Source organism: Manis pentadactyla, chromosome 2 (genome assembly GCF_030020395.1).
Source record: "Manis pentadactyla isolate mManPen7 chromosome 2, mManPen7.hap1, whole genome shotgun sequence".
NCBI classification, from domain to species: domain Eukaryota; kingdom Metazoa; phylum Chordata; class Mammalia; order Pholidota; family Manidae; genus Manis; species Manis pentadactyla.
The window spans coordinates 187234768-187523125 of record NC_080020.1 but is presented as its reverse complement, the minus strand read 5'-3'; the positions used below and the strand labels follow the sequence as shown (position 1 = coordinate 187523125).

The 288358-nt window shown below is 35.1% G+C and overlaps 2 protein-coding genes and 1 pseudogene across 6 annotated transcripts; 1 reads left to right on the top strand and 2 right to left on the bottom strand.

The window, feature by feature from the left end:
- Positions 1 to 55758: 55758 nt before the first annotated feature.
- Positions 55759 to 181888, top strand: VRK2 (VRK serine/threonine kinase 2). Of its 2 annotated transcripts, none has more exons than XM_036926002.2 (13): positions 55759 to 55989; positions 57784 to 57924; positions 88998 to 89047; positions 89814 to 89883; positions 91612 to 91699; positions 93355 to 93460; positions 94677 to 94769; positions 141815 to 141947; positions 150110 to 150230; positions 152480 to 152550; positions 156710 to 156876; positions 161933 to 162094; positions 181422 to 181888. In XM_036926002.2, the coding sequence occupies exons 2-13, from the start codon at positions 57789 to 57791 to the stop codon at positions 181734 to 181736; spliced, it is 1512 nt and encodes a 503-aa protein (XP_036781897.2). In that variant the 5' UTR covers positions 55759 to 55989; positions 57784 to 57788; the 3' UTR covers positions 181737 to 181888. The 2 variants fall into 2 exon arrangements, with proteins under 2 accessions (XP_036781897.2, XP_036781898.2); XM_036926003.2 differs by having other exon boundaries at positions 55761 to 55989; positions 152480 to 152538.
- Positions 141954 to 266827, bottom strand: FANCL (FA complementation group L). 4 transcript variants are annotated; one of them, XM_057497185.1, is made up of 15 exons: positions 266124 to 266827; positions 245206 to 245264; positions 242714 to 242774; positions 240389 to 240445; positions 236009 to 236109; positions 216257 to 216353; positions 211361 to 211429; positions 210246 to 210290; positions 187460 to 187610; positions 185148 to 185231; positions 184622 to 184667; positions 184460 to 184541; positions 183539 to 183655; positions 182150 to 182221; positions 141954 to 145113 (listed from the first exon to the last, which is right to left on the bottom strand). In XM_057497185.1, the coding sequence occupies exons 1-15, from the start codon at positions 266271 to 266273 to the stop codon at positions 145054 to 145056; spliced, it is 1251 nt and encodes a 416-aa protein (XP_057353168.1). In that variant the 5' UTR covers positions 266274 to 266827; the 3' UTR covers positions 141954 to 145053. The 4 variants fall into 4 exon arrangements, with proteins under 4 accessions (XP_057353168.1, XP_036781900.2, XP_057353169.1 ...); XM_057497186.1 differs by lacking the exon at positions 141954 to 145113 and adding an exon at positions 181325 to 181825 and having other exon boundaries at positions 266124 to 266823; XM_036926005.2 differs by lacking the exon at positions 210246 to 210290 and having other exon boundaries at positions 266124 to 266825.
- On the bottom strand, positions 177002 to 181201 carry LOC130682589 (protein NipSnap homolog 2-like; annotated as a pseudogene).
- Positions 266828 to 288358: the final 21531 nt, after the last annotated feature.

Here is a 288358-nt window from a genome sequence, read left to right as displayed (position 1 = left end):
ACAAAAAATATACAAGAAAATCTAATCCAAATAAGAAGCAAAGTGTGGTATGACTTTAAGCAATCAATGGAAGGAAAGTAGACAATCTATTTTATTTGATGTCAGGAAATTTCTTTTTTGAATTGTTCAGACATTTTGACTTTGGATTCATAGAGAAGGAAATATTTGCACAGCTATAATGATATAAATACTTTTTACTGAATTTTAATATACATAGAAAAACTACATACATTTTTGTCTTTTGGTTAAATATGTAATAAATAAATATATATATATTTAGCCTATGATAGATAGATAGATAGATAGATAATTATTAATATTGGAGATGGAGTGCAGGAGGGATGTAAAGGGAATGGCTGAAGCCCTTAGAATGTTCTCAGTAATGGGGAGTCAAGAGATGCAATCAGAAGTTAATTGAGTAAGAAATGCAGGAAAACTTCAAGTATTTAAATAAAGTATTCAACATTACAAAATTAAAATTAGAAAGAGATTTTCACAGATTGGGAAAAGTAGGCAAGATTGGTATTGTGAATGAGGTAAATTTTCTTTGATAATGCTGAGTCAAGAAATAATACTTAAATGCAATTAATCAAGAAATTAGGATATACATTATATTATTTAGACAGCCTTAATATCAAAAATATTTGCTATTATGGCACAGACACATAATGGTCAGACTAGAAGTCTATGTATTCAGCATAGAGGTTGACTGAGACATACCAGCTACATATCGACTCTGTTTTTAGGAAAGAATGAGGGAAATAACAACTAGAAGAAATAAAGATAGGAGCAGGCCAAAAAGTGGGCAAGTTTGGGGTAGGGAACTTTTGTTTTTTATTAAAAGCCTTCCTTTGACATTTAAATTTTTCTATATATATGTATTACTTTGATGAGAAATACTATATAAAAATGATGTTTTCGTCCTATCAGTAATTAGGACCACTTAAAAATTGTGCTGTCATTCTCTTTAAAGTCTAGAAGCAATTGCTATTCACTTAAAAATAAATAATAAGGAAATAAAATAAAATATAATGGTAAACATTTCCTTGGTTTAATAGCAGATTTAAAAAAAATTCTAATGTATCCTCGTATATATTCTCAAGAATATATAAAGGAATTACTTCAAGTTTCAATTTAGGGGATGATTCATAGTTTTACTTCTTCCTCATGAGGACAGGGAAGCAATGGAAAGTATCTTAAAATATATAGCTCATCTCTAAGGCACATTTCTTTAAAAGTTATCAATGCTTTTGAACAGTAGGAGATTCTCCTTACCAAAATTAAAGATGATGTTGGGAATTTTATTTTACTTTAATGAATGGACCCCAGTGAACCATAACTTATATCTATACGGCACAATTAACTATCCTTTCTGTTCTTTAGATCACCACAGAGAACAGGAGGCCTACAATAACTAGAAGATGTATTTCGAGGACATTGCTTTACCTGAATTTATGAGTAGTACAATTAGTCACAGATATTGTTGGCTGCAAGAAATAAGTCCACGAAAAACAGTCTCTCAAATAACATTTATGTGTGCTGAGAATTATTTGGATGTTGGACTAATTCATTCTGAAGGTATATGAAGTCAGTAAAGGAAATTATGTAAGAAATAGTTATTAAATGTAATTACTTGCAATTTTCATGTTTCAAAACCTAGAAGTGTGTGTACATTTATAAATGTGAGAAACGTTCTTATTATTGTACAGTTGTTACACTGCAAAATATAGAGGCATGGGAGAAGGACAAGTCAGAGTCCCAGCACATTTGGGTTCATTTGGAGGAGGGCCTGACACAGAACAGTTTTGAAGTTACAGTCCATTTAACCAACACTTCCATCTTAAATTGACTTCCTCACTCTGGATTGTAACAATTTTTGTGTAGTATTTTGAATGTCCAGAGTCAAATTAGTATTTCAGGTGACATAATTTTCTTCTTTGGTATGCTTCAAACATTCAGTTTGTAGTTACTTCTTTACTTATGTTTATTATTTAATTTTTAAAGATCCTATAGTATATAAATAGATTATAATAGTTATACATAGTATGGTCAAACACATATCAACAAAATAGTGGAATTTCTATATGTATGCACAATGTATAATTGTTAGAAATGGAAAAGAAATTTTACTAAAGTGAGCAATATTGAATTATTGAAATAGAATAGCATTGTGATTATACACATATACCTACAACAGCCTTATCAACAGCCAAGACAGAAAGTTAATAATTCAAAGCTTTGATTATTTTTAGTGAAATCAGTGGACTTTTGAGCCCATGAAACTCACATATAATGAAATACATAAAGTATATAAATATATAAAAGTCTGAAAGAATATTACTAGAAGTCTGTATTTAAAGTTCTGGGCAATTGTTATATGTTAAAACCATGAGTTCCAGTGATTGTCTACAGGAAGATACCAAAATTAGTCTTTAGAGTTAATATAAATTAGGTAATGCAACAAGGTACATACTTCTATATGCTAAAATATTTCTTTTTGTCCTGCAGGATAAGGTATTCAAAGCAGAGTTCTTAAGGGTCTTAGGACCTATAAACTTGTATTAAAAACTATTTTAAACCACGTTATTTCTACCTAAGAAAGCAAATTTAATACACTAGCTTTTCCCCATTCATTCAATTATTTATTCATCATTCATCTTATAAATATTTATCAAGATCCCTGTTCTTACACTACTGTAGAGAAGGCCAGGACATAAAATATACGGCCATAATATTGCATGATAAGTGCTTGGGTTATTTACCAGGTTAGGCCACTCACAGGAAAAAATAACTTAATTATAAAAAGTCCTTCAATAATGTTACTTCTCAAGTAACTGGGTTTAAAATAAAAAGTTGCCTACATTAGGCTTCATTATACTATAAAAGAACTGGCAAGTGGAAAACTCTAGAATTATTATATTTGCATTAAGGAAAATTAGGCAAGATGCCTATCTTCTTAACTTTATATTCATTTAATGGACATCCATTCGTCATCCTTTCAGTTATAGAAATTCTTGAAAGGCTTTATAACAGGTTCATTTTAATAAGAGAGAGGACAATCATACAGAAAATGACTAAATTATTCTCAGTTTAGGATTCCACTGTTTATTTATTTATTTATTTATTTTTGCCTCAGGCTTCAGGGACATTAAGGCCATGTTATAAATCCTGGTCACTGCTTTTTCTAAAGAGCAAAAAATGAGAGTTTATTAGCATCTCAGTGGTTGCTTCAATAATGACAAAACAGTTGCTCATTACTGCTCATTAGTTTCATATTAGATTCATTTGCAATAGCAATACATCTTCTATTCATACTCGATTGCAAAACAACTGATATGATTTGACACCTGCTGTACAATAGAATTCATTAGATAGTAATAATACAAATAGAAATTCAGAAGCTAGATTTCTATTTGCCTCTGTGATGACTCTGTACAGGAAAAGGCCTCTGAAATCATCTAGGCTAGAATAAGATAACTATGCACAGCAGATGACCAAGATTTTCAAATATTGATTTCTCTATTTTTCTATTTACAACAATGTTCTATATTCCCAATGTAATACTTTAATGAGTGGCATAATTTTCAAAATAATAAAGCACTTCCCACTACACAAATGAAGTATTAATTTAAGGAACCGTACTGAATAAAAAAAGAAACCTAAGTTAATCCTTTAAACCACAGATAAACTAAATTATTTTCTTCATACATTTCATTTATTTTATGTACATTTATGACTTAGTCCCTGGGGAAGAATCAGGTTTCAAAGTGTATCTAATCATTACTTCTGATATTCAATGATGTTTGTTTATTTGAACTCCTTGTGGCTATTTTGCCACATGTCACAGGATATATTACAGAAGAGACTTTCAACTATTATTCTTTGTTTAGATTCATGTCACCTAAAGCATCTAAATACAACACACAAATTCAAAATGAAATGATGGCTCCAGATTATCAGAAAATTTTTAGAAGGGAAATCTAATGTGATTTTCTTTAGAGAAAAGAGTCAGTTGTTAACCTCCTGTCATACTTCCATGGAAAATAAAGAAAAACTATATTAGTCAATCCATAAAAATGTATGATCCCTGAGAGATCTCACCTTGTTCCATTCCACAACAATTTTTAGGGTATCCACAGTATTCCAGGGGTTATGAAGTAACAGTATTCATACTTTTCACAACCAGAATTTAGCAACATTTTAACATTTCCATCAGATAATAACTCCAAAGAATCACAATAATGGTTGAAATCCTACCAAATTGCACAGGCCTAAAGAGTGCGTTGGTGGTATAGTGGTGAGCATAGCTGCCTCCAAATTGCACAGGCCTAGAACATGGTGGAAACTTATTAAATATTTGTTGGTTGAATGAGTGAATGTGTTGTGAGAAATATAACAATGAACAATAATATCTGCCCCTTGGTTGCTTATCATTCTGGTAGAGAAGTAAGCCTGAAGAGATTATTTTTTAAATCAGTAATTTATATTGTATGAGAATGGGTAGTGGAGCCATGCATACTTTGAGAAAAGTGAAAGATCAACATAGGTCAAAATTACAGGGGAATTTTTTTGTTGTTGGATGGTTATATCTGCTTCCCGGCTCTGAAGGATGAGTTGAATCTGAATAAGGTGGAAGCTGGGAAGCAAACATGTTAGGCCAGGGTAAAAACTAGCCCAAGTGTAGAGGTAGGAATAAACATAAGAAATATTGATGGTGCCTACAGTAGATAAGTTACAATATATTTAATTTGTAAATAAGGTATATTCACATAAGTACTGCCTCTTTCCAGACATCAAAATAATACTGTTTCAATTGTTGGAGCATGTTTCATTTTTTTGTTCTGAAATGAATCTACTAGAATCACAAAACAGATGGTTTTCAAGCAGACCTATAGGAAGGAAACCAAGTCAAAGAGTCATAATGCTTTCTGCCCAGCAAGTAAACTCATGCCACAAAAATACAATAGCATTAAATATTAAGTAAATTGGCATATAGAAAATAAGTTAATAACCACAGTATTAGTATGTATGATACAGTTTAGGTCAATGAAAGCAAATTCTAATAAGTATATTCTCCAAGAATAATAATTCTTATAACACTGTTATAATTCTCTATAGAAATATATATATAACAAGTTTTAAGATAACCAAAGACTTGGGAAAATGCCACATCCTATAAGAAATAATTATTTTGCAAATAAATCACAGAAGGGCTTCCTGCCCTTCTTAGTAAAATAAAACAAAACAAAGCAAAAACACAAACAATAAAATACCCAGAAATTCAATTTTACGATGATAAAATGCAGACTGTATATAAACCCAAGTTATATAACCTGAATACCTAATGTTATTTTACTTTGAGTCTTTATAGTAACTTATTTGAAACCATATTTCAACATTTTTCTTTTTTTAAAACATCTGGACTTCACACCACTTGTCTAATTCTTTTTGTTATTTTAAATTCATTAGTATCTTTCAATAATTTCTGTTACTCTTTATAATGTCAGATAATGCCTTAATATAGAGTTTCCAGATACAGCACGTGAATATATAGGATGCCTAGTTGAATTTGAATTTCAGATAAACAAGTAATTTTTAACATAAGTATAATCTATATGTATATAAATAAATGTAACAATTTATAGCATAAGTATGTCCCAAATATTGCATGGGACATTCTTATGCTAAAGATCTTTTGTTGTTTATCTGATATTCAAATTTAACTGAATGTCCTATATTTTATCTGATGATGCCAGTCTAAAATATTGCATTTTAGAAAAGCAACTTTCTTTTCTTCCCATCGAATACCATGGTGTTTTGTGGCCTATGATATCAGCTGTAATTCTAATGCAGGCTAAATTAAGGCAACTGGGATTTTGACATTTTTTATTTGCACAAAATTATGCTACATAATAAAATGTTTAGTTTAACTGGTGGGATCGTATTACTGAGCCCTTTTTGTAGACTGAATTTTTAGGGCTATTTATCTTTGCCCTATTCAGACCAGATATACAACACTTCTAAGTGTAGACTGCCATTTTTCATACATCTGTAAAAGCATTCTCTCTTCATATTACTTCAAAGAAAAATAGCTTTTGATCCTCACTCAGAAATTCATGTTTAATAATAGTCAAATGAATATCTTTGATCCAGCTGAAAAACTGAGTAGAGTTTTTAATCAGATTTGTGAGGACATAGGGAAAAATACGGTATGTGTAGTCTGCTAAAACATGGTTGTTGGGAGAGCTGGGACCTGGAAACTATACTGAGCCACAAATAAGCAGTAAGTATGAATTTAGATAGACCATCCCCTGTAGAAACTGAAGTTCAGTTTTGAATAATCTTAATCTTTGATGGATTTAAGGTAATCCAGGATTCTTGTTCCAATAGCTTCCTACTAGAGACAAATATAATCATTTGTGGAAGATGGCAACACTGTCCTAGGTCTCAAATTATCTTAATATCTGTCACACAATCAATACAAAGCAGATATATGAAGAAAGAAGATAAAGTACCAAGAGAAACAATGAACAGTGAAACTTGACATATTAAGAATCAGCATAGTCAAACTTTTAAAATAGAAAAATAGTCATGATTAATATGCCCAAGGAAATAAAAAATAAGACCAAGAATATTGGGAGAAAAGTAATAACAGAGAATCAACTGTAAATTATAACACTAAAAAAAAGAACAGATATTAATATAATACAATGCATAGAAAGAAAAGCAGGTAAGACACAGCTAAAGAGAATTTTTGAACTTGAATCCAGGCCAGAAGAAAATGTCATGAATTAAGCAAAGAAAGACAAATGATGGAAATATTCTCTCTCTATAGGCCTCCAGATTGTTCTATTCTGACTTCATTTAAAAAAAAATTTGCCATTATCTCTGAGCCACCTATGTACTATAGAGTAGGGTGGGAAACTGTGTTGGGTGGGAAGGGTGAGTTTGTCCAGTTAACCCCACTCTTGGATCTTGCCCTTCCAAGTCAACGATGTCATCTTCCTCTGGAGAACTTTGTAGACTACCTGAACTCAGAGGAGATATGCATCCACACCCTGGGTCCTCCATTGATTTTTGCCAAAATTCACTGCATTTTGCATCTATCCATAATCACTTTTGGCTAGGTAGTTGGTATTTTTAATAGTTTCTATATAGAAAATATAGCAATTTATTTTCTTCATTCTCTTTATTGATTTTAGAACGTTTTAGAGAACAGAGTGGGGCAGAAAGCCTCATTCTACCATCCTTAAGCAGCAGTCATTCTAAATTGTTCAAATTTGTAGAAAATGCCAAGATAAACATAGGCGTATTCACAAATGTATGCACTTACATTATTATTTACCTAGAAGATGGACATCTGGGACAGGTTTTATAACATTGTCAAACTGTTTTTCAGGAAGGTTGGTACCATTTTGATGTCCACAATCAACACATGCATGTGACCACCTTCCTGTTTTTGCCAATGGTATTATCATTCTCTTTCATCTTTGCATGTTGGACAAATGAAAATGGCGTATCATCTTTAAAATTTTCAACTATTTTGATTCTCATTAAGGATCTGCTGGGAGGGCGATATACTTTACTCAGTCCACTGATTGAAATGCTAATCAGATCCAGAAAAACCCTGAAAGCAACACCAGGGAGGGAAGCAAAAGAAGTAGGATTAGGTAGAGAAGCAAAGTTGCACTACAGTTATAGCAAAGCCTTTAGGACTAGTTTAGTCCATGGAAGTTACCCACATTGAGACAAAGGGGCCAGTTGATTCATTCCCAGATAAACTGGTTATTTGATGTGGGCTGTCCCAAGGAGAGAGCATGCATGATCTTAGGTGAGACAGCTTTCTTTGTCTGAGAAATCCCTTGAGAGGACCTCATTTGTGAGCTATCATCAACCAAACTTCCCAGAAACTGGTGAATTGAGTCCTTCTGTCTTGACTGGAAGGTACAGACAGTGTACCACAGCATCCATTATACCCCATTCCTAGATGTTCTTTGTTGAAACTGATCTTCTGGAATTTTAGCCATGAAGTTTATATGCAATTTATCTCGTATGGCCTCTAGTTTCCAGGATGGATGGTGATTGGCCTAAACCTGCCAACAGAATCTCTAACAACTTCCTTTTTACCAAATTTAATTGAAGCATGAGCATATCAGTAAGTAGAATTATCTGGCCAAGGTAGTTGCTCTGAGGTGACCAAAGTCACCACAGATGGTTCAGCTAGAGCAAAGACGAAAACTGGCAATCCATCAATCTCTCTCTCACTCTTGCAGTGGAAACAAGCAAACATGCAACCCTCTGAGCCGCTGAGAGCCTTTTTTTTTTTTAAGTGGGAAATTAGGCATAGGAAGCAGGCACAAAGGTATAACAGGCTTTAGTTAGTAGGTGAGCTGGGGTCAGTTGGAGAAAACTTATGACTCAGAAAAAAAGCAGAGATATAGGAAACAATTAGGGTCTATGGCATCATTAGACTTCTGGATGACAGCAATCTGAAGACTCGCTGTGAAGACTATTTCTGCACTTATATGAACTAAAAAGTTCTATATTATTTAGGCCAGTTTGAACTTTTTTTGTCACTTGCAAAATAAAGGGTACAGAGATATCTGACATGCAAGCATCTATTCACATTTGTTGCTAATTTTCTATTCATGGGTAATCATTTCTTTCTGCATAAGTTTTTACTATATAAAAATGTACAGTTTCTTCTAAACTTTTGTAGAGTCAAATATTTGATTTTTATTTATAGGTATATTTATTATAGGTATATATAGGTATTTATTATAGGTATATTAAAATTTTACTAAGATTTAAAGGATACAGGCATGAAGCAGCACAGATATACCATTTCGTCCTCAAAAACACAAATCCGTTAGACAGATATTTCAAAATATCTCCTTCTCCTGAATTAGAGACGATTTAGAAAAATGTGGGTTAAGATAATAGACATTCTGAACACTGGATGTGGAAACATCTTTCTCAAAGGACCTATTTCAGTTTTGTGGTTCTCCAGTTTTATAGCTGGTTAAATAGATATAACATGTCTGTTATCATATCCCATTTTCTAGCAAGCCAAATTACGGTTGATTTCAATAAGCAATCTAGACAGACCATGTATAGCACTTTACAGATAGGCATTCTCCACTATAGTTCCCCCAATAAGTATCAACCTGTTTTATAAGAAGTTATGGCCAAATTGGTCAATGTTTTTGAGTAGGTAAGGAGTGAGTCACAACTGGCTTGCTTTACATCACACAAAAAAATGTCTATTAATTTAAGTTATACACACATACTATATCATAAGATGTATACAAAACAAAAATTTAGAAGGCACAAGGTAAACATGTAGTAATATATACATATATATTATATATAGTAATATATACATATATAATATATATATATTATTAAGGTATCATTGATATACACTCTTATGAAGGTTTCACATAAAAAACATTGTGGTTACTACATTCACCCATATTATCAAGTGCCCCCCATACCCCATTGCAGTCACTGTCCATCAGTGTAGTAAGATGCCACAGAGTCACTATTCTCTTCTCTGTGCTACACTGGCTTCCCTATAACCCCCCACACACCATGTGTACTAATCATAATACCCTTCAATCCCCTTCTCCCTCCCTCCCAACCCGCCCTCCCCAACCCCTTCCCTTTGGTAACTACTAGTCCCTTCTTGGAGTCTATGTGTCGGCTGCTGTTTTGTTCCTTCAGTTTTGCTTCGTTGTTATACTCCACAAATGAGCGAAATCATTTGGTACTTATCTTTCTCTGCCAGGCTTATTTCACTGAGCATAATACCTTCTAGTTCCATCCATTTTGTTGCGAATGGTAGGATTTGTTTTCTTCTTATGGCTGAATAGTATTCCATTGTGTATATGTACCACATCTTCTTTATCCATTCATCTACTGATGGACATTTAGGTGGCTTCCGTATCTTGGCTATTGTAAACAGTGCTGCGAAAAACATAGGGGTATATGTTTTTTTGAATCTGAGAACTTGTTCTCTTTGGGTAAATTTCTAGAAGTGGAATTCCTGGGTCAAATGATATTTATATTTTTAGATTTTTGAGGAACCTCCATACTGCTTTCCACAATGGTTGAACTAGCTTACATTCCCACCAGCAGTGTAGGAAGGTTCACCTTTCTCTGAATCCTCTCCAGCATTTGTTGTTCCTAGTCTTTTCTATGTCAGCCACCCTAACTGGTGTGAGGTGATATCTCATTGTGGTTTTAATTTGCATTTCCCTGCTAATTTGCAATGTGGAGCATCTTTTCATGTTCCTGTTGGCCACCTGCATTTCTTCTTTGGATAATTGTTTGTCCATATCCTCTGTCCATTTTTTAATATGGTTATTTGCTTTTTGGGTGTTGAGGAGTGTGAGCTCTTATAAATTTTCAATGTTAACCCCTTGTCAGATATATCATTTACAAATATATTCTCCCATATGGTAGGATGCCTTTTTACTCTGCTAATGGTGTCCTTTGCTGTACAGAAGCATTTTAATTTGATGTACTTCCATTTGTTCATTTTTGCTTTTGTTTCCCTTGCCCGAGAAGATGCGTTCAGGAAAAAGTTGCTTATGTTTATATTCAAGAGATTTTTGCCTATGTTTTCTTCTAAGAGTTTTATGGTTTCATGGCTTACATTCAGGTCTTTAATCCATTTGAGTTTACTTTGTGTAAAAGTTAGAAAATAATCCAGCTTCATTCTCTAATATGGAGCTGTCCAGTTTGCCAATACTGGTTGTTGAAGAGGCTCTCATTTCCCCATTGTATATCCATGGCTCCTTTATCATATATTAATTAATCATTAGGCTTGGTTTATATCTCAGATCTCTATTCTGTTCCACTGATCAATGGGTCTGTTCTTTCGCCACTACCAAATTGTCTTGATTACTGTGGCTTTGTAGTAGAGCTTGAAGTTGGAGAGTTTATTCTCCAGCTTCATTCTTCCTTCTCAGGATTGCTTTGTCTACTTGGGGTCTTTATGGTTCCATATGTATTTTGAAACTATTTGCTCTAGTTCATTTAAGAATGCCATTAGTATTTTGATAGGTATGGCATTGAATCTGTAGATTGCTTTAGGCAGGATCGCCATTTTGACAATACTAATTCTTCCGATCCATGAGCATGGGATGTCTTTTCCATTTATCAGTATCTTCTTTAATTTCTCTCATGAGTTTCTTGTAGTTTTCAGAGTATAGGTCTTTCACTACCTTCGTTAGGTTTATTCCTAGGTATTTTATTCTTTTTGATGCAATTGTGAATGGAATTGTTTTCCTGATTTCTCTTTCTGCTAGTTCATCATTAGCATATAGGAATGCAACAGATTTCTGCATATTATTTTTGTATCCTGCACTTTGTTGAATTCAGATATTAGATCTAGTAGTTTTGGAGTGGATTCTTTAGGGATTTTTATGTACAATATCATGTCATCTGCAAACAGAGACAGTTTGACTTCTTCCTTGTCAATCTGGATGCCTTTTATTTCTTTGTGTTGTCTGATTGCCATGGCAAGGACCTCCAGTACTATGCTGAATAGAAGTGGGGAGACTGGGCATTCTTGTCTTGTTCTTAACCTTAAAGGAAAAGCTTTCAGCTTCTCACTGTTAAGAGTGACGTTGGCTGCGGGTTTGTCACATACGGCCTTTATTTCGTTGAGGTACTTGGCCTTTATTGACATTTTCGTGAGAGTTTTTATCATAAATGGATGTTGAATTTGTTGAATGCTTTTTCAGCATCTATGGAGGTAATCATGTGGTTTTGTCTTTCTTTTTGTTGATGTGGTGAAAGATGTTGATAGATTTGCAAATATTGTACCATATTTGCATCCCTGGAATAAATCCCACTTGATCATGATGGATGATCTTTTTGATGTACTTTTGAATTCAGTTTGCTAATATTTTGTTGAGTATTTTTGCAACTATGTTCATCAGGGATATTGGTCTGTAGTATTCTTTATTTGTGGTGTCTTTGCCTGGTTTGGTATTAGAGTGATACTGGCCTCCAAGAATAAGTTTGGAAGTATTCCCATCTCTTCTAGTTTTTGGAAAACTTTAAGGAGGATGGGTATTAGGTCTTCACTACATGTTTGATAAAATTCAGCAGTGAAACCATCTGGTACAGGAATTTTGTTCTTAGGTAGTTTTTTGATTACCAATTTAATTTCATTGTGGGTAACTGGTCTGTTCAGATTTTGTTTCTTCCTGGGTCAGTCTTGGAAGGTTGTATTTTTCTAGAAATTGGCCCATTTCTTCTAGGTTATCCAGTTTGTTAGCATATAATTTTTCATAGTATTCTGTAATAATTATTTGTATCTCTGTGGGTCTGTAGTGATTTTCCTTTTCTCATTTCTGATTCTGTTTATGTGCATAGATTCTCTTTTTTTCTTGGTAAGTCTGGCTAGGGGTTTTTCTGGTTTGTTTATTTTCTCAAAGAACCCACTCCTGCCTTCATTGATTCTTTCCATTGTTTTTTTCTTCTGAATTTTATTTATTTCTGCTCTAATCTTTATTAGATCCATCCTTCTACTGTCTTTGGGCCTCATTTGTTCTTCTTTTTCTAGTTTCATTAATTGTGAGTTTAGACTGTTCATATGGGATTGTTATTTCCTGAGGTAAGCCTGTATTGCAATATACTTCCCTCTTAGAATGGCCTTCACTGCATCCCACAGATTTTGTCATGTTGAGGTATTGTTGTCATTTGTGTCCATAGATTGCTTGATCTCTGTTTTTATTTGGTTGTTGATCCATTGATTATTTAGGAAAATGTTCTTAAGTCTCCATGTATTTGTGGGCTTTTTTGTTTTCTTTGCGTAGTTTACTTATAGTTTTATAGGTTTGTGGTCTGAGAAGCTGGTTGGTACAATTTGAATCTTTCTGAATTTACTGAGGCTCTTTTTGTGGCCTAGTTTGTTATCTATTCTTGAAAATGTTCCATGTGCACTTGAGAAGAATGTGTATCCTGCTGCTTTTGGGTAGAGTGTTCTGTAGATGTCTGTTCCATCTGTTCTAATGTGTTGTTCAGTGCCTCTGTCTCCTAACTTATTTTCTGTCTAGTTGATCTGTCCTTTGGAGTGAGTGATGTGTTGGAATCTCCTAAAATGAACGCATTACATTCTATTTCCCCCTTTAATTCTGTTAGTATTTGTTTCCCATGTGTAGGTGCTCCTATGTTGGGTGCATAGATATTTATAACAGTTATATCCTCTTGTTGGATTGACCCCTTTATCATTATGTAATGCCCTCCTTTGTCTCTTGTGGCTTTCTTTGTTTTGAAGTCTGTTTTGCCTGATACAAGTACTGCAACTCCTGCTTTTTTCTCCTTATTAGTTGAATGAGATATCTTTTTCCATCCCTTCACTTTTAGTCCATGTATGTCTTTGGGTTTGAGGTGAGTCTCTTGTAGGCAACATAGAGACAGGTCCATTTTTTTCATCCATTCAGTGACTCTGTGTCTTTTGGTTGGTGCATTGAGACCATTTACATTTAGGGTGATTATCGATAGATGTGTGCCTATTGCCATTGCAGGCTTTAGATTCATGGTTACCAAAGGTTCAAGGGTTACTTCCTTACTATCTTACAGTCGAATTTAACTCAGTTACTATGCTATTACAAATACAACCTAAGGGTTCTTTTTTTCCCTCCTTCTTTTCCCTCCTCCATTCTTTATATATTAGGTATCATATTCTGTACTCTTTGACTATCCCTTGGCTGACTTTGAGGGTGGTTGATTTGATTTTTCATCTTGTTAGTAATTAATTGGTCTTCTTTACTGTGGTTTTATTTCCTCTGGTGATAGGTACTTGTCCTTAGGAACACTTCCATCTAAAGCAGTCCCTCCAAAATACACTGTAGAGACAGATTGTGGGAGTAAATTTTATTTTGCTTATCTGGAAATTGTTTAATCCCTCCTTCAAATTTAAATGATAATCTTGCTGGGTAGAGTATTCTTGATTCAGGGTCCTACTGCTTCATTGAATTAAATATATCATGCCACTCACTCCCTTCTAGCCTGTAAAATTTCTGTTGAGAAGTCTGATGATAGCCCAATAGGTTTTCCTTGGTAGGTCATCTTTTTTCTCTCTCTGGCTGCTTTTAATAGTCTGTCCTTATCCTTGATCTTTATTGTTTCAATTATTATACGTTTTGGTGTTGTCTTCCTTGGGTCCTTTGTTTTGGGAGACCTGTGCACCTCCATGGCCTGATAGACTATCTCCTTCCCCTGTTTTCAGCAATTACCTCCTCAAAGACACTTTTATCCCTTTTCCTCTCTCTTCTTCTTCTGGTACCCCTATAATGTGAATATTGTTCCATTAGATCAATTTAGATTGTTCCATTTCTCTCAATATTCTTTCATTCCTAAAGATCCTTTGTTCTCCCTGTGCCTCAACTTCTTTATATTCCAGTTCTCTAATTTCTATTTCATTTACTATCTCTTCTACTTCATCTAATCTGCTTTTAAATCCCTCCATTTTATGTTTCATTTCAGATACTGTATTCTTTATTTGTATCTCATTCCTGAACTCCTCCCTGAGTTCTTGAATATTTTTCTGTAGCTCCATGAGCATGTGTATGATTTTTATTTTGAAATCTCTTTCAGAAATATTGATGAGTTCAGTTTCACTTGGCTCTCTTCTGGTGTTTGTGGGATTTTGGTTTGAACTAGGTTCTTCTGACTTTTCATATTCGTATGTGGTGCCCTCTAGTGCCCACTCTCTGGAGCTGTTCAGTCCCTGGAGCACTGGCGGTGTTCACAGGCAAGTGGCACTGGTGCCTTTCAGGAGGAAAGAGGTCTTTTCTTCTTCCCGGCTGCAGGGCCTGTCTCCATTGACAGGTCCAGTGGGCTGAGTATACAGAGAGAAGCCTCTATGCTTTGCACTTGTAGCTTCTGTAGGCAGGACCACCCTCTGGCTGGCTGGCCTGGCACAATAGCAGGGACAGTTCATTTGTGAGCCAGTGCTGGCTGGGATGAAGGCACAGCAGGCTGTGTATCATTGTGGGGGGCTTGGGGCTGCATACCTAGCCAGGGGATGGAGCTCCTGAAGCTCCTGAAAATTTCCAACCTGCCGGGAAGAGTGTACCCAGACAATTTTTTCCACCTATCCTTTCTCCTGAGCAGCAAATTCTGTGCAATCCTTGCCTCTTTTAGCCTCTTACTGTTAGGAAGTCTCTCAGACTGCCTGCCTTTCTTTTGTCCCACAGCGGCCGAATGTGGATCCCTGTTTTCCACAAGTGGTTGGAATCTCAGTCTCTACAAGTATTCTGCCTGTCTTAGCTTTCCATCCCCACTAATCTTCAGAGCACTATGCAATGTAGGTTGGTGCCCTCAGAGAAGATCTCCAGAGCTGGGTGTTTAGCAGTTCTAGGGTTCCATCCACTCCCCACTCCATTTCTCTTCCTCTCTCCAGTCAGCTGGAATGGGGGAAGGGCTTGGGTCCCTCCAGATCATGGCTTTGGTAGTTTATCCTTTTATTTGAGGTCTGCTGGTTACCCCAGGTGTAGACAGTCTGTTGCAGCCTTCTTTCCTGTTGCTCTTTCAGAATTTGATGTATTTTCCAAATTTTCATATTATATGTGGTTTTGGGAGGAGGTTTCTGTCTCACCTCTCATGCCGCCATCTTTAATTCCCCTGTAGTAAGTAATTTTAAATGCTATGTATTTTACATATTAAAAGAAAAAGTCTTTATGCTCTCTCTAAAATGTTACTTATTAAATTTATAATAGCAAAAAATATTTTTTGTGTAGTAATATTGTTGAATATGCCTCACTGATTTGGAAAATTTTAATTTAATGGTTTCAGATATAATGTCTCTAAGATCTTAGTTTTGGATATTTGGTGTTAATGGCTAATATAACAGAAAATGCAGTAATAATATTGGATATGCGGATCCAAGTAGAGTAAGTGCTGAATTCTCTGTGCTTACTTATTTATGATATTCACTTTCAAACTCCATTAATTATGCAGTTTTTTAAAAAGCTTTGGCTACAAAATTTCGACCTTCCTTGTTATCAGTCAGTTCTTGCAAAATAATCAGGTTGTATATAAGTTTGCATTTTTAACAAGTCATCTCAAAATTCATGGCAACTCCTCATAAGGAAGAATTTTAATCATGTTAGAAAATTTTGTTTCCAAATTTTTAAAGTATGTAGACATGTGAGTTTTTATCAGTAACATATTTACATCTTTATCAGCTACATAAACACACACACACAACACACATTATGATGTTTCATATATTTATTTTCTGTATATTTTCTCCTTATCATGAGTGGCTTTTGAAAACTTACTTTCTCATTTGTTGATAAAAATAACTTTCAAGAAGGAACAGGTTAAGGGTTTATTTTTTCTAGAATATATATTAATTAGTAGTGCAAGCACAGGCATTTATCTTTATAGCAAATCTGGAATGCTTGTCTTTTAATAAAAGTAAAACCTATACCCATATTCAAGTTCAACAATTCTCTTAAATACTTTGTCATGAGATAACGAGTATAAAGGTTGTTCATTGTCACTTCTCATCTCATATACTGAAAAAAATATTCTACCATTTTGGAAAGAGCAATATGAGAATATTAAACTTGGGACATAATACATTTTGTAGGCACATACACACATCACTATATGCAAAAAAAGGAAAAAAAATTGAATGCCTAAGGGGACCATTGTCTATCCATCAGTCTGTGCTATGGAGCTTTCTCTACTCTTTTCTCTGTGTACTACTTGGATTGAATGTCTTCCACAACTACAAGATACATTAACAAAGGGGAAACACCAATGCAATCTTTTCACCAATAAAATTAGTAAAGGCTATTTCTTTCTTATTTGTAGTTTAAAAATAATATAATTAATAGATATACTATGTCTTCTTATACCTCAGTTGATCATTTTATTTTCACCCATGATGTTCACATCTTGAATTGTATGTCCCTTTTATTTAATTCCTAATTTGATTTTCTACATGTTATTTTGAGCATTATTGCTTTTTTTGTTATCCATTTCAGATTATTTCCTTTCATCTCCTTCATACAACCCATATTTCATTGAAATTACAGAGTACAACTTATTCTTACATAAGGAGTATCTGAGTACTAATTACTTACAAAATTTTGTTTCCTAGGGTAAGCAGTGTTTAAATATGCTTTGCTCATTGTCTTTAGGTCTGTTTTACTTATATTATGTGAGAGAATATCTTCATTGATTCCTCATGTGATTTTTTTCTGGATCACTTATCCTTTAACTGAGGAACAATTAATGTATCCACGAGCACTGGTTGTAAATTGACAATGTGAATGTGTATTTCAAATTTTTTCGTACTTAATGTCTACTGAGATGCTGCCAAAATTCTCCTCTCATGCCTTAAGCTGAGAACAAGAGATGTGTGCAGAGCATCCCCAAATTTGTGACTTCTAACAAACACTTATTTGATATGACTGAGGCAATTTTGTTTTATTTACCTCCACAGCCTGGTTCTTTTACCATGGCAAGGTATTCTAGTGTATTGTTTAAGACTATACTCTCTCAAATCATATTGCCTGGGCTCAAATTCCAGTGAAATGTGAACTTGGGTAAATCACTCACATTGTCTCTGCTTTAGTTAACATATCTCTAAAATGGAGATGATATCTACCTCACAGCATTTGTTATAATTCTGTGGCAAATGAATGTGAGCTCTTATTGAACTTATGTTTGGATCTGTTTTATACTAAAAATACTAGATGGAAATAAAAATCCTGATAGGGCACCAATTCCCTATGTTTTTCTTATTTCTACTCTTATTATAGCTAATTTAATATCTAAGCATCAGTGTGCCTACCTGTCCCTATTCACTTTTGGCTAATTTACACACTATGACTTTCAGATACTCAATGGATAAAGGCAAGTTAACTTATTGGTCAGTTTTGCTTGCCCCAGCAATAACTGCCACTCATTTTGCTTGGAACAAGGCCTCCATTTCTAAATAGGGAGGCTTACATTTCTAATGTAGGAGTAGGGAAAAATGATATGCAGGGACTCTCTCCCATCTCCTGCATACCTTTACATGTAGCAATTTCATAGACCCAGGCATGAGTGCCATAGTTTCTTGATATGATCCTTCTACATAGTTAATACTCCTCAGAGTTTGGCAACTCTACATATTCGTCCCATTCATGGTGCTCCTTACCTTCTAACATAATATGCTAATTGTATATTATCTGACCCCCACCCAGCTAGAATAATATGTCTATAAAGGCAGAGAATTTTCCCTGTATTTACTTAAAACTATACCTGACCCAGAATAGTCCTTCAAATAAATATTTTTAATACATTAATAAACTTACTTTTTAGTACAACTGTGATGCTATAAGAGTTCCTGCATTTTCAGAGGATTTTCAGTAGGCAACTCCATCAGGCAAATCTAGTTGGTCACCATAACTTGGAAGTCGAATGCATTGCCTTAAGAGCCAATCATTTGGACTTCCTCCAATGCATGTCAAGCTTTTGAAAATATACATTTAACAGCCTAGGGCATCTTTTTTTTTTTTAGTAATGTCAGAGAAGAATGTTGTAGTCATTGAATTTGCACTAAGAGCAGCAACTTTCCTCCAAATAATAGCTATCCTAGGGCAAGGGCAAAACTTCAGCAATGGTGGTTAAACTGGGATAAAAGACCTGATTGGTCATAGACCCTATTCTACATATATAATCCAATGACATTGGTTTTAGTCAGTAATATTAATGGCATTCCTTTTTGGGTTTCTTCCAATTCTTTTCAGTTCTAAAGTTCTGCCTCCATTTATGATGACTCAAACTGCCAGTCAAAAAGCTTCTATCCAAAGTTGCTAGGTGAGAAGATCCTTGAACTGGAAATTCTATTAACAGTTTTGTAAATAATGATTTCACATCATCCCTCTATTAAACAATATCAAACCATAGAAGAAATAAACACATTGTACCTAGTGTGCTTTTCCTCTTTTTTAAAAATTAAAGTATCATTGATATGCAATCTTATAATAGTTTCACACACACAAAACACTCACCCACATTATCATGTGCTTTTCCTCTTGAATTTTTTTCTTGCAAATAATAGCACTTAAATTGTTAAGACAGATGTATTCATGGTATTTACTCCTCTTGACATTTCATTTTGGGTCTTGTTAATATACAGGAAGATCAAAACCAGTTCAATAAAATGAAATTGTAATAGTTGACATGCAGGTGTTCTTACTGTTATACCACAGGTTCAAATTCACAGTGTCATTTGTTATTACATAAATGTTATTATATGAATTAAATATCACTTAATATATGAAGAACAATGGGTCTGTTATTTTTCCAACAACAATTCTCTGATTCTCTGGTACCAGCTGGATACCCTACAATTCAAACATATTCTGATAGTAACTTCCCAGAATTAGCATCAGACTCCATAGGTTTAAGGGCTCAATCATACAAAACTACCCTCACTTCAGACTCCAATAGTAATTCCTGGGTCCCCACTTTTGTTCATCTTCGATGAAAATTAGGATTTCCACAACCCATCCCCTCAATTTCATTACTAGAACAACTAGTAGAATTCAGGAAATGACTGTACAGTTGACCCTTGAACAACACAGGTATGAACTGTGCAGTTTCACTTACATGTGAATTCTTTTTTTCAGTAAGTATATTGGAAAAATTTTTGGAGATATGCAACAATTTGAAAAAATATTTTCTCTCTCTAGCTTATTTTATTTTAAGAATACAGTACAAAATACATATACAAAATATGTGTTAATTGACTATGTTATCAGTAAGGCTGTTTATGTTATCAGTGAGTCAACATTAGACTATTATAGAATATATGTTTTTGAACAGTCAAAAGTTACACGTGTAGGGATGGGAGTTATTGGCACTCCCTAACTCCTGAGCTGTTCAAGAGTCAACTGTATTTAGGATTACCAATTATAAAAGATACAAGTCAGGAACAGCCAAATGCATGACATGCATAGGGCAAGGTATTACAGAGAAGAGGCAGAATTTCTATGCCTTCTCCAGAAGTATAACCCTCCCAACAAGTCAATGCATTCACCAACCCAAACTCCCTCAATCTTGTTCACCAGTGTCTTAAGATTTCATTCTTTAGACATTCCTAAGGTCATTGGTGATTGAGCTTCATTTCCAGCCATGCTCCCCTCTCTATAGATTGAGGTTCCGCAACCCTCCAACCCTCCAACCCTTCAACATGTGTGACCAGTCTCTCCCTTGAAACTAAGGGGCCACCTTGAATCATTAGCATAAACTCGCAAAGGGGCTTATTCTACAAATAACAAAAGACACTCCCATCACTCAGAAAATTCCAAGGGTTTTGGGAGTGCTGTGCCAGGAAGCACAAAGGTCAAATATATTTTTTTATTACATAACAGTGGGTAAATCATATTTACTAGATAGACATTTTGTATAACTATATACCAAATATTTTAGCTACCACTAGGTATTTTTAATTAGAAAATTAAAATTTAAATCTTCTAGTATGTTTTAAAGTGGCAAAAACTTTAAACATTCTATGAAAATTCAAGTTATGTAATGTTTTATAATTCATAACTAGGAAGAAATAGGCTAATAGAGAAAAATAATCTTTTAAAAACAGTAAAATTTTAATTTTAGGTGCATTCTATTTTATATTTTTTAAATCATTTTAATTCCAATTTTAGATGAGTAAATTAAACCAAAAAACCCAGATGCAAAAAAAAAATCTATTGGTGTCTCTGCTCCAATGAAAATATTTTAATGGTAAAATATGAAAATAGACATAGTATAAAGAAATCTTCAAATATTATAAAGTTTGTTCATCACCACTAGATAACCTGCATAAGTATACTCACAGAGGCATTTATGTAACTTTAAGCTAAATTTACTTACATCTATTCTTTGCAGATTTACTAAGGTCATCAAACTGCATAATGAGAGAGCAGTGGATGAATATTCAGCTCTAGGTAATATATTTACATATTGTAGTTGTTACTACATTAAGTAATGCTGAAATAAATAAGTTAAAATGTTCTTTCAATGGTAACCTTGTAAAGAATTTAATTTTTTTATTTATCTAAAATCTTTTGAATATGAAATTCCCTGCCTATATTTTTAAAATAACTAGTAGTTACTAAAGAGTTTTGTAAAAAAGATACAGATACAGTTCCTTGAGCAGTACAAACCAATTACATTTTTTATACTATTATATTGGACTGCAATATTTTCTCAAATTACTTAAATTTTGCATATGTAATAGGTTACTCCTTTTATAACACTTTCAGAAGACAATAGAAATATCACCTAGACAGTAACAATATCACAACGTTTCCACTTTCTCATAGCAGGAATTTGATAGCAGCTATTCTTAGCAGAGATAATTCTTTGCTAATTGGTTAATTTTATCAGTTTGTACATTGATATGTGTACTAAAAACTGTGCACAATGTAGGAGCATACATGTGGTAATTTCCTCTACGTAAAAAGAGAAACCATCACAGTTGTACAATGTACATTGAACAACAGTATTGTAAATTATCAATACTACATGGTCAAGGATAATTCTGATTAACAGAATAACTTTTCTGCTATATTTGAATATCTAATGCAATTCCTATTGTAAGGTTTTCTTTGATTATTGGTTCTCTGTGTACTTTTTATTCCTTTTTATTTTCTAGAATAACTGTGGGTTTTTGAGAAGCATTGCCTTGCTCTAACACTTACAAATCTTTGATTTTGGGGCAAGTTGCTTAAATTTTCTGTGCCTCAGTTTCCTCATCTGTAAAATGGAGACTATAGTAGTATTCACCTTGTAGTGTTGTTGTGAGTATAAAATATGTTACGGCATATAAAGAATAAATCTCTTGCACGCAATAAGTGTTCAACAATCATTAATTATTATTGATAGTACTTTAATAATCATATTTCTGTAGAACTTCTAATTAACAGATTTTCCATTGTGTTTTAATTTTGGAGTAGAGTGTTGCATCTAAATGCAATCTTTTTCTTTAATACTTAAATTGCTTCATTTGTATAGATACCACATTTTCTATACTCTCATGGAGAATATGAACTAGAGAGTTTTGAAAATTTGCTCCTGTTTCTTGGAATGAATCTGTTTAATTTTCCCCAGAGAACATTGGTTTTATCTCCTCACAATCGTTTTCCTCCCAGAACTCCTAAATATTTCCATTTGCCTGGTGATTTTTCTGTTTAACTTTACAGAAAGAGACACTTTGTTCATTTGGGGGAGTAGATATGGGATCAGGCAGCATTTATATGGGTTTCATCTGTAACTTTTAACTCCAGTCAGAGTAAAGGAAAAGTTTTCATTTTCTGTAGCTTTCTTTTGTTAGATCTGGGAGTCCCAAGTGGCATAGTGAATGTGCAAAAGCTTCTGGGGAGGCTTCCATGACAGAAAATTATTTGATGATTTGATAAGATGTTTCTTTTCCACAGCTGTTGAATAACCAAAGTTGGCTGAGCACATACCTTCTCCACCTGACGTGACCAATCTCACTGGTGGCCTGTTGGGACATTGCCCATCTCTGCAGTTGTTCCATTGGTGCCCTCTATTATTTACCTCCATGGGACTCAATTCCAAGCTTCTCTTATGAGATTAGATTTTGAAGAGGAGGTGTTAGGCAATCCTGTTTCCTTATTTTATTTTCTTACTTTTTTATCATAAATGCCTAATCACAGACTGATTATTATAGCCCTCAATCTGATCCCATCTGCACTAGATTTTGTAGGGACAGTCTCTAAGGCGGGAACTCTTAATGGGCTTCTTTCCTATCATCAAACACTGTTACTGATTTTTATTTTTCATTTCTCCCACTATGTACATTTTTTTAAATTAATTTCTTGGAACTTAGGGAAAGAGCACTAGATATAAGTGCTCACATCACTATCCTGAAATCCTGAAATATAAATCTCTTTTCTTTTTTTAGGCAAGATCCTTACTTTCTCAAGGCACTGGCATTAGTGTATAATGAATCCAGATTTGAAGTACGTGATTAAATATGTAATACATCTCCCTAAAAGAGAAGTCAACTACCTAATTTTTTGTTAATTATAGCAAAGCCACTCTATTGGGTTTGTCATTGAATTTCTGTTCAACAGATAAATAAGCCAGATAACACGAATTTTTTAAGCTGCTACTTGATAGTTATATGAAAATATTCATAGCACATGTTCATTATAATAGAGATAAATATGTACAAGAAGATAACCTCACTTGAATATTAGAAAATGTATTCCTAAAAACAAGAGCTTTAAAACCATTACACTGTCTAGTTCTTCAAAGAAAAATTTTTTCATTCATTTTACCTTGTTATATTGTGAATAATGTGTATTTGTGTTTTTCTACTTTTAAAGTTCATGCTCCATTTGTAGCAAATCTAGTTTGTCTTATTTTCCTAAAACACATAGTTCAAAAGGTATTTTTCATTTATAAATATAATGTAATGTTGTAATATTGAGTTATGCTTTTTACAAATTATAACACTCCTGCAGAAATTCTGATATTCCCCCCAGGCTATCTAAGTATCTCTCTAATTCCTCTGATCTACATGGAAAAATTGTATTTACTTTATTTTATAATAGAGACATTGCTGAGCTAAGAACCGAACTCAGATTCTTCCTTTTAACTCTCCTCTATATGACTGAGGCATAGCAGACCACACGGGTTCTCACCACATGACAGGTTCTCTTCTATCTGCCTTGAAGGCTTCTGCAGCCCCAGGTCTTTAACACTACCTAGTCTACACACTCATTTTATCTAAATAACCTCTACTCATGCATGGGTTATATGCCCCCTCTCTAGAAAGTTTTCCTAAACAACCAAACTTGGCTTATATTCCTTGTATATGCTCATCATTATTATAGTATTTTTAACACAGTATTGAAATTCGTCTTTAAATTTCTTTCCTACCAGATAAATAAACTAAACCCATAGCAGGCAAGAACTATGTCTCCCTCAAGTTGGTATCCTTATAATACCAACCATAATATCAGCTCTCAAAAGTATTTGTGGAATTAATTGCTAAATAATGTGGCCATGTTCAACATTACAACAACAAAGAGAAAATTTTAACAGTGCTATCATAAAACTGGCAACACTAAGAATATCAGTAACTATTATTACTTTGTGTTTTAAGACTAGTTAATAAGTATCTCTGAGTTTGTTTCCGAAGAATTTAGCAGTAATATGTAAATGTCAACATTACGTAATGTTGACATTAGTTAAAATTTAGTCATGACTCATTTTCACACCATGTTTTCACAGCAAATGTGACATAGAGAAATGAGACAATTAACCAGGAAATTTAAATGTATGATAAGAATAGGAGACTTTGACCTAAATGACATTGAGTGTACAATTTAATGTAGCTTTGATTTTCAAATGGGACAGGAAAAGAAGAATCACTGCAGTTATTTCAGAATCATCCAGGCTTCCTGCTTCTTGTTCTACTGCAGTCTCACCCTTTGAACCACTGTTTGTCAATCTTTGCACATCAACATAACATGCGTGATATTGTTAATACAGCTGAATTTCTAAGGAAGACCAGGGCATCTAACTACTACTCACAAGAATACTAATTCCTTTACTGCTTAGAATGAAGAGCACATAAATATGCTTAAATACAAAGGATATCTCCAGAAAGGCAGATAAGAAATAGTGGTTGTTTCTGGGGAGTAAAGCTAGTAAGAGAAAGGGTAAAAGGAAGACTTATTTTCAGTGCATAACTTTTGGTACAACTGAACACTTTTTAATTTTCATGTAATTTAACTTTTTAAAAATAATAAAGTAAAATATTGGAAGTAATTCTGATAACTAGAGTTAAAAGCCACTGGTCTAGCCCAAACCATTTAGATATTAATGAAGCCACTATATAGCAGGAGTTACTATGATTTTCTGTGCCATGGATCTCTTTGACTGTTTAGGAGAGATTTGGACCCATTCCCCATACATTTTTGATGTTTCTTAAATGCTAAAATAAAATACATACAGATTAAAGATGGCAGCATGAGAGGTGAGACAGAGGCTTCCTACTAAAACTGCATATAATATGGAAATATAATTAATACAACATATCCTGACAGAGCAACAGGAAAGAGCACTGCGCTAGACTGCATTCACCTGGAGAAAACAATAGACCTCACAGAACAGGGTAACATACCAAAGCTGTGGCCCTGCAGGACCCAAGCTCTTCTCCTACCCCAGCTCACTGGGTGGGAGGAAGAAAAATGGAGTGGGGAGGGAGGGGAGGACTGGGGCTGCTGAACACCAAGCTCTGGAGATCTTCTCTGGGAGTACAAACCTACATTTCATGGTGCTTTCCTGGTACTTTCATGATTAGGGGGTTAGAAAGCTAAGACAGGCAGAATACCTGGAGAGACTGAGATTCCAGCTGCTTGTGGGAAGCAGGGATCCATATCTGGCTGCTCTGGGACAAAAGAAAAGCAGACAGTCTGAGAGACTTCCTAATAGTGAGAGGGCTATTAAAGGGGCAAGAATTGCACAGAGCTTACTGCTCAGGAGAAGGAAAAGGTAGACAAAATTGTCTGGGTGCACTCTGCCCAGAAGGTTGGGAACCTTCACGATCTTCAGGCGCTTCAGACCCCTGGCTGGCTACACAGCTCCTAGGCCCCCCTCCATGATATGCAGCCTACTGCACCTTTCTCCCGGCCTGCCCCACCTGGCTCACAAACCAGCAAACCCTACCCTGGCATTAAGCCAGCAAGAGGGAAGACCCGTCTACAGCACCTACAAACGCAAAGCATAGTGGCCTATACCTGTGTGCTTGGCCCACAGGTGCTGGCAGTGGAGACAGGCATAGCAGCCAGGAAGCAGGAAAGAGCTCTTTCCTCCCCCCAAGCACCAACATGGCTCCACTGCGACCCCTGACATTGCTCCAGGGGCTGAGCACCTCCAGAGAGTAGAGCACACTCTGGGCACTAGAGGGCCCCACATACAAATATGATATGTCAGAGGAACCTGGTTCAAAGCAAAATTATGAATACAATAATATCAAATGAAATAGACCTCATGAACCTTCCTGAAAGAGATTTCAAAATAAAAATCATTAACATGCTTATGGAGGTACAGAAAAATATTCAAGAACTCAAGAATGAATTCTGGTCAGAGATCCAATCATTACAGAACACAATATCAGAAATGAAACATAGAATGAAAGGTTTTAAAAGCAGATTAGACATGGTGGAGGAGAGGATAAATGAAATAGAATTAGAGACGAGGAATACAAAGAAGCTGAAGCACAGACAGATAAAAGAATGAAAGATTTTTGAGAGAACAGTGTGACCAATCCAAACAGACAATATTCGCATTATAGGGGTACAAGAAGGAGAAGAGAGAGAAAAGGGGATAGAAAGTCTCTTTGAAGAGGTAATTGATGAAAACTTCCCCAATCTGGGGAAGGAGATAGTCAGTCTCTCAGTCCATGGAAGTGCACAGATCTCCCAATACAAGGGCTCCAAGAAAGACACCACCAAGACATATAGCAATTAAAATGGCAAAGAACAAGAAAAATGACAGACCATTAAAGGCAGCCAGGGAGAGAAATAAGATCACATATAAAGGAAAGCCCATCAGACTTCTCAGCAGAAACCTTACAGGCCAGAAGATGGTGGCATGATGTATTTAATGCAATGAAGCAGACGAGCCTCGAAATAGGAGCACTTTATTTGGCAAGAGTATCACTTAAATTTGAAGGAAGGATTAAACAATTTCCAGATAAGCAAAAGCTGAGAGAATTTACCACCCACAAACCATCTCTACAGTGTATTTTGGAGGGACTGCTATACATGGAAGTGTTACTAAGGTTTAATAGCTGTCACCAGAGGTAATAAAACCACAGTAAAGAAAGTAGAACAGTTAATTACTATGCAAATGCAAAATTAATTCAACTATGCCCGAAAGTCAATCAAGGGATAGACAAAGAATACAGAATATGATACCTAATATATAAAGAATGGAGGAGGAAGAAAAAGGAGGAGAAAAAAACAACCATTAGATTATGTTTGTAATAGCATATTAAGTGAGTTAAGTTAGACTCTTAGATAGTAAGGAAGTTAACCTTGAATCTTTGGTAACCACAAATCTAAAGCCTGCAATGGCAATAAGCACAAACCTATCAATAATCACCCTAAATGTAAGTGGTCTGAGTGCACCAATCAGAAGAAGATATAGAGCCACTGAATGCATAAAAAAAATAAAACCCATCTATATGCTGCCTACAAGAGGCTCACTTTAAACCCAAAGACATACACAGACTAAAAGTGAAGGGATAGGAAAAGATATCTCATGCAACTAATAGGGAGAAAAAAAGCAGGAGTTGCAGTACTTGTATCAGGCAAAATAGACTTCAAAACAAAGCAAGTCACAAGAGACAAAGGAGGACATTAAATAATGATAAAGGCGTCAATCTAACAAGAAGATATACCTGTTATAAATATCCATGCACCCAACACAGGAGCCCCTACATATGTGAAAAAATACTAACAGAATTAAAAGGGGAAATAGACTGCAATGCATTCATTCTAGGGGACATCAACACTCCACTCACTCCAAAAGACAGATTAATGAGCAGAAACTAAGTAAGGAGACAGAAGCACTGAACACATTAGAGCAGAAGGACCTAACAGACATCTACAGAACTCTACACCCAAAAGCAGCAGAATACACATTCTTCTCAAGTGCACATGGAACATTTTCAAGAATAGATCATATACTAGGCCACAAAAAGAGCCTCAGTAAATTCATAAAGATTGAAATTGTACCAACCAGTTTCTCAGACCACAAAGGTATGAAACTAGAAGTAAATTATGCAAAGAAAACAGAAAAATCCCACAAACACATGGATTCACAACATGCTCTTAAATAAATAATGGATCAATGACCAAATAAAAAAAGAGGTCAAGCATTATATGGATACAAATGACAACAATAATTCAACACCACAAAATCTGTGGGATGCAGCAAAGGCCATGCTCAGAGGAAAGTATATTGCAATACAGGTCTACATCAGGAAAGAAGAACAATCCATTATGAACAATCTAAACTCACAATTAATGAAACTAGAAAAGGAAGAACAAATGAGGCCCCAAGTCAGTAGGAGGGACATAATAAAGATTAGAGCAGAAATAAATAAAATCAAGAAGAATAAAACAATAGAATTAATGAAAGCAAGAGCTGGTTCTTTGAGAAAATAAACAAAATAGATAACCCCATAGCTAGACTTATCAAGAAAAAAGAGAGTCTAAACACATAAACAGAATCAGAAATGACAAAGGAAAAATCACCATGGACATGACAGAAATACAAAGAATTATTACAGAATACTATGAAAATTTATATCCTAACAAACTGGATAACCTAGAAGAAATGGACAACTTTCTAGAAAAATACAACCCTCCAAGGCTGACCCAGAAAGAAACAGAAAATCTGAACAGACAAATTACCAGCAACAAAATTGAATTGGTAATCAAAAATCTACCTAAGAACAAAACGGCTGGACCAAATGGCTTCACTGCTGAATTTTATCAAACATTTAGTGAAGACCTAATAACCATCCTCCTTAAAGTTTTCCAAAAAGTAGAAGAGGGAATACTCCCAAACTTATTCTATGAGGCCAGCATCACTCTAATATCAAAACCAGGCAAAGACATCACAAAAAAGAAAATTACATATAAATATCCCTGATGAACATAGGTGCAAAAATACTCAACACAACATTAACAAACCGAATTAAAAAATACATCAAAATGATCATCCATCATGATCAAGTGGGATTTATTCCAGGGATGCGAGAATGGTACAACATTCAAAAATCCATCAGTATCATCTACCACAGCAACAGAAAGGACAAAAACCACATGATCATCTCCATAGATGCTGAAAAAGCATTTAACAAAATTCAACTTCCACTCATGATAAAAACTCTAAACAAAATGGATATAGCGGGCAAGTACCTTAACATCATAAAAGCCAATAATGAAAAACCCATAGCCAACACTATATATAACAGCGAGAAGCTGAAAGCTTTTCTTTTAAGATCGGCAACAAGACAAGGGTGCCCCCTCTCCCCACTTGTATTCAACATAATAGTGGAGGTCCTTGCCACAGCAATCAGACAACACAAGGAAATAAAAGGCATCCAGATTGGCAAGGAAGAAGTCAAACTGTTCCTGTTTGCAGATGACATGATATTGTACATAAAAAACCCTAAAAGATCCACTCCAAAACTACTAGATCTAACATCTGAATTCAGCAAAGTGCAGGATACAAAAATAATACACAGAAATCTGTTGCATTCCTATACACTAATGATGGACTAGCAGAAAGAGCAATCAGTAAAACATTCCATTTACAGTTGCATCAAAAAGAATAAAATACCTAGGAATAAATCTAACCAAGGAAGTGAAAGACCTATACTCTGGAAACTACAAGACACTCATGAGAGAAATTAAAGAAGATACGAATAAATGGAAACACATCCCATGCTCATGGATAGGAAGAATTAATACTGTCAAAATGGCCATTCTGTCTAAAGCAGTTTGTAGGTTTAATGCAATTCCTATCAATATACCATCAGCATTCTTCAATGAACTAGAGCAAATCATTCTAAAATTCATATGGAACCACAAAACACTCAAAATAGCCAAAGCAATTCTGAAAAGGAAGAATAAAGCTTAGGGGGATTATGCTCCCTAACTTCAAGCTCTACTGCAAAGTCACAGTAATCAAGACAATTTGGTACTGGCACAAGAATAGACCCATAGACCAATGGAACAGAATACAGAGCCCCGATAGAAAGCCAACCATATATGGTGAATTAATATATGATAAATGAGCCAGGGACATACAATGGGGAAATGACAGCCTCTTCAACAGCTGGTGTTGGCAAAACTGGACAGCTATATACAAAACAATGAAACTGGTTTATTGTTTAACCCCATATACAAAAGTAAACTCAAAATGGATCAAAGACTTGAATAAGTCACAAAACCATAAAACTCTTAGAAGACAACATAGGCAAAAATCTCCTGAATATAAACATGAGCAACTTTTTCCTGAATGCATCTCCTCGAGCAATGGGAACAAAAGCAAAAATGAACACATGGACTACATCAAAGTAAAAACTTCTGGACCACAAAAGACACCATCAACAGAACAAAAAGGCATCCTACAGTATGGGAGAATATATTTGTAAATGACATATCTGACAAGGGATTAACATCCAAAATACATGAAGAACTCACATGCCTCAACACCCAAAAAGCAAATAACCTTATTAAAAATTGGATGGAGGATATGAAGAGACAATTCTCCAAAGAAGAAATTCAGATGGACAACAGACACATGAAAAGATGCTCTACATCAATAATCATCAGGGAAATGAAATAGAAACCACAGTGAGATTCACCTCATACCAGTAAGGATGGCCAGCATTGAAAAGACTAAGAACAACAAATGCTGGCGAAGATGCAGAGAAAGGGGAACCCTCCTACACTGCTGGTGGGAATGTAAGCTAGTTCAACCATTGTGGAAAGCAATACTGATGCTCCTCAAAAAACTAAAAATAGAAATACCATTTGACCCAGGAATCCCACTCCTTGGAATTTACCCAAAGAATACAAGTTCTCAGATTCAAAAAGACATATGCACCCCTATGTTTATCACAGCACTATTTACAATAGCCAAGATATAGAAGCAACCTAAGTGCCCATCAGTAGATGAATGGATAAAGAAGAGGTGGTACATATACACAATGGAATACTATTCAGCCATAAGAAAGAAACAAATCCTACCATTTGCAACAAGAATGGAGCTGGAGGATATTATGCTCAGTGAAATAAGCCAGGTGGAAAAAGACAAGTGCCAAATGATTTCCCTCATTTGTAGTGTATAACAAAGAAGCAAAAGTGAAGAAACAGAACAGCAGCAGTCTCACAGACTCCAAGAAGGGATTAGTAGTTACCAAATGGGAGGAGTGTGGGAGGGCTGGTAAGGAGGGAGGCAGATAGGGATTGAGGGGTATCATGTTTAGTACACATGGTGTGAAGGGGCATGGGGAAACAGTGTAGCACAGAGAAGGCAAATAGTGAATCTATGGCATCTTACTACACTGATGGATAGTGACTGCATTGGGGTATGGGTGGGGACGTGATAATATGGGTAAATGTAGTAAACACATTGTTTTTTTATGTGAAACCTTCATAAGAGTGTACATCAATAATACCTTAATAAAAATTTAAATAAATAAAAAGTAAAATACATAGTATCATAAAGGAAATAAAATCTATTAAAATTGGTTATTGGAATAACTGTTTTAAAAACTAGACCCAACAGTGGTTCAGACTTTTGTAATAGTGTTGAACATAAGTGATATTTTGAGACATTTATAACAGCTCTGTTATGATATAAAAACATCTTCAATTTCTTTAATTTCTTTTGGTGAAAAAAATCATGATTAATTCTAACACTACATGGTTGGTTATGTTACCACAGGAAAGGCTAAATTCCAGTTAAAATTAGTGAAAATAAAGATGTGATATTTTTCCCCCTCGTCCAAGTTCACTAACTGTTCCTGAAAGTCTATCAAGGAATTCACTGAGTAACTATGGATTCCAAATTAAGAATCCTTTCTCAAAATAATCCCTTGGATATAAATCCTTTAATATTTAAAATAAAAAAATTTAAAACAGATCTTTGTCATAATAAGGGTTTCAGATAAATAGCTAATATGTTACTGTAGAATTTTTCTTAATAATAACTTATAAATTTGCTTGGGATATTAGTTTTCTCTAAGATACCACAACCAACAGATTAGTCAGAAATACTATGACAGTTTTGTTTGAATTTATATAAATGTATGAAATGAAAAATATCAATCACCAGGAAATCTTTTCCATGTAGGCATCTGCTAATATTGATACTAACCTCTTTTTTTTTTAAATTGAGCTTCCTTTTTTCTATCTAACCAAAAAGTCAGTGTGTTACAGTTTATAGCATTTTCTTTACTTTTCTTTAATGCTGAGGATTTGGCTAATAGGATTTCCCATACCTATGTCATACTGCACTATGACAGATGGCTACTGAAACCTGTATTCACTTGATTTTATGTAGCATCACATTTTTCATCCTGGGGTATGTGATTGAAAGAAATTACTAAAATTCTAATGCTCCTGAGTTTTAAACAATCATTGCTTCTTCCTTTTGGCTCAACCATAAAGCTGTTAATACATTGAACCCTCTTTAAGTTGCAAAATGTCCACTTGAAAACCTTAATCAGTCAGAAAGTTGGTAAATTATACCTTCATACTATCCATATTGAGTACCCATTACTCCTGGACATAGCACATTAACTGACTCATTAGCTATTTCAAACCATATGGACTTGGGTTTGGGTGGGTCATTTTGATAATATCCTGAGGTGAGTTTCCTAATTATTGCAATTATGTGATCTTAATCATGAGACCGTGCTCATAAAATAGTGTCAGTGCCTTTAGAATGAGTGTCAATGCACCCAGACAATGACTGAGATGAGCAACATGCTCTTTGGTTGTTATAAGTCCCTTGATATGCAAAAAGTAATTACTTGAAAAGTTCTGGGAAAAGGCCAGAAACAGTCTGAGAATTGAGTAAGCCCAGAATGTTACAGTGCTTGACAATCATGGATAGATTGCCAAGAGCTGAAAGTGAGAAAACTTGAATGCTTTAAGGTTACTGTTTAGACATTATGTTTTGAATGTAAATCTGGTATAGTACTTTAAGCAAGAAGGCAGATAATTTTTAAAAATGAATGAGAAAAGAATAAATATAAAAAAATCTTTGTGTCTGTGAGAAACTGTGATGATATCACAAAACAAATACAAGAGGTGAGAAGTTCACATACTGGAGGTGGGGAGAAGAGAAAGAAAAAAATTTTTAAATAACTGAAAATTGTTTTATTGTGGTAAAATACATAAAAGTTATTTTAACTATTTTAGTTTACAGTATTGTGGCATTAAATGCATTCACATTGTTCTGCAACTATCACCATCATCTCTATCTCCAGAACTTTGTCATCTTGCATAACTGAAACTCTGTACATACTACATAATAACACCCCTTTCTCTCTTCCTCCCAGCCTTGAGCAATCGCCATCCTACTTTGTCTCTATGAACTTAACTACTCTAGGTACCTCATATAAATGGAATCATACAATATTTGCCTTTTATAACTAGCTTATGTCAGTTAGCATACGTCTTCAAGGTTTATCTATATTATAGTATGTGTCAAAAGTTCCATCCTTTTTTAAGACTAAATAATATTCCTATTTATTTGTTTGTTTGTTTATTTATTTATTTATCCACTCATTTGTTGATGGACGCTTGGGCTGCTTCTTTCTTGTGGCTATTGTGAATAATGCTGATATGAACATGGGTACACAAATACATGTTCACACCCCTGCTTTCAATTCTGAAAGGTTATTTTTAAAGGGCAAAAGAGTAAATGAACATTTTCAAAGCCTACCCTCTGCACAAGTACCTAAAAGTTACCAACTACATAATTAAAAATGTTGGCAATTAAAATTAACAATTTGAAACTGAAACAGAGGAAACCCCCAAGGCTCACCACCTCCTTTCATTTTCCTGGCTTCTTTACATAACAGCCAAAGATAAATATTAGAAGTAAAAATCTTCTGTGCATATTTTATGATAATCATAGCAGCCAAAATTGGTCAGCTGGAGACAACACCTGAACACCATTACAAACTCAGTATAGAAGCTTTGGAAGGGAGTGGTCATGCACAAGTTGATATAAACAACCGAACTGTTGAAATATGGAGGTCTACTGGAAGAAGTCTCCAGTCCCAGAATTAAATACTAACATTGAACAGATAACTAGCCAGTAAGAAATATTTTTATCTTTCAGGAAAAGTCTAGAGATGGGAAAAAGAAGAGCAGCTTCTGAAATAAATATACATATAGGCTGGGATTGAAGGTGGTGTGAGTGGGTCTAAAGTTTGCCAAGCACCATTCACACTTATGAATAGCTTGACAGTTCCAGATATTTCCAATATAGAGGTTGAATTACAGGCTTAGAAAGCAGAATAAATCAGGAATTAATAGAAGTTTGTATGTAGGTTTTCTGTTATTCTTTTAGAAGAATTAAAACACTTGAGTGTAATCTCAATTGGTAGTGAGAGTCTAAATTTAGTGGATATACAATGTTCATCAATGAGCCCTTTGAGAAGACACTCCCATTGGCTTTAACACTTTATTTTTGGTGGGAAAGAGACTTATATTTTATTTTGGAATTGTTTGTCCTTCTAATAATTGGATCTGACCAACATTATTCCTAGCCAGCCTATCCATAGTTCACACTGAAGCAAATCTAAACTTCTGGTATGAGGGTCAACTACCCTAAACACTTTATTTCAGGTTTTGATGCAAGACCTGACTCCTAAAGTACTCAACTCTTAAGGTGTCACACAGTAGTCAAGTATTGATGCATTCTGAGAGTGCTGAATTTAGTTGGTTAATGTAACAGCAGTTTTATGAAAAGGCTCAATAAATTTTGGAACCAAGGATTATCTAAAGATTCAAATAAAAAGGAAAAAACCTTCACTGTAAACCAAATTTGTAAATGTGGGTGATGGATCTTGGATTACCTGCCTGGTGGTTAGCTTGTAGAATGAAGTTAGAAAGGCTAGGTGGTAACACTTCCATTTGGTCAAAGGACATCTCATATGGCCACTCTTTAGTTAAGCCATCCCTGCTATTAATCCCATGTTGCATTGAACATTGTATGCAGTGTAGTAGAGTGGTTAAAAGCATGGATTCGGCAGCTAGACTGCCTGGGTTCAAATTCTGTCACTGCTTCTTCCAAGTTGTGTGACCTCAGTCATGTAACTAAACTGCTTGGAACCTCAGCTTTATCCACCATAAAATAGGGACAATGATATACATATTTCATATTTTTCTTTTTTTAACTGTTAAATGAGTTAATACCTGTAAAACAATTCCAAGAGGGCCTGAGACATAGTAATAGCTCAATATGTGGCAAGCCCTTACTATTGCTATCACTGTGGCCTCCTTCTTTATTTGACTTCTTAACAAGAACACAGGGCCTAATTTTAGAAAAAGCCCAAATTGAAGAACCAAAGGAAGAAAATCACAGGCTAATTTTTAAAATTAGCATATTTGTATATTTCAGTCATTGCTAACTTAAATGCCTTTTATCTATTTTTTTTTTCATTGTCTGGGGTTATTCTGTGAATTCTGCTCATGCTTAAGTCATGGTTTATCTTACTGCCTAACTTAGATCTGATGGACAGCCAACAACTGTGGCATGAGCTTTTTTTCAGGGACAGAATGAATCCTCTAGCTGGATCAAAGATGCCCTTCTATTTTGAATGGCTTTATCCTGGTATTTTTCAAGGTTGGTTCGATTTAACAGAGAAAGGATGCCAGCTGGGTGGCTTTTATGGAATAGGTAAGCTTCTGCTAGAGACACTCAAAAACCTTTCCCCTAACCTTTGTGGATTACTGACTCCTGCATAAGCCTTTCCAAGCAGTGCCTCCTTTATCTAACTTTTGTTCCTAGATGCCTAGTCCTTTTTAATCTACTTTATAAGATGTACAAAGCATTAATCTATTTGTAATGGTCCCTGGGATTTCAGTATAGGTGACTATTCCTCATGCATTAAATAGTGTTCTATAAGACTATGTGTAAATGAAATAAAAGGTGACTCTACTGGGGGATTTTAATGCTTCAAATATTGCAGTCTTCTCACTTTCAATGTACTCTGTCTTACTTGTTCCATTACATCATGGAAATGAACAAAGTGAAACTGCCTAACATATTTTCCTTTCTGAGAGAATAATGAAAACTTTGAATTGCTGAGATTATTGGAATGTTTATTACTTAAGAGCAAGTGTTGTCAGTGAAACCAATAGTGTGTGTGAGGGAGAAAAGAGAGGTGGGGGGAGGTAAAGGGGCAGAGTTTAATATCTAATTCATGTAATTAATTTCTGTAACATGGAAACATCCTATATATTTAGCTAAGGAATGTTGATATGACTCTTGAAAACTCCAGATCCACAATATTCCTCCTATCAATGTGAAAGTCAGATTCCCAAATAATTTGGAGTTCATGAGTGAAGCTTGACAGTATAGGCATGTGCAGCATATTAGAAGACTGAGTATGATTCTACTTCATTTTTAGAATGCATTGACCTTAATGGAATTAAAGGTCATTTAATAATTTTTCTTATAGGCTGGTGGCAAAAGGGAACCTTTCTTTGTTGACTGCAAAATAAATATGAATCTACAAATTTTAATGGGTTTGGCTATATAGTTTTAAACTTTTAATTAAATAAAGTAATAATATCATTAATAATATACCATTTAATGCAAACTAAGAGTGCTCTTCCCTTTTTAAACTTTTTCCTTCCTAATTATCTAGCATCTCCATCCCATCATACACCAAAGTGGTCAAACTCCAAACATTGCCACCAATCCAGGATGCCCAGTGACTCAACAGAATGAGAGAAACCTCATTTGAAGACAGTGAGAATCCAGAGTATGATATAAAGACAAAAAGCCTCTCCCTCCCTCTGTAAATTAGACCTTAGAGTATCCAAATTACATCTGGGGAAAGACAAGAGGAATGGGTAAAGGTGAGAAGACTTCTATAGAGAGAGAACAACAGCTTTGATTGATATTATAACCATTAAAATGACTGAATATAAATCCAAAGAAGTCTTTTTAAAAAGAGACTGGGCTACCCCTATTTAACAAATTATGATTTTTGGAGGGTCGTATGTTAGTGGTATGATGATGGAAGTAGTGGAAAGGACTGGAAAGGGGTTGGTGGATTTGTTAGCCATCTGTGTAACTGAAACATCTTCAGAGCTAAAGAATATAGTAAGTTACATTATTAGTTATAGAATTATATAAATAAAAGTGATTTTTTATACATTTGAGTCAATGTATATAATACAAACCTCACTAGAGATAGAAATATTGGCTGAACTTTCTTCAAGTGTTTCAGACTGGAAATATAATACTGGCCCCATCAATGAGATTTATAGAAGGTGACAAAGACAGGATAATAGGAATGGTTACATTAATAAATAGAAAAGATGTCTTTCACCTGAACAAAAATTTGCCTGTATTTCCTTTCCATGAATATCTAACTTTTGCTCCTATATGCCTAGTCCTTTTTAAATCTACTTTATAAGATGAACAAAGCACTAATCAATTTGTAGTGGTCCCTGTGATTTCAATATAGGTGAATATTACTCATGCATTAAATAGTGCTCTATAAAACTATGTGTAAATGAAATGAAAGGTGACTCCCCCCACACACAAGCCACCTCAGTCACTGTACATCAGCATAGTAAGATGATACAGAGTCACTACTTGTCTTCTCTGTGCTACACTGTCTTCCATGTGACCCCCCCACACACACACACCATGTGTGACAATTATAATGCCCCTTAATCCACTTCTCCCTCCCCTCTCTCTGGCCCTCTCCAACCCCTCCCCTTTGGTAATTGCTAGACTCTTCTTGGAGTCTGTGAGTCTGCTGCTGTTTTGTTCCTTCAGTTTTGCTTTGTTGTTATACTCCACAAACAAGTGAAATCGTTTGATACTTGTCTTTATCTGCCTGGCTTATTTCACTGAGCATCATACCCGCTAGCTCCATCCACATTGTTGCAAATGGTAGGATTTGTTTTCTTTTTATGGCTGAATAATATTCCACTGTGGATATGCACCACCTCTTCTTTATCCATTCATCTACTGATGGACACATAAGTTGCTTCCATGTTTTGGCTATTGTAAATAGTGCTGTGATAAACATAAGGGTAAACTGTCTTTTTGAATCTGGAACCTTGTTTCCTTTGGGTAAATTCCTAGGAGTAGAATTCCTGGGTCAAATGGTATTTGTATTTTTAGTTTTTTGAGGAACCTCCATATTGCTTTCCACACTGGTTTAACTGATTTACATTCCCGTCAACAGCGTAGGAAGGTTCCCCTTTCTCCGCATCCTTGCCAGCATTTGTTGCTTCTGATTTGGATGTTGGCCATCCTAAACGGTGTGAGGTGATATCTCATTGTGGTTTTAATTTGCGTTTCCCTGATGATTAGCAATATGGAGTATCGTTTCATGTGCCTGTTGGCCATCTGAATTTCTTCTTTGGAGAAGGGTCTGTTCAGATCTTCTGCCCATTTTTAAATCAGGTTCTTTGTTTTTTGGGTGTGAGGCATGTGAATTATTAATATATTTTGGATGTTAACCCCTTGTCAGATATGTTGTTTATGAATATATTCTCCCATATAATAGAATGCCTTTTTGTTCTACTGATGATGTCCATTGCTGTACAAAAGCTTTCTAGTTTGATGTAGTCCTGTGTGTTCATTTTTACTTTTGTTTCCCTTGCCTGAGGAGATGCTTACAGGAACAAGTTGCTCATGTTTGTATTCAAGAGATTTTTGTCTATGTTGTCTTCTAAGAGTTTTATGGTTCATGACTTACATTCAGGTCTTTGATCCATTTCAGTTTCCTTTTGTGTTTGGAGTTAGACAATAAACCATTTTCATTCTGTTACAGGTAGCTGTCCAGTTTTGCCAATACCAGTTGTTGAAGAGGCTGTTTCTTCCCCTTTGTATATCCATAGCTCCTTTATCATCTATTAATTGACTATATAGGCTTGGGTTTATATCTGGACTCTCTATTCTGTTTCATTGATCTATGGGTCTGTTCTTGTGCCACTACCAAACTGTCTTGATTACTGTGGCTTTGGAATAGAGCTTGAGGTCAGGGAACATAATGCCCCCACCTTTATTCTTCCTTCTCAGGATTGCTTTAGCTATTCACGGTCCTCTGTGGCTCCATATGAATTTTAGAACTATTTGTTCTAGTTCATCGAAGAATGCTGTTGGTATTTTGATAAGGATTGCATTGAATCTGTACATTACTTTAGGCAGGATGGCCATTTTGACAATATTAATTCTTTCTCCATGAGCATGGGATGCATTTCCATTTATTGGTGTCTAATTTCTCTCATGAGTGTCTTGTACTTTTCAGGGTATAACTATTTCACCTCTTTGGTTAGGTTTATTCCTAGGTATTTTATTCATTTTGATGCAATTGTGAATGGAATTTTTTTCCTGATTTCTCTTTCTGCTAGTTCATTGTTACTACATAGGAATGCAACAGATTTCTGTGTGTTGATTTTATATCCTTCAACTTTGTTGAATTCAGATATTAGTTCTATTAATTTTGGGGTGGATTCCTTAGGCTTTTTTATGTACAATATCATGTCATCTGCAAACAGTGACACTTTAACTTCTTCCTTACTGATCTGCATTCAGCGGTAAAGCCATATGGTTCAGTTTTGTTCTTAGGTAGTTTTTTGATTACCAATTCAATTTGATTGCTGGTAATTAGTCTGTTCAGATTTTCTGTTTCTGCCTGGGTCAGCCTTGGAAGGTTTTATTTTTCTAGAAATCTGTCCATTTCTTATAGGTTATCCAGTTTGTTAGCATATAATTTTTCATAGTATTCTGTAATAATTTTTTGTATCTCTGTGGGTCCGTAGTGATTTTCCCTTTCTCATTTCTGATTCTGTTTATGCATGTAGATTCTCTTTTTTTCTTGGTAAGTCTGGCTAGGGGCTTTTCTATTTTGTTTATTTTCTCAAAGAACCCACACCTGCCTTCATTGATTCTTTCCATTGTTTTATTCTTCTTGATTTTATTTATTTATGCTTTGATCTTTAATATATCCCTCCTTCTACTGACTTTGGGCCTCATTTGTTCTTCTTTTTTTAGTTTCATTAATTGTGAGTTTACACTGATCAGATGGGATTGTTCTTCTTTCCTCAGGTAAGCCTGTATTGCAATATTCTTCCCTGTTGCATGGCCTTTGCTCTGTCCCACGTATTTTGCCATGTTGAGTTATTGTTTCCATTTGTCTCCATATATTGCTTGATCTCTGTTTTCATTTGGTTATTGATCCATTGATTATTTAGGAACATGTTGGTAAGCCTCCATGCATTTGTGGGCTTTTTTGTTTTCTTTGCATAATTTACTTATAGTTTTATAGTTTGTGGTCTGTGAAGCTGGTTGGTACAATTTGAACCTTTCTGAATTTACTGAGGCTCTTTTTGTGGCCTAGTATATGATATAGTATTGAAAATTCATATGTCCTTGAGAAGAATATGTATCCTGCTGCTTTTGGGTGGAGTGTTCTGTAGATGTTTGTTAGGCCCATCTGTTCTAATGTGTTGCTCAGTACCTCTGTCTCCTTATTTATTTTGTCTGGTTGACCTGTCCTTTGGAATGAGTGGTATTTTGAAGTCTCCTAAAATGAATGCATTGCATTCTATTTTCCCCTTTAAGTCTGTTAGTATTTGTTTCACATATGTAGATGCTCCTGTGTTGGGTGCATAGATACTTAGAATGGTTATATCCTCTTGTTGGACTGACCCCTTTATCATGATGTAATGTCCTTTGTCTGTTACTTTATTTGAAGTCTATTTTGTCTGATACAACTACTGCAACTCCTGCTTTTTTCTCCCTATTAGTTGCATAAGATATCTTTTTCCATCCCATCACTTTTAGTCTCTGTATGTATTTGGGTTTGAAATGAGTCTCTTGTAGGCAGCATATAGATGGGTATTGTTTTTTTAATCCATTCAGTGACTCTATGTCTTCTGATTGGTGCACTCAGACCATTTACATTTAGGGTGGTTATCAATAGTTTTGTGCTTATTGCAATTGCAGGCTTTAGATTTGTGGTTACCAAAGGTTCAAGAGTAGCTTCTTTACTATCTAACAGTCTAATTTAACTCACTTAGCATTCTATTTTAAACACAATCCAAAGGTTCTTTCTTTTTCTCTCCCTTCTTTCTTCCTCCTTATTTCTTTATATATTAGCTGTCATATTCTGTACTCTTTGTGTATCCCTTGACTGACTTTTGGGGTAGTTGACAAAATTTTGCATTTACTTAGTAATTTTTTGGTCTACTCCCTTTTCTGTGGTTTTATTTTCTCTGGTGACAGATAGTTAGCCTTAGGAACACTTCCATCTATAGCAGTCCCTCCCAAATACACTGTAGAGATGGCTTGTGGGAGGTAAATTCCCTCAACCTTTGCTTATCTGGAAGTTGTTTAATCCCTGCTTCAAATCCCAATGATAATCTTGCTGGGTGTTCTTGGTTGGAGGCCCTTCTTTTTCATTGCATTAAATACATCATGCCACTCCCTTCTGGCCTGTAAGGTTTCTGCTGAGAGGTCTGATGACAGCCTGATGGGCTTTCCTTTGTAGGTGATCTTTTTTCTCTCTCTGGCTGCTTTTAATACTCTGTCCTTATCCTTGATCTTTACCATTTTAATTACTATGTCTTGGTTTTGTCTTCCTTATGTCCCTTGTGTTGGGAGATCTGTGCACCTCCATGGCCTGAGAGATTATCTCCTTCCCCAGATTGGGGACATTTTCAGCAGTTACCTCCTCAAAGATACTTTCTATCTCCTTTTCTCTCTCTTCTTCTGGTACCCTTATAATGCAGTATTGTTCTGTTCGGATTGGTCACACAGTTGTCTCAATATTCTTTTATTTCTAGAGATCTTTTTCTCTCTGTGCCTTAGCTTCTTTGTATTCCTGTTCTCTAATTTCTATTTCATTACTGTCTCCTCTACGTTTTCTAATCTGCTTTTAAATCCCTCCATTGTATGTTTCATTTTGGATACTGTAATTTTCAAAGTTTCTCTTTCTTGAAGTCCTCCCTGAGGTCCTGAATATTTTTCTGTAGCTCCGTGAGCATGCTTATGATTTTCATTTTGAAATCTTCATCAGGAAGATTGGTGATTTCAGTTTCACTTTGGCCTCCTTCTGGTGTTTGTGGCATTTTGGTTTGTATCAGGTTCTTTTGATGTTTCATATTTGTAATGATTATTAAGGAATAATAACTTTGTGTAGATGACACCTAGTGCCCAGAAGTTCTACTATCTGGAGCTTCCCGGCACCTGGTACAATGGTGGGGGTCACAGGCAAGCAATTCCAGTGCCTGCTGGGAGGAAAGAGCTCTTTTCTGCTTCCCAGCCACAGTGCCTGCCTCCACTGCCAGGGCCAATGGGCTGAGAACACAGGCAGGAGCCTCTGCATACACCCCTGTAGCTGCTGTAGGCCGAGCTGCCCTCTGGCTGGCCTGGGGTAATGGTGGGGGTAGCAGGTTTGTGAACCGATGCCAGCTGGGTGGATGGAGCGGCAGGCTGCGTATTGTGGCAGGGCACCTCAGCACATGTTGCCAGCCAGGGAGATGGAATTCCTGAAGCTCCTGGAAGTTCCCAACCTGCTGGGCTGTGTGCCAGGATGATTTTGTCTGCCTATCCTTTCTCCTGAGCAGCAAGCTCTGTCCAATCCTTGTCCCTTTAGCAGCCGTCTCACTGTTGGGAAGTCTTTCAAAGTGCCCACCTTCCTTTTGTTCCAGAGCAGCCAATCTTGGGTACCTGTTCTTCACAAGCAGCTGGAATCTGTCTCTGAATATTCCTCCTGTCTGCTTTCCAACCTCACTAATCTCCAAAGCACCATGTAATATAGATTCATGCATCCTGAGCAGATCCCCAGGGCTGTGTGTTCAGCAGTCCTAGGCTTCTACCCCTTCCCTGCTCTGTTTTTCTTCCTCCCACCAGCGAGCTGGGGTGAGGGGAGGGCTTGGGTCTGATCAGATGGCAGCTTTGCTATTTTACCCATTTTATGAGGTCTTCTTTTCCCTAGATGTAGGCAGTCTGTCACTGTCTTCTATCTGGTAGCTTTTTCAGGATTAGTTGTATTTTCTGCATTTTTGTATTAGATGTGGTTTTGGAAGGAGGTTTCTGTCTCACTTCTCAAGCTGCCATATTTAATCCTCCACCAATATGATCAATATTTTTATAGAGAAGTCTTAAGAAGAGGAATTGGGTATGGCTAAATGACAGTTTTAGTAAAATGTGACCTTCACTACAATATTCATCTATATGGTGGAGGAGGGAAATACCATGCTAAGGCACACATATGAAGAACTTCTTACAGTACCTATTTGTTACTAAACAGAGCTAAACTATCTCATAATTTAGGTCTTTAATCTCTATAGAAAATGTCTGAATACTGCACCTGGTTTCACCAGCTGTTTGGAGGACTGTATGCAGGGGACGTTATTTTTATCTTTGACTTGCATTGGTTCTGATTTACTACTGTGTATTCTAGGGCTCCCAGAAAGAGGTGACACTTAAGAATGACAAGTAATAACCTTTCCTGGTCTTGTCCATATTTCCTACTTAGTATTGCTCTATAGCAAGGGTTAAGAATATTTAAAAAGGGAAGCAGTGTCTTTCAGTGTAGTCCAACAGACTTGTTTCTGTGTTTTTGAAACTCTTGACAGTTACATTACAACACTTGGTAATTTGATCTCTCCCGAAAAATACCTGTAGACCTTCTGGAAGATGAGAGATCTAATTGCACTGTAGTCATCCTTTAATTCCAAAAAAGCCAGCTGAGAAGTCTACTTAATAAATTTCCTTAAAAACATAAAGTGCTCTGTGGAAACTGATCAGCTATTTTCTATTTCTATTACAAACCAAAAACAGGGAAAAAATAAAAGATAAATGTTCAGTCATTAAGTGATCAACATAATTTTGCATCACCAATTTTCTTCCACATTCAATATCTTTATCTGACCTACTTCCACCATTTTTCTCTGTCTTCAACCAGTTTTCTAACAAGCACCATTGCACTTAAACTCTGAGAGGTCTCTGGTTTTCTTCTCTAATCTCACTTAGGCAGGACCATTTTGCTTTGCAGCAATTCAAGGAGAAACTGACTTTTCCATAAAGAACTTTTACTAACATTTAAGGGGAAAGTCAAGTGATTCTGTATTGACCAAATATAGACTTGACTCAAACTAAGTTTGGCTGGCATAGCTTGTAAGATCTTGCTCTATTTTCTTTGGCACCATCTTTACTCATAACCAGATTAAATTATTCAGATTGCAAGGCTGAGACAGACGTAGGCTGCCTCCCTTGTCATATTTTGAGGTTCTTAGGAATTTTTGATTTTGATCTTGTATCAGAATGGCCACTTTGGTTATGGACTCTTTTGAGCTCCTTGTCTAGTTATCTTTGACTGTTGACCATTACTTTTTTACAGTCATCTGACTTTTCCTTGAATATCTGGATGAAGATGGCATTTCTCTATCTGGCTCCTAATAATGCCTTCTGAAGTTCTAAAGGAAACATCCCACATAGCATTTATCATTGTTGTTTGCCTTTTCTGAATATTTCTTGATCTTTAGAAATATTGTCAGGTCTCCTAGTCCAATTATATGAGTGATCAAACCTTCAGATGATTCTAGCCCTCAGGCTATGTGTCACCCCTAGTCTATAAGTTATCCCAGCACCGGTAAGCCAACCTCTCTGTGCCCTTATAAAGCTCCTGATGCACAGAATATGTAAGCATAATAATCTAGCTGTTGTTTTATGATACTAAATTTGGAATGTTTGTCACATCACCTATATTCCATTTAAAGCCTTGAAACTAGATGGGATGAGAGACAGTTGGTGTTTGCACCCTGCACAGAGACTGAGCAGAGACTGATTAAGCAAAGGAGATTTAGATCAAATAGCCTGTGGGCTAGGAGCTCCAGGGATGTGTGGTGTCATGGAAGTCCAAGGAGGAGAACAGAGATTGCAAATGATGTCTTTTTTTCTTTTTTGTAATGAGATCATGAGTATAAATGCCATTTCTTCCCTTTATTCAGCAAGTGTCTTCAGTTAATTGACTTCAGTAGAAGTGGAGAAAAAAAATCACAAGTTGAGAGATCAAATAAAAAAAACTTTTAAATACATTTGGAAATGTTATTTAAAATATTTATTTAGACTCAGGTCATTAATGCTTGCCATCAGTATCTTCCAGCTATAATTTCCATAATTTATGTAAAATCTAGGTGATAGGCAGGCACTTCCCAGTCTTTTAAGATCTAGATGAAATGAACTCAGAGCCCATTTCTAAAATTTCTATGGATTTTCTCTGTAGAGGCATGTTGTGCTGTGTTCTCACTGTTACCTCTGGACTGCTGCTGCTTCGCGTGCCAGCTATGACTTGTCGTATCAGCTAAGATATAGAACATGAACTCTTCAGTTTACACACCCATACAAACTGAAAAAAATGGAAGGAAGGTAGAAAAGGAGTTGAAATCCTAACAACCCAAGCAACTTTGAGTGAAATGGTAGACATTATTATTCTTGAATGGTCCTTTGCCAATCCTATAACCAATGTCTGCACAATTACCTCTTCCCACCCAGCAACAAACTTTGTACCATCTCTCTGGTTGCTCTCTGCCACTTTCTGTCTTGCCTCCTCCTCTCTTACTTTTAGAAAATTCCAGGAACTCCACATTTTTTCTCAATTCTACAGAGAAATTTTCCCTTCAAGGTGTCCTGCAAGTGAAATTCCCTCCCTATAGGAGGTGGTGTGGTTATGAACAGACAGAAAAGAAACTCTGCCCTTACTTTTGACTCATTTTTAGTATTGTTCTCCTCCAGGATTTTTAAGTCACTTCACTCAGGAAGTCTTCTTGGAATATGTTCTTTTACATATTTGAAATTATCACAATTTTTGTCTTCATGAATAAAGATGACTTGGTATGTTTAGCTTAAAGTCAGTCATTTTATTTACAACTTTGCGGTTGACACACTTTTCCTTCTTTTATTTAGTGACATAGAGTAGAATATTTGAGACACTCATAATTTTGCAGGTAAGTAGGTATTTTGCCCTGATATTTTTTCTATGGATGTTTCCCTCATCTTTGAAATATTTATTACCTATCATTTCTTTTGAATTCTAAAAGAATTTTATAAGTTTATCTTTTACATATAGTTTGCTTTTTAAAAAATCTTACTAAGTTTGTTTTTTCAGCTGTAACAAATCAGGTTACTTTCATCTTTGGTTTATAATTTAAAATTATGTTATCTCTTTCTTTCTGTTGTAAGATATTTTTTTTTTGAATACTTCTTGGTAGTCAGAATAATAACTCTCACCCTCCACCCCTGCCCCCACCATTGCCCCAGAGATTTCCATGTTCTAATCCTGGCAATTATGACTATGTTAGCTTACAAGGCAAAAGGTACTTTGCACATGTGATTACATTAAGGTTCTTGAGGTGAGAGGTCATCCTGGATTATTTGGGTGAGCTCAGTGTAATCAAAAAGGTCCTTCTAAGAGGAATCAAGAGGGTCAGAGTCAGAGAGAAATATTGAAGATGCTATATTGCTGGATATGAAGATGGAGCCAGGGCCCACATGTCAAGGAATACAGGAAGCCTGCAGAAGCTAGAAAAGTCAAGGAAATGGGTTCTCCCCTAGAGTCTCTAGAAGGAACAGAGACATCTTGATTTTAGGATTTCCAGCCCTAGCTCTGCAAGAGAATAAATATGTATTGTTTACATCACATTTTTCTTTTGTGGTAATTTCAGTTTCATAGTAAAAACTCTCTAATTTTCTTATACATATAAATAAAAAAATTTTTAGAATTATTTTCTGGCTATTGCAGTAATATTATTTTTAAAAGAAGGTAGTTTGGATTTTTCAAAGGAATGTAATCAAAATTATAGTATCTTCCCTTAAGTATGATAATTTTTCTCATTTGGTCATCCACAGAGGGCTACCTATGCTTTTCTAGTCTTGTTTTATGACCAAATAGAAACTCTGAAGTCTTCCCAATTCTTAAGGTTTCTGAAACAACTCTTTCCTCTATTGTAGAAATAAAGTGACTCAAACTTGCATCTAATGTGAATACAGAAATAGAGTTGTTTCTCAAATAAATTCTGAGATTCCAAGTAAGTAGTTGCAAATTTTAATAACCATTTGCCATCTTTTACTATCAATCACTTAAGAGAATGATTCCCTGGTAGTTAGAATGATGTTAAATGTAGAAAGTATCATGTCATTCCCTTATTTAAATCCTTCAGCAAGTTTTCATTTCACTTAGGTAAAAGACAAAAATATTTAAACACAAACTTTAGCATTATGTGTCTTTTGCCTACCTCTCTGGGATCATGGGTGCTATCTCTCATTGTTGTCCTGTTGGCGACTTAAACACACCAAGTTCCTTCCCACCTTAGGCCTTGGCAACTATCCTTTCCTCCATGAAATGTTCTTCCTTCCCCCTTTCTGCTTCCTAACACCTCTTATTCCTTCAGGTTTTGTTTTAAGCGTCACTCCCTCAGAGGTTTCTAGTGATCTTGCCAGCCAATTGAAATTAGCTCCTCCTGTACAGCTTCTGATAGAATCCTTGAAGTTTTCTCAGTGGTTACTTCATACTTGTTCCCTTCAAAAGGATGTAAGTTTTAAGAAGGCGAAGAAGGCAAAAAAAATCTATCTCCAGAGCAAAGCTCAAGTAATATTTGAGGAAGTAAATGAATTTGAATTGCTGTTCATGGCTTTTCCATGGTGATTTCTGGCCTTTTCATTTTACCCTGTGTTCTAGTCCATTAATTTGTCTTAGCCTCAGAGCATGAATATGACTTTGTTTTTCATTTCCCAAGTCAGTGCTAAAAGAAGGCTGACACCAGGTTGCAGGGTCTTTTTTTTTTTTATTTTAACATCACCTATTCATTAAAAATATTTTGAGAAACCATAAACTAGGCACTATTCTAAATGTTTAGTGGCATGTCATGGGGAGCAAGCTGCTCCATAAGGCCTTGCAGTGCCAATTATGTGGTCCAAATGTTTTGGACCTGTATAGGTGAGGTTACGCTCCTGGTGATACAGTGCCTGAATTTCATTTTTACCCTAATACCTTCAAATACAGAAAGTGTTGGTATTAATTGGTCAGTGCTTTCTCTACTGCATTATGGATTCACTGCTTTTTTAAAAGAGGATGTTTGCCACTGGTACTCCATGCTGTCCTTTAATAAAATTCTATCTGTACTAACAGAAATGCCTCAAAATTTCTTGCATATGACCAGCATATCTCTTTACATTCTGGTGTTAATGTAGGATTTTTTTTTCCTCTTTCCCCTTTAAAAGTATACTGGGCATTGCAATTGGAATTTGGGAGAGGGAGATAAATGTCTGCACTTGTCATTACCTTGCCCAGAAGCTTCTAATAATTTATTCACCAAACTATGGTCTTCCTACTCTCTTTACTGTTGTCTTTATCAGTTTATTTTTGTTATGGGTAGGAACTGCATTTCAGGAAATTACTATGTACATTAAATCTCAGGAGTATCTGTACAGCATGAAATATCCTGTAATAGGTTGTCCAGAGAACTTCAGAGGAAGATTTCATGACTCCAGTAACATTTGTATTTCATAGTTGATTGAATAGTCTTGTGAAATGAATGAGCACTTTCATGAATACTTCACACTGTTGATTTATTCCAATATATTGGCATTTGAATGTTCACCACCTCTATCACATCAATTCAGCATTACTAACTTCATTTCTAGGGATGGGATTTTTGTAGTCTTTTCCATAACTTGGAAGAAGAGTGGAGAAAAAGCTTCATGAGGTATGAAAGAGTGCTAGAATTCTTCCTTTTTATAAGTGAACTCAAGTGGCATCAGAGGAAACCCAACCCATATATGTGAAAATATGAAACACTAAGGCGTGGATAACATTCAGATATAAAATGAGATTACTGTGTAAAAAACACTATCATCAAAATAGAGTTGTTCTTTTGAACTGTATCATTGGGGAATAATCTTGGAAAAAGGAACTTCCAGCACTAGTTATGGCTGTTATCCACTAGAATGACTGTAAGAGTGGCTTATTAGTATGATCTTAGAAACACTAATACTTCTCCTAAAGTCTGAAACAACTAAATGAAGTGTGGTCTTTTCAGAACTGAGACCAATACATCATTAATTTTTATTTAATTGCTTCCTAAAGTTTTTTTTTTTTATCCAATTGCTTCCTAAAGCACTTCCTAAAGTGCTTCACCTAATATAGTTCATAAGCAGAAAGCAGAATATAAGCAACATCATATTTAATTTTCCACCAAGAAAAGGGAGTATATTTAATATAATAATATTATTTTTGGCCCTATATATTGAAAAAGAGAATATATATCCCTTTAAACTATACTTACATTATATTGGGTACCTAATTATATTCCCTTTGGACTTTAAAGAAAAACACAAATGTGATGAGACAATGAGAAATTATAACAGTAATTTCATTTTATATAGAGATAATACACATGGACTTTTCTTGTCATAGTAAGTAAAACATTTCAGAGGTCTAAAATAGAATATTAACCTACTCTTACTTTTCCTATTTCCTACTGAGATAACCCAACACAATCAGTATCAAAATAGTGTCTATCTTCTTCATCCCTCTCTATGTTCATACAAATAAAATTAACTTGATAGAATATATGAAAATATCTAAGACAATATCAAAATTGAGCCAAATCTTTTATACTACTACTATAATCAAAATAATATGGTATTGGCTGAGGAATAGACCTTTCACACATATACCACTATATTCTGTGTGGCTATCACACATGAGCATTTAGTGTTAGCCTCCTGCTCAAGTTTCCAGTGATTCTTCATTGTCTGTAGTAGTGCTGCCCAACAGAACTTTCTATGATGATGGAAATATTCTGTAATTTGATCTGTCCAACAGGTAGCCACTAGCTATCTGTAGTTACTGGGGACGTGAAACATGACTCGTGAAACTAAGGTACTGGATTTTTAATTGTGCTTGATTTCAATTAATTGAAATGTAAATGGACACAAGTGATTTGTGGCTACTGCACTGGACAGCACAGCTCTATGTCAAACCCAAACTTCCTATCAAGCATGTTAAGATCCTCTATAATTTTATATCAGACAACATTAGCTCAAGGCCTATAGGGTCTAAGATAAAAACTGAAAGAGGGTGTGCTGCAAATGCATGAAAGTCTAAAAGCATGGTTAATATCACATGGGAAAATTGTTCACATATTTTCTGAATACATCGACTACATTCATCCTGAAAGCACAGCTTCTGAGTAAAAGTCATTCAGCCAGTTCCCCTTCCTCATTTTTCAGCTCATTTTTTAAAAATAGTTGATAGACAATTTTATGTTGGTTTCAAATAAACAACAGTTTAATAGTCACCCTTATTATTAAATCCTCACCCCCTCTAGTGCAGTTACTAGCAACATAGTAAGATGTTATAGAATCATTAACTGTATTCTCCATGCTGTACTACTGTCCCTGTGACCAACTTATATTGTGATTGAGAATTATTGTTCCCCTTTATCCCCTTCACCTTCCCCCCTAACCCAAACCCTCCCCCTTGGCAACTAGGCCCTTCTTGGTGTCTGTGAGTCTACTGCTATTTTGTTCCCTGTTTTATCAGCTTGTTTTTCTTATTGCAGCCATGTTGGTTGGGAAGAAAGAGGATGTAAAGTATGCATATAGTCTTATGATTGATTAATCTTTTATGACGCTTGTATGAGAAGAATGGACAGGGTAGGACTAATACCACTTTTGGCTAACCAAGATTAGGTTTTACCACACTCAGTTGGTGGAGAGGTAATTTGATACACATTTACTTCCATTTGCTTGGCAGCAGTGCTCTACTAATTAGTATCTCTGGAAACGATTTTATGGAGCCTGTTAACATACTGACAGATGACATTTTATTTATTTTTTGTATCTTTGTCTTTCATTTATACAATCAAGAATTATGTCTTTTGGACAACTAGTTCATACTTTGTAATGGTCTTCTAATATGTAAAGAATGAAAAGGACATAGATATTTAGTCTGCTTATAGATCTGATATTGTATATCTCGTTGTATATCTGAGATTCCATTTACCTAAATACTGTTACTTACAAAATTTCTGTCAGTAACTGCTCAGCTATGCAGAGATTGTGTTTTTATGAGTCAAATGGCCTCCTGATTTTTAGAAAACAAAAACTAGCTCTTCTTTGGCAGGCAAAACATTTCCAATGGTCTCCTTTTCTCACATTAAATAACAAAGATTGGATTTTTCTAAATGTTTTGTCTATGCAACATCTTTAACACTTTAATTGATCTGAAATGATCTTGGCCTTGTAAAGTATTCTCAATGAATGGCTAGGTTTTTCCTTTTTCTTTGAACCAATGAGAACATTTTACAGCACCTGGTTCTTTAAAAAGCAAAACTCATGCCATACCTACAATGTTGGCACAACGCCAAGAAAGCCTTTTTGTGTGTGTTTGTGGTGAATCATTTGTAGTCTGTAAGATCTATCAAAACAGCGTTGTTTGAAAACCTGGTTTTACCTATTTTTTTCCTTCTGATGAGTCATACTTTAATGCTTTCATGTCTAGATTCTCTTTTCTTGTTTCTCATCATGTTCATTCAGAGGGAGTTCTTTCACTAGTTCCAAAATGTGAATTTCTATATTCTGTCAGTTTTCATCTTGAAACATACACACAGCAATATGCTCTGAATCATAAAATTCTACATTAAATCCCAACATTTAAAAATACCCCACTTATTCTCAATACAGGTTTACCTGCACTTCTGTTCCCATTCTTATTTAGTACAAATTTATTAACATTTTAAATTCATTGGCACTTGAAACTTCATCTGTTAGGAAGATTTTGGCTACAAGAAACATGATGCTATGTGGTGGCTTAAACAATAAGGACACTTAACACCTCATGTATGAATATGAAAAGTATGGTGGCTTCAAGGTTAGCTGAATTTGAGTAGTTCAAAAATGGTCTTAAAAACTCAAGTCCTTCCCACCATTTCTTTCAAGTCAGTTTTATTGATACACAATTTACATATTAGAAAATCCATAAACTTTAAGTGTATAATTAGGTAAGTTATGACACAGGAGTAATCATGTAATCACTACCACAATCAAGATATTAAACATTTCCATCATTCCAAAAAGTTCCATTAGTTCTTTTGCAGTCAGTCCTATTCCAACATAGTCCCTCATAATTTAAATAAAATTATTATAGTATGTACTCATTGTGTCTTCTTTCCTTTGCGTAACACCATGCTTTTGAGATCCATCCAGATTGTTGCTTGTGTCAGTAGTTTGTTCTTTGTTGCTTGTGTCAGTAGTTTGTTTCTTTTTATTACCGAGTGATATTCCACTGTTTAGGAGATATACTGTATACCATGATATGTTTATCCATTAACTACTTGTTGGGAATTAGAGGTTTTTTTCCAGTTTTTGACTATTTATATGAAGCTGCTATAAACATTCACATACAAGTATTTGTGTAGATATATGTTTGCATTTCTCTTGGGTAAATGCCTAGAAGTTATAATATGAATGGTGGGTCATATGCTAATTATATGCTTACCATTGTAAGAAATTGAAGAACTGTTTTCCAAAGTGGCTGTACCAGTTTGGATCCCCATGAGCAATCTATGAGCCTCAGTTACTCCACATACTACCAAAATGTGGTGTCTTAACAGTGCTTTTGAAGAACATTTTTTATTTTGATAAAGTTAATTTATCAATTTCTTCTTTTTGGCTTTCAGCTTTTTTTGTACATTCTAATTCAACACAGTCAAAGGTCACAAAGATTTACTAAATCCAAGATCATAAAGATTTTCTCGTAGGTTTTCTTCCAAATGTTTTAATAGTATTACCTCTTATATTTAGATTTAGGATTATGTTATGATCAATTTCAAGTTAGTTTTTAATATGAGGTATGAGTTAAGGATTGAGGTTCTTTTCTTTCTTTCCTTCTTCTGTTCTCCCTCCCTTTTGTCTTTTTGTATATTTGGATATCTAAGTATGCTAACCTCGTTTGTTCAGTGTCCTGCCATTTCTGGTGAATTAGATTTATACTTTGTCCTATTCTCATGGTCACAAAATGACTGCAGAAATTCTATGTATTACATCTAGCATGATAACTAGAAAAGACCATCTCTTTATAGAAGTGTCCAGGAAACTCTTCTTCACCTCTTGTTACCTAAACGTCATACATGCTTACTATCTAAACCGATCACTGGAAATGGGAATAGGCCAACCATAATTCATTTACTCAAGAAACGAATATGCTTTAACAAGAAAATGGTATCTTTTCTATATGCTTCCTAGGGACCAGGAATACATCAGTGACTAAAACAACCAAAATGCCTGCTTTCGTGGAGCACACAATTTACTGAGGAAAACTATTTGTCTCTTTTCATAATAAATAAGTAACCTGTATAATATGTTGTTGTACAATAGTAAGTACTAGGAGGGAAAAAAGAAAAGTGGCTATGAAATACTGTGGGTAGGTTGACATTTTAGATAGGTTAGTAAGGAAAGGCCTCATTGAGTGGACTTTTGAGTTAAGACCTGAGAAAGTGATAGAGTATGCCATACAGATACGAGATTGAAGAGTGGTCCAGGCAGGAGGAAGTCCTGAGAATAATAAGAAGGCTGCCGTGGTTGGAGGGAATAATAGGAAATGGGGATACTCCTAGTAATAGAAAATGCAGAACATGTAGACGATTGTAGATAATTCCCAACCAAGGGGCCATTTTGCCAAAATTTACAAAATTTGGTAATGTCTGGAGATTTTGTCATGGGAAAGCCAGGGATGCTGCTGAATATCCTAAAAGGCACAGGGACCTCACCACTGGACCCTCCTTGCCCTCTCAACAAAGAATTATCTGGCCCAAACATCAATAGCACCAAGGTTGAAAAATGCTGTTTTAAGTCATAGTAAGGACTGGCTTATAGTTAATTAACTGGAATGACACTCTAGTGTTTTGAACAGAGGAAGATCTAATTTAAGCTTTAAAAAAAGAATTTAGGAGGGTACTACAATTAGCCATGATGTTTTGGACCAGGATGATGGCATAGGAGTGGTAAGAAGTGGATATATTTTGAAGGTTGAGTTAATAGGATTTACTAACTCTCATAGACTCAATGTGTCCTCTGAAAATTCTTATGTTGAAACCTAATCCCCAAAGAAATGGTATTAGGAGGTGGGGCTTTTGGGAGGTGACTAGGTCATAACCTCTTTAGCCCTCAGAACTGTGAAAAATAAATTTCTGTTGTTTGTAAGTCACCAAGTCTATGGTATTCTGTTATAGCAGCCTGAACAGAAACACTGACATACGAAAGATAAAGGTGTGAAAGAGAAGAGCCATATATGACCCCTCAAGAGTAATCAGTTGTGGCTGTTGCTACAGTTTCATCTTTCCAAAAAAGTAACCTGGTGAAGAGGGTAGAAATCTGAATGCCTTTGAATAGGAGAAAAAAATGCCCATATGGATGTTTGGATAGGCAATGGATAGCATGTTACATAGGTGTCTTATGGAAATAAGAATAGATATTGTTGGATTAGTGAATGGCTACCTTAAAGGGCACAATTATTCTACATATAGATAATGCTGAGTTTGTTAAAAAATGTTTTTATATCCTCAGCACCAGGTGCTTTTTAAAAATGTCTTCTCATGCCATCTTTCTCTTGGTGACAATTTGATAGATGTAGTAAAACCTAAAACCTTTATTCCTTCCGGTATTGACATCCCAAGCAATTATTTTCTACAAAGAATGTTGATATAGTTTAATAATTGCTTCTTGAACATTTGTTTTGTCTACTCTAAAATATTATGTATATAAGCTCATCATAAGTCTTTAATATATGTTAGAAAACTACTTAATATATTTGTTTCACTTAATTATCCTAATATCTTATAATTTATAAGCTGGTAAGGATCCTCTTCTAAACCACATTCTACTTACTCTTTTTCAGCTAGGACTTAACTTTTGGACTTCCATTATCCTCTACATTGTGCAATTTTGGAAAGAATCCTGCTAAGTCAGTTGCAGAGAAGCCCATTCTCTGTAACTGATCACACTCTATACCTGATACAGTTTTTTATCTTCCACCATCCCCCAGGGGAGTTCTGATCACCTGGCGGGCTAAGAATCCTTTTAGCTCAGCTTAGCCAGAATCGTCTCTTTACTGACCCTGATGATTTCACTTAGTACTTTTCTATCCACCGCTCGACGGCTATAAATTTCCCCTTTGTTGTACGCGAAAAGCAGCTCAGTTCTTTCGTCTATTACAACAGTTTTGAAAAAAGTCTTCCTTGCCATTTTTACTTCCTTATTCATTTCATAGTAACTTTCTCTTTAATAAACCGGGTTTATTTACTAAACAAATAACCTAAATAACTAGGGTTATCTCCACTTCATAGTCAAAGGAAATTGAAGTTTTATAAAATAATTACGTTTAATTAAGCTTATTCTGCCTGAGAACTTAAATGCTGGGTTACAGGCCTTCCTACTCACATTACGCTTCTTGCTCCAGAAGGCCTGGCGAGTATGAACAGTTGCCAGGTAGATGCTCAGTAAGGGCTTGCCCATTTATTTGGAAGCTCTAGTGCTGACATCTTGCTACAGGAGACCTAAAATTCCTCCTACCTCGCCGTGGTCGTTTCACACCAAATTGATCAGACGGTTCATCCTCCAGACTCTGGCGGGAGAGGGTGTGTGGCAATAATACAGCTCCCTCTTCCCATCGGTATCACTTGCGGGCAGACAGGCAGTGGGAACGACAGTGCGGGATGCCGCCTGCCTGAGGCTCCTCGGGCCGCATGGCCGGCGTTGCCGGTGTCGGCGCCGCCAGCGAGACGGGGCGGGCCTGCCAGGCAGCAGAGAACGTAGTTTAGCCGCTGCCGAGGGCCGGCTCGGCGCAGGGCCCGCCTTCCCGCAGGAGTAAAGGCCCTTGGCCCCGCCCGCCCCGAGAGGTCGGCGGGAGGTGTCGCGCGCGGCCTGGCGGCGGGCACATCGAAGGCCGGGGTCGGCCTTCTCCAGCTCCGTGCCCTGGGGTCCGGGAGGGACCCGGCAGCTCCGCGTCCCGCTTTCGGCCTGCCCGCCCGCGCCACAGGCCCCGGGAGCAGCGCGGTCGCAGTGAGACTCCGGGCCTCGCGGCCGCGCCTCAGACCCCGTCCGGGCGGGCTCCCTGCTAACGCGGTTGGTTCCTTACTTTTCCCGATTTGGAGCGAGAACCTGGCGTCCCCTTCAACTCTCGTTTGCCCAAAGCACGGGTTGGAGGCGTTGGAGGCACACGGGGCGAGGTTCTCTTTTCTCGGGTTTAGAGAGAGCTTGCGGCGGGAAGTCCTTTCCAGGAAGCTGCTGGCTTTGCGGTGGTGCTGGCGGGGCCGGCCCTGGAGTCCCGGGGCCGCCGACGGGGTCGCGCAGGGCAGCCTCCGCCCGCAGGGCGGGTCGTTGTGGCGGCCCCGAGCCACCCCCGGCGCGGGTTCAGGCCCCCAGAGCCCCGGTGTGTCCGCGGAAACTAGGGTGGAGAGGTTTTCCTCATAGCCCTGGGGAGGAGCCCCAGAGCAGAAGGGACGACCGCGTGAGGGACTGGCCTTGAGGGGAGGCCGTCGCCTCCTTTAGGGAACTGAACTCGCTCAGGGTGTACATTTTATTATCAATCACCTGTCAGGTCTCAAATTCTGAAGCTACAGACTTTAGCCTACGGTGTTTTTGTACTCTTTATACTTATTTATAACTTATCCCCTGCTGAAAAATTGTTCTTTGAAGACTTTAGGTTTTAGAACAGCAAATACGTATATTAGACACCAGTATATGTAAAGCACTGGTCAAGGGGAACCTCTCCTCCAAGAGCCCCCCAAACTTTTTCGACTTTAGGCATGGTCCACCATCTAAATTCCCGGCTTCTGTTGTATTCTTGTTAGGAGGAGGACAGGTGAATACTGTAAGAGATTTCTGCTGTGTTCCTTTGCTTTACCTGGGTCGTGCTAAGTAACCCAGGACATTGGATGGAAGTTCAGTGGAGGAGGGAAAACGTATTGAAAGGAACAAACGTTCTCATTTCGGAGATGGAAGATTATGCAAGGAATACTTTACATTAACTTTCATTTCAAAAGCATTCACCGGTTTTTTATATATTCTTTGGAAAAGTTACCTTCACATTTTAAATTAATTTCAGGCATAATTGTTTTTTTTCCCCCTCCTGAGAAATTTTCTCTTCCAACTCAGAATCTCTCATTGTGAAATTCACTAACCTGTGTACAAGTATAATCAATTGATTAACATTGTATGGTTATATTATGGAGTTTATTTTTGGTAGTACTGCCATTAATCTCTAAGGAAGGTTAATTTTTGCTTTGGTGAGGGTGGGGAAGGGACAAAGTATAGAGAAACAGGAAAAATCTGAAAGAGTAGCATGCCAGTCTTAAAACCCCAGTGGCCTAGTGCTCTGTTAAGTTATATATCCATGAAAATCCCAGGTTTATTTTAAAAATATTGAGTACCTCCTCTATGTCAGTTGTTGTGATTGGCCATGATATACATGGCCACCATCTCCATGTTTTCCCAGTCCACAGCTGTATTTTCTCCTGACTGAAGATCTCATCTTTGACACTTAGCATTCTCAATGGAAAGCATATTTGCATGCGTATGAAATTTATTTTGTCTTTGTGATTGGAAATGGTAAACTTCTTAAGGTATATTCTGCACTGTTAGTATTATAGACATCCACCCTTCCCCCACCCCCCATTAAATTAATTCTGGAAATGTTAGGTGAAGTTCAACAGGTTTTAAATATCAGTATCTCTTAGATTTCAGTGTTGTAATGTATGTGAATCTCCAGTTTGAATATGGTGTATAGGCTTTCCCAAATCCAAGTGATTTCAGAATCCTAATTTATATAGGAATTGGGAAAGACATTTTGAGAAATGTATTTAAACTGGAGTTTTGTTTTTTATTTTTAATCACTTATCTCACCCCTTCTGCCAACAGAAGTAATGCCACCAAGAAGAAATGAGAAATACAGACTTCCTGTTCCACTTCCAGAAGGGAAGGTTTTGTATGATATGGAAGGAAACCAATGGGTGCTGGGCAAGATAATTGGCTCTGGAGGATTTGGACTGATATACTTAGGTAAAGTATATGTTATCAGATAATTTTATATATGTGACTGTAACTATAATCACTTAAAAATATTTTGAAAGCTGAAACTTTGAAATAGAATTCATAAATATACTTTATTAAATAATATAAAGATAGTTACTGTTTATTAGAATGTGTAGGTTCAGGATATGACTGACCCTGTTCCTTGTTGTCCATGTTTTTCTCAATGACTCTTAGAAGTCTTTTCAGAGTATAGTGACACAATCGGCCAGACAAAATTTTAATGTTCCCTTTTGAGAGTGTGTTTTCCTTGAAACCTTGCTTTTTACAGCTCAGAAATCACAACTGAAACAAAAACACTTTCCATTTGTGAATCTTAATCATTAATATTTAAGTAATACAAGATTCTAGTCATTTCTTAACTAGGCTTCACTAGAGAACTGAGCCTTAATACCTTCGAGGCATTTATTGCATGGAATGAATTAAACATCACTCCTGTGCATTTGGAGTGTACTAGATATGTACCATCACTGAGATAATTGAGAAAATAGAAACTTTATTTTTTGTGTTTTTTGGGGCAGGTAAGGAACCTAGCTGAGTATACTTTTATACTACACTTAAACATTTAAAAATTATACTGAACTTAAAAGGATCATTCAGGGTTACCTTAATTGTGTGATTGTATTCTGAAAAGACCTCTAGGAGTCATTCCAAAATACATGAACAGCAACAAGTAGGGTCAGTTATGTCCTGAACCTACACATTCTACTAATTACCTTAGTTAAATGTATTGTCTCATTACATATGTTTGTGTTGAAGTTTAAAAGGTGGTAAAAGACCTTCATTGGGGGAATCTTGGGTTCTTCATTAAGCATTTCAAACTGCAGAGTGGTAAAGACTTTCCCTCCCCTCCTCGGTTCAAGAGTTGGGTCTATGAAATAAACAGAGCAAGCAGATTAACAGGAGAAAAGATATATACAAGAAAAGTCTGAATACAAACAAGAAAGGTATTGCTTTGGATCCCAAAGCTTATCAGTTATACGTTCAGTTTTTTAACATTCGAATTACTTGAGTAATTTCAAAGAAGTACAGCAAAGCATTGATTGTAATCATTTTATTCCTTTTCTCTTTTTAAAATATAAATACTATTTGTGTTAATATGTGTTTAAATTTAAGCACATGTCTAAAATTAAATATATGCCTATGCACATATACGTATATGTATATGTATGTGTGAATCACACTGCTTGTGTGATTCCTGTTGTGAGAAAGGAATTTATTTGCTCAGACATGTGATTTATTTGTCCCTATCCAAACACAGAAAAATCTTTACTTCTTTCAGTCTAAATAGGTGTCACATATTTTACCTACTTTTTCTCATTACCAAAGTAGTATTTGTTTTACAGTAATTTTCAATCTTCCATATGTTACGCAGTACCCGCTACTATCTGAATTTTAGAACATGGATCCAAGGAATATTAGCAAGTGTACACCATTGGAAAAAAGCTTTAAGGAAATGTTTAACTATTTTAGTAAAAGTCCCTATACTTCAGATATATAATAAAGGTGTATGTTCCAAATGTTGTCAGTTTCATCAAAAGTGGCACTCATAAATAATAGAATCAGCTCTTTTGTTGGATGCCATCAGCAATAACTTCATGAGACTTAGCTTTTACTGATTGTTTTAAATGCTAAGTAAATCCATATGAAATTATAACATGTTTTTGCATTTTACCATGGTTTTTATCACTTCCTGTAAATAAATGAAGCAGCAAGTAAACTCAAGCTTTCCTTAATACCGTTGTGTCCAACTATTTTCTTTTCAGATATTATTCTTTCCAGATACACTGTTTTGGCAGACACTTCATCAGCATTTGATGCCTAAGGCTGAGAAGAAACTAGCCACTATGTCTAGCTCACTGTGCATGTACAAGTGTCCTCTAGCTTTGAGATCAATAGCCAGGGCCTTTCAATAATCAGCAACTTACAGTAAAGGGGAAAGGGCAAAGAAGTTTGGTGTTTACTTATGACTTGGAGAAATAATGTGCCTGTAGCATTAATAGGAGTAGTTATAAGAGGGAAAAGAAAAGTCTGAATACAAGAACAAAGTCAAGGTTCTCTTTTTGTATATGAAAAGAGAAGGGGGATACAGGAAGAAAGGAAACTGGTTTAGGGGATGGGAAAAATTGCTGTTATTTTAGTAACAAATAAGTGAAAAAGTTTCTAAAATTCCAGGAAAGGAGAGAGAACTGAGAGTTTGAATTCTACATTAATGAAATGTGTAACATAGAACCAGGCAAATTAAGGGAGATTTGGATAAATAAGAGTGCAGGTTTAAATCTGAGTTGAATTCTGACCTCACATCACCTCGTCACTAGTCTTTGTTCTTTTCTATGTAATTGGGATATAGTAATTGTAGAAGTAAGTGAGATAATGTTTTTAAGGAACTTGGAACTTGTTAAGCACTTAAATGTAATTTATTTACTTATTTAGAATTTCCCATTCTGAATGATAGTTGAAAACTAGGTTCAGTATTTGGTGCCACAGTGGATTAGGATGCTGACAAAGTCATCTGTTGGAGAGACTTTCCATTCATTTATTCATCCATGGATTGTGATACACTTAGGTACTAATGTAGTAAAACTCAGAACATAGAGAATGTCAGTGGAAGACTATAACATTTTACTTATCAACCTAAATCTATTTTCCCCCTACAGTTTACAAGAGTGGCCATAATTAGAGTGAAAACTTACTTACACTGTATCTTATCTGCTTCAGATCTGAAAGATACTGGGTTTCAGAAATTAGAAATCCAGAAAAATAGAATTATAGGTAATAAGCTTCAGCCAGATTCCTTTGAAGTCTTATTATTTTAGTAATAACAGAAGTGATTTATCTGTGGAAGCATTAGTTTTTTGAGGTTGGGCATAGTGAAGACCATTTAGTATCTTTGGAATATCAAGCATAGGCAGATGTTCCACATTGTTTGCCTAAGAGACTGAGACAAGTTTGGGATACTTAATCCACACAAACCAATTTGCTTCATTCTTTCCCATAATTTACAATGTCACCCTTAATTCCAGCCTGTAATCTTATAGATATATACTCTTAGTCACAAGAAAAGCTGACAAGTTGACAACTATCATGATGCCATCTAACAATATGTGTATTCTTTACTGACAGTAAATCAATAGTATTATCTTTTATGAAGAACCATACATTATTATAATTTAAATTAACTCAGGGAAAGTCTTAAGATCAACTCATTTATCCATGGATGAATGTTTAGACTTAATCTAAGTGACTGTTATATGTATTTTTGGGTCATGCTCTCAGATTAGCTCAATTTTGCTCTTCAGAAACATGGAAGAAATCATTTTTTGCAGGGGTGGGGTGAAGGTAGAGAGACTAGGACTTCTAGAAGTTAACAAAGTTTAACTCATTTTATTGGTAAGGAAACAGACTTCTGCTTATGAAGAAACAGAAAAGATACATGTGTGGTTTTTAACTTATTTTACTTTTTGTGAGCTGTAATGGATTGATTTTTAGGGTATGAAGAATCATGTTCAAAAGAGCCTAATGATAATGCCCAAAAATGTAGAGTTATTGGTACACATATTACTTCATTGTACATTGCTGTATTAAATGTTATTTTGGTACTGTTTTACAGAAAAGTCTTTGAAATAAGTTATTAATCTTATCTAACATATTGCCACATTATGGTGTGACCACACTGTTAGTAGGAAATTTTGCAGATGATACAGTGGTGGAAAGAAGAAAGAAAGAAACATGAATAAGGATAACTTGTACTGAAAAGTATAGTATTTATGATAAATTAATCCACAGATGAAAGTGTAGAGAGATAATAGGTGATGGAAACTCAAAGGTGGGAGGGATCACTTAGAATTTTGTGAATTTAATACACACAAAATAAAAGTCTCTAGAAGATGTATTTTAATTTTGTGTGTGCTATCCATAGGCTATTAATTTTGAGTGTTTAAAGAGAGAGCAGTGTTCTTTTACCTATCAGTTAAGAAATCTAAGTATTTATAAAAGTTTGGGTTTTTGTATAAGGGAGAGTTCTTCTAAGGCTTAGCCTTTGCTTGTCTTTTTCATTTTTTAAAGTACCCAACCTTTTTAACAAATTTTATATTATCATTCTTCATTTTCAGCATTTTTGCTGTCAAACTCTTTTGCCTGAAAGGAAGATTTATAAACTGTTTAGTTCTTTAGTGATTTATATATCTGTAGAACTCATTTTACACTCTTCCACTGCATCTATTATTATCTTGTAACTGTTACAATGGTCAAGGATTTAAAATTTGAAATCTATTGCTATAGGGAAGTTTCTTTATGAAATGATCTCACCTCTATTGCTATACAATAAAAGAATTCTCAGCTTTTGAGAGCTTCTGGATTCCTTATGAAATATGGATAGACTTTTGCTTCTGAAGTGTTTTAGTTTTTTTCCTTTAGATATGGAAGAAGAGGAATAAATAATAGGTATGGTCCTTCTTTTAAGATACAGGAATACCTATGTTTATAAAATAAGGAGAAGAAAGTTTAGAAACTCTAAAGCTTTTAATGGGAGAATTCACTGGAAATTAGCTATGTGGCTGATGAAAATTTGTCTACCATCATGCATTTTATGCTGCTTAGGTACTTGGTGTGGCAGTTAGTCCTTCTGCAGAAAGTTTGTCCCTCAAAGCTCCATTATATGCACTGAGTACACTATACAGTATTCTCTGTGAAAGAGTATTTTAAGACAAAAGACAGAAAACTCAGCAACTAATTCAAGACAATTGAAGATTTCTACGGCTTCTTTTAAAAGGATGGCCTTCAATTAGTCAGGTAGCCATTTCTTTTCTTTAACATCTCCAATCAAGTAATACTTGAGGAAAATGATTCCATAGAAAGGCATCCATTGAAGGCCAGAAACATCTACAGATGCAATGTGATCCCAAGCGATGAAGCATGTGGCCCTTCATTGGCATTATATGATAACAGGAGGATCTTCTGGCAGAGGAGCTGACTTTTGCTGTGTTCTGCATGCTGCCCCTCCAAACCCATCTTTGATTGGCACCTATGCCCTATTGAAACTGGCATCACACCTTCTGAATGGGCACAGTGCCAGGTTAGCAGATGGGTATGGGCAAAAGCATGCCAGAAACCCAGTATGTGCATCAAGTTTAAGTATTAGGGGCCCAAACTCCCATCCAGGGATATAAAACTGCAGTCTGTTGAGAGCTTTTTTGTGCTTAAGGTTAAAGGACATGCCATTTCTACTCCAGCTTAGAGGTTGATTAATTTTGAACGTCAAACAGGAGCTCCTGTGGCTGCATCAAGCAAAATTCTATCTTTGGTGAATGAGAATTACTACTTCATGTAGGGAAGAGAAAGTATTGTAATGAAGTTTCCAATGAGAGTTACTCTCCTGCAAGTGCCTGCAACACTTAAGCAGCATGCATTCAGTGGAGATGAATATTTCCATTCTCCAGCAGAGCCAGGTGCAATCAAAGCCAGATCTTCAACCTGCTGCAGTAAAGAACCCTAAATTTAGAAAGGGCAGGCAAACTTTGGAAGAACTTCTTGGTGGTAGCTCTGACTATGAGGTGATGAGACTTCACAAAAGTGTACAAAGGAGATGAAGGAAGAACTTCCAAATAAAAAACCTTCAGAATACTTCAGCCTGAAACAGCAACATCTTTAACAAACCAAAGGAAAAAGTTTAGTCCTTTCTTCACAATGCAGAAATTCTTTTGAATTTTATATCAATAAAAACTTAGTTTACCAAAATGTTAGAATCAACTTAATGCATAAATAACAAAGCTTTCTATTCTAACATTTATTTCATTGCATGTCTATCATGTATATAAACCTTCCTTCTTGAATAATGGATTTTGCATAAAATTGAGTTCTAAATATCATATTCCTTATGATCGTCTCACACCAACTACAGAACTGGGCAAAAAAAGAGAAGACATCATTCTTTGTGATCACTTTAATCATAACCCCTAAATGCTCTTAAACTTACAGGAATGGCTATAAGACCAGCTGTGGCCAAGGGAAGCTTTTCCTAATCACCTTATAGCCATTGCTTTCTCTTTTCCACTGTGTAAACTTTATCTATGGAACAGATTCCATGAGACCGTTGTGAATACTTCAACGTATTCAAAACATATAACTGCCACAAATTAAACTACTAAAACTAAAGCTGGTGCATTGTAACTGCCAAGTAAAACTGGCACGTCCCTCTGTCAGACTGCGGGAGAGTATGCCATACAGCCCTCAGAAAACACAATTCATCCAGAAGCACTCTTGTCACTTGCTCTGATATTAAAACAGAGTAAGTGACATTAATTAAAGAAGTGACATGAGCCAACAAAGGCAATGAAATTCTAAGCTTTGGCTCATGTGCAGACCTCAATCCAACTTGCTCTGCTTAGGTATTGTGGCCATTTTTGAAAAGTAATGTGGCTATTTCCCTCCCTCCTCCTCTCATTTTCCCATTCTGAAACTTCAAGCAACTAAAATTTCATATCCAGGGTTGGACTAGTCAATTGGTATACTGGAAGTCATTGTAGGGTTTCTCAAAATAGTCATGTGATGGCATGTGATGCATTTATTGCACTTGGTAAGTACATGAGATGAACAGCTAGAGGTAGAGGGGAGCTGGTCTAACAAAAAGGCAAGCAATAGCTAAATAGAGCAGAGTACCTAGATTTGGTCAAATGAGCTAGAAGAGTCTGTTGCTAGGATGATGAAAAAAATGGTGGCTAATAGTCCTTATAAAAATTCTAACATGCTGAAGAGACAAGCAGGGGAGAATCCACATCTTCTCTTTGTTTCCATAGTACGCGCTCAGTGTTTTTTGTTTCATATGATTACTATTTTTATTCTGTTTTATTTGCCCCCTGCCCTAACACTAGCTAATAAACTCCTTGCAGGCATTCTCTGAGTGCTTAAACAAGATCTTGCATGTGATGATTTTTCAAAAATGATTGGTTAAATTAACTCTAGAACTAGTCTGTTATGGAAAAGTAATTTTCCCAACTATGTTATCTGAGATGAAATTTGTGCTCTATATGCTATAACATGTCATGTATATAAAGCACTGCACTTAGAATTCGAGACATTATTTTGTATATTTTGGAGGTTTGTGGGAGAGAAGTGTCTGTTCACTTTCTTTCATATATGTTTTTAAAATACAAGAACACATGTATTCTTAATTCATACATTATAGCATTTATTGGGAAAAGTTTTCTTTGCTAATGCACAGTGTAGGGAGTTAAAAAATGGGCATTCTATTAACCCTGAACAGTTTTGCGTCTACAGTAAAACAATTCTACTGAGTAGCACTTAATTGAAGTAGACCTAATAGCATGTATAAACTTTTCTGGAGGAAATGGATGGCGTTTATTGTTAAATGAATTGACTTGTAGGCATGTAACATGCATAAGAAATATACTTATCAAAGAATATAAACACAGCTTTAACAAAAGACAAGTTATTGGAATTTCTTTTAATTTATGTGAATGAAAGGCTTGAGAGTTTTGTGCATGGTGAGAAGCTTTTGTTATGGTGTCTGGGCATAAGTATTTTATATTTGAGATCAGAAATTTTCCATCTATGTAATTAGTCATGAGGTTTAATGTACATTTTTCATATTAGGCAGACAATGGTTTCAAAGAGACAGCAGTGCTGCAAAGGAGCAAGGAAAGAAGGCCAAAGTTGACACACACAGAGGCAAAACAGTGTAGAAAAAAATCAACACGTTTTGCAAAATCAATCATTGAAAAATGTGTCAGTGTTCAGGAGACTGTCTTTAATTTGCAATCCAAGTGAAAAAGAGTATTTAAATATGAGAAGCAGTATTATTGAGCCCAGCATGCCTGCTACCACTTGTTTGACTAGCTCAGAATAGAACACTAAGAGGCAGGGGCTCAAAGTTAAATGAACATTTATACATTCTAAAATCAAATGAAAGATTCAGAGTATATTCATGAATTAATTTTTTTTTCCAGAACCCTAAATTTAATCAGCTGGAATCACATTTAAAGTGTCATTCTATTTAACTTTTGGGAATGATGAATTTGCCTTTTAATAGAGATGCTGTATTTTATCATGAAGATGAAACAAACTGTCTTTTGTTAATTATTCCCCAGAGACACTGGCCATTTTTCTCTCCTGTGCTTGGTATGGAGTAAAAGGCAGCTTCCTGCAATTTATTTCAAGCAGGAGCAATCAGAAGCTACAATGTGTGGAAAAGAAGCTCATGGAGAGCATATAGCTTTCCTTGTGGGTGTTCTCAGTGCCACCTAATGAAATTATTAGAAATAATGTTACCAAAGCCTCACTGAAGAGGCCATGAACATAGAACATAGAACATAGAAAAGTAAAATAGAACCCAAGAGTGAATCTCCAGTAAAGAGCAGCAGATGAGTCACATGTCTATGGCATATGATAACTGCTAGGGATAGTGCTTGGAATCTTTTATGGGAAATCATCACCTACTAGTATTTAAATCATTCATGTAGTGTGTGCCAGGAGTCTTGTTGGATGCTTTGCATGCATTATTTAATTTAGTCCTCCCAACAACTTAGTAAGGTAGATACTGAAGCTTAAAGAGATTAATTTGCTTTCATGCCACAGTTTTGTCTCCATCTCCATTTGAACTCAGGTCTCTGCTCTTCTGATTGAAGTCCTTTGTCAAAGAACATTCTGAATTTATTGCTAGCCAGGAAAAACAGTGGCAGCTGACGTACTTATGACATGCTCATTCTAAAATAACCGTGAAATATCTAATTGATAGTATTGGCAGCTCATTTAAGAAATCTGTTAGTACTCTGCTGGTAATGGTGTCATTTTCATTCAGATTGACAACTTGAGGTATAGAGAGCATCAGTGATAGGTTTTTATATTATGTTCACAAAAAAACAAATGAGCATCTGACATTTATAGTAGTCTAATGTTCAGAACTGGAGAAGTATATTAAAATTGTACATCTAGATTAAACAACTATTTTATAGAAAAAAGAGTAGTTAACAAGAAATTATTACAAATGAAGTTATAACGAGGTATTCTAAACATACTCAGAAAATTGACAGATCAGTTCTAGGGAACCCAGGTATACAGGTGAAAGTGGTAGAGTAGAGGCAGGGGTCCTGCCAGCTGTGTTTCAACCTGAGCATTTCTGCTTCAATCTGTTCTGTTTATCAGACTTCCGAGAAACATAGTGTTATTAGAAAGTTTGAAGATAACTGGTTGTGCTCCAATAATTAATAAGCCACAAAGTTGAATGTGCAATTAATAAGAATTTATATTTGGAGATTTAAACAGCATTATAGAGAATAAGCTTTTCTTCCAGCTATATAAGAATCCATTTTAAAAATTGTGTAGTGATTAGTAAATATTAAAAAACACAGAATTTTTATAAATTACAGTTTTTGTGCCCATTGCTAAAATAAAGAACAAGATAATCTTTCTTATTCTGTTTCACTTTATCACCTGCATTCTATCTCTAGTTACGACATTCTCAAAATATTTTTATTTAAAATACCCTCCGTCCTTGAAGCTTGTTTTCCTTTTTGCATTCTCTGTCAGTTGTACATTGTGTATTTGTTTTCAACAATATTTCTGCCTGGCTTTTGTCATGAAGCATATTATACTTTCTATTGTCATTATATATTCTTTCTTTTTTGTTTATATATATATATATATATATATATTTTTTTTTTTTTTTGAGAGGGCATCTCTCATATTTATTGATCAAATGGCTGTTAACAACAATAAAATTCTGTATAGGGGACCCAATGCACAATCGTTAATCCACCCTGAGCCTAATTCTCATCAGTCTCCAATCTTCTGAAGCATAACGAACAAGTTCTTACATGGTGAACAAATTCTTACATAGTGAATAAGTTCTTACATGGTGAACAGTACAAGGGCAGTCATCACAGAAACTTTCAGTTTTGATCACGCATTATGAACTATAAACAATCAGGTCAAATATGAATATTTGTTTGATTTTTATACTTGATTTATATGTGAATCCCACATTTCTCCCTTATTATTATTATTTTTATTATTTTTTTAAATAAAATGCTGAAGTGGTAGGTAGATGCAAGATAAAGGTAGAAAACATAGTTTAGTGCTGTAAGAGAGCAAATGTAGATGATCAGGTGTGTGCCTATAGACTAAGTATTAATCCAAGCTAGACAAGGGCAAAAAAAGATCCACAGATGCAGAAGATTTCTCTCAAAACAGGGGGGGTGAGGTTCTAAGCCTCACCTCTGTTGATCCCCAATTTCTCACCTGATGGTCCCCCTGCGACTGTGCCTCTCTTAGGTTGTTCCTCCCTTGAGGAATCTTACCCGTCTCTGGCTAACCAGTCATCTTCCAGGGCCATACAGGGAAATGTAAAGTTGGTAAGTGAGAGAGAAGCAATATTGTTTGAAAAGGTTAGCTTTTTACTTCTTTGCAGACTTATGCCCTGTGGCTTCTATGCCCAGCATTTGTCTTGAGGGATCTTTACCACTTGGAAGAATTACGATACTTGGGAAATTCGATATGAGGCACAAATTCTACTTAAGGGTTGTAATTAGGAAGGAAGAAGAAAAGCTATAGAAGTAGCAGACGGAAGAAAACATGGGAAGATTGATTATTTCTTTGACATACCTTCTTATAGAGTAACTTAAACATGTATAGGTTTTAAACTACTAATTAAATTGCACACACACATTAACATAATAGGAATACAGTTACATAACCAAAGCAGACCTATAATTACCAGCCATCTCCAGTGAAACCAAGAAAACCAGTTAGGCACCCTAGGCATTTCTGAAAACTTATCTATGATATGGTGGATATTGTCCAACTGAACTTGAACAGTCTGAGAGAAATCAAACAAATTAAAACAACCCATTCCTGGGGACTGTTCACATCCCATATATTCTTTTAACAGTAGATAGTCTGTAGTCATAAGATTTTGGAGCACTACAACTTGCACTTCTCCTAATTCTTGGTTGAGTTCCAACAGTATAGATCCAGTCAAATTTGTTGTTTTACTGTATGCACAGGCCAGCTTAGATATCTCCTTCTTCATTCCAATGGCAAGTCCAGGAACCGGTGGGATGAATGCAGCTACAACTGCAGCATCACCTGGATCTTTGTTGAGGTGTTTTGATGATCATCTTCTGGTATGACTCTTCCAGAGAGTGCTGATGTTGGAAGTTCTTCTTCATATCGTATCTTAGTTCATTTTCTGGGGAGCCAAATTAGGCTTTGATCCTCTGTATAAACACAAACAGACCCTTTGCCCACACTTTGATATGCCCTTTATACCATTGTGTAGAACTCATTGGAGGTCACCACTCAGGAACTGCTTTTTTTTTTTTTAAGAGAAAGGAATATTATCAGAAAAATGTACCTTCATATCCGATCATCTGACACCCTTTAAGTGATCAAAATTAAGGATATTTAAAGCATGCATTAATTGTTGATTTACAGTTAGTTTTATCCTGTCAGGGAGTAATCCCCCTTTTCTTTCTTCCTTTTTTTTTTTTTTGTTATCATTAATCTACACTTACATGAAGAATATTATGTTTACTAGGCTCTCCCCTATACCAGGTCCCCCCTATAAACACCTTTACAGTCACTGTCCATCAGCATAGCAAAATGTTGTACAATCACTACTGTCTTCTCTGTGTTGTACAGCCCTCCCCTTTCTCCCACCCCCCCATGCATGCTAATCTTAATAACCCCCTACTTCTCCTCCCCCTTATCCCTCCCTACCCACCCATCCTCCCCAGTCCCTTTCCCTTTGATACCTGTTAGTCCATTCTTGGGTTCTGTGATTCTGCTGCTGTTTTGTTCCTTCAGTTTTTCCTTTGTTCTTATACTCCACAGATGAGTGAAATCATTTGGTATTTCCCTTTCTCCGCTTGGCTTATTTCACTGAGCATAATACCCTCCAGCTCTATCCATGTTGCTTCAAATGGTAGGATTTGCCCTCTTCTTATGGCTGAGTAGTATTCCATTGTGTATATGTACCACATCTTGTTTATCCATTCATCTACCGATGGACATTTAGGTTGCTTCCAATTCTTGGCTATTGTAAATAGTGCTGCAATAAACATAGGGGTGCATCTGTCTTTCTCAAACTTGATTGCTGCGTTCTTAGGGTAAATTCCTAGGAGTGGAAGTCTGTTTTGAGCATTTTGATGAACCTCCATACTGCTTTCCACAATGGTTGAACTAATTTACATTCCCACCAGCCGTGTAGGAGGGTTCCCCTTTCTCTACAGCCTCGCTAACATTTGTTGTTGTTTGTCTTTTGGATGGCAGCCATCCTTACTGGTGTGAGGTGATACCTCATTGTAGTTTTAATTTGCATTTCTCTGATAATTAGCGATGTGGAGCATCTTTTCATGTGTCTGTTGGCCATCTGTATTTCTTTTTTGGAGAACTGCTCAGTTCCTCTGCCCATTTTTTAATTGGATTATTTGTTTTTTGTTTGTTGAGGTGTCTGAGCTCTTTATATATTTTGGACGTCAAGCCTTTATCGGATCTGTCATTTACAAATATATTCTCCCATACTGTAGGGTTCCTTTTTGTTCTATTGATGGTGTCTTTTGCTGTATAGAAGCTTTTCAGCTTAATATAGTCCCACTTGTTCATTTTTGCTGTTGTTTTCCTTGCCCGGGGAGATATGTTCTAGAAGAGGTCACTCATGTTTATGTCTAACAAGTTTTTGCCTATGTTTCTTTACAAGAGTTTAATGGTTTCATGACTTACATTCAGGTCTTTGATCCATTTGGAATTTACTTTTGTATATGGGGTTAGACAATGGTCCAGTTTCATTCTCCTACATGTAGCTGTCCAGTTTTGCCAGCACCATCTGTTGAAGAGACTGTCATTTCGCCATTGTATGTCCATGGCTCCTTTATCAAATATTAATTGACCATATATGTTTGGGTTAATGTCTGGAGTCTCTAGTCTGTTCCACTGGCCTGTGGCTCTGTTCTTGTGCCAGTACCAAATTGTCTTGATTACTGTGGCTTTATAGTAGAGCTTGAAGTTGGGGAGTAAGATCCCCCTACTTTATTCTTCTTTCTCAGGATTGCTTTGGCTATTCGGGGTCTTTGGTGTTTCCATATGAATTTTTGAATTATTTGTTCCAGTTCATTGAAGAATGTTGCTGGTAATTTGATAGGGATTGCATCAAATCTGTATATTGCTTTGGGCAGGATAGCCATTTTGATGATATTAATTCTTCCTAGCCACGAGTATGGGATGAGTTTCCATTTGTTAGTGTCCCCTTTAATTTCTCTTAAGAGTGACTTGTAGTTTTCAGAGTATAGGTCATTCACTTCTTTGGTTAGATTTATTCCTAGGTATTTTATTCTTTTTGATGCAATTGTGAATGGAATCATTTTCCTGATTTCTCTTTCTTTTGGTTCATTGTTAGTGTATAGGAAAGCTACAGATTTCTGTGTTAATTTTGTATCCTGCAACTTTGCTGTATTCCAATATCAGTTCTAGTAGTTTTGGAGTGGAGTCTTTAGCATTTTTTATGTACAATATCAAGTGATCTGCAAATAGTGACAGTTTAACTTCTTCTTTACCAATCTGGATTCCTTGTATTTCTTTGTTTTGTCTGATTGCCGTGGCTAGGACCTCCAATACTATGTTAAAGAGCAGTGGGGAGAGTGGGCATCCCTGTCTAGTTCCCGATCTCAGAGGAAAAGCTTTCAGCTTCTCGCTGTTCAGTATAATGTTGGCGGTGGGTTTATGATATATGGCCTTTATTATGTTGAGGTACTTGCCCTCTATTCCCATTTTGCTGAGAGTTTTTCTCATGAATGGATGTTGAATTTTGTCAAATGCTTTTTCAGCATCTGTGGAGATGATGATGTGGTTTTTGTCTTTCTTTTTGTTGATGTGGTGGATGATGTTGATGGACTTTCGAATGTTGTGACATCCTTGCATCCCTGGGATGAATCCCACTTGGTCATGGTGTATGATCCTTTTGATATACTTTTGAATTCGGTTTGCTAATATTTTATTAAGTATTTTTGCATCTACATTCATCAGGGATATTGGTCCTTAATTTTCTTTTTTGGTGGGGTCTTTGCCTGGTTTTGGTATTAGGGTGATTTTGGCTTCATAGAATGAGTTTGGGAGTATTCCCTCCTCTTCTATTTTTGGAAACTTTAAGGAGAATGGGTATTATGTCTTCTCTGTGTGTCTGATAAAATTCCGAGGTAAATCCATCCGGCCCGGGGGTTTTGTTCTTGGGTAGTTTTTTTATTAGTGTTTCAATTTCTTTGCTCGTAATTGGTTTGTTTAACTTTTGTGTTTCTTCCTTGGTCAGTCTTGGTAGGTTGTATTTTTCTAGGAAGTTGTCCATTTCTTCTAGGTTTTCCAGCTTGTTGGCATATAGGTTTTTATAGTAATCTTTAATAATTCTTTGTATTTCTGTGGAGTCCGTCGTGATTTTTCCGTTCTCATTTCTGATTCTGTTGATTTGTGTTGATTCTCTTTTTCTCTTAATAAGTTTGGCTAGAGGCTTAACTATTTTGTTTATTTTCTCAAAGAACCAGCTCTTGGTTTCATTGATTTTTGCTATTGTTTTATTCTTCTGAATTTTATTTATTTCTTCTCTGATCTTTATTATGTCCCTCCTTCTGCTGACTTTAGGCCTCATTTGTTCTTCTTTTTCCAGTTTCTATAATTGTGATGTTAGACTGTTCATTTGGGATTGTTCTTCCTTCTTTAAGTGTGCCTGGTTCGCTATATAATTTCCTCTTAAGACTGCTTTCACTGCGTCCCACAGAAGTTGGGGCTTTGTGTTGTTGTTGTCATTTGTTTCCATATATTCCTTGGTCTCTATTTTAATATGTTCGTTGATCCATTGATTATATAGGAGCATGTTGTTAAGTCTCCATGTGTTTGTGAGCCTTTTTGTTTTCTTTGTAGAATTTATTTCTAGTTTTATACCTTTATGGTCTGAAAAATTGGTTGGTAGAATTTCAATATTTTGGAATTTACTGAGGCTCTTTTTGTGGGCTAGTATGTGGTCTATTCTGGAGAATGTTCCATGTGCACTTGAAAAGAATGTATATCCTGTTGCTTTTGGATGTAGAGTTCTATAGATGTCTATTAGATCCATCTGTTCTACTGTGTTGTTCAGTTCCTCCATGTCCTTACTTATTTTCTGCCATGTGGATCTATCCTTTGGGGTGAGTGGTGTGTTTAAGTCTCCTAAAATGAATGCATTGCAGTCTATTTCCCCCTTTAGTTCTGTCAGTATTTGTTTCACATATGCTGGTGCTCCTGTGTTGGGTGCATATATATTTAGAATGGTTATGTCCTCTTGTTGGACTGAGCTCTTTATCATTATGTAGTGTCCTTCTTTATCTCTTGTTACTTTCTTTTTTTGAAGTCTATTTTGTCTGATATGAGTACTGCAACCCCTGCTTCTTCTCCCTGTTGTTTGCCTGAAATATGTTTTTCCATCCGTTGACGTTTAGTCTGTGCATGTCTTTGGGTTTGAGGTGAGTTTTTTGTAAGCAGCATATAGATGGGTCTTGCTTTTTTATCCATTCTGTTACTCTGTGTCTTTTGATTGGTGCATACAGTCCATTTACATTTAGGGTGACTATTGAGAGATATGTACTTATTGCCATTGCAGGCATTAAATTCATGGTTACCAAAGGTTCAAGGTTAGCCTCTTTAGTATCTTACTGCCTAACTTAGCTCGCTTATTGAGCTGTTATATACACTCTCTGGAGATTCTTTTCTTCTCTCCCTGCTTATTCCTCCTCCTCCATTCTTCATATGTTGGGTGTTTTGTTGTGTGCTCTTTTTAGGAGTGCTCCCATCTAGAGCAGTCCCTGTAAGATGCCCTGTAGTGTTGGTTTGTGGGAAGCAAATTCCCTCGGCTTTTGCTTGTCTGGGAATTGTTTAATCCCACCATCATATTTAAATGATAGTCGTGCTGGATACAGTATCCTTGGTTCAAGGCCCTTCTGTTTCATTGCATTAAATATATCATGCCATTCTCTTCTGGCCTGTAGGGTTTCTGTCGAGAAGTCTGATGATAGCCTGATGGGTTTTCCTTTATAGGTGACCTTTTTCTCTCTAGCTGCCTTTAAAACTCTTTCTTTGTCCTTGATCTTTGCCATTTTAATTATTATGTGTCTTGGTGTTGTCCTCCTTGGGTCCTTTCTGTTGGGGGTTCTGTGTATTTCCGTGGTCTCTTCGATTATTTCCTCCCCCAGTTTGGGGAAGTTTTCAGCAATTATTTCTTCAAAGACACTTTCTATCCCTTTTCCTCTCTCTTCTTCTTCTGGTACTCCTATAATACGGTAGTGTTCCTTTTGGATTGGTCACACAGTTCTCTTAATATTGTTTCATTCCTGGAGATCCTTTTATCTCTCTCTATGTCAGCTTCTATGCGATCCTTTTCTCTGTTTTCTATTCCATCAGTGGCCTCTTGCATCTTATCCATTCTGCTTATAAATCCTTCCAGAGTTTGTTTCACTTGTGTAATCTCCTTCCTGGCATCTGTGATCTCCCTCCTGACTTCATCCCTTAGCTCTTGCATATTTCTCTGCATCTCCGTCAGCATGTTTATGATTTTTATTTTGAATTATTTTTCAGGAAGACTGGTTAGGTCTTTCTTCTTCTCTGGTGTTGTCTCTGTGATCTTGGTTTGCCTGTAATTTTGCCTTTTCATGGTGATAGCAATAGTTTGCAGAGCTGGGACGAGTGAAAGCTGGAAGAACTTCCCTTCTTGTTGGTTTGTGGCCTTCCTCTCCTGGGAGAACAGTGACCTCTAGTGGCTTGTGCTGGGCAGCTGCGCGCAGACAGGGCTTCTGCTTCCTGCCTGGCTGCTATGGAGTTTATCTCCGCTGTTGTTGTGGGCGTAGCCTGGCTCAGGCCACTGCTCCAAAATGGTGGAGCTGCGTTGGAGGGGGAGCGGCCAGGAGGCTATTTATCTCCGTAAGGGGCCTCCGTGCTACTTGCTGCCCAGGGTGTTAGAGTGCCCAGAGATCCCCAGATTCCCTGCCTCTGGACTAAGTGTCCCGCCCTGCCCCTTTAAGACTTCCAAAAAGCACTCGCCAAGAAACAACAACAACAACAACAAATTACATAAATAATTAAAAAAAAAAAAAAGCCCCTCACTTTTTTTTGTCCTCAGGCGCCGGCCTCAGGCACCTGCTCACCGGTCTTGCTGCCCTGTTTCCCTAGTATTGGGGTCCCTGTCCCTTTAAGACTTCCAAAAAGCACTCGCCAAAACAAAGAAAAAGAAAAGAAAAAAAAAATAGCCACTCTCTTTTCTTTGTTCTCTGGCACCGGCCTCCGGTACCCGCTCACCGGTCTTGCTGCCCTGTTTCCCTAGTATCCTGGGCTCCGTGCATGCACTGCATCTGCGCTCTGGTCCGGATGTCTGGGGCTGGGTGTTCCACAGTCCTGGGCTCCCTTCTCCCTCCAGGCTCCAACTCCTCTCCTCCCACCGGGAGCTGGGGGGAAGGGCGCTTGGGTCCTGCCAGGCTAGGGCTTGTATCTTACCCCCTTCGCGAGGCACTGGGTTCTCGCAGGTGTGGATGTGGTCTGGATGTTTTCCTGTGTCCTCTGGTCTCTATTCTAGGAAGAGTTGTCTTTGTTATATTTTCTTAGATATATGTGGTTTTGGGAGGAGATTTCCGCTGCTCTACTCACGCCGCCATCTTGGCTCCCCCTCTGTTAATATATTTTTAAACTAATGTAGAGAAAAATTGATTTTGTATGTGTGTACATTTCTGCAAATTTTAACACATCACCATAATTAGGATACAAAAAGATTCATTTCCCCTAAAATCTTCATCATGCTTTCCCTTTGGAGTTGCACACTTTCCTTACCCTTAGCCAGTGGCAACCACTGATCTGTGCTCTCCATCACTATACCATCACTATAGTTTTGTCTTTTGAAAAATGTAGAGAATTCCTAAAAATGGAATCATGCAGTATGTAAACTTTTAAAATTAGATTTTTCACTTAGCATAATAACAAATAACATATCAGTAGTTCATTTGTTTTTGTTTCTAAGTAGTATTGTATTGTATGGATGTAGCAGATTTTTTTTATTCTGCCCTTGAAGGACATTTGTGTGCTGTGACTCCTTCAGTTTTGTTTTTCTTCAAGATTATTTGTTCCAAAAGTGTTTGCCTTCATTTGCTGGAGTTTTTTTAAATGATAGCTGCTTTAAACTCTTTATCAGATAGTTCTGATATCTATATAATTTTGTCATTGGTGACCTGAATTAGTGTGGTATATTTGTTTCAATTATTATTAACTAAAGTCCATAGTTTACATTAGGGTTTACTTGTACAGTTTAATGGGTTTTGACAAATGTGTAATGTTATGTATCTACCTTTAAAATATCATAGAAAGTGTTTTTAGTACCCTGAATCTCCCCTGTTCTCCACCTATTTATTCCTCTACCACTTGTCCCTAAACCCATGGCAACACCACTGGTCTTCTTACTGTTTCTATAGTTTTACCTTTTCTAGAATGAGCATATAAATGGAATTATACATTATTATGTAGCCATTTCAAACTGAATTCTTTAAGCAACATACAATTATTTTCTCTATGCATTTTCCTGGTTTAATAGCACATTTCTTTTTATTATTGAATAACATTCCATTGTATGAATATACCCTGGACTGCTTATCCATTTACCTGTTGAAGGGCATCTGGATTGTTACCATTTCTTAGCAATTATGAATAAAGCTGATGTAAACATTCATGTGTAGGTTTTAGGGTGAACAGAGTTTTTTATTCTGTTGGGTAAATAGCTAGGAGTATGATTCCTGGATCATATAGTAAGACCATGGTTAGCTTTGTATGAAATTGCTAAACTGCTGTCCAAAGTGGCTGTACCATTTTGCATCCCACCAGCAAAGAACTAGGGTTTCTGTTGCTCTACATCCTTGTATGCATTTGGTATTGTCAGTGTTTTGGATTTCAGTCATTCTAATAAATGTGTAGTTGCATCTGATTGCTTTAATTTGCCATTCCCTGATGACATATGTTATTGAGCATCTTTTCATAGGCTTATCTGTATATATTCTTTGTGGAGGTGTCTACTCAGATCTTTTGCATACTTTTTAACTGGGTTGTTGATTTTCTTACTGTTGAGTTTTAAGAGTATTTTGTGTATTTAGGATGCAAGTTTTGTTTATCAGATATGTGTTTTCAACTATTTTCTCCTAGACTGTGGTTGTTTTTTCATTCTCTTAATAGTGTATTGCATAGCAGAAGTTTTCAATTTTAATGAAGTCCAACTAACCAATTTTTTGCTTCACAGATTATACTTTCAGTGTTGTATCTAGAAACACATCAACTTAGGTCACCTAGGTTTTACCCATGTTATAGAAGTTTTATAATTTTGTTTTTACATTTAGGTCTACGTATGATTTTGAGTTAATATTCATGTAAGGTCAGTGTCCACATTCATTTTTTGCATGAGGATGTTCAGTTCCAGTGCTGTTTGCTAAAAAGACTACCCTTACTCTGTTAACTTGCCTCTGCTACTTTGTAAAGGTGAATTGACTGTATTTGCTTGGTTCTGTTTCTGGACTCTTTATTTTGACCCATTGATCTATTTGTCTCCTTTTGAAACAACCATACTGTTTTAAATTATTTAGCTTATAGAAAGCATTGAAGTTGGGTGGTGTCAGTCTTCTTACTTTGTTTTCCTTTAGTATTGTGTTGACTATTCTGTATCTTTTGCCTTTCCATATAAATTTTAGAATCATTACGTCAATATGCATATAATAACTTGTTGGTATATTAAGAATTGCATTGACTGTAGATGAAGTGGGGAGGAACTGATGTCTTCAGAATACAAGTCTTCCTATCCATGAACACGTAACAGCTATCCACATGTTTAGATCTTTGATGTCTTTTATTAGACTTTTGTAGTTTTCCTCATATAGACATTGTACATATTTTGTTAGATTTATACTTGTGTTTCTTTTTTTGAAGTGTTTTTTCAGCATTATTGAAGTACAATTGACAAAATTGTAATATATTTAAAGTGTACAACATAATGACTTGATATGCATACTATTTTGAAAGGATTCCCACAGTTAATTAACAAATCCATCACCTCACATATTTTTATTTTAAGTCCACATAAGTTCAACTCTCTTAATAAGTTTCAATTATAAAATTATCAATATAATTTGTTACATATGTAGTACTATCAACTATAGTCACTGTGTTATGCATTTGTTCCTTAGACCTTATTCCTCTTATAATTGAAAGTTTGTATCCTTTTGCCGACCTATCCCAGCTCTTGGCAACCACCACTCAACTTTCTGTTTTTATGAATTCAACTTTTTTTTTTTCCTTAAAATTCCACATGATACTATGCAGTATTTGTTTTGTCCTATCTTATAACACTTAGCATAATATCCTCTAGTTTCATCCGTGTAGTCATATATGGCAGGATTTCCTTTTCTGATAAGGCTGAATAATATTTCTTTGTATGTATACACACTACATTTTTTTATCCATTCATCCACTGACAAACACTTAGGTTGTTCCCATGCCTTAGCTATTGTGATTAATGCTGTGATAAACATGGGAGGGCAGGTATCTTTTCAAGATAATGTTTTTGTTTCCTTTGGATATATACCCAGAAGTTGGATTGCTGGATCATATGGTAGTTCTCTTGAGAAACCTCCATACTGCTTTCCATAGGTCCTATACCAGTTTGCATTCCCACCAATAGTATACAAAGGTTTCCTTTTCTTCAATTCCTCACCAGCATTTGTTTCGCATGTTTTTTGTTTTTTTGTTTTATAATAGCCTTGCTAACAGGTATAAGGTGATATCTCATTGTGGTTTCAAATTATATTCCCCTGATTATTAGTGATGGTGAATGCTTTTTTAAATACCTATTGGCCATTGGTGTCTTCTTTGGAAAAAACTCTACTTAGGTCCTTTGCCCATTTTTAAAGTGACTTGTTTGTTTTTTTGTTTGGTGCTATTGAGTTGTATCAGTTCCTTGTATAGTTTTATATTAACCCCTTATTGGATATGTGGTTTGGAAATGTGTTCTCCCATTCTATGGGTTGCCTTTTCATTTTGTTGATGGGAGTCATTTGCCATGCAAAAGCTTTTAAAGTTGGTGTAGGTCCACTTGTTTATTTTTGCTTTTGTTGCCTTTGCTTTTGGTATTAAATCCAAAAATATCTCCAAAACCTATGTCAAGGAGTTTATCACCTGTGTTTTCTTCTAGGAGTTTAATGGTTTGGTGTCTTACATTCAAGTCTTTAAGCCATTTTTGAGTAAATTTTTGTGTTTAGTATAAGACAAATGGTCCAATCTTATTCTTTTGCATGTGGCTGTCCAGTGTTCCCAACAGCATTTATTGAAAACCTATCCTTTACCTGTGTATTTTCTTGGCAACTTTGTTGAAAATTCATTGACCATGTATGAATGGGTTTATTTCTGGGCTGTCTTTTGTACTATTGATCATTGATGTATGGGTCAGTTTATAGGCCAATACCATGCTCTTTTGATGACTGTAGCTTTGTAATATAGTTTAAAATTAAGTGGAGTGCTCCAGCTTTGTTCTTTTTACTCAATATGCTTTGATTATTCAGGGTCTTTTGTGGTTCCATACAAATTTTAGGATTGTTTTTCTATTTTTATGAAAATATTGAAATTTTGATGGGGATTGCATTACAATCTGTTGATTGCTTTTGGTGGTGTGGACATATTAACAATATTAATTCTTCTGATCCCTAAGCATGGATTATTTTTCCATTTGTGTCTTCTTTGATTTCTTTTATCAATGTTTTACAGTTTTCAGTGTATAGAAATTTCATGTCCTTGGTTGAATTTACTCCTAAGTAGTTTATTCTTTTTTGATGTTACTCTAAGTGGGATTGCTTTTAAATTTCTCTTTCTGGTAGCTTGTTATTGTAGGTTCTGTAATTGTTTTCTGTTTTTGTATGTTGATTTTGTATCAGGAACTTTACTATATTTGTTTATTCTAACAGTTTTTTGGTGAAGTCCTTAAGGTTTTCTCTATATAATATGTTATCCATGGACAATTTTACTTCTTCCTTTTCAGTTTGGCTGCTGCTGCTTTATTATTTTTTTTCTTGCCAGTTCTGGTTAAGACTTCATGTACATGTTGAATAAAAGCAGTGAGAGTGTGCATCTCATCTTGTTCCTGTTCTTAAAGGAAAGACTTTTAGTTTTTCATAGTTGGGAATGATGTTGGGTGTGGGTTTCTCTTAACTAGCCTTCATTATTGTTGAGGTATATTCTTTCTATACCTAATATTTTGAGAGTTTTTAATGATGAAACATTGTTTAATTTTATAATATGCTTTTTCTGTATCTATTGAAATGGCCTTCTGATTTTTATCCTTCATTTTGTTAATTTGGTGTATCACTTGATTTGCATATGTGAACCATTCTTGCATCCCAAGAATTAATCCTACTTGATGATGGTATATGACCCTTTAATGTACTGTTGAATTCAATTTTCTAATATTTTGTTGAGTATCTTTGCAGATGTATTCATCAGGGATATTGGCCTGTAATTTTCTTTTCTTGTAGTGTCCTTGTCTGTCTGGCTTGAACTTTCCAGTTGTCTTTCATGTCTCTATTTCATTTATTTCCACTTTGATACTTGTTATTTCCTTCTTTCTACTAACTGAGCTTTGTTCTTTTTCTGCTTCCTTGATGTATAAAGCTAAGTTATTTTGGATTTTCTTTTTTCTTAGTGTGAAAGTTTATATATTGTTATAAATTTCCCTCTTAAAACTGCTTTTGCTGCATCCTGTAAGTAATGATATACTGTGTTTCCATTTTCATTTGTCTCAAGTTATTTTTTATTTCTTCTTTGAGCGATTGGTTGTTCAGGAGCATGTTGTTCAATCTTCACATATTTGTGAATTTTCTACCTTTCCTCTTTTAATTGATAGCTAATTCCATAAAATTGTGTTTGGAAAGGATACCTGATATGATTTCATTTTCTTACATTTGTTAAGACTTGTTTTGTCACCTACCATAATCTGTCCTGTGGAAGTTCCATGTGAGCTTCAAAAGAATGTCTGTTCTGCTGCAATTGGATGGACTGTTCTGTACTTGTCTGTTAGGTTTATTTTATCTAATATGTAGTTGAAGTCCAGTATTCCCTCATTTATTTTCTGCCTGGATGATCTAGCTATTGTTGAAAGTAGGGTATCAAAGTCCTCTACTATTATTGTATTGCCATCTGTTAACCTCTTCAGATCTACTAATATTTGCTATATATATTTAGGTGCACATATTTTGGGTGCTTAAATATTTACAGTTGGCGTATCCTCTTGATGAATTGATCCCTTTGTCATTCCTTATGGTCCTCTGACTTTTATGAATTTCATCACCCTGTCTTTGAGTTCACCAATCCTTTCTTTTATTTAATCTAGTCTGCTGTTGAACCCCTTTATTTGAATTTTTTAGTTCAGTTACTGTGTTCTTCAGCTCTGTAATTTTTGTTCGGTATTTTGTAATATTTTCTATCTCTTTGTTGAACTCTCACTGTGTTTATTATTGCTCACTTAACCTTTTTGATCATCTTCATAATCAGTACTTCAAACTATCGAGTAAGTCACTTCCTTTCATAAAGATCTGTTTCTGGAGAGTCATCGTATTATTTTGTTTGTAACATATTCCTCTGTTTCTTCATTTTCCATGACTCTCTATTGGTTTCTGTACATTATATAAAAAAGCCATCTCTCCCTGGCCCGGCAGAGTAGTCTCATGTAGAAAATAAAATTTGTCAGTAAACAGTTCCAAGCACTTAGTTGTCTGCCAAATTTTTGTGATTCTCCAACCTGCCTTCTTTGTTCTTAGTCGTTGAGGTGTGCTAAGACCAGTCATTGTTACAGAAGTGGCAGGGGGGATCACAGTCAATATCCCTTATCATGTGCATATTTTCTCATTTGCCTGATGTGTAAGAGTCACTCAGCTAGTTTCTGAATCTCATATAGAGAGAATTGCTCAGTGTGTGACTGTATTTGGTGCATCCGTGAGGGGAGCTCGGAGCCTCTTGTGTTACCATGTTGGGACCTCTTGTTTTCTTAAAATAAAAATTTTAATGCCATAGATTTCTTTCTGGGTACTACTTTCATTCATTAAATTACTCACCAAATATTTAATGAATGTCTACTATGCCCTTTTCTAGGTACATGGGACACATCTAAATAAACCAAATCATTCTGTCTTGAAGTTTAACATTCTATCAGGGAAAAACAATAAATATTCACTTTAACTGCATCCTAACTAGTTTTGGTATGATATTTTCAATATTATTCAGTCCATGTGTTTTCTAATTTCCATTATGATTCCTTTTTTGGCCTAGGGACTAGGCATTATGGTCACAGAGTGTAGTCTTAATAGTTCTTATTCTTTGATGTTTGATGAAACCTGCTTTCTGGGTAAAATTATGGGCAGTTAAAAAAAATGTTTTGCTAGCTTGAAAAGAATGTTAGCTTTTTGTTTTGTTTCTGATTTTTTGTGGCGTTTAGATAAAAATTGTTAATTGTATTGTCTCTGTTTTTGTTTGCTGACTATACAACATAGAATTATATTGAAATCTTCCATGATTTTTGTCACTTTTTTTCCTTGTAATTCTGCTGGGTTGGATATATATATTATGAACGTTCATTATCAAATGCCTTCAAGTTCATAATTTTTGTCTTTTCATTGCATCACTACTCTTATGATTAGGTTGGACTAATACTGTATCTAATAATTCTTTCCTGAGATTTATATAGTTTTGAAAAATCTATATGTCACCCTTTTTTAAAGCTACTTTTGGGTTATCACTTATTTATTTACTTTTTCAATAGAAGCTTTTTTATTGTAAAAATAATGCAACATGAAATCTACTTTCTTAACAAAAACAAGTGAAATAATCAGTTAATTTTTTATCTTTTTATTTCTCTGCACCACTAAGTTTTAGTTGTGTTTCATAAGTATTATTATACATTTATTTTTTTTTTATACAGTCTTACAGTTTCTTTCCTTAGCTGGTGAATTAAGTCTCCTCAAATTTATTATTACTGGCAGATTTTTTCAAATCTAAGATGTCATTGATTATAAAATACATCATTATTTTATATACAGATGTTGAGTCTCCATTAGATGCTTAAAAGTTCGTAATTATCTTCCTCATTAATTATGCCTTTTGTGTTTATCTAAGACCTGCTTTCTGTCTAAATACTTAATACTACCCATTAGACTATAATACTATACCTAAAAAATCTTAAATCTGGAACTCATCGAACTTTCAGTTTTTGCAGTCATATCTTCATGAACATTTTTTTCACTAACATTAAATTTATGCCCTACTCCTCTTTTTTGGAACTGGTTAATTAGTTACTTTTTCTGTATTGTACAAACCATTGGAAATGACAAACATAACATGTGAAACTATCAGAATGTACATGGCTCATTTTCAGTGAAGACAAATAGACACGTGGGACTTGAGTCTATAACTGTACAGGCAATGACAACTGTCAAATTGCTTTGTGGTCAATAGCATATGTATGATGCCTTCAGTTATTAGATGCATTCAATTTTCAGGGAGATTAAAATGTGAAAAGGTGTGGCTAAAACTTGATGTGCTCAGATAGTTTAATTTGTTACTTTTATCATATTTTCTATTGTATTTACTATCTTTTCTGTTTTTAAACTATTCCTTTCTTGTCTTTATTAAAAGTGTTTATTTAGTTTAAACTTTTTTTTATGCTGGTTTTGAAGTTATTAATTTTATTTCTATTATTTTATTGGTTATCTGTAAACTTAGCATACTGTCTTGATTCACCAAACTGTGAAGCTAATCAGTATCTCTTCTGGATAAATACATGGGCATTGTAATACTTTTTAACTCTAGTCACATATTCTGGCCCATACATTGTTTCTGTCAGTTTTCAGTGCACATTATTCTAGATTGGTAATTGCTTTCTCTCAGCATTTGAAGGTATTATTCAATTGTTTTCTTGTTCCCTTGTTGCTATTGCAAAGTCTGTAGTCCTTTTTTGCATGTAGTGTAGTAGTTTCCTTTCTATCATGTCGCTTATTAGAACTTTGTCTTTAATATTCTACAGTTTGACTATGGTTAGCTGAAGTACAGACTTACTATTTTGCTGGAAACCAAATATTTTGTTGTGATCTTAAATATGAGGGTTCATAACTTTTATTGATGTTAGAAAGTTATCAGACTTTATTTATTCAAAAGTACCTGTCCTCCATTCTCTCTCTTCTCTAGTTTTGGAATTTTTGTTAGAAAATTGTTTTTCAGTCACATGTTCCCTTGGTATTTCATAATATCTTCTTCATATTTTATGTCTCTTTATCTCTGGTTGCTGAATTCTGGATTATTTAATCTGGCTCACCAGTTTTCTTTCTATTTTTCTCTAATCTACCATTTTGTCTATTCATTAGATTTTAAATATTGGTTTTATATATGTATTATATAAATATTTAGAAAAGTACATACAACATAAACATTTAATTTATCAAATAAGTATAACTTATAACAAAACACTCACAATCTCCATCCAGGTCAAGCATGTATCATAACATAACTAGAAGCTCCAACATCTCTTCCCTCCCTTGTAGTAGTAACAGCACTGTCTAGATAATGGTTTTTATTTTATTTTTCATTATAGTTATAACATGTATGTATGCATCCCTAAACAAATACAATTTTAAGTGGGTTTTAAAATTCATGTAAATAAAATCCTAAGTATGCATTCTGTTTTTCATGATTTCTTTCATGCAATATTATGTCTCAACTGTATCAATATTGCTACAGTATTTGCATTTCATTCATTTTCTTTAATTCAGTATATTCCATACTATAATACAATTTGTTGAACATTCTATTGAACATCTATATGTGTAGTTTACAGTATTTGACTATTCCAAATTCAGACTTACTCCCAGATTTCCTTTTTGAGTTCTAATATATTCCCTTAATCATTATCTTGTAGATTTCTGATGCTTTTTGATGACAACCGATTTATTCAGTTGTTTGCAAGGAGCATTTTGTATTTATGTTATTGATACCTCTGCTTGTGTCTTTTAAGCAGATACTCAATCTATGTAAGTGGTCCAATTTTGGGATTTATGCCTTTTTGTTTGTTTTCTCTCTGTTTTGTAATTTTAGATCATTAACTCATCTTTGCCATATTTTATTTCTGGTAATCCTGTGGGTGCAGTGTGTCCCTTGAAAGAGATTTGGTTTTTGCTTCTTGCAGGTGCTCTGGGTAGTCATTATCTTTAAGTTTCTGTACTACACTGTGGTGGTGTAAATTTGAGCCTTAAATTCCTGAAGACATCTCTGAAATAATTTATTATCAGGATAAGCTGTACATTTCCTCACACACAGGGTCCAGGTCAAAACAAGGTGTTTGATGGTGGTGGATTCTACTGGAACACACACAGCTCTCCTCTTTTGTTCTTTCTCTCCCTTTCCCCCCATCTCTCCTTCCTCCCCTCCCTCCCTTTTCTTCCTCTCTCATCTCCATGTTTCTTTCTCACTGTCTTCTTAATGTCCCACTTTACTGAGGATGTAGCATTTTGAAAATTCTGACTTTTTTGGCTATCTCAACTTCAAATTTCTGCCTCTTATTACAGACCCAAGGACTTTTCTTTTTCCCAACAGAGCCTTAACACTTTTATCCTTCATTACCCAGACTAGGAGCCTTCCTCAGGGCTGTAGCATGGCTTGGAATATTAATGCTCATGTATATTTCCCTCTGGTTTTTTTATTTCTTTTTGTCGTTGGCTTCCTTACTTTTTTATTTTTTTAACCAATCAACTTCATGTATAAGCAAGTTTGATTTATTTTATTAAGCATTCTGTTTATTTTATGGAGTAAGGTTCTGGTCTGTTGACGTTCTTTATCACTGTTTATTTTAGTTTTTCCAGTTGCATTCTATGTAAGTCTTTGGTTGCAGGTGTCAGAAGTTAAAGCAAAAAGGAGTTTATTAACTTTTGTAACTGATAGTACAGAGCTTTTCTGTCCTCAGGTATGGATAGATCTGGGGTTTAAGCAGTGTCACTAAGGCTTTTACTGTCTCCCTGCCTTAACCATACTTTCCTCACTGTTCGATTTTCAGACTTCGCATTTAGCTGAGAATAGTGACCACTACTATTTCTAGGGTTTTGGTATCCTTATAGATTATGATCCATCTTATGTTACTTAACATTTTAGCATCAAATCTGAGGGGAGACTTTTTTTTTTATCTCGTTGGGACATTTTTCCCTGTCTGAACTGGTTACTGTGGGTAGTGGGCTTGTCTGTTCCAATTAGCCAGACTTGGCCATGTTCCCAACTATGAGAGGAAAGGAAAGGTACACTGTGATAGGAAGCTGTACAAGATCCACATGGCCAATAGGAAGTTTGATTCCTCAAAGGAAAAATCATAGGAGTTCCCAATGAATAGAAAATAAATGCTAGGAAAGCAGATACCATAAGTGTACACAGTGTATTCTATATCAGGTCATTAGACCTCAGAAATTTAAATGAAGATAATGAAACTACTATACTTTCAACACTATCACTATCTGTTGTTGATCATTCTTTTTAACCCCTGATAGATGAATCAGCTGTAACCAACCAAACTAGATCCCTTTCCTTCTATCATAAAGTACTATCGGTTTCACTTTCTGAAATCTCTGGAATCTGCTCATTTCTCTTTTTTATTTTTTTTTTACCATTGATACTCTAGTCCAGGCTATAGTCCTCTGTTCTCTGATCAAAATTAAATACGTACTGATATGTCACTGTCTACTCTGTTTCTCCTTCAGTCTGTTCTCTACACTGCAGTTGTGATCTGTTCAGAATGCAAATCTAAATATGTGTTTCCTATCCTCTAGCTACACTTAAAGCTTTTAAAACCTTTCATTATACAGAAATTATTAACTAGATTGACATCTGGCCTGTCACCACCTCTCTACTACTCTTGTTCATTCTCTTTCATATAGATTAAATTATTCATTCTCTTGGTACTATCTAACTGTCCCTTTAACATTTATTATAATTACAGTTTCACACTTGTGTATGAGTATTTGATTAATGTCTGATGCCTCTACTGGACTATAAAAGCAGATACCATGTCTATTTTCTGTCATCATTTAACTTAACTAGCTAGAATGTGGCTTGGCTTACAGTAGAAAATAAATATTTGTTTCATTAATTAACTGATTGATTACTGTAAATAGACCTCGTAGTAAGTAGGACAATTAATTTATTCAACATTCATCTGCAAGAGCTTTCTAGTCAATTGGTTTTGGATTTAGAGCCTCCAATATAATCTGATTTAGAAGTGTGTAGAGAATATTGTGTAGCATTCAGATGACAAGGGTGGGTGTATTTCACAAATATGTTAACACATGATTATGTTTGTGTGAAATGATACGAAACGAGGATTCAGATTAAAAAGTGCTTGGGATGTACTCATTGCAGTCAGCAGGGAGCAGGAGATTGGGCTAGCTGGATATTTTTTTCCCAAGCGGCAACATAAATAAGTTATTTATCTAATTGAAATTCCCAATTTCCTTTTGTGCTTTTTTGCTTCTTACATTCTATTGGACTTAAAAATTTGTTTGCTGCTGGAGCCACTTGCTTTTAGATAAGAAGTAGGAAGTTTCTGCCAATGTCTACTTCAGGATGCAAAGACCATCGCCTAGAGGCTGTACTATACTAACTGGACCCAGGGTTAGGGTGGGGGTATTTTGCCCCAACCTTGGGCACCATACTATAGTATAGTAAAAATAGTTTGCTGTAGGGTGGAAGAAAGGCTTTTCTCACCCCTTCTTCTTTATAAGGACTGGACACCTTCTTCTGTACATACTTTCTTTAGTTTTTTTCTTCCTTAGATATGGATAATCCACTCATCTTGCAGTTCCCCTGGGACTATGGCATGTGTGAAAATGGAGTGACTTTACAGGAATAAAGATGAAAAAATCACTTTAATTGACATAAATAAGTTTAGTTTCTTTGTTACCTAAAGAGGTCCAGATTCATAATTTGTATCTAATGTCAGCTAAAATTGAACTAATTTCTTCAACTGGCTAATTGCATTGCTGACATCAAAGATTTTAGAAAATGGTTAAGAAAATTGTGCACAAATAGCCTCAACTGAAAGTAGAATTTATATACTTAGTAATTCGTGTTATATTTTTTACATCTGTCATGTGAATTAATAGAGAAAAGTTGATAGAGTGAGAAGAAAGAAAAGGAAAAATATTAGGAGTAGTATTAAGAGGACAATGTTTTGATAGATACTGAAAATATACCTCAAGAATTTTTCTTGTTCTCAATCTCTTATGTGACATCATTCAGTCATAGTCATTTCAAACATAGAACTAGTTCCACCTTTTTTCCTTTAATATTCCTTTAAACATCATCCAAACTAAAAGTCAACACAGTGCCTTCTTAATAAATAAATATTAGTTAGTTGAATGAAGGAAGGAATAAATGGATGGAGAATGAATAGATGAATGACAGAATTCTAGACTTCACAGTACAAGTAAATATGCACATCACTTCTCTGACCAAGGTTTAAAAGAGTAAGCTTTTAATAATTTAGATAATGTAGGTGGAAGAATTGATTTGATCTAAAAATTTGTGCAGTGGAATTTTCAGAAGTTGAATTACCAAATCTAAAGTGCAAATGGTAAATAATAAAATGAAGTAAGATAATGAAATGATCTTATGAGATATGTATTCTTTAATTTAGAAATAATTGATTAGTAGAGTCAGAATATGATCCTTAGAAGACTGATTTGATTTATTTTAGGATTTTGCCAAGTAGAAATTGTTTTTAGCTTTCTACTTATAATCAGTCAGTTTTCATTTATGAGTTATCATAGATTTTAATTTAGTAAAATTATATCAGTGGATTTTACTATATATCATTTGCTGGGTTTGATACAATAAATACAGAAAATATTTTTCCCTACATTTCAAACTATGTGATTAATATCATCTTTTGGTTTCCATGTTTGAATTTTCCCCATGTTCTGCAGCTTTCCCCATGAATAAACCAGAAAAAGATGCAAGACATGTAATAAAAGTGGTAAGTAGTGCTCTTAAATTTGTACTTCACATATATTTGACACTTTACTTTTCTACTTTATTTATTTTTGCAAAATGTTTCTCAGCTTAGTTTTCATAATTTTACTTATGAATAAACCTAATGTTATGATGTATTTTCACATTATTAAAATGTAAAGACTGGAGAATTTTGTTCTTCTCTACTGACATTTATCATCGTTGTATCTTATCTACTATCTGTCTTCTCCCTTCCCTATTTATCTTCTCTCTATTCTAGGTGGTAAGGCCCTAAAGGCAGGCATGTGTTTATTTTTGTTTGTATCTCCTGTATCTAGTACAATGAATGAAATATAGTAGACACTCAGTAAAGGTATCATTTATGAATGAACCACCAGAATAGTTGCAGTGTATCTCCCCTGATGTACATGTTGGTGCACATTGAGTGTCTGTGTATGTGTGTATATGCAATTCTCAGTGCTTTTCTGAAGTTCTTTCCAATAGAAGACTACTTTCATGAGTAAGACTGCATGGAGATAGCACTACAGTATGTTAAATTTTAAAATGAGATTCTTTTGAGTTTAGTGTTTTTCTAAATATCTAGTGATATTAGAGTTATATTTTATCTAAAAATATCTAGAGATATTTAGTAGAAATCTGATGCCTTTGTTTTATAATAAATGATTTAAGTACTATTATATATTACAAATGTATATACATTCTCAGCATTAAAATATCAATTCCACCTTTAAGATTATATTTTTCTAATAAAATTAATAATTCTTTTATAGGAATATCAAGAAAATGGCCCGTTATTTTCAGAACTTAAATTTTATCAAAGAGTTGCAAAAAGAGACTATAGTAAGTAAAATTAGCAAAGCAAACTACTTCCATATATATGCTTGCTAATGTGAGCTTATTATTTTTGTCTTTTTTCTGGCCTTATTGAAAACTCTTTTGAATTGGGAATTTTACTGTAAAATAGTATAAACATAATGTATAAAAATAAAGCTGTACAAATCCTGGTATTATATATATATATATAATGGGTTATATGTTTCATGGCAAAGTTGTTTCTACTACTTTAGACCAAATATTGGGTTGTCGATCTAAGCTATCGAGTTCTCTAAGTGTAAAAGATACAGTGAAATTGTTCCTTGCACAAAAAATTATTTGGATAGGAAGGATTTAAGGAAAAGACATTAAAATGGGCAGTAGATATATAAGTGAAAGGAATTATCATAGAATGGATTAGGGTAAAGTGTACAGAAATGATTAAACATTAAGATGATTTTGAAAATAAGTTAAAAGTGTTAGACACTTGAATTTCAGTAAGTTAATTGGAGCTGGATAGCAGATGTTAGAACTGCTAATACCAGTTAGAGAATTTGAATGTGAAATGATTATCAGTCAAGCTGAAAAAGAATAAAAACATTTTATAAATACTGTGTGATATACGTGGATTAAGTAAAGTTTTAAGGAAGTTGGTATCAATAGTAACTATATAGTGAAGGTCTTTGCATTACATTTAGGATAAAGAATGATGAGTCTAGCTTCAATTAATTTCATTTTCCTTAATAAAACCTTCTAAACATTAAGACTGTAGTCTTTACTAACTGCTTAAACTATATCAGGGTGATGAATGGAATCCATTAAACTTGATTGTTTATCAGGAGAGCAATCTTAAAGTGTAAACATATATGGTAGAAAAGTGAAAAATTAAATAATCTACCTGATTGTTTAAGTGGATTTTATTTTTTTTTAACTAAACTTTATCAAAATAATTTCTGCATAACAATTTCACAGTAAAATGATTTTTCTGCCCAGGTTCATTTTCTTGACTACCATGGCTTTAGATTTTTCATAGGGAAGAAAAGCCATTTTTCTACTTATTGTTGGTAGTTAACCTATATTTAAAAATTTAAGTAGCATATAAGAATGAACTTTTTCATGAAAAGAATAGAAACATTTGTATATATGAGACTAGGGCATTTTATGACTGGCTACTTTTGGTATAATTGATTTAGTTTAAAAGTTCTGTATGTTTTTGTATTAATTATGGTGATAGAATTGTGTTACTTATAGTGATAGAATTTTATGTATACATAGATCTTTATAGCAATAGGATTTTAAGGCATTAGGTAGATATATATTTGATTTTTTTTAATTCTCTTGTAAAGTCTATTTGTATTTAGGTTAGGTATATGTATTATGTCTATGAAAGGTAAGAAATATTTCAGCAATAGACATTAGTGGTTATCAAAGGCGACAGATTGGGAAGGGTAGGTGGGGAGGGAGAGGGGGATTAAGGGGCACTATAATTCACAATCACAATATAGATAGGTCATGGGGTTGGTAGTGCAGCATGGAGAATACAATTAATGAGTCTATAACATTTTGCTATGTTGACAGACAGTAACCGCAATGGAGGGGGTGAAGACTTGATAATATGGGTGAATGCTGAACCACTGTATTGTGTATCTGAAACCATCATAAAATTGTATATCAGTGATACTTTAATTTTTTTAAAAAGTAAGAAATATTTCTAAAAACTATGTATCTTTTTCCCTGCTAAATTTGTCTCTGCAGTCAAAAAATGGATAGAACTCAAACAACTTGATTATTTAGGAATTCCACTGTTTTATGGATCTGGTCTTACTGAATTCAAGGGAAGAAGGTAAAAGGGGATTTTTATAATCAGATATTATCCTATTACTATTTTATATTTAAAATGTTATATTAAAAAATTTAACTAGCATATAAGAATTAACTATTTTATGTGATGTATTAGTTACCTGCTGCCATATAACAAATTACCCAAAACATGGTGGTTATAACAATAAACTAATATTATCTTAGTTTTCATGGGTCATTTATCTATAACTGGCTTACCTGGATGGTGGGACTTCTCATGAGGCTGTAGTCAGCTCAGGGCTTGCCTGGGGAAGGATCTGCTTTCAAGGTCCCTTAAGCAGCTATTGGCAGGCCTAGGAAGATCTCCTTCTACATTCACTCATGTGATTGTTGGCAGGCCTCACTTCCTCACTATGTAAGTCTCTCCATAGGCTTACGTTATCAGGTAACATTATAAACATGTGGCAGCTTGCTTCTTCTAAGGCAGATAATTGAAAGAGAAAGCAACACATGCACACACACACATGAACACACATCCAAGAAGATAGTCACAGTGTTTTTAAAATCTAATCTCAGAAGTGATATCCCATCATTTCTACTATATTGTCTTTCCTAGAAGCAAGTCATTAAGTCTGTCCCATACTGAAGAGAAAAGAATTAAGATCTATCCATCTTTTGAGGAGAGGCACAAAAGAGAATTCGTATAAATATTTTTTAAATGACCATATATGGCTAGTCATCACATATAAATAATAGTGATTTAAAAAAAGGAAAAATTCTATCATTTGTCAAGTACTGCTTTTGTCCTTTCATTAGCCCTTTAGGATAATTAAGATGATGTTATTTTTTTCTCTAGGTGAGAAAATAGGTCAGTGCTTTGCTCAAATGGTCTTTCAAATGCTATAAAGAAAATAAAAATGAACAAATAAATCTTGAAACAAGGTGAAGGGCTGGCCAGTAGGGGATTGAAAGGCTGAGTAAATCATCGTAAATCCATATCCTGTAATATGCAACCTACTAAAGAAATCAGTTACAGCTGTCCCAGTTGACTTGGAAGGATTTCAGTGAGATACTATTAAAAAAAGTATGATGCAGAAAAGTGCATATAATACCACATTTTTTTTTAAAGAAGGACAAAAATTCTTATATGTCTGTGTTCATGTGTGTACACATACATATATACAGAATTAGGGGCTAATGTGGGTACTTAAGTGAAGAGAAGAAAAGGGGCAGAGGTACCAAACAATAAAGGAAGAAGTGTATTAAAAAAGGCATGTTTATAAATATGTAGACAAAATAAATATAATGTGTAAGGTCAAGAAACAAATATAAGTAACATTTTTCTGTATGGACAAATAATCTTCTATGGCAAGAAGGTAGTGATTTAAATGAATTAAATTCAGGACTATTTAATTTAGAAGGACTATTCTCTTTTCAGGATCTGAGACAGTGTGAGTTGTACAGCACAGCATTCTCTTCTGCTAAAAAACTAACTGAAAAGTAACTGAGTAGTATCTTTCTGCAAAAAATCCCACAAAAAACCAGGAAGATTATTAATGTACATCCATTTTCTAATGTTTCAGATTTCATCATTCTTTGTTGTTAGGTTGGGGGTATTTTTCCTTGTTTCAAATTAATAAATAGACAGTTTCAAGTATTGCTATCTTAAGATCTCTTTTTTACGTCTCCGTCTTACAGTTACAGATTTATGGTAATGGAAAGACTAGGAAAAGATTTGCAGAAGATCTCAGACCAGAATGGTACTTTTAAAAAGTCAACTGTCCTGCAGCTAGGTATCCGAATGGTAAGAAGGAATGACTGAATGACTTGTTTCACATGCTTCATTTTCAAATTAATTTACTTGTTACAGTATACAAATCATTGCCCTCTGTGGAATTATTAAAGAATGAAGGATTTTTGCTCTAGAAATGTCAGTTATTGAGAGTAGAGGGTATTTTGGTGAAATTGATAAGAATGGGCTCTGTAAGTGACAGAATGTGCTGTGTTTGGCACTACAAACTCAATTAGGCATTGGTTCTACAGTGTAATATTTTTTTCCTCACAGCTTTGTTTCACATATCAGAACAAGTTTAAATTGCTATAAGAATAACCTTTTTTGTCAGTTATATTTATAATAATGCAAACTATGGCAAAGTGTATGATTTTTCCATGCTGAGCAAGAGGGGTTCTATAAAGTTTTTATTATGAGTTTGGGCTGATGGCAGTAATTAGTGTGGCAATGAATAATACATACTTTGCCAAATAAGAAGCAATGAAATCTTAATAGCACCCATGCTATTTTGTTTATAATGCATATTTGTCTTATCTTGTTTGTATTTGGTTTGCCTAAGGTCCATTTTATTTTTTCCATTTTAAATGGAATGAAACTACTCATCCATGTTGGGATGTGGCAAATAAAACTCATTAATTTTCCCATTCATCCATTTAGCCAGCCAGCAAATTTTTACTGGGCACTAGGTGTAGGTAACATGCAAGGCTCATGGGCTTCAAAGATGAAGGTAAGGTGTTTTCTATTATTGTACAGAGGAAAAATGCCTTTCTCTGTGTTCATGTTTGGTTCTGGGGTCCCCCAAACTTGATTTATAATAATTGCTTGAGTGGGGGATTGCTGAGTGAGCTTCATGATTTTATTTTAGACCTCTGATTATATTGTGTTTTTCCTTTATGCACAGTGTGATTTGGCCAAAAGGCTGTCAGAAGCATAGGCATAGGTGTAATAGATGTAATACTGTGGTGTATGGTGTTGTTGAATCTTGGTTTCCTTCCATTGGAGATTCAATGAAAATACTTGATATTTGAGGGTCATTTCATTCAGCATTTTTCTGGGATTAGTGACCAGTACATGTGAAATTTTAGAATAGATGAATACATAATAGCATGCAAGATACACTTTGTCATTGTTAATATGAAAAAAAATGCATGTTCTATATTCAAAATGTTCAAGTTCATTATTAGTTCTAAATAGACATGAGAATAACCTTATATATTTCTTTCCACAGTTGGATGTACTGGAATTTATACATGAAAATGAGTATGTTCATGGTGATATAAAGGCAGCAAATCTACTTCTGGGTTACAGAAATCAAGATCAGGTAAATATAGCATTAAGTTTTTTCTTTCAGTGAAGGTCCTCGAAATATGATACTGTGACATTCAAAAAATAAGTTCCTAACTTAAAAGAGTTTAAAAATGAGGACTTAATGTGATGAATGTTGTAAATTTATCTTACCTTGCTTATCTAATTTAATGCACTAAACTAATTAGTAATTAGGATGAGGAAACTGAGACTCAGAGGGGTTAAGTAATGTGCTAAGGGGCATATAGTTAAGAAGTGTCCAAGCAGGAATCTGAATTTCTGAGTATAAACAAAAAAACATCAAAATCCAGTATGAGAGATTTATACAGAGAAAAAACCTTAAAAGCTGTCATATTTGCTCCTTTTCCATTGCATCAACAATTAAGTTTTAAACAGAGCAGCATTTACAATAGAACTTTCTGTGATAATGGGAACATTCTGTATGTTACTGCCCAGAATGGTAACCATTAGCCACATGTGGCTAGTGAGCTCTTGAAATGTAGATTGTACACCAACAGATACTGGTGAGGATGTAGAACAACAGGAACCCTCATTCATTGCTGGGGAGAATGCAAAATGGTATGGTCACTATGAAAGATAGTTTGGCGGTTTCTTACAAAACCAGACCTACTCTTAACATATGATCTAGTTCTTACAAAACCAAACATATTCTTTACATATGATCTGGCAGTTACACTCCTTGGTATTTATCCAAAGGAGCTGAAAACTTATACCCACACAAAAACCTACACAGAGATGTTTATAGCAACTCGATTCACAATTGTCAAAACTTGAAACAACCAAGATGTCCTTTAAAAGGTATGGATAAATAAACTGTAGTACATCCAAACAATGCAATATTACCCTGTATTAAAAAGAAATGAGGGCATATAAAAGTGTAGGCAAAGGGTCTGATTGCGTTTATACAGAATATCAAAGCCTAATTGGGCTACCCCGAAAATGAACTAAGATACGATATGAAAGAGAACTTCCAACATCAGCACTCTCTGGAAGACTCATGCCAGAAGATGATCATCAAAAAACCCCAACAAAGATCCACGCACTGCTACAGCTGTAGATGCACTCATCCCACCAGCTCCTGGACTTGCCATGGGAATGAAGGAGATATCTAAGCTGGCCTGTGCATACAGTAAAACAACAAATTTGACTGGATCTATACTGTTGGAACTCAACCAAGAATTAGGAGAAGTGCAAATTGTAGCGCTCCAAAATCTTACAACTACAGACTATTTACTGTTAAAAGAACATAAGGGATGTGAACATTCCCCAGGAATGAGTTGTTTTAATTTGTCTGATTTCTCTCAGACTGTTCAAGTTCAGTTGGACAATATCCACCATATCATAGATAAGTTTTCACAAATGCCTAAGGTGCCTAACTGGTTTTCTTGGTTTCACTGGAGATGGCTGGTAATTACAGATATGCTTTGGTTATGTAACTATACTCCTATTATGTTAATGTGTGCGTGCAATTTAAGTAGTAGCTTAAAACCTATACATGCTGAAGTTACTCTACAAGAAGATATGTCAAAGAAATAATCAATCTTCCCATGTTTTCTTCCGCCTGCTACTTCTATAGCTTTTCTTCTTCCTTCCTAATTACAACCCTTAAATAGAATTCGTGCCTCATATCAAATTTACCGAGTATCATAATTCTTCCAAGTGGTAAAGATACCTCAAGACAAATGCTGGGCATAGAAGCTACAGGGCATAAATATGCAAAGAAATAAAAAGCTAACCTTTTCAAACAATAAGGCTTCTCTCTCACTTACCAACTTTACATTTCCCTGTATGGCCCTGGAAGATGACTGGTTAGCCAGAGATGGGTAAGATTCCTCAAGGGAGGAACAACCTAAGACAGGCACAGTCGCAGGGGGGCCATCAGGTGAGAAATTGGGGATCAACAGAGGTGAGGCTTAGAACCTCACCCCCCCGTTCTGAGAGAAATCTTCTGCATACGTGGATGTTTTATTGCCCATGTCTAGCTTGGATTAACACATAGTCTACAGGCACACACCTGATCATCTACATTTGCTCTCTTACAACACTAAACTATGTTTTCTACCTTTATCTTGTATCTACCTACCACTTCAGCATTTTATTAAAAATAATAATAATAAAGAGAGAAATGTGGTATCCACATATAAATCAAGTATAAAAATCAAATGAGTATTCATATTTGAACTGACTGTTTATAGTTCATAATGCATGAGCAAAACCGAAAGTTTCGGTGATGACTGCCCTTGTACTGTTCACTATGTAACTTATTCACTATGTAAGAATTTGTTCTCCATGTAAGAACTTGTTTGTTATGCCTCAGAAGATTGGAGACTGACGAAAATTAGGCTTGGGGTGGATTAATGATTGTGCATTGAGCATTGACTCCCCTATACAGAATTTTATTGTCGTTAACAACCATTTGATCAATAAATATGAGAGATGCCCTCACACACAAAAAAAAGGACAGACTTCCAATGGTAAAATAAATAAGTAACCGGGATGTAATGTATAGCATAAGGAATATAGTCAAGATATTGTAACAACTTGGTAGGGTGATAGCTGGAACCTAGAATTATGTATATAAATATTTTATCACTGTGTTGTACACTTGAAACTAATGTAATGTAATACTGTGCATCAACTACCCTTCAATAAAAAATAATTATCTAATAAAAAAAAAAAATGAGCAGTCAAGTGAAATGTGAAGAGACATGAAAGAACCTTACTAAACGAAAATCTGTATAATTCCAACTATATAACATTTTGGGAAAGGCAAAACTCTGGAAACACTAAAAGATCAGTGATTACCAAGGGTTAGAGGGGGCAGAGGGATGATCAGTGGAGCACAGAGGATTTTTAGGGAAGTAAAACTCTTCTCTATAGTACTACAATGGTGGGTACCTGTCATTATGCGTTTGTCAAAACCCATAGAATATTCAGTACCAAAAGTGAGCCCTAATGTGAACTATTGACTTTTGGTGATAATGATCTATCAATGTAGGTTTATCCCTTGTAATAGATGTAATACTGTGGTGTATGGTGTAATACTTTGCTGTGATAGTGGGGGACGTTGTACTGGGGATGATGGGCAATGGGTGTATGAGTACTCACTGAACTTTCCATTCATTTTTACCTAAATTGCTCTAAATTTACCAAAATCTGAAACTGCTCTAAAAAATGTGGCTAGTGTGACTGAGGAACTGAATTGTAAATTTAACTTTTAATTAATTATTAATTTTTAATTTCAGTGTGCTTTTTCCCCCCAGCTCTATTGAGGTATGACTGACAAAAAAAAATTGCATAGATTTAGGCTGTGTATTATTTTTTTAAGGTGTACAATGTGATGGTTTAGTAAACATATACATTGTGAGTGATTACCATAATCAAGTTAACACATTCATTGCCTCATATAGTTACCATTTGTTTTGCTTTACAGTGAGATTATGTAAGATCTATAATTCTAGCAAATGTGAAATACGTAGCATTAACTATCGTCACCATGCTGTACATTAGATCCCCAGAACTTACCTTCTAAGTTTGTATCCTTTGATCGATATCTCCCCATTTCCTCCACCCTGCTAGTTTCTGACGACCACTGTTCTTCTCCATGATTTTATGAGTTTTACTTTTTTTATATGTCACATATAAGTGAGATTATACAGTATTTATCTTTCTGTTTGGTTAATAAACATAATGTTGCTTAGCATAACATCCTCTAGGTTCATTCATGTTGTTGCAAATTACGTATTTCTTTCTTTGTTATGACTGAGTAATATCCCATGCCATATACATACACTACTTTTTCTTTATCCATTCATCCATCAGTGGACACTAAGGTTGTTTATGTTTCTTGGCAATTGTGAATAGTGCTGTAGTAACATGGTAATACAGAAATCTTTTCAAGATAATTATTTCTTTTACTTTGGATATATATTCCCAGAATTGATTGCTGGGTCATACAGTATTATTATTTTTAATTTTTTTGAGAAATCTCCATGCTGCTTTCCATAATTACTGCACCAATTTACACTCCCACCAATAGTGGACAAGAATTTCTTTTTCTGTGTACCCTCAGCAGCACTTACCTCCTGCCTTTTTTGGAATAACTATCCTAACATGTGAGGTGGTATCTAACGGTGGTTTTGATTTTCACTTCCCTGATGACCACTGATATTGCATACCTTTCATATACCTTTTGGACATGTTTATGTCATCTTTAGAAAAATGTCTATTCAGGTCCTCTACCTATTTTTTAATTGGGTTATTTGGTTTTTTGCTAGTGAATTGTATGAGTTCTTACATATTTTATATGTTAACTCTATCAGATACATGTTTTAAAATATATTCTCCCATTGATTTTCTCCCATTCATATTCTCCCATTGCTTTTTCATTTTGTTTATGGTTTCCCTTGCTATGCAGAATCTTTTTAGTTTGATGTAGCCCTGCTTGTTTATTTTTGGTTTTGTTGCCTGTGCTTTTGGTATCAATTGCATAAAATCATTGTCAAAACCCATGTTCATGGATTGGAAGAGTTAATATTATTAAAATGTCCATACTACCCAAGGAGTCAACCAATGGATCCCTATCAAAATTCCAGTGATATTCTTCGAATAAAGAGAAAAAAACAGTTCTAAAATTTGCTTGGAAACACAAAAGACCCTGAATAGTGAAAGCAATCTTGAGAAAGAAGAACAAAGTTAGAGGCATCACACTTCCTGATTTCAAACTATACTAGAGTGCTATAGTAAATAAAACAGTATGCTGTTGGCATAGAAACAGTTACAGACCAATGGAGCAGAATAGAGAGCCCAGAAATAAACCTGTGCATCTATGATCAAATAATCTTTGACAAGGCTGCCAAGAATATACCATGGGGGAGAGAATAGTCTCCTCAATAGAAGGTCGTGGAAAAACTAGACAGCTACATGCAAAAAGATGAAATTGAATTCTTATCTTACACCAAAAATTAAAGGTGGGTTAAAGATTTACATAATACTTGAAACCATAAAACAAAAGAAAATATGGAGAAAAAGCTTAATTTTAAAATTTTAATTTAAGTAACCACATGTGGCTAGTAGCCATTTTATCAGAATGCAAAAATTGTCTATAGAAAGTTAGAAAAAAAATAGTTGAATATTTACCTGAACTCTACGTGAAGCAATTCGTAAAAATATAAAAGAAAAAATCTTAGAAAATATTGAGAAATTTAAAATTAAAAAATTTTTAAAGCAAAATATATTAGAAACAAAAAATGAAAGGCATATGGGAAATATATTTTTGACCAATATTTGAGTATATTTGGCTCTAAAAACTTAGTAAGAAAAACACCATGTACTTACTTAAACAACGGTAAAAGTAATGAACAGAACAGAAAAAATTTGTCCAAGAAATGGATGAAGAAAAATTCACCATTACTAAATAGTAAGAGATACGCAGATCAAAACAGTAAGGCAAAGTTTTTAAAGAACTTGTCAAGTTGGAAAAGTCTAAAGTAATAATTTAATGATATTGAAGCTGATGAGGGTGCAGGCACTTGTAGGATGCCAAGTGGGAATGTAAATTAAATGGGAGTAGGAGAAGAAATTAAGTTAATGGAAGGGCAATTTGGCAATATATATTAAAAGCCTTTAAAAGACTGCATACTTTCTAAGGTTAGGCTTACTGAAGTATAATTTACAAACAGCAAAATTCACCCTTTCAGATGTACAGTTTGATGTGTTTTGACACATGTATATTATATAACCACCACTGCAATCAAGATGCAGAGCATTTTTGTCCTCAGAAGTGCTCTCATTTCCCTCTATAGTCAGTGTCCTTCTCTCACCCCCAGCCCTGGCGATGATTTCTTCTTGTATATTTTCTGCATTTTTAGGAATGTCATGTACTCTTTGTGTCTGGCTTTCTTCACTTAGCATAATGTTTTTGAGATGTATCTGTGCTGTAATTCATTCCTCTTTAACAGGTAATATTCCATTGAAAACCAATTTCTTTATCTGTTTACCCCTTGATGGTATTTGTGTTGTGTTTCCAGTTTTTCACAATTATGAGTACAGTTGCTATAAGCACTCACATACAGTTTTTATATAGGTATATGTTTTAACTTCTTCAGGGTAATTAACTAGGAGTAGAATTTCTGGATCATATGTAAGTGTATGCTTAACCTTATAAGAAACAGTCAGACTTTAGTGGTTGTAATGTTATATATTCCTGCCAGAAATGTGTGATAATTCCAGTTGCTCTACATCTTGTCACCACTTGGCTTCATTAGTTTTTAAAATTAGCTATTATAGTGGGTGTGTAATCGTACTTAGTAGTTTTAATTTGCATCAGTTATTTCTAATGAATAGTGATATCGAGCATCTTTGTGTGTTTTTTGCTACTCATTCATCTTTTTTGGTGATTTAAATATGCCCATTTTGAAATTGTTTTCTCTTTTTTAAGAAGAGCTTAATGTTTTGAAGAAGGGAACCCTTTGTCAGATGTTTCTTTGCACATGTTTTCTGCATCTGTAGCTTATTTTTTCATTCTCTTATCTGTATTTTCCAAAAAGCAGATATTTTCGATTATGATAAAGTCCAATTTATGATTTTTTTTTTCCCTCTTATGATTTGTGCTGCTTCTGTTCTAAGTCAGGATTACAAAATGTTTTCTCATAAGTTCTGTAGAAAGTTCTGTAGAGCTCTTACATTTAGATTCCTGGTCAATTTCAAGTTAATATTTGTAATTCGTGCAAGGTTCTTCTTTTTTTGTATACATATGTGCAGTTGTCCCAGCAGTGAGTGAAGTGTCTTTTCCCCAGTGAACTGCTTTGGCTTCTTTGTCAAGATGAGTTGACCATCTATGAATGAGTTTATTTCTGGATTCTCTCTGTTCTAAACATACAGTCAATATCACACTGTCTCGATAATTGTATCTTCATAGTCTCGAAATTAGTGTGAGTCTTCCAACTTTGTTCTTCTTTTCAAAATTATTTTGGCTACTCTAACTGCTTTACAATTCCATATACAATATTTTAGACTCAATTTGTCAATTTATACCAAAACACCTGCTAGTATTTTGATTGAGATTTTGTTGAACTATAGATTAATTTGAATAAATTGGTATCTTTCTTACTAGCAGACGAGTTTATTCACTGGGAAAAGAATGACCTTTTAACACTCATTTTTATTTCTTCCTTTTCCATTTTTATTACAATACTTTCTGATTTCCATTGTGATTTGCTCTTTGATCCTAGAGTTATTTGGAAGTATGTTATTTAAATTCCAAATATTTGGAGGTCTTCAAATTTCTCTCTGCTGTTAATTCCTTATTTAATTCTGTTGTGGTTAGAAAACTACTCTATGTGATTTTAGTTCTTTTGTTTACTGCAAATTATTTATTGCCTGAACATATGGATTAAGTTGCCAAATGGTTCATGATCCCTGGAATAGAAACTGTATTCTGTTGTCTGTTTGGGGCAGAGTGTTTACTATCTGTTAGGTCCAGTTGGTTGAGTTGTTGAGATTTTCTGCATCCTACTGAACATAGTAGGGAAACCTCTAATTAAGATTATGGATTTATCTTGTTATTCCTGTCAGGTTTTGTTTCACATATATTGGAATTCTATGATTAGTTTACATGTTTGGGATTGTTATGTGTTCTCATAAATTCTCTCCTTTATTGCTGTAAATAGGAATTTTATTTCTAGTAATATTTCTTATTCTGATATCAACATTGTCCAGTATTAGTATAATCATACCACTTTTCTTTTGACTAGTGCTTGTATTGTATGTCTTTTCCATCCTTTTATTTTGTCTGTACAAGTTAAGTCTCTTGGAGACAGTACATTCATTTTGAAGCTTGCTTTTAAACTTTGATAAGATTGGTCTACAGTAGCCTAGACTGTGTGGACAGTTTATTCCTACTTCTAGGCTGTGAAGTTGTGTGATTTCTACTGAATTTCATGTGAGGACTTACTACTCTGGTTGCTCAGACCTTAAACATCTCCCAGCTCTGTGTGAAACTTAGGAATTGTTCTTCTCCCTCCTCCCCATTGTTCCTTTGCTCCACATTTTACACTGCAGATAAGATGTAAGGAGATCCGTTTACAGATTTTTCTGGAGCTCTTCTGAACACCTCTGGTCAAGTTCTTTTGGAACCTCTCTGAATTCAGTCACTGTCTCCTCAGTGCGATTGCTGTACTGCAGTTAGGATTTCCCTTACAGTTCCTGAGTTTGGAATCATCATCAGGCAGAAAGCTGGGGCATTTGTGGGGGTCACCTAGTCATTATTGATTTTCTCAAGTATCTCAGCCTTGTGCTGCCTGTTAAATTTCCAAAAACATTTGTATCTTTTATCCAGTTTGCCACATGCAGTGTAGTGTAAATCCAGCCATTGTATTCCCTCACTGCCAAAAGCAAACGGGGTCAGTTTTAAAGTTTTTTTTTTTTTTTTTTTTTATGCATTTGTCTTCTCTTTTGACCATTTTTCTCTTTTTTTTTGGTTTTTGTTTCCTCAAGTTTGAAGAGTTCTTTAGATATGAATCTGTTACATATTTTGCAAAATTTTCTCCTGTTTCCCTTTTGTCCTTTGATTATACTTGTGATGTTTTTTATTGCCGTGTAGAAGGTGATTTAAAAATTTTTAATGTCATCAAATTTGACTGTCTTGTGTTTACTATGGATATTGAGTCATGGTTAATAACCTGATTCTACAGACTGATTTTATACACATTTTAATGTGTGGTTTCACTTTTTACATTTAAATCTCTTATTCATTTAGAGTTTACTCTTTTACATAAGAAGAGATATGGGCCCAATTTAATGTTTTTCTAAATGGTTTTTCAGTTTTTCCAACACTGTTTATTAAAAAAAAAATATTTACTTGGATGATAGAAGATGCCACCCTTATCATTTGCTAAATTTATTTGGTAGTCTGTACTTTCTTTTGAATCTTTCTGGTTTATCTATTTATGCTTCATTGCCATATTAGTGTATTAATTTTAGAGGCTTTGTAATGTATTTTAGTATCTGGTAAGGCTGGTAGTGCCTTGCAGCTTATTCTTTTCCAGTATTATTCTAGCTGTTCTCATTTTTCTATATTCTTCTGTCTAGCTTCATTTAAAAAATAGTTGTTGGCATTTTCATTGGAATTCTGTTGTATTTTTTACTTGTGGAAGACCTGACATCTTTATGTTGTATAGATGTTATGTTCAACAACAAGGAATGTTTTTGTATTTCATCGTTGACATTTCGATTTTATGGGATATTTAAAATTTTTCCTCTTACTAGTTTTGCACATTTCTTGTTATTATGCTTACTCCTAAATATTAAACCATTTTTTGAGTGATTGTCAGTACAGTTTTACTCTACCATTTTGTCTTCTAAGTGGTTATTGTTTGTGTATATGAAAGTTATATGTGTATATGGTTTTTATGCATTCATTATATATTCTGTTAATTTACTGAATTTGAGGTAATTTTAGTAATGATTCTCTAGGATCTTCTTAGGAAACTATCATATTATATACAAATAGATAGTTTTCCATCTTTCCCAGTTCTTATATTTCTGATTTGTTTGTATAATTGCATTGCTTACTACATCACTGCCGATAGTGATCAGCAGTGAGGGTATTGATCATCTTTGCCTTTACCTGATCTTAGTGGACATGCCTTAAATATTATCTCACTAACTGTGACACTGGCTTTAGAACTAAAATGCATCTACATATGTGTTAATGTATGTGTGGATATGTGCACATGAATGTATGTGTGTGTCTTTATGGTTACATTAAGTAAATAACCATTAATTCTATGCTCATGAATGGATTTTTTTTTTTTAATGGAATGGCTATTGTATTTTGACAAAGGCATATTCAGCATGTATGGAAATAATCATGTTTTTCTCAAATCTGTTAACATGGCATAATATATTGTTGTGCTCCTAATATTAAACTGACCTTACTTTCCAGGAATAGATACTACTTTTTTTATGGTATATTATTTAATATAGTGGTTGAAGTTTGTTCACTAGTATTTTATGTTGTATTTTCATATTGGTATTTATAAGTGATATTTGTTTATAATTTTCTGTTTTTGTACTATTTTTATCAGATTTAGGTTATCAACATTCTACTTGCTTCATAAAAAGAATTTGGAAGTTTTAATTCATTTCCTATGTTCCGTAACTATTTATCATATTGGAACTGTTTGGTTTTTTAACATAAACCGTCTGGTTCTGCTGCTTTACTGTGATGTAGTTTCTTGTAACTCTCTTTTTTTTCCTGTGGAAATTTCAGCTTTTTATCTCTAATTCGCTCAATTTTAGTAGTTGTCCGTTTTTGTCTAGTTTTTCATATTTATTTGGTAGTATGCACTGTGGACTCTTAGGACTTTTAAATTTCTTCTACTTTAATGGTTTTTCCATTCTAGTTATTTTTTATTTTATTCTTTCACCCTTTTTTCTGTGTTGATGAAATGGCTAACAGTTTGTCCATTTTTGTTAATTTTTCAACACACTTGTATATATATATATATATATTTTTTTTTTTTTATTGAAGGGTAATTGACAACAGTATTACATTACATTAGTTTCAGGTGTACAACACAGTGATTCAACATTTATATACATGATAATTCTAGGTACCAGCTATCACCAAACCAAGTTGTTACAATATTTTGACTATATTCCTTATGCTATACATTACATCCCGGTTACTTATTTATTTTACAATTGGAAGTGTATTTATATATATATACATTTTGTGAGGGCATCTCTCATATTTATTGATCAAATAGTTGTTAACCACAATAAATTTCTGTATAGGGGGGTCAATACTCAATGCACAATCATTAATCCACCCCAAGCCTAATTTTCGTGAGTCTCCAATCTTCTGATGCATAACGAACAAATTCTTACATGGAGTACAAATTCTTACATAGTGAATAAGTTACATGGTGAGCAGTGCAAGGGCAGTCATCACAGAAGCTTTCGGTTTTGTTCATGCATTATGAACTATACACAGTCAGTTCAAATATGAATATTCATTTGATTTTTAAACTTGATTTATATGTGGATACCACATTTCTCTATTATTATTATTTTTAATAAAATGCTGAAGTGGTAGGTAGATACGAGATAAAGGTAGAAAACAGAGTTTAGTGTTGTAACAGAGCAAATGTAGATGATCAGGTGTATGCCTGTAGACTATGTGTTAATCCGAGCTAGACGAGGGCAATAAACATCCATGTATGCAGAAGATTTCTCTCAGAACATGAGGGGGGAGGTTCTATGCCTCACCTCTGCTGCTCCCCATTTTCTCACCAGATGGCCCCCTGCGACTGTGCCTGTCTTAGGTTGTTCCTCCCTTGAGGAATCTTACCCGTCTCTGGCTAACCAGTCATCTTCCGGGACCATACAGGGAAATGTTAAGTTGGTAAGTGAGAGAGAAGCCTTATTGTTTGAAAAGGTTAGCTTTTTACTTCTTTGCATATTTATGCCCTGTGGCTTCTATGCCCAGCATTTGTCTTGAGGTGTCTTTACCACTTGGAAGAATTATGATACTCGGTAAATTCAACATGTGGCACGAGTTCTATTTAAAGGTTGTGATTAGGTAGGAAGAAGAAAAGCTATAGAAGTATCAGGCAGAAGAAAACCTGGGAAGATTGATTATTTCTTTGACATATCTTCTTGTAGAGTAACTTCAGCATGGATAGGTTTTAAACTACTAATTAAATTGTGCACACACATTAACATAATAGGAATATAGTTACCTAACCAAAGCATACCTGTAATTACCAGCCATCTCCAGTGAAACCAGAAAACCAGTTAGGCACCTTAGGCATTTGTGAAAACTTATCTATAATATGGTGGATATTGTCCGACTGAACTTAAACAGTCTGAGAGAATTCAGATAAACTAGAACAACCCATTCCTGGGGACTGTTCATATCCCATATGTTCTTTTAACGATAAATAGTCTGTGGTTGTAAGATTTTGGAGTGCTACAATTTGCACTTCTCCTAATTCTTGGTTGAGTTCCAACAGTATAGATCCAGTCCAATTTTTTGTTTTACTGTATGCACAGGCCAGCTTAGATATCTCCTTCATCATTCCCATGGCAAGTCCAGGAACTGGTGGGATGAGTGCATCTACACCTGTGACAGTGCATGGATCTTTGTTGGAGTTTTTTTTTTTTTTGCTGATCATCTTCTGATCTTCTGTCATGAGTCTTCCCGAGATTGCCGATGTTGGAAGTTGTTTTTCATATCGTATCTTAGTTCATTTTCGGGGTAGCCAAATTAGGCTTTGATCCTCTGTATAAACACAAACAGACCCTTTGCCTACACTTTTATATGCCCTTTATATCATTGTGTAGAACTCATTAGAGGTCACCACATAGGAACTGCTTTTTTTTTTTTTTAATCATTAATCTACACTTACATGATGAATACTTTGTTTACTAGGCTCTCCCCTATACCAGGTCCCCCCTATATACTCCTTTACAGTCACTGTCCATCAGCGTAGCAAACTGTTGTAGAATCACTACTTGTCTTCTCTGTGTTGTACAGCCCTCCCCTTTCTCCCACCCTGCTATGGATGCTAATCTTAATACCCCTCTTTTTCTGCCCCCCCTTATCCCTCCCTACCCACCCATCCTCCCCAGTCCCTTTCCCTTTGATACCTGTTAGTCCATTCTTGAGTTCTGTGATTCTGTTTCTGTTTTGTTCCTTCAGTTTTTCCTTTGTTCTTATATTCCACAGATGAGTGAAATCATTTGGTATTTCTCTTTCTCCGCTTGGCTTGTTTCACTGAGCATAATACCCTCCAGCTCCATCCATGTTGCTGCAAATGGTTGGATTTGCCCTTTTCTTATGGCTGAGTAGTATTCCATTGTGTATATGTACCACATCTTCTTTATCCATTCATCTATCGATGGACATTTAGGTTGCTTCCAATTCTTGGCTATTGTAAATAGTGCTGCAATAAACATAGGGGTACATTGGTATTTCTCATACTTGATTGCTGCATTCTTAGGGTAAATTCCTAGGAGTGCAATTCCTGGGTCAAATGGTATGTCTGTTTTGAGCATTTTGATGTACCTCCATACTGCTTTCCACAATGGTTGAACCAACTTGCACTCCCACCAGCAGTGTAGGAGGGTTCCCCTTTCTCCACAGCCTCGCCAACATTTGTTGTTGTTTGTCTTTTGGATGGCAGCCATCCTTACTGGTGTGAGGTGATACCTCATTGTAGTTTTAATTTGCATTTCTCTGATAATTAGCGATGTGGAGCATCTTTTCATGTGTCTGTTGGCCATCTGTATTTCTTTTTTGGAGAACCGTCTGTTCAGTTCCTTTGTCCATTTTTTAATTGGGTTATTTGTTTTTTGTTTGTTGAGGCGTGTGAGCTCTTTATATATTGTGGACGTCAAGCCTTTATTGGATGTGTCATTTTCAAAGATATTCTCCCATACTGTAGGGTTCCTTTTTGTTCTATTGATGGTGTCTTTTGCTGTACAGAAGCTTTTCAGCTTAATATAGTCCCACTTGTTCTTTTTTGCTGTTGTTTTCCTTGCCCGGGGAGATATGTTCAAGAAGAGGTCACTCATGTTTATGTCTAAGAGGTTTGTGCCTATGTTTTCTTCCAAGAGTTTAATGGTTTCGTGACTTACATTCAGGTCTTTGATCCATTTTGAGTTTACTTTTGTATATGGGGTTAGACAATGGTCCAGTTTCATTCTCCTACATGTAGCTGTCCAGTTTTGCCAGCACCATCTGTTGAAGAGACTGTCATTTTGCCATTGTATGTCCATGGCTCCTTTATCAAATATTAATTGACCATATATGTCTGGGTTAATGTCTGGATTGTATAGTCTGTTCCATTGGTCTGTGGCTCTGTTCTTGTGCCAGTACCAAATTGTCTTATTACTATGGCTTTATAATAGAGCTTGAAGTTGGGGAGTGAGATCCCCCCTACTTTATTCTTCTTTCTCAGGATTGCTTTGGCTATTCGGGGTCTTTGGTGTTTCCATATGAATTTTTGAATTATTTGTTCCAGTTCATTGAAGAATGTTGCTGGTAGTTTCATAGGGATTGCATCAAATCTGTATATTGCTTTGGGCAGGATGGCCATTTTGACGATATTAATTCTTCCTAGCCATGAGCATGGGATGCGTTTCCATCTGTTAGTGTCCCCTTTAATTTCTTTTAAGAGTGACTTGTAGTTTTCAGAGTATAAGTCTTTCACTTCTTTGGTTAGGTTTATTCCTAGGTATTTTATTTTTTTTGATGCAATTGTGAATGGAGTTGTTTTCCTGATTTCTCTTTCTGTTGGTTCATTGTTGGTATATAGGAAACCCACAGATTTCTGTGTGTTGATTTTGTATCCTGCAACTTTGCTGTATTCCGATATCAGTTCTAGTAGTTCTGGGGTGGAGTCTTTAGGGTTTTTTATGTACAGTATCATGTCATCTGCAAATAGTGACAGTTTGACTTCTTCTTTGCCAATCTGGATTCCTTGTATTTTTTTGTTTTGTCTGATTGCCATGGCTGGGACCTCCAGTACTATGTTAAATAACAGTGGGGAGAGTGGGCATCCCTGTCTAGTTCCCGATCTCAGCGGAAATGCTTTCAGCTTCTCGCTATTCAATATAATGTTGGCTGTGGGTTTTTCATAGATGGCCTTTATTATGTTGAGGTACTTGCCCTCTATTCCCATTTTGCTGAGAGTTTTTATCATGAATGGATGTTGAACTTTGTCAAATGCTTTTTCAGCATCTATGGAGATGACCATGTGGTTTTTGTCTTTCTTTTTGTTGATGTGGTGGATGATATTGATGGACTTTCGAATGTTGTGCCATCCTTGCATCCCTGGGATGAATCCCACTTGGTCATGGTGTACGATGGTTTTGATGTATTTTTGAATTCGGTTTGCTAAAATTTTGTTGAGTATTTTTGCGTCTACGTTCATCAGGGATATTGGTCTGTAGTTTTCTTTTTTGGTGGTGTCTTTGCCTGGTTTTGGTATTAGGGTGATGTTAGCTTCATAGAATGAGTTTGGGAGTATCCCCTCCTCTTCTATTTCTTGGAAAACTTTAAGGAGAATGGGTATTATGTCTTCCCTGTATGTCTGATAAAATTCCGAGGTAAATCCATCTGGCCCGGGGGTTTTGTTCTTTGGTAGTTTTTTGATTACCGCTTCAATTTCGTTGCTGGTAATTGGTCTGTTTAGATTTTCTGTTTCTTTTTGGGTCACTCTTGGAAGGTTGTATTTTTCTAGGAAGTTGTCCATTTCTCCTAGGTTTCCCAGCTTGTTAGCATATAGGTTTTCATAGTAGTCTCTAAGAACTCTTTGTATTTCTGCGGGATCCGTCGTGATTTTTCCTTTCTCGTTTCTGATACTGTTGATTTGTGTTGACTCTCTTTTCCTCTTAATAAGTCTGGCTAGAGGATTATCTATTTTGTTTATTTTCTCAAAGAACCAGCTCTTGGTTTCATTGATTTTTGCTATTGTTTTATTCTTCTGAATTTTATTTATTTCTTCTCTGATCTTTATTATGTCCCTCCTTCTGCTGACCTTAGGCCTCATTTGTTCTTCTTTTTCCAATTTCGATAGTTGTGACATTAGACCGTTCATTTGGGATTGCTCTTCCTTTTTTAAATATGCTTGGATTGCTATATACTTTCCTCTTAAGACTGCTTTTGCTGTGTCCCACAGAAGTTGGGGCTTAGTGTTGTTGTTGTCATTTGTTTCCATATATTGCTGGATCTCCATTTTGATTTGGTCATTGATCCATTGATTATTTAGGAGCGTGTTGTTTAGCCTCCATGTGTTTGTGAGCCTTTTTGCTTTCTTTGAACAGTTTATTTCTAGTTTAATGCCTTTGTGGTCTGAAAAGTTGGTTGGTAGGGTTTCAATCTTTTGGAATTTACTGAGGCTCTTTTTGTGTCCTAGTATGTGGTCTATTATGGAGAATGTTCCATGTGCACTTGAGAAGAATGTGTATCCTGTTGCTTTTGGATGTAGAGTTCTGTAGATGTCTGTTAGGTCCATCTGTTCTAGTGTGTTGTTCAGTGCCTCTGTGTCCTTACTTATTTTCTGTCTGATGGATCTGTCCTTTGGAATGAGTGGTGTGTTGAAGTCTCCTAGAATGAATGCATTGCATTCTATTTCCTCCTTTAGTTCTATTAATATTTGTTTCAGGTATGTTGGTGCTCCTGTATTGGGTGCATATATATTTATAATGGTTATATCCTCTTGATGGACTGAGCCCTTTATCATTATGTAATGTCCTTCTTTGTCTTTTGTTACTTTCTTTATTTTGAAGTCTGTTTTGTCTGATACCAGAATTGCAACACCTGCTTTCTTCTCTCTGTTGTTTGCTTGAAATATCTTTTTCCATCCCTTGACTTTAAGTCTGTGCGCGTCTTTGGGTTTGAGGTGAGTCTCTTGTAAGCAGCATATGGATGGATCTTGCTTTTTTATCCATTCTATTACTCTGTGTCTTTTGATTGGTGCATTCAGTCCATTTACATTTAGGGTGATTATTGAAAGGTATGAATTTATTGCCATTGCAGGCTTTAAGTTTGTGGTTACCAAAGGTTTAGGGTTAGCTTCTTTACTGTCTTACTGTCTAACTTAACTTGCTTGTTGAGCTATTATAAACACAGTCTGATGATTCTTTATTTCTCTCCCTTCTTATTCCTCCTCCTCCCTTCTTCATATGTTGGGTGTTTTGTTGTGTGCTCTTTTTAGGAGTGCTCCCATCTAGAGCAGTCCCTGTAGGATGCCCTGTAGAGGTGGTTTGTGGGAGGCAAATTCCCTCAACTTTTGCTTGTCTGGGAATTGTTTAATCCCTCCTTCATATTTAAATGATATTCGTGCTGGATACAGTAGTCTTGGTTCGAGGCCCTTCTGTTTCATTGCGTTAAGTATATCATGCCATTCTCTTCTGGCCTGTAGGGTTTCTGTTGAGAAGTCTGATGATAGCCTGATGGGTTTTCCTTTGTAGGTAACCTTTTTTTTCTCTGTGGCTGCCTGTAATACTTTGTCCTTGTCTTTGATCTTTGCCATTTTAATTATTATGTGTCTTGGTGTTGCCTTCCTTGGATCCCTTGTCATGGGAGTTCTGTGTACCTCTGTGGTCTGAGAGGCCATTTCTTCCCCTCGTTTGGGGAAATTTTCAGCAATTATTTCTTCAATGACATTTTCTATCCCCTTTTCTCTGTCTACTTCTTCTGGAATACCTGTAATTCTTATATTGTTCCTTTTCGATTGGTCACTCAGCTCTCTTAAAATTCTTTCATTCCTGGAGATCCTTTTATCTCTCTCTGCATCAGCTTCTCTGCGTTCCTGTTCTCTGTTTTCTAGTCCATTAATGGTCTCTTGCATCTCGTCCATTCTGTTTTGAAGTCCTTCCAGAGCTTGTTTTATTTCTGAATTCTCCTTCCTTAGTTCTTGCATATTTCTCTGCAAGTCCGTCAGCATGGTTATAACTTTTGTTTTGAATTCTTTTTCAAGAAGACTGGCTAAATCTATCTCCCCAGATTCCTTCTCAGGGGAAGATGTAGCAGATGCCGAAGCTGTCTGGGTTAGTCTTGTCTGGATCATATTTTTTTGCCTTTTCATGTTGACAGGTGCTATTGACTGTCAGCTGGGAGGGCCAAAATTTTCACTTGCTACTGGCCTTTCTTTACTGGGACAACTGCGACCCCTAGTGGCTTGTGTTGGGTAATTGCGTGTAGACTGGGTCTTTGTGTCTTGCCTGGCCGGAAGGGAGAAATTTCCCTTTCTGTGGGCGCAATTTGTCTCAGGCTGCTTCTCTGCTTTAGCAGCGCCCGGTGGGGTAATGGATGGGGGAGCTGCTTGACTGTTTGCCTCTGTGACGGGTCTCAGAGCTGTTGCCCAGGGGGTTAGTGCACCAGGTTTTCCCTGTAATTTCCAGCTGCTGTACTGTGACCTGGGTTGTTTCCGTCAAGCTGTTAAGTCCCTGTCCCTTTAAGACTTTCAAAAAGCCCCCGCTTTTCTTTGTCACAGGGGCATCAGCTTCAGCACCCGCTCAGAGGTCTTACTCCCTGTTCCCCCAGTATCCAGGGCCCCCTGGGCATGTACTGTGTCTGCGCTCTGGCCCGGATGGCTGGGGCTGGGTGTTCGGCAGTCCTGGGCTCCGTCTCCCTCCCGCTCTGCCTGTTCTTCTCCCGCCGGGAGCTGGGGGGAGGGGCGCTCGGGTCCCGCCGGGCCGGGGCTTGTATCTTACCCCTTTCACCAGGCGCTGGGTTCTCGCTGGTGTAGCTGCAGTCTGGCCACTGTCCTGCGTCTTCTGGTCTCTCTTTTAGGGCTAGTTGTGTTTGTTGTATTTTCAAAAGTATATATGTTTTTGGGAGGAGATTCCCACTGTCCTACTCACGCCGCCATGTTGGCTCCACCCCCCCACACTTGTATATTTTAAATTTATAAATGAGTTAATTTTTTTTCTCTTCTGTCTAATTAACTTCTGATTTTGCCTTTACGTATTTTCTTGTGCCCTTTTAACTTTACCCTTTTGATGTTTTTAAATTTAGGATCTATTTCATTTATCTTAATTTTTCATATTTTTACATACTTAAGTGTTTTAAGATCATGTTTTTTCCTCTGGTCACTGCTTTATATTGTACATCACAGATTTTTATATGTAGTGTTTTTATTATCTTTATTTTTTAGAAAATAGGTATTTATCCTGCAACAAAAAGTTATGTGATAGAAGGTCTTTTAATTTTCATGCAGAAGGACCTTTTAAAAAAATGTTTGTCATTAATGTTTAGACTTGTGACAAGATTGTCAGGTTATTGTTATAATAATTTTACTATTTAGAATGTGACTTAGAAATTTTATTGTGACTTAAAAAAAAGGTCACTTTTTATTAGTCCTTCATGTTTACTTGAGAAAAGGTAGTCTCTACTTTCATAATGTAAAATTTAATAACTGTTCAAAATATCTACCTTATTGACTATATTATTTATATTATCTCTATTTTTACTTATTACTTACTTTTTGTCCTCTTGATCTGTTTTGTACCAAAAGTGGTCCTTTCAGGGCACTGGGCCCAATTCCAAAGTGTATTTGTGGGAGGAGGTTTTCCCACACTTAACATGAAGCAATTCTTAAACAGCAGCAAGGCATCTGAGAATTCGACTCAGTCCTGACTAGCCCAGAGACAGCATCAAATTCCCAGGTTAAGGGCTCAGTCCTACAAGACTGCCCTCCAGCCCCCATTCCAGACACCAGTCATAAGCCTCAGGCAGTTGTTACCTGTGCTTCTGATCGAAAGGTTACAGATTGGAGATTCCAACAACTTCCCCTTAGGTTCAGTTAATGTGCTGTAGTGGTTTAGAGAACTCTAGAAGGCACTTATGTTTACCAGTTTAATGAAGGGTACAAGTTAATAGTCAGATGGATACACAGGGCAAGGTCCTAAATGAACTTCTCGTGGAATTTGTGGCCTGGCTTACTGGTACATGGAAGTATTCTGGTTCCCCAAGTGTTTAAGCTTTCTCTGATGAAGAAGCAGGATGCAGATGAGAGCAAAATGCCCTTCTCTTGGGTTTTTGTGAGGGCTTCATTGCATAGTCATGATTGACTAAGTCATTGGCCTTTGGCTGATTCAACCTCCAGCCCCTCTTTGTGCTCTCTCCTCTCTCAGGGGTTGGAAGTTTCCACCCTCCAGCCACTAGGTTGGTCTCCCTGGCAACCAAGCCTCTACCCTTGGGTGGCATCCAGAAGCCACTCTGTTAACATAATAGGACACCATTTGACCTTTATGGCTCTGAATCATTTTCAAGAACTGTTAAGACCAAATATATCTGAGAAATATATATTTGGCCATCTGAATGACCAAATATATATTTCTTATAACTCATTGTTTCTCAAGTGGTATTTAAAAGTTTTCTATTAGTAGTACATTTCTGTCTGTCTCCTTGATTTTCTTGTAGTTTCTGTTTTATAAAAATCTTTGCTGTGCTCCATGGTAAATATGCATTATTTATATTTGCTGTGTTATGTGTTTTCTTTGATCTTACATTCTTTAAGGGTTTTGTTTTGTGGGTTGGGGAGACTATTTATCAAAGTTTTTATTTCTGTTGTGATTACCTTGGTATCTATACCTTTAATTTTTTAAACAATTTTTGGAATTTTTACATGGGTACATACAATAAAATGCACAAATTTTAGTGTACAGCTCAATGAATTTTGACGTATGTATGAATTTTGACTTGTGTATGTGTAGAGAAAATGGAAATTTTATGGCCAGGATTCTTACCTCACCTGATTCTAATGTCACTCATTGTAAACGTATTAAACTGTTAACTGGTGGAAGAGCCACCAGGAGTGAACGTCAGTCATGGAAGTACCAGCCCAGGGGAGGGTGGGGAGGAAACACATAAATGCCTAGAGTAATTGGTTGGCTGTCCTCTAGTCACCACAGAGACTCTCCCACAGAGTTCCTCCCTGTGCTAGAGGTGGGGAAGGAGAGCTGAGAGAGTGGTGGGAGCAGAAAAGCTGAAGAGCTTAGGACATGGAGACAGGAAGCAGGAGGAGGAAGCTGCACAGCCCTGCTGCTAGAGAGCCCCGTGCTGGGGAGCAAGAGGAGAGCACCAGGGCCAGGAGAGCCTGAGACTGGGGCTGTCTTTGCCGCTTGTACATAGCTGGGTGACTGCCATGAGAATAAACTTGGTTTGATGCCCTTTTAACCTCCAACTTTCTGTTGCCTTAATTTGGTCTGAGGGAATTCATAGTGAACTTGCCTGGAGCAGGGAAACCCCTTTTCCCAGAGCAACAGTATCCACTTAGGTAACCATCACCAAGATCAAGATATTAAAAATTCTAAAAATATTTTTCTTCACCTCTCGATATGTGTTAAAGATGATTTTAGCCCACTTTTCCCATATTTAATCTTTTCCTACTACCATGGTAGTCTTTTGTGGTATTTTTTTACTTCCACCTACTACTTATCAGCTGTCACTGAACTTAATTTACTTTTTTTCCCCTTACCATTGTCTGTCTCAGTTTTTAGTTGCACTACTTGACTTTGTCAGAACATACATCATTTGTATATTCTTCACTTACCCCAGCCTTGTTTTAGTCTTAGGTATAATTATCTGAGTAAATGCTCACCTTTCTGTCCTTTCTGCTAAAGTAACCCACTCATCTATTGATTGGATGAAACTGATCTCCTAGTAGAGATTGTTCAAGAAGTGCTCTTGGGCACAGCATTCCCTTGCATGTGCAAAACTTTTTCAATAGCATTGATGCTTGAAGGATAGCTTGGATGGATTTAAAATACTTAGTTCACACTTACTTTCCTTGAATTTCTTGAAAATGCTGACTGTTGCCTTGTTTTACATATTGCTTTTAAGAAATGTGCTTCTATGTTAATTCTCTTTCCAGTTCATGTTATTTTCCCTTTCTGCTTTGCTATTTCTAGGATTTTTTTCTTTATTAATAATGTCCAGTAATTTTACCAGGATGCTTTTTAGAGTGGATCATCATATATCAGTTTTCCTAGATGTCTGCTAAGGCCCTTTTGATATATGTTAGGCCTTTTACTTCCAGAGCATTTTCTTGGATTATAGTTTTAAATACTAGTTCTTCCATCATGTATGTTTTGAATAAAAATATGGAGAAAGGAACTTTAGCAATAAGCTCTTTATTGAAGAGAAAAAATGAGTGGAAAAAGAAGTTTGAAGATTAGATAGGGAAGACATTGTTGAATGATTTGGCAAGAGTGAAAGGCAAGAAAAGTTGACATCCATACAGCTTTTATTAAAGCAGTAGAGTTGTAAGGACTGAGGTAAAACTGAGAAATAGAGACTAAGAAGTATTAGGGAAGAATAGAAGTCACCTTGGTTAGGCTGGAATGGAAAGGGTCTTGATAGGGATAATAGTCAAAGTAGGTCCTGAAGAGCCAGTTGGGGCCACAGTTGATGTTCTGGGACATTTTCATTTTATTTGAAAAAGTTCCATAAATACTGTTCGTACTGGGATCAAACAAAGTTTTTCCTTAAAATCAGACAGCCTCATTGAGAGTACAAATAGCTCATTATAGATTATTTAGATTCTTTTCATCTTTTCCCTATATCTTCATTGCATTTTGGCCATTTCTTGATAACTCATCTGATATATTTTGAATTTGGAGTTTTGAAAACTCTCAAAGTGTACACTATTTCCCTTCTTTTTTTGTCATCAACATTTTTGTTTGAAAGAAAATAAAATTCCAACTTTATCTGTGGAAAAATGTTACTTAAATGTCAAATCTGGGATTTCTTATGTATTTCTTTACATTATCTTCATTTTAATAAGATTTTTTCAAAAGTCCTATTTTAGGTAAAATACCAAAGAAAGTGTTCCCATGGTAATATTATATTCAAAAGAAGAGTAAAAAAATCAAGTGTGCTGATTTGGTTTAAGAAATTCTTTGCAATAAAAATTAAAGTTATATTAAGAAATATCTACTTAAAGAAGAGGTGCATCTTCAGGAGAGAAAACATAAGTCAATCTCAACTAATATTTTGAACATTTATTGTGTACTAGGCATTGTTACAGTATTTAAATAAAATGTTTTTAAATTAATGTGTCTGTGATAGGTAGACAAATATTATCTTCTTAAACTACCTAACTTAAGTTTTCCAACTTTTGTTTGAAACCTCACTGACTTTGGGGTATAATATGGTGGTATACAATTGATTACTGGAACATTAGTCTTATGGGTGCTGATACAGTATTTAGAAAATGAATTTTCCTTTCTGTTTTCATTACTTTATAATGGCATTACTAGAAATGATATTGAGTGGAGTTTTTTTTTTTTTGCCATTGAGTACCACCCATTTGGCTGTATCTCCCAATGTCACTAGAAAAGAAAATTGAAACAGTTTAACTAAAATCAGAGTTTGTACACATCTTTTGTCTTTTTATTTCAATGGCACAGATGCTCTCTTCACATATGAGAGGTACCCCTTTGTTGATCGAAGCACATTGTTTTTATACACACCTGTTTATGTCCCTGCTTTTACATGAAGTCTTTCTTGATGATTTTGGTCCATACTGATCTTCTTTCCTGACTTCCTTTAGCTTCAGATGTGTGTATTAAACACATGAGTACTCAAGTCTTACTGGTCTTGTGCTGACTTATGTTCTGAGCTAGAATAAACTCTTGGAGGCTTATAGGTAGGTATACTTCTCTTCCTTTTGTATTTCTCACAGCACCTAGGTTAGTGTTCCTTCTGTAATAACCCTTCAAGAAATACTTCGATTTCTCAGGAGGTGAGGCCTGTCTTGATGCAATACCTATCATCTCACTTAGTGCCCAGAGTACTTGATATTTGAGCTCTTTGACCCCATTTGTGCTCCATGAGTTTCTGTTCCAAAGCTGCTCGCTGAGTTGAAGAGGAAGTCCCCTCATATGTGGAGAAGAACAGTTCTTCATGTCAATATCTGAAGTGAAAAGTATGAGTTAAAAAACTTGTGATTTTTAAAGATACCTAGTTTGACTACTGTTGGGCTGGACTGTAAGTCAGCAGACAAGGTTCCAGACCTGGCTCTGACATTGAGCAGAGCTGAGCTTTCAGCAACTGAATGAACCTGTATGGAATTTGAGCTTTCTAGTCTATAAAATGCGGGACTTTGACTAAGTGATCTCAAAAGTTCCTCTAGCTCTAAAATTCTGTGATTCTCTGAAAACGTGTTTTCCAAGGACTTAACACTCAGTGCAGAATGTAATGTTTCTTACAATTTTTCCAAAGCATCTTGCCTATTGTTACATAACTAAGGAAGTTAAAAAGTTTAAATCTAGAAAAAATGTAATGATCTGGGGGCAGAAATTATAGCATCTGACCTGTATCTGGTAGCAAAATACTTACCTTCAGATTCCCTAGGATATGCATAGGATATGGTATAAGCCTCATTAAAAATGCTCATGTACTGTTTGCTAGAGGGAATTCTAACATTAGCCATTTATCAATTACAGTTACTTATAAGACGTAGTGTGAATATGTTTGTAAGAATTTTGCATGGTGTATGCACATAATATTGTTATCATTTAGAAGTAGCATTTCCTTTGTTGGACAAATATAAAATTTAGACCTGTTAACATACCTCTCTATTTCATTATCTCCAGAGTAGTGTTGTATGTCTACATAATGATATCATAATATTGATGATATCAAAATATTACTGCATGGTACATCTAGTAAGGCTACTTTAAAGTATTTTGATATCACATGGATAGAGTCATACTGTAGCTTAAATAACATGGTGTTTATAATCACTTATAACATGTAATAACATGCATGTTATTTTCTTCTTAGGTTCTCCTATAATTTTTAGTTGAGCAAAGAGTCCTTGAAAATCTGTTCCCATGATTTTAGTTATTTGAACTTTTAAAATTTTATGATTTTTACATTAATATAATTTTTAAAACACAGTCTTACACTGAATTTTTTTTGTCTCAGTGTAATTATTTGTCTTGTGAATATGTTGTTTTTGAGATTTAATAGCTTGTATAGGTCTGTTTTACAAACTTGCCATTTGGGGATTCTTTCAGTGTGATTTTTCAAATAAAAATAAAGTTAGCCCCAAATTTTATTTCCATCTAATATTCTATAATGTGTTAATAGTATTATGTTTTACTACATTCCAATTTACTATATTAATTTAAAATTGTTTAATCAAATGTATTTTTAGCTCTGTTATCTGATACTTAATAGTATTAAAGTTTTGCTTTTTATCAAGTGTATGTTAAGATGTCTGACTTTAAATCAGATTAGATCCATATAAAAGGAAAAATTTTTATTTGAAAATACTATGCAAACAACAGCCATGTGAATATGGACTACTAGAGTCTTTAAAATTGGAGGATGGTGATGGTTGGAAAATAATGAAGAAAACAGCATAATAATTATAATTTAGAAGCCATGGTCTCCATATTTTAAGTAATATTTTGTGATGCTTATTTCCTAGAGCTGAGACTCTTTGAAAAGCATTTCAAACATACTGACTAATAGAGAAGTCCAAACCTATCTCCTTGACTTAAAAATTAACATTTTGAAAATGGGTGTATCTATTTTTTTGGCTGAAAAGTTTTTTAAAAAAATGTGTGAATATCATGACATTTTTACCTTTGTATACTTAAGTACATATGCATTCCAAAAAAACAAGAACAATTCACCACATATCAGAATGCCATTACTACACTTAACAAAATCAACATCTTTCCTTAATATCAGGCACAGTTTTATCACTTTCTTTTGTATTGTAAAATTCATGAGAAAATGGGAATACAATTTATATTCTAATTGTACTTAAGCTGTCTTGTCATTTAAAAAAAAATTATTGCAGTAGACTTCTCTGCCATAGCTTCCATTTCCATAAGTTGAGTAGCCTAGATCATGTGATCTCTTTGGCCCCTTTTAGTTCTCATAGTCTCTGACTTCCTTGATAGAACTGGTCGTGAGTAACAATCTGACTTAGGAAACTACTGGTACAGATCTGGATGAGCATTATTTCTCTTGTTAAATGTCCATCAGGAGAGTAAGTTTCTAGTCTTATAAACAGGAAAACAGGACTGCATTTTATTCACTGATGTATATCCAGCAGCTGGCACAGGGTATAGCATACAGCAAGCACTCAATAAAAAAGTAATGAGTGAACCATGAGTAATTGAATAGGTTAATGAATAAATGAATCAATTAATTAGTTATTCAGTGTTCAGTAATAACAGATATAGCCAAGTAGAGCTGGGTACAATATAGCCAAGTACAGCAATTAAGCCATTTATATATTTCTTAAGTTCCTTTTAGGAGAAATCTATCCACTGTGTGAAGAGATGTTTACTACTTATGATAGCCATTATGACTGCTTTCTTACAGGTAGAACTCTGTCAGCATATTTAAAGAAAAACTGAGAATGGGGGCTGCTATGTGTTGGATTGTATTCCCTCAAGTGATGGTAAAGTCCCAAACCCCAGTATCTGAATGTGACCTTATTTGGAATGTGGGCCTTTTAAAGATGAGGTCACCAGGGAATGTCCTGATCTAGTGTGATTGGTGGTCTTACAAAAGGGGAAATTTGGACATAGAGATTGACATGTATAGAAGAAAAATGATGTGAAGAGCCAGGGAGAGAATGCCTTCTACAAGCCCAGAACACCTGAGACTACAGGAAGCTAGGATAAAGGCCTGGAATAGGTTCTCATAGACCTCAGAAGGTACCAACTCTGTCAACACCTTGATCTCGGATTTCTAGTCTCCAGAACTGTGAGAGAATACATTTATATTGTTTAAGCCACTGTTTGTAGTACTTTGTTCTAGCAGCCATCCAGAACTAACACAGAGACCTAGACATAAATCTTTGGGTAGAGATTGAGATAATAAACTTTCCAAATAATTTTAATAAAGATCTCAGGATAATGTTGTATTCCATGTAAGTTGCTAATACTTTACTATGATTACCAGTAGATTTTGGCCATATGTGAGCTTTGGGCAATGGGACAGGGAAAGAAAAAAGAAAGGGGCAAAAGTTAATAACAGAGATCAGAAAGAAGTATCTTCTTTTATTGTGCCTAGAACCACTCCACATGAAGCCAGATCAATTAGTGTTTCTACAGGATTTATTCATATACATAGTATGTCTAAACAGTTGGTTCTTGAACATATGTAGTGAGATATCCACTTCATGATACACTCTACTTGTTTATTCTGGGGCTAAATATCTTTGTTAAGGATTAGGAATAAGATATAAAAATAGGGTGTTTACCTTCTCCTAATCCTAGGCAAAAGATTTAATAGAAGAAGATGGCAACTATTTTTAATACTTTCCATTACGTTGGGGAATCAGTGTTGAATAGTTAAGGGTTAATAGCTAATAGTTCAGCTCTGGAATTAGTGCCTGGCTTTGAATTCTGACTACCTCTTATAAGCTCTGTGTTTCTTAGCTGTATTATTTTAATCTCTGTGCTTTCATTTCCACATCTAAGAATAAGGGTAATAGTACTGCCCTCAAAGAGGTATTATAAGGATCAAATGATTTAAACATGTGAAAGGCTTAGGCCAATATCAGGCACCATAATAAGAATTCAGTAAGTAATAGTTAGAAATTATTTTTATTATTATTATGCTTATGACAAAAGTATTTTATGCTTTTTATACCCAAGAATTGTTTAGATTTATGAAAAGAAACATACAATGTTCTGGTTAGATGTTAAGAGAATGGTAACAAATTGGGTTTAATGGGTGTAGGTCTCCCCCCAGGTACATAATTTGATGATAGGTGCCCCTCAAGTTGAACAGTACAGTACTTTCAGGGTCTGTTTTTTATATAAGGGAAAAAGTGTTCACATTATAGAAATGTATATTCTCTGTAGTATATGATAGTCTATTTAACAAATTGTTTATTCCCAAGAGAGTTTTGATGCTCTTGAAAAATTAGTGTTTGTCTATAACCAATACAAGTTTGAGTGCCTACTGAGTTCCACTGGTCATATTATTTCTATTTCTGAAAGCCAGATGCATATGTGACTAAAGAACTCTTTATGACCAAAATATTTGAGCATCCTGATTCACAAAGAGCTATATATAGTTTTTGTGTATTTTTCCAGTTAATATGGGGAAATGGCATTTTTGAATTCTGAATCAACTCATTGAGCTATATAAATTGGTTGTGTTAATGGGTAACCCTTTTTAGGGGCTGTTAAAAAAAAAGCCAAGGCTGTGCATGTAAGATTGGCATTACTGCTGGCAACCTCACACACTGTCTTTGAAGTCAGAAGAATTTGTAGTTAATGTGGAACAGGGAGGCTACTTTGAATATTGGTTAGTTGTGTTTTTTTGTAGACATAGCTTACATGTGTGTGGTGAACCTGCTTATGACATTGTAGCAGTGACAGTCAAATTATATCAGCTAACTTTGTGGAATATCTGTTGTTTACAGATAAACCAAGCTCTGAGAATACTTACCAACATGTTGAAAAGTCTTAAGTTCAGATTTTATTTAGACAAAGAGGAAGATACAGTAAATGGGATGCAATTCAGATTATCCTCTTCCATTGCCTATTTATTTTAAGGACAGACATGATTATGTCCTTTGATACCACATTGGAAATTAGAGGGGGTATTGTAGGTTCATTCATGAAATGCTTGAGAACTTGTGTCAAAAGGACAAATTGGAAATAGAGTGTAATTGGAAAGATTTTCTTTTGTAGATAAAGTCATTTTTAGAAAAGAAGCAGTTGCTGAGGGGTATTATGTTTAGTACACATGGTGTGGGGGATCACGGGGAGAACAGTGTATCACAGAGAAGGGACATAGTGGATTTCTGACAACTTGCTGCACTGATGGACAGTGACTGCATTGGGGTATGGGTGGGGACTTGATAATATGGGTAAATATAGTAACCACATTGTTTTTTTCATGTGAAACCTTCATAAGGGTGTATATCAATCATACCTTAATAAAAAATTTAAAAAAAAAAAAAAGAAGAAGCAGTTGCTAGCCTGTTAACTATTAAGGGTATTTTCCCCAAAAGTCTGGAAGCATATTGAGCTACAATTGACTTGTGCCTTATTGATCAAATAGGCTTTCAAATATTGCTAAAAGAACTGGGTTGGAATAGAAAAGCAGGTGATGGGGTTAGAATGCTAATATCATTTAGAACACACCAAATATCTTTCAGTATTTTGTTTTGATGCTTGAATTTATGGCACCATTTAGGGAATCATAGACTGGGGCCTGATGTAGCAGTAGATGGAGCAAAGAGACAATACGAGGCACAGCTTTTCTGCTGTTTTTTCATATAATAACCCCATGGGTGTGTCTTTAAGTCTCTTACTCTCAATGAATACTAAATATAAAGAAAAAAGGATAAAAGTCTAAATTTGAAATATGAGTAGGTAGTTAGTTATGAGATCTAGAAGGGAAAAGAAATTTCAACATATATAAAGAGGATTTTTTTAAGAATAAGTGCATGTTGTATCCCTCAGAAAACAGAAACTGCAGACCTTTTACAACTCACTAAGAGATAAAGTCAAACTATATTTTTGAAAAATATACCTTCATGCTTATTCTAATAAACATGATGTTTCAAAATTAAGCTGAAACCTTTTAAAGGATGCATTATTTTGTCTAGGCTGAATAGTGGTGATGCACATGTGTCATTGGTGGCATTTTGGCAAAAACAAGGTGGCATTTGGCAAAAACAAGGTAGGGAAATTGAGGAGGAACAAAAAAGTACTGTCTAATAAGAGAAAAAAACCCACAGATTTATATCAAAACTTAGTAGCATCTATGAGGCTACACATCGGTTGTTAACAGATGTGAATGATTTTTGTGAACATAAACATGCTGCTTACATGCTTCATTCCCTTTTTTGGTATATAGTGATTATTATTAATCAGTAAGCATTAGTTTATTGTAAAGATTTTCACATTACAGTATCTTGTTGAAAGAATAGGAAAATATTATACCCTATTCAAATAAGATAAATGGTAGCCCTTTTTTTCATGAGAGCCTTTGAAGTTGCTGAATAAGTGTATATATCCTTGCTAGAGTTGCAGAGGTGTTCTCTAAGTTGCTGTTTTAAAAGTCATGAATAATGACTATCTTCCTTGATAGTATAATTTTCATCAGTCTTTGATAATGAGAGCTTAACAGACACATTTCTTGCTACAACAGGGTGTGCTAATTAAAAGAATGTAATTGTATAAAACTGTAAATTATGATAAGGTATTAGATTGTATAACAATAAAAATTTAAGTTCTTGAAAAGTGAATCTCCTTTTTGGGGCTCTATATACATCTTTTTTCTAATGTGAATCTGCACATTGGAAGTAAAGTAGTGTGTGACTTAATGGGTGATCACATCCCAGTGGGCAGTGACATTTGTTCACATTAGCATCTTGCTTCTCTCTCTTTCAGCTGCATAATCTCTTGCATCCCTTCTCTAGCTGACATTTTCCTGTCCGTCATATCAGGTGTTGAGAAACATTACCATTTGAGCCAGATTGGCTGCTCGGTGACTAGGATTCCTGGTTGCTCAAGGAGCAGAAAGGCAGCAGATTTAAATCTTGATGGGGAAGAGATCCTTTACATTTTCCATCAACTGCGAGTCTGTCCCTTAGTCCTGCAAAAAGTGGAAGAACTGGGAACTGGTTGGATTAGGGTGTTAGCCACCAATCAACCCATTTGCTTTTGGTACAAAAATGAATAAATCGATTGGAGAGAGGGAGCCAACATGGCGGCGTGAGTAAGACAGTGGGAATCTCCTCCCAAAAACATATATACTTTTGAAAATACAACAAACACAACTAGCCCTAAAAGAGAGACCAGAAGACGCAGGACAGTGGCCAGACTGCAGCTACACCAGCGAGAACCCAGCGACTGGTGAAAGGGGTAAGATACAAGCCCCGGCCCTGCGGGACGCGAGCGGCCCTCCCCCCAGCTCCCGGCGGGAGAACAATAGGCAGAGCGGGAGGGAGACGGAGCCCAGGACTGCCGAACACCCAGCCCCAGCCATCCGGGCCAGAGCGCAGACACAGTATATGCCCAGGGGGCCCTGGATACTGGGAGAACAGGGGGTAAGACCTCAGAGCGGGTGCTGAAGCTGATGCCCCTGTGACAAAGAAAAGCGGGGGCTTTTTGAAAGTCTTAAAGGGACAGGGACTTAACAGCTTGACGGAAACAACCCAGGTCACAGTACAGCAGCTGGAAATTACAGGGAAAACCGGGTGCACTAACCCCCTGGGCAACAGCTCTGAGACCCCTCACGGAGGCAAACAGTCAAGCAGCCCCCCCATCCATCACCCCACCGGGCGCTGCGAAAGCAGAGAAGCAGCCTGAGACAAATTCCGCCCACAGAAAGGGAAATTTCTCCCTTCCGGCCAGGCAAGACACAAAGACCCACTCTACACGCAATTACCCAACACAAGCCACTAGGGGTCGCAGTTGCCCCAGTAAAGAAAGGCCAGTAGTAAGTGAAAATTTTGGCCCTCCCAGCTGACAGTCAATAGCACCTGTCAACATGAAAAGGCAAAAAAATATGATTCAGACAAGACTAACCCAGACAGCTTCGGCATCTGCTACATCTTCCCCTGAGAAGGAATCTGGGGAGATAGATTTAGCCAGTCTACCTGAAAAAGAATTCAAAACAAAAGTCATAACCATGCTGATGGACTTGCAGAGAAATATGCAAGAACTAAGGAAGGAGAATTCAGAAATAAAACAAGCTCTGGAAGGACTTCAAAACAGAATGGACGAGATGCAAGAGACCATTAATGGACTAGAAAACAGAGAACAGGAACGCAGAGAAGCTGATGCAGAGAGAGATAAAAGGATCTCCAGGAATGAAAGAATTTTAAGAGAGCTGAGTGATCAATATAAAAGAAATAATTTAAGAATCATAGGCATTCCAGAAGAAGTAGAGAGAGAAAAGGGGATAGAAAATGTCTTTGAAGAAATAATTGCTGAAAATTTCCCCAAACTAGGGGAAGAAATGGCCTCTCAGACCACAGAGGTACACAGAACTCCCATGACAAGGGATCCAAGGAGGGTAACACCAAGACACATAATAATTAAAATGGCAAAGATCAAAGACAAGGACAAAGTATTACAAGCAGCCAGAGAGAAAAAAAAGGTTACCTACAAAGGAAAACCCATCAGGCTATCATCAGACTTCTCAACAGAAACCCTACAGGCCAGAAGAGAATGGCATGATATACTTAATGCAATGAAACAGAAGGGCCTCGAACCAAGACTACTGTATCCAGCACGAATATCATTTAAATATGAAGGAGGGATTAAACAATTCCCAGACAAGCAAAAGTTGAGGGAATTTGCCTCCCACAAACCACCTCTACAGGGCATCCTACAGGGACTGCTCTAGATGGGAGCACTCCTAAAAAGAGCACACAACAAAACACCCAACATATGAAGAAGGGAGGAGGAGGAATAAGAAGGGAGAGAAATAAAGAATCATCAGATTGTGTTTATAATAGCTCAACAAGCGAGTTAAGTTAGACAGTAAGACAGTAAAGAAGCTAACCCTAAACCTTTGGTAACCACAAACTTAAAGCCTGCAATGGCAATAAATTCATACCTTTCAATAATCACCCTAAATGTAAATGGACTGAATGCACCAATCAAAAGACACAGAGTAATAGAATGGATAAAAAAGCAAGATCCATCCATATGCTGCTTACAAGAGACTCACCTCAAACCCAAAGACGCGCACAGACTTAAAGTCAAGGGATGGAAAAAGATATTTCAAGCAAACAACAGAGAGAAGAAAGCAGGTGTTGCAATTCTGGTATCAGACAAAACAGACTTCAAAATAAAGAAAGTAACAAAAGACAAAGAAGGACATTACATAATGATAAAGGGCTCAGTCCATCAAGAGGATATAACCATTATAAATATATATGCACCCAATACAGGAGCACCAACATACCTGAAACAAATATTAACAGAACTAAAGGAGGAAATAGAATGCAATGCATTCATTCTAGGAGACTTCAACACACCACTCACTCCAAAGGACAGATCCACCAGACAGAAAATAAGTAAGGACACAGAGGCACTGAACAACACACTAGAACAGATGGACCTAATAGACATCTACAGAACTCTACATCCAAAAGCAACAGGATACACGTTCTTCTCAAGTGCACATGGAACATTCTCCAGAATAGACCACATACTAGGACACAAAAAGAGCCTCAGTAAATTCCAAAAGATTGAAATCCTACCAACCAACTTTTCAGACCACAAAGGCATTAAACTAGAAATAAACTGTTCAAAGAAAGCAAAAAGGCTCACAAACACATGGAGGCTAAACAACACGCTCCTAAATAATCAATGGATCAATGACCAAATCAAAATGGAGATCCAGCAATATATGGAAACAAATGACAACAACAACACTAAGCCCCAACTTCTGTGGGACGCAGCAAAAGCAGTCTTAAGAGGAAAGTATATAGCACTCCAAGCATATTTAAAAAAGGAAGAGCAATCCCAAATGAACGGTCTAATGTCACAACTATCAAAATTGGAAAAAGAAGAACAAATGAGGCCTAAGGTCAGCAGAAGGAGGGACATAATAAAGATCAGAGAAGAAATAAATAAAATTGAGAAGAATAAAACAATAGCAAAAATCAATGAAACCAAGAGCTGGTTCTTCGAGAAAATAAACAAAATAGATAAGCCTCTAGCCAGACTTATTAAGAGGAAAAGAGAGTCAACACAAATCAACAGTATCAGAAATGAGAAAGGAAAAATCACAACAGATCCTGCAGAAATACAAAGAATTATTAGAGACTACTATGAAAACCTATATGCTAACAAGCTGGGAAACCTAGGAGAAATGGACAACTTCCTAGAAAAATACAACCTTCCAAGACTGACCCAAAAAGAAACAGAAAATCTAAACAGACCAATTACCAGCAACGAAATTGAAGCGGTAATCAAAAAACTACCAAAGAACAAAACCCCCGGGCCAGATGGATTTACCTCGGAATTTTATCAGACATACAGGGAAGACATAATACCCATTCTCCTTAAAGTTTTCCAAGAAATAGAAGAGGAGGGGATACTCCCAAACTCATTCTATGAAGCTAACATCACCCTAATACCAAAACCAGGCAAAGACCCCACCAAAAAAGAAAACTATAGACCAATATCCCTGATGAACGTAGACGCAAAAATACTCAACAAAATTTTAGCAAACCGAATTCAAAAATACATCAAAACCATCGTACACCATGACCAAGTGGGATTCATCCCAGGGATGCAAGGATGGCACAACATTCGAAAGTCCATCAATATCATCCACCACATCAACAAAAAGAAAGACAAAAACCACATGATCATCTCCATAGATGCTGAAAAAGCATTTGACAAAGTTCAACATCCATTCATGATAAAAACTCTCAGCAAAATGGGAATAGAGGGCAAGTACCTCAACATAATAAAGGCCATCTATGAAAAACCCACAGCCAACATTATATTGAATAGCGAGAAGCTGAAAGCATTTCCGCTGAGATCGGGAACTAGACAGGGATGCCCACTCTCCCCACTGTTATTTAACATTGTACTAGAGGTCCTAGCCACGGCAATCAGACAAAACAAAAAAATACAAGGAATCCAGATTGGCAAAGAAGAAATCAAACTGTCACTATTTGCAGATGACATGATACTGTACATAAAAAACCCTAAAGACTCCACCCCAGAACTACTAGAACTGATATCGGAATACAGCAAAGTTGCAGGATACAAAATCAACACACAGAAATCTGTGGCTTTCCTATATACCAACAATGAACCAACAGAAAGAGAAATCAGGAAAACAACTCCATTCACAATTGCATCAAAAAAAATAAAATACCTAGGAATAAACCTAACCAAAGAAGTGAAAGACTTATATTCTGAAAACTACAAGTCACTCTTAAAAGAAATTAAAGGGGACACTAACAGATGGAAACGCATCCCATGCTCATGGCTAGGAAGAATTAATATCGTCAAAATGGCCATCCTGCCCAAAGCAATATACAGATTTGATGCAATCCCTATGAAACTACCAGCAACATTCTTCAATGAACTGGATCAAATAATTCAAAAATTCATATGGAACCACCAAAGACCCCGAATAGCCAAAGCAATCCTGAGAAAGAAGAATAAAGTAGGGGGGATCTCACTCCCCAACTTCAAGCTCTATTATAAAGCCATAGTAATCAAGACAATTTGGTACTGGCACAAGAACAGAGCCACAGACCAATGGAACAGACTAGAGAATCCAGACATTAACTCAGACATATATGGTCAATTAATATTTGATAAAGGAGCCATGGACATACAATGGCGAAATGACAGTCTCTTCAACAGATGGTGCTGGCAAAACTGGACAGCTACATGTAGGAGAATGAAACTGGACCATCGTCTAACCCCATATACAAAAGTAAACTCAAAATGGATCAAAGACCTGAATGTAAGTCATGAAACCATTAAACTCTTGGAAGAAAACATAGGCACAAACCTCTTAGACATAAACATGAGTGACCTCTTCTTGAACATATCTCCCCGGGCAAGGAAAACAACAGCAAAAATGAACAAGTGGGACTATATTAAGCTGAAAAGCTTCTGTACAGCAAAAGACACCATCAATAGAACAAAAAGAAACCCTACAGTATGGGAGAATATCTTTGAAAATGACACATCCGATAAAGGCTTGACGTCCAGAATATATAAAGAGCTCACACGCCTCAACAAACAAAAAACAAATAACCCAATTAAAAAATGGGCAAAGGAACTGAACAGACGGTTCTCCAAAAAAGAAATACAGATGGCCAACAGACACATGAAAAGATGCTCCACATCGCTAATTATCAGAGAAATGCAAATTAAAACTACAATGAGGTATCACCTCACACCAGTAAGGATGGCTGCCATCCAAAAGACAAACAACAACAAATGTTGGCGAGGCTGTGGAGAAAGGGGAACCCTCCTACACTGCTGGTGGGAATGTAAACTTGTTCAACCATTGTGGAAAGCAGTATGGAGGTACATCAAAATGCTCAAAACAGACTTACCATTTGACCCAGGAATTGCACTCCTAGGAATTTACCCTAAGAATGCAGCAATCAAGTATGAGAAAGATCAGTGCACCCCTATGTTTATCGCAGCACTATTTACAATAGCCAAGAATTGGAAGCAACCTAAATGTCCATCGATAGATGAATGGATAAAGAAGATGTGGTACATATACACAATGGAATACTACTCAGCCATAAGAAAAGGGCAAATCCAACCATTTGCAGCAACATGGATGGAGCTGGAGGGTATTTTGCTCAGTGAAACAAGCCAAGCAGAGAAAGAGAAATACCAAATGATTTCACTCATCTGTGGAATATAAGAACAAAGGAAAAACTGAAGGAACAAAACAGCAGCAGAATCACAGAACTAAGAATGGACTAACAGGTACCAAAGGGAAAGGGACTGGGGAGGATGGGTGGGTAGGGAGGGATAAGGGGGGGAGAAGTAGGGGGGTATTAAGATTAGCATCCATAGCGGGGTGGGAGAAAGGGGAGGGCTGTACAACACAGAGAAGACAAGTAGTGATTCTACAACAGGTTGCTACGCTGATGGACAGTGACTGTAAAGGAGTATATAGGGGGGACCTGGTATAGGGGAGAGCCTAGTAAACAAAGTATTCGTAAGTATTCGTCATGTAAGTGTAGATTAATGATTAAAAAAAAAAAATGCAGTTCCTATGTGGTGACCTCTAATGAGTTCTACACAATAATATAAAGGACATATAAAAGTGTAGGCAAAGGGTCTGTTTGTGTTTATACAGAGGATCAAAGCCTAATTTGGCTACCCCGAAAATGAACTAAGAAACGATATGAAAGAGAACTTCCAACATCAGCACTCTCGGGAAGACTCATGCCAGAAGATGATCATCAAAAAACCCCAACAAAGATCCACGCACTGCTACAGCTGTAGATGCACTCATCCCACCAGCTCCTGGACTTGCCATGGGAATGAAGGAGATATCTAAGCTGGCCTGTGCATACAGTAAAACAACAAATTTGACTGGATCTATACTGTTGGAACTCAACCAAGAATTAGGAGAAGTGCAAATTGTAGCGCTCCAAAATCTTACAACTACAGACTATTTACTGTTAAAAGAACATAAGGGATGTGAACAGTCCCCAGGAATGGGTTGTTTTAATTTGTCTTATTTCTCTCAGACTGTTCAAATTCAGTTGGACAATATCCACCATATCATAGATAAGTTTTCACAAATACCTAAGGTGCCTAACTGGTTTTCTTGGTTTCACTGGAGATGGCTGGTAATTACAGGTATGCTTTGGTTATGTAACTATACTCCTATTATGTTAATGTGTGTGCGCAATTTAAGTAGTAGCTTAAAATATATACATGCTGAAGTTACTCTACAAGAAGATATGTCAAAGAAATAATCAATCTTCCCATGTTTTCTCCTGCCTGCTACTTCTATAGCTTTTCTTCTTCCTTCCTAATTACAACGAATTCTTAAATAGAATTCGTGCCTCATATCAAATTTACCGAGTATCATAACTCCTCCAAGTGGTAAAGATACCTCAAGACAAATGCTGGGCATAGAAGCCACAGGGCATAAATATGCAAAGAAATAAAAAGCTAACCATTTCAAACAATAAGGCTTCTCTCTCACTTACCAACTTAACATTTCCCTGTGTGGCCCCGGAAGATGACTGGTTAGCCAGAGACGGGTAAGATTCCTCAAGGGAGGAACAACCTAAGACAGGCACAGTCGCTGGGGGGTCATCAGGTGAGAAATTGGGGATCAACAGAGGTGAGGCTCAGAACCTCACCCCCCCTGTTCTGAGAGAAATCTTCTGCATATGTGGATGTTTTATTGCCCTTGTCTAGCTTGGATTAACACATAGTCTACAGGCACACACCTGATCATATACATTTGCTCTCTTACAACACTAAACTATGTTTTCTACCTTTATCTAGTATCTACCTACCACTTCAGCATTTTATTAAAAATAATAATAATAAAGAGAGAAATGTGGTATCCACATATAAATCAAGTATAAAAACCAAATGAGTATTCATATTTGAACTGTTTATAGTTCATAATGCATGAGCAAAACCGAAAGTTTCTGTGATGACTGCCCTTGTACTGTTCACCATGTAACTTATTCACTATGTAAGAATTTGTTCTCCATGTAAGAACTTGTTCGTTATGCTTCAGAAGATTGGAGACTGACGAAAATTAGGCTTGGGGAGGATTAATGATTGTGCATTGAGCATTGACTCCCCTATACAGAATTTTATTGTTGTTAACAACCATTTGATCAATAAAAATGAGAGATGCCCTAACAACAACAACCAAGAAAAAGTACACACTTCCAATTGTAAAATAAAGAAGCAACCGGGATGTAATGTATAGCATAAGGAATATAGTCAAAATATTGTAACAACTTGGTATGGTGATAGCTGGTACTTAGAATTATCATGTATATAAATGTTGAATCACTGTGTTGTACACCTGAAACTAATGTAATGTAATACTGTGTGTCAACTACCCTTCAATAAAAAATAATTATCTAAAAAAAAAAAAAAAAAAAAAAAAATGAATAAATCATTTTCTTTCCAAGCCTCCACTCCTCCTCCTATTCTCTTTTCTGTGTTTATTGAATCCTCACTTGCTCAGCCAGCCACAGCATTTTCAGTTATCTTTGACTCTCTCAAACCTCATATCCAATAATTGTGGCTTCTGCTTTGTCTGCCTTTTGTTCAGTGCCCTGGTCCCATCTCTCATTGCCTTTTTAAGGCCTGGACTATTATATTTTCTTAAATAGACTCTCTCTGTCCGTTTCCTTATGATACTGCTGGCACTGGTAACATTGTTCCTTGCCAAAAAAACCTTTGGTGACTCTTATTTGCATATAAAACTCATGTCCCAGCTTCTCAGCATGGTTCTCAAAGATTTCTGCAAATGTATGCAAACCAGTTTTCTAACTTGTGTTATATCCAGTAACCTTTCTACTCCCAATACACACTGACCCCAGGCCCTGGTTTGCCTTCTTGTGTTCTTTCTCCCTTTCTCTATTTGTGGAAATCTTAGATATTTTTCAAAGCCCAGCTCAAAGATTTGTTTCTTTCTCTGAGTCCCCCAATTGCAAATAACCTCCTCTTTTTCTAAAATATTATTAAATTTAAATCTAGTTTACTTTTCTCAGAGTCCGTGTTATCTCTAGACCTGTTGATGTGCTTATGTCATCACTCCTTCCTCTTTGTGGGACATATGGAAAAAAAAATCAGCCTCTTGGTTAGACTGACTTAGGTTCAAATCTCAACTTTGCCAGTTACTCTAAGTTTACTTATTTTGCACAGAGTACCTGATTTTACTCATCTTTTTTTCTCATTATCAAGATACTGTAAAATAACTTTCTCTTAGTGTCATGAGGGTTAAATGATTTGACTTCTGTAAAGCACTTACTGCTTTTACATAGCACATATTCATAAATATTCATTATTTTTTTTCTTGTTTAAAATTATGATTCTCAATAGTTTATCATGCTTGGTACTCAGGTATCTATTGAAAAGAATTTACTTCAGTTTTTCCAATTATTACCATCAAGTGAAATCAATAAAAATGTATTTAAACCTACTGTATAGGAGGCCTTAGAGTAGGCACTGTCATGGATACAGAAATGTATATAACATTATTTATCCTGGCCCATTGTCCCCTAGGAGTTTTCAGCCTATAAATGTGGAGCCGAGGCAAAAATAAAAGAAAAGCTAAATAACTTTATGCATTTTAGAATAGTAAATCCATGTGAATACAAGTGAAAACCCAGTATGTTGCCTTGTGGTTAAAGGAGTTACATACCAAAATAGGATTCATATAGGAAGGGTGAGTCCAGGAGGTGCAGCAGGAAGTAAAAAAGAGCACTTGGGTATCCCTGGAGGGGTGCTGAACTGAAGACAAAGGCCCTTCCCATGCAATTCACTGCAAAGAAGAGTTAACCACAGGATGTACTCTAATCATTAGTTTCACTCATCTATTTGGAAAAATAAAGCAGTGGTAAGAGCATACAAGCATCAGGAAGCAAAGGAGATGGGAAGTAAAGGTTTAAGTGCAGAACTTGAGAATGTGGCATATTATGGGTACATATCTTCCTAGACAAAATAAGAAGTTGATTTTTGTATAGGAAAGTTGTGTTTTTCATGGTCATCAGAGCCCAATTTGTTTTTTATCTTCATTTGTTCAGTGCTTTTAATCAAGGCCATGATTTACTGACCACCTGTGTCAAATATAGTTCTGAGAGAGGCAGATACTAACACAGAATTAGGAACACAAGGGTTTTTATTGGAGGGAGTATATTACCTATAAGAGATAAAAGAGGAAGCAGGATTGAACAAGGAAAGCTTTCAGTGTGGGCTGTTATGTGACACCTATGAAAGGAAAAGGGACAAGAAGGATTAGGCAGAGAGCTCAGACTATGATACAATTCTGATGAAGTCAACCACCAGAGCAAAGAGTGCCCACTAAAGAGTCTCCAATTGAATTAAAAAAAAAAGTAACTATTTACTGAATGACTGCAGTATCCTCATCATGATCATTCTTTGGCAGGGGCTGCCCAAGAGTGTGGCCTCGGCTCAAAACTGTGGCAGTTCCTAATGGTCCTGCTACTGGAGGTTGTCTGCTTATTACCCTCCTCACAGGTGAAAGGCCAGTTCTTTCTTAATGAGATTGCACCTCAATGGCTGCCATACTACCTTTTCAATAAAAAAATATTAGAATTGAAAGTCCATGAAAGCATCAGTTCAGGTTAGGTGGTTTTATGGGGGAAGGCAGCTCTAAGTAGAAGCTGGACTTAGTGAGTGTTGGGTGACTTGCATTATTTGGGCTTATCTTTTTTTTTTAATCTGTTAAATGTGGATAATGACTCACATCTTCCCTACTTATCACTTGGAGTTGTAAAAATAATAATATTAAACTGAGAACCATGTGGAAATGTAAGAGGCAATACAGTATAATAGAAAAATCTATGAAATTAAAGGAAGGCAGACAGGGCTGTCCTTTCACTCATGGAGAAAGGAAATGGTTACTAAACTCAAAAATGTTACAAAAAAATAATTTAAAATGCATTAGGGAGCTAGATATTTAACGTTTCCTATGTCTAGCATTATTACAATGAAAATAATTGCCCCGTACCTGAACCTGGTGATCTTGATTTTCCTACTATATGCTTGTCTAAAACTAGAGATATTATGTATATATTTCTACTTAAAGTGAACAATATTAACTAGTTATTGTTAATTTCACAGAAAAAGAAAATATTTTTAAAAGTTAACTGTAACCAAGTTTTACTTTAGATTAAGGGGTGGTAAACTTTTTCTGTAAAGGAAGTATTTTAGGCTTTTATGAGTACTGTGGGCCATATATATAGGTCTTTGTTGCATATCCTATTTCTTTCCTTTCCATACTTTCTTTCCTTTTTTATAATCCTATTAAAATATAAAAATTATTCTTAGCTCAAGGGCACACAAATATAGGACCTAGACTGCAAACCCTACTGTAGGTTTAGTTCTGCTTAAACTTTTTACTTCAACATTTCAGAAATGGAAGAACCCAAAATTCCACATAGTATGAAAAAAGAGAGAATAGGCTTTGATTTCCTATCAGTGCAGGTTTGAATTGTGTTTCTTTTATCAGCTCTGTGACTTGGGCAAGTTACTTAAGTAGGAATACTTAATTTCTTCATATGTAAAATGAGACCAGTGCTCTCTGGCTGGGTCATTGCCTGGATTTAATGAAATAATTTGTGAAAGGTACTTTGCCCAGTGATACCATGTAATTAGAACCTCAACAAATGTTATTTCCTTTCCTCCTTTACTATCTTGTGTGATAACATTACCCAGATTTTTTTTCTTTCTTTGAATTATTATAACAAAATTCTAAACTGTATTTCTACCAAGTTATCTCACTTAGACCTAATTGTGTCAAATTAATTTGTTGACATTTTGATTGCTTGAGATAAATTATTGACTTTACTTCCTCTTACATCAGATCTCTACCTACCAAATGCAATCACTCCTAAATTTCTTCAGTAGAGCCCCATAATCTGTAATTTGAAAATATATATTGATAGTTGTTAGTGGTAAAACTTTCATGAGAATTTTAGAGAATTGATCAAATTCTCATAGGATATTTAAGAATATAAATATTTTGAGCCATATGCTACAGTATAGATAAAATCCAAACAGAAAAAAGGTTTATATTTGGGATGGTGATGGATAGTTGCTCATTTTAGTACTTTGTTCAGTAGCCTTTTCATGTTATTTTACTGTTAATCACAACTCTCTATTAAGACCATCAGTTATGCACCTAGTATCACAGCACTTAATATATAAAGTATTTATTAACAGATCTTAAAGGAGAAATAGGCAACAGTATAATAATAGGGGCTTCAACACTCTACTTTCAACAATGGGTAGATCATCCAGGCAGAAAGTCAGTGAGGGAACATTGGACTTAAACTTCATGTTTTGGACCAGATGGACTTAACAGACATATACAAAATATTCCATGAAACAGCAGCAGAATACACATTCTTCTCAAGTGCACATGAAACATTCTCTAGGCTAGATCATCTGTTAGGTCACAGAACAAGTCTTAGTAAATTTTAAAAGTTTGGAACCATATCAAAATCTTTTCTAATCACTGTGGTATAAAACTAAAAAATCAGTTACTGGAAGAAAACTGGAAAATTCACAGAGAGAGTTTAAACAACATCCTCCTGAATAATTAGTTGGCCAAAGAAGAAATCAAATAGGAAACAAAAATACCTCAGACAAGTGAAAAAAAGGAAACACAACACACCAAAACTTATGGGCTGCAGCAAAAAAAAAAAAAAAAAAAAACAGTTCTAAGAGGGAAGTTATAAATACATTTTAAAAGAAGAAAAATCTCAAATAACTTAACTTTATACATAAGGGAACTAGATAAAAGAACAAAGCACAAAGATAGTAGAAGGAAAAAAATTAATTTCAGAGCAGAAGTAAATGAAAAGAGACTTAAAAAAAATAGAAAAGATCACTTAAACCAAGCTGCTTTTTTGAAAATATGAGCAAAATTGATAAACCTTTTGCCAGCTAAGAAAAAGAGAGAAGACTCAAAAAAATGAAATCAGAAAAAGGAGACATTAGCACTGATAACACAGAAATACTAAGAATTATAAGAAAATATTATTAACAGATATAGACCAACAAATTAGGTAACCTGGAAGAAATGGATACATTGCTAGAAGCATTCAACCTACCAAGACTGAGTCTTGAAGAAATAGATAATCTGAACAGACCAATTAGCAGAAAGGAGATTTAACCAATAATTATAAACCTTCCAAAAAGGAAAGTCCAGAACCAGATGTCTCGACTCATGAATTCTACTAAACATTTAAAGAAGAATTAAAACCAGTCCTTTTCAAACCCTTCCGAAAAAACATGAGTGTGAACATTTCTGTTTTTTTTTTTAAGAGGCCAGCATTACCATGGTACCAAAGCCAGACAACAACACTACAGGAAAATAAAATCACAGGCTAATATCCTTAATGACCATAGATGCATAAATCCCAACAAAATGTTTGCAAACCAATTTCATCAGTATATTAAAAGGATAAATGTATCATGCTCAAAGAAGGCAAAGATGGTTCAACATAGGCAGATCAGATAGTGTGATTCACAATAGCAAATGAAGGCAAAGAATCATATGATCATGTAAATACATGCAGAGGAAGCATTTCATAATATTCAACATCCTTTCATGATTAAAAACTCTCAAAAAATGTGTTGACAGGCCTCTAATGTAAAAAAGGCCAATTATGACAAGTCCCATCCAACATCATAACAGTGAAAAGGTGAAAGCTTTTCCTCTAAGATTAAGAACAAAATAAGGATGCCCATATTCACCATTTTTACTCAGTATAGTACTGGAAGTCCTACCCAGGGCAATTAAGCAAGAAAAATAAATAAAAGTCATCCAAATCAGAAAGGAAGAAGTAAAATTATCTGCTTGTGGATGACATATAGAGAAAAACCTAGACTCCATCAAAAATTCATTTGGTAAAGTTGCAAGATACAAAATCAACATACAAAGATCAGTTGCATATGATTTTACTTGTAGACACTGAGAAGTGACTGACAGTTACCATGTAGGAAGTTTGGGGTGGGTGGATGGTAAGGGAGATAAAACAGAACAAAAATACTCAATCATATAAGTTGGTTACAGAGATGGTAATACAGCATTGAGAATATAGCCAATGATTCTGTAACATCTTCCTCTGTTGATAGATAGTAACTGCACTAGTGGGGATGAGGATTTAATAATATGGGTAACTGTTGAGCAATTGTGTTGTATACTTGAAACCAATATAAGATCAATGATACCTCAATAAAAAAATAGGCTTAATTTTTAAAAATCAATTGCATTTCCATACACTAACAAGGTGCTATTGAAAAGAGAAGTTAAGAAAACAGCCCCACAGTAGCTTCAAAAAGAATAAAATATTTAGGAATAAATTTAGCCAAGAACATGAAAGATTTCTATACTGAAAACCATGAAACACTAATAAATGAAACTGAAGAAGATACAAGTAAATGGAAAGATATTGCATGGTCATGGATTGTTAGAATTAATATTGTTTAAAAGCCCACACTGTCCAAAGCACTCTGTAAATTCCAAGGCAATCTGTATCAAAATTCCAATGGCATTTTTCATAGAAATAGAAAAACAATCGTAAAATTTGTATGGAACCACAGAAGATGCTGAATAGCCAAAGCAATTCTAAGAAAGAACAAAGCTGGAGGCATTATACTCCTGATTTCAAACTATATCACAAAACTATAGTAATCAAAACAGTATGGCATTGGCATGAAAACAGACACACAGACCTATAGAACAGACCAGAGACCAGAGAAATAAGCCCATGCATATACATTCTATTGATTTTTAACAAAGGAGCTCATAATATACATGGAGAAAGGATAGTCTTTTCAATAAATGGTGTTGGGCTGACTGGATGTCCACATGGAAAAGAATGAAACTGGACCCCTTTCTCACATAACTCAAAATGGATTAAACACTGAAAGTAAGACTTGAAAACATAAAACTCCTAGAAGAAAACATAGGGAAAAGCTCCTGACTTTGGTCTTGGAAATGATTTTTTAATTTGATATCAAAAACAAAGGCAACTAAAGCAAAAATAAGTAAGTGGAGCTATATAAAAATATAAATGTTCTGCACAGCAAAGGAAACCACCAACAAATTGATTAGACAACTTATAAAAAGGGAAAGAACATTTGCAAACCACATAACCAATCAAACCTTGAGCTCACTTATGACCAAGAAGGTCTTAGCATTCCCCTCAGCTTGTTTGAATTTTAGACAGGTTTCTTCTTGACCCTATGTCCTACCTTTTTATAGAGCATTTACCTAAGAAAACTTGAAATGGTAAATTCTTTCTCAGCTGCCTTGAGATACAAGTCTTCTCCCAGCCTCTTGCCAGTTTTACAATCCAGGAGTGTCTCTCAGGGACCTCAAGCAGATTGGAGTCATCCCTTAAAAAATGTAATCATTAAGAAAGAGTGTGCCTCCATCCTCTGAGTCCCTGAGGAAGGGTAGAAGTCTAAGCACCAATTAGCAAACATAGATAACCTAGTCACATTGACCAATCTCCCTTAATATCTACCAGTACTTTTCTCTATTCAACACAGCACTTAAAAACTTTCCTTCCCACTTCTTGTTTTAGTAGAGTTCATTCTTTTTACCCTGTTAACCATAGTCTCACTCCTCTATTGCAATAGCCTTTAATAAATTCTTATCTATTTAACTTGTCCAGTGCATTTTTCTTTGACAGTGATTGAGAGCTATCTGGAGTCAGACTTGGCTCCATTTTACTACACAAGTCACGTAATTTCACTGTATTTTAGTTTTCACATGACTAAAATGGAGATAATGATATCTACCTACATGGTTTTTGTGAGGATGGCATAGGTCAATGAATGTTAAGCTGTTGCTTGCTGTTTGGTGCATTATTAGATACTCCATAAATTTTTGGTCTTACTTTTTTTTGCTAATGACTACCTAAAATGACTCTTAATAGCTTTTAAAAAAATAAAAGCTATTCATGTATTTAAATTATTTCCATTTGTTTAATTATCAATATTACATTTGGGGGGTGTCTGTTTTGCAAAGGGAAGTCTATTTAGTACTTTAAAAAGATAAAAATGCATCATAAATGATGAAAGGATGCAAACCTGTTATGCATCGGTTCCTGAGGTAAAGTTACTTATAGGGCAGAGGGATCAGTGATTTCTGAGGCCGTGTTGAGAAACAGCCTCTGTGGGAAAGAGAGACAAAACTGAAATGTATTTTCAGATATGGTAGCAAGCTTTATTCTCCAACAAGTAAAGAAAGCTCTGTGCTGTTTATAGTTTAAATTTCAAAATATCTCCTACTTGGGATACCTTAAAACTAGAAGCTTGAACTAAAATTGAAATACTAAATCTTTTAATAGATAGTATATTTTAAAATACAAGTTGTATTGCAATACTCTCTTGTCTTGAATCTACATCATGAAATTTTGTCTCAGTCCCTCAAATGTAAAGAAACACATGCAGAACAATACATTTTATAATTGAGACTGCTTTTTTTTTATGGGAAGCTGATAACATATACTTGGGAATTACTATATTCTAAATAACCTAAGCAGAATAAATGTCTAATCATAACAGTTCTCTATTCAGTCTATGCTGTATCTTAAAACTACTTCTGCCCCCCTTTTCTCTCTCCAAAAGTAATCTGAGAAAAATTAACTTGACTTGCTGACTTTTAACAATCTGTATTCTTCTGGGGGACCGTGCTTGCAATTCTGACTGACTTACAAAGATAAAGTAATGATATGGATCCATCGGAAAAGCCGAAAGTACTGTACTGATAGGCCATTCTTAAATATAATATGATGGTGATTTCTGTTTGGTTGGTTTTAAGAGTCATTACCTCATACAGTCTGTTCACTATTTGTGTATTTCCTGTTAGTGTAGATTCCTGTAACCCTTGGTTTATATTTTTAGAGTGTTTGCTCTCATTTCCTATCACTGCTTGAAACTTTTATGTTACAGGGAGGGATTACAAGAAAAGGCTGAGCCTCATAAGCTGTATGAATATAGATAAAAAGACATATTGTTGTTTATGATGTCTAGATGCCCACCTGGAGGGAAGGCGATTTAGGAGCAAAATAAAAAAGACTAAAAATCTTAAGTCAACTCAGAAACAAGATATGCCTATGATGAAGAAAGGATTTAAATTGGAAAGTTAGTTGTTATGGTCCCCCAGTTGTATATATTTTATCCTGAGGCACCACTTGGTTTAATAAAATGAAGATCTGAGGCTGTTCTTAACCAATCAGTTTCTTTAGACTTAATTATAAAGGTTATATTTTCAGAGGACAAAAACGTTATTCATTTGTTCATGTGTTCCAGGTTTATCTTGCAGATTATGGACTTGCCTACAGATATTGTCCTAATGGGAACCACAAACACTATCAGGAAAATCCTAGGAAAGGCCATAATGGGACAATAGAGTTTACCAGCTTGGATGCCCACAAGGGAGTAGGTAGGTTTCTTTTTTTCTTACTTATATTTCAGAAAAATGATTTTAGTTAAGAGTAATAAGGCTCCATGAAATGACCTTTGCAATGTCAGTTGGAAGAGTGAGAGCAACATTGGTGAGATTTTTATCAAAATAGTGAATTCCTGTTATGCTGATAAATATTCTTCTAATGAAGAAGATGTAGACTGTGACAAGTGAGAAAGGAGCAAAAGGGTGTCAAGTAAGAAAAACTTGATGCTCCTTTTGAGCAGGAAATCACTAGTTTGTATAGGTTAAGCTTAGTTGTCAGCAGTTGAAATTTTTATGCTGTTGAATATTACAGATTCAGTAAAGTTGCACATATGAGGAAATATTCTTGTTTTTCACTGTACCCTTATCAGAGCTTTAGAAGATACCATCTCTCAACAATAAGGAAATCTATTCTGAAACTATAAAGTGTTAACTTGTGGAAATCTCTTCTAGTCCCCTTTCATATATCTTACTTATTTAAACTCACTTTGATGGTATTGGAAACACATTTGCAGGTAAATTACATACATAGTCCTTTTATTGGATATTGATTGTACTGCCTTGCATTCCAAGGCAAACTTAATTCAACAATTCCCTAATTAGTTAAAGTCATAACCTATGTCTTGTATTCATTTACCATTAATTAAACCTTAGCTGTTTATTACACTGCAGTCCAAATCCAATAGCCGACCCAGAAAACCATAGAAAAGGAAGTACGAGGTCAATATTGAAAATATATGGTACCGAGTCCCACTGATGGTTGCTTTGTTCACAATCAATATGGTCAATGCAACTGTACTTTCTTAGTTGCTCTGTCAGCAAGATAAAAAGTCAATTCTAATGTTATGTTAGAAAAAATGGTGATTATTGAAAAACTTTGGCTTTCAAAATTATATTCTTTGTAAACTTTGTTTATAAAAGTATTTTCAAATGTACTAAATTATACAAATAATTTTTAAATGGCTTTGAAAGAACCATATTTTCACTTACAGGCAATTAGACATTTGCACTTGTTAATGGCTGTTGAACTGTTACCCTAAACAGATACTTTCTAATGAGTTTTAGTTGGTGTGAACAACTGTATATTATTGTCTTTTCTATTAAAAGGACCATTGACCATGTAATACAGAGGGTCTTGATCATTTTCCAGAGCAATTAAAACCCACATTAGTTTAAGGTAGGCCAATGTAAAAGTGAAACAAGTGTGTCAATTGTATACTTTCTGCCTTACAAGGAAGGACCATAGGTTAAATTTTCTGAAATGGGAATTAGCTTTTATACTTCAGATAAGAGTAAAAGAAGTCACTACATTTTTTTTTCAAAGATAGTTTGGTTAGGAAAATAACAATCACTGAAATTTAGTAGTAGCATGTACTATTTCACCATTTTCATTGTTTATGAATCAATGAGCATTTAAAGATACAAATGGGACAAAATTAAGAAATGTTGAGTCATATGTTCAATGATAGTGTTTTTTCTTTCAGTTTAAAGTAGTTTCACTCCTAATGAATTTTGTTCTTCACTTTTGCCAGATTTATTAGTATGAAAGAATTTTCAGAAACCTGGAAGTACTGTTTTGATAGTGGTATAACCAGAAATTCATCATACAGAATTTTGGTCCAGTTTTGTTAATAATGATATTAACAGTTGGGCCACTTATTTCAACTGATAGCTCTAATACTGATATAATCTGGTTTTCACTGTTAAATAGCTAAGAAACCACTGTGATTGTGGAATGAGATGTAAAGTTGCTACATGTTGGTCTGGTCAGTGTTTGGACTGTGAGATAATTCTGAAAGCCCTCTACAGTCATTTCATAGTTTCAAAGTGTTTTCATGATGCTGTCGTTGTAAAAGCTTTGAACAAATTTTCATTCTGTGGTCCATTTACATTTTTCCTCCCTAAATAATAATACATGTTGATGAGCTGGGTAGATTTCACCATGCTAGGTCTTTGGGGAGAAGATTGAACTAAAAATAATGGTAGAAAGATGCTATTACTGGGAGGACTACTCAGAAGAGAACCTATATTTCATATTTTTGGTATTTGCTGGAAAGTTATATGCTGGTGTGAATACTCATTTTTGCTATAGATTTCACAGGATTCCTATGAAAAGTAGATTCCCCTAATGCATTTAAAATAGAATTTACACTAAGCTTTTAGGCATATCTCTATATATAGATACATATCTCTCTCTATATATATATACACATAGACATGCATATACACACATGCATATACACATATATGCACATACATACATGCATATATACAGATGTATATGTGTAATACATAGGTACACATAAGTATATATGTTATTTGCTGAAGTTTTAATATGCAGCTAAACATATATATACATAATCCTCAAATGTTTGAATACTATTCATTCCTGAAGTTTTACATTTAAGTTTTCAAAATAAAACATTCACTTTAGAATTTTATTAGAAATGAAGTAATCATTTAGTCATATCTGGAAACCAGAATAAATAAGGCCATAAATCCTGCAGAATATTTTCTGTGTTTACTTTCAGTACAGTCACTATGTAGTTTAATCTCAGAAAAATCTTTCTATACTAGTCTAGCTCTGAGATCAAATAAATACTGAGAAAGATAATGCAAAGGAAAACATAAAGAGCAAAACAAGTTATCACTAGGAAATATAACCTCTAGTTGTCAAAGCATTTACATATGTGTCAGGGATATTTGTTTGGTCAGACCCAAAGAAATATTCAGGCTTCAATGTAAAACTGACTTATGCATTAGCCATTTAACAGAGACTGTTAGCAGAGATCAGACAGTCTGATCAGGCTACTTTTTGTAGTGGTTATTTAGAAAGTGAAGCTAACTCATTTTCTTGTAGATTAGTTGGATTTTTTAAATGAAGGAACTTGTATAAGGTGCCAATCAGCAGTCTCACCTAAGCATTTTTTAGTTCAGCATTATGTAAAAGCAGGGTAGCTTGTATTATTACAAACCAAGAAATATGAGTAGGGATAGATAGTGGTAGATGGACAGATGGATGAATAGACAGGTAACTATCCCTGGAACTATCATACATCTCTGTACATACCTGTATGTGTTTTAAAACTTGCAGTAATTCTTATCCAGATTCAGTTCTCTTGTATGATCTAAAGCATTTTCTGAGTGGCTGAAGTAGTTCCTATAGTATAAAATAAGAATAATAGATGTTGGGCCTATCTCTTCTATTACGAATTTTTACTTCATAAATTTATGCTTCATAAAAACTAACATGTATAAAAATTGACATATTTTGGGCTTGTTTGATAATTAAAGAGAATTATATCTGTATCAGATAGTCAGATACACTATTTTAAAATTTGTTACATTCTTAGTAATGTTAAAAAGCAATATTTGGATCAATGTGTGGTATGGATTTTTGTAGATTTTTCTACTCACTGAGGCATGCAGTCAATACCTAATTTCTCTAGAGATATACTACATTTAACATACTGAGCTTTTTTAAATACTTCAGGCCTGTACTTGGAGTGTATAATACTTGTTAGGATTTGACAACATTGATGACCATAAAATATGTCTAAATTGCATTTTAAATGTCCATTTGTTTATGTAATGTAATATATTCAATATTAAGGAAAGAAATACATTACATTTTTATTTTTGTCAATTTCTACAGTATATATAATCCAAGTGTTGTGTTATTTCTTGCCTAGTTTCATTTCATTCCAATCTAGCACTACAGCTTACAAATATATGTGAAATAAACTGAGAATGTATTTTCATGTTACCAAACTTGGGAAAATGACATGTTTTACACAATATTTATCTTCTTAAACAATAATTCAAAAAAGAGAACCCATTTTCAATTATGATAGCATATTATAGTAAACCATCATGGTACTGATGTGCTCTGTTGAATCTGTTATAGTCAGAAGAATATAGTGTTGATTTGACTGCTATTAATTGTCTTTGGTTGATATAAACAGTAATGAGACCCTGTTCCTTCTATATGGCATAACCCAATTTTGACATTCAACATGACTGTTAAAGTCTTGACATGGGTCTTAGACTGGTTGGTTGGGTTAAGATTATACATTTGGCCTAGTGTAGGATATACCTTTGTTCTGTTGAGTAACTTTTCCTAAGTCTCACACAGTAATGTTTCCCAAAAAATCTAAAGCTTAAAATATAAAAGGTACTGAAAAAAAATGAGAGAGACCTGGTTTTAATATTTTATTTGAAATGTGACATATGGTATTTTACTTTCCTAATATCCTTTTTAAAGTTGCAATAATTTGTAACCATCATGAAATTTTCTAGCTCTTTATACATCTGAATTGACAAAATATTGAATAATACAGGTTACTAGATGGAAAAATTAAAAAAAAACTTCATTCCTTAGTCACCATTCACTTCATCAGTTGAGCATCTTACTGAGATATATTCTACTTTTTCAAATTTACTTTATTATTTCCTACCAAACCTTGTTTTACTTCATAATGTTACTCTATATAAGAAATAAAAGTAAACAGGAAATACTTTAGGGAAATAACCTGATCCATCTTGAGATTAACACTTACTTTATCTCCCAATGTCTCTTTCATTCCATTCAGTGAATTGGGCCCAGATAATTTTATTCAAGTTTATCATTACAATAAGGACAAATTCTCTAAGGTAACTTGTCTGTTGTTCTCATAGCAGCTTGGAAGAACCACTTAACACTTTATAAGTTAATGTTTAAACTAGACACACTTCATTAGAATGAAGTAGTTTAAAAGAAATAGTCTTCATGAAAGTTGTGAAAAATTTTTTAGTGTTAACAGCTTAGACTTTAGGATCTGCTGCTTGTTTACTCCTTGCCAGAACAACTGTCTTTGTGTCAGTGTGTCTTTTGGTGTTTTTAAGTTAAAATGGCTGCTTCAAATACTTCCCTAACTATGAAGTAGAATACATATGTTGTTTAAATGGTGTTAGAACTAACGATGGAAGCAAAGTAATTACTAAATTGAGTGTAGGCTTTGGATTCTGAAAGGCTTGGATTTCAAGTCACAGCTCTGTCAATTTTTGCTCTGATACTAAGCAAGTTATTAATCTCTCTGAGACTCCTACTTGTCAAGAGGGTTAATCATACTTACCTATGTGAATGCTAAGATGATTAAATGAGATAATATAAAAGCAGAGAGATCTGCACAGTAGCAGCTCTGTAAGTTAAGTCAATTATTTTCATTTTACTTATGCATTCTAATGTCAGGTGTTTCTGGAATCTGCTTTCTAGTGAATAGAATTCAGATTCTCACCTGTGCTATTGTTTTTTCTTGTTGTTATTGCTACTCTTAGCAGTACTTTAGAAATGTTGAGCAGTTGAGAACACCACAGGCTTTCAATGAAAAAAGTCATTTACATGTTCCATATTAATAAGCTAATTAAAATTAGATGCAAAATTTTATTTAGAAACTAACAAGAGTGTGGAGAAAAAAACATTAATAACTGAATCTTGCTACATTTCCAAGGAGTAGCACCATAAATAAAAGTTTCATCTTAAAAGAAACCTATATGAAAATATGCTATTAAAGATTAAGTATCAAATGTAACTGAAGAACCTATTTTAAATTATACGGAAATGCAAACTTTACCAAAAAAATCCATATTTTTCAACTTGCAAATAAAAAAATTTTTTATATCATTAGATATTAATAGACCTCTTCAACTATGATCAATTCTTGTTCTTTATTTTCAGCATTTTAATTTTTATATCATTAGATATTAATAGACCTCTTCAACTATGATCAATTCTTGTTTTTTATTTTCAGCATTTTAATTTTAACTATATTGAAATAATATAGTGAATATCCAAATATTCAATTCCTAGATTCAGTAATTGTCATATCACCTCTATTTTGATTGTGTATTTTAAAGTCAATTAGATAAATGATCAATTCATTGTTAATTACACACACATAGATGCTAATATTGTCATCTAAAATATTTATTTTTAATTAATTTAACAGATATTAAAGTTACTCTTCTGTGTGCAATAGCTGTAAAGAAGATAAAATCACTGGTAGAATCTTAGAATTTAACTTCACTGAAACACATGAAACTTTGCCATTTATCCTCCTGGAGGGAATCTCAGGGAGAAGTATACTTACTCTTTAATGGTGGGAGGAGTGAAGGCAGGATTTTTATTTAACATTACCTTGTATTTCTACAGAGTTTAGTGGAAACACTGATAAAACATTTACCTAATCATAGTCATTAGTGTATATATGTATTAAAAGAAAAATAAAGGCTGAAAAGTGTGATCATGTATTTTAATTCGGGTAAGACCAAACTATGATAGTGAAGTAAAGTTAACTCTCCAAGGGCTATTTCAGATGAAGACCAGTTTATGAAAGATTGACTTCAGAAATCTAAATGACTTGTCATTACTTACAGCTTCATATCAATTAATCCCTCAGTTGACGGGTGAGGGGAAGTGTCTGGGAAGGTTCATTCCATTTTAATTCTGATTGTTTTTCCCTCAAAGGGCCTCCTTCTTGTGTGTAGCCTATGTAGTCCAAACAGGTGCCAGAATATAATTTTTGGAAAATTAAAGGATCTGAATTTTTTTAAGTGGGTAATCAGGAATTGCCGTAATGGAAAAGGGACTAGTGAACACATCTGTACAAATGGAACCATTCCATTATTAGTGGGAGATTTATTACTGAAGAAATCACTACAGAACAGCATGGTAGAAGATTGTTTGTATTTTCATAGGAGAGCCAAGTCTTGCATTAGGACATTGTTGAAGCTTGCGCAGGAAGTATATGGCACCCATGGGACTACAGCATTCTGCTAAATGGAAGGGCCTCTAATAATCCAGTACTGTAATATAGTTAAGATAGAGTGTGTGCAAGAGCTAATCTTGTCTTCTGCTGTTATATTAGCTTATGTATGGTAACCAAAAGTAGTTACGATGTGCTAGCAGCATTGTTCTTTAGTAGAAGACTTTTTAAATTAAAAACTACATTTACTGAGTGACTTTTCAGAGTTCCTTTAATGAAAAATAATAAAATAGGGTACCTGTTTACAGCAGATTTAACAGCCACATATTGCACTTAGGAGATTTTATATCCCTACGCAGATGAACATTCAAGCAACGGTAGAAATGTAAATACCGGCCTATTTCACAACAATTTGTAATGGTTATAAAAATGAGTCTTTCTTGTTAATGTTTTGGAATTTTGTTAATGTTTTAATCTTTATTTCAGTAATATTTGTTATATTTGATGTTTCTTAGATTTCATTGTCCATCATTTGAAATAAGGCACTTTAAAAAATACAGTAAGTTATGATAGAACTGGTCTTCAACATTTAATAGTTCAATAAAAATATTTACAGTGGCCTAAAAATGTTCTTTTATTTATAAGCTACCACCACATTCAATTCTGAAAGCATCTGTTTGCTTCAAAATCTACTTCCCACCACTTACATGCACATCATTGCTTCACCTTTATTTTATTTTCAGGATGCATGACTAGAATTTTACCTTAGTATTCCTTATATCTAAAAAGAATATTTGCAAAATTTTAGAACCGTGTACCCCAAACTGTAAGCGTATTTTATCCTGTACTTTCATTTAGTTGAAAACTCTTCAGACAGACCTGTGTTTTAATACTGCACACTAGATGGCAGTTTTGCCATATTCTTCAACTTCAATTGCTAGTAGTGTGAGTGCAACAGGAAAGGCCATCAGTGTTTAGTCTGCACTCTGAGGGTCTCTGCATGACCAATGCAGACCCCATGGACTTCCTGTAACATATGTTAGCAATTTAGCTGCAGACATTTATTTCTTTGTTTTACTGCTTGGCTCTTTGAGAAAGTGTTGGTGCCAGGTTATGGGTTGTCTGGATCATGTCAGAGGCCATGGAGATCAAGTTCATATGACAGGCCAGACTAAGGAAGGATGAAGTTGGAGGAGGTGAGGAAACTGACCCTTACTTTCAACAGCAACAAGTCACTGACTGTGGACTGGGGCCAAATGCCTGGGCGTTTAAGTTTTACTCCAGCTGAACAAACAAAACATACTGCCCATTTGGCTTTTACATATTTCATCAGTGGTAGTTCATTCACTGATTTCTCTATTTCTCAAAACTTGCTTATTCTGCTTCTTTCTCTCTTAATGCTTGCTTCTCTAGCTCTGTCCAGACGAAGTGACCTTGAAATCGTTGGCTACTGCCTGCTGCGGTGGTTATGTGGGAAACTGCCCTGGGAACGGAACCTGAAGGACCCTGTGGCTGTTCAGACTGCTAAAACAAAGTACAGCTTTTCAAGTATTCTATCATGTACAGCAACAGGTCTGAAGGGATACATTAAAGGGAGTTAATATCCTAGAGAAGACTGTCATTCACCCAAGATGATAACCAAAGCAAATTTCTTAAATATGAAAAATGTTTAAAAAAAAACAGTTTACCGACATAAATTCCATTAAATTAATACCTATAAAATCACATGTACATAAGTTGTAATGTAAAATATAAAGTGAAATATTCGTTCCTCTACATGGTGTTTTCTAAAGCTTATATTCTAGGTGGTGGTATTTTCAAGGAAGAATATTTTCAAATTAGCATTATGTAAGTATATGGAGACAGTCTGAGCTTGGTGTGATTCATATTAACTGTGCAAAGCAGAAATGTGAAATGGGAAAAATAAGGCTTACATTTTTCAAGTGAAAACAACATACCTCCTTTTTAATTCTGTATCTTGGAGGGAGTATATTTTGTTTCTTAAGGAAGAAACAAAATTTTTATATGAGGTGTTTATAAACGAGAATCTTGCAGCCACATAAACATTTTCAATATTCATACTCAGTTTTTATCACCTAGAATCTGTTAGCATGAGAATTAGGTCAGACTGAGAATAGAATATGTTACTATTTTACCATTTTTTCATTGATCAGGCCAAAGAAAAAGTCAATTGCATGTAGCATAAAATTTTCAGTTTTTCATTATATACCAAGATATGCATAACAGTAGTTATCCACAGATATATCACAACTAGGAAAGGCAGCTATGTTTTAAGTAGGGCAAGTCACAACAGAAGTTTACAAAAGGAATAGCTGCTCCCTAGAAATCAATCTTCAAATTCAGTGTAGCATTAGTTCTTTATAGAGAGAAAGGATAGCCTGCAGATGCAGAATAATAGACTACATTTTTAAATACTGACATACATTATATGAAATATTTCTCCACATGGAATCTTGATCGTCCTAGCCCCTCTTCTAAAACTAACACATTTATATAAGTCAATATTAGAACAATCTAATCAGTTATTTACTGCAGTAATTGGTGTGCCCATATTAACCCTCATGTAACTGACATTTTTCAATAAATGGGTCAAGTCAAAGCATAGTAATCGGCACATATAAACAGTCTCATATCCAATTTTTCTCCTCAATTTAATTTGAATAATGTACTTTATTTTAAAAACTAGCATTTTAATTCTAATGATTGTATCTATTTTTTTTTACTAAGACTAATACAATTTTAGCCCTGTTAATATGCATATATAGATGTATTCATTGTAGATATTTAATGAATATGCCCAAACAATAAGACATCATGTATAATAGTAAAATGTAATGCTAATAAACACAACCTCCATTTACATTTTGGGGTATTAATATCTTTATTTTGATATGTTTATTATAAACCTACAACCCATTAAAGCTATTATCATATTATAAAGTTTATAATTAAGGTAATCCATAGATATTTTCAAACTTCTTATAATACATAATACATAATCACAATTTACTCAGCTTGCTGAGAAGGCATAACACTGATTTCCCTGTAAGGTCATGCTTGCATATACAACCATAATACTATATCTCCCTTATGCCCTTTATTTTCCTGACATAGGTTGATATTACATCAGTGCATTTGTTGTGCAATTCTGCCTCTGTCAGAGTTGTGAATCAAAAATTCATATCCATAATTTTAGTTGAATGTATATATATTTGTGGGTGAAGCAACTTAAGTAAATTGATCTTGTTATGAAAACTTTCCATCTAAAACACTGGAACATATTAGAATAACGCATTTTTATTTTGTCCTTTGGATATTTCTTGTTAACCTGTTTAATTATAGGATGGCATAAAACACTGCCCAATGGAGAATAATATACATAAATAATTAAATAATTTACCCCTCCACAATGGTAAGTACCTGAGGAAAAATATCCTGAAAATTCAGATTTTTTCTATGTATTTTTTGTTTTTTAAGACAGATACCCCTACTTCTACATCTACAAACTCTGAATTAAAGCATTTAAGCTGTAATTCTACATTTAGTTTCTTAGTGATTGCTATGAAATCGATCAGTGAGAACTGAGGGATTCTCTCACCCCTGTCCCCATCTTGCCCTCTTACTCATTATGGGTAGGTGAAAAAAAGTATTGGAAATCACAATATTGGTGACACACCAACACAGAATTCTAGTTTTGTTTTCTAATCAAAACAGTGAATCACAGGATTACAAACAATTGTGCATCACTTTACTTTGTTTTAGGCTGTTGGATGAACTCCCTGAGTCAGTGCTTCAATGGGCTCCTTCCAGAAGCAGTTGCTGTAAGTCAAATGGTAACTTCTGCTTTTTCCTGTGTGGTTTACAGGTCACTACATGTGTCATTCTTGTTTTTAGCTTTTGCTTAATCCACCTCCTCCTTTCCACAGGGTGAGAGGAAACTCTTCAGGGTTACAGATAGGTTGCTAGAGAAGGGGGTGTTTAGATTCTCTTTGACATTCAAATACAATGTCACATGAAAATATTTAGGCAGTATTCTAGGCTTTGCTGATTTTGTTTTATTTTAGATACATATTTTGAGAATCATGCATAGGTATAATAGTCAACTGTATCTAGTATTTCTCAAGTTGACTTTCTGGTTTTGCTCCTCTGTATATTGCTTAAATAAAATAAAGTTGATCTAAGGAAAGAATACTTTCAAATCAGTAATTCAAAAACCTAAATCATTACTTAAACACTTGAATACTGTTTAGACTTGGGTTATACCAACTTAACAGCCAGCAAAATAATTTTGGATTGGCAAAGGCATATAACTTTGAAACTTGGAGGTATTTATCATTAAATGGTTTTCTTTTTCAAATTAATATAGAGTGTTTGATAATTCTTTAATTGACCGTATTATCAGTAAAAATAGTCAATTCAGAATTACTCAAGTGCCTGTCTTTTACATGGGCATGCATGGTACAGTGTTCAGCACCAATCTAACAACTGAGTTTGACTGTCTTGTAGAAAAGAGCCCACTTCTGTTGTCTTGCTTGCTTTTTCTCAGATACAGATAAACAGAATGACTCTTGCTCTCTATTTATATTGGACAATCTCAACGTTAGCTTTTAGCTGACTTACAAAAGTAAATATGTACAATGACCCTCTTGCTAAGGTCAAATAATATCAGTTTCCATCTGAGAGTTAAAAAGTAGCGTTAAATCATCTTAAACTTACATTTACAGCCCTTCTTTGACAAGAAACCAAAGTTTTCATTTCCATAGGTAACAAGAGGACAAACCAGTCCTGCTTTCCTACCTCCATTTCCCAAGCCCCATAAGTCTGCCCCAGTGTCAGTCCTCTGTGTCGCTCTTTGTATAGTCCCTTTTCTTCTGTTGGAGGGGTTGATCAGGACAGTATTTTCAATTGTGGGGATGGGCTAAAGGATGAAAGTTTTTCACTTTTCTAACTGTACTGAGTACCCTGGTCAGAATGCCAATATTCCTTTTTGGCTAATACTCTTACTGGCATTTTTACCAAGTCATACAGTTTTTGTTTCACTCAATAGGAGAGCAAAAAAGAGAGATGGGGAGATGTCAAAAAACGTTGTAAGTGTATATCTCCCTTACTTTTCCTGTTCCTCCTACACATAACATAACTGCTCAGTTTAGGCTTAGAAAAAAGAAAACCTAGATGCTCAGAGTTGTACGGAGTAAATGCTTGTGGGCCCCTGTATATTCTGTGACATTTTTGCTGCTTGAGATAAGAAGATTAAGTGATAAATGATAGGAAGAGTGCCAGGTTCCTGTTTTTTCAGTAAAACTATTTATTTGAGTCTGTGCTATTATTTTATAAAATGCAGGTATCTGTTCCTAAAGCACAAAATGTTGAAACTTTAATATTAACTGAAGGTCTCAAGTTATTTGGTTGTGCCTAGGAGAGTGGGTATTGCAAGCATGAAAATCAATCCAATTTACAAAAAGTTTGTTGGGGAGGAAAAATTTTCTGCCCTTCAAGGTTCTTCTTGATGTTATAAAAATCAAATTGACATGAGACAGATTAATAGGAGAAAATGAAATTTAATTTTGTATATACAGGAACCCCACATACATGAGAGGTTTAAAGATGGAAAGGTTAAATGAGATATTTATGCCCTCCTGGGCTGAGGAGTGGGATAGGGGCTTGGGGCTTTAAAGGGGAGGAGGGCAATTCACCAATAAGAAAAGCAGGTATTTGGTAATTAGATGTTTGCCCTGCCATACAGATGGGTCACTCAGATAAAATTTATCTCTGGTACAAACTCATTTTGGTAAAGGCCCCAATTTAGATTCTTCTAGGTGCTTAAGGGAGGGGCAGAAGTTTCTCATGAATCCACAGGGTCTTGATTGCCTTCAGCTCAAAACAGTCCACAGGACAAAGTGGCATATTTTAGAGACACTTGTTTTGAACACCTTCAGTTTTATACTAAGACATTTTATTAAACAGCCTGAAGTTTGTAGTGTGCATGTCCAACTGAATGTAATAATGTTTGAAGTTTCTATCTCTTGAAATGATAATCAGTAATAATAATAATAATAATAATTTCACTTGCTTAGATTCAAGAATATCTTAATTTCATACTGCTCACAGCATTTTGTCTTATAAGCTCTGGAAATATGCTAGTAAATTTAAAAATTATACTTAATATAATAAATCCAGTTCTTGGAAGGGTAGCATTTAAACTAGTACTACATCACAATAGTCTAAGCTTTAGGTTTATAATAATAAATTTATAATGAAGGTGGCTTTTTTCTCCCTCTCCTATCTCACTGGTACTTAATTTTTTTTCAAGCCCAGAAGCATGAAGGCTTTGCAGTACTGCTGCCAAGTCTTCCATTGTCTTCCAACAATTTGTGTAGAGTGTTCCCAACATATTTATCTCTTTCCTCCATTTGGGATATTTTGGCTAATAGAATTGTAATACATACAAAACTTGGCATACCAATCCTGAAAGAACCAAAGAATAACATAAGATATATATATTAAAATGGTAGTGACTATAATTTAACATTTTTCTCTTTGGCCATCCCTTCAAGAACTGGACGCTCCTGGTGGGCTCCTGGAAGCATGAGTTTTCAGTTGATGAAGCTGTAGCATTTGCTAGTTAGCAGAGGTCTGGTGGACCAAGTAGTAGATAACAGAATTTGATGGACACTAGAGAGGAAGAAAGTGGGTTCAGTTACCACAGTATCAACACCACCACCCTAGAGCCAGGAGTCCTCATTCAGCTCCAACAGCCTTAGGTTCCCAGAAGACAGCTGTGGGCAATAGGGTATTATAAAATGGTCACTTTCTGACTTTCATGGAGAAAAGAGGTAATGACCATTCCTTTTAGAGTTTTTGCCTGTAGGGAGTGAAACCCAGTGTCTCTGCAGTTCCCTACTTGAACTGAGGTAGGCCCTGGAGGGGAAATGAAGGATTAGAAAATCACTCCTATCAGCCCTATCAACCCACAAAGCTTCCCAGATTTGCCCAGCATGGGATATAGACAATTTAGTGAGAAAGTTAAGAGGTACTTATAACCTGAATCAGTAATAAGTTTTTGAAAGGGAAAGGCATGTAAAACTAGTTTGTAGAATATCTAAACATCTCTGTGAACACATGAAAACATGCCAGTGAATAAACCCTATATGGTCTTATCACTTACGTATGTCTCAATTCTAGATTGAACCTCAATCTGAAACAAAAATGCAAACTACATCTGTGTCAAGGCAACTGTTTATAATTTCTGGCTACTCATTGTACTTATGTTTGTAGTTCATAACTTTTTGGATGGGCGTGGTGGTTTACTGTATAGTCTTAGGGCAGAGATTACGTTAGAGAAAAAATAAAAGGTGGTAACTTCTCATCCTTCTGCTTTCTCAGAAGACAATGCGGCAGATGCACTGGGCTAGCTAAGTAAGGAGGACCTAAGGGAGGTTTGGTGAATTATAAAGTCAGCAATGTCTAAAAACATAGAATTCAAGGTCATATCTATGTCCTGTTCATCATCCCAAAATGAAAACCTTAATTAAAATTTGCAGTCATATTGTTCCTTTCAGGTAAGTTCGTAAGTAACATTTGTTTTTAACTGATTTAATGCTTCAGCATAAAAGTATGAACCAAGTCTACTCTAATATATTATTCATGTAGTTCTTAGTAGTTGTACCCAATAAATCAAAATCACTATATTTTTAATTTGCTTCCTCTGATAAGATTATGTATTGTAAGTATATCAATAAAGGTTTATAAAAAAATTACTAGTTTCTCCCATCTTTTGAAATCTGGATTACTATATTTCAGTCATTTGGGATATCATTTAAAAAGGACTTTTCATTGAATTGTTCATTCTTTGTTCAGGATGTGTGTGTGTGTGTGTGTGCATATGCATGCATGCATGTGTGAGAAAGAACAGAGATTTTGAGACTGAGATTTTGAGGAAATATGAATTGACAATTTTTGCCAATTATGAATGACATGTTTAATGCTTCACAGGTGAAATAGCCCAATATTTGGCATGTGCTTATAATTTAGCATATGATGAAAAACCAAATTACCAAATGCTCAAGAAAATTCTGAACCCAGGTGGAATGCCTTTAGGACCACTGGAATTTTCCACCAAAGGAGAGAGTATAAATGTGTATACTCCAAACAATCAAAAAGTAAGTAATGTAGTCCATGGGATCCTACAATTATGCTTTTCTACCAAATGAAGTTGTTATAGGTCTCATCATGAGTCTGACAACCCAGTTTCTTATTACATTTAATTCCTATTTCCCATAATTCAGCTCCAAGAAATTTTGTGGAAAGTTGTGACCTATTGTCTCTTAGAGAAAAATAGTAGGATATATGGCCTATTTAGTGTACTATTAAAGAAATAAAGCAATCACTGATGTCATAGAGATATGACTAGGGCAAGATAAAAGGTTAATTCTGACTTTATTCATAAGAACTTTCATTTACTGCTTTTTCTCATGTTTTTCTTTAATTTGATAGTGATATGCTTAGATTTAACCTGATTATTTGCATCTGCTGATATTTCAATCTATAGAAGTAATTCTTTTTAAGAAGTTTTATTTTTAAAGTTACAACTGCTCCTTTATCTTCCAACAAACTCCCTTACACCAACTTACAGAAAAAAAAAAATTAGAACTTGAAAGAATATAAAAGAATTAGGACTTAACTTTTAAAAGGGTTGGGGGTAAGCTGAGACTTCTGTCAGCAGCATTAATGGACAGGCAACTAAATGTCCAGTCCTTCCTTGACACTATCCATATGTAAAAAACATTTTTCCTGATGCAAGTACAATAAGGTGGGGTCAGGATGCCATTCATTTTTAATATTTCTTATGAACTTTGGATCATCACAAGTGTTCATGAGCCAAGAATGCAGGATACAAACTAATGTGACTGATAGGCTGCTAGATGAATGGTGAGTCAAGTATCAGTGCACAGATGGTTCTGATTTGCTGAATTTTGTAGCTGTTGCAACTGAAGACATAAAATATCCTTCTACTCATAAATTAGCTCTTTGGAAGCAAAACCTTGGCACCAGAGCTTTACAACCTTCAATTAGTAGGGAAAGAAGTATTTGAATGACTGTGGTATTGACATCTGTAGGCCTGCATAGTAATCATTCCTAATAGAAGAGAATATCTGTTTGAGGAGGTTTTGCATGGCTAATTAACTACCAGTGAGAATATGTAATTTTTTCATGATCTCCTGATTGTCACCTTTCTCTCATGATACAATTACATTTTATTGTTGCAAGTGCCTCACAAACCAATTGTCAGCACTATTTACGTATTGCAGAAGGCAGAACAAAAGTTCATGTTTAATAAAAAGCCACTGGATTTTGATCTTGGTAATTACTGAGACTTATTTTAACAGTTTTATTGACTTTTGTGTTTTTATCACTTTTGCAACAAAACAAAGAGCCATTTCCTTGACACAGTATTTCTCTTGCAATAATGGTCATCACTTAATCTACACTAATTTAAGTAGACTTTTTTCCTTTTTTGTAGTTTCTCAGTTTCATAAACTTAATTGAAATATAAAAGAAGCCATTTTAAAAACTGATAGCTATATCCTCTGATATAAAATTGTTATCCACTAGAATTTTCAGTTTCATTAAATTCAAAGGATATTTGTTGTAAAACCACTTTTATACTCAGAGAATAAATTATAAAACATTTTTTTTCCAATGAGCCTCAATCAAAAATACTTTATTCTTCCTTCTTGATTAGAACACTTGGAAAATGAGTAAAAAGCAAATACCAACAATAATATGCATTCTTAAGACCTTAGTTAATTTTTGTTAGCAATATATGACCAACCTCAATGTACAGACAGTAAGATGATATCAGGCTATGTTTCTCAGTGGATCAAGATTTATTGAATAATGACTTTATTTCTATAGTTTTTTAAAGTACACAAATATATTTAATAATTATAGTAAAATTATATGTTCAGCATGTTGTTAAACCTTAAGTATCTTTATTTTTAAAGCTTAAAGATTTTATAATGCCATGAAAACCAAACTTGAAAATGTTCAAAAGCAAAATATAACAATATAATTTGTCCTGTACTCAGTTCCCCTGAATAATACAAGTATAGCATAGTTTCCCCAATTGATTGGTTCTGTAACAAAAATCATTTTAAATCCAGAATGAATGTCAATCATTCTGAATGGCCCCAAACTTCTCTATTTTTAGTCACAGAAATCCCTTATTAAGCGTTTTGTTATTCTGTTCGTGGATTACTTAACAAAATAACAAATGATCTCTGAACTTGTTCTTTTTGGATAGATACTTAAAAAGAAGTCAGTGGATCAGAAAACATACAGTTAGATAAATAAAATGTTTCTATGATTCAGTATTCAAAGGAGTTACAAATTTTGATTTTTTTTTTAATGTTATTTCTTTCAGTGTAAGTGGTTGTGTCTTTTTAGTATTAACAAAAATACGTTTTGGTTGGGTATTAGAAAAATAGCCCATCACAAGAATCTCAGCAAACTTACACTATCCTTTTGCAAAAGAAAAATGAGGTATTTTTCTGATACTGGGTTTTACTAGGCATCATAAACTGCTCCACGTAAACTGAGCCTTATTCTTGAAGTCCTCAAATACTGTTACTAGTGTTAAATTGGAAATGAATTTTTGTCAAGAGAGTAGAGACACTGATATTTTTTTCCTGGAAAGCAAATCTTTTGCTTGGAATATTTGCCTCAGTCAGAATGACGGTTTGTATAGCTGAAATCCCTCTCTAATAATTCTGATGGCTCCTGAGGTAGCACTGTCAAATTAGAAGAATCTAGCATTAGAAGTACCACAGTCTATTTATTCTATCCACTGGGATTTAATGTCCAAAATTCACTGAAGGAAACCATGTCTCAGTAAGAATGTTTATTGAGGTAAGCTAAAGCTCTAGAATTCCCAGATGAAAATGCCAAAATCAACTCGGAAAACCAGCGGCACTGAATGCCTCAATTCAACAATTGAATAAACTGTTTCTTCAAGAGCCAGCAGTGGATCCTTTGAGCAGTTTATCCATATCTTCCTCTTTATTATGATGGCTGAATCCACATTGTAACAGTATAGACACCTGGACATAATGAGCTACCCATCCTTCCTAAATACTTGACAGGGCAGAGAAGTAGTCATAGGTCAGAGCTACATGTTCAAGCAATCCTAATTTCAGACAAGTAAAAGTTTGTTCCTTATTTACTCTAAATCTGAGGTCCCCACATCAAATCCTGGGGTGGGTATATTATTATTGATTATAGTAATCTTTGTATTGGGCTTAAAAGCTGACAAAATTCTTTCTTGAGCTTTCTCAAAATAATTCTGTTAAACTTCGTATTTATTATCTGTATGTGAGAAAAGTAGCATAGATACTCTGAATTACATTTTTGGCTTATTAAATTTTAGGAGTCCAGAGTATTCCTGATTTTGCAGAACTGTGAAGTGCCAACGAAAAATTAAATAAAAAACACATTATTTGAGTAGCCACTTTCTTGAAAATGACACACATTTTGGACAGTATCCTCTTATTTTTATTAGTATTATTTGGACAAAATACCCAGGGTGTTTTCTGTATTTACTTCTATATCTTTGAGAAAAAGTTTTACTTTAGTTACAATCAAGAGTTAAACTTAATCAGCCCACTTTACTCCTACCATTTTAAAAGTTTCCTTGAAATAGGAATTTCCATCAACAGTTATTTTGTTTATTAGCTAGAAATGCTATGGCAGTGCAACCTAACCATCTGGCCAACTGACAGCAGATCCAGGAGCCATCATCTCTTCCAGGAAGCCTCATAGAGGACTGAATATATTCAATCTAATTTTGTTTGTACATCAGAGGCTCCCAGGCCAAAAACTGTTAAACTAAAGTGCCTAGCATATAGGAGGCACTAAAAACCTCAATCAATATCTCAACTAATCCTTCATATCACAGAACACATTTTCACAGTGATTGGCAAACCAGTGTTTTATTAGGGTAAAACCATGTACAACAGCTTTGGGAAACCCTTTGTTTCACACTAGTGGTATGATGAGCATTTATTACCACAACAATTTCAGTGGAAGAGAGTGATTCAGAAGGTGGTTCATGCAGTTTGGGATCATTGAGTGGTGGAAATAAAGAACCCCTGAGTGATTAGGAAATAATTCCGATTTCTAGGTTACTGAAAAGCAGTGACTTTGCTATCCTTTGAGAAGCTGGGATTTGAGAGGAGGGGTGAATAGAAAATAGTGTTGTGACAGCTTAGCCCTATCCGCAAAACACCAGCATATTTTAAAGGGAAGGAGTGAACACACTTGGCAATAAAAGCTAAAAATCGAGAGAGTACAAATTAAGGCTCTGCTTGCCCAGCCAATGGAATTCATTCTTGGTTTGGCTCTGGCTACTCCATTATTTCCCCTTGTGCTGTTCCTTCCTATCTTCTCCCCCTATTTAGCCCATGAAAAAAGGTGATGGCACTTTCAGCTGTGATAAACATGAAGCTGCTGAACAAATACTTCACATAAGGGTCTTCACTATGGCTTTCAATCTTCCACCTGTACTGAGGGAACTGCCCTTCTATTTCTGTGTCTACTTCAAGGTTATTGAGAGTCAGTCATCTCCCAAGTAAGACCAAGGTGTGAAGAAGAAACCTTACAGACAGCAAGCTTGTTGTAGAAGTTAACCTCTGATACACACAATATTAGATGACATAAACTGTTAATCATCTGCCCAAAGGTTAAAAATTACCTGTATGAAAAAATAAGCAACATCCTAAGCTGCTTTTATACATTCACATTAATTAGGCTCACTTCAATGATAGAAAACTAAGATTCTAATTAATAAGAATTTAAATTAAAAAGGTATATGGGATCCACTCATAGCAAAGGTTAATAATGAATTCATGTGCAGTCTTAAAATGTGACAGTTTTCTGTAAAAATGCCATTGTCAATAAGCAAGTTATCTGTAGAAGTAATTTCTAAAGAGTGTACAACAGTGACACTAATTTTAATTGGTCTTCTATTGATGAGAAAGGGTCTGGATCTTGCCAACTAGTATTTTTTTCTGTAACACCCATTTGCTGGTTTCCTTTTTATTCCTTCCTTTTTTCAAAGGTTGGCAAATTTAGAGTTTTCAAAAATCTAGACATGAATGCATTTTTTTTACAAGTGTCAAAAGTTTTTATTATATATTATTACTTACTCTGTATCAACAGGTTGATTCGAGAAAGGCTGCAGCAAAGCAAGTCAATCAGATGCAAAAGCGGTTAAGAGAAAAAAATGTCCATAGTGAAAGAAGTGCTGAGTCCTGTGCAACGTGGAGAAAAGTGCTAAAAGAGGAGGTGCTGATTGGATTGCTTCACAATAAAAACGCTCAGGTGAAGGAGTTTTTGTAGGCTTTTTTTTTCCTTAATGTTACATTAGAATATGGCCTTTGCAAATAGACATTTTATTTTCTTCTGAGGGCCAAGGTTGTATGGTTTTGTTAAAAGAGAAGGGACAGAAAATATCCTATCTAGAAGATAAAAATCAAAGCAGCTGACACCAGTTATCAAAGAAACAGAATGATAGCACATTTGGGTACAGATCTGCTTTCTTTCTTTAGCCTAAGAATGTAATTCAGTGCACTTAAATTTTTTATGCCATCTATGAACCATTAGGAACTCTTAACATATTCCATACTTTTACATTGGTTCCTTGAGTCTCACCCTTATAATCAAATGTAAGGAAGTATCTCTGTAATATGGTTGTATTTTAAATTGATGTATTTTTACATCATTTGATCATTTGGTTGGATAGCAACTCACCTTTAGCAGATGACTCATTCAGGCAAAGCAAAAGTCTTTCCTACTCTAACCTCCTTTGAAAGCATACAATACTTACAGCTGCAGTGAAAAAAATTTTTTTCCCAGTGGCCAACATTTCTTATGATTTATACATGGTCATTTTCCCCAAATGATTTGAGGTAGTTTACAGTGTGAAACAGGATAATTTAATGTCCCTACCTTCCATTTCCCAACCTCCTTCCCCTCCAAACTGGTATATTAGGCAGCGGAAATGATAATCACTAAGCTGAGCACTAAATTTGGCTCTGAACTTCTTGGCAGCCAAGGCAAAAATTAGAAGCATACAAATTAGGCATTTCTTATCTAACCAGCAAGCATACAAGTTTATGCAGAGAGGAATGTTTTTTTTTTAGTACTAATAGGAATCCTTTGCATTTATTATATTATAAAACAGCATAATTGGTTTTTTATTTTTAAATTGATATACAAAGGAATCTACTTCAAGTGGACATATGTTATATGATGTTAAAATTAAAGCAAATTTGTAAAATTTATGACAAATATTCTTTGGTGACAAAATTTAGAGATTCTTGAGGGTTCTTTTTTAACATTTACTGTGTACCAGAATCACCTGTATATGGAGGCAAGGAGGGACTATAAAAATATTGATGCACAGGTTCCAAAGAAATTGGTTCATTTTAATATTGGATGACCATATGTGTAGATGTTATTATTCCAGAAAGCTCTTTGCTCCTTTTCTTAGTCAGTCCCCTGACTCGAGACAACCACTGTTCTGATACTCTGGTTTTCATCACGAGATTAGTTTTGCATCTTGTAGAATTTCATGTACATGTAGTCATACAATATGCATTCTTTTGTGTCTAGCTTCTTTCATTCTGCATGTTTTCTTGAAATTTTTCCACATTGTTGCATGTATTAGTAATTCTTTTTTGTGTTGAGTGATATTCCATTGTGTAAGTGCATCACAGTGTGCATTCCGTTCTTCTACTAATGGACATCTGGGCTGCCCCTGGCTGCAGCCACCAAGAATAGTTGTTGTGGGCATTCTGACACAAGTTCCTTCTATGGATACATATTTTTTATCCTAAGAAGTGGAATTGCTGAGTCATAGAACAGAAGTATGGTCAATTCTATAAAATGCTGACAAATATTTCCTATTTTACATTCCCATCAGTTATGTTCCAGCCATCCCATATCCTTCCCAGCATTTGGTGTTGTCTGTCTTTTTAATATTAGTCATAGTAACATTTGTCTATCAATCTCTCCTGGTGATTCCAATTATCATTTATCTAATGACTAATAATTGTGAGCATCTTTCATGTGCTTACTGTCCATTTATATATCTTCTTTTGTGAAGTCTTTTTTAAGTGTTTTGATTCATTTTTATTTGGATGATTGTCTTTATATTATTGAGTTATACGAATTCTTTACATATTCTAAATGCATGTGTACTGTCCAATATCTGTCTGTTCTGTGGACCTGTTCTAAGTGTGCAGCCAGCCTATTCATTTACTTTAGGTGTCTTCAATTAGCAGAAACTATGTTAATATTTTTACTTTAAGTTCAATTTATCAATTTTTTCCCTTTTCTGTAAAGAAATATAAGAAATATTTGCCTACCTCAGGGTCACAATGTTATTTTGCTATATATTTTTTAGAAGGCTTATAGTTTTACTTTTCACATTTGGGTCTATGAGCTATCTCAGATCATTCCTGTGTATGGTTGTGAGGTTATAGATTGAGGTTCATTCTGTTCGATACAGAAAGCCAGTTGTCTTAGCACCATTTGTTAAAATATTTTCCTTATTCTATTTCTTTGGAGCCTTTCTCAAAAGTCAGCAGACCATATAAGTATTTGTCTGTTTCTGGACTCTCTCTTCTCTTCTATCAATCTATTTGTCTATCCTTATACCAAAATCACACTGCAACAATTACTGCAGCTTTACAGCAAGCTCTGAAATAAGGTGGTACAAGTCCTTCAACATTTTTCTTTAAGAATACCATACCAATTTTAGGTTCTGGTCCCTTCCATAAAATTTAAGAACCAGATGGTCAATTTCCATTAAAAAGCAGAGATTTTCATTGGGACCGCACTAAATCTAAAACTCAGTTTAGGGGGAATTGAAATCCCAATAGCATTGAGTCTTCTAATGTATTAACGTGATACTTCTCTCCATTTAGGTAAATCTTAATCTCTCTCAACAGCGTTTTATAGTTTTCAGTGTAGATACCTTACATATTTTCCACTAAAATTATCTTTATTTTATTTCTCAGTCTATTATAAATATCTTTTTTACAAATCTCATATTTCAGTTATCCATTGCTGGTATATAGAAATACAGTATATTGGCTTGTGTCTTGGGAGATTCCTAAATTCACTTACAAGTTCTGGTAGTTTTTTTTTGTATATTCTTAGTTTTTTCTACAGTCAGTCATGTCATCTGTGACTAAAGTTTTACTTTCTCCTTTCCCACATGTATGCCTTTATTTTTTTCATGGCATATTACACCTGCCAGCACTTCTAATGCTGCAGTGAAAGTGGGAATCCTTACTTTTGTTCAGTGTTGTCATGCTGAATTTAATTTGCTATTACTCTGTTAAAGATTTCTATCTCTACACTGATGACAAATAATAGTGTGTAATTATCTTATTCTTGTAAGTGTTATGTAAGTTGGAAGTGTCTGTTTTCAAAAATATTAAAAAATTTGTCTTTCATATATCCATCTTGGTGTAAAGTTTTGTTGTAGGTAAATTTTAAATTACGAATTTTCTGTAACAGATGGAATGATCATTAGATTTTTTTCTTATATAGGTTTTGATAATATGTATCTTTTAAAACAATTGTCCATCTATCTAAATTGTCAAATTTGTCAGCACTATGTAGTTTATGATACTCTCTTATTATCCTTTTAGCATCATCAATATCCATGTTGATGCCCCCTCTCATTCCAATAAATGGTAACCTAGTTTCTTTTCTTTTTCTTTTTTTTTTTTAATAGACCAGCCACATGCCTATCATTTTTATTTATCTTTTCAAATAACCAGTTTTTGGATATGTTGGTTTTTCTGCTATTAGTTTTCTATTTCACCATGCACTATCCTTCTACTTATTTTGGATTTAATTTGTTCTTTCAGTCTTCATAATTGAAAGCTTTAATCATTGATTTTTAAGGCTTTTCTCTTTCCTAAAATATAGCTAAAGCTGTAAATTTCTAAGCAGTGCATTAGCTATATTTCACAAGTTTTGATATGTTGTGTTTTCATTATTATTCAGTTAAATTTATTTTCTGATTACTCTAGACTTACTCTTTGACCCATATATAATTTAGATACGTTAATTGCTAAGTAATTTTAAGATTTTCCAGATACCTTTTTGTTACTAATTTCTAATTTAATTCTGTTTTCATCAGAATATATCCTGTATTTATTGCTATCCTTTAAATTCATTAAAACTTGTTTTATAGCCCAGAAGAATGTCTACCTTGGTGAATATTCCTTGTGTACACACTTATGAAGGTTTCACATGAAAAACATTGTGGGTAATAGATTCACCCATATTACCAAGTGCCTCCCATACGCCATTGAAGTCACTGTCCATCAGTGTAGTAAGATGCCACAGTCATTACTTGTCTTTTATGTGTGACACTGTCTTCCCCGTGACCCCCACCACACCATGTGCACCAATCATAATACCCCTCAATCTCCTTCTCCCTTCTTCCCCACCCACCCTACCCTACCCCACCACACCCCTAGTCCCTTCTTGGAATCTGTGAGCCTGCTACTGTTTTGTTCCTTCAGTTTTCCTTCATTGTTATACTCCAAAATGAGTGAAATCATTTGGTACTTCTCTTTCTCCGCCTGGCTTATTTCACTGAGCATAATACCCTCTAGCTCCATCCATGTTGTTGCAAATGGTAGGATTTGTTTTCTTCTCATAGCTGAATAGTATTCAATTGTGTAAATGCACCACCTCTTCTTTATCCATTCATCTACTGATAGACACTTAGGTTGTTTCCATATCTTGGCTATTGTAAATACTGCTGCAGTAAAAATAGGGGTGCATTTTTTTTTTTTGAATTTGAGAAATGTTTTCTTTTGGTAAATTCCTAGGAGTGGGATTCCTGGATCAAATGGTATTTCTATTTTTAGTTTTTTGAGGAACCTCCATATTGCCTTCCACAATGGTTGAACTAATTTACATTGCCACCTGTGGTGTAGGAAGAGTTCCTCTTTCTGTGCATCCTCACCAGCATTTGTTGTTCTTATTCTTTTCTATGTTGGCCATCCTAACTGGGGTGAGGTGATAACTCATTGTGACTTTAATTTGCATTTCCCTGATATGTGGAGCAACTTTTCATGTGCCTGTTGGCCATCTGAATTTCTTCTTTGGAGAAGTGTCTCTTCATATCTTCCACGCATTTTTTAATAGGGTTATATGCTTTCTGGGTGTTGAGGCATGTGAGTTCTTTATATATTTTGGATGTTAACTCCTTCTCAGATATGTCATTTACAAATATATTCTCCCATACTGTAGGATGCCTTTTTGTTCTACTGATGGTGTCCTTTGCTGTATAGAAGTCTTTTAGTTTTATGTAGTCCCATTTGTTCATTTTTGCTTTAGTTTCCCTTGCCCGAGGAGATGCATTCAGGAAAAAATGTTCCTCATGTATATATTCAAGAGATTTTTGCCTATGTTTTCTTCAAAGAGTTTTATGGTTTCATGACTTACATTCAGGTTCTTTGCTCCATTTCGAGTTTACTTTTACATATGGAGTTAGACAATAATCCAGTTTCATTCTCTTACATGTAGCTGTCCAGTTTTGCCAATACCACTTGTTGAAGAGGCTGTCATTTCCCCATTGTATATCCATGGCTTCTATATCATATATTAATTAACCATATATAGGGGGGTTTATATCTGGGCTCTCTATTCTGTTTCATTGATCTAGAGGTCTGTTCTTGTGCCAGTACCAAGCTATCTTGATTACTGTGGCTTTGTAGTAGAGCTTGAAGTTGGGGAGCGTAATCCTCCTAGCTTTATTCTGCCTTCTCAGGATTGCTTTGGCTATTTGGAGTCTTTTCTGGTTCCATGTGAATTTTAAAATTATTTGTTCTAGTTCATTGAAGAATGACATTGGTATTTTGATAGGGATTGCATTGAATCTGTAGATTGCTTAAGGCAGGATAGCCATTTTGACAATATTAATTCTTCCTATCCATGAGTGTGGGATGAATTTCCATTTATTGGTATCTTCTTTAATTTCTCTCATGAGTGTCTTGTAGTTTTCAGAGTATAGGTCTTTCAATTCCTTGGTTAGGTTAATTCTTAGATATTTTATTCTTTTTGATGCAATTGTAAATGGAATTGTTTTCCTGATTTCCCTTTTTGCTAGTTCATTTGTTAGTGTATAGGAATGCAACAGATTACTGTGTATTAATTTTGTATCCTACAACTTTGCTTTGTAAATTATCAAACATTTATTGAAAACATAATATCCATCTTTCTTAAAGTTTTCCAAAAAGTAGAAGAGATGGGAATACTTCCAAACTCATTCAATGAGGCCAACATCACTATAATACCAAAGCGAAGTTGTAGGATACAAAACTAATTCCCTTATTAGTTCTAGTAGTTTTGGGATGGATTCTTTAGGGTTATTTATGTTCAATATCATGTCATCCACAAACAGTGACAGTTTAACTTCTTCCTTACTAATGCCTTTTATTTTTTTGTGTTGTCTGGTTGCGATGGCTAGGACCTCCAGAACTATTTTGAATAAAACTAGGGAGAATGGGCATCCTTGTCTTGTTCTCAATTTTAAAGAAAAGCTTTCAGCTTATCACTTTTAAGTATGATGTTGGCTGTGGATTTGTCAGGTGCTTGCCCTCTATACCCATTTTGTTGAGTTTTCTCATAAATGGATGTGGAATTTTGTCAAATGCTTTTTCAGCATCTATGGAGATCATGTGATTTTTGTCCTTCTTTTTGTTTATGTGGTGGATGATGTTGATGGATTTTCATATACTGTACCATCCTTGAATCCCTGGAGTAAATCCTACTTGATTATGGTGGATGATCTTTTTGATGTATTTTTGAATTCATTTTGCTCATATTTTGTTGAGTATTTTTGCATCTATGTTCTTCAGGGATATTGGTCTGTAATTTTCTTTTTTGTGGTGTCTTTGTCTGATTTTGGTATTAGAGTGATGTTGGCCTTATAGAATGAGTTTGGAAGTATTCCCATCTCTTCTAATTTTTGGAAAACTTTAAGAAGGATGGATATTATGTTTTCAATAAATGTTTGATAAAATTCAGCAGTGAAGACATCTGGTCCAGAGATTTTGTTCTTAGGTAGTTTTTTGATTACCAATTCAGTTTTGTTGTTGGTAATTGGTTTGGTAAAATTTTCTGTTTCTTCCTTGGTTAGCCTTGAAAAGTTGTGTTTTTCTAGAAAGTTGTCAGTTTCTTCCAGGTTATCCAGTTTGTTAGCATATAATTTCTCATATGCTAATAATGATTCTCTAATAATTCTTTGTATTTCTGTGGTGTCCATAGTGATTTTTCCTTTCTCATTTATGATTCTGTTTATATGTGTAGACTCTCTTTTTTCTCTTGATAAGTTTGGCTAGGGGTTTATCTCTTTTGTTAATTTTCTCAAAGATCCAGCTCCTGGTTTCATTGAGTCTATTTTTTTACTTTTCTCGATTTTATTCTGCTCTAATTTTTATTATGTCCGTCCTTCTACTGACTGGGCCTCATTTTTCTTTTTCTAGTTTCATGAATTGCGAGTTTAGTTTGTCCATATGATATAGTTCATCTTTCCTAAGGTAAGCCTGTATTGCAATATACTTGCCTCTTAGCAAGACCTCTGCTGCATCCCACAGATTTTGCAGTGTTGAGTTATGGTTGTCATTTGTCTCCACACATTGCTTGATCTCTGTTTTTATTTGGTCACTGATCCATTGATTATTTAGGAACATGTTGTTAAGCCTCCATGTATTTGTAAGCCTTTTTGTTTTCTTTGAGTAATTTATTTCTAGTTTCATACCTTTGTGGTCTGAGAAGCTGGTTTGTACAACTGCAAACTTTTGAGTTTTCTGAGGCTCCTTTTGTGGCCTAGTATATGATCTAGTCCTGAAAATTTTCATGTGCTTGAGAAGAATATGTATCCTGCCACTATTAGGTGGAATGTTCTGTAGGTGTCTGCTACGTCCATCTGTAGTAATCTGTTGTTCAGTGCCTCTATCTCCTTACTTATTTTTTGTCTGGTTGATCTGTCCTTTGGAGTGAGTGGTGTGTTGAAGTCTCCTAAAATAAATGCATTGCATTCTATTTCCCCCTTTGATTCTGTTAGTATTTGTTTCCCATATGTAGGTGCTCCTGTGTTGGGTGCATAAATATTTATAATGGTGATATCCTCTTGTTGGACTGACCCCTTTATCATGATGTAATGTCCTTCTATGTCTCTTGTGACTTTCTGTGTTTTGAAGACTATTTTGCCTGATAAAAGTACTGAAACTCCTGCTTTTTTGTCCCTATTAGTGGTATGAAATAACTTTTTCCATACCTTCACTTTTAATCTATGTATGTCTTTGGGCTTGAAGTCAGTCCCTTGTAGGCAGCATATAGATGGGTCTCTTTTTTTTAATCCATTCAGTGACTCTGTCTTTTGATTGTTTCATTCAGGCCATTTATTTTTAGGGTGATTATTGATAGGTATGTACTTATTGCCATTGCAGGCTTTTATGGTTACCAAAGATTCAAGGGTAACTTCCTTACTATCTAACAGTGTAATTTAATTCACTTAGTATTCTATAACAAACACAATCTAAAGGTTCTTTCTTTTTTCCTCCTTTTTCTTCCTTCTCCATGCTTTATATTTTAAGTATCACATTCTGTACTCTTTGTCTATTCCTTGACTGACGTTGTGGGTGATTTGATTTTGCATCTGCTTAGTAATTAATTGATCTACTTTCTTTACTGTGGTCTTATTTCATCCTGTGATAACTATTTAGCCTTATGAGCACTTCCATCTATAGCAGTCCCTCCAAAATACAATGTAGGGATGGTTTTGGGGAAGTAAGTTATCTCAGCTTTTGCTTATCTGGAAATTGATTAAACCCTCCTTCAAATTTAAATGATAATCCTGTCAGATAGAGTATTCTTGGTTCAAGGCCCTTCTGCTTCATTGCATTAAATATATCATGCCACTCCCTTCTGGCCTGTAAGGTTTCTCTTGAGAAGTCTGAAGATAGCCTAATGGGTTATCCTTTTAATGTGATCTTTTTTCTCTCCCTGGCTGCTTTTAATAGTCTGTCTTTTTCCTTGATCTTTGCCATTTTTATTATTATATGTCTTGGTATTGTCTTCCTTGGGTCCCTTGTGTTGGGAGGTCTGTGCACCTCCATGGCCTGAGAGACTATCTCCTTCCCCAGATTGGGAAAGTTTTCAGCAATTCCTCAAAGACAGTTTCTATCCTTTTTCCTCTCTCTTCTTCTTCTGGTACCCCTGTAATTGGAATATTGTTGTGTCTGGACTGGTCACACAATTCTCTCAATATTCTTTCATTTCTAGAGATCTTTTTTTTTCTCTCTTTGCCTCAGCTTCTTTGTATTCCTGTTCTCTAATTTCTATTTTATTTACTTTCTCCTCTACTTCATCTAGTCTGCTTTTAAATCCCTCCATTGTATATTTCATTTTAGATACTGTATTCTACAATGTTTGTATCTCATTCCTGACTTCCTTCCTGAGTTCTTGAATACTTCTTTAGGTCCGTGAGCATGTTTATAATTTTTATTTTGAAATCTCTTTCAGGAAGATTGATTAGTTCATTTTCACTTGGCCCTCTTTCTGGTGTTTGTGGGATTTTGGTTTGAACCAGGTTCCTTTGACTTTTCATATTTGTAGGTGATGCCCTTTAGTGCCCAGAAGTTCTACTCTCTGGGGCTGCTCAGCCCCTGGGGTGATGGCGGGGGTTACAGGCAAGGGACACTGGTGCCTGACAGGAGGAAAGAGGTCTTTCCTGCTTCCCGGCTGCAGTGCCTGTCTCCACTGCCAGGGCCAGTGTGCTGAGCATGCAGGGAGAAGCTTCTATGCTTTGCACTTGTAACTGCTGTAGGCAGGTCCACCCTCTGGCTGTCCTGGCACAATGGCAGACACAGTCAGTTTATGAGGTGGTGCTGGCCGGGATGAAGGTGCAGCATGCTGCATTTTGCAGTGTTGGGCCTTGGGACTGCGTAGCCAGCCCGGGGGATGGAGTGCCTGAAGCTCCTGAAAATTTCCAACCTGCTGGGCAGAGTGCACCCAGACAATTTTTTCCACCTATCCTTTCTCCTGAGCAGCAAGTTCTGTTCAATCCTTGCCCCTTTAGCTGTCCTCTTGCTGTTAGGAAGTCTCTCAGACTACCCACCTTTCTTTTGTCCCAGAGCAGCTGGATGTGAATCTCTCTTTTCCACAAGCAGCTGCAATCTCAGTCTCTACAAGTATTCTACCTGTCTTAGCTTTCAAACCCCACTTATCTCCAGAACACCATGTAATGTAGGTTGGTGCCCTCAGAACAGATCTCCAGGGCTGTGTGTTCAGCAGTCCTAGGCCTCCACCCCTTCCCATCTCCGTTTCTCTTCCTCCCTCTGGTGAGCTGCAGTTGGGGAAGGGCTTGGGTCCCTTCAGATCATGGCTTTGGTAGTTTACCCTTTTACTTGAGGTCTGCTGGTTTCCCCAGCTGTAGACAGTCTGCCACAGTCTTCTTTCCTGTTGCTCTTTCAGGATTTGATGTATTTGCTATATTTTCATATTATATGTGGTTTTGGGAGAAGTTTTCTGTCTTACCTCTCATGCCACCATCTTTAATCTTTGTCTCCTTGTGTACTTTTAGAGAATGTATACTCTGAAGTTCGGGATGCACCATTCTATAAATGTCAATTAGGTTAAATTGTTTGATAGTGCTGTGCAAACCTTCTGTATCCTTATTGTTATGCTTTATTCTGTCCTCCTGTTTTATCACTTAATGATAAAGGAGTGTTAAAATCTTCAACCATAATTATGGATTTGTTTGTTCCTCCCTTTATCTCTAAATTCCTGCTTCATGGATTTTGATACTCTGTTATTAGACACAGATTTAGGACTGTTACATCTTCTTGGTTAACTATTCTGTTTTATCAGGCTATGAAACATCTTTCTTCTACTTTGTCTTATTTTAGCAATTACAGCCTTCCTTATGATTAATATTTACATGATATATTATTTTTCATCCTTTTATGTTTAGTGTTTGATGTGTCTTTGTCTCTGTATGCTTTTGTAAAAAGCAGATAGTTTGTCTTAGTTTTGTGTACAATTTGACATAACTCACCTTTAATCTGTCCATTTCTATTGAATGAAATTATTAGTGTAAATTGATTTAATCTACAATCTTGCTGTTTGCTTTCTTCTTGAGCCATTTATTCTCTGTTATTTTACTTCCCTTCTGCTTTCTTTCGGCCTGAAAATTTTCCTTTCTTGGATTTCTGAACTATACTTTTTTGGGTTTTGTGGGGATTTCTTTGTTTTTGTTTAGTGGCTACTTTAGAGGAGGTGTTATTAGCAAACTATGGCTTATGAACAATTCAGCTAGCTACTTATTTTTAAAATATTTAAACTTATTATATATTATATTTTTATTAAAAATAAGCCATACTCATTTTCTTACATATTGTCTATGGTTACTTTCATGCTACAGTGGCAGAGTTGAGTACTTGCAACAGAGGCTATATGGCCCCAAAATTCTAAAATATTTACTGTCTGGCCTTTTAAAGAAAAAGTTTGAAACCACTGTTCGAAAACCACTCTAATAGAAATATAATTTGAGCCATAGATGTAATTTTAAATCTTTTAGTGGCCCTATTGAAAAAAATAGAAAGTTAAAATTTATTTTAATAATACACTTTAATTAAAGCACTATTCAAAATATTGTAATTGTTATAAAAAGTTTTAATATTTTTGCATATTGTCTTCAAAAATCTGGTGTTTGGTGTTTTACACAAATAGCATATCTCAGCAATTCAGTCTAGCCATATTTTAAGTGTAATTCATATTTGACTAGTAGCTACTGTTAGCACAGCTCTAGAAATTACAATGTACACATTTAACTTCTCATACCACAAGCTACCTTGACTTAATACACCACTTCACATATAAGAACATTTACAGAAATGTATTTCCACTTATCCCAACCTTTGTGTTACTGTTGTCATACATTTAGCTTTTTCCATATGTAATTAATTCCGTATTGTATTTTATTATCATGCTTTAAAAAGTCAGTTTTATTTCAAAAAATTAAGGAAGAAAAAGTCTTAAATACCCCCAAGTTTACTGTTCTGGTATTCTTCAGATATTACATAGATCTGAATTTACACTTGATATCATTTTCCTTCAGCTTAAGGACATCCCTTTAACATTTACTGCAGTGTAGATTTCCTGAAAACTAATTCTCTCACCTCTTGTCTTTCTGAAAATATCTTTATGTCACCTGTATTTTTTTTGTTTTGTTCTGTAAGGAAAGCTGGAACTATATTTTTTTCTGAATTTTCTAAAACATTTTAAAGTAACTATAGACTCAGAAATGGCAAAAATAATCTCTCATATACCTTTTACCCAGCTTCCCCCAATGAAATCATCATGTATAACCATAGAATTACTTTCAAAATCAGGAACTGACATTGGTATATTCCTCTGAAATACAGAACATACTCGATCATGTTTTTGCATGCACTTGTGTTTGTGTGTGTTCTTATGAAATTTTATTACATGTATAGGGTAACCACCACAATCACTCTACAGAACTGTTCTATGAGCACAAAGAAACTGCCTCATGTTGCTTTATAGTGCCACCCTCCTGCCAATCCTAATCTCTGGTCTGTTCTGCATTACTCTAATTTTGTCACTTTGAGCATATCATATAAACCAAATTATACAGTATATAACTTGTTAAGATTGGCTTTATTTCATTCACCATTAACCCCCCTGAGATCCATACAAGGTTTGCATGTATCAATACTTTATTCCTTTTTATTGCTAAGTAGTATTCTTAAGTATGGATGTAGTGTTGAACATGTGACCTGTTTCTAGTTTTTTGCCTTTCACCATTTAGTATGATGTTAACTGTAGATTATTGGTATGTTAACACTCTTCTCCACTTTTAGTGCATTGAGAGTTATCATGAATGGGTAGTGAATTTTGTCAGATGCTTTTTCTGATAAATTAATATAATCATACAACTTTTCATCTTTATACTGTTACCAAGATAGATACTGATTAGCATTTGAATACTGAACTGATCTTAAATTCCTCAAATCAAACCCACTTGGCCATGGTGTACTATTATTATTTTCATATGTTGCTGGATTAAATTTGCTAATATTTTGTTGAAGACTTTTGATCTGTTAATGAGGACTGTTGGTCTGTATTTTCTTTTTATTCTACTGTCTTTGGCTTTGGTATCAGAGAAGTGCTTGACTCTTAAAATGAGTTGAGAAGACTTCTTCTAAATTCTAGATGAGAATGAGTATAATTGGTTTTGTTTTTTTTAAAAATTGTTTAGCGAATTCTCCAGTGAATCCATCTGGGTCTGAAGATTTCTTTTCCCTTTTAATTAAGAATTCAATTTCTTTAAGACTGTTAAGATTATCTATTTCAAGAATGGACAAACCTTTCTGCAAAGAGCCAAATAGTAAATATCTACGTTTATGTGTCATATAGTCATTTACAACTAATCAACTCTGCATTGTAGCACAGAAGTATCATGCACAATGTGTAAACAAATGAGTATAACTGACTTCCAACAAAACTTTATTTATGGCACTGAAATATAAATTCCATACAGTTTTCAACTGTCACAGATTTTTTCTGACCATTGAAAATATAAAAAAACATTCTTAGTTGGTAGACTTTACTAAAACAGGTTGTGGGCTGGATTTGGCCTATAAACCAGTTTATCAGCCCCTAATCTATTTCATTTTGAGTTAATTTTGCTAATTTGTGGTTTTCTAAGAATTGGTCCATTTCATCTAAGGTGCTGTATTTTTATGTGTACGGTTGTTCACTACATTATATCCTTGTTCAAATCTTTTAAATGTCTATGGGGGATACAGTAATCTCTCTTTCTTTCCAAATATTGATAGTTTGTTTTCTCTTCATCCTTGGTCAGATTTATCAACTGTATTGGTCTTCTCACAGAATCTTTTGATTTTTCTCTCTGTTGTCAGTTTCATTTGTTCATGCTTTTATTTTTATTTCTTTCTGCTATGGATTTATTTTCTCTCTAGTTTCTTGAGGTGGAACCTTACTTAAGTCTCAATTATTGAATTGACTTCTCTCCTAATACAAGTATTGAGTACATAGGTTTCCTTTCTAGCATTGTTAGCCATATCCCACACATTCTGATATATTTTCATTTTCATTCAGTTCAATATTTTTAACCTGCTCTTGGGTCTCTCTGACCCAAGAAGAGTGTTCTGGAATTTGCATATGTTTGGAGATTTTCCCATTCTTTCTTTCCTTCAGCTTGACATGGTTTGTTTTGTTTTTCTAGTTTAGTTGGAAGGATAGGCTATTAGGCCTTAGTTTTTTTCTAACATAAGCACTTAATGCTCTAAATGCCCTACTAAGGTCCATTTTAATTGCATCCCATAAATCCTTATTTTTTTTGTTAAAATACATAAAATAAAAATTGTATTTTTGTTTAATGTGCTTTTCCAGGAGACTTTTTGATGGCTTGGGTGTAGGAATGTGTTAATTTCCAAGTGTTTGAAGATTTTTTTTTAAATTTCTCTGTCCTGATTATTGTCTGAAAATATACTGTGTATAATTTTAAGTTAAGACTTATTTTTATGATGCAGGATATGGTCTCTGTTGGCAAATGTTCCAACTGAAAAGAACATGTATTTTCCTGTTTTGGGGTGAAGTGCTCTGTAAATATCAGATGCCATTGTTTTGTGGTCTCAATTTCTTCTATAGCCTTGCTGATTTTCTCTCTAGTAGTTTAATTACCAAGAACAGGGTTTTCTAGTTAGGAGTATATGGGTACTGCCTCTTTGCTGTCATTTGCTTAAAGCATGGCAGTGATGGTCAAGAGGTCTTCTCCCGGCAGTATCTGAGGCCAATGAGAAGTAGAGGGTTGATATCTCTTTACTGATGCTTACTTACTGCAGGTGGCATGGTCAGACTCTCCTTCAGTCTCTACAGTGCGGGATGGTAGAGAGACACTGCTCTGCCTCTGTTAGTGCAGGGAAGGACAGTCTCAAGGGCTCTGCCCGTACCTGGTGGGGAGAGAGAGGTGCCACCTCAGTACTGCAGGCTGGGAATGGCTGACATGACTCTGTGTCATAATTTCATAACATGCAGTGGGATAGGGTACTGCTTTGTTAGCATGAGCATGGTCTTGTCAAAAGAGCTCCATTCTACTCTCCTCACTGCTTGGTAGGGAGGAGTAGGTGTGCTCCCTAGTTAGCTCAGGGTGGTGATATTTGACAGGGTTCCACCCCCAGTTTCCATAGCAGCTCATGGGAAATGGGAGAGATGCAGTTTCTTTGATGGTGTTCACGTAGAGCAGAAGAGGTATAGTCAAAACTGTTAGGAACTGTAGACCTGCCCACCACCTGGTCCATTGCTTAAAGATAGCAGGCTTTCCTTTGACTTATTTTTGTCTGTACATATTGTTGTTTTCAGATTATAGGCTGCTTGATGACTCAGGTTGGGATATATAGGAGGCACCAAAAAGAAGGGGTTATGGGGATTAGACTTGTGGGTAGGTCGTTCCTTATGTCTTAAGTCCCTATCCAGTCTGCCTTCTATTCTACAACTTTCAGAATGTTCTATTAGTTGCTTTTTGTAAAGTCTTTAGTTTTAATTAGCAGGAGGAATACAGTAGAATATACTTAACTCTCTTCTGTGAAACTAGATGCCCCTCACCTTCATTTTGAAGGCTTCATGTGTATGGAATTGTTCAACATCTTTAAAGATGTTGTTTCTCTGTCTTCTAGGATGTGCTTTTCTCTGGTAAGAAGTTATCCTTCTGATTTATTCTTACCATTGAGAATCTCTTCTGGCTGCTTTTGAGATTTCCTTTATCTTTGGTTTTCTAGGGATATTTGTCTCTGTTCATTCTGCTTTGAGCTCATTGAGCTTCTTTTATCTGTGGATTGATATCTGTCATCAAATTGGGAAAGTTTCAGCTATGATTTGTTTCATGCTCTACTACCTCTTCTCCGTTTGAGATCTAACTACATGCAAGCTAGAATATTTTAACTTTTCTCACAGGCTCTGAGGCTGTTCATTTTTCAAATCAGTCTTTTATCTTGCTGTATTTCACTTCAGATAGTTCCTTTTGCCTGGCATCTAGTTGTCAGATCAGTAGCCAATGAATTTTTCATTTCATATGTTGAATTTTACAGTTCTATAAGTGTATTTATTGTATTTTCCATTTCTCTGCTTAGAGTCCCTCATCTTTTCACTAAATATGTTTTTATATAGATGTTTTATTGTCCTTGTTTGATTATTCTACCATATAGGTCATACCTATTTTTATTCTTTTTCTATGATCTAGTTGTGGGTCATGTTCCTGTTCCTCATGTAAAGTTTTATTGTATGCTTAACATTGTGGGTGCTAAATTCTTGGAACTCCGTATTTTACTGTATTCCTTTAAGGAATGTTCAAGTTTGTCTTTGCAGACACTTAATTTATTGTTGGTTCAGCTTGATCATGTCCTGACTTTTGTTTAGGAATTTGAGGACTCCTCTAAAGGAAGTATCATTTTAAATTGTAGTCTCTCTGGGGTCTGGGTGGTTTTCCTTTCCTCAAGAAATCAGACTTGTTTTCTAAGCCTGGTAAGTTACTTCATATATTTTGTCCAACTTTATTGTTCTATATTCATTTCACGGGTTTTACAGCAGGCAGGAAGGTCTGATACCCATTACTCAGGGCCAGACGTAGGAGTATTTACAGGTACTTTTCATAGATAGTAAACAGATATTTTTCATAGCTTCTTAATTCATTCTTACGTGCATTCAGGCTAATAATTACTCCTAATGAAGGTTTTCTCAACAGTATCACTATTTGCATTTGGGGCTTGGTTATTTGTTTTAAAGGACTGTCCTGAATACTGTAGGAGAGCATCTCTGGCCTCTATCCAGTAGATGCCAACAGTACCTCTTCCCAGTTGTGACAATCCAAAAGGTCTCCAGAAACTGTTAAGTGTCCCTATCAGGCAAAACTGTCCTAGGTTAAGAACCACTATTGTGGTAAAAAATATTATTGCATACCTTAATCCCTTGCAACTCAGGTGTGCTGTGCCAATCAGCTGCCTGACTTCACCTGGAGCTTCTTAAAAACACAGAATCTAAGGTCTTACCTTAGACCTGAATGATACCTGCATTTTTAACAAGATCCCAAAATAATTCGTGTGCTTTTTCTAATATGAAAAATAATGCTACTGACCTTCTTTTTAAAGGGCCAGACAGTAAATATTTTAGGCTTATGGTCCACTTTGTCAGAACAATTCAACTCTGCCACTGTCATGTAAAAGCAGCCATAGGCATACATTAACAAATGGCTATAGCTGTGTTCTAATAAATCTTTATTCACAAAACAGGCAGCCAGCTAATGACTCATATTTTTCCAGCCACTGCCACAGACTATCTTTTGTAATCAGATCTGTCAGTGAACTGAAAACTGGTGGTTAAATCCTTTGAGTGCCTTCCCATTTGGTATCAGATGTTGCTCAGAGAGACGAGGTATACAGGTCTCATCACAGACAGTTCTATCTTGAAATTTTAGTAGCTTGACTTCTTACCTAGGTGGGGATATCGTCCATCACCACTACATGTAATTAACTTATATGTAAATGCTATTTAACCTGATCAGTGGCAGGATTTCCTTTATGAAGGCTGCATAATATTCTATTACATGTATCACATTTTCTTTATTCATTTGTTTGTCCTTGGTTTTTTGGGTTGCTTCCACCTCTTGACTACAGTGAATCATGCTGCAATGAACATGAGTGTGAAACATCTCTTTGAGATGCTGTTTTGAATTCTTTTGTACGTGAGATTGCTGGATCATATGGTAATTCTACTTTTAATGTTTCGAGTAACATCTGTACTGTTCCCCATAAATGCTATATCATTTTACATTTCTACCAATGGTACACAAGAGTTCTGATTTTCTGTATCTTCACCAACACTTGTTTTCTGTTTTGATAATGGCTATCCTGATAATGATATCTGTTCATGATTTTGATTTGCATTTCCCCTATGAGTAGGGATGCCGAGCATCTTTTCCTATGTTTTCTTGCCACTTGTTTATCTTTGGAGAATAATCCTTTGCCCACTTTTTCAACTGAGTTGTCTATTGAGTTTTAAGAGTTCATATTCTGGTTACAGGTCCTTTATCATATATATGATCTGCAAAATTTTCTCCCAGTATGGTGGCTTGTCTTTGACTTATAAAAGTTTCTGATTTGATGAACTGTTGAATTTAATTTGTCTTTTTTTCTTTTGTGGATTGTGATTTTGGTGTTATATCTAAGAACTTTTTGCCTAATTCTAGGTCACAATGATTTTTTTCCTTTGTTTTCTTCTGAAAGTTTTATATTGTAGCTGTTATATTTGGTCTGCATTTTTGGTCAATATATATAATGTGAAGTAGGGGGTCTAAATGCATCTTTTTGCAAGGATACTAGTTGTATCAGGATTTTTATTGAAAAGACTGTCCCCATTGAATTTCCTTAGTGCAGTTGTCAGAAAACAATTGCTCATATATGTGAGAGTTTATTTTTGGACTTAAAATTCTCTTCATTGATGTGTATGCCCTTATGCCAGTACCTTACTGTCTTGATTACGCTAGCTTATAGTCAGTTTTGAAATTTAGAAATGTGAGCCCTCCAACTTTTGTTCTTTTTCAAGGTTTTAGCCATTCTGGGTCCTTTGCTTTTCCAAAGCTGCTAGGATTCTGACTGGGATTGTGTTGAATCTATAGATCAGTTTGGGGAAAAATTGGTATTTTGCACTTAAAACAGTAATTGCCTCATTCAATCATAGTTCCTGGTCAGAGATCTAGTGCTAAGATCTGGGTTCATAAATTAGGTCCTGACATTCCAGAAACTGAACGTTAATAGCAGCTGATTCTTCCTAGAAAAAGGTATGTTGCTTCTTGCCTTACATAATGCCCCAAATTCCTGATTTTCTCTGAATTTGTTCATGACCTTCAGGAGGGCTGGATAGCCTCCTTCATACCTCTGGAGGGAAGACAATTTGATCCTGCTTGCCATACCATGTGTTCCAAGTTCCCACCCAAGTGCAAGGGTGATCTTTATGAAACTGGCAACTCCTCTTGACAGATTTTGTTACATATGCTGCTAGGCATTCTGCTTTAACATTGTAAAGCTGTAAATTGTGTATAGACAGTTTATTTCCTTTTGGCTAGGAGAACAGAGGGAACATCTTTTCTTGGATCAACTTTCTGAACAAAGAAGGATTTTAACCAGCTGTATTCTTGAGGTCTGACAGGGGAAGACATCAATCTCTACAGCCAAGGCTGCTCTGTGGGCACACAGCACTCATGCCACCAACTTGCGCTGGTGCCTCAGCTCCCCTAGAATCACTGTATTAAATTATTAATGACCAAAAGCTTTCTATCTTACTCCCTGAGATTATCTCTGGTTTTTTTCCTTGCCAAGAAAATTCAGTTTTCACATTCTACCCTACTTACTGGTTTAAAAAAACCAATCAACCAGATTAGAAACTCTTCTCAGGAAAAATAAACACACAAAGAACTTGATTTATGTAACAAGTTTTATTTAGCATTCTTATAGAGGACATAAAATAAGTATTTGGAAAACTCAAACTATTTTATATATGTATTTTTCCATAGGAAAGCACAAGAAGAAGGCAAAAATATTGTGAGTCTCAATTTCTGAATGAAGTAGAAAGTTCTCCAAATGCATCTTATGAATCCCATCAAGATTGTACCAGTCCAGATATATTTGACAGGTCAAGATCTCCACCTTGGTACAAATACACTTCTACAGCTGATATGGAGGCTACAGACTCAGAAGAAACTACAGGATTCTGGCTTACAAATTCCCAGTTTACTCTTAGTGAAAAGACAAAGGCAGATATCTATTATTATGGCTTCACCATTCTTTTCCTTTTGATATTAGTATATCTGTCTTTATGTTTTCTCTGAAGATATCAAAATCCTTTTGATAAAGTTTCCAGTTCTCCACAGAAATGTTATATTCAGGGTTTCCTTCCAGACATTTTCAAGGTAATTGGCTATAAAAAAGTTATATTTTAGAGTTTGTACACATTCTAAATAAAATTGCTTTATACTAGAAATGGTGTCATGATACAGTTTGGAAAATACTTTTCTGAATATTCAGATCACCTAGGAAAGGGGTTGTTAGGTTTTTTGATCAATGGAGCACCTTAAAACTTTAAATGTTATTGATAAGGATAATTTATCTTACAGAAACTTTCCTTCTGTTTCTTTTTAAATAGAAATAACAGATATCTCAAAAAGTTTTAGATAAGCTGATCTTCCATAATATCACTAAAAGCTGGGCACATTTTATGAAATGTAATTAATAATTTGCTTACCTTACTACAGTAGGGACAGTCACCAAATATGATGTTAAAACTCTGTCTACTAGTCAGTAGTCCTCTCAACCACTGAAGATTTTAAAGAGAAGATAAAGGGAACAGTGTCAGCATGATAAACAGATACTCCAAATATCATGTCCTTACTTTTTTGAGTACATTGTATTTTTATTCCAAGATTTACTTCTTTAATTTTCTTTTTCAAGAGTAAGGGGAACATTTCCATATCAGACTACGAATATGCTGAATAACAAGAGGAACCCAACATGGACTTCAAGGTCTATACTACTGGTTTATAGCCAAATTATGGGCCCCTTTAAGAAGCTGATAAAAAAATGATGCAGCTTTTCTCCCTCCAAAAACAGACGAAATGCATCCAAGTTCATGGGGTGCACTGACCCCAGCTAAATCTATTAATCTCAAATTAAGAACTCCTGTTGTAAAAGATACCATAGGCTCTTGAGAATTTAGGTGTTTATTCTGGTCTTAAGCACCAATAGTAGGTTAATTTTCAACCCATTAATTACAAGATTGAGGAAGTCCATTTTTAAAAATTAAATATTCATTATTACAAAGAAAGCACATCCCCTAAAGAGTATCTCTATAATTACACCTGGTATTTTATGATTTTATGTAAGTAAACTGACATCTCAGTACCTAAGTTCTGCACTGTTAAGTGCAGATAGCACCTACTGCTCTCTCATCACAAAAATCAGGAAAGTGGTATTAAGGAAGACTAAAACCCTATACAATTGCAAGGTGTTTTGTATGTAGATATACATGGAGTTATCATATGTCAACTGTGCCCTAAGATAAGTGCTCTAGGGAGCAAACAACTACAGATAGGAATTAAACAGACTTCACATATAGTAAATAGTGATGTCATGGGCTTAGAGTGCTGTGAGATATTCGGATCACAAAATGCATTCTTCTCAATATCGAAAGAATTATTACATTTATTCTATACTTTAGTCTGAAACATAACAGTTACTCCATAGCACTAGCTCCTATTCACCTTACTGCCACCACTGCTCCCACTTGGATACTCTACAGTTTGTTCTATGGTTACATGAGATGGTTACTGAAAAGATTCCAATGCACTATTTTTGTGTATGTCAATAACCAGTTGACACCATATTCTGGATACATTTCCACCTTCTTGGATACATCAGGACATTTCTTCACTCATTAGTCACCATGACATTTCTTCACTCATTAGTAACCATAAGGAAGAAATGAAGCACATGGGTGTCTGGAATGAACTGGCACAGATGCCAACGGCAAAAGATCAGATCACTATCGATGAAACAGAGTCTAGATTCTGTATTATTTCAATAGCTTATTTTCTATGTTGTTAGCTGAAAAAAGTCTTGCTGATGTTATTTTTACCTCATATAAGCATATTTGATGGAAAGGCTGTCCACACTGAGCATTATCACACACTTGATCAGGAATGGCACCATCAAGTTGATAGGCATAACAAATTCCACAATCCATTGAAAAATCCTTCAAAAGAAAAATATAAGCATATGGGCTTAAAACATATAAAGTGAGATATGAACCTGACATAGACAATATTAAAATGTTTATAAAAGTAACTTGCTGTATTTTAGAAAATAGTCACATAACTATTTAACACCTTAGAAAAACTGTTTGTGGGAGTGTTTCCTTTTTCATCCAAAATACATATACTAAAATGCAGATTCTTATTGGCTCAGAAGATGTTTAAACTTAAGTAAATTTCCCCTATTGTGTATCAATAAAAACACAATATGTAAAGTTAGGAATTGACATTAGCTAGGTATTACTAATCTTCAAAATTATATAACTAAAGGAAAAAGACAAAGACATCCCATCACTTTAGTAGTTTACAACCCTAGCAGCTTTGTATAAAACCAGTTCTAAATTTATTTTTCTAATGCAGTGGTGTCTATTAAATTTTGAAAAATTGTACTGCCATCCTTCACAGACACTTCTATCAAGCTACTTAGAACTTTATTTCAGTCACCCATAAGCACACATATAAAAACCCAAACATCTGATCAGCTCTGGCCCTTCTTCCTATTTTCTTCCTCTGTCAGTAACCACTGTCCTGGTGTGAAGACCACAGAAAAAGTACACTTAAAAGCACCAAAGGTTAACAAGGTCTTTGATGGTTGGTACTGTTGCTGGCAGTCCAGAAGTCTGTTACAATATTCTTCCAGTTCCCTCCATTTCAGCCTTATACTTTCTCTGGTGCTTAGAAGAACATTTCACTTTCATTATGCACATTGGTATGGTATGGATTATCAAAGCACTGATAAAACTTACAGATTTTTCCAGGATAGCACGAGCTGGAAAATCAATTTCTAAAACATCTTTCAAATTTTGTAACAGACTATTTTCTGGATCCCTGAAAGCATGAAAAAAAAATTCTGTTACGAAATTAATAAAATCATAGAAAAGTAACAATTATACTGCAGTGATACCTACCACAAATGTATATTTCTGCTCAGCTTAATTCCCAGAGGTTTTACCACTTCAGATATTTAAAAAAAAAAAAAAAGTTTAATAATTTAGTATTTGCTGCCCACATTTTGTAAAAGCCACATTTAGAACAGAATTTCTTTTTTTACCGAGATATAACTGACTTATAACACTGTATTAATTTTAGGTGTACAACATAATGATTGGTATATGTATATATTGCAAAATGATTAATCCAAATTGAATTAACATCCACTACCACACACAGTTACAAAAAATTTTTTCCTGTGATAAATACTTTTAAGATCTACTTTCTTAGCACTTCTGAAATATACAATTTAGCTACGGAATTGTTTCCTAACTACTTGATAAGAAAATCTAAGTCATGTGTATCAAAAAAGGTACACAGTTCAGAATGAGACATTTTCATTTAAAATAATTATCATTAATATCTTAATGTTTTAGAATAGTATTTTGACAGTAGTAGACAATTTTATGATTCTGTTAAAAACATTTAAATCACATCTCATACCATGGTCAGCTCCAAGAAAGCAGCACTCAGGAAGCAGAGTAGGATGCCGGGGGTCTACCTCTATGTTTATTGAAGCATTAGTTCCTAGCGTAAAATAATATAAAAACTTTAGAAGAACAACAGTTCATCAAACAAAAAATAAAGGAGTATCTGTCTGGGTACTTATTTCATTGTACATCCAAGGAAGGATTAGCCAAATGTTTTATAAATAGTTTTTTATAAAGTTAAAGATATCATCATATAGTTTAAAAGAAAGAAACTTTGAAATTATGATTATGACTAAAGATTTGGGGAACCCGAAGTTCCAAAAAAGACCAATCTATAGGAATATAATAAGTTTAGACTGGAATTTTGGTCAGAATTCTAGTTTAAATAAATATTTCCTATAGAGTGATAAAGTTCTTTAATAAAAAAAGAAAAATACAAGTTTAAGAAACAAATCTAAATGACTTCATTGAAAAGTAATATAACTATGGTCAAATATAAAAAGGCTGGAAAGAAAACATGGTAAACATGTTTAAGATTTGAGTTTTCTGAACTTTTATAAAAACATTTTCTGAATTCTTTTGCTCCATGTGAAGCTTTTCCCTATACGTTAACAGAGGGCTCAATTCATATTAAATTGGAAACTGTTCATTTAATAATAAACACACCTAACGTAGTTTGTAGAATCTAAGAAAAAGCTATTTCTACTTAGCTCTAGATTCTTCCATAAATTTAACTGTACTTGAGATAGTAAAATTACTATTTTTTGAAACTACATAGTGTAATTGTTTAAGGTCAACTTGGGTTTCATTTTTATGGCAAAAATTTCTTGATACATTGTATATACCACAGAATAAGCCTCCAGCTAGGGTTAGCAACAATATATAATATTACAGATCTGGCAAAAAGTTATAATGAAATAAAAAATGACAACATCATGAAATGAGAAAAACAAAAACACAAAAAGTTAACTTATAATCTCATTTTCTATGTATTTTTTACAATGAACACAAATTCCCTATTAGTCTTTAGCAGTGTCATCTCCTAATGGCTCCAGAAAGTATTTCGACTTAACAACAGTGGCTACAATTAACTTTCAGTTAATTTGCTAAACACTTGGTCCTACAAAGGCAAAAAAATGAAAAGAAAAAAATGGAGCTAAAAAATAAATGTATTGTAAATAAAAACCAGGTTGTTTATGCTGAAAAATGATAAAAGGTGTATTTAATCACAACCTGATAAAAATAATTAATGGGGCCATGAAAATAATAAACTACTACAATTCTTTGAAGAAAATACTTTCATTCTTAATATCTACTTGTTCACAGATATACCATAATTTGGTTAATTACTCCAAATTAAACACTGTTAGACTTTTTCAAACTGGTTAAATAACAATACTACTTATAGAATTGCTGCACAATTACACTTTCCTCTTCTTATAACATGTCACTTTTTCCCCAGATGATCTATTATGTTTGGGTAGAAACTATAAAAATTCCTCACTAATATGATTCACATCAGAATTTTAAAACACCCTTCAGAATATATGCTAAAAGGTGAAACACATCTATATGGACTAAGAATAAGGGCGGAGAAGATATACACAGGGCTTCTTATAACTGTCTAACTACAGAAATACTGAGAACTCAAGGGAGGTTGAACTCTAAAACTGATTTTATGTATTGTTTACTCATAATGAAAATACACAAAACAATCATTTTATAGTAAAAAGAATATATGAATACTGCAAGGCTGATATTTATGGTCATAAAAATAATCACATCTTATTCATTAATTTCATGTTTATAGTAAATACTTAAAATACATTCCATTATTATTTTGCGCTTTCTGTTTACTCTTTTGAAAGGCACACATACAGCCCACTTCAGGTTCTTTTATTCTCCTCTCTATTTTGTCGTACAATATTTCCAGATTTGTGCATACTAATCTTGTCTACTGTCACAGATGAATGATGTCGTCATTATTGCTGTTTTTTTTCCTAAGCAATATAAGTTTTGAAAAACCTATTCCACCATTTCTGTGCTAATTAAAAGCAAATTAAACACTATCTTTGTTGCAATTTCCATCAGATCACCTTTTATAATGGAACACCTCAATACTTGCCCTTTTCACCTGAAATATTTATATTTAAATACATGGTAATAAATCAGAGTTCATTCCAGAAAGTTATAATAGTTGACTTCATACAAAAAAGTCTCACCTAAGAGTCCAAAGTCACCTTTAGTCATTTTCCTAAGTAATACAAAATACAATGAAACACCTAAAAAAAACCCCAAAAATACTCCTTAACCCCTTTTCATTACCTAATGCAATTCTGCGTGCTGTCGCACTCCGTGTAGGTTTTTCCGGCTCGAGTACCCAGGTCTTTTCATCGATTTCATCCATTACATCCCAGAACACCTTCAGTGATTCTAATGCTGCCAAGAACTGGCTATAAATGCCTGTTAGGGAGCTCTGTGAAAAGCAAAGAAAAGCTGAGTTAAGATGTATGACACCATCAATAGCAGAGAAGCTTTCACTTATAATACAATTCAATTTAGAAATTTTAAGCTGTGTTTAAGTTAAAATTAGACTTAAGCAAACAAGGGTCAACTCTCCCTGCTTCACATCTCTTCACCTCCAGTAGCAGTAACAATTCTTTTTTAGTCACTGGACTACGTATCTTATGAAGAATTGCTTTTTACGTACCATATTTTTGTCATGCATTTCATACATATGGAGTACTAATTTTTAATCAAGATGATGTGCATGACTGACTTAATGTATATGTAAATATATTGGGTATAGTTTCTATAAAATTTTATGAAAATTTTCATTTTTGCTATAGTTATCAAGTTAAATACAGTGCTGTTTGTAATCAGATTAGTTTTAAACATTAGTAACTTGCAGACAACTGAAGAAGGCAAAAGGCTTTACATAGTTTTCCCACAAAGTATTTACTGATTATATTCAAAATATAATAATTGAGTACATGTTTGTAATATGGATCTAATGAGATTAATGCATCTTTTTCGGTAGAAGAGGAATGTTTTACTGGGGCTGAAAGGTAGTGTTCCCTAACAAAATCAATTGCAAATGTTTATCTGTTAATGCTTATCTACAATGAAATTTTACATGTATCATCTTTGAAGATGTCTTTTCATGCACTTAGGTACTGTGTGAAATAACTGCGAAGTAGTGCCAAATACTAATATAAATCCATGAGCACAGGATTTAATCAAGACTGTTCATCACTTGGAAGGTATCTGTAGACATCTATGAGCATCTTTTTTTTTTTTTACTGAGGTAAAATTGCCATGTAACATCATATTAATTTCAGGTGTATAACACAACAATTCATTATTTCTATACACTGCAAAGTGATCAGTCCCATAGTCTAGTTATCATCCGTCATCAAAGTTACACATCCTCATTTACAACATAACAAGTTATACAAAATTAAATAAGCAAACACTACATAAATGAGTCATGTCTTAACAATTTAATCTAGAAAATGTGTATGTCTACTAAGTGTTAGGCTCCACAGTAGATACTGGTTGATCTAAGAAAATGTAAGATGCAATCCATTAGTTAGGTTCACAGACTTTGTGGTCAAATTTTGGATCTCATTCGTAGCTCCACCTCTCAAAGCTAGCTGCACCTTTCTCCCAAATTACTTAATCTCATTTGCCTCTGTAATATGGAAATAGTATTAGCTCTTAAAAGGCTTCAAGTGAGATATATAGAATGCTAAGTCTTAGCATATATGTTAAAAATTAATTGAAATTATTATAAGACATATATAGTCCTTGACCTAGAGAAGTTCACAGCTTGTTAAAGGAAATAACAAATAAAATATATATATCTGTATCATCTTAGACAAAGGACTGATACTCTTAAAAGGGTTACTACTAAAAAAATCAATAAAAAAATACATTAGTTTTAAAATGGGGGCTAAAGAGGTAATACTCCAAAGAAAAATAACACATGATCAAAAAAGTCAGCCTCATAAATTTAAACATCATTTCTCTAACTGCAAAACTTCAGGTGAGAGAAAAAAGAGATAAGCAAAGCCTCAGAGTCACAGGATGGTGAGAAAAATGAGGTGTACTGGATGGGGATCTGCTTGCACCAAGGTAGCTTTTCCTTCAGTAACTGAGGTGGTTCAGTTCCAGGGTTCGGCTTCTCTCTTACAGCACTCCCGCTGTCACTGCCTTATGACAGAGCCTCACTGAAGAGGTGAGCCCTGAGGGGCCATGCTGCGGATCCCTAAATCCATTCCAAAATCATCCAGAGTGGTTTTGCTCTGCCTCAGCTCCAGTGACTTTGTTCCAATGCTTCACTGGTCCCTAAGCTAGTGTAGTTTTAAAAAACAACCTTTTTACAACCATTTCTATTTTATTCTTTGTATTGTTCTGTATTTCCTACAATATCATGTATTATATGTATAATCATAAACATGTAAGGGAAATAAATGGTTAGCCATTCTTTCATTTCATGATATGCCCAGTACTTTGAAAAATATACTAAACTTAATTCAATGAAACTAGTATTTTAAATGTGTCAGGACTATGTTGAGATCTCTGACATGAAAATAACAGCACCTAGTTCACACGGAAGTCACAACTCTAATCTTGATGGTAATGAGGTATTCGATCAAGACTTATTCAGCTTCTCAAAGCCTTAACATTGCATGTATACATGTGGGTGTGGGGTAGATAACTTTTAAGGTGACTTCCAGCTCTAATAGTCAAGAATTTTAGATATAACTGTTTGAAAATCCATAAAGTAGGTACTTCTATATACTAAAAGTACCTGTAGTTCCTTTTAAGATGCCAATTACTATATTGTACTCCCATTTGGTCCCAATTTGAGGTTAAAAACATATTTATTTTCTCATCAAAATTATATATATAAATATATATCCATTAAATATAAATAATTTATATGATGATTCAGTGTACACTAATCATTTCCTCTAATTGAGAACTTTCATACCAGAATCAAAATATTTAGATTACATATTGTATCCCCATTTAAGAGAAGTCAAAAATACATTATACAACTGCCATTATTTTCTAAAATATAGGGAAAAATTTAAATCTTCCAAAACTTTTGAGTTTTTGGAATAGATTTGGAACCACAAATTCCTACCAGGAATAGCAAAGCAATTATATAGCTGTAATATGGTGAAGGTCCAAAAATTGTACCCAGAATATTACAAGTGGTTCATTTACAAGTCAAGGGAAAAATGCCATCCTTTCTGGCATGTACACATAATACCATGACTAAAGGAAATGATATAGATGAACAAAGATATAAGACAGAAAAAACTGAAAAAGACAATATAAATTAGCAGCAAAAAAAAAAAAACAACAACAGTAACCAAAACAAAACAATAAAACCCCATAAACACACACACAGAAGACTTAGTGTTCCAAGAGTGATAAATTGTCCTAGTAACCAAGACAACGATGCAGAAGTCTCTCACCTAAGCCTTGCAGAGTTAGGAGAGAGAAGGGATGGGATGCTAAACAATCTTTTGTTTTTAAGACATATAAAAAAAAGACGAAAAGAAAGATAACCTGAGAAAGTTAAAAAATACTAAACAAGGTATACATTCTACCTAAAGATATGCAGCAAGGGCCTCTGTTGAAGGCATACTGACCACAAGTTATTTTGCCTCTGTATGTTTCCATCTATATGTATTATTATGTGGGGTAGAGCTGTAACAGGAAAAAAAGGGACAGACTAAACACCATAAATTGGAAAATGACCTCTTTAACATTATATGCACAGGGAGCACAAGAGCTAAGCTTAACGGGAGAGATTCCCTGATACGGAGTCCAATCTTCCCTGTGAAAAGCAAAGGTCAAAGAATAAAAAGCATGTATTAATCTCAAGGGAAAAAATAGATAACATGATTTGAAAAGAGCAGGCATGAAGTTATTAAGAGATCAGTCTAATAAGAGGTTCACCTAATGCCCTTAAATGAAATTCTCTGCACTGAAATTAGAATACCCAGACTGTTCTGTGTATAGGCTTCTCAGTGAAAGACCTGCATGTGGGATCCCTGCATTGATGCAACAAAAGCTTCTGAACAAACACAACTGAGAAGATCTCTGAAGAGTCCATTCAGTATGATAGATTTGACACTTAAACCTTCAGATCATGAACCAATAGAAAGTTCATCCGATCAAAGGTCACTAAATCATGACCTTACAAAAATACTAAGAGGCTTATTCTATTCCCTGACTAGTTCTATAATGCTAAAGCATAATCACTTTATTTTGGCAATGCTTGCCAACTTTTATTTCTGGTAGGTGTACATAAATCAAGCACCACGATACCTAAGTAGAGAAGGTTAGGGTGGTTATTCTCATTCACGCTGAATAAAGAAACCATTAGAAAACTAGGTAATATCATTATTCCAAAAACCATAAGAAAGTATCACATTTTCTTATGAAGCATAGCCAAAAAGGAAGTAAATGAAGATGTTCTTGTTGGCTCCATGGATAGAGGCTGTACCTTCAGTGAAAGAGATCAGTGATCTGGTTTCCAGTGTCATTATCCACTGATAAACTGTTTACATGCTTAAGTCTAAACTCTTTCCATAACATGCTAGTACCAGTTACTGAAATTAGAAACTTTTTTTTATTACATTCTATGAAGAAACTAGACACGAACTAAAAACTTTAATGCCTAAGGCCTATTATATAGAAGGTGCACAAAATTTTTTGTGTGGTGATGACAAGTCAAAGGAAGTTAATCACAACTATTAAAATTACAAATTTTTTATGGGCAAGTAAACCATATGAGAAGACCAGTACAGTCTTTTGACTTAAAATTTATTTTTGAAGAAGTCCTGTCAAGTTATATTGTTTAGAACGTCACATAAAGTTGCATGGGTTTTGTACAATCTTGAAAACCAAATCAAATAAGCCAAAAGCAAATGTCTGGTTTCTTTTTTTTTAAGGATTAAATTTCTGGGCCACAAGTATTGATTGATACATACTGACTCTTGCCTTTTCTTTATCTGCATCTATAACAATAACTGACACATGCAATGATAATTTGAGCTTGGGATCTCCCCCAGAAAACCTAGCCTGAGACAAGGGCTTGTTGAAAAAAGGTTACTGGAAGTAATCTTAGGGACTGGGAGTGAGTGGGGGCTGGAAAGAATGAAACAGAAGAGAGAGAATCAAAGTAAGGGTGTGCTTTCAAGCTGGTCACCATGGCCAATGGTGGTTCTGTAAAAAATTATAAAGCTTCCTCAGAACTGCTGCCCAAGAAACAGAGGCCAGGAGCATTTATTCACTGGCTTCCATTCCCCATTGGTCAAGTTGCTCTAAGGGGGATTATTCATTCTCTTACATTTCCAGATTTGCATACATGTGTATGCCTGATGGCTCCCACAGGCATCTTTAGCCCCAGCATTAGAAAAGCTCTGGAGCAAAGAAAGAAAAAAGCAGTTGTAGAAGTGAAGTGAGATATTTTGTTAAGATACACCACCTTGTGCTGGGAAAACAGGCTGGCTATATGCAAAGGTAACTGGACCACTCTCTTACCCATACACAAAAATATACTTGAAATGAATTACCTACATGTAAGACCTGAAACCATAAAAATTTCTAAAAGAAAACATAGGCAGTAAATTCCTCAACACTGGCACTAGCAATTTTTTTCTGGATATGTCTCCTCAGGCAAGGGAAAACAAAAGCAAAAATAAACTAGTGGGACTGTATCAAACTAAAAAGCTTCTGTATTCAGCAAAGGAAAGCATTAAGAAAATGAGAAGGCAGCCTGCTGAATGGGAGAACATATTTGCAAATGATATATCCAACAAGGGGTTAACATCTAAAATATGTAAAAAATATAACTCAGTACCAAAAGAAAAAAATCCAGTTAAAAAATGGACAGAGGACCAGAACAGACATTTCTCCAAGATATACAGATAGCCAACCAACACACGAAATGTTCATCATCACTGATCATTCAAGGAATGCAAATCAAAACTGTAACCAGGTATTACCTCACACCTGTCAGAAGAGCTAGTATCAAAACAACAACAAAAAACAAGTGTTTGCAAGGATGCAAAGAAAAGGGGACCCTCGTGCACTGTTGGTGGCAATGTAAAATTTTACTGCCATTATGGAGAACCGTATGGCGATACCTCAAAAAATTAAAAATAGAAGTACCATACGACCTGGTAATTCCACTTCTGGGTATTATCCAAAGAAGACAAAATCACTAATTCAAAAAGAAATACGCAGCCTCATGTTCACTGCAGCACTATTCACAATAGCTAAGACACGTAAGTAACAACCTAAGTGTCTGTCCATTCATAAATGGACAAGGAAGATGTGTACATATACACAGTGGAATATTACTCAGTATATATGTACTGAGCAAAATTAAGAAGAATAAAACCTTGCCATTTGCAAAAAGAGGGGTGGACCTAGACAATATTATGCTAAATGAAATGAGTCAGAGAAAGACAAATACCATATAACACTTATATGTAGAATCTAAAAAAATTAATAGACTCAAATACAGACAAAAAAACTGGTAGTTTGCCATAAGATGGGCAAAGCAGGTGAAGAGAATAAAACAGTACAAACATCCAATCATAAAATATGTCACAGGGATGAAATGTACAGCATAGGGAATATAAGTAATAATACTGTAATAACTTTGTATGGTGATAGATGGTAACTACATTTATCATGCTGAGCTTTTGTTTATAAATACGAAATCACTGAATAACTTTGTTGCATACCTGAAACGAATATTGTATAGCACCTCTACTTCTATGAAAAAAAAGACTGACACACCACCATAAGCTGACTGAAGCAATATAGCTGAGTAAAAGGTGGACACAAAGAAAGTGAACTGGGGATCAAGAATTATCGGATTCCTAGTCATTTGCTAAAAAAGGAAGTGACATATGGTCAATTCTCTAAGAGTTAAATATGCTTTGAAAAAATTTTCTTCATGGAATCATTAATATAAAGCTTTAATGGTAATAAAAGGGACGTCTTTAAAGTATCCAAAAATATATGTCTATATAAAACAGTCTGCTCATTTTGCACTGTCTTATTACTGAGCTCTGAGAGCTCTTTATATATCCTAAACACAAGTTCATTTGCAGGTTAATAATTTGAAAATATTTTCTCCTAGTCTGTGGTTTGTCTTTTCATTGTCTTAAAAGTTTCTGTTCTTGAGGTGAGGCTTAGAACCTCACCCCCCCGTTTTGAGAGAAATCTGCATCTGTGGATGTTTTGTTGCCCTTGTCTAGCTTGGATTAATACTTAGTCTATAGGCACACACCAGATCATCTACACTTGCCCTCTTACAGCACTAAACTATGTTTTCTACCTTTATCTTGCATCTACCTACCACTTAAGCATTTTATTAAAAATAATAATAATAATAATAATAATAATAATAATAATAATAATAATAATAAGGGAGAAATGTGTAGGATTCACATATAAATCAAGTATAAAAATCAAACGAATAATCATATTTGACCTGATTGTTTATAGTTCATGATGCGTGATCAAAACCGAAAGTTTCTGTGATACGACTGCCCTTGCACTGTTCACCATGTAAGAACTTGTTCACCATGTAAGAACTTGTTATGCTTTAGAAGATTGGAGACTGTTGAAAATTAGGCCTGGGGTTGATTAATGATTGTGCATTGAGTCCCCTATACAGAATTTTATTGTTGTTAACAACCATCTGATCAATAAATATGAGAGATGCCCTCTCAAAAAAAAAAAAAGTTTCTGTTCTTGAAAAATACTGTTAAGTACAATTTATCAGTTTGTTTTGTTGATCTTGTTTTTGATATATTACAAAATCTTTGTCTATCTCAAAGTTGCAAAGTTTCTTGTGCTTTCTCCAGAAGTTTGTTTTAGGTTTTACATTAAGTTTACGATCCATTTTGAGTTAATTTTTGTATACAGATTGAAGTTCAACTCTTCAGCACACAGAAAATTATTTCAGTCCCATGTATTTTAAAGACTGTCTTTCCTCCGATGAATTGTCTTTGCACCTTTGCTGAAAAGTCTTATGTGTATACCAACACTCGAATGGGTACACAGATGGTCCCTGACTTAACGATGGTTTGACTTAAGATTTTTCAACTTTACGATAGTGTTAAAGTAATATTCATTCAGTAGAAACTTAGTTTGTATTTTGAATTTTGATTTCTCCAGGGATAGCAATGTTATATAATACTCTTATGATGCTGGCCAACAGCAGTGAGCTGCCACTCAGTCAGCCACATGATCACAAGGGCAAACACCAATACACTTAAAGCTGTTCTGAAGCCATACAGCCAATCTGATTTTCACTTTTTGTACAGTATTCAATAAATTGCATGAGACTTTTAACACTTTACTACAGTCTTGGTATTAGATGATTTTACCCAACTCTAAGCTAATGTAAGTGTTCGTAGTATGTTTAAGGTAGGCTAGGCTAAGCTATGATACTCAGTAGGTTAGGTATATTAAATTAGGTTAGGTATATTAAGTTTAACTTACAGTATTTTCAATATATAATGGGTTTATCATGATATAACCCTGTCTTCAGGTGATGGGTATTTCTAAATTCTCTTTTCCAGTGATCTACTTACTTGTCTAACTTTATGATAACATCACATGTTTTGATAAAGGCAAATTTGTCTTGAAATCAGATGGTATTTGTCCTCCTACTTTGCTTTTCTTTTTCCAGATTCTTTTTTGGGCCCATCTCGGTCCTTTGCATTTCCATAGGAATTACTTGGAATCATTTTGGCAATTTCATAAAAGAAAATCTGTTGGGATTTTGACTGAGATTACACTGAATCTATCAATCAATTTGGAGAGAACTGACATCTTAACAATATTTGAGTCTTCTAACACATGAATACAGTGGATCTCTCCATTTATTTAAGTCTGTAGGTGAAAAACTTGTAGCTACTTCACCAAAGAAGATATATGAATGGCAAGTAAGTATACAAAAATATGATCAACATTATTGGTCATTAAAGAAATGCAAATTAAATTCACAATAAGCTACCACTACACACCTATTAGAATGGCTAAAATGAATGGCCATACCAAATGTCAACAAGGAGGCAGAGAAACGGGAACTCTCAAATACTATTGTTGGGATTGTAAAATGGTACAATCACTTCAGACAACTGTTTAGAGCTTTCCTAAAATGATAAATATACACTTCCTGTATGATCCAGCCATTCCACTCCTAGGTATTTGCTGGAGAAGTGAAAACACATCTTTATATAATGACATCCACATAATCTTCACAGCATATTTATAGTAGCCAAATCTTGAAAAAAAACAACCCATATGTCCATCAACAAATAAATGGGCAATATGTGGTGTATCTGCACAATGGGAGTACTACTCAGCATAAAAAGAATGGACTATTATTATTACATGCTATAGCATGGATGAAGCTTTAGCTGAGGGAAGAAACCAGACAAAGAAAAGTACATATATAGAATTACATAAAATTCTAGAAAGTAAATCAGTACTTTCCTAGAGACCAGGAAGAGGGACAAAAGGGAAGGATTACCAAGGGGAAGGGGTAAACCTCAATGTAACAGGAACGTTTACTACCTTGACTGTGGGGTTGATTTCATGGGTATACACATTTGGACACCTTAAATATGTTCAGCTTATTGTATATCAATTATGCTCCAAGAAAGTTGTTAAACACGCATTCTAACTTCTGGATAGCAATGGATATACACAGTAGTACTTTCTTTGCATTGGATTTCTCAACAATTATGAGCTAACAAAATTACAAAAGAGCAATGTTTCTAACAGCCAGGTTAAAGGCAGGAGAGCCACTGCTCATAAACCCACCACTTAAAGAATGAAATTTTATCAGTTTTACACATATATAGAGCTATATGAAATATGTATATTGAAGGAGGAAGGAGAAAAGATATATAAGGGAACTCAGATGTTAGCTATTCCTTCATAACTGTTATTAAATTATGTTAAAATAGAAAAGCACTTAAGCAGAAAAGTGTGAACACTGCCGATCTCAAAATGTAACGCTTATTATCTTTAAAAGCATTTTGTTACTTTTATAATACCTGAAGTGATATAATAATGTCAGTCACTTAACCAGATCTTGGAGTATAATATCTTCATCTTAAGTACTATTATTTCCAGTATTTTAATAATTTTCTCATAGTCCCGGAATGTGATCTTTTGTGCTCTGATGACACTTAAATTAATAGCATAATTTTCTGGTACTTGCAACAGTTGCTTTCCATTCTGATTTTTTTATACTTTGCTATAATATGTGAAGATAAATCCTCAATCATTTTTGTCTTTATCTCTGAGGGATTCAAAAGGCTTCAATAGAAGGAAATAGCAAGAGATTAAGCTTTTTAAGAAATTCAATTTTAATATTAATTACAACATTTCCAATCAGATATCTTTAAAGAGATGATAAATCTCTTAACTATTCAGTTCATTTGATCTTATTTGCAAGCTTCATTGATATTCTCAACTCTTTATAGGTACCTCTATAACTAAATATATTTAATCAAATGCTACTCTGTGTCAATCACGCCATAGCAAATGTATCACCGCTTCCTATACTTATTTTGACTGTAAATGACTGATAATTTAAAAGATTTGCTACTATTTTTAAGTCATGTAAAAGGGTATCTGGCCACAGTCACATGAAACAGTCACTGCATGGGTAGCCTTCATGGAATGACTGTAGCAACTCTGTTTAAACAAAAAAGGAGGTTTAAAAAGAAAGAAAGAAACAGCTGTCAGGGCATCTTTAAGCAGGCACTTCCAGTCTGGTCCTTGGCTATCCTGTGTTGAAGACCATAAAAATAAATAAATAAATAAATAATTCAAACCAATTTAAGAGAGGACTCTGGGCAGATGGCTGAGTAGGAAGTATGGGCATGGTTTGTGGTTCCTCAAAACAATTACAATGATTAACAAAGATCACTGACCACAGATCACCATAAAAAACATAATGAAGACATTTAAAATATTTCAAGAAGCATCAAAATTTGACACAGAAACACAAAGTGAGCAAAAAACAATGAAAAAACAATGGTGTTGACAGATTTGCTTGAAGTAGGGTTTCCGCAAACCAATTTGTAAAAAACTCAGTATCTGTGAAGCACAAAAATAACAAGTTATTCCTACACAATAAACCCTGCCTTACTTTAACAAAGGCTCCAGTCTTATCTCTAACGCTGACCACAGAATACTAAATGGTATGTAATTCCTGCATTATTTCCTATAATTTCATGCGTTTGTTTTTTGGCTATTGCCATTCTCTTCTAAAGCCTAGTATTTTAGTTCTCCTCCCAAGCCTAATATTTCTTAAGATTCACTGAGATCAAGTAACATCTTATCCAGAAAACTTGCTTGACCACATCAGGTTAGATTATGTGCCTCTTCTCCACCTTATAAAAATGGCTTATCAAACTAAAAGGCTTCTGTACAGCAAAGGACACCATCAGCAGAATATAAAAGGCAAACTACAGTATGGAAGAATATATTCATAAACAATTTATCTGATAAGGGGTTAATACCCAAAATATATAAAGAACTCACATACCTCAACACCAAAAAAACAAATAACCAGATTAAAAAATGGACAGAGGACCTGAACAGACATTTCTCCAAAGAAGAAATACAGATGACCAACAGGCACATGAAAAGATGCTCCACATTGCTAATCATCAGGGAAATGCAGATTAAGATCACAGTGAGATATCACCTCACACCAGTTAGAATGGGCACTATCCAAAAGACAAGAAATAACAAGTGTTGGCAAAGATGTGAAGAAAGGGGAACCCTTCTACACTGTTGGTGGGAATGTAAATTGGTGCCACTGCTGTGGAAAGCAGTAGAGAGATTCCTCAAAAAAACTAAAAAATAAAAATACCATTTGACCCAGTAATTCCACTTAAAGGAATTTGCCTGAAGAAAACAAAATACCTGATTCAGAAAGACAGCACCACTATGTTTATTGAAACATTATTTATAAAAGCCAAAATCTGGAAGCAACTAAGTGTCCATCAATAGAATGAGGATAAAGAAGATGTGGTACATATATACACAATGGGATATTACTCAGCGATAAAAAAGAAAGAAATCCTGCTATTTGCAACAACATGGATGGATCCAGAGGATATTATGCTAAGTGAAATAAGCCAGGCAGAGAAAGACAAATGCTGTATCATTTCACTTATTTGTGGACTATAAAAACAAAACAAAATAGAATGAACAAAATAGCAGTAGACTCATATACACTGAGAATTGACCAGTGGTTACCATGGAGGAGGGACTGGGATGGGTGACTGGGAGTAAAGGAGAAAAAGGAGCACAAAAATTCTCAATTAGTTGGTCACAGGGATGGTAGTACAGCATGGAGAATATAGCCAATGATTCTGTAAAATCTTCCTATGTTGACATATAGTAACTGCACTAGCAGTGGTGAGGATTTAGTAATATGAGTAACTGTTGAACCACTGTGTTGTGTATTTAAAACCAATATAAGATTATATATCAATGGTACTTCAATAAAAAAATGGCATATCATTCAAGACATTTTACTGAAATTATGTTTTTAAATCTCTCTCTCCTCATCAGGCTGAAAGTTACTCCTGAAAGGTTATCCTGTGGTAGTAGAACCTGTGTGATTCATCTTAACATTCTCAGGATCCAGCTCAATATTCCACATATAGTGGATAATAAATAATTGTTTCCTTCTGAAAAAAATGTTCCTCCTTGCTTTTCTGTTCACGTACTTTTTCAAGGTAAATGTTAAGATAGACTTGACCATGACCGCTGTACAATTCATCTAATAAAGCACTAAAAACAGGAATAACTTCCCTAGACCTTTGTAATTGCTCTTGCTTATCATACCTATGCTTCAAGAATGTCCAAAGAACCATGAACTTTTCACCTAATCCCCTAACAAATTATACAAGTGAGCATGAAAATAAGTCACAGGATGTATTTCTTTTGCCACTTGCTTCGAGTTGGAAATGTGGAACCCCATTCATATTTAGCATACTTATTTAGAAATTTCAATGCTTCTCTTTAATGAACAGCCTATTGATGAAAACAATGAAAAGATTTTTAATATTCAAAGTTCACAACTACATCAGAATCAAAGTACAAACTACATATTTAATATTATATAAAACAAGGGTTAAAGCTACTAGGTAAGAAAAGTGGACTAAATACACACATCTAATTTCACTCTCCCCAAAAACTCACTAAGACACAACCTCACAAAAACAGGGAGAATTGGAAAAAACAAAAGTTTGGAAGCTAGAAAGCAAAGGGATTTCTCTTCTGAGCTTCCATGCAAAACTCCCCAAAATATTAAGAAATGGAATCGTGCAATATATAATATACATAAGAGATTGTGTGTGTGTGTATGTGTTATTTATTGAGCAATTGGATCAACTAATAGATAGATATAAAATATACCGTGACCTGATTTATTTCAAGAATGCAAAACTGGTTTAACATTAGGAAATCAAACCATGTAAATTACCACATTAACAGATTAAAGAAGAAAAACCTTTTGACTATCTTAAGAGACTACACTTGATAAAACTGAAACTTCATTCATAACAAAACTCTTACGAAACTAGAAATATGAATAAATCCCATTAATTACTGATAGCAGATTTCAGAACAAGAAATATACAGCAAAACTGACCTCATCATGAAAACTGAAAGGTTTTCCTTTGTGATCAGGAATAAGACAAGAATCCTTGTGTTTAGTCTTTCTATTTCACATTGTATTAGAGACTATTAGCCAGAGCAGTAGGCCAAAAAAAAAATGGTGTAAAGATCAGAAAGGAAGAAATAAAACTGTCTTTTACAGATTATATGATTATGTTCATAGAAAATAAATGAATCTACTGATAAATTATTAGGTAAGAGTTTAACAAGAAAACTGAATCAAAAATCATTTAAAAAATACATTTATCTGTATATACCAGCAACAAAAAATAAAATTAGGAGTTAAAAAACCCAGCTACATACAACTAAGAATGGCCAAAATAAAGTCTAAAAGTACCCAGTGATACTAGGGTTTTATCTTTTGCCTCTCAGTTCCAAATCCATCCTTATTACCTGCACTGTGATAATACAGATTTACCCTGTAAGCATTTCTCTTTTACACGTGCCTGATGTTCAGCCCTATCAGTACTGGATGCCATTAACTACATACTAATTCAGGCTGCAGTTTCCTGCCCTCCAGCTTTGGTCCATTTGTACCTCAGATAGGACTGTTTTCTGCCTGCTCAGTGAATGCCAGGAAGAAGGTTGAAATAAGCCTTTTAAAAGAAATCTGACCAATCAATCAATAACTCAAAAAGATCTAAGTATCAAAATGATATTAAAATTTGGGGGTTCCTCATGATGAGATTTACTCAGGTAATAGAGTTCGCATTTGACAATGAAGTTCACATTTGACAAGCCTCATTCACGCACTCCAAGCTTTCAAACAATTTTTTATACCTGACTTTTAACCACGAACAGATAACCCAACAATAAGCCTAGAAAATAGGCAATTCAAAGAAACAGAAACAACTCTGAGGGGAAAAAAAGACAAAAATATATTATCAGTATCTCTGGGGACAAAAGAAGATACATCTATGAAATAATCTCTCAATAATCAATATGATAAAAAAAGTGAAAATAATTCAATAGGAAGGTGATTGGGCAAGGTTGATGAAACTTCCCAGAAAGAACAGCTTACACAGAACCAACATATAAAATGAAGATGAGATTTAGAGAACTGATGGAAAATTGGGGTTGAATGATTTTAAAGTACATAAAAAACTAAGGAAATGAAAAGAAAACTGTTAACTCTAGGGATAACAAAAAGTACAGGTCAACAAAGGAAAAACAGCAGTTAACTACACAGCTTGACTCAGCAGAATATACATATATGTTCATAATAATGTAAACACTGAATATTGATATAATCAAAATTATCTGGAGAGAACAGGAAGATAGGAAGCATGCAAGTGTATGGAGTAGGGGCAGGCAGAGGAAACAGCAAACTCATGTCTATGGTAGAAAGTTAACAGATGATGCCTAAAACAAACAAAAGATAGTATAATTACAAGGCTATGCAATATTTTTTATTAAGATATTATTGATATACACTTATGAAGGTTTCACATGAAAAAACAATGTGGTTACTACATCTACCCATATTATCAAGTCCCCACCCATACCCCATTGCACTCACTGTCCATCAGTGTAGTAAGATGCCACAGAGTCACTATTTGCCTTCTCTGTGCTACACTGTCTTCCCCATGACCCCTCAAACCATGCGCACTAAACGTAACACCCGTCAATCCCCTTCTCCCTCCCTCCCCACCTGTCCTCCCACACCCCTCCCCTTTCGTAACCACTAGTCCCTTCTTGGAGTCTGTGAGTCTGCTGCTGTTTTGTTCCTTCAGTTTTGCTTCATTGTTATACTCCACAGATGAGTGAAATCATTTGATACTTGTCTTGCTCCGCTTGGTTTATTGGACACTTAGGTTGCTTCCATATCTTGGCTATTGTAAATAGTGCTGCAATAAACATAAGGGTGCATATGTCTTTTTGAGTCTGAGAAGTTGTATTCTCTGGGTAAATTCCAAGGAGTGGGATTCCCAGGTCAAATGGTATTTCTATTTTTAGTTTTTGAGGAACCCTGTATTGCTTTCCACAATGGTTGAACTAGCTTACATTCCCACCAGCAGTGTAAGAGCATTCCCCTTTCTCTGCATCCTCACCAGCATTTGTTGTTCTTAGTCTTTTCGATGCTGGCCATCCTTACTGGTATGAGGTGGTATCTCATTGGGGTTTTAATTTGCATTTCCCTGATGATTAGTGATGTGGAGCATCTTTTCATGTGTCTGTTGGCCATCTGAATTTCTTCTTGGAGAATTGTCTCTTCATATCCTCCGCCCAATTTTTATCGGGTTATTTGCTTTTTGGGTGTTGAGGTGTGTGAGTTCTTTACATATTTTGGATTTTAACCCCTTGTCGGATATGTCATTTACAAATATATTCTCCCATACTATAGGATGCCTTTTTGTTCTGTTGAAGACCATGTAATATTATGAAATTATAAATACACCAAAGGATCAGCTAACAATTAAAAGTGGTTGACCACAGAGGAGAAAAAAGTGGGAAGGAGGCTAGGAAATAACATTTTGTCTCAAAAGAAAACAAAAACAAAACAAAACAAAAAAACCCTTATAAACCTAAATCTTTAACATGTTCATGTACAAAAAGTAAAAACTTAGAAAAATAGCCTGCCTATGTTCTGAAAAGCTAGAAAGTATGATTAAAAAAAAAAAGAAAAGTTATCTGCTAACAAATTGGACAACCTAGAAGAAATGGGTAAATTTCTAGAAATATGCAATCTCCCAAGACTGAACCAGGAAAAAATAGAAAATCTAAACCAATTTAGTAGTAGCAAAATTGAAGCAGTAATCAAAGACCTCCCAACAAACCAAAGTCCAAGCCCAGATGGCTTCACAGGAAATTCTACCAAACATGTAGAGTTTAATACCTATCCCTCTCAAACTATTCCAAAAAATTGAGAAGAAAATCTTCCAAATTCATTCTACAAGGCCAGCATCATCTTGATACCAAAATCAAAGACACTACAGAAAAGGAGAACTAGAGAACAATATCCCTGATGAACAATATCAAATGTTTCAATATCCGCAAATCAATGTGATACACCACATTAACAAAACATAGGATAGATATGGTCATCTGAACAGATGCTGAAGAAGCATTTGACAAAATTTAGTATCCATGCAACAGCTGCCAACAAACTGGTCTAAAGGGAAAATATTTCAACATAATAAAGGCCATGACAAACCTACAGCTAACATCATATTCAACTGAGAAAAGCTGAAAGCTTTTCCTCTAAGATAAGAACAAGGCAAGGATCCACTCTCACTGTTTATATTCAACATAGTTCTAGAGTTCCTAGCCACAGCAATCAGACAAGAAACAAAAGACAACCAAATTGGTAAGAAGTAAAATTGTCACTATTTGCAGATGACATGATACTAAACAGAGAAAACCCTAAGACTCTACCAAAAAACTATTGGAATGAACAAATTCAGTAAAGTCACAGAATACAAAATTAATATATAGAAATCTGTTGCATTTCTGTATACAAATAATGAACTAGCAGGAAAGAAATTAAGAAATCAATCCATATGCAATTGTATCAAAAAGAATAAAATACCTAGGGATAAGTTTAACCAAGGAAATGAAAGACCTGTACTCTGAAAACATTAAGACACTGATGAAAGAAACTGAAGAAGGTACAAATGAATGGAAAGATAGTCCATGCTCATGGACAGGAAAAAGTAATGTTAAAATGGCCATACTTCCCAAAGCAATCTACAGATTCAATGTGATCCCAAGGAAACTCCCAACTGCACTTTTTTCTGAAGTAAAACAAATAATCCTAAAATTTGTATGAAACTACAAAAAGTTCCAAATACAAGAAATCTGGTGGAAGAAGAACAAAGCTGGGGGTGTCATGTTCCCTGATATCAAACTATACTACAAAGCTACAGTAATCAAAATGGTATGACACTGGCACAAAAACAGGTACATAGAACACTAGAACAGAATAGAGACCAGAAATAAACCTACACCTATATGGTCTATTAATATATGACAAAGGAGGCAAGATTATACAAGGGAGAAAAGACAATCTCTTCAATAAATGGTGCTGGGAGAAAAGGACAGCTACCTTCAGAAGAATGAAACTGGATCACTATCTTCTACACAGAGAATAAAATCTAAATGGATTAAAAACCTAAACATAAGACCTGAAACTATAAAATTGCTGGAAGAAAACATAGGTTACAAACTCTTGAACATCAGCATTTATAGTTTTTTTCTGAATATGTCTCCCCAGGCAAGGGAACAAAAGCAAAAATAAACAAGTAGAGACTATATCACCAAAAAAGTTTCTGCACAGCAAAGGAAACCACCAACCAAATGAAAAAACAACCTACTGAATGGAAGAACATATTTGCAAATAATGTTATCTGATAAGGGCTAATATTGAAAATATATTTTAAAAACTCAACCTCCACACATACACACACACACAAAAAAAAGCCCAAAGAGATGGACAGAAGACCTCAATGGACATTTTTCCAAAGAGAACATGTAGATAGCCAACAGACACAAGAAAAGGCACTCATCATTAGGGAAATTCAAATCAAAACCACAATGAGATGCTAACCATTCTTAGTGTGAAGCAATATAAACAAGGCAAGAATAAGTGTTGGCAAGAATGTCAATAAAAGGGAACTCTTGCACACCACTGGTGGGATTGCAACCACTATGAAAGCAGTTGGAGGATTCTCAAAAAAGTAAAAACAGAAATACCACCAATTCCACTTCTGGAAATTTATACAAAGAAAACAAAATCATTAATCTAGAAGATAATATATGCCCTACTATGTTTATCATAGCATTATTTACAATAAACAAAATATGGAAACAAACTAAATGTCCATCAATAGATGAATGGATAAAAAAGATGTGGGACATATATACAATGGAATATTAGTCACAAGGAAGAAGGAAATCTTGCCATTTGTAACAACATGGATGGACCTAAAGGGTAGGTATTATGCTAAGTGAAAGAAGTCACAAAAAGACAAATATCATACAATTTCACTTACAAATAGAATCTAAAGAACAAAATTGAAACAGACTCATAAACACAGAACAGTTTGGTAGTTGCCATGGCGAGAGGGTGAGAAGGATAGGTGAAATGAATGAAGGGGAAAACAAATTAGTGAGAATCTTTGATATCTTGTTCTGGGTGATAGTTACATGAGTGTACACATATGTCAAAATTCATTGAGCCATACACCAAAATTTGTGCATTTTATTGTATTACCTCAATATAAAAAATTAAAAATTGTAGAAAAGATTGCATTCACAGTAGCAACAAAAACTTTCAAATACTTTGGAATAAATTCAGTAAAAATGTGCATCATGTGGATTAAGAAACTACTGAGGGACCTAATAAACTTAATATAGGAGCCTAAGTAAGTGCAGAGATAAGCAGTTCGTAGACTGCGAGCTTACCAGTTCTTCATTAGATGGATAAATGTAAACCTAAATTTACCTAAAACCTAAATGACTGTAAAGATTACTTGTAATAATACACACACAGCATTATCAATGATGTTTCCAGAAATGAAATATTTTGTTAAGTGACAAGCATAGTTTCAAAACTATTATCTAGTGAGATCCCAATTCAAAATAAAGGCATTAAATGTGATTTTATATTTTCTCAATTTTGCTAATTTGTATTTTCCCTCTCTCTTTCTTTCCCTAAAATGAATGCAGGGTACTTTAAAAAATAAACCAATTATTGAAAAAAGAAAAAAGAAAAAAGAAGGGCAGTCAATAGGTCATGTTGATTATTTTTCTACCACATCACATAATTTCAACTGAGTTTTTTAAAAATCCCTTTGATGTATTTTTATCCACAGCATTGTTGCAACAATAAGACTGCCAAGAAGGCAAAAGCATATTTAGTTAACCAATTTAAAAACAAAAATCCAGTATTATAAATTCTCCAACAAAGACAGCAAAGAGGAAACTCAGGAAGATAATCCAGTCAAGTAGATCAAATAAAGAGAATTTTCACAGGATCTTCAGAGTGGATATTGAGGGCTTTTTCTCCTGATATTCTGTTTGTTTTAAACCAAATTTACTTTTCTTAACATTTCTGTGAAAGAGAAAAAGTTCAGTATTTCCTTAATCATGTTAACCAAGGCAGAGGACAGTCATGTGACTTGTTTGAAACTACACAATTAAGTCAATGGTTGAACTGTAAACAGAACCTAGGATACCCAACTGCTAATCTGCTGCTCTAACTAATGGATCATGCTCCCTGCTATGTAATAGTGACTGTTTCCTTTAATTACAAATTCTTCATTCACCATCAGATTATCAGCCAGAGGCTTTATCATTAGTTTTGCTCTTCTTGCATACATGGCATTATTCCAAAAATATGACATTTCCATGATAAAAAATATAGAGACCACTGCTTACTGTATCATACCAAATCTGTTCATTCCAACCATCATGGCAAGGTTACTTCACCAAGCCTGCAATTAACGGCACAGTCATAACTACAATTTCAATTTGGGACAGTCAGCAATTTGGAGAAAATGACGCTTGCTTTTTATAGACTGACTAGTATGAGTGCACTTAAGATCTTACATTCTATGGTCTCATCAGTCAACAATATTCATAATATATATGACCTGTACGTGAAGTCCAGAAGGTAGTAGATTGCTAAAGATACATTTTTGGGCATTTGTGATGTTGGGAAGTAAAACAGGGTAAAAATCATGAGAAGCTCTTACACTCTGCTAAAATCTATTTAAGGAATTGGGTAAGCAAATAAAAAGCAAGCATCCGAGAAGAGGCGTGCAGGCACTCGTCCCCAAGATGCGCCGTCTCTGGCGCGTACCCGGCAGCGGCAGCCTTGCCCTTGTGCTGGTCTCTCGCTGCTCCGAACGCCTCCTCGGAGCCAGAACACACTGGCTGCGGCTGATCACGCTGTGAGACACCTGCACTGGCTACTGGGCCTGTCATGATGCACAACACCCTACCATCTTTAGCCTGACATTGTGCGAGTTGTAATTATTCATCCCGATGGGTATGTCAGAGTGGCAGCGGCAGACCTCTCATCAGAGCAAAAGGAAAATACATCAAAACATTACCGGCCCAGCAGGAAGACAGGGACCATAAGGGAAATTACCCATTTTTAATATGGATGCCACAAAGCCATGCCTATTATTTTACAAAAAAAAGGAAAACAAAGATCTTCCAAGTTTAAAGTCCAGAAAAACTGAATCCAGAGAGGAAATGTATAAAAGCAGACAAGGAATATTTTTAAAAATCAATTATCTGGAACCTATTTACGGTCTCTTAAATACATATTTGCTACTAGACTACAATAGTAACATTTTGCTTAAGAAACACAATTGTTTAAAAATTGTTAAAAATGAAAGGAAAATAACTACCACAAGCACAACTGTTTCCAACAAGTCAATGAAAAGAGATGATACACAGCAAATTCTGACACTGCTTACTTTCAAAACATAAACTAATACTGCCGATACTCATGTCTAAAAGACACGAGAGTTCATACCACTGGTAGCACCACCAAAATGCTTACAATGTACAACTAGACTCCTGAAACAACAACATATTTTGTAAGTTTTCTGAATTTCAATGACGTAGGTTAAAGAAAAACTGAAATCACCCACAGACCACAAGAGAGACACATCCAGATTCAATGAGCATATATACAAGACTAATGCAAATGCAGATTCCTATTTCATACTTAAGTACTTAAATATAAAAAAGTACAGTTTTTAGAGCCAACTATAGGAGAGTATCTCTTCAGAGCAAGCTATGGAAGATTTTCTCATTCAAGACACGAAAAGCAGAAATCACAAGGAAGAGAATGATAAATGTGAGCACACTGAAAGTTTAACTACTAACAAAATATATCATATAAAAAGATATGATTACAGGAAGAAGATACTTACATTCCATATAACCAGCAAAAACTTAATATCCAAAATATATAAGGAATGCAACCAGCAAAAAATGAGTATCCAAAATATATAAGGAATGCTTATAATAAAAAATATTTAAATAAGCAAACATTATAAACAATAATAATGATTATCAATCTTTGATAACAATTAAGGTCAGACTAAAATCAGATGAAGACTTGGAAAGATTTTGGGAAAGGAATTACTATGAATTAGTGGGTAGCTGTATAAACTTATACAACCAATTTGGGAAGGCAATTTGGCAATATTTAGTAATCTCAAAGAGGAGCACTTCCTATAATCCAGCATTTTCACTTAGGTGTAACTCACACTAAAAGTCTCACAAGTGTACAAGGAAACATGTAAAGATGTTCACTGCAGCACTATTTAAGTAAGAAATTGTGTAACATATTGTGAACAACCTCGTCGGTAGGCAATGGATAAATTAACGGGTGGATTCATATAATGGAATGATTTCTGGACCATAAAAGCATTTAAGATAAATGTACTAGACATGTATAGGTCAAGGGTATATCTGAAAAACAACACTGTATTAAAAAAGTAAGTGCAAATGTTACAGAATATGGTATAAAATGTAGCAAAAAAAATACGTGTAGATAGCAAATACCTCAATTGCATGAAAGTGGTAACTTGTAGAAAGGGAGAAAAGGAGAGAGGGAAGAGGAGTAATGTCTTTGATGTTCCTAGAACATTTTATTCTTAAGAGACACACAGAAATAGAGATGTATCTGAAGCAAATTTAATAAAATACTAACAACTGTCAAATTTGAGTGGTGGATAAAAAGGTGTACAAATTTTTATCTGTACTAACAATTTGGTATATTCCTTCATTTTAAAAAAGAATTTATGACATTCCAACTACTGCTAATTCTGTTTTCCTGAAGGTAGTACAAAACAGAAAACGTTTTGTATGATCCAATTAAATCTAAAACTTATTCCATGCTTATATGTGCAAGGCACTGAGTGATGTTAAGTAGGATACAAAATTTAAAAGAAATTGTTCTCAAAGATTTTCCAGTGTAGTACAGTCACAAACTACTTTTGCTAAGTGGCAGAATATAAATGCTTTAACCATTCTTTTATGGAGATGCAAACTTTATCACAGATTAAAGTCTGGGGAAAACTTGTACAGTTCATTGCATTCAAAACACTAGAAACTAATCAAATATATGTTCTTTAACTGTGGGATTTTGATAAATATTAAAGTGTTGAGATTTCATATCTGGAAAGAGTAATACAATCGAGGTATAACATTATCTCATGATCTTACATAAAAGTTTATAGAGCCAAATAGAAAATGTATACTATAAAACAAGAAAGGTATGCGATTTATACACAATTCCAATTTTTTTTTTTAATCACAGTATTTCTTAGATAGTTTAACATGTATCAGAATACCAAAAGGAAACCACAGGGTCTTTTCTCGCCTTTAATTTGCTGTATTTTCTTAATTTCCATTGGAAGGTAGGATACTTTGTTTTTAAAGAAAATGAGAAAAATAATTTTCAAGTATGTGTGTATAATTAAAATGACATTTGAACCTTTACAAGACTATTTAAATTCTTTCAGGCTTTTTTAAAAACTAACTTCATATACAAGAAAATTAAGCATAGTTTAAAATATAAGCATAAGTTTTCACTTGAACTCACCAAAATTTTCTATTAAAAATATGGGTGCCTCCATTTAGAGGATATTTGTAAAATATCACTAGGAATTTTTTTTCTCTTTGCATAACAGAAATGTTCCCTCCATTTGCTATCAACTGCCACAATTTATTTGATGAAAGAAGGACCACATCTGTCTTCATCAGATTGTTCTTTAAATTTAATCACCATTCTGCCAGATCTTTAAAAGCCACATACACATAATGTTGATGACAGTACTACTGATAATTACACCTTATACCTATATAATGTTACAATTTATAGTGCACTTCTAAATACATGATCTTGTTAGATAACATTATTGTATAGAGAAATTAAATTGACAGGAGCAAGAGAAACAATCTCCTATATCCTTTACTCAAAGTATGAATACTCCAAAGCACATACAAAAAGAATATAGTGTAAGATAAAGGAAGAACTAAGAACACTTGAGAACAATAAAACTGAGTGGATATGGCAGGATTTATATTTTCAGTAATCCCTCATTCTCCTCTGAAAAAGACTGTCTGATACTATGTCATTAATGTTAAAAGTTTTAGGAACCTAAAAAATTCCACCCAACTTTCCGCTTACTACTCATTGCTTTACAAAGGCTTCTTCACAATTTAAATGGAAATTTTTGTCAATGGAGTTCCATATTTATCTAAACTGAAGAATAAACACCTAAAGGTTGGATGACATGCTTATGTTTGTGTGTGTGTGGAGACAGAGAGAATAGACATTAACTACTAGGCAATATGAAAGAGGCACTCTAGAAGTCCTGTTTATAAATATATGTTTAAAGAAAACTGGAAAAAAATCACTTTACATAAAACACATAATGCCCACTTATGAGTAAACACAATATGCTGTATCACTATTTAAATTTAAGAATTTACCTGTGGTGTCCAGGAAAATGAAAATGAAACAGGAAAATCCACAAAACAATCTGGTGATTCTGTAGGGTACTATGAAAAAGCATAAAATTAGTCCATTTTTGCTTCTGTGTGACAATTTCACATGAAATACTCTGAAAAAACTGAACATATAGGGAAAATATTATAAATTCAAATTTATAGCATACAATATTTTGATTCTAATATTCTAGAGATGTCAAGAGGTGGTTAGGTCAAGTTATACTCAGGAGGTACAAAGTTTGGTGATTTGGGGGTGCCAAAGCAATCAGTCTTGAATAAAGAGTAATGAATTAAATCAGTATCAGGTCAGCTGCTAATGTGATCTGAGGGGTAAACCACAATGGATCTCACTTTATATTTAAAATGAAAGATCAAACTCATTGATATTTAATTTATTTTCAGTCTAAAATTTAATTCTAAATAGTCTCAGTCATTAATTAAAGAGGCAGTGTCTGTTAAAATAAATCAAGAAATGCACAAAAATGAATACATGAATCTATCAATTCAAAGAAGTATCTTCCACATTAAAGCAATTACTTTCAGCAAAAGATGAATAAAAAGAAACAATGAAATTCTTTCTGGCTTATTAAGGAAAAACAAAACAATAGTTTAAAGAAAGTCTTTTCATGATTGATTAAAAAATTCAAGTTTTATACAAAGAAAAATGATAGTCATAAAGACTAATAAAATAGGTGTCTAAATTAAAGACAAAAGTAGTTTTTTTTTAAATCAAATTAATTTTGTTAGAGAATTGTACTACATGATTTCTTTAAAACCCAATTCTACAATCTTGAAAGTCACATGTAATTGAAAATACTCATTTCTTTCCTTTGAAAAGCAAAACTTACTAAATGAAAATTAGTTGTAGGAAAATTTTCTCTCACTTGACTCAAAGTTTAAAATAAGTTTTAGACTCTCACTTTTTTTAAGCCTCTTATTTTTCAACTTCACTAAATAAGCAGGGACAAATAATTTTCACTGTAGTATTTAACAAACATCAGCCCATTTGAAACTAATGCTTTGAAAAGAATTAACATTTAGTCATAATGAATGGCGGGCTAAAAAGAAATTTATCTACATTCACTCTGCTGGTATCTATCTGGCTATGTAATACTGAAAATAAAAAATTTCCTGGCAAATATATAGGAAATCATATAGAAATATAATGATGCTCTAATTTGGAAAAAATAAAGAAAGGCCAGGCTAAGATGAAGGAGGGAGCTCTATTTCAGACAATTCAAAATATCAAATGAGGTAGTTCAGAGTATAATTGCTGTAATCACCAGAAAAACAATTTGTACACCATTTTACAATTCATGTGATTATCTTAAAGTAAATGCAGGCAGATACCTTAGCTTTCTCTGGTTTCCATCTCTGCTAACTAACTTACATGATCTTAAACAAGTCATTTAATGTCACTGGCTATTTTATATGTAAAAATGATGGAACCCATCGAAGAGTATTGTAAAATCTCTTTTCCCTCTAGCATGTTAAAATTCTGTAAAAAGAATGCATACTTGAAACATCCTTGGGTCAAAAATGGAATATTTAGTTCACTTTGAATTGATGTTATTTATGTCCTACTGAGGCTGACAATGAACAGTATCAACCCTCTAACTTAAACAAATCATCAGTCTAGGAGAGAGTATGAAGTTAATGAGAGAAATATAGTAAACGTTTACTGTATTTAAGTAGATGAAACCAAGCAAAATATCTGTCACTTTGGAAGTCATTAAGTACATTCAGCAGATTTTATTAAAAGATAATATAACCCTGCATTTAAATAGGATTCAGTATAGTAAATGGTACATATGTACTGACACAGAAAGAGATGCACTGAGAGTTTAAAAAGCAGGTTATAACAAACATAACATGATCCACATACATAAATGAGTTCTCCATATAGTTTCTGAGATACTTTTCCAATATATTTTATGTGAAATTATGCAAACATACAAATATGGATATAATAAATTATACTGACCTATATGTAGGTGACTTTACTGTATAAGTGTGTGTATGTGTGTGTGTGTATAAATCATATTCAAGATCAATTTTGTTACATAGTAAACTTTACATAATTGTATAGAACCTAAAAAGCACAAGTTTACTTACTTCTGGATGATTCAACATAAATTATGAAGTAGCATCCTAAATAATAATTTCCAAAATTGCTTGTATTATAGTACTAACTACAACATAGATAACTAAATGCAATATTGTAAAATAACTTCATCAAAATTCAGAGTTTTCAATAGTAAGTTTTAGAGGTGTATATAAAATCACCAGACACCAACTGCCAAAAGTTTTACTTTAAAAGTCTAATTAACAACATCTAATTAACAAAATCTTCACATAAAGGAAAATCAATTGGAAAATAATCACTTTCAATTAAAATAGTTTTTCAACTTTCACTCAAAACAATTCAAATAAATATAAATGAATATAATTATATATTAGACATATATTTTTGTCACAATATTTTTAGACTCTATAGTACACTGTTCTAAGGAAAATTTTAACCCAACCTCTTCTGTGATTGGACCATTTAACCAGTAAGGCTCCCCACAAAGTGAATACACACAAATTGCACATTAAAAAAATGGTCATCACAGATAGTGTGCCCAGCTTCCAAAACACATCTGTGATATCTTTTTCAAGTAGCTTTGATCTTAGACAAAGCTGAGGAAGCCTTGGGCTATTTCTTTATCTTAAAGATAGTGATTCCATCCCACAGTTCAGGATGTATTATACATACTGCATAAAAATATACCTATAAAAACTAAAAAATTCAACTGCTTCCCTTATTATATTTCTTTCTGATTTATATATTTACTTTTAACAGGTGATATCTAGCTAAAATTGGTTTTGTTTCCTTTGGGTTTTTTGAGATAGGGGTGTGGCAGAATTGGGTGAAAATATATTCAAGAATGTATTCAAGAATAAAAATAGAATGCATTTCTTTACTATATATCAAAAAATATCACAGAAATAAAGGTTTGTGTATTAGGAAAATAACCCTGCTTTAAGGTTAAAAAAAAAAAGCTTGCCCCTTTAAAATTTAGTTTGGATTAAGATTTTGTTATGAGACTCTTAACAGACAGTCTCAACTATCACTATTTTTAACTGACAATACCAGACCCCATACTCCTAAAAAATAAATTACCACATCTAAAACACAAGTTGGTCTCAATGGCAACTGAACTAAATGGACAATTAAAGACTCTAACAAATCATACCAACATAAGACTCACTCAGTTACATCTGTCTTTTTCTTTTCCTAAACAATTTGATTTTCTTCCTAATTCAAATAAAGTTTTCTCTTCTCTCTTGCCAGGGCATCCCTACCAGTGCTTCATAGCTATCGATGCCACAGAAACTGATACTTGAAACTATTCTCCAAAGATACATTAAAAGTGTTACCTTCATCAACCTTGAAAAAGTACAAGAAAAAGACAGAGTGGACTATACTATGGCTACATCCTCACTCTCAATACAATCAATAATGTAATTAACCAGAATTAATAATAAATTCTTGTAAGTGTAATTATAGGCAGAGTAGACTTAAAGCATGATCTCCTTAGTAAGTAGAAAAGCTTGTAAAAAATGAGGCTATTAAAAAACACAACTACTACCCATAATCAGGACAGGATGTACTTAAAATTTTTCATTTTGATCTTCATAGGAGCAAAGCCACTTCTATCAATGTACAAAATATTAACAAAACTTTGAAGGAAATGACAGTACCCTTGCCCCTGGCAGTGTGGGACCTTTGGACAGACTTCTCCCTGATCTTAAACAAAGCACAATTAAGATTAAATTAAAAATGAAAATAAATTTTCATTTTAACAAAAACACCCATATAGCCTCTTTCACAAATAATATTTCTATCCCACTAATTTCTTTTCAACATTTATCACATATGAGTCTTAAAATTATACCTAAACGCTGTGTGAGATAAAAAGAATTATTCATTTCTCAACTTGTCTGATATAGTGGCACTGTAAGATAGCAACCTCTCTGTGTCACCCAGTACAGTTTAATATATTAATTTTCTCTCATGGAAAGCTTAAATACCAGACACACTTTTAAAAAGGACAAACACAATTGATCTTTTCATCATTACAATTTTCTGAAATAGAGTTGATTGATGACTCTTAGGAACAATAAAAAAATTAGATGGCCTGGTTTCTTAAATTCTAATGTTTCCCTAGTCATTACAAATGACTTATATAAGAAACTTGACTGTTCTACTTATTTCTCAAAATTCACAATCGAAAACCAAAAATAAAGACAAAACAGCTAATGTTTTGTGTTAATAACATTAGTGAATAGTTATAGATCACTAGCCTGTAAGGACTCTATAAATACAGACATTACATTTGTAAGTTTTTAAAGTAAAAAAATTTCAGCCGAAGAAAACAAATGATAAAAAGTATGCCTACATGAACATCTGTGTTGTGGGGGTGGGGAGGTGTTCAGAAACAAGAACTACAAATGGAATTCATAGTAAGAGTTGAAGACAAAAGACTTATTCAGTAAAACTTTATTTGGGATAGTGGAAACTTGCAACTCTTTTATATAGAATGTTACAAAAATAACATTATGGAACTTTGAAGCTGCCAAATCATATTTATACTATTTCTTTATTATGAAGTCTATATTTTGACCAAATTTGAACTAAAATAATGACATGCAATTATATCAGGCTTCTGGAAACCTGATGAGTAAAATTTTTGAGAATTTCCAAAGAAAGTTTTTTAAAGCATCATTTATTATTTTTTTTAGAAGCAACTAGCACTTTACATTGAAAACATTCACAGAGTTTATTTCATAAAGTTATTCCTGACCACAGTAACAGTTTAATGGAGCACATACCTTCTCCTTCAACTTGAGAGTGATTAGATGCTCTCTACCAGAAGCATCTTCGGCTTTTAACTTGATTGTACTGAGGCAGGTATCCACATACACAAGTCTAGTGAGTAAAAGGAATAAAAAATGGTAACACTGAAGAGAGTGGGAATGGAGAGAGGGGAAAGCTGGAGAATGGCAGGATTCAAAATGAAAATATCTGCTACATTCCTATTAATCCATTACCAAAATTAATCAAGAGGAATATCTGCACGCCAGCCCTTTATGCTGCTATAGATTTACTGCTGTTAATAAACCAGCTCAGTGCTTAATGCAGTCATAGATCTCTGGATTATTTACAATGTGTGTCAAGGCTCATGCTGTGGTCAGTGAGCACTATGTTTCGGTTTTCCATCACTGGAACCTTTGGCACACACAGCATGTTCCTGTCAGCCTCTACTTATGTACACATTAAACTTCCTGTCAAACTCTTTGATCCATTTCTGTAGTTTCATGCAGTATGAGACTTTTATGCTTCCTTTATTTGTTTTTCTCTTCAATGAACTTCTCCTTTATTATCAATAATGTAACTGTACAAAAATCTAGCTGATATTAGTTCATATACTCAAATTGATCCTGTAAGGAAAATGCTGTACAAGCAAGCAAAGGTACAACCTAGTCTGTTAGCAATAAATTTTCTTTTTGTGCAATATAGCTTCTGACACTTAAGCTGGGCATGTATTCAAAATGACTAATATTTTAAATATATAGCACAAGCACAATTGTTCTGGTTTTAAGTTGCTCTAAATGCATGAATTTTCTACAAGGGAAACCAATACCCTTTGAAATACATCATTCTGTAAAAATATGGTCCCTTGAGTAGCATAAGCTACTGCCAAAAAGGTTCAAATTTAGCAGTATATTTACTAGTGAACTGGGCATGTGGATATTTTTTGACATTTTTATAATACAATTCTCTTGTAAAGACAAAAAGTAGCCTAAGAATATTGTATAACTTATCACCCAGATGGATGGTAAGACCCATTAGAGTTCAGAACTAACATTAGCCTCCTAACCTAGGAAACATTTTTTTAACGTCACTACGTGCCAGTTAGTCACTGGCCAGATATAATGGTAAAATGGGTCAATTTCAAGAAATGCTGGGCAATAAAGTTGTGGAACACTGTAATAAAAAAAAAAAAATCTGAAGAAGATACATATCTTCAATAATAGAATAAAAAGTAAAACAAAACAATCTTTATCAACAGATGAAATTTTTATCACGATCTATAAAAAGTCTAGGGTCTAAGAAAGCAAATGAAAGTAAAACTATTCTAGAAAAAAAATTTATTTAAAGATAAATTATTTTATATATATAGTTAATCATTATTTTCTTTTATCTATAGTAGTAAACACCTCAAATGTCCCTCCCTGCCAAAACACAGAATATGAGACTTTATCACCTGTTTTATTGATATGACTCTAAGATTTAGATATATGGGCATCTGACTCTGAAAACAACTTCAGATTCAAGATAGTGTGATGAGCACATTCATACCCTTACTCTCAAAAAAAAAAAAAAGGAATTTAAGAAAGTATACATAAACCCACAGTTACAAAAAGAACAAGAAGGAATAGCATCAACTAAAGCACATTTTCAATAAATTTTATAAAAATGGAAAGTAGTTAGAAGAGCACTAGCTGACAAAACAGATTAGGAGAGAGAAAGATGCTGACTCCAAGAGGGAAATGGCAGGAAAAGAGATATGTAGAATTATGACTTATATACATAAAGAAATTAAGGAGGTTTTTTTAAAATACAAGAAAACCAAAAAAGGGAGGAGGAAATTTTTAACTAAATTATAAACAATAAAGCTATATTGAAAATTGTAATTGCTTTACCATTAGGCTTTCAGTGAAAAATATTTATGAAGTCATAAAAAATTTAACTGCTTACTAATTACAATTTTTAGAATCTAGCAATGGACAAAGCTAAAAAGCTTAATTGTAGTTACAAAAACTAATGAAATATATTTGACCATTATAATTTAAAAGGAAGAGATGACAAAAACCAATAGGTAGAAAGGGTAAAGATATGAGAAGGAAGATTAGGAACATTAAAATTTATAATTGCTAATTTGAGAGTAAGACATACTATCTTTAATTGCATGGACATGAAAGAAGTTTAAGAAATATTAAAGCTAACAGAAGAATAAAATAATAGTGAAGGGAACAGAAGATGATATATAGTCAAATCCTTTTTTATTATACTACTCAGTATATAATTCCTAAAACTAATAAATCAAGCAATATTGAATATATACAGATTATTTAGAAATAAGCAAGTTGTAAACATGAACATTTCAGAGTGTCTATCACAAAGAATAAGACCAGGGATAGGAAATGGTATGGAAAAAAGCTGTTGTTTTCATTATAAACTCCAAATCATTTATAACCATAATAAATATATGAAAAGAGAGAACAAGAAGGGGTGGGAAAAAGAAGGAACAACTAAATCACCAACTAGTATTTCTCACACTTCACATTGCTGCTCAGCATCAAAATGTTCAAAATCACTATTGAACATTTATAAAACAAGACAGAAGTAAACAAGTTTTCTGTTTGCAATTTCACAAACAAAAGATTATCATCTTTCCACAAAGTTTAAGGCGTAGAGGAAAGGCACTGGAGGAAAACAGTGCCATGCTCAAAATATGGCCTTGGAGTCAAAATAACTACAAGTTGATTTTGTTAAACTTTATTCAAATAAATAGAAAATAACATCTATAATTTCAGGTTAATCTCAGCATGGTCATTTAAGATTAAGCATTTTACCCATATCGATTCCTGTCTACTTTGTTGGGGTAATAGGAAGAAATCTCATTGTAATTACTAACTCCTTAAGTACCTGTGACCTAACATCGACTGCCAAATATCCTCTAGTATTTATTCTCACCTACTTCCTTTTGGTAACAGCTCCCCTTCCTCCACAGAACCCCAATTAAATCAAGTTTTAGCAGGTTACACTTCACCCAGCTGCAACCCTTCCAGCTGCCCTTGAGTAATAACATAGTACTAAATTTGGGCCAATGGAATGCAAACAAAAGCATTGTTTGGATCATTTATAAAATATCTGTGCCTTCCCCTGTTGCTGGCTCCCCTCATTTTTCCTTCCTGTAGACTAGAACTTAGAGCCAATAAGAGCCAGCAAAGACCATGCAGACAAGAACAACACTCTTAGTGCAGCTGTAACCAGTAACATTCTGCAGTGAGACAGGTATTCTATGACTACACTAAGTAGTAGCCACAGTCACATGTAACTATGAAGACTTAAAATGTAGCTACTATGGACACTGAATTTTTAATTTAAGTATGAATGTCAACAGTCACATTGTTAGTAACTACTGTACTGAACAATGCAGCCACAGTGGAAGGTTGAGAAAACAAAAGAAACCTGGGTTCTTGGGTAACCTTGTGGAATAAAGCCACCAACTCATTCTTGATCATCTGCCTACCTCTGAACTGTTAAATGAGAGATGAATAAAATTCTACCTTGTTTGAAACACTGAGGATTTGGGGTTCTCTTTAATACCTATCCTATACCCTGATAGAACATACTCTCTCTATTCATGGCAGGAAAAAATATATTAGCATTTGGTCTATAGAAGAGAAAAAAATAAGTGGGGAAAAAATAAGCTCTTACAAATAATATCAAAATCAGTTTTTCTAAAAATAAAAGTATCCATCAAATGCTCTGCTTTACTGTTAAATTGGGTATCTTCGTGGGATAAATAATTTTTATTCATTTAAATAAGATACAATCCATATAAATAATAAACTTATGAAACCAATCAGACAGCTCAAATTTTTGTTATGAAATCACACAATATTTATGTTTAAAAGTAGCTGAGGTGCTATAATAGCTAGGTGTATTCTAAAATTGAAAGAAAATACAAAACATGCTAAGGGGTAAAAAGATGGTAGAGTAGGAAGGCAAGGCGGAAACCTTCCACACACACACCAAAGATGCAACTACAGCAAATACAACTAACCCTGAAAATGACCTGAAGACTGCAGAACAGTCCACCTACACTTGGTGAAGAAGAGAAGACCATACAGAGAAGGATAAAGTGGCAGTGCCATGATCAGGACCCAGCCCTTCCCCAATCCCAGCCCACAGGCTGAAGAGGAATGGAGCAGGGAGGGGGGAGGGGATAAGCACTCAGGAACTCTGCACACCAGGCCCTGGAGATCTGCTCTGGGAACACAAGTCCACATTGCATCAGTTTCTGATGATTATGGGCTGGATACCAGGGATAGTTGGAACACTCAGGGAGGATGAGACTCCTGCCACTTGTAGAGAAGAAGCACACTCCATCAGTCCAAACAGAGACCACACACAGAAGCAGAAGTTTTAAAGAGTTGCCAGATGTAGGAAGGGTGCCAGAGGGGGGAGGGTTGGATGGAGCTCTCTATGCAGGAGAAAGGGCAGTGGATGACACATCACCAGCCCTCCCACAGCCCAACTGGTCAGGAGCTCATGGAAGCCCCAAACGCTCCATCTCTCTCCTTAGCAACTCATCCCAGGCACTACCCTGTAAACCCACCCACCAGGTCCTGCTCAGCCCGTTTAGTCCAGCAGTGTCAGACTTTGCTGCATGGCAAGACCAAGAAAGCCTTCCCCTTCCTACTGCAGCCCAGCTGGGGAGGTGCCTGCAGGAGCCACCAGCAGCCCACTCTAGTGCTGCACACCCCACAACCACTCACCTTCCCAAAAGCAGTGCCCCTACCCCACCCACCCTCTTAGCCCAGCAGTGTGGCCATTGCTTCAGGGCAAGCAGAGGGTGGCCCTGCCCACAACATTCCCAAAATAAGTGACTCTGCTGGACTTACAAAGGGCTGACTGAGACAAACTACCATCTGTGACAGATGGAGATAGACAGACAGAAAGGTGGCCCTGCCCACAGCCCACAAATAGCAATGGGGCTCCACCACAAAGGAGAAGCAGGCAATGGATAGTAAAGAGTCTTGAGTTTCTGGGTACCATAGGATGCCTTCTTCACAAAGCAATTACTCTCTAGACCAGGAAGCATAGCAGATCCATTTAATACAGAGGAAGGAATACAGAAACCCTAACAAAATAAGAAGGCAGAGGAATCTGTTCTGAAAAAAACTACAGGAAGACACCAGAAAGAGAGCTAAATGAAATGGAGATCACCAATCCTCTAGATAAGGATTTCAAAGTAAAACTCATAAACTTGCTTACTGATTTACAGAAAAGTATCAGGGAGGACTTCAACAGAGATAGAAGACCTGAAAAAGAGCCACTCAGAGCTGAAGAATAATACAACTGAAATGAAATATACAATGGAGGGAATGTATAACAGACTGCTGCAAGCAGAGGAAACAGTTGATGAGATGGAATTAGACAACAAACACACAGAGCTGAGGAACAGAGAAAAAAGAATCTCTAGAAAGAGGATACTAAGAGAGCTGTGTGACCAATCTAAATAAAGCATTATTCACATAATGGGGGCACCAGAAGAGAGACACAAAAGGATAAGTCTCTTTGAGGAAATAATTGTTGAAAACTTCCCCAATCTGGGGAATGAAACAGACATTCAGGTCATGGAAGTACAGAGAGCCCCTAACAAAAGGATCCCCAGGAAGACAACACCAAGACATTATGAAAATGACAAAGATTAAGAATAAGAAGAGAACACTGAAAGCAGTCAGGGAGAGAAAAAAAGATTACTTATAAGGGAAACCTTATCAGGCTATCAGCAGATTTCTCAGCAGAAACTTTATAGGCCAGAAGGGAATGACATGAAATATTTAATGTATTGAAACAGAAGGACTTCTGAATAAGAACCTCTACCCAAAAAGATTATCATTCACATTTGAAGGAGAGATTAAATATTTCCCAGGTAAATGAATGCAGAAGCAATTTATAACCACGAAACCAGCATTACAGGACATGCTAAAGGGACTTCTATAGATGGAAATGTTCCTAAGCCCAAATAGTTTTCAGCAGTGAAAATAAACCCACAGTAAAGGTAGTACACCAATTATTTACCAAGAAGGTACAAAAGTAAAACAAAAGTAGTAAAAACAACTACACACAAAATCAAAGAAACAAAAAAGTATAGATTATGATATTTAATACATAAAGTGTGGAGGAGGAAGAAGAAGAAAAAAAAGTACTTTTAGGCAGTGTCTGAATTACAGCAATCAACTTAACAGACTGTTATATAGTTAGGAAGCTATCCTTGAATGTCATGGTAACCACAAACCTAAAGGCTATAATAGATAATGCAAAAATTTAAAAAGAGAACACTAAGAAAACCATCAAGTAACAAGAGTATAAGAGAGGAAGAAAGGAACAGAGAAGAACTACAAAAACAACCAGAAAACAATAAATAAAATTGCAATCAGTATATATCTATCAATAATTACCTTAAATGTAAATGGACCGAATGTACTAATCAAAAGATTTAGGGTAGCAAATGGATAAAGAAACAAGACCCATCTACATGCCGCCTACAAGAGATTCATTTCAGATCTAAAGACATACACAGACTGATAGTAAAGGGATGGATAAACAGATTTCATGCAAATAATAGGGAGAAAAAAGCAGGAGTAGCAATACCTATATCAAATTAGACTTTGAAATAAAGTAACAAGAGTCAAATGAAAACATTACATAATTAGAAAGGGATCAGTCCAACAACAGGATAAAACAATTATAAACTTCTATGCACTCAACATACGAGCACCTGAATATGTAAAACAAATTCTAAAGGGGGAAATAAACTACAATTCATTCATATTAGCAGACTTTAACACACCACTTACATCAATGGAAAGATCAACCAGACAGAAAATAAGGAAACAGAGGCACTAAACAACTCATTAGATCAGATGGACCTAACAGATATCCACAGAAAATTCCAACCAAAAGCAACAGGATGCACATTTTTCTCATGTACTTGGAACGTTCTCCAGAATAGAACACATACTAGGCCACAAATAGAACATCAATAAATTCAAAAAGACTGAAATTGTATCAAGCAACTTTTCAGACCACAATGGTATGAAACTGGAAATAAATTACACAAAAAAAGCAAAACAGCCCATAAACACACGGAGGTTAAACAACATGCTTCTAAATAATCAATGGATCAATGAACAAATTAAAACAGAAATCAAGCAATACATGGAGACAAATGAAAACGAAAACACAACAGTCCAATATTTGTTGGATATTGCAAAAGCATTTCTAAGAGAAGCAGAAATACAGGCCTACCTCAGGAAATGAGAACAATTTAAAATGAACAGTCTAAACTCATAATTAAAGAAAATAGGAAATGAAGCACAAATGAGACCTAAGGTTAGTATAAGGAGGGACACGTTTATAGAGATGTTTATAAAGATCAGAGCAGAAATAACTAAAATACAGAAGAATAAAATAGAAAAAAATCAATGAAACTAAGAGCTAGTTCTTTGAGAAGATAAACAAAATAGATAAACCGCTAGCCAGACTTACCAAGAAAAAAAAAGAGAGAGTACACCAAGTCAGAAATGAAAAAGGAATAGCCACAACAGATACCATGGAAATACAAAGACTTACTAGAAAATTCTGTGACAAGTTATATGGCAATAAATTGGACAAACTAGAAGAAATGGACAAATTCCTAGAAAAGTACAACCTTCCAAGACTGACCCAGGAAGAAGCAAAAAATCTGAACAGACCAATTACCAGCAATGAAATTGAACTGGTAATCCAAAAACTCCCAACAAACAAAATTCCAGTACCAGATAGTTTCACAATTGAATTCTACCAAACATTTAAAGAGCTAATACCCACCCTTCTTAAAGTTTTCCAAAAAGTAGAAGAGGAGGGAATACTTCCAAACTCATTCTATGAGGCCAGCATCACTCTAATATGAAAATGTGATAAATACACTACATAAAAAGAAAACTATAGACTAATATACCAAATGAACATAGATACAAAAATCCTCAACAAAATATTAGCAAACTGAATTCAAAATACATTAAAAGGACCATCCATCATGAGCAGGTGAAATTTCTTCCAGGGATGCAAGGGTGGTAAAATCGTCATAAAATCAATGTGATACACCATGTTAACAAAAAGAAGGATAAAAACCACATGATCACCTTAAAGATGCTGAGAAAGCATTTGACAAAATTCAAATCCCGTTCATGATAAAAACTCTCAACAAAATGGGTATAGAGGATAAGTACCTCAACATAATAAAGGGCATATACAACAAACCCACAGCCAATACCACGCTAAACAGCTAAAAGCGGACAGCTTTTCCTCTAAGAATAGGAACAAGATAAGGATGCCCACTCTCCCCATTTATATTCAACATAGTTCTGGAGGTCCTAGCCATGGCAATTAGACAACACAAAGAAATAAAAGGCATCCAGATTGGCAAGGAAGAAGTTAAAGTGTCACTGTTTGCAGATGACATGATATTGTACATAAAAAAACCTAAAGAATGCACCCCAAAACTACTAGAACTAATAACTGAATTCAGCAAAGTTGCAGGATACAAAATTAATACAAGAAATTTGTTGCATTCCTATATACTAATGATGAACTAGCAGAAAGAGAAATGAGGAAAACAATTCCATTTACAATTGCATCAAAAAGAAAAATGCCTAGAAATAAACCTAACCAAGGATGTGAAAGACCCGTATTCTGAAAACTATAAAACACACATGAGAGAAATTAGAGACACAAATGAATGGATATCTATCCAATGCTCATGGATAGAAAGAATATAGTCAAAATGACCATCCTGCCCAAAGCAATTTACAGATTCAATGCAATATACCTATCAAAATACCAATGGTATTTTTCAACAAATTAGCACAAGTAGATTTAGACTTCATATGTAACCACAAAAGACCCCAAATAGCCAAAACAATCCTGAGAAACAAGAACAAAGCTTGGGGTATTATGCTCCCTGACTTCAAGTTAACAAAGCTACAGTAATCAAAACAATATGATACTGGCACAAGAACAGACCCATATATCAATGGAACAGATTAGAGAGCCTAACAGATATAAACCCACATATTGTCAATTAACATATGATAAAGAAGCCATGAATATACAATGGGGAAAAGACAGTCTCTTTAATAACTGGTGTTGGGAAACCTGGCCAGCTACATGCAAGAGAATAAAACTGGATTACTAACTCCATACACAAAGAAAACTCAAAACGGATTAAAGATCTAAACATAAGACATGAAACTATAAAACTCTTAGAAGAAAACATGGGCAAAAATCTCTTGAACATAAGCATGAGCAATTTTTTCCTGCACACATCTCCTCGGGCAAGAAAAAGAAAATAAAAAATGAACAAGTGTGATTACATCAAACTAAAAAACCTGCACAGCAATGGACACCATCCAAAAAACAAAAAGGCAACCTACAGTATGGGAGAATATATTCATAAATGATTTATCTGATAAGGGGTTAACACACAAAATATATAAAGAACTCATACACCTCAACACCAAAAAAAAACAAATAACCCAATTAAAAATGGGCAGAGGACCTGAACAAACATTTTCACAAAAAAGAAATACAGAAGGCCAACAAGCACATGAAAAGATGCTCCATATCACTAATAATCAGGGAAATGCAAATCAAAACCACAATGAGATATCACTTCATACCAGTTAGAATGGCCACAATTCAAAGACAAGAAATAACTGTACTGTTATTGTTACGTGTTGGCGAGTTTGAGGAGGAAAGAGAACCCTCGTACACTGTTGGTGGGAATGTAAATTGGTGCCACTGTGGAAAGCAGTATGCAGGTTCCTCAAAACTAAACAGAGAAATACCATAAAACCCAGTAATTCTATTCTAGGAATTTACCTGAAGAAAACAAAATCCCTGATTTTAAAAGATATATGCACCCCTATGTTTACTGCCACATTATTTACAATACCCAAGTTATGGAAGTGACTAAGTGTTCATCTATACATGAATGGACAAAGAAGATGTGGTATATACACACAATGGAATGTTATTATTCAGCCATAAAAAAAGAAAGAAATCATACCATTTGTGACAACATGGAAAGAGTATTATGCTACATAAAATGAGACAGGCAAAGACAAATACCATATTTCACTTATTAGTGGAATATAAAACCAAAATAAAACAAAGTGAACAAAATAGCAGTAGACTCAGAGACACTGAGAAGTGACTGGTGGTTACCACAAGGGAGGTGTTTGGGAGAGTGGGGAGTGAGAGTGAGGGGGACAAAAGGGCATAAAAATCTCAATCACAAATTGGTCACAGGGATGGTAGTACAGCATGGAGAATATAGCCAATGATTCTGTAACATCTTTCTATGTTGACAGATAGTAACTGTCCTGGTGGGGGTTGAGAACTTAGTAACATGGGTAACTGTCGAATCACTGTGGTATATACTTGAAACTAATGTATATCAACCGTAGTTCAATTACAGGAAAATATATAAAAACATAGTTACAAAATCTAAAGAAATAAAATATACTTTGGGCCCTTTACTCCGTATTTACCATTTGCTGCATTTCTTTATAAATTATTGCTTGCAATAACTAAAATGCACTAAACTTGAAAGTTTTTTAAACACTTGAAAAAGATATTAATATTTAAGCTTCAGGGAGTTTTCGTTTTTCTTCTTTTTACTAAGAGCTGAATGTTATCAGTACAGAAAAACAGAATAAATTTGCTTCATATATTAGAATACTGGGCTTATTTTGACTAACAGCTTTAGTAGTTATATAGTTTTTCTTTAAATATCTAGATACATTTATTTAATAACTTCAAAAGGCATGCTTCATGTTTTAATAAAGCATTAAAGTCTCCATTTTCACCACTCTCAAGTTTAAACATTAACTACTTCAACCTCCTTAGTCTTTACTTCCTATACCTCTACCAGTCTACCATGCATTTCACGACTAAATTAATCTGAATTATCATTTTAATCAGTTACTCTTTGTTAAAAAATAGTCAATGAATCCCCATCTTCTTCTTCTAAAGAATCCTTAGTCTAGCAGTCAAGACCCTTCAATCTGCCCCAGATATTAATCCTTCTATATGAACAGATTTACTCAAAAGTACAAAAATGAATTCTACATTTCCACCACTAGAACCTTGCCTCTGCCATCCCCTCCCTTTTAAGGCTTCCACATTTTTGTTTTTGTTTTTTTCATAATAGTACAACTCCTTTCAGGTTCCTGGGGCTTACTGCAATGAACGTGTGTAGCAGGCAGTCTTCCCAAGCACACCACCAAACAATTCTCAAACACCAGCAGGGTGCCCAAAGACTCAATTCTGACACTATCTGCCTGGAGACAGTTCCCCAGGTTAAGGGCTCTGTTCTACAAGACTGCCCTCCAACCACCACTCCAGACACAGTTCACCAGCCCCAGGCTTACCTGTGCTTCTAACCACCAGCTAGAGTGAGGTTCCAGTGACCTCCCTCTTAGGTTCGATTAATTTGCTAGAACAGCTCACAGAACTCAGAAAAACATTTATAATTACCAGTTTAATAAGGGATACCATAAAGGATACAAGTTAACAGCCAGATGAAGAGAGACATAGGGTAAGGTCCCAAATGAAGAGCTTCTATCCTCATGGAGCTTGGGGCCTGGCTCAGTGGCATGTGGACACATTCTGGTTCCCCAAGCACAGAAGCTCTCTCTTCTCCTGGGTTTTTGTGAGGGCTTCTGCATAGTCACAACTGACTAAATCATTGACCACTGGCTGATTTCACCTTCAGCCTCTGCCCTTGGGTAGGGCCCAAATGTCTCTCATCAACATGACAAGAAACCCATTTCACCTTTAAAGATCTGATGTGTTTTCAGGAACTGTGGATGAAGACCAAATTTACCTGGGAAATACACATTTAGTCAACTGAATGACCAAATATATATTTCTTCTTATAACTCATTATATTGCACCTCTATATTCCTTCCAAGCTTATCCCAATACGCACCTGCTCTAGGAACCTTCCTAAAATATCTGTAGCCCAAAGGACTTCACCTTTCTCTAAACTCTCACATAGTTCCTTTTCATGTAAGTTTTGTTTCTCCATCAAAAACACTTTTTTATAAAGAATATGAACATTTTATACTTCTATGTGGTATCTATGCTCTATGCATTATATAAACATGGAGAAGCTGCTGTCAGGCTAGTTCATATTTATTAGTTTACACATAAGTTTTAAACTACTGAATGCAAATTGTTTAAATACTATAAACACATTACCAATTTAGAAAAACATAATTTTTTCACTGTTAAGATAATTTGCAGTTTTTCACTGATTTGGATGTATGTATGAGGAAAAAGCAATCTATTTATAAAGATAATTTAGAATGAAAATCATACTTATTAACATCTGTGTTTCTTACGCGTTATGTAGTGAAAATTATCATTACTGGTTATGATTAAATCAAAGGACTAAGTCCTATAAAACTCATATATAATATGACATTTTTGGGTGAATTAGTATCTCAACAAGTTTATACCTACTTTACACAAAGAATTACATGAATCACATAACATGTTTCTTTTTAACCCTTATTATTAAGCATTACTAATTTTGTTTGAAAATGAAGAAAATGTGTCTCAGAGAGGTTCTGTTACTTGCCCAACGTCTAGTTGATAAGCCAAAAACAACTGATAAGCCAAACTTAAAGCCCTGGTCTAGTTACTGGAATTAATTTAGTGTTAACAAGTATCTCTATTTCTACCAATAAGACTGAAAATATATATAAAACTACAATTAATGGATTAAGTCCATTACCAAAATAACAATTAAAAATTTAGCTTAATATATACATTAACAATCTTTCAGCAGCACAACAAATTTAGTAAAACTCAGCTCTTCCCCAGCACAAATTTCAAAAGCCAAATAGCTGAATTCTATTCACTCTAACAGATAAATAATATGCTGTCTAAAAAGGACAAAACAATCAAATCACTTCCCCTGTTAGAACTCTTTAATCTCTGAATTATCTGGGGCCATGTGATTATTAAAATAAATGTAAAATATTCTGTAAATGTGCACTTCTTCCAAACTAGGACACTTCTGTGAATGAAAAGGACCAGGATAAAAGGCATAAACTAGGACCATCCTCAGTAAAGTGGGATGAAGATCAACCTGCCAATAGAGCAAAAGTACTCAGCATTTTCAACTCCAGTACTTTTTTAACACCAAACAGGAAATCTTGTTAAACCCCCAGAATTCTGTTTAATTCTTACTGTTTTAATGAGCATTCTGTGACACAACACAAACAGAAATTAACAGAAACCCATTAAGACATCTTTTTTCATCACTCACCTTTGTGAGCCATGACCACCAAAATCACCCACATCGGTGTCATCATCTTCGCCTTACCCTTCTCAGAGCTCACTCTTTTTACCGAAGTTGAAACAAGTAAAGAAATTACAACAAAAGCAACCAAACTTAAGGTCAGTAACTAATTCTCAGTGTCATTTCTATTTTAAAAAAGCATGTGAATATAGGGCAAAAGGAAAGACTTCAATCATATTTTAAATATTTCTTTTTTTTCCCGAACTTAAGTTTTTTATAATGTCTGATCCTATATGGTTGATTGGATATGTCAAGTATATAATTTAAAACACAGCAAGGTCTTCATTACCTTAAAAAAAGACTTTTCTTTTATCAGATTTTACTATTACACTAACAAATCTATGAGATTATTACTTAGAATGTAAGGAAAATGTGGACATGTTGACATGGTCTAGGAGTCATTAAGATTCTGAAAATACATTTAAATCAATGTGTCATACAAATCACTATGTGTGTCATTTTAAAAGACATTTTAATTTAAGAAGCTAGCCAGCTGTCCACACAGGGTCTCAAAAGGTAGCATTTCTAGTATGGAGACAGCACAGTTCAAGTCTGAGTTTTAGCTCTAAGAGTCCTGAAACCCCATATTGTCTGTGTGTCGAGTATATCAGACCCTATTTAAGAATTAGGTCAGAAACAAAATGGATGGGACATTTTCTTATTCCAGGTAGCTTATGAGTAAACTGGCAAAATCTTATTCTTTGGCTTCTAACAATCCATGCAAACAACTTCTCTTCTGCTAACACATTCTTTATCTGTAAGGACTATGAAATAAATGAATAGGTAACAGTAGCTATATTCCTAATTAATCATGCATCCTATAATTACACTATGATCCTTCACAAATCTAAGCAACAGATTTAGAAACTATCTCTAAGGATAAACAGTCACACATTGAGGGTGAAACTATTAACAACTATCTCCAAGTACTTGAGAGAACTTTACCAAAGGCTTCACATCAGAGCTGCTTCTGGACAATTCCAGAGAATATCATTTGCACAGAACGCCTGAGGACTGCTACATAGACAGACTGTATATACTCATTTTATACAGAAAATTGGGAATAAAAATATGTGTATCTCGAAATTTATTCTGAAAATTAACTAAGAACTATATATAGTGACTAGCAGTCAGAGATATGCAACAGAAACTTCATAAATACAAGTTCCCCACATTAGAACAATTTATACAATGCAAAGCAAAAGTCAATACTTTCTATTTATCCTTAAAAACATTTACTTTCTATTTATCCTTAAAAACATTTATTCTATAAAGTATTTTATATACTTGCACTATTTCTCTTATAAATTTTTGCTAATAGCTCTCAAGAAATCTTATTTTTTTAATACTTATCAGAGTTAGAATTAAGTAGTACTGCAATCATCTATTTAAATTCTGACTCTCCCACTAGATCTAAGTTCCATGAGGAATCTTAAGTCTTGCCTATGTATCTTCACTGCTTTACATAATATACACAGAAATGATTCCATAATATTGATGGAAATAATGCGGGGTGGGGGCAATGAATGATTCAAAAATCTCATATCTGCATTCTCATTGCTTCAACTGATTTTTATTACTGGAGCTCTCCCAAACATGTCATATTCACTTAGAAAACTGTCTCAAACTCACTGTGCATTAATGTAGCAAAAATAAAACTGGAAGAATACTTCTGCTTCCTGTCCCAAATACTTCCTACATTGCTAACTATCCCCTACACACTAAGATTTTAACATTTAAGCATTTGAATATAAGTCAAAATTATTTTTCTCCATTATATTACCTTAAGTCCAAAGAATAACTAGGTCCATGACATCAATGCCTTGAAACAAATCATTAACTTTAGCCAAATTGCTACTAGTGCACCTCAGTTCTTCTCCTCTGTCTCATCTCTCCACCGCTACGTTAAATTTTATTGAAATGGTTCCATCCATCCCGAATCCTATTCAGAAATGGCACCTTATCATATATAAAACCTAATCCATGAATTAATATTAACCAGTGTTCAATACCACCATAGTAGTACATTTAATATTATACACAACATCCACTTCTGGCTAAAATGTGGTAGTTAGCTACAGACCAACACTTCCACAGATAACTACAGTAGCCTAATAAAAGGGAAAAGAAAAACAAAGTTGGAAGGTATCAAAGAATTGCCAAGGCAACCAGTAGAGACCTTGGCCAAATATTCTGGCAATTTTCCATCAAAACTTTTGATAAATCCTTAACTGCAAGGGATAAGAAGATAAAAGCTAAGCAGAAAGCCAAGGAAAAACAGAATATTTAGAAATCTCACAGTACTGAGGAGAAATTAATTTGAACTTAAAACTCACCTGTGGGAAAAAGACCCAGAGAATATCCCCAAGTTCTCAGTAGGAACCCTTGGAGGGCTATTGCTACAAGCAAAGCAAACAAGAGACAGGTGAAGTGTTGTCAAAAATAGACCCTGGACTCTCACTGGGAGGTAAACTGGCCTCATGAAGAGACAAAGATTAGAATTTAGGATTTACCAATGGAGAAATCCCAAAGTATACACCTGCCTCGTGCTTGAACACTCTGGAGAGTTTCAGCTTGGGAGAGGGAAGGAGCAGTAAAAGGTAGATTTAGCCCTACTACAATAGCCACCCTTAACTAGTCCAGTCTCTAACAGGATTTTGGCAACCTGCCTCCACTCTTATGTTCTGAGCACAGGAGACAATACAACCTTTGTAACAGAAAATAATATGATCTGGAGCTTCTGAAAATTGTTATATACAATTTCCAATACTCAACAAAAGATTATTAAGCACAGCACTGCAGCCTAAATGCCAAAGGCTGTATACACATACATCATGCATATACACATAGTGCATATACACACAGCCAGCAAGAGACAGTGAGAAAAGGTACATTAATTAGAATGCCTCCAAATTAAGCCAGTTCTTCATTTCTCCCCTTTGACCAGTGTTTTTTCTAAAGAAAGAGGAGTCATCTAAATGAACAGGGACAATACTTCAGACTTTATACTTGTTAGAGTATTCAATTTTCTTTGATTCAATAGTAAAAATAAAAAACCCTTTACTCTTCACAGATAAAAAAGTACTAGGCCCTGCTATCACCTAATGGACATGCACAATTATATCCATACAAAAACCTGCATACAAATGTTTATAGCAGTTTTATTCATAACTGCCAAAACTTGTATCACCCAAGATGTCCTTCAGTAGATGAATGGATAAACTAGTACATCCAGACAATGGAGTATTATTCAGGGCTAAATACAAATGAGCTAACAAGCAATGAAAAGACAGAGAAGAAATTTAAATGCGTATTACTAAGTAAAAGAAGTCAATCTGAAAAGGCTACATAAAGTATGATTCCAATTATTTGACATTCTGGAAAAGTCAAACTATGTTAACAGTACAAAAATCTGTCACTGCCAAGAGTTAAGGTAGGGGAAAGGACGAATGGGTGGAGAATAGGGAATTTTTAGGGCAGTGAAACTCCTCTGGATGATACTATAATGGCAGACACATGTCATTATATATTTGTCCAAATTCATAAAATGTACATCATTGAAATCCTAATGCAAACTATGGTTTCTGGGTGATAACAATGTGTCAATGTAGGTTCATCCATTAAACCAAATATACCACTCTGTTGGGGGATTTGTGGGGGCAGAAAGTATATGGGAAATCTCTGTCCCTTCTTCTCAATTTTGATGTGAACCTAAAACTACTCTAAAAAAAAAACATAAAGCCTATTTTAGAAAAAAAAGTACTAGGAATGTCAAGACTAGGATTATATGACAGAAAATCATAAGAAAAAAAATAAAAACAGACTCAAGGGGATCTAGATAATGGGATTTAGCAGAAAAATATTTTAAAACAAAAATCAAAGAAAACAGAGAAAAAATTGGAAAATTTCAACAGAGCATTAAAGTCTAGTATACTCATACTAACATCTAATAAAGTAGACATTAAAGTAAGAAGTATTACCAGAGATGAAAAGAAACATTTAATAATGATAAAAGGGAAAAATGACAAGGAAGATGCAGCAGTTATAAATCTGCATGCACTCTAAAATTAAAAATAGAACTGTCAAACAACAACAAATGTTGGCAAGGGTGTGGAGGAAGGGGAACCCTCCTACACTGCTGGTTGGAATGTAAATTAGTTCAACCATTGTGGAAAGCAATATGGAGGTTCCTCAAAATGCTCAAAATAGACTTACCATTTGACCCAGGAATTCCACTCCTAGGAATTTACCCTAAGAATACAGCCCAGTTTGAAAAAGACAGATGCACCCCTATGTTTATTGCAGCACTATTTACAATAGCCAAGAAATGGAAACAATTTAAGTGTCCATCAGTAGATGAATGGATAAAGAAGATGTGGTACATATACACAATGGAATATTACTCAGCCATAAGAAGAAAACAAACCCTACCTTTTGCAACAACATGGATGGAGCTAGAGGGTATTATGCTCAGTGAAATAAGCCAGGCGGAGAAAGACAAGTACCTAAAGATTTCACTCATATGTGGAGTATAAGAACAAAGAAAAACTGAAGGAACAAAACAGCAGCAGAATCACAGAGCCCAAGAATGGACTAACAGTTTACCAAAGAGAAAGGGACTGGGGAGAATGGGTGGGAAGGGAGGGATAAGGGTGGGGAAAAAGAAAGGGGGCATTATGATTAGCATGTATAATGTGGGGGAGGGGGCACGGGGAGGGCTGTGCAACACAGAAAAGACAGTGATTCTACAGCATCTTACTACACTGATAGACAGTGACTGTAATGGGGTCTGTGGCAGGGACTTGGTGAAGGGGGGAGCCTAGTAAACATAATGTTGTTCATGTAATTGTAGATTAATGATACCAAAAAAAAAAAAAAAAAATAGAACTGCCATACAATCCACTAATTCCACTTTAGTGTATCTATCCAAAGAAAACAAAATCACAGTGTCAGGGAGATAACTGCACCCTCATGTTCACTGGAGTATTATTTACAATAGGCAAGGCATGGGAACAACTGTCCATTGACAGATGAATGGATAAAGAAAATGTGACATATATATGTACATGTACATATATGTATATACACATACATCATGCATATACACATAGTGGAATACTATTCAGCCATAAAAAAGGACGTCTACCATTTGTGGCAACATTATGCTAGCACATTATGCTAAGCAAAATAAGACATAGAAAGACAAATACTGTATAATCTCACTTACATGTGGAATCAAAAAAAGGAAAAAAAATGAAGAAAGACTGAACTATAAAGAACAGACTGGTGTTGCCAGAGGCAGGGAGAGATGCAAAATAAGTGAAAGGGATCAAAAGGTACAAACTTCTAGTTATAAAATAAGTAAGTATCAGGGATGTAATGTAAGGCAATGATGACTGCAGTTAATAATACTGTGCTGTATATTTGAAAGTTGCTAAGAGAGTAAATCTTAAAAGTTCTCATCACAAGAAAAAAAACTGTGTATCTGTGTAGTGATACTGGATGGATATTATTAGACTTATAGTGTAGTGATCATTTCATAATATATACATATATTGAATAATTATGTTGTATGCCTAAAAAAACAAATAAAATGTTACATGTCAATTATACCTCAAGAAAACTATAAAGGAAATTCTTTAGCCAGTAGGAAAATGATTCTAGACAGGATAAAAATGCAAGAAGGAATGAACAACAGTGGAGGAAACAATTAGTATGTTTATATATATATATATAATATTAACTTCATACAAATAATAATAAAGTATAGAATTGTAACACATGATAACAACCAAAGGGGGTAAAAATGCATTAAGGAGTTTCAGATCATCACATTATAAAGAAATTGGAAAAAGTAAGAATGTATATTTTGCTATATGTATGTTGTAATCTCTAAAGTAAGCTCTTCTCTAGAAGAATAATAAAAGCATGTATAACTAACAAGTTAACAGAACTAAAAATATGATAAAATTATTAACTCAAATGAAGGCAATGTAGAGAAAAAGCACAAAACAGAAAACAGGTAAAATAAAACCATATAGCAAGATAGCAGATATAAAACTATACTGAACGACATCAGTGGAAATGGAATAAATTCCTAAAATTCTCCCTTCCAAAACAGCAGTAAGAAACGGACCCAAAAAAATGTCAGGGAAAAAAAAAAGATAATATATCAGGTGATGGATGTGTTAGTTAATGCAATTGTGGGAATCTTTTCACAATGTAATTGTGTTGTACACTTTAATTATAATTTGTCAATTACACTTTGACAAAAAACTGGTATAAAACAAATTACTAAAACTGCAAATATATTAAGCTGAAATGTATAAAAGAAATGCATTCCTAAAACATTTTAAAATAGACATACTTATCCCAACCAAGAGTTCCTATCTCTTCAATAATGCTTGAGTAGAACTGGGGAGGAGGAAGTGGAGCATATACCTCTTGTTTATTCTTTAAGGCAACTTCCTATTAAAAGAGAAAACTCAAATCAGTGTGGAATGCTACATAAGTTGTTAGTACCTGAGTACAAAACAATTTCATAATCATCTTTGTGCCTAACTAAAATGTCCATTACTTTTTTAGAAAATCCAGCTGAATTATTCCCCTTCCCATATAAAAAGGAGATATAAAAAAGTTAAAAGGACTGCATTGATGGTCATGTAAAAATGTCAATTATTATACCATTAAAACTTAAGACTTTAATGTTCTCCTAGACTTTTATGCCTAACAGAGATGAAAAAAGTTAAAAAAAAACCTCAAGATGCCAGTATTTTTGTAGTCCTGTAGATATAATTTTGAAATTCCCCCAAACAAAACTGAAAAAAAAATTTTTTTAAGCAATCAATACAAAAACCACTAGAATTACTGAGGTTGAAATATGCCCATTACTTCAAAACACTAATCCAGACAAATATCTTTATGTGGAAAGTAAAAATAAATGTTATCTACAAATTATATACATGTTCATATGGTCTGGATTATCAAAAGGTATTATAAAAAGTAAAATAAAAAAAAGAAGTCAGATACCAAAATTTAAAAAAACCAATTGCAAACAAGTATAAAAATTATATTTCTGGTACAGGTAACCCTAATAAAAGGTATAAAGTTTTATTACTTCAAGTGCATATTTAATTTGTTAGTCCTTACTAGAAAGAAAAGATTTTACAAAACAGCATTTCAAAATCAGGACTATTAAGTGGAACTACTTTAAAATAGTTCTAAATCTTCTTTAGGATTAAAAAAGTAACAAAGTAAAGAAACTGTTAAAGCAGGTTTGTAAAGCCAAGAATGTCAATCATTTGGATGTAATTAGAAGATAAGGTCCTAGATGACAAGAAGCATACTGCTTTTCTTATAAATTAAATATCTAATGTTATCTGTAAATATCCTAATGGTACATAAAAATAAAATTTTACTATTAAGATTACCCTGTTACTAAAAAAAAAGTCAATATAGTTCTAAATGTAACTACAGAGTATTTTTGAATTTTTATAATTCAGAAATATTAACTACTACTATCCACATACACTGAAGGTAAAAATAAACTTGGATAATAATAAAAATGTATTTTAATCCTAGGTTTATGACATTTCTTAATTCTGCCTTCTATCTTAGGCTGATAAGTTACTCCTATTCTAGGACCATAACAGAAAAACGGGCAAAGCTGAGAACCAAGGCATTCTTTGTGAAGAGGCGAAGGTACATAGTAAAGAACACAGGCTTTACAGAGGTTTTAAATCCTAACTTTAACATTTCCCAGGTTTGAGTCTAAGGCACTCAGTGACTCATCTCTAAAATAGAAATACAATAACCCATCTCACAGAATTCTTTTAAAATATAAGTAATTGGTCATTTGTTAAATACATACTGAACTTCTATTATATTCCTATTATTACTAGGAAACTCTGTAGGAGATTTACAAAATTTCCTGAAAAAGTTCAATAACTATTTGATTTCATTTGGACATCATTCTCAATGTTTTCATTGGCATTTCATAGGAACCCTCTTACTGATAACACAACCCAACAAATAAACTAATAATTCTTACGTTTTTAGGTACACTGCCATAAATAGCAATATCACCAACTCTGTCCATAATTTCTTTAGAAAGCTATGATATAGGATCTCATTTTACTCAGAAATGCAGTAACAAATGCACTAAATACAGTATTATGAATCAGAGATCAGTATTTTAAACTAATGAGTTTATTCAAGGTTAAATGACCAATAGAGCTGGACTTACAAGCTAATAATTTAAGTAATAAGAGCTTAATAGGACACAGTATATATAGTTTTAATTCTGGTTTCCTTCTATTAGTTAAGCATATTAAAATTATGATAAAAAGATATTAAAATTTTTCAGACTTTTTCCTAATGTCAAGGGAATGTAAACCAAAGTATGCTTTAACCTTCACCTTACTCTAATGTGATCATATTTCAGCCTTTGATAAAATTCATAATTAACTTTGATAACCTTTCTTATTTAGGATTTATATATTTATAAGTCAAAATTTAAAGTTCAGAAATTGATTTTAAACTCTATTTTGATCCTATTTAACCAAAGCCCTACCTCATGGGTTTATTATGAGGACTAAAAAAATTATTCAGAACCAATCTAGCAACTAAGCTCTCTATATGTGACAGCTGCTATTAAGAATTTTAAAAAATCTTAAAAGAACCACAAGGAGATATCAAACTGCCTTCACTTGTTAGTAACAATATATTAGTATTATAATTTTGTAAAGCAAATATAAATAAATATATATAGATACAGGAAAAGCAGAAAACATAAAAAATAAAATAAAGAATATGTTAATATTAGAAACCTAGATTTCCATATTCAAAGAAATACAAGCATAAAAATCAAAGTAAAATCCTATAATGCCATGTTTGAATTGGAAATATCAATATGAACTCATGATAATTATCCTCTTTCTAGAAAGTATTTTTTCCCTAGCTTTGGTCACTGAAGAGTCCTAGAAGTAATAGCAATGAGTGCTCTAGTTTCCATACTGTGGCATCCAAATGCCACAAAGAAACCATGGCTCTTTGGAGAAATAACTGATTATTGTTCTGCAATCGGATGAGTAAATGAATCTGGGGCAACTGGAGTCAGAAAGCAAAGCTTGGGTTGTTCTTTAAGAACTCAGGAGTGAACATGAAAGGATCTTACACTGACCAAAAATGATACAATTCAAGCACCAAAAAGAATTATGACTGCAATGGGTTGAAGTTAATCTAATATATAAAAAAATTAGTTTATCCAATATATAAAAACCCATGCATTAGTAATGATACTAACAAATACCATTAGTTCCCTTTGACAGTTTCTAGGCACCAACTCATTATTCTAAAATCTGATTTTTTTAAAAGAAACAATCAGTATTGTTATCCTATCTCTCCAGTATGAACCATGTCTCTAATTAACCAAATACCTGATGAGGGTAAGTTTTCTCTGTAGATTTTTAACTAATCAATTCAGATTATGAATTTTAAAAATCACCATTTGTAACACCTAATGAAATAACAGATGTAGGCAATGACCATAATTTGATGCTAAAATCATTAGGTGATAGGTTGACGGCAAAACTTTCTACTGGATGGATCTAAACCTAAGATCAGTCTTAACTTTACTAAAAGAATAACTATCAGACACTATGTGCCTCCTGACACAATGTAAGTACAGAGTGCAAAGTATTCTGACCAGAACAAATGAACTCAATCAACTCTGTTGCAACCTCTAGATCTAACTGCCAGATTCACAAAAAAAAGTAGAAAAATGTGTTAAAAGATACCATAAATAAATGAAATCCAGATGCTAGAAATTTTATAGGTCACATACTCTGGTTTTTTCAACAAGTGGAGGCATGAAAATAAATGGTTTGGAGGAAGAGGTGCTGCTGTTATAAATTAAGAGACTTGATGTATCAACTAAACATGTGGCTGACCTTGTTTGCACACTGATACAAAGTAGCTATAAGTAATTACCATTAACTTTGTTGAGGTTATAAGAGCATATTTAAAAAGAGAGGAACACTTAGCTTAGAAGTTAGAAGTATACACTGACATATTTATGGTTGAATGGACACAATGCCCAAGATTTCCTTAAAAATATTCCAGTCCCTTTCTCCTAAAAGAGTGTAAGAAATATGATTGGCAAAATGTTAGTTACTTCATGGGCCATAGGTATCCCTATAGTCTTCTCTTTTCTGATTATGTTGAAAACTGCATAATAAATTTTTTAAAAATACAACTTCAGTAGGGTAAATGAAATAATCAAGTATTTTATACATAGTTGATTAACTGAATAATCCATTACTGTACATAACTATAAGTACATAATAAAGGCTTACAAGTTTTTCAGAAATCTTCAACTGTATACAAATTTATACCTTATACTGTATTTTTAAGTGTGACCATCTAATCTCTCCAGAGATGTTAAATTCTCTGACAGCCCAAGAGTACATTTTATTTCTTCACCACCTGTCCAAGACTAGTGTCAAGCGTATCCAGCTTATGATATAATCAAATTGATAAAATCTTATGCTATCAAAAAGCTTATGATAAAATCAAACTTCATGCAGTTTGAGAAAAGTACCATCCACATTTATGCCCACAGTAAAATAAAACATTATATGACTGGGACTTGAGAAGTTTTAAATTCTAATCATGTTAGTTTTTAAAGGAATTACAAAACAATCAAGAGTCATAGAATATGGTTAAGTGTTAGAAAACAAATTCTTACCAAAAGCATCTTTAACTCCATCATAAAGCTCATTAGATCAGAAGAGTGCTGCATTCTCTAGATCAAAACAACATTTCCAATTAATTTCATTTGTATAATGAATATTCCATGCACTGAAACTGAAATAAGGTTCCACGTGAATGTGAAAAAAAATATTAGCTGCATCTACAACTTAAAGATGTAAGAACTGAAGTATGGTCATCACCCCTACTACTCCTCCTAATTTCATTTTTAAAAGAGTAATTAAAGTCCTCAAACCTGTTTTGGTGAGATATACTGAACTGTGTAAGAATGTCACTTAAAATCTCACAGCCTTCTCTGTTCCTTCAGCACTGATTACTGTCAAGTTTAGCAAATCAAGCAAACCACAGCTTCAAAAAAAAAAAGTGGCAACAAGTGAAGAGAGTAAGAAGAGAAGCAAAAATACAGAAACCAGGCAAATCCATACAATTAAGAAAATCTAGTTAGAGCACTGAATTAACACTTATCAATAATGCCATTTTTAATTTTTTTTCCTTGACCTTAAAGACTACCTGTTACTGTAACTTCATCCTTTCACGGCTAACCCATATTAATTCAGAAGGAGTCAATCTCTCAGTAAGATAAAACTGTTAAAATGACAAAGGAAATAACTTCCAAAATAGAATGAATACTTAAGAGTCATGGTTCCATTTCCTAAAAGTCTTTGATTCTTAAAATAACAATACAATAAAAGAAAGCAAAGTCTCAAGTTCAAAACTGTTTCCTTTGATAAAACTAGCATTTCTCTGCTGGAGTCAAAAATATTGTACTTTTGTTACTTTTTGTGATACACTGCACTACTACCACACGATTCTGAACAAAGTCAATATGTGAATTTGTTCACTCTTCAGATGAGAAAAATAACAATCTGAGATATTTTAATAATGCATAAGACATATAATTCACATCTTAACATAACTTTGAGTGGGCATGTGTTTGTAGAACAAATCTTTTGACTTTCCCTTCTTTGATAACGGTATTTTCCCCACCTAGTTCACAATTGATGAGCAATAAATGACATCAATGGTTTGCAAACTACAGCTCAGAGACTAACTATACCCAATACCTATTTTTGTAAATAAAGCCACAGAAAAAGTGCTGACCCCCCTGACCACATTTACTAATTTAAAATGATACAAGAATAGTAATAGTCATCTGGACCTTGGAACAAAACAAAGACTCAAGCTAATACTGGGTTCTACATGATCAAGTAGAGGGAGGTACTTTTTCTAGGAAAAATTGGTGAAGAAAAACAGTTATAGGTATTATTATACTTAGTCTTTATTAAGAAGTTTTCTTCAGGCTATTTAAATATTTCATAAAATAGATTCCTTTCTTAAACTTTAGTATACAGTATAAATAATCACAATGGATGGGTAGGAGGCAATGGGGAGAAAATAGAAATAATTTAAACATCCCCTTATAAAACTGTTGTAATTATACCGCCAGCAATGACAACCTATTCTACAAATCAAGTAATTTATCCCCTATATTCCTTTGTGATTCAGTAATGCCTTATGTGAGAGTGACTGTCACTGTCAGTTATAGATAATAACCTGCTTTTAAGATAGAGAAAATACAGGAAATCAGGAAAAACATACAAATGAATAAACCAATCAAAAGAAATGTAGTTTTACTTACATTTATTTATCTACAAGAGGCATTTCATTATTTCCAATTGCTTAACTGTTTTGGAACCTAAACATTTTAAGAATAACTGTGTGTGTGTGTGTGTGTGTGTGTGTGTGTGTGTGTGTGTGTGTGTGTGTGTTTGTGAAATCAATGTACGTGGTTAAAAGCACAAATTTCCAGATATAAAATCGAGTAATAAAAGAATACTAAATTAATCCTGCCTGTACCTCTCCTATGCTGCCTTCATGTATACTCTCATTATGTATATATACATGATCCTAAGTGATTCCCACCACATCTTTTCTGTTGCTAATCTAGCACTACAATCTCATTTTGGCCACAGTCTGAACTCCAAAATGGGTCCTGGGATTTTTTTTCATACCATACCACCACTATTCAGTTTTAGCAGAAAAATCACTCAAAAAGTGTTGGATATAGTAAATGCATTAAAGAACCTAAAGTCTCAGTTTCAACACAAATGCCGCCTGGAGATAAAAAACATTTTACATAATGTATAAATCCTTAGAATATTTGAGAGAGATGAAGCCTATAAAATTCAGTAACTATTAAACCAATGTATTATGACATTCTGCAAAGTAGGTACTTAAAAAAGAATAAATTTAGTAATTTCTTATTCTCCCTTAAAACATAAAACTTTTAAATAGAACTTACCTGTTGTACTATTTGACGGTATCCACTAAGTATTGTTCTCAGTTGCCAACTACATAATAATCTAAAATTTTAATGAAATAAAATGGTTTGTTCATTGTTCAGAATTAAAAAAACTTATTTGTATGCTAACACAAACATGCACATGCATAGAAAAGAATGACACAAACATAATTTTGGCAAGTTAATTTTTTTACCACTGATACTGTTGAAAGTCTTGTCTTCAAACTGTCAGTACTAATTTTATTTCAAAATATAAATAACTGTAATCAGTAAATCATATGCAAACGGTACATATTTTTTAACTCTAACATCTCCAAAGCAACATTTTCTATTGAACTAGATTCTTCTCCAAGGTATGTTAAATAAAACCAACAGTTTTGATCATAATACACAGAATTTGTATTTGAGAAAGCATATGTAGCAAAACAGTCTTCTTCAAATTCCAGATTAAAATAACTAAAAGGATACATATTTTAATTATATGAGTAGTTTAAATTAATATTTATTTATCTATTGGCTCACCTCACCTGTGCTCTCAATATTGCTAGGTAAGTAACTCTTCTAAGAATTGCTTTTACTACCTATAAGTAGGAAGCCTCTCTGAGTTTTTCCAGCCACAGCCTTTTCACACCATGATGACTCTATTTTTGGTCTGCTAAACCCATTCCCACCATTCTGTCTTATTGGCAGAGTAGTTCATTCAATGGCCCTTGGGAAAAGTCCCTATCCAAATGTACTTTTCCATCCCTTGTCACCCACCTTATCATATCAGTTCATTAATTATACGTTTACTGTGGTTATCTGTAATTAACTGTTTTTTTCTTCCTTAATGTATTAACTTGCTCAAGCAAATGTCATCTTAAAACATTATTGTAACTCTTCCTTAACTGCATAACCTCCTCTAGCCACTCCTTTTCTTCAAAATAGTTTATACTGCTTACATTTTCTTCTACTCACCCACTTCAAAACCCAATATAACCTGGCTTCTGCCACTGCATGAAATCTATCCATAACTAAACTGATCCCTTTGCAACACTCAGCACTGCTCACTATTCTCTCCTTAAGCCTCTTTTTCTTTTTTTAACTGAAGTGTAGTTGACATAAAATATTAGTTCCAGGTGTACAACAGTGATCGAAGATTATCTACATTACAAAGTACCACATGATAAGTATAGTTACCATCTGTCACCACCCAAAATTATATTAACTATATCCCTATGCTGTATTTTTCATCCCTGAGACTTATTTTATAATTAGAAGTTTGTACCTCTTTATTCCCTTCACCTATTTTGTCCATTGCTCTACCCTCCTTCCACATGTAAGCCTATCTTTATTGGCTTCTCTGAAGTTGACTTCAGAGACAACTGTCCAGCTTTTCCTCTTATTTCTCTGGTCTATCCTTAGTCCTCTTCTAAGTTCCTCTCTATTTACTTGTCTTTTAAATGTTGGTATGCCTTCAGAGTTCTATCATGGGCTTTCTCTTTTCACTCCATACATGCAGTTACTGAAAAGTCTATTCATCCTCATAGCCTCAAATCCCACACCTACTGTGACTTCCACACACATCTCCTTTCCTAGTCTCAAACTTGAGTTCCACATCAATACAGTACTACCTACTAAATCTTTCTTCATATTTCACACCCAGTATGTTTTTTTATGTATTATTATTTTTTTTATTTTGGTATCGTTAATGTACAATTACTTAAACATTATGGTTCCTAGACTCCCCCTATTAACAAGTGCTCCCCACATACCCCATTACAGTCACTATCCATCAGCGTAGTAAGATGCTATAGAATCCCAGTATGTTTTAAAACAATTTCTCTTCTACTTCTCCATTCATGACCTCTTCTCTAGCTTAGTGATCTGGGCCAGGAACTTGGACCACATCCTCCATTCCTCTTTCCCTCTTATCTCCCACTTTTAATCAGTAACAAATCTTGTTAATTGTACTCATAAATATCTCTGGTTTCATCCCCCACTCTATGCCCAGAGATACTTAGGAACAGAAATGTGATTTCAGGCCATACCTAATTTCTAGTCTCATCTCTTGACATTCCTGATGAGCTTTCTGTACCAACAGCCCATGTTGATTTATACCAGGGCTGACATAAATTTATATTATACCAGGACTGAACTGAAAATGTGGGTCTTTCCACAGACTGAATATATACATAATTAACACCAGTCAAAAGCTGGAAACAAAATCTAATTCTTTTGTATTCTCCTTTTATACTTCAGTTCAGTACTTGTTAGTGAAGTTTACAAAATTGTTGTTTATTGATTTAAATGAAAAAAAAATTAGGGAATTAATGTGTTACCTTTGAAAACTGCCAGGAAAATAATTTATAAATGTACACTGATTTGAAAAAATCAGAAATGTTTCTGGTTGACTGATAAGCAATTTAAGCAAAACTCTAATGACTGAAATCAGTTTATACCAGGTAACAGACTGCCCATCCTATCATATGTATAACAAAATACCACATCACCTTGCATTCTTCAACTGTAAATCTTCAGGCAATAATATTCTAAGGTGGAAATCTCTTCCCTGTGGAAAATATTGAAAAGATTTACTCAAATTTCCATCTTTCACTTAATGTTAAGAGAAGTTAAATATATAATCACATAGAAAGGCAATGTTTCCTTAATTTTCTAAAAGTTACTAACTTTACCCAAATATTTACATTTAATTAAATAGATGCAACAGAATATTGCATTTGAGGGAAAGTGATTCAAAAAATGTCTGTCAGAAACTTTAATTATTAGGAAATCAAAACACTACGGACATTCTTTTTAAAAACAAAGTCACTTACATAAACACAAGGAATATTAAATTGTTAATGTAGACATAAGGAAGAATCTTAAATGTTATATCTTAGAAAATCAATGAAAAAGGAATTCCTTCAAACTGTTTTGAATATACAAAAAAAAACAAATCACAATGTAAAATAATATGTAATACACTATAGGCTTCATAGTCCAATTTTTTAACCTTTAATAAAATGAAAATATAGTTATACATTCTAAACATACAGACATTGCAAAAATATTTTCTTAGAGTGTATTTAATTTTCCCACACTCTTGGACATTTAATTAATAAAATCACTAACATATAATAACATTACTTAAATTTAAATATTCACTAGCTACATATTTGAATATACAAAATATTGCTCAGGAGTCTAAGGAAAGAAGAGCTATTCTCTGAGAAACATATTCACTTTCACTTTCTTGAGAAAGTGATGGGTAAGCAGATTAAACTTTGTACCTTAAATAGAATAATACAAGTGAAATCTGAGCAAAGTTAAGAAGAACAAGACAAACAGAAATATAATCTTTTACTCCAACAGTATAAAATGAAAGAGAGTAATAAAATTCTTGAAAAATAATCACCATGAGAATTTTAGCACAGTCTCCCTCAAAGCAGTTTCAAAACTAGAGGAACACAATTAAATGTACCCCATAACCTTTACTTTCATGATAATATTACAGTTCTGACTTTCATTACATTTAAATGTCCTTTAAAAAAATGAAACAAAATGTACTACTGACCTTTTCAAAAGGTCAGGTAACAATAATTCACTATTTCATTAAAGCACTAAAGGTATTATGTAGTAACTTTAACCTAACTTTATAGACATCCCCCACATATGTGTAAGAACAATCTGAAATTCAAAATGTACATGAAAAATAGTAAAACTACTCTACTGACCTGTTATCTGAAAGAATTAAATTTCAAAGTCTCTTATTTGCAAAATCCAACCATTTTAAAAGGTCAAATGCCATGTTACATGTCATGATACTTCTCTGATTCAAGAAAATGTCCAAAATCAGCTGTTTTTTAGTTAAGGCAAAATGTTAATCACTCTCAAGAAGCAGCTTTTCCAGGTTTACAGAGAACAAAACACACATCCTCCCAAACAGATAAATATTAAGAATAACTAAAACCATAAAAATCAGAAGACAGAGAACACCATAAACTTCAAATTACCTATAGGAAGTAAATTATAACCACTTTCCAGTGGTTTCTACTCTGGAGTTCCCATAGCAAGTGCTTTTAGAGAACTATGGGGTTCAGAAAAAAATGCATGTAAGAGAGAAGAGAGGATTGGACTAAGTAAAAAAATAATAAATTTGGTAGGTCACAGCACAGGCTACAGGGAAGGGACTTAAATATGAACACAAAAGCCAAGGAGCTCATCCTGGAAAAGAATTGTAGAAGATAGTAAAAAGCAGGTAGAGACATCCTTTGGAAAACAGAAAATTAGGAGTAAGAGTGGGAAACTTAGCATTTATATAACAAGATATAAACACTCAATAACTCCCTCAGCACTACCCAAAAAATCACCCAATAAATAAATTGCACTTCACTTCACTGACAGAAGAGGCTATTCTTGAACTACAGATTTTGTAAGTCACTGCAACAGCTAAACTATTCACAAATACAAAAAAGTTGCCTTCATCCATGCCAAGCTACCATGAGACAAAAACAGACTAAAAGAATCAAAACATTTCAGGTGATGACAACCCCCCATGCAATAAAAACTACATGCCATAACCAAGTTACAATACTGAGTTACAAAGCATGCTATTACTAACTGAGCATTTTGCACCCATATTCAGACATTCAAAACTTAACTACAGTTAAGAACAAATCATAAAAAGAAATTTTTAATTAAGAAAAAGGCAAAATAATATTAAAATGGAAGAATAAATAGTTAAGAAAGAATAGAATAAAATTAAAATTTCCTACAAGGTAAGAGCAAGAAAATTATCAAATGAAAAAAAACCTAAAACCATCAGAGAAAAGCAGTTGATTGTGGAAAAAGGCAAAGAAAATCCAATATACAAAGAATTGGAGACCACAGGATAACAAAAAAAAAAGAGTATTTAAAATTATGATCCAAGTATGCTTTCTGGAAGTTCACATACTGAAAAAGACAACTGAACATGAGAAAAATGACTCATAATGACCTACTCAGAGATCTACCTTAGTTTACATATTTTAAAAATAAGGAAAAGGTCTATAGCTTCTAAGAAAAAGATCAAATCATTTATATGGGAAACAATAAGATTCGCATCATATTTCTCAAAACGAAACAAATTGACTAGAACTTTAAGAAATTGAACAAAGAACTGCTTCCAACCATGATGGAATAACAGGGGCAGGATTTATCTTTCCCACCTTAACTAAAAAACAAACAAAATATATGAAAAAATGATTTTCAGGTATTAAACAATAGGCAGCACAGGACAGTGATGCTTGAAAGAAGAGAAACAAATGAGAAAATAGTACTGTCCAGCCTTACTGTGTGAAGAATTTTTCAGGCTACAGGGCAAGGATGGAGACCTAAACAGAGCCTAAATGCTCCATGATTTGGGAAGGCAGGGGTGAGTTAGGGGAGGCCCACTCATATAGAATTCATGAAGTATAATACTAAAGAGCATTCCTCAAAAGGAGTCTTCCTGAGTACTGCTTGCTGCATGGATGTGAGAAAACCACCCAAAGCTGGGAAACCATGAGAATGGAAAATAAAAACAATCTCGGAGCTCACACAAAGCTGGAGGTTGTCACATTCCAACCAACCAGAGAAGAAAACCTTGTAATGTAAGAGCCATCATCAAATAGAGCACTCAGAAGAGTGTTGCCTCAGCAGTAGAGCCAAATTAGTCTGGGCTAAAATGTATTCCGGTTCTACCTAACAAAGCTTAAAAGCAAGCCTTGAAAAGATCAAACTTTCTCCAAATAATTTAACTGCAGCTTAGAACAAACCTCAAGAATATGTAAGAGAAAAAAAGAATGCCTAGCACACAACAGGTAGAATGCATAATGTCTGACATCCAATCAAATATACCAGTAATGGAAAGAAGCAAGAAAACAATATTCACAATCAAGACAAAAATCAGGAGAAAATTTCAAAATGGCAGATGAGATAACTGCTTTTAAAGATTTAAACAGTTATAACTGTATTAGATACGTTCAAGAATGTAAAGCATGAGTATGCTAAATAAACTCAGGAAAGATATGAAGGCCCAAATCAGAAATGAAAGATACAGGAGGGAGCCAAGATGGCGGCATGAGTCTCCTCCCAGCAGAAATCTCCTCCCAAAACCACATATATCTATGAACATATAACAAAGACAACTCTTTCTAGAATAAAGACCAGAGGACACGGGACAACATCCAGACCACATCCACACCTGTAAAAACCCAGTGCCTCTTAAAGGGGGTAAGATACAAGCCCCGGCCCGGCAGGACCCGAGCGCCCCTCCCCCCAGCTCCCTGCGGGAGAAGAGTAGGCAGAGCGGGAGGGAGACGGAGCCCAGGGCTGCCGAACACCCAGCCCCAGGCATCCGGACCAGAGCGCAGACACAGTGCGTGCGCAGGGTCCTGGATACTAGGGAAACAGGGCAGCAAGAACTGTGAGAGGGTAACGGAGGCCTGGCGCCGGAAGACATAAGAAAAGCTAGTGGCCATTTTTTTTTGCTGTTTTGTTTTGGCGAGCGCTTTTTGGAAGTCTTAAAGAGACAGGGACCTCAATACTAGGGAAACAGGGCAGCAATACCGGTGAACAGATGCCTGAGGCTGGCACCAGAGAATATAGAAAAACGAGTAGCCATTTTTTTTTAATTTACTTATTTTTTTAATTCAAAAAAAATTTTTTTTTTTTTGTTTGTGGTCGTTTTGTTTTAGCGGGTGCTTTTTGGAAGTCTTAAAGGAGCAAGGTGGGACACTTAATCCAGAGGTAGGGAATCCAGTGATCTCGGAGCACCCTAATCCCCTAAGCTGCAGGGAGCAGGGAGGCCCCTTACGGAGATAAATAGCCTCCAGGCCGCTCCCCCTCCAACGCGACTCCACCACTTTGAAGCAGAGCCCGAGCCAGGCCACGCCCACAGCAACAGCGGAGATAAACTCCATAGCAGCTGGGCAGGAAGCAGAAGCCCTGTCTGCGCACAGCTACCCAGCACAAGCCACTAGAGGTCGCTGTTCTCCCAGGAGAGGAAGGCCACAAACCAACAAGAAGGGAAATTCTCCCAGCCGTCACTCGTTCCAGCTCTGCAAACAATTCCTACCACCATGAAAAGGCAAAGCTACAGGCAGACAAAGATCACAGAGACAACACCAGAGAAGGAGACAGACCGAACCAGCCTTCCTGACAAAGAATTCAAAATAAGAATCATAAACATGCTGACAGAGATGCAGAGAAATACGCAAGAGATATGGGATGAAGTCCGGAGGGACATCACAGATGCCAGAAAGGAGATTACAGAAATGAAACAAACTCTGGAAGGGTTTATAAACAGAATGGATAGGATGCAAGAGGCCATTGATGGAATTGAAACCAGAGAACAGGAACGCATAGAAGCTGACATAGAGAGAGATAAAAGGATCTCCAGGAATGAAACAATATTAAGAGAACTGTGTGACCAATCCAAAAGGAACAATATCCATATTATAGGGGTACCAGAAGAAGAGAGAGGAAAAGGGATGGAAAGCATCTTGGAAGAAATAATTGCTGAAAACTTCCCCAAACTGGGGGAGGAAATAATCGAACAGACCACGGAAATACACAGAACCCCCAACAGAAAGGATCCAAGGAGGACAACACCAAGACACATAATAATTAAAATGGCAAAGATCAAGGACAAGGAAAGAGATTTAAAGGCAGCTAGAGAGAAAAAGGTCACCTATAAAGGAAAACCCATCAGGCTAACATCAGACTTCTCAACAGAAACCCTACAGGCCAGAACAGAATGGCATGATATATTTAATGCAATGAAACAGAAGGGCCTTGAACCAAGGATACTGTATCCAGCATGACTATCATTCAAATATGATGGTGGGATTAAACAATTCCCAGACAAACAAAAGCTGAGGGAATTTGCTTCCCACAAACCACTTCTACAGGACATCTTACAGGGACTGCTCTAGATGGGAGCACTCCTAGAAAGAGCACAGCACAAAACACCCAACATATGAAGAATCAACGAGGAGGAATAAGAAGGGAGAGAAGAAAAGAATCTCCAGACAGTGTATATAACAGCTCAATACACGAGCTAAGTTAGTCAGTAAGATACTAAAGAGGCTAACTTTGAACCTTTGGTAACCACAAATTTAAAGCCTGCAATGGCAATAAGTACATATCTTTCAATAGTCACCCTAAATGTTAATGGGCTGAATGCACCAATCAAAAGACATAGAGTAATAGAATGGATAAAAAAGCAAGATCCATCTATATGCTGCTTACAAGAAACTCACCTCAAACCCAAAGACATGTACAGACTAAAAGTCAAGGGATGGAAAAACATATTTCAAGCAAACAACAGCGAGAAGAAAGCAGGGGTTGCAGTACTAATATCAGACAAAATAGACTTCAAAACAAAGAAAGTAACAAGAGATAAAGAAGGACACTACATAATGATAAAGGGCTCAGTCCAACAAGAGGATATAACCATTCTAAATATATATGCACCCAACACAGGAGCACCAGTATATGTGAAACAAATACTAACAGAACTAAAGGGGGAAATAGACTGCAATGTATTCATTCTAGGAGACTTCAACACACCACTCACCCCAAAGGATAGATCCACTGGGCAGAAAATAAGTAAGGACACGGAAGCACTAAACAACACAGTAGAGCAGATAGACTTAATAGACATCTATAGAACTCTACATCCAAAAGCAACAGGATATACATTCATCTCAAGTGCACATGGAACATTCTCCAGAATAGACCACATACTAGGCCACAAAAAGAGCCTCAGAAAATTCCAAAAGATTGAAAGCCTACCAACCAACTTTTCAGACCACAAAGGCATAAAACTAGAAATAAACTGTTCAAATAAAGCAAAGAGGCTCACAAACACATGGAGGCTTAACAACACGCTCCTAAATAATCAATGGATCAATGACCAAATCAAAATGGAGATCCAGCAATATATGGAAACAAATGACAACAACAACACTAAGACCCAACTTCTGTGGGACGCAGCAAAAGCAGTCTTAAGAGGAAAGTATACAGCAATCCTAGCATATTTAAAAAAGGAAGAACAATCCCAAATGAATGATCTAATGTCACAATTATCGAAATTGGAAAAAGAAGAACAAATGAGGCCTAAGGTCAGCAGACGGAGGGACATAATAAAGATCAGAGAAGAAATAAATAAAATTGAGAAGAGTAAAACAATAGCAAAAATCAATGAAACCAAGAGCTGGTTCTTTGAGAAAATAAACAAAATAGATAAGCCTCTAGCCAGACTTATTAAGAAGAAAAGAGAGTCAACACAAATCAACAGTATCAGAAATGAGAAAGGAAAAATCACGATGGACCCCACAGAAATACAAAGAATTATTAGAGAATACTATGAAAACCTATATGCTAACAAGCTGGGAAACCTAGGAGAAATGGACAACTTCCTAGAAAAATACAACCTTCCAAGACTGGCCCAGAAAGAAACAGAAAATCTAAACAGACCAATAACCAGCAACGAAATTGAAGTGGTAATCAAAAAACTACCAAAGAACAAAACCCCCGGGCCAGATGGATTTACCTCGGAATTTTATCAGACATACAGGGAAGACATAATACCCATTCTCCTTAGAGTTTTCCAAAAAATAGAGGAGGAGCGGATACTCCCAAACTCATTCTATGAAACTAACATCACCCTAATACCAAAACCAGGCAAAGACCCCACCAAAAAAGAAAACTACAGACCAATATCCCTGATGAACGTAGACGCAAAAATACTCAAAAAAATATTAGCAAACCAAATTCAAAAATACATCAAAAGGATCATACACCATGACCAAGTGGGATTCATCCCAGGGATGCAAGGATGGTACAACATTCGAAAGTCCATCAACATCATCCACCACATCAAAAAAAGAAAGACAAAAACCACATGATCATCTCCATAGATGCTGAAAAAGCATTTGACAAAGTTCATCATCCATTCATGTTAAAAACTCTCAGCAAAAAGGGAATAGAGGGCAAGTACCTCAACATAATAAAGGCCATCTATGATAAACCCACAGCCAACATTATATTGAACAGCGAGAAGCTGAAAGCATTTCCTCTGAGATCGGGAACTAGACAGGGATGCCCACTCTCTCCACTGTTATTTAACATAGTACTGGAGGGCCTAGCCACGGCAATCAGACAAAACAAAGAAATACAAGGAACCCAGATTGGTAAAGAAGAATTTAGACTGTCACTATTTGCAGATGACATGATACTGTACATAAAAAACCCTAAAGACTCGACCCCAAAACTACTAGAACTGATATCGGAATACAGCAAAGTTGCAGGATACAAAATCAACACACAGAAATCTGTGGCTTTCCTATACACTAACAATGAACCAACAGAAAGAGAAATCAGGAAAACAACTCCATTCACAATTCCATCAAAAAATATAAAACACCTAGGAATAAACCTAACCAAAGAAGTGAAAGATTTATACTCTGAAAACTACAAGTCACTCTTAAGAGAAATTAAAGGGGTCACTAACAGATGGAAACTCATCCCATGCTCGTGGCTAGGAAGAATTAATATCGTCAAAATGGCCATCCTGCCCAAAGCAATATACAGATTTGATGCAATCCCTATGAAACTACCAGCAACATTCTTCAATGAACTGGAACAAATAATTCAAAAATTCATATGGAAACACCAAAGACCCCGAATAGCCAAAGCAATCCTGAGAAAGAAGAATAAAGTAGGGGGATCTCACTCCCCAACTTCAAGCTCTACTATAAAGCCACAGTAATCAAGACAATTTGGTACTGGCACAAGAGCAGAGCCACAGACCAATGGAACAGACTAGAGAATCCAGACATTAACCCAGACATATATGGTCAATTAATATTTGATAAAGGAGCCATGGACATACAATGGGGAAATGACAGTCTCTTCAACAGATGGTGCTGGCAAAACTGGACAGCTACATGTAGGAGAATGAAACTGGACCATTGTCTAACCCCATATACAAAAGTAAACTCAAAATGGATCCAAGACCTGAATGTAAGTCATGAAACCATAAAACTCTTGGAAGAAAACATAGGCATAAACCTCTTAGACATAAACATGAGTGACCTCTTCTTGAACATATCTCCCCGGGCAAGGAAAACAACAGCAAAAATGAACAAGTGGGACTATATTAAGCTGAAAAGCTTCTGTACAGCAAAAGACACCATCAATAGAACAAAAAGGAACCCTACAGTATGGGAGAATATATTGGAAATGACACATCCGATAAAGGCTTGACGTCCAGAATATATAAAGAGCTCACACGCCTCAACAAACAAAAAACAAATAACCCAATTAAAATATGGGCAGAGGAACTGAACAGACAGTTCTCCAAAAAAGAAATACACATGGCCAACAGACACATGAAAAGATGCTCCACATCGCTAATTATCAGAGAAATGCAAATTAAAACTACAATGAGGTATCACCTCACACCAGTAAGGATGGCTGCCATCCAAAAGACAAACAACAAATGTTGGCGAGGCTGTGGAGAAAGGGGAACCCTCCTACACTGCTGGTGGGAATGTAAATTAGTTCAACCATTGTGGAAAGCAGTATGGAAATTCCTCAAAATGCTCAAAATAGACTTACCATTTGACCTAGGAATTCCACTTCTAGGAATTTACCCTAAGGATGCAGCACTCCAGTTTGAAAAAGACAGATGCACCCCTATGTTTATCGCAGCACTATTTACAGTAGCCAAGAATGGGAAACAACCTAAATGTCCATCGATAGATGAATGGATAAAGAAGATGTGGTACATATACACAATGGAATACTACTCAGCCATAAGAAAAGGGCAAATCCTACCATTTGCAGCAACATGGATGGAGCTGGAGGGTATTATGCTCAGTGAAACAAGCCAAGCGGAGAAAGAGAAATACCAAATGATTTCACTCATCTGTGGAATATAAGAACAAAGGAAAAACTGAAGGAACAAAACAGCAGCAGAATCACAGAACTCAAGAATGGACTAACAGGTACCAAAGGGAAAGGGACTGGGGAGGATGGGTGGGTAGGAAGGGATAAGGGGGGGGAGAAGAAGGGGGATATTAAGATTGGCATGCATGGGGGTGTGGGAGAAAGGGGAGGGCTGTACAACACAGAGAAGGCAAGTAGTGATTCTACAACATTTTGCTATGCTGATGGTCAGTGACTGTAAAGGGGTTTATAGGGGGGACCTGGTATAGGGGAGAGCCTAGTAAACATAATATTCGTCATGTAAGTGTAGATTAATGATAACAAACAAACAAAAAAAAGGCAGTTCCTGTGTGGTGACCTCCAATGAGTACTACACAAGGGTATAAAGGGCATATAAAAGTGTAAGCAAAGGGTCTGTTTGTGTTTATACAGAGGATCAAAGCCTGATTTGGCTACACAGAAAATGAACTAAGATACGATATGAAAAAGAACTTCCAACATCTTTGGAAGACTCATGCCAGAAGATGATCATCAAAAAACCCCAACAAAGATCCACGCACTGCTACAGCTGTAGATGCACTCATCCCACCAGTTCCTGGACTTGCCATGGGAATGAAGAAGGAGATATCTAAGCTGGCCTGTGCATACAGTAAAACAACAAATTTGACTGGATCTATACTGTTGGAACTCAACCAAGAATTAGGAGAAGTGCAAATTGTAGCACTCCAAAATCTCACAACTACTGACTATTTACTGTTAAAAGAACATATGGGATGTCAACAGTCCCCAGGAGTGGGTTGTTTTAATTTGTCTGATTTCTCTCAGATTGTTCAAGTTCAGTTGGACAATATCCACCATATCATAGATAAGTTTTCACAAATGCCTAAGGTGCCTAACTGGTTTTCTTGGTTTCACTGGAGATGGCTGGTAATTACAGGTATGCTTTGGTTATGTAACTATACTCCTATTATGTTAATGTGTGTGCGCAATTTAAGTAGTAGTTTAAAACCTATACATGCTGAAGTTACTCTACAAGAAGATATGTCAAAGAAATAATCAATCTTCCCATGTTTTCTTCCACCTGCTACTTCTATAGCTTTTCTTCTTCCTTCCTAATTACAACCCTTAAATAGAATTCATGCCTCATATCGAATTTACCGAGTATCATAATTCTTCCAAGTGGTAAAGATACCTCAAGACAAATGCTGGGCATAGAAGCCACAGGTCATAAATATGCAAAGGAGTAAAAAGCTAACCTTTTCAAACAATAAGGCTTCTCTCTCACTTACCAACTTAACATTTCCCTGTATGGCCCCGGAAGATGACTGGTTATCCAGAGACGGGTAAGATTCCTCAAGGGAGGAACAACCTAAGACAGGCACAGTCGCAGGGGGGCCATCAGGTGAGAAACTGGGGATCAACAGAGGTGAGGCTTAGAACCTCACCCCCCCGTTCTGAGAGAAATCTTCTGCATACGTGGATGTTTTATTGCCCTTGTCTAGCTTGGATTAACACATAGTCTACAGGCACACACCTGATTATCTATATTTGTTCTCTTGCAACACTAAACTATATTTTCTACCTTTATCTTGTAAATACCTACCACTTCAGCATTTTATTAAAAATAATAATAATAAAGAGAGAAATGTGGTATCCACATATAAATCAAGTATAAAAATTAAATGAATATTCATATTTGAACTGACTCTTTATAGTTCATAATGCATGAACAAAACCGAAAGTTTCTGTGATGACTGCCCTTGTAATGTTCACCATGTAACGTATTCACTATGTAAGAATTTGTACTCCATATGAGAACTTGTTCGTTATGCATCAGAAGATTGGAGACTGATGAAAATAACGCTCGGGGTGGATTAATGATTGTGCATTGAGCATTGACCCCCCTATACAGAATTTTATTGTTGTTAACAACCATTTGACCAATAAATATAAGAGATGCCCTCACAAAAAAAAAAAAAAAATACACACTTCCAATTGTAAAATAAATAAATAACCGGGATGTAATGTATAGCATAAGGAATATAGTCAAAATATTGTAACAACTTGGTATGGTGATAGCTGGTACCTAGAATTATCATATATATAAATGATGAATCACTGTGTTGTACACCTGAAACTAATGTAATACTGTGTGTCAACTACCCCTCAATAAAAAATAATTATCTACAAAAAAAAAAAAGAAATGAAAGATACAATGACTGAGATAAAAAATATGCTAGGTGGTATTAATAGCAGATCATACTATACAAAAGAAGATGCTAGTATACCTGACTAAAAACAGAAATAGAACATTCAAAATAGAACAGAAAAAGAGACTTGGGGAGGTGGGGGAGGTGAAATGACCATGAGTGAATTATGGAACAAACTAAAGTGGCCTAATATGCATGTATTTTGAGTCCACAATACAGGAAAGAGAATGAAAAAAAATTTTTTTGAAGTAATGGCTTAAGTTTTTTCCAAATTTAATGAAAACATATCCTGACTTATCCAAAAGGTTCTGCAAACCTTATGGAGAAAAAACATGAAGAAAACTTTATGAAGGTACATCAAATTCACAAAAACCAATGATAAAAACAAAAATCTTTAAAGCAGCCAAAGAAATGCAATACACTATTTACAGAGGAACAAAGAAAAAGTAGAGATTTCTCATAAGAAATAATGCAAGACAGTGAAGCAACATCTTTGAAGTACTAAAAGGAAAAAAAGTCAACTTAGATTTTTACATACATGAGAATATCTTTCAAAAGGCCAAATAAACAATTTTTCAGACACAAAACAGGCGAAAGAATTCATCAGTAGCAGACAAGCACTATAACAAATATTAAAGGAAGAACTTCAGGCAGAAATGAATGAAATGAGATGGATATACAATACATGGTACCAGAAACAGTAAATATTTTTCTTTTTTAAAAATCTCTTTAGAGGACAACTAACTGCCAAAGCTGGAAACGATTTGAATAAAGTAGTATTGGACTATAACCCAAAGTATAAAATATCCATCAGTCCACACTGATATATAAATGATTGAATTAATAAATGGGGGAGTTAAGCTAATGTCCCATTGAGAAGAATTCCAGATAAATTACATAGATATTACACCTTAAAGGAGGAGAAGCACATCTCCCATTCCTGAAGTGGGGGGTTCTAGTGGTTTTCTTCCAAAAAGTACAGTATGGACAGAGGGGGAAAAGAATAACTTTACAATAGGGAAAGCTGACAAACACTATTTCAGCCAAGTGATCAAGGTCAAAATCAACAGTCATAAATCATACTGATTATAGGCACCCTTGATATAATGTGATGAAATAGTAAACTGTAATGTTCCTCTCAAAAACATGTAACCAGTCTAATCATTGAGAAAAACAGACAAATTCCAAAAGATCAGTATCCTATAATATACTTGACTATTACTCCTCAATAAAGAGGGTCATTTCACAATCATAATGGAGACAAGGTCACCAGAAACAAGGAACCCATCATAGCCAAGAGAAACCTAAGCAGACATGATGATGTGGTATCTTGGATGGGATCCTGGAATGGAAAAAAGACATTTGGTAAGAACTAAAGAAATCTGCATGAAAGATGGACTTGAGTTAATAAATGTATCAATACTAGCTCATTAACTGTAATAAATGTACAATAGTAATACGTTAAGAAGACAAACTGTGTTTGTGAAGGGAAGGAAATAGTACATGGGAACTCTGTACTATCTGCTAAGTTTTTCTGCAACTAAAACTCTTATTAAAAAATAAACCTTAATTTTTTAAAAAGTTCATTGTTAAAAAAAAGAATGTATTGGGAGGGTTATAAGATGAACTGAAATAAAATATATGACAATAGCACAAACACCAGGAAAAGAAAAAGAGAAGTGTACTGTTGTAAGATCCTTATACTATAAGGGTAATGGCATATGTAAAAGAGTTTAAGTGAAAGTTGTATATTGGAGACCACAGAAAAAAAAAGTCAAAAATTAAACCAACGGTGTACATAAAATGGGATCCTAATATTACTTTAGGGCAAATCATGACAGTTTTAAGATATATACTATAAGCCATAAAGTAATTACTCAGGGGGGAAAAAAAAGCTAATGAGCTGACAGAAGAGATAAAATGTTGTATGATGTATTATGTAAAATGCATAAAAATAGGAAAAAGTAAAAAATAAAGGAACACATGAGACAAACAGAAACAATCAGCAGAAAATTAGATTTAAATCCAACCATATCAATAATCACATTAAATGTAAATGGTCTAAACAGCCCCAAATAAGAGGCAGTGATTGTCAGATTGGATAAAAAAAGCAAGGCCCAGAAGAAATCCCCTTTAAATATAAAGACACAAAGAGATACAAAGAATGAAAAAAAGATAAGTCATGCCAACAATAATTTTTTAAAAGCTTGAGTCATATTAATGCTAGAGGATACAGACTCCAGGGTAAAGATAACCAGAGATAAAAAAGGGTCATTTCATAATCAGAAAGGAATCAGTTCATCAAGAGTGCTTAGAAATCCTAAAGGATGTACCTAATAAGAGAACTTCAAGATACATGAAGCAAAAACTGATAGAAATGAAAGTAGAAATTGAAAAATCAACAATTATAGTTGCAGATTTCAATACCCTCTTATGTTAACAGATAAAGTAGACAGAAACCAGTGAGGAGATAAAAAACTTGAATAGCATTATGAACCAATTCGACCTGACATTTATAGAACATTCTACCCAACATTCCAACAAGAATACACATCTTTTACAAGTATACAAAAAACATTCACCAAGACAGATTGTAAGCTATCCCATAAAATCAGTCCCAATAAATATAAAAGAATTCAAATCATACAAATTATGTTCTGTGACTAACATGAAACTAAATTATAAGTCAGTATCAAAAAAGATATGGAAAATCCTCAAATATTTAGAAAGATATTTCTTTGAAGTAATCCACGGGTTAAAGAAGAAATTAAGTACTTTGAACTGAAGAAAAAAATACAACATACAAAAATTTGTGTGCTAAAGCTAAAGAAAAAATTATAGCACTAAACACCTGTATTATAAAAAAGAAGTTTGTTATCAATGAACTAATCTTCCACCTAAAGAAACTAAAAAACTACATCAGAAATTGATGAAACAGAAACAGAAAAATAATAAAGAAAAATCAAGTAAGTCAAAAGCAGATTCTTTGAAGAGATCTATAGAATTTCTAAGCCTCTATCCAGATGCATCAGGAAAAAAGAGAGAAGACACAAAAATACCAGTAACAGGAATAGGGGCAAGACGTATCTATAAAATATGTCTGTAATTTCTTTGATAATTCTACCTTTCAGAGTTGCTGCCTCATCTCTCCCCTTCCGAGTATGGACTGCAATTGACACTTGATTCTAACAAACAGAATAAAGCAGAAGTAAAAATGTGTAACTTCAGAGGCTAGGGGAGAAATGGAACTGTGCAGCTTTCTTCTTGATTTCTGTTGCTCTCTCATGGGAAGCTCGCGGCCATGTTGTGATGACAGTCAAGGAACACTATGGAGGTCCATGTGGTGAGGAACTGAGGCCTCCTATCAAGAGCAGCAAAAAACTGAGGCCACCAGCCAGTAACTATGTGAATGAACCATCTTGAAAGCAAACCTTCCAGCTCTAGTCAAGCCTGTAGATAACTGACAACCTGACCAACATCTTCCCTGTAAGGTCATGAAAAACACTGATCCAGAACCAGCCAGCTAAGTCACTTCCAAATTTCTGATCCAGAGAAGAGGCGAGGTAATGTTTGTTGTTTTAAGCCACTAAGTTTTGGGATAATCAGTGATGCAGCAAAAGATCATCAATAAATGAGCATGATTACAGATCCTAAAGACATTAAAAAGATAAAAGGGAATATCATAAAACAACTTTTAAACCAATACACTAAAAAACCAAGACAAAATGAACAAATTCCTTGAAGGAAGCAAACTATCAAGCTCACTCAAGAGGAAAGGAATAACCTAATAGAGAAAACATCTTCTTTTAACCACACACAAATTACACACACAGAAAAAGGATAAGTTTCAAAGCAGAATTTTTACAAAAACATTGTCTAATCACAGTGCAGTAACCTAAAAATTAATAACAAAATTAAAAATCAAAGAAGACCTTCAAAAAGAGAAAAATCTTTAAAATCGTCTATTAAATAACTTTGGGGTACAGCGGAACTATAAGTTATGGGAATTCTAAAAAACGATAAAATGCTACATGTCAGCATCTGCAGGATACTTTTAAAACTGTGATAAGAAAAGGTAAAGCCTTAAAAACTTGTATCAAAAATGTGCTGTCATTGACCAAATGTGGGGCAATTTAAGCATTAAAATAAATAAGGGAAGTAATTATTATAATGCAGTAAATAAATTTTAAAATCCATGAGTCCATTCTAAAATAAATAAATGGGAAAATAGAGAAAGCTACTCTTTTAATAATAATTAATAATTATAGAAGAAATGATAGGCTTAGAAAAATCATCATTTGGCAGCCATCACAGTATTAACTGACTCAAGGAAGAGTCAATGGATGTTAAAACTGGCGTATGTGTGAAAGTCTGACGTATCAGCATAGCTCCCCCAAAATATTTGTTAATTATAAAAGGAAAATATGGCATACGCCACCTTAAAACAGGTGATCAGATTTATCATCATCAATAATGAGACCATTGACTTCATTTACCCTGAAAAGGACACAGCATTCTTTTCTGTCATCTCTGCCAACACTGCATAATCTGAACTAAGGGATGTTCTACCAATAACCAAACTGTATTCTTAAAAAAAAAGTCAAGTTCATGAAACACAAGGAAAGACTAAGGAACTAATCTAGATTAAAGACATGACAACCAAATATAATGTGAAAATGTTATGTTAGATGGTAGAGGGTTGGGAAGGAGTCTAAAATATATAATGGTAACATTAACAAAATCTGAATTTGGACTCCATATATAATGGTCCTATATTACGATTAATTTTCCTGATTTGGATAACTACTGAGGTTACATGAGAGTGTATCCTTGTTCCCATGTACTTAATGCTGAAGTACTCAGAAACAAAGGGGACTCTGTCAGCAACTTAAACTGAGCAGGTGAAGAATGTGTATGTACACCCACCCACATATACTCACTGACTCATAGTACTAAATCAAATGGGGCAAAAGTAAAATGGTGTATCTGTGTAAAGAGTATACTCAAATTCTTCATACATCTTTGCTATTTTTCTGTAAGTCTGAAATTGCATACAAGACAAAATCAGCTTCCCCAAACAAAACCATGTTAAATAAAGTTTTCAGGTTAAGATTTCAATAAACCACTTAAGGCAAGTTGTGGATAAAATGAAGGTTACTGCGGCCAGGATTCTCACCTGGCCCTAGTTGGTTCATTCACTACACACGTGTGGGCAATGTGTTGTTACTGACTCTATATAAAGAGCCCTGCCCAGTGCTCTGGGTGACATGGTGGCATGGCTACAAGGCTGCAGGAGAGCAGAGGACAGCTGTGGGGGCAGAGGGGCCCAGAGGCAGAAACCAGCTTGCTGCGTGCAGACTCACTCTGAGTGAATGGGATTTTAGTGACTGACCTGTCACCTGGAAATAAAGTGGGTATAACTCTTTCATCCCAAGAATGTTCTACTGTCATTTCTTTGGTCATAGTGAACTTGCCCATGGTGGAAACCCAGTCGGCAGGGTTCATTGTTGACCACAGAGAAGAACAGGCTGCCCTCATGGGAGGAGTGTTTCAACAGCTGGACCTGTGGATGGGGAGATGAAAACTGGAGTGTTCCCCTGTGGACATGTGGTACTGTGAAGGGGTGGAGAACTGGGGTCCACCCCAAGAGAAAGAAAATTTACTGCTGACTGAAATGGCATCACTACAAAGTGTTGTGGCCCAAGAAGGAGCGGCCCGAGAAGCAGTATGGGCGTGCAGGCTGCCAGGTGCCGTGGGGCAGGTGAAGGATGTGGAGCCATCAGCCCCAGAAAGGGAGGAGCGGAGGCTTGACGAACAGGTGGGGGTGGAGGGCCTGCCTTGCCAGAGGCATCGGCCCCTCCTCGGTTGAGACCCCACCTGGTTGAAAGCTGGTGGAAAGCCAGAAGGACTCAGCAATGGCGGGTTCTTTCAGGAGAGGTGCAGCCCCCTCCTCAGGTCGTGGAGCACTCCAGGCTCTGCTTCTATCCTCAGGCGCAAGCACAGAAGGAAATACGGTCTGCTTCTCGAAGGAAGAATTTAAAGGGCCCCAGGAAGGTCGCGAGGACCCAGCTGTGGGGTGGTTTGAAAAGGCAGGAGCAGACAGAAAGTAATTGGATGACTGGAGCTGTGGCAGCGATTGGGATCAGAGCAGTGGTTCCAGCTGCTGAGGACGAAGCAGAACGCAAAGATAAAGGAACAAGGTTGGCCTGTGTGTCTGCAAGACTTTTTGCTGGAGAGGCTGGAAAAGGTGGGTATTAGGTCCATCCACAGTCCTTTTGGTTAACTCATTTGAGTAGAACTGGTTTGAATACAGCCAGGATGACCACTTGGTGGCAATGGATCTCCTAAGGCTTGAGGGTTATTATAATTTATTGTAGTTTTTGTTATTCGTATATTGTCATAGATTATGGAATTTGATTACAATGCTCCAGCTTTCTCACACAGGGACCACTGCAGAGGATTGAGGGCACATAGACTGAAAGGCGAGAATCCTAGTGGGGCGGAGTGTGGATAAAATGTAGGTTCCTGTGGCCAGGATTTTCACCTGGCCTTGGTTGGCTAGCTCACTACACACGTGTGGGCAATACGTTGTTAACTGACCCTATATAAAGAGCCCTGCCCAGTGATCTGGGTGGCAGGGCTGCAAGGCTGCGGGAGAGCAGAACAGAGGCTGGAGTGGTGGCAGCACCAAGGACAGAGGCCCAGAGGGAGAGATGGGCTTGCTGCGTGCAGACTCGTGAATGAGATTTTAGTGACTGACCTGCCACGGTGGAAATAAAGTTGAGTATAACCCTTTCACCCCAAGAATGTTCTACTCTCATTTCTTTGGTCATATTGAATCCATCGTGAACTTGCCCGGGTTGGAAACCCATTGGCAAGACACAAGTATAAAGTAGAATTGTAACTACAACAAGGGTCTTAAGAAAATTTAAAATTTCATCTAATCTCAATTCTGATTGCTACACATGTTGTCTGAGCGGCTTTAGCAGACACAGAAACATAATACAAAGTACTCCCTTCAAGTTCCTAAAATTAGGCATAACATAGGTCCTGATAAAAATGTAACTTAGTAATATTCTTCAATTTTTCTAAATGTTATCTGAAAGTAAATCATGTTTTCAACTAGGTAATTCAAGACCAATACTTCCAACTGGGGAAGGAAAAAGCGGATTAGTAACAGTGAGTAACAGTGGATTTTAACTTCTACTTTCTGTGATAGTCATAATGAATCTGAAGACAAATGAAAAAGCCCAAATGTACTGTCCATTACTTTTCCTAATAACAGTGTATTTTCATTAGTTCTACAGAGACTACTTTTAGGGGTAGATAAGTTTCACTTAGCAAGTAAATTTGATAATTACTCAGTATTTTTAAGAGATTATTAGGTTTCAAGGAGACTTCAAAACATATGGTAGGATATGGCCCATATCCTTAAAAACTGTGCTGGTGTGGGGTGGGAGGAAAGGAGACAAAAGCTACAAATGTTATTGGTATGTAATGTGCAGCATGGCAACTATAGTTAGTAATATCTTACTGCGTATTTGAAAGTTGCTAAGAGTGCTATCTTAACATTCTCATCAAAAGAAAAAAAATTCTTTATTGTGAATCCAATGACAACCAGACATTGCAGTGATCATTTCGCACTATACACAAATATCAGATCATCATGCTGTACACTTGAAACTAATGTTATACATAAGCTGTACCTCATAGAGGCATGAAATATGCTTTTATGTTAAATTGTCAAGCTTTCAAATAACCAATACACTTGTTTGAAAGGTGAGACCATTAACTTAATCACTATTAAGAGTTAAATTTTACCTCCAATTTTTTAATATAGTATATGTTTTGATGAACACTGTTAAATGAGGTAAGTGTTAAAAGTAAGGTGGGGCAATAGAATTATTCATTCTCCTTTCAGGAAATAAAAATAATAGAATTCTGGGAATAGAAAATTTCTACTCATTACAATGATATTTTTCAAATTATCCAGTTAATTACTAAATTTTAAATTTATTATTGTGACAAAATTGAGCAATTTGGGTTTCTATATGATAATCGAGTTCAACTAATTGAAAGTGTGCACGTCTATAAGAGGTTCACATATTTTCCAAGAAAATACAGGTCTGTTTCAAAGCTAAATTGTTTTAAAACAACCACACTTTTTTCTTTCCTCTTCAGAAATTTCTTTCTTCACAAATCAAATCAGTTGGTCATGTGTTATATTTTATAGACAGAAGGTATTGCTAACAATAGGACCCACATTACAAGTTGCAGGTGGTTAATTTGGGTGCGCTGTCCTCCAGAATTTCATAATTTTAAAAGACCAAAAGAAAAAACCAGTATGTACAGGGGTCGAGGAGGGGCTACGATGTTGAGTGGAATGGTCAGGGAGCAAAAGTCTGCACTCAAAATTCAAACGTAACGTGCAATGTAGAAGAGAAAAATGCACAAGCGTAATCAGTCTGATTTTAAGGGATTCTATTTGCAATCACGGACAATAAACTTAACCTCTCCACTTTCCCATGCTTTGGTTTACTCAACTATGAAGTGAGAAAAATGATTTTTTTTAAAAATTTCTGCCTCAAAGGGCTGAGAATTAAGTAAGATAGTGTACTTGGAAAGCGCTTTGTAAACTTCAAAAGCGTACACGTGTGTTACTATGTGTTAAGAGACTTCTCAAGAAAGGCCACTGGGAATCCGCAAAGATAATTAATGCTGTCAAGATTCCCAACAACTATCGTTACTGGATGTGCTCAGGTACAAACGATTTAGCAAAAAGTCAAAATGAGATTTTCCTTCAAAATGTTTTTCTACAGTTAACACGTATATAATGAGCATAGATTCCCCTTTGAACAGCCACCAACCTCCGAGAACGAGGGAGGTGTTAGAATTTTGTAGGCAAAAATTTGTAACAACAAAAAAGGGAAGACTTGAAAGCGGGACAGACGCTGGTTTAGGAGGGATGCGACACTCCGGGAGGGGAGGGGACGGGGGCGTAGCTCTCCGCTCCGCCCCGCCCGCGCGCGCGCTTCTTCGCGCCCCCTCCGGGAGGCGACCCGGACCCAGCAACGGCAGCGGGTCCGGGGCCTCTGCGCTGCGAGGAGCCGTCACGCGCCGCCCTTCTCCGTCCCCGCGAGTCGGGGCACCCGAAATCTCCAGTCACTGACATCCGGGTACAGAGCTGCGCGGCGAAAGAAACGGAGGCTCTCCCAGCAAGAGGGCAACAACCGAGCGGGTACCTGAGCCGAAATGAATCCTTCATACACGGTTTTCGCCCGGTTTTGTGGCAGCAGCAGCGGGAACTGGCGCAACAGGCTGGCGTCCGTCTCCGCCATTGCAAGGCGTCCGAGGAGCCGCCAGGGAACTACCAGCGGGCCGGCCCGGCACATGCGCAGTCCCTCCAGCGCGCAGGGCGCCGAGGCGGAACCCCCGGCCGTGGCGGGAAAAGCCTCGAGATTCTGCCGACGGAAATGAAGGTCTGGGGCTGGTAGAGCCTCCTGGGCTCCCGCCCAGCCGGAGCAGACGCCGCTCCGCAGGAGGAGAGAGGGGAGGTCACGGAACTGACTAAACAAGATCGTTTTAGCCGTGATTTTCCTGGGAACCCGTTTGGTAATTTCGTTTGATTTTACTTAAAGACTGATACAATATTGGAGTTGCAGTTCTTCCAGCATGAAGTGGGACTGCTACAATCTTGGGGTTGCATTTCTTCCATTATAGGATGGTTTTTACACTCTAGGTGTTGTAGTTCTTAATTTACCATGAACCTGCCTCACCTCCCTCTCTTTTCTGTAATTCATCTAGTATTGGCCTACTCTATAGGGTCTCCTCAGCATACAGAATATATTATTCTGTATTTATATTTAATCTTTTATAACCCAGTTAATATGTCACATACAACATATTACAATTATATGGCTTACCAACTTTAATCAGATACTGTTTTTGAGTGATGCACAAATACGTATATATATATATATATATATATATATATCAAAACATTTAAATGAATAAAAAACAAGTTCCAAAATGATATGTTTACTACTATACCATTTATGTTTAAAATAAACACAGTATATTACTAGCAGTGGTTGCTTTGGAGTAGGGAGCTAGAGAACAAAGAATGGGGGTGATGGCCTGAGGAGACTTTCTCATCTGTAATATTTTAATTTTTTCTTAAGGAGAATAGTCTTAAATTTTTAAACTGAAATTGAAAATATACCTACAGTTAGCATCTTTATCTATTTTATTGACTACATTTTCAGCTTTGACCCAGTGTTTCTTCTCCCTGTTCCCATCAGTAATGGAAGAAGATAGGATGTCATCCATTAACATTGAGATTAACAAGGGAGAGATTGCTTTCGTATACTGAGGGATGTAGGCAGAATCTTGGGAAGTGCCAAATTTAAGGAATAATGAAGTAGCTATTCAAAGGAGTCTTCGAAAAGACTGTAAAAGCAGAGCAATAATATTACTAACATCCTATTCACTGTATCATAGGAAAAGAGGGCAGATATGCAGGATTAAGTCATGGTCAGCAGTGTAAATGCTACATAAAGGTTGAAAAGTTGAGAGTTATGGGGAGGCCTTTGGATTTGATTATTGCAAAAGTATTGATTAACTTTAAAGAGCATTTTGCTCTTGCCTGTTTTTCCTGTCCCAAACACGAGAAAGGATTTGTAAGCTTTTAAGCCTTGAGGACATTTTCACAATAAATAAACTATGAAGAGTTATGTGACCAGAGATCAGTAGGTGATACATAGAAGAGTTGTCCTAGCTCCTGCATCCCTATGCAAACTCCCTCCTAGGTAGATTTCACCAATAATGAGTGTAGATCTATGGCAGGCTCAGAATAATATAATTTTTGCCTCAATCCAGACAATAAACTCAAGGAGCAATGACATCCACAACCCAACCCAATGCAAGGTGAACAAAGGAGCATTTAAGGGTTAAGTCTGGTAGAAGAGTTAATGGGTTACTGGGGTGTACTGGAATCAAGAGAATATGTGTTCATCATCTAAAGAAGGGATAAGGAGGTAAGTGGGTTGTTCAAAAAGTCTCTAAAGACTCCTGAATCCTTGTGAAACAGGAGACCCCAGATTATTACATGACTGTCCTCACAAGCAAAGCACACAATGACCCTCTTCCTGGGAAACATCATCCCCACATCAAAGCACCGGTAAAAGAGATTAACAACTCATATTTTTTGATGAACAACTAGAAAAAAAAATCTTCAAATAGCTACCACCTAACCAAGATTACAACTCAGATAATAAATATTGTACTTGAGGATGGGAGAATAGACAAAAATAATTCACAAAAGGTACAAATTTTGAAAGGCCACAACAGTCAATGTAGTGGGGAGGAAGAAAATAAATACTCAGCACTATACAAGAGCAGTTGTTAGGAGGATGAAGCATACAGAAAGAAAAAGTGAAGGGAAAAATGGCTTTATTTTGAAATATTGCCTGAGGTCACTCAATCTCATTATCCAAAGACACGAAAAGGAAAGCAAGAGAAAAGTGCACCCAAAGAGGAAAGAAGGTGCCCAAAACCCTCACTTTTATTCTGGAAAACTGAAGCTGATAAATAAAAGGAAATGAGAGGACAGTTGTCATCTCACCAGTTCTTAGCGAAGGGTTTCTGATACTGCTTTGACCATCTAATTCAAGTTAAATTACTTAAATACACTGGTGCCCAAGCTGGATCCTTGGCTAGTGGTTCTTAAAAAGTGTGGTCCTTAGGCCAGAATCATCAGCATCACCTACGAACATGTCACCCCAGACCTATTAAAAAATCTTGCTAATGAGAGATGAGTAATCTATGCTGTAATAAGCATATGTTTAACAAATCTGTTTTAAGAAGGGATTCTGAGGCAAGCCAAAGTTTGAAAACCATTACTCCAGATTGAGTAAGTCTCTATTTCCACATCTGAGTCTATTGTGCAGCCAGTTGAAAGTCATTACAATAATCAAGTGAATAATTGTTCAGTCAGAGAGGTTTTTGTAGTTAGCTTAGAGTTAGCTGGCCACATAGGTTTAGAAGATATTAGCTAAATGAGTCAACATAGTTTATAAGGGTCAAATCATTATTTAAAAGACCTGCATACACAGATAATTTTAATTATTAAAAGCAAAACATTTTTTCTTTTTAAACTGAAAGATAATCCCAATTTGGGTCTGATATTAAGGAGCTGAAATTTTCTTGGCTTTACTCTCCTGGTCCCAAGATAATTGCTGGAGCTCTAGCCATCACCATATGGAAGGACAATGATAGCTTTCCCAGAAGCCTTTTGAACAAGTCTTTTGTCGGATTGGCCATCCCATATACAAAGGGTCTAGGAAATGCAATTTTTCAGCTAAATACGTTGCCTAGAATTCTGTTAATAAGAATAAAGGAGAGTATGGTTGAGACGGACTGCTTTCTGTTTCCTGCAGTACTGTGAAATCCATCCTCCCCATAACAACAAAAAAAGATTTGAACTTTATTGACATAGCATTATTAATGAAATGCATACTTTAAATGACAAATTTCCAGGCTAAAGATCCATTATAAATATGTGTTCTTCCAAAGATATGATAGTATGTTTTCTTGTATTTGCTGTTTTCTCAATATCATTTTTCTTTTCGAAGAGTACTGAGATTAATTTATATTTTGTTGACTAACTGAAGGGAACACCACCTGTGAAAGTATTAAGGATTTGAAATCACATGAATAGGTAACATAATAAGCAATAAAGAACCAATTTTACATTTTTGAAACTTATGAGAGATCTATATCAGGATCACTATATATATATATATAGTAATGAAATATGCTACAAATAGAATAAGGAAGCCATGAAATTACAAGTGTATTTTCCATCCTAAAATGTCCTTCAGCTATGAAAAATAAATAAGATATGATTGTGGTTTATGTCATTCCTTTAAAGAATCCTTTGTTGATAGGAATAGGATTTGCTGAAATAGCAAATTGGTTTCTATGTAATGTTGCTTATTTCTATCTGTAGACAAAATAGAGCAAGTAATGTGAAATATAGCTGAAATACAGCTGTAATATGAATATACCTGATTTATGAAAGTTTGAGAAATAACTAAATTAACAAATAAATTAAAATTTAGAAGTTATTCTGTACATATATAGTAATTTCAAAATAAAAACATTTCAAGTCTTATCAAAAAATTAGTAACACTCTTTTTATTCCTCAAAATCTCAATTATATAAAGTCAGTATTAGCAGGTCTGTGGGGAAACAGATATAGTCATACTTTGCTGATAGTTACGTGTAATTTGAAAATATTTCTGAAAAGCAATCTACTTATATATGGCAGGAAACATAAAAATTACTTTCTTTTGAGCAATTATTTTGAGCAAATACAACTTACAGGAGCATATCCCAGAAAAATAATCAAAAAAGTTTCTAGAAATAGGGGATGGTCCAACAAGTAGAAAATGTTCAAGTTAAATAACATGGTAGAATGTCTACAAGCCATTAAAATTATGTATATGTATGTGTGTGTACAGTATTGGTACCTAAAAATTGTATATGAAAGCCTGCTTTGTGAAAAGCAAAACAACACCAAGAGGAAGAAAAGGAACTTATATAATTAGTTTATGTCTTAAAGGTAAAGGATTTTCCATTTTTCCATGTAAAGCAAGTTACTTAACAGTACCATGCATCTTGAAAAATAAGGCATAGCAAATATTTTTGTAGATGTAAATTCTGTCAAACTTTAAGTCATCCATTGACTTGGAGGAAGCACAATATAATGAAAAAAGAGTTAAGAAACTATAGTCCAAATGGTTGACTTTGTATAAATCATATACTATCTCTAAGGTCCTTTGCAATTCTCAAATGGATTTGTCAGAAATAAATAGGCTCAAAAACAATAACTACAGTTAAATATTAATTATCTAAATAATAAATATGAAAAAATTTACTTTGAAAATCTCATTCATATTATTGGTTATTTTGCTTAATAAGAATGTGATAGCTAAAATGGAATACTGACATTGTATATTTTTACTCTCTTGTCAATAATTACGATAGTTTAATCTTGTATACTTTTAGTTGAACAATAAATGCTTTCAGGAAATAATGCTTTCAATGTAGTAAAGTTATGAACCAATTATTACAGCAGGAGATTAAATTCACAGGTCAGTATGGAGTGAACAGCAACAAAGAGTTGTAGCAAAACATCTTTACATAAGGTTTTATTATTTTATTGATGAATTAAAAATCCCCCAAATCCTTAAGATGTTCATGTTCAAGTTATGAACTAAAAACCTTACAAATCTAGATGCATATAATCTCCCTTCTATAGGCACTTATCATTCAGAAATGATTATATATTGTTTCAAAATTGAAGGAAACTTTATATATATATGTAGTCATTTCAAAATGACAAAGGCACTTGAACTAGAAACTTAGCAAGACTTTTAAAAATATTCTTCAAAATCTTCCAAATGTATAAAATTATTTTTTGTAAAATAGTTATATTCTTCAAATAGTCCATCTGAGGAGGACTCATTTTAATCTCATTTTCCTTTATAGTCTAAAAAAAAGTACAAAGGAAATGATGTTGTGAAAGAAAAAAGGCACAAAGGAATAGGTGTCATGTGTAAAGGTTGGCTGGTCACAGTTTCAGAGATGGAATTCCATATGAATGCGTGACTGACAAAGATAAAAGATGAAATCATACAAGTTTTCAGGACTCTTTAGAATACTGATATGTATTCAGTAGACTTATATTAATATAAATATAACATTTATACTTTTGTACTATTGTTCCATATAAATTGTAACAGTGTACCAGTTGTTTTCTATGTTTAGAATTTATTCAATTTTCTGAAAAAGAGCATCTTACCTTCATGTGCATGATTTGGTAGAAGTCACAACCTAAATTATACTCTTCTTCAACTCTCCTGAGACCCTGAAAAACAGATGCAAATGTACAAGGAAGTTGAGTAGACTCACTGGATAAGCAAACAAGCTCATCCAACAAATGCAAAGCCCCAGAAGCACTGCATTCCCCAGAATAGCCTCAGCTTGTATATATTTAGTCTTCAACAGACCCAATTTTATTGAAATACAACTTCATATACTGTAAAGGACTGTCCAATGAGTAGAATGAAAACCTAATCAAGAAACATTTTCTGCTGCCAGGGTAAGGGTGCCTTACAGTGCCTACCCTGCAGGATTTCCTAATCTCTACACACACAGTAACTGCTCTGAATCTTCTAGTATTCCTTTTTCCAAATGGGTAAGCTTACTGTATTTATGCTGTCCCTATTTCACCACTGTATTTTGCTTCTGTATGTGTGTGTGTGGTGGGAAGGTAGTGGTAGTCACCAGAGCAATCTAAATCCAGATTCTTAGAGGATATGTACTACTGAGATCCTAGAATTTGAGATGATATAGTGACAGATAGAATGTTGGGTTCTCTACTTTGGGAACGGGGTAAGCATGTTTTATGTGTGAGAAGAGGAAGGATATTTGGTGATCAGAAAAGTAAACTATAGTGGAGACCATATTGTGCTCATCAAACCCAATTCCTCTCTCTCCCGGCTCTCTAGCTTTTCAAACTTCCCTTACAGTTTGATGTGTCCAGGAGGCATTTGTAAATATCTGGAGACATTTTTGGTTGTCACAGGGGGAGGAAATAGGGGGCTACTGGAATCTAGTGGGTAGAGGCTAAGAATGCTCCTGAACACCCTACAATGTACAAGACAGCCATCCACAGCCAAGAATGATCTAGAACAAATGTCAATAGAGTTGACGTTAAGTAGAGACCAGGACTGATGTGTTTACTTTGATCTTTGTGCAGTTCCTGACACATGGTAAGCTACAAATATTTGATAATCCCCTTTATATTGTGTAAAAGTTGTATACTGCCTCCAGATTCATGGAAAACTGTGGAGAGAAGCAAAAAGACAAATACTCTTTTGGGGGCTGAAGCTTAGAAATAGATTTTTAAAGGATTTATAAAAGTATATCATTAGCAAAAAGATGGCGGCATGAGAGGACAGACAGAGGCTTCCTCCTAAAACTAGATACAATTAGAAATTTTAATTGGTGCAACTAATCCTGAGAGAGCAACAGGAAAGAGGATGGCATCAGACTGCTCACACCTGGAGAAAAGAGCAGACCTCAGCGAACTGGGTAACGTACCAGAGCTGTGGCTCCACGGGACCCAAGCCCCTCCCCGACCCCAGCTCACCGGTGGGAGGAAGACAAACGGAGCAGGGAGGGAGTGGAAGGCTTGGGACTGCTGAATACCTAGCTCCGGAGATCTGCTCTGTGAGCACAAACCAACATTTCATGGTGCTTTCATGAGACTCGCATGACTACCAGGTTGGAAAGTTAATACAGGCAGAGTTCCTGGGGAGACTGGGATTCCAGCTGCTTGTGGGACAAAAACTTACACCTGTGCGCCCGGCCCACTGGATCAGGCAGTGGAGACAGGCACAGCAGCCGGGAAGCGGGAAACAGCTCTTTCCTACCCCCAGTACCGCTCCCCTGCGACCCCTGACATTGCTTCAGGGGCTCAGCAACTCCAGAATAGAGCTTCTGGACACTAGAGGGCGCCATATACAAACATGAAACCCCAAAGGAACCTTGTCCAGAGTAAAATTGTTAGTACAAATCCCGAGAAATATTTAAATGATATGGACCTCGTGACTCTTCCTGAAATGGAGTTCAAAATAAAAATAATCAACATCCTAATGGAGGTAAGGAAAGACATCCAAGAACTCAGGAATGAATTCAGGTCAGAGATCCAATTGTTAAAGAACACGATGGACAGTATTAAAAGCAGGTTGGATATGGTGGAGGAGACCATAAATGAAATAGAAACTAGAGAAGAGGAATACAAAGAAGCTGAGGCACAGGGAGAAAAAAGGATCTCTAAAAATGAAAGAATATTGAGAGAACTGTGTGACCAACCCAAGCGGAACAATATTCGCATTATAGGGATACCAGAAGAAGAAGAGAGAGAGAGAAAGAGATAGAAAGTGTCTTTGAGGAGGTAGTTGCTGAAAACTTCCCCAATCTGGGGAAGGAGATAGTCTCTCAGGCCATGGAGATCCACAGATTCCCCTACACAAGGGACCCAAGGAAGACAACAGCAAGACACATAGTAATTAAAATGGAAAAGATCAAGGATAAGGACAAACTGTTAGAAGCAGCCAGAGAGAGAAATAAGATCACATACAAAGGAAAGCCCATCAGACTAACAACAGACTTGTCAGCAGAAACCTTACAGGCCAGAAGGGAGTGGCATGATGTGTTTAATGCCATGAAGCAGAGGGGCCTGGAACCAAGATTACTTTATCCAGCAAGATTATCATTTAAATTTGAAGGAGGGATTAAACAATTTCCAGATAAGCAAAAGCTGAGAAAGCTTACCTCCCACAAACTATCTCTGCAGTCTATTTTGGAGGGACTGCTATAGTTGGAAGTGTTCCTAGGGTTGGATAGCTGTCACCAAAGGTAGTAAAATCACAGTAGGGAGGGTGGAGCAGCTGATTGCAAGGCAAATGCAAAATTAAATTGACTATCCCCAAAGCCAATCAAGGGATAGAGAAAAAGTATAGAATCTGATACCTAATATATAAAGAATGAAGGAGGAGAAATAGAAAAGAACCTTTAGATTGTGTTTGTAACAGCATACTAAGTGAGTTAAGTTAGACTCTGAAATAGTAAGGAACGTAACTTGGAACCTTTGGTAACCACGAATCTAAAGGCTGAAATGGCAATAAGTACATACCTATCAATAATCACCCTAAATGTAAATGGACTGAATGCACCAATCAAAAGGCATAGAGTCACTGAATGGATAAAAAAACAAGACCCATCTATATGCTGCTTACAAGAGACTCACCTCAAACCCAAAGACATGCACAGACTAAAGTGAAGGGATGGAAAAAGATATTTCATGCAAACAATAAGGAGAAAAAGCAGGAGTTGAAGTACTAGTATCAGACAAAATAGACTTCAAAACAAAGAAAGTAACGAGATAAAGAAGGACATTACATAATGATAAAGGGCTCAGTCAAACAAGAGGATATAACCATTATAAATATATATGCACCCAACAGAGAAGCACTAGCACATGTGAAACAAATACTAACAGAACTAAAGGAGGAAATAGACTCTAGTGCATTCATTTTAGGAGACTTCAACACACCATTCACTCCAAAGGACAGATCCACCAGACAGAAAATAAGTAAGGACACAGAGGCACTGAACAACACACTAGAACAGATGGACCTAATAGACATCTGTAGAACTCTACACCCAAAAGCAACAGGATACACATTCTTCTCAAGTGCACATGGAACATTCTCCAGAATAGACCACATACTAGTCCACAAAAGGAGTCTCAGTAAATTCAAAGAGATTGAAATCCTACCAACCAACTTTTCAGACCACAAAGGTATAAAACTAGAAATAAATTGTACGAAGAAACCAAAAGGCTCACAAACACATGGAGGCTTATTAACGCTCTTCTAAATAGTCAGTGGATCAACGACAAAATTAAAATGGAGATCTAGCAATATATGGAAATAAATGACAACAACAACACAAAGCCCCAACTTCCGTGGGACACAGAAAAAGCAATCTTAAGAGGAAAGAATATAGCAATTCAGGCATATTTAAAGAAGGAAGAACAAACCCAAATGAATAGTCTAACGTCACAGTTATCAAAATTGGAAAAAGAAGAAGAAATGAGGCCTAAAGTCAGCAGAAGGAGGGACATAATAAAGATCAGAGAGGAAATAAACAAAATTGAGAAGAATAAAACAATAGAAAAAATCAATGAAACCAAGAGCTGGTTCTTTGAGAAAATAAACAAAATAGATAAGCCTCTAGCCAGACTTATTAACAGAAAAAGAGAATCAACACACATCAACAGAATCAGAAATGAGAAAGGAAACATCACGATGGACCCAACAGAAATACAAAGAATTATTAGAGACTACTATGAAAACCTATATGCTAAGAAGCTGGAAAACCTAGAAGAAATGGACAACTTCCTAGAAAAATACAACCTTCCAAGACTGTCCAAGGAAGAAACACAAAATCTAAACAAACCAATTACCAGCAAAGAAATTGGAGCAGTAATCAAAAAACTACCCAAGAAAAAAAACCCTGGGCCAGATGGATTTACTTCAGAATTTTATCAGACATACAGAGAAGATATAATACCCATTCTCCTTAAAGTTTTCAAAAAAATAGAAGAGGAGGGAATACTCCCAAACTCATTCTATGAAGCCAACATCACCCTAATACCGAAACCAGGCAAAGACCCCACCAAAAAAGAAAATTACAGACCAATATCCCTGACGAATGTAGATGCAAAAATACTCAATAAAATATTAGCAAACTGAATTCAAAAATATATCAAAAGAATCATACACCATGACCAAGAGGGATTCATCCCAGGGATGCAAGGATGGTACAACATTCGAAAATCCATCAACATCATCCACTACATCAACAAAAAGAAAGGCATAAACCACATGATCATCTCCATAGATACTGAAAAAGCATTTGAGAAAATTCAACATCCATTCATGATAAAAACTCTCAGCAAAATGGGAATAGAGGGCAAGTACCTCAACATAATAAAGGCCATATATGATAAACCCAGCCAACATCATACTTAACAGTGAGAAGCTGATAGCTTTTCCTCTGAGATCGGGAACAAGACAGGGATGCCCACTCTCCCCACTGTTATTTAACATAGTACTGGAGGTCCTAGCCACGGCAATTAGACAAAACAAAGAAATACAAGGAATCCAGATTGGTAAAGAAGAAGTTAAACTGTCACTATTTGCAGATGACATGATATTGTACATAAAAAAACCCTAAAGACTCCACTCTAAAACTACAAGAACTGATACTGGAATACAGCAAAGTTGCAGGATACAAAATTAACACACAGAAATCTTTGGCTTTCCTATACACTAACAATGAGCCAATAGAAAGAGAAATCAGGAAAACAATTCCATTCACAATTGCATCCAAAAGAATAAAATACCTAGGAATAAACCTAACCAAAGAAGTTAAAGACCTATACCCTGAAAACTATAAGACACTCTTAAGAGAAGTTAAAGAGGACACTAACAAAATGGAAACTCATCCCATGCTCTTGGCTAGGAAGAATTAATATAGTCAAAATGGCCATCCTGCCCAAAGCAATATACAGATTTGATGCAATCCCTATCAAATTGCCAACAATATTCTTCAACAAACTGGAACAAATAGTTCAAAAATTCATATGGAAACACCAAAGACCCCAAATAGCCAAAGCAATCCTGAGAAAGAAGAATAAAGTGGAGGGGATCTCACTCCCCAACTTCAAGCTCTACTACAAAGCCATAGTAATCAAGACAATTTGGTACTGGCACAAGAACAGAGCCACAGACCAATGGAACAGATTAGAGACTCCAGACATTAACCCAAACGTATATGGTCAATAAATATTCGATAAAGGAGCCATGGACATACAATGGGGAAATGACAGTCTCTTCAGCAGATGGTGCTGGCAGAACTGGACAGCTACATGTAAGAGAATGAAACTGGATCACTGTCTAACCCCATACACAAAAGTAAATTCAAAATGGATCAAAGGACAATTCAAATGGAATGTAAGTCATGAAACCATAAAACTCTTAGAAAAAAACATAGGCAAAAATGTCTTGGATGTGAACATTAGCAACTTCTTCATGAGTATATCTCCCCGGGCAAGGAAAACAAAAGCAAAAATGAACAAGTAGGACTATATCAAGCTGAAAAGCTTCTGTACAGCAAAGGACACCATCAATAGAACAAAAAGGTACCCTACAGTATGGGAGAATATTTTCATAAATGATGGATCCGATAAAGGCTTGACATCCAAAATATATAAAGAGCTCATGCTCCTCAATAAACAAAAAGCAAATAATCCAGTTACAAAATGGGCAGAGGAGCTGAACAGACAGTTCTCCAAAGAAGAAATTCAGATGGCCAACAGACACATGAAAAGATGCTCCACATCACTAGTTATCAGAGAAATGCAAATTTAAACCACAGTGAGATATCACCTCACACCAGTAAGGATGGCCACCATCCAAAACACAAACAACAACAAATGTTGGCAAGGTTGCAGAGAAAGGGGAACCCTCCTACACTGCTGGTGGGAATGTAAATTAGTTCAACCATTGTGGAAAGCAATATGGAGGTTCCTCAAAATGCTCAAAATAGACTTACCATTTGACCCAGGAATTCTACTTCTAGGAATTTACCCTAAGGATGCAGCACTCCAGTTTGAAAAAGACAGATGCACCCCTATGTTTATTGCAGCACTATTTACAATAGCCAAGAAATGGAAGCAACCTAAGTTTCCTTCAGTAGATGAATGGATAAAGAAGAAGTGGTACATATACACAATGGAATATTATTCAGCCATAAGAAGAAAACAAATCCTACAATTTGCAACAACATGGATGGAGCTAGAGGGTATTATGCTCAGTGAAATAAGCCAAGCAGAGAAAAACAAATACCAAATGATTTCACTCATCTGTGGAGTATAAGAACAAAAGAAAAAACTCAAGGAACAAAACAGCAGCAGAATCACAGAACCCAAGAATGGACTAACAGTTACCAAAGAGAAAGAGACTGGGGAGAATGGGAGGGCAGGGAGGGATAAGGGCGGGGAAGAAGAAAGGGGGTATTATGATTAGCATGTTTAATGTGGGGGTTGGGGGAAAGGGGAGGGCTTTGCGACACAGAGAAGACAAGTAGTGATTCTACAACACCTTACTATGCTGATGGACAGTGACTGTAATGGGGTTTGTTGGGGGGGTCTTGGGATAGGGGAGAGCCTAGTAAACATAAATAAAAATAAATTTAAAAAGAAAAAAAAAGTATATCATTAGCAGATAGGTGGTAATAGAAGCCTTGAATTGAATGAGAACTTCTGTAGCAATGGTCTTCAAACTTCACTGTGGATCAAAACCACTCAGGCAGTTTTGAGAAAATGCAGATACTTGCTCTAACCCCAGAGATTCTGATTTAAATATCTGAAAGTGGCAGGTGTAATAAGCATCATATTTTCTTAAATCTCCTCATATTATTTTAATGTGTCACCACTGTTGGAAAACTAAGATTTTTTTGTTCTGAACACAAATGAACTACTGTATTCATTATGACACGTTTACTCAAATGACATGCTGCGTTCAGTGTTGTAGCTCAATCATTGGCTCTAGTTTAACAGCTTTTCTGGGTTGGCTAAAGCAAATAGAACCCACTATTGGTCTCTTTTGGTAAAATAAAAGGCCAGAAAGTCCATGACATAAGGTAGCTGAAAGAATTTAAAGGCTTTGGGAGATAAGAAAGTAGATTAAATGGATCATGTGTCTCACTCCTGTATCCTGGCAGGGTCCTAAAGACTCCTCTCTCTTGCCAATAAAAACATAGCTAAAAGGAAAATACCCAAATACTTAAAAGTGCTTTGCTGGCTCTTTTTTCTGGGCTGGGAATGCTTGTGGAAGAACCTACAATAAAAATGGTATTCCTGATCTCAGTGGGGATGTGAAAATCCAGCTGAGGCCTGGCCCAGGTAATGACTGTTAGCAGTCTAAAGCAAAGTGGGTATTGTTTTAATAGCCAGATGCCACACTCAGGGACCAGGAATGGCTACTGTAGCAGAAATCTCTGGCTGTGGTTAATTAATCATGGGGTCCCCAGGAATGAACTAGACAGACAGCCAATTAAGATATGTCTTGATTTATTTAACCAAAGCTATTCTAGGTCTGGTGAACAAAGGCCTCGCTGGAGCCAACGTGCTAGAGAATTTTGGGTTCACAGACCCAGCATCACCTGGTGAAGGGGAGGCTAGTACCTGTGAGGAAAGATCCTGCTGTAGCACTGCACAGGCATACTGTGAACCCTCTGGCTTGTCTTTCCTAATGGGGCTGGCAGTCATTAACCTGAATACCTATGCACAGAGAAAAGGGAAATGCTTAAACTTGGGAAATACTGAATATTGGCTCAAAGTTATCACTGATTCCTGGGGATGTGCAATTCCACAGTAGTCAGCTGCTTAACACTGGGGATCATTATGGAGCTCTGGTGGTCAATGATCCCCAGAATTCTGACCTGGCCATTTCATGGTAGGCCAGTGGGAGTCCAGAAACTCTCTTGGGGTCATTTTCTCAGATCCAGAGTGAATTGTTGAAATGGATATTTTAGGAAACTGGCAGAATCCCGCACAGTTTCTTATTTACACTTCTAAAGTAAAGGGTATTATTTCAGGAAGGGCCAAGTAGAAGCCATTTGGCACTCTCCTGGCCTGCCAAAATAGGTAAGGAACAGGAGCATGACAACCCTGAAGGTTGCTTCCTGAAAGGTGTAGGTTTGGTGATTCATTTAATAGGCTGGTTTGGCTTCTGTAATCTCCTAGGTCTTGGAGAATGACAGTGGATTATTGGAAACAAAATCAGTTGAGGCTCCAGTTGTGCCTGCTGCTGCAGTTTTTTTCTCTTCACTAATATAATTTCTCTTTTAGCACTTACAGTGCAGTTATTGTTCTTGCCAAAATATTTTTTATCAATTTGGTTTACAGCATTACCAGAAGTTTGCCTTCATTGACATAAACACCAATAAATCTTTATTGTCATGCCTCAGGGATATGTTGGCTTTCTGGCTCTATGCTGCAGTACAGCTTGCTGGGACCTTGATCATAAGCACTAGGTCACCACTTTGATCTAAGTGGTTCATCACTTTGATCCAATGCCCACAAAATATCATGCTGATAGGATACGAAGATCAGAAAGTAGAAATGTTCCTGAATGCTCTTTAAGTCATATGTGTGACTGAAATTCTGTGAAGATAAAGAGCTCTGATATGTTAGTAAAGGATCTGGGTGCAAGGACCTGTGACATTCCAAAATGGGTATCTAAATTTTGATGCAGCATATGTGTTTGTCTTACTCTGACCATTAACAAAATGATCCAAATTTTATCTACTTATAATTTGGGTCCATAATACAAGAAAACTTACCACGTGGTCCAGGGTTTCAGTGTACATAACTGTCAACTGGTCCTTATGACCTGTAGCCTCCCATTGTACTCGAACTTTCTAAAGCAGACTGAGATACTGAATGGACTTGCTATCTCCAGGCAAGAGACACAGAGAAGGATCCTCTAGTTTGGACAAAGGCCACTCACCCCAGTCTGGGGGTTTACCAGTGACTGTAACTAGAAGTACAGCTTGAAGGAGACATTGGATTAGGTAGTAGGGGAACTGTTGTTCTCTCTAAGAAAACTCTGCTTTCTAACACTGGTAACTTTTCAAGAAATTTTTCTACGGAAGTAATAATTTAATATGAAAGCTGTTAAGATTATGATGAAAAGACATAGGAGGAAGCAGTGTGAGAACAGAACTGTGGGTCACATTAGAAAGATAATTCAAATTTGACCGTCTTTGTTAAATTTACTAGCAACCACTACACAGGTCTGGCTACAAACTTCCACTGATTTCTGAAATTGGCTGTGCCTGGTGGGTAATGGAACCAGACAGGATCTAAGGTATTGAGTGTTCTGGCCACAGAACTGTAGGCTCTATGCTGAATAAGGAAAGATACTGTAGGATCTATGCTGAATAAGCAAAGACATGATCAGTGATGGACTGAAAGAAATGGGATTAAAAGATTAAAGGAGTGCGTGGGTCAAAAATGGTATGTTCTTGCAACCCACCTCTGCTCTAGCCATTCGTATTTTCTTGACCCATCTTATAATTGCTTTTTTCCATGTCTTTGCCCTACTCTTCTCACTGGAAATCCCTGTCAATTCATACATTATAGCTTTTTGAAAACCCTGCACAAAACTCATCTCCAAAATCACCCTAATTTCACCTTAATTTTAGTCTGCCCTTAATCTATACCTAATTTCACCTTAATTTTAGTCTGCCCTTAATCTATACCTTGATTTGTGCTGTCTGACAACTCAGTATTATTGTAATTTGCACTTGTTAATGTTTCCCTGAGAGTGTTTTCACTTATTTCATGTACATTTCTTTTTTTTCCCTACCCAAACTAAAAAGTTGCCAGCAAGTACTCTATTTTTTCTTTTGTACTCTGACATAGTGTAATTACCAGTGAGCTCATTGATACAAAAGAGATGTTGAAAATGTTTAACTTAATTTGAATCATAGGAATAGGTTATGAATTGCTAAATCCAAGATTTTACTGAGAGATCTAAATTTTGTATCTTTATTGGAGAGAAAAAGTAAAAGTTTAAATTTAAATTTTGAATTTCTGTTTTTTGAAAACATAAACTGAATCATATTGCAAAGGCAGTTTTGCCAAAAGGCAAAAACGGTGAACTTTAAAACCCAGAAATATTGGAACCACTATAATCCACCTTTAGAATGCTTTGCCTTAACTTGAGATTCAGCAGAACATGAAAAATATATAACTAAGATTTTACTAAAGAAGGATTAATAGTAACCTTTTTTAGAGGAGATTTCATCCACAATTGAAAATTATGTAGAAAAATACTGAAATTGATATTAAAAAGAATATAAATTAATCTGTGGTGCTGATGTGATAGTTCTTACACCATAAATTATTTTATTCTTTTAATACTAGCAATGTTAATTTAGTAATAGCATTTTTTTCATGGGGTCCTCTTACAAACTGAACCCTTAACTTCAAAAATATTTCATTTTGACAAATGCTGCCTTATATAGTTACAGAAAATATTTCCTTTGGAAAAAAGACTTTGTTTACTCCATTCATAAAATATATTGTCAGGGTTTCATAAAGTATTTTTTTTAAACAACCCTCAAAATAACATGCTATTTGCTTTAGGATTATGTATCTTCTGGGCTGTTTTAAAGGTTCTGAGCCTTACATTTTAGAAGACTTACTCAGTGGCAACACATACAGACCTGGATATTATTTGGCAATAAAGAAACTGGTCCAGTCCATTTTAACCAATTCCAAATAAGATCATTTAGGTCTGATTTAGAATAATTTTTTAAAAAAAGACTGTTTAATGTAATATAAATGGCCACTTATAGATTGTAGATGGATTATTCATTTGTGCTGGGTTGTGTAGAGATAACTGTAAGGGGAAGATTGGACAAGACATAATTCTTCTGATCCCTTTGTTCTCTGAGTCTGTAAGTGAGTGAGACAAAGTGCAGGAGACTCAGTCTAAGCTATGATCTCCCATATGCAAATATATGTGTGTGTGCATGAGTGTGTGTACACACATACACATATATACATGGCATATGCATTGATTTTTATGACATGGTTTGGTGCTTGTTATGGAACTTTTTATCAACAAATTCTGAAATGAGATGAACGAAGCACTATAATCATATGCCACTGACCAAAGCTTAGAAGCTTTCATTACTAGCTTCCATTAAAATCGACTTTTATGTCAAATATTAGCTATTTTAAGGTATTTTAAGATTTAAGTTTTAAATCTGGCAATTAAAGATAAATTGCTTCAGGTTGCTACTTTATGTGTTAGCATAGACCCTGGTTTTAATTTAACCTTTAGGAAAATATCCCAAAGAACATTTTTTCTAATCTCACCTACTAGCAATACACACTCTTTAACTGCTGTGCCCTTTATTTTGCAAGAGCAGTCTGTGTGTGTACTGAAGGTCAATTTCTGTTGCCACATATAATAACTAGATATGAAATCCAGTAAAATTATTTGTTGAAACACAATCTGATTACCTTAACATTTAAATATAAAATTTTAGGAAATCAGACTATATCAGGTCATAATTATGTGTATGTTATCATAAGTTAGGTAATAGATCTGATTCCTTCTATGAAAATGATTCTTACTCTGTTATAATTATATACCATGAAATTAACTATATTGTAAATAAACTCCTTAAGGCTGGGAACATATATATTTCTATCTTCTAAATCAACTGAGTATGCATTAACTATGTTGTATAACATTAAGAGTTAAGGAACTGTGTAATGAATTTATGAATGAATATTACAGGTTTCCAGATTATCTGAATAGCATGAGGAAAAAATGGGGGCATTTCTGCCCTCTGCAAAACATGAATAGGTACTTTTTCACCAGCAGTGCCCTATTTTATCTGCCAAGGAATTATTAGCTCAGGTTCTGCATGGAAACGCTGCCATTTTTTGAAAAGGAAAGAGCAGTTATGTTGAGTGTATTTATTTTTTAATGCATCTCCACCAGGTTCCACCGTATGAAAAATAAGACTTGAAATTCATAACCATAACACAGCTCATTTAGAATTATCACTGGAGACATATAATAGCCTTGTTAGGAAGTTAGCAAAAATAGTTTTTTAACTAGTCTCCTAACTAACCCTGTTTCCACCCTAGGCCCTCTATTTCCAGCACTGTAGCCTCTAAGATGATTTTTAAACGGAAATCACATCATATCACCATGCTGTTCAGATTCCTCCAGTAGCCCCCCATTTGAATCAAGTAAAAGCCAAAGTCTTCATAACAGTTTACAAGGCCCTATAGGATCTCTCCTGCCACCTCCTTTTCCTCTGTGGTCTCATCTCCTACTATTCTTGCTCACTGCTCCAGCTACACTAGTATTCTTGCTGTTCCTTCAATATACCAGGCATGCTCCTGTCTCAGGTGTTTGTACTGATTCCTGATGCCTGGAATGTTCATTTCCCAGGTGGCTTTTGCCTCTCTCCCCATCTTCAAGTCTTTTCCCAAATGCCATCTTTTCAGGAGGACCTCTCAATCAACACTATTTAAAATTGTACTACCACATCCTATCTCCCTTAGCCTGTCTTAAATTTTTTCTCTTAGATTTATTATCTTCTAATAACTGTAAATTTAACTTGTTTATTTTGCTTATTGTCTCCCCCCTCAAGAGTGTATATAGTGTTCATGGAACAGGATATTCATTCTGTTTTATTTTCTGCCATATCTACAGTACTTAGATGAATTACCTTAACATTTAAATATAAAATTTTAGGAAATCAGACTATATCAGTCTCTTGAACATAATAGAAACTCACATATTTGTTGAGTGAACTAGTGTATATACAAATTTTGCCTTAATTTAATCAGTTTTCAGTCATGTTAGTCATAAAGTTACTAAGGAAAAGACAAATCAATAACCTACATAATCTGAAATCTTGAAAATGATCTGATGCAAATGAGTATCTGACCAAATGATATTATACATTTACATTTGCAATGTCATTTACAGTGATATATATATATACAGATACATTTAGAAATGAAATACAAATGAAAAAGTGAATATTATTTCTTCCTATAAATTGTAATATATTAGGACTGTGAATATAAATTGTAATATGTTACAATGAAGTATAATTGTATAATTTACATTGTCTAATACAAACTATTTTGTGTACATTGTAATATATTCCTATAAATTGTAACATACTGGAGCCTTGAGGAATATATTCAGCAAAATGGATTACAAAGCACCTATTCTGACCAGGACCTATGGCCCTGTGGTAATAAAAGAAAGTGAGATCCACCCCACACTGCCCCAAACTGCAACTGATGAGGAAATTTGTTCTAGCTGTAAGATGAACTGCCTCTAGATCCAGACAAACATGTATTTTTAAAATCTGAGTTGGTTTGGTATATCAGATAGGTCTAATGGTTACTGACTTAAGACAGGCCCATTACTCATGGGGAAGAATGCAGTATGAAAGTAACCACTGCTGAGGACTTTATCACATCATTGCTTGTAGGCTTCAGGACATGCTCTAGTTTTATCTTTCTTGAGTCATGGTTGATGAGTTGGATCAAAAGGCATTCTGAAAAAAAAAACGGCATTCTGAATTCAGATGTAATTAGTCATGAACTATTCTTAGGGGACATTGGCAACTGGACCTACTGGAATAACTTGATAAAGCACTAACTAACCATACTATTTTGTGAAGTGATCCAACTCTTCAGAGTCTGCAGTTGTATGGACTTACACACAAGTATTGGCCACATGCACTTCTGTTTACACCAGATGTCAGAATCTGACATAGCTCATAGTTTTAGGTGGGGCTCTCATGGAACAATGGGAGGGGAGAAAGACATGTGGCCACATCAGCCAAATCAAGCTGATTTGTGGTAGTGGGATGATGGAGGTAAAAGCCATCTCATCCAGTCAAAGTCTTCTGCATCCTCAGTTCCTGGCATAATCTACTTATTCATTCATTCAATACTCTATTTATTTGTTCAGAAATATTTATTGAAAGCCTACTGATTAGAACTAAAGTAGTGAGCAAGAATCAGCACAGTCCTTGCCAGGATGGTGCCTACATCTAACTGGAGGGACAGATTCAGCATCACTGAATTACCATATCTATTACACAGAAGGAGAAATTGATAAGAAAGCATATAACCTAGATCTGACTGACTTTGAGATATAGGATATAAAGCCTCATAGGAAGTAATTAATTCAAGATATGAAAAAAGGATAGAAGTTAATTAAGAAAAAAAAAAAAGGAGGGCAATATGTACAGAGGTACCAGTCTGAGGTAGGAAGGTTCAGGGCACTTTCAAGAAACTGGACTATAAAGCATATAGGAGTGTGGACAGGAGACGGTTATTAGAATGCCTTGAAGTTGGTGTAAGAAATTTTACTTTTATCATAAACATAATAGGAAGAGTTTATAGGATTTTAAGCAGGAGACTGGCATGATGAGACATGATTAGAGCCTGACTTAAAAAAAAAAAAATCACACTTAGTATATACCATTGCTTGTTATATACTCAGTGGCTGCAGTGTTGATAATGGAAGGGCCAGGATGAAGCAAGGATCAGTTAAGAGGCTAGTTAGATAACGGGATTTTGCTCACTTTAACTAGGCTGTTGGATGTATCTAGCAATAATCTGAAATGAGCTTTCCTAGGGCTGTCTTTTAAGTTGTGCTTTGCATAAATTAGCTTAGATAGGGAAAAACCAATTGGGAGGCTACTGCAGTAACCTGGGTGTGCTATGATGAAGCTTGGACTGGGGTGGTGTGAAGGGGAAGGGAAGAATGGAAGGATTCTAAAGATAGAAATAGAGTCAATAAGGCATGCTGATTAATTGGCTATGAAGTAAGATAGTCATAACTTACTGGGTGCATAGTTGAGGTATTTAGTAGGTTCATGAACAGAGAAAGAACTGGTTAGTGATGGAGAAATATAATTTCAGTATTAAATATTGAGATTGAGATGCCAGTGAGGCATCCAAGTGATTTGCAAAATGCCCATTAAATATATGGGTTTAAGCAAGGAGGAAAGATCAGGGCTAGAGATATATATGGGTAGTAGTTTCAACAGAGATGGTAATTGAAGCCATTATTAGAATGGACATAGAATGGAGTCTAGACGATATATTGAGTGAGAAAAGAAGAGGCTGCCTTGAGGAACTCAAACATGTCAAGGTTAGATAGAGGGAAAGAGCCAGCAAAAGATTTTGAAGGAGTTATCAGAGAGGAAGGATGAAAACCAGTTACATTGTGGCCTACATGTTCAGGGAATGGATGAGAGTAGAAGAGTTCTGAAGAGGTAGTGGTAATATCTCCCCTGTCATCAGAATAAAAATGTTCCTTGGTAATGCATCTGGACATCACAGATAATATTGAGACATTTATACCTACTGGGGGCATCTACCCTTGGGTGTAGGAAGCATAAGTATACTATACCTACCCCCAAATAACATGCCCACATTGCTCTCATTCTTACTCTTGGGTGTGGCTGGCCACACTGGTCTCTTACTAGGGAGACAGGCATTGATAGTGGCAAGCTGGCCTTGGATGGCAACTCACCACCTAAATCAGACTGCATACTCTAGGCATTCTAGCCAGCTAATCAGGAAACCCAGTTCATGAGGAATGACATCCTGGGGGAGATCCTATGCTAACAAGGGATGAAAGCCAATCCCTTCCTTTCCTACCTTAGACATACATGTTCTCCACGCATGGGTGGGGGTTGAAAAAGTGCAGAGGGACCAAACATATATATCTAGAGTACTTAGAGGCGATTGCCTCAAAGAGTACTTTGCAACTTTTAATGTGCACTTACGTTCTGATTCAGTACATCTGATTTGCTGCCAGAGATTTCTGTATTTTCAGCAAGCTCCTAGCGCATGAGACACAGCTGCCCACATTTTTATACCCAGGATTTGATATATATTTGTAGGCTAGCAAGCTAGAAAAGATAGTGTCCACCTAACAGATAGAGCAGAAACTGATCAAGAGATGGGATGCTATGTAAAGCCCAGATCTGACCTCTGGGATCAGGAATAAGTCCTCTAACAAGGTGTATGAATGGAAGTGCTCAATTAATGTGTATTGAATCTGGTTTCTTAAATTAAGGGCTCCATCACTGTACACTCCATGCTTTTCAGGTGACTTTTCGTTTCCTGGGCCCCAAATATTTATTCCAGGAGACTTTGAAGCATAACACATCTGTAAACACAGATATAAAACAAAAT

What these genes read in the sequence shown, in the direction of transcription:
- FANCL (XM_057497185.1), bottom strand. Translation starts at nt 266,273, where the DNA reads ATGTGCCGGGCCGGCCCGCTGGTAGTTCCCTGGCGGCTCCTCGGACGC. An exon ending in GGAACTCTTGGTTGGGATAA is followed by an intron (nt 216,354 to 236,008) that starts GTATGTCTATTT and finishes TTTACTCACTAG; the next exon opens with ACTTGTGTATGTGGATACCT. An exon ending in ACTGTCCCTACTGTAGTAAG is followed by an intron (nt 145,114 to 182,149) that starts GTAAGCAAATTA and finishes TTTATACTATAG; the next exon opens with GAACTACTTCAGCCACTCAG.
- VRK2 (XM_036926002.2), top strand. Translation starts at nt 57,789, where the DNA reads ATGCCACCAAGAAGAAATGAGAAATACAGACTTCCTGTTCCACTTCCA. An exon ending in TGCAGCTAGGTATCCGAATG is followed by an intron (nt 93,461 to 94,676) that starts GTAAGAAGGAAT and finishes TTCTTTCCACAG; the next exon opens with TTGGATGTACTGGAATTTAT. An exon ending in GGATGCCCACAAGGGAGTAG is followed by an intron (nt 141,948 to 150,109) that starts GTAGGTTTCTTT and finishes TTGCTTCTCTAG; the next exon opens with CTCTGTCCAGACGAAGTGAC.